The sequence below is a fragment of the Falco peregrinus genome, chromosome 19, assembly GCF_023634155.1.
Source record: "Falco peregrinus isolate bFalPer1 chromosome 19, bFalPer1.pri, whole genome shotgun sequence".
Classification (NCBI taxonomy): Eukaryota; Metazoa; Chordata; class Aves; order Falconiformes; family Falconidae; genus Falco; species Falco peregrinus.
The window spans coordinates 1,435,774-1,682,504 of record NC_073740.1 but is presented as its reverse complement, the minus strand read 5'-3'; the positions used below and the strand labels follow the sequence as shown (position 1 = coordinate 1,682,504).

The 246,731-nt window shown below is 57.9% G+C and overlaps 19 protein-coding genes and 3 long non-coding RNA genes across 33 annotated transcripts; 11 read left to right on the top strand and 11 right to left on the bottom strand.

Annotated features, from left to right (window-relative positions):
• The first annotated feature begins 4,518 nt into the window (after nucleotides 1-4,518).
• On the top strand, nucleotides 4,519-6,459 carry LOC129782856 (uncharacterized). The gene is made up of 3 exons (XM_055791952.1): nucleotides 4,519-4,985; nucleotides 5,498-5,628; nucleotides 5,997-6,459. The coding sequence occupies exons 1-3, from the start codon at nucleotides 4,597-4,599 to the stop codon at nucleotides 6,440-6,442; spliced, it is 966 nt and encodes a 321-aa protein (XP_055647927.1). The 5' UTR covers nucleotides 4,519-4,596; the 3' UTR covers nucleotides 6,443-6,459.
• Nucleotides 6,460-7,034: 575 nt separating this feature from the next.
• TSFM (Ts translation elongation factor, mitochondrial) lies at nucleotides 7,035-9,827 on the top strand. The gene is given in 7 exon segments (XM_055791953.1): nucleotides 7,035-7,209; nucleotides 7,545-7,687; nucleotides 8,299-8,373; nucleotides 8,375-8,428; nucleotides 8,518-8,634; nucleotides 9,105-9,189; nucleotides 9,308-9,827. Coding segments are annotated over 7 exon segments (891 nt in total). The 5' UTR covers nucleotides 7,035-7,049; the 3' UTR covers nucleotides 9,565-9,827.
• Nucleotides 9,828-13,157: 3,330 nt separating this feature from the next.
• Nucleotides 13,158-39,595, bottom strand: SLC11A2 (solute carrier family 11 member 2). Of its 7 annotated transcripts, XM_055791928.1 has the most exons (18): nucleotides 34,375-34,427; nucleotides 34,222-34,304; nucleotides 31,619-31,705; nucleotides 30,257-30,393; nucleotides 29,443-29,568; nucleotides 27,904-28,023; nucleotides 26,892-26,998; nucleotides 25,897-25,967; nucleotides 25,746-25,813; nucleotides 25,239-25,394; nucleotides 24,807-24,965; nucleotides 24,135-24,221; nucleotides 23,612-23,731; nucleotides 23,267-23,416; nucleotides 22,541-22,614; nucleotides 22,195-22,348; nucleotides 20,720-20,773; nucleotides 13,158-14,548 (listed from the first exon to the last, which is right to left on the bottom strand). In XM_055791928.1, the coding sequence occupies exons 3-18, from the start codon at nucleotides 31,653-31,655 to the stop codon at nucleotides 14,471-14,473; spliced, it is 1,698 nt and encodes a 565-aa protein (XP_055647903.1). In that variant the 5' UTR covers nucleotides 31,656-31,705; nucleotides 34,222-34,304; nucleotides 34,375-34,427; the 3' UTR covers nucleotides 13,158-14,470. The 7 variants fall into 7 exon arrangements, 6 of the variants coding, with proteins under 6 accessions (XP_055647903.1, XP_055647899.1, XP_055647904.1 ...); XM_055791924.1 differs by lacking the exons at nucleotides 34,222-34,304; nucleotides 34,375-34,427 and adding an exon at nucleotides 39,511-39,595; XM_055791929.1 differs by lacking the exons at nucleotides 34,222-34,304; nucleotides 34,375-34,427 and adding an exon at nucleotides 38,771-38,792.
• LOC129782858 (uncharacterized) lies at nucleotides 37,782-39,963 on the top strand. Its single transcript, XR_008744973.1, has 2 exons — nucleotides 37,782-37,898; nucleotides 38,645-39,963. It is a non-coding gene; the product is annotated as an uncharacterized LOC129782858 (long non-coding RNA).
• Nucleotides 39,964-41,807: 1,844 nt separating this feature from the next.
• On the top strand, nucleotides 41,808-48,270 carry LETMD1 (LETM1 domain containing 1). 2 transcript variants are annotated; one of them, XM_055791949.1, is made up of 9 exons: nucleotides 41,808-41,971; nucleotides 42,833-42,984; nucleotides 43,144-43,259; nucleotides 43,531-43,617; nucleotides 45,116-45,302; nucleotides 45,383-45,484; nucleotides 46,422-46,574; nucleotides 46,872-46,968; nucleotides 47,406-48,270. In XM_055791949.1, exons 1-9 carry the CDS (start codon nucleotides 41,844-41,846, stop codon nucleotides 47,410-47,412), a joined length of 1,029 nt encoding a protein of 342 aa, XP_055647924.1. In that variant the 5' UTR covers nucleotides 41,808-41,843; the 3' UTR covers nucleotides 47,413-48,270. The 2 variants fall into 2 exon arrangements, with proteins under 2 accessions (XP_055647924.1, XP_055647923.1); XM_055791948.1 differs by having other exon boundaries at nucleotides 41,809-41,971; nucleotides 43,535-43,617.
• On the bottom strand, nucleotides 48,225-62,676 carry CSRNP2 (cysteine and serine rich nuclear protein 2). The gene is given in 6 exon segments (XM_055791937.1): nucleotides 48,225-51,409; nucleotides 52,363-52,659; nucleotides 54,051-54,194; nucleotides 54,196-54,311; nucleotides 55,528-55,747; nucleotides 62,539-62,676. Coding segments are annotated over 5 exon segments (1,545 nt in total). The 5' UTR covers nucleotides 55,679-55,747; nucleotides 62,539-62,676; the 3' UTR covers nucleotides 48,225-50,572.
• Nucleotides 62,677-65,220: 2,544 nt separating this feature from the next.
• TFCP2 (transcription factor CP2) lies at nucleotides 65,221-83,398 on the bottom strand. 3 transcript variants are annotated; one of them, XM_013295688.3, is made up of 15 exons: nucleotides 82,990-83,396; nucleotides 76,630-76,781; nucleotides 75,961-76,037; nucleotides 75,438-75,543; nucleotides 75,144-75,250; nucleotides 74,311-74,463; nucleotides 71,885-71,995; nucleotides 71,030-71,118; nucleotides 70,567-70,645; nucleotides 70,009-70,102; nucleotides 69,292-69,382; nucleotides 68,236-68,342; nucleotides 66,864-67,006; nucleotides 66,134-66,185; nucleotides 65,221-66,002 (listed from the first exon to the last, which is right to left on the bottom strand). In XM_013295688.3, the coding sequence occupies exons 1-15, from the start codon at nucleotides 83,109-83,111 to the stop codon at nucleotides 65,965-65,967; spliced, it is 1,521 nt and encodes a 506-aa protein (XP_013151142.2). In that variant the 5' UTR covers nucleotides 83,112-83,396; the 3' UTR covers nucleotides 65,221-65,964. The 3 variants fall into 3 exon arrangements, with proteins under 3 accessions (XP_013151142.2, XP_005233147.2, XP_055647914.1); XM_005233090.4 differs by having other exon boundaries at nucleotides 70,597-70,645; nucleotides 82,990-83,395; XM_055791939.1 differs by lacking the exons at nucleotides 65,221-66,002; nucleotides 66,134-66,185; nucleotides 66,864-67,006 and adding an exon at nucleotides 67,025-67,764 and having other exon boundaries at nucleotides 82,990-83,398.
• Nucleotides 83,399-84,432: 1,034 nt separating this feature from the next.
• Nucleotides 84,433-112,343, bottom strand: POU6F1 (POU class 6 homeobox 1). Of its 2 annotated transcripts, XM_055791930.1 has the most exons (17): nucleotides 112,082-112,343; nucleotides 111,273-111,339; nucleotides 110,161-110,425; nucleotides 108,482-108,584; nucleotides 107,642-107,767; nucleotides 104,879-104,963; nucleotides 98,267-98,373; nucleotides 95,261-95,357; nucleotides 94,299-94,499; nucleotides 92,186-92,307; nucleotides 91,489-91,625; nucleotides 90,609-90,844; nucleotides 90,093-90,221; nucleotides 89,720-89,935; nucleotides 87,184-87,322; nucleotides 86,687-86,861; nucleotides 84,433-85,448 (listed from the first exon to the last, which is right to left on the bottom strand). In XM_055791930.1, exons 8-17 carry the CDS (start codon nucleotides 95,312-95,314, stop codon nucleotides 85,103-85,105), a joined length of 1,755 nt encoding a protein of 584 aa, XP_055647905.1. In that variant the 5' UTR covers nucleotides 95,315-95,357; nucleotides 98,267-98,373; nucleotides 104,879-104,963; nucleotides 107,642-107,767; nucleotides 108,482-108,584; nucleotides 110,161-110,425; nucleotides 111,273-111,339; nucleotides 112,082-112,343; the 3' UTR covers nucleotides 84,433-85,102. The 2 variants fall into 2 exon arrangements, with proteins under 2 accessions (XP_055647905.1, XP_055647906.1); XM_055791931.1 differs by lacking the exons at nucleotides 104,879-104,963; nucleotides 107,642-107,767; nucleotides 108,482-108,584; ... (1 more) ...; nucleotides 111,273-111,339; nucleotides 112,082-112,343 and adding an exon at nucleotides 98,838-99,987.
• Nucleotides 90,498-91,660, top strand: LOC129782859 (uncharacterized). The gene is made up of 3 exons (XR_008744974.1): nucleotides 90,498-90,637; nucleotides 90,972-91,071; nucleotides 91,531-91,660. It is a non-coding gene; the product is annotated as an uncharacterized LOC129782859 (long non-coding RNA).
• Nucleotides 112,344-113,381: 1,038 nt separating the features above from the next.
• On the top strand, nucleotides 113,382-117,443 carry DAZAP2 (DAZ associated protein 2). Its single transcript, XM_055791955.1, has 4 exons — nucleotides 113,382-113,500; nucleotides 114,567-114,688; nucleotides 115,102-115,344; nucleotides 116,122-117,443. Exons 1-4 carry the CDS (start codon nucleotides 113,488-113,490, stop codon nucleotides 116,248-116,250), a joined length of 507 nt encoding a protein of 168 aa, XP_055647930.1. The 5' UTR covers nucleotides 113,382-113,487; the 3' UTR covers nucleotides 116,251-117,443.
• Nucleotides 117,444-117,937: 494 nt separating this feature from the next.
• Nucleotides 117,938-120,617, bottom strand: SMAGP (small cell adhesion glycoprotein). 2 transcript variants are annotated; one of them, XM_027780637.2, is made up of 3 exons: nucleotides 118,663-120,617; nucleotides 118,456-118,533; nucleotides 117,938-118,373 (listed from the first exon to the last, which is right to left on the bottom strand). In XM_027780637.2, the coding sequence occupies exons 1-3, from the start codon at nucleotides 118,688-118,690 to the stop codon at nucleotides 118,201-118,203; spliced, it is 279 nt and encodes a 92-aa protein (XP_027636438.2). In that variant the 5' UTR covers nucleotides 118,691-120,617; the 3' UTR covers nucleotides 117,938-118,200. The 2 variants fall into 2 exon arrangements, with proteins under 2 accessions (XP_027636438.2, XP_055647931.1); XM_055791956.1 differs by having other exon boundaries at nucleotides 118,456-120,617.
• Nucleotides 120,414-121,903, top strand: LOC129782860 (uncharacterized). Its single transcript, XR_008744975.1, has 2 exons — nucleotides 120,414-120,499; nucleotides 120,615-121,903. It is a non-coding gene; the product is annotated as an uncharacterized LOC129782860 (long non-coding RNA).
• A 179-nt stretch (nucleotides 121,904-122,082) lies between these two features.
• Nucleotides 122,083-127,643, bottom strand: BIN2 (bridging integrator 2). The gene is made up of 11 exons (XM_055791961.1): nucleotides 127,506-127,643; nucleotides 126,342-126,425; nucleotides 126,139-126,193; nucleotides 125,443-125,537; nucleotides 125,122-125,217; nucleotides 124,944-125,051; nucleotides 124,773-124,858; nucleotides 123,961-124,036; nucleotides 123,637-123,719; nucleotides 122,647-123,388; nucleotides 122,083-122,281 (listed from the first exon to the last, which is right to left on the bottom strand). The coding sequence occupies exons 1-11, from the start codon at nucleotides 127,581-127,583 to the stop codon at nucleotides 122,096-122,098; spliced, it is 1,689 nt and encodes a 562-aa protein (XP_055647936.1). The 5' UTR covers nucleotides 127,584-127,643; the 3' UTR covers nucleotides 122,083-122,095.
• An 828-nt stretch (nucleotides 127,644-128,471) lies between these two features.
• On the bottom strand, nucleotides 128,472-129,930 carry CELA1 (chymotrypsin like elastase 1). Its single transcript, XM_027780590.2, is given in 7 exon segments — nucleotides 128,472-128,531; nucleotides 128,533-128,658; nucleotides 128,761-128,784; nucleotides 128,786-128,907; nucleotides 129,193-129,329; nucleotides 129,423-129,548; nucleotides 129,803-129,930. Coding segments are annotated over 7 exon segments (723 nt in total).
• Nucleotides 129,931-131,263: 1,333 nt separating this feature from the next.
• GALNT6 (polypeptide N-acetylgalactosaminyltransferase 6) lies at nucleotides 131,264-146,624 on the bottom strand. Its single transcript, XM_055791959.1, is given in 21 exon segments — nucleotides 131,264-132,330; nucleotides 132,492-132,524; nucleotides 132,526-132,645; nucleotides 132,774-132,875; nucleotides 133,604-133,633; nucleotides 133,635-133,664; nucleotides 133,666-133,737; nucleotides 134,207-134,350; nucleotides 134,352-134,408; nucleotides 134,548-134,601; nucleotides 134,603-134,664; nucleotides 135,998-136,234; nucleotides 136,330-136,479; nucleotides 137,444-137,462; nucleotides 137,464-137,589; nucleotides 137,591-137,618; nucleotides 138,386-138,549; nucleotides 138,551-138,610; nucleotides 138,612-138,791; nucleotides 138,793-138,996; nucleotides 145,632-146,624. Coding segments are annotated over 20 exon segments (1,866 nt in total). The 5' UTR covers nucleotides 138,877-138,996; nucleotides 145,632-146,624; the 3' UTR covers nucleotides 131,264-132,216.
• LOC114010984 (uncharacterized) lies at nucleotides 144,143-149,798 on the top strand. Its single transcript, XM_027780591.2, has 4 exons — nucleotides 144,143-144,976; nucleotides 146,647-146,769; nucleotides 147,791-148,323; nucleotides 149,402-149,798. Exons 1-4 carry the CDS (start codon nucleotides 144,928-144,930, stop codon nucleotides 149,570-149,572), a joined length of 876 nt encoding a protein of 291 aa, XP_027636392.1. The 5' UTR covers nucleotides 144,143-144,927; the 3' UTR covers nucleotides 149,573-149,798.
• Nucleotides 149,799-154,461: 4,663 nt separating this feature from the next.
• Nucleotides 154,462-171,715, top strand: SLC4A8 (solute carrier family 4 member 8). Its single transcript, XM_055791958.1, is given in 26 exon segments — nucleotides 154,462-154,619; nucleotides 159,691-159,772; nucleotides 160,422-160,556; nucleotides 160,936-161,071; nucleotides 161,286-161,446; nucleotides 162,356-162,544; nucleotides 162,742-162,830; nucleotides 162,952-163,109; nucleotides 163,437-163,524; nucleotides 164,008-164,154; nucleotides 164,305-164,395; nucleotides 164,894-165,069; nucleotides 165,243-165,376; nucleotides 166,000-166,245; nucleotides 166,347-166,452; nucleotides 166,808-166,846; nucleotides 166,848-166,970; nucleotides 167,651-167,764; nucleotides 168,107-168,268; nucleotides 168,781-169,032; nucleotides 169,558-169,626; nucleotides 169,720-169,893; nucleotides 169,993-170,130; nucleotides 170,508-170,608; nucleotides 170,994-171,097; nucleotides 171,358-171,715. Coding segments are annotated over 25 exon segments (3,243 nt in total). The 5' UTR covers nucleotides 154,462-154,574; the 3' UTR covers nucleotides 171,082-171,097; nucleotides 171,358-171,715.
• A 3,281-nt stretch (nucleotides 171,716-174,996) lies between these two features.
• On the bottom strand, nucleotides 174,997-175,956 carry LOC101916684 (exendin-3-like). Its single transcript, XM_055792389.1, has 2 exons — nucleotides 175,856-175,956; nucleotides 174,997-175,153 (listed from the first exon to the last, which is right to left on the bottom strand). Exons 1-2 carry the CDS (start codon nucleotides 175,954-175,956, stop codon nucleotides 174,997-174,999), a joined length of 258 nt encoding a protein of 85 aa, XP_055648364.1.
• A 12,804-nt stretch (nucleotides 175,957-188,760) lies between these two features.
• AQP5 (aquaporin 5) lies at nucleotides 188,761-192,451 on the bottom strand. Its single transcript, XM_005233092.3, has 4 exons — nucleotides 192,015-192,451; nucleotides 190,422-190,586; nucleotides 190,069-190,152; nucleotides 188,761-189,480 (listed from the first exon to the last, which is right to left on the bottom strand). Exons 1-4 carry the CDS (start codon nucleotides 192,375-192,377, stop codon nucleotides 189,295-189,297), a joined length of 798 nt encoding a protein of 265 aa, XP_005233149.2. The 5' UTR covers nucleotides 192,378-192,451; the 3' UTR covers nucleotides 188,761-189,294.
• An 8,460-nt stretch (nucleotides 192,452-200,911) lies between these two features.
• On the bottom strand, nucleotides 200,912-205,775 carry AQP2 (aquaporin 2). The gene is made up of 4 exons (XM_005233093.4): nucleotides 205,408-205,775; nucleotides 203,124-203,288; nucleotides 202,191-202,271; nucleotides 200,912-201,403 (listed from the first exon to the last, which is right to left on the bottom strand). The coding sequence occupies exons 1-4, from the start codon at nucleotides 205,771-205,773 to the stop codon at nucleotides 201,188-201,190; spliced, it is 828 nt and encodes a 275-aa protein (XP_005233150.1). The 5' UTR covers nucleotides 205,774-205,775; the 3' UTR covers nucleotides 200,912-201,187.
• A 12,098-nt stretch (nucleotides 205,776-217,873) lies between these two features.
• Nucleotides 217,874-234,048, top strand: FAIM2 (Fas apoptotic inhibitory molecule 2). The gene is made up of 12 exons (XM_005233094.3): nucleotides 217,874-218,251; nucleotides 219,864-220,044; nucleotides 223,479-223,582; nucleotides 223,741-223,805; nucleotides 224,587-224,640; nucleotides 226,943-226,993; nucleotides 227,525-227,564; nucleotides 227,971-228,008; nucleotides 229,027-229,114; nucleotides 229,677-229,772; nucleotides 231,624-231,677; nucleotides 233,430-234,048. Exons 1-12 carry the CDS (start codon nucleotides 218,237-218,239, stop codon nucleotides 233,577-233,579), a joined length of 936 nt encoding a protein of 311 aa, XP_005233151.1. The 5' UTR covers nucleotides 217,874-218,236; the 3' UTR covers nucleotides 233,580-234,048.
• A 4,233-nt stretch (nucleotides 234,049-238,281) lies between these two features.
• BCDIN3D (BCDIN3 domain containing RNA methyltransferase) lies at nucleotides 238,282-242,025 on the top strand. Its single transcript, XM_027780624.2, has 2 exons — nucleotides 238,282-238,487; nucleotides 240,551-242,025. Exons 1-2 carry the CDS (start codon nucleotides 238,296-238,298, stop codon nucleotides 241,163-241,165), a joined length of 807 nt encoding a protein of 268 aa, XP_027636425.2. The 5' UTR covers nucleotides 238,282-238,295; the 3' UTR covers nucleotides 241,166-242,025.
• The last annotated feature ends 4,706 nt before the right edge of the window (nucleotides 242,026-246,731 follow it).

The following is a 246,731-nucleotide window of genomic DNA, read 5'->3' as shown; positions in this document are numbered from 1 at the left end:
AACTCCACGCGGGGGGGGGGCTGCCCGGGGGGGCGGCAGGTGGGAAGAAGGCTGGGAACAGCCGGGCCCAGTCCATGTCCTGCGGCCTGGGGGGGCTGTGCACCGCGTCACGGGAGGCATGGGGGGGGGGGGGGATGGGGGGGGTGCTACGGAGGGGGTGCTGGGCCAGTGGTACTATGGGGGGCTGCTGGGGGGGCTGGAGTGGGGGGGCCGGGCCGGTATTATGGGGATGGGGGGGGCCCGGGCCAGTGTTATTGGAGGAGGGCTCTGAGGGGGGTGGATGTGAAGGGGGGTGGGGGGGGCGCTGTGATGGGGGAGGGGGGGGGCCCGGACCGGTATCACGGGGGGGCTGTGGGGCCCGGGCCGGTGTCACTGGGGGGCTGCGGGGGCCCGGGCCGAGTATCGCGGGGGGGCTGCGGGGGGCCGGGCCGGTATCGCGGGGGGCTGCGGGGGCAGGGCTCCGGTTACCGGCGGTCCCGCGTGGGGCCGTGCCGGGGGTGCCGGCCGCGGAGGGGCCGCGGGGGGGTCGGGGGTCCCGGGGGTCCCGGCGCACTCACTAGCGCAGCGTGTGGTCGGCCAGCGGGTTGGCGTGTGCCCGCTGCCGGTAGAACCGCTTCTGCGGCGCCGCCACCTCCATGTTGGCCCCGGCGCGACGGTGGGCGCCGGCCACTGACGTCACGACGCGGCGCCGGCTGCTGACGTCACGGCCACAGCTGTCGCCGGGGGCGGGACTTGTCGTGGCCCCGCCTCCCCGAGCGCCGGGCGACTGCCCACCGGTGCCCCCAAGTCTACCCAGCGCCCCTCCCAGTGCCCCCCAGTCTTCCCAGTGACCCTCCCAGTGTCCCCCGGTCTGCCCAATGCTTGTCCCAGTGCCCCCCAGTCTGCCCAGTGCCCCCTGGTCTACCAGTGCCTGTCCCAGTGTCCCCCAGTGCCACCCAGTCTGCCCAGTGCTCCTCCCAGTGCCCCCTAGTCTGCCCACTGCCCCTCCCAGTGTCCCCCAGTCTTCCCAGTGACTCTCCCAGTGTATCCCAGTCTGCCCACTGCCCTCCCCAGTGCACTCTCAGTGCCCCCCAGTCTGCCCGCTTCCCATCCCAGTGCCATCCCAGTGCCATCCCAGTGCCGCCCAGTGCCCCCCAGTGTTCCTCCGTCTGCCCAATGCTCCTCCCAGTGCCCCCCAGTGCTTGTTCCAGTGTCCCCCAGTGCCACCCAGTCTGCCCAGTGCTCCTCCCAGTGCCCCCTAGTCTGCCCAGTGCTCCTCCCAGTGCCCCCCAGTCTGCCCACTGCCCCTCCCAGTGTCCCCCAGTCTTCCCAGTGACTCTCCCAGTGTATCCCAGTCTGCCCACTGCCCTCCCCAGTGCACTCTCAATGCCCCCCAGTCTGCCCGCTTCCCATCCCAGTGCCATCCCAGTGCCGCCCAGTGCCCCGCAGTGTTCCTCCGTCTGCCCAATGCTCCTCCCAGTGCCCCCCAGTGCTTGTTCCAGTGTCCCCCAGTGCCATCCAGTCAGCCCAGTGCTCCTCCCTGTGCCCCCCAGTCTGCCCAATGCTCCTCCCAGTGCCCCCAGTACCCACCCCAGCGCCCCCCACCCTGCCCAGTGCCCCTCCCAGTGACCCCCTGTCCGCCCAGTGCCCCTCCCAGTGCCCCCCAGTCCGCCCAATGCTCCTCCCAGTGCCCCCAGTCTGCCCAGTACCCACCCCAGCGCCCCCCACCCAGTGCTGCCCAGCGCCCCCAGTCCCCCAGCCCCCCCAGTACTGGGCCCTTCCCGGCAGGGTGGGGGGTGGGGGGGGAATTCGGGCTGCGGTGAAGCCGGGGGCGGTTTCTGAGAAAGGGGCGGGGGGGCAGGGCCGGGGGGGGCAGGGCGGGGGGGCGGGGGGGGGGCAGGGCGGGGGGGGGCGGGGGGGGCAGGGCGGGGGGGGCTGGAAGGGGCGGGGGGGGCAGGGCCGGGGGGGCTGGGGGGCAGGGCGAGGGGGGCTGGAAGGGGCGGGGGGGGGCAGGGCGGGGGGGGCTGGAAGGGGCGGGGGGGGCAGGGCCGGGGGGGCTGGGGGGGCAGGGCGGGGGGGGCTGGAAGGGGCAGGGAGGGCAGGGGGGGCGGGGAGGGCGGGGCCGGGGGGGGCTGGGGGGCGGGGGGGCGGGGGGGGGCAGGGCGGCCCCGCCCTTCCAGGAACGGCGCCCGCGGGTGACTCAGGTCGGGAAATCACGGGGCCGCGCCGGGGGGGGGCGGGAGGGGGGGGGCACAGGGACCGACCCCCCCCTCCCCCCCAGCAGGGTGCCCTGACCCCCCCCGACCCCCCCCCCCCCACAAGCATTAACCCGGTGACGCGCGGCGGTGACGCAGGTGACCGGGGAGGCCGGGGGGGGGGTCGCGGAGGGGGGTCCCGGGGGGGGGAGGGGCAGGTTGTTCATTACCCCGCGGGACCCCCCGGGGGCGCCCCCCCCCCCCTCCCCCCCGGTTACTGTTTATCCCGGGTGTCCCGGCTCGGCCAGCGCGGGACCGGCCCGTGTCCCCCCCGGGGGGGCTGCGGTGACACGGGGAGGGGGGGGCAGGGGGCAGGGGGATGGGGACCGGGGGACACGGGGATGGGGACAGGGGGACACTGGGATGGGGACCGGGGGACACTGGGATGGGGACAGGACGGGGATGAGGACCGGGGGACACGGGGATGGGGACAGGGGGACACTGGGATGGGGACAGAATGGGGATGGGGACCAGGGGACACTGGGATGGGGACAGAATGGGGATGGGGACCGGGGGACACGGGGATGGGGACCGGGGGACACTGGGATGGGGACAGAATGGGGATGGGGACCGGGGGACACGGGGATGGGGACCGGGGGACACTGGGATGGGGACAAAATGGGGATGGGGACCGGGGGACACGGGGATGGGGACCGGGGGACACTGGGATGGGGACAAAATGGGGATGGGGACCGGGGGACACGAGGATGGGGACAGGACAGGGATGGGGACCGGGGGACACGGGGATGGGGACCGGGGGACACTGGATGGGGACAGGACGGGGATGGGGACAGGATGGGGATGGGGACCGGGGGACACTGGGATGGGGACAGGACGGGGATGGGGACAGGATGGGGATGGGGACCAGGGGACATGAGGATGGGCATAGGGGGACAGGGGGACACGGGGATGGGGACAGGGGGACACTGGGATGGGGACAGGGGGACACTGGGATAAGGACAGGGGGACATAGGGACAGGGGGACACAGGGATGGGGACAGGAGGATGTGGGGACATGGGGATGGGGACAGGGGGACATGAGGACAGGGGGACACAGGGATGGGGACACAGGGATGGGGATAGTGGGATGGGACAGGGGGACACAGGGACGGGACATGGCGATGGGGACACAGGGATGGGGATAGCGGGATGGGGACACGGGGTCATGAGGACACTGGGATGGGGACACAGGGATGGGGACAGGGGATACGGGGCTGGGGACAGCGGGCTGGGGACACAGGGACCAGGGACAGTGGGGTGGGGACAGTGGGGTCAGCAGGGACAGGGACACCAGGGTGAGCGGGGACACCAGGGATTGGGGACAGCGGGATGGGGACACTGGGGTGAGAGCAGCGACACCGAGACCAGGGACACTGGGGACAGGGACAGCAGGGAAGGGGCCAGGGGGGACCGGGGACACCAGGGTGAGCAGGGACAGCGGGGACACCAGGACCAAGGCCACCAGGGCTGGGGGCACTGGGTCAGGGACACCATGACTGGGGACACTGTGGCTGGGAACACCGGGACAAAGGCCATCAGGGCTGGGGACACCATGGCTGGGGACACCAGGACCAAGGCCACCAGGGTCAGGGACACGGGCTGGGGACACCAGTGCTGGGGACACTGGGGCTGGTGACATTGGGTCAGGACCACCATGACCGAGACCATCAGGACTGGTGACACCAGTGTTGGTGACACCGGGGCTGGGGACACTGGGGCTGGCCTCCAGGCCCTTCCCAGCCTGGGGCTGTGGTGGCACTGGTGTTGATGGGATGGGGACAGAGGGTGGCACCAGGGTGAAACCCCAGACTGGGACCAGTGGGCTCTGACTGGGCTGGGACTGGGCCGGGACTGGGCTGGCTGGGACCAGGTGACACGGGGACAGGGCAGGGGGGGACCGGGACCAGTAGGGGGGACCAGGACTGACCTGGGGACACTGGGATTGCATGGAGGACACTGGGACAGGGTGGGGGACGCTGTGGACCAGCCTGAGGACACTGGGACGGAGCAGGGGACACTGGAATGGGGCAAGGGACACTGGGGTGGAGTGGGGGACACTGGGGTGGGGACACTGGGATGGGGCGGGGACATTGGGATGGGGACACTGGGACGGGGGTGGGGGACACTGGGATGGATTGGGGGACACTGGGATGGGGTGGGGGACACTGAGATGGATTGGGGGACACTGGGACGAGGACACTGGGTTGGAGTGGGGGACACTGGGACGGGGACACTGGGATGGGGTGGGGGACACTGGGATGGGGCGGGGACACCGGGACCAGCCTGGGGCCACCGGGGAGGAGGAAGGCGACAAGGGGACGGGGCGGGCACACAGTGGGCGGGGCGTCATACCACGCCCCCAATGGGGCGGTCCCAAAACCGACCAATCGCGGGCGGGAGCGCGGCGCGGCCCCGCCCCCGGCCAGGATGGCGGCGCCCGGCCGCCACGTGGGTACGGGGGCCCGGCGGGTGGCGGCGGCGGGCGGGGGGAAGCAGGAAGCGAAAGAAGAAACGGAAGAGGACGCGGAAGAGGATGCGGAAGAGGATGCGGAAGAGGAAACGGAAGAGGAAACGGAAGAGGAAGCGGAAGAAAAAGAGGCCGGGGCGTTGCGGTCCGTGTTCCCTCGCGACCCCGCGCTCTTCGGCGATGCATTCCCGGTGCAGCGGCGGTACCGGCTCTGTGGGCGCGTCCTGCGCATCGCGCAGCATCACGGGCCGCGGCTGGGCCCGGCCGGCGCCGTCTGGGAGGCGGTACGGGGGGGGGGAGGGGCGCCGGGGGTGTGGGGATCCTGGGGGGCACTGGGGGGTGGGGGGGGCACTAGGGGCTGGGAGGATCCTGGGGGGCACCGGGGGTGGGGGGGAACCCGAGGGAACGTGGGACACTGAGGGCCGGGGGGGCCACCGGGGGGTGGGGGGGCACCCCAAGGGAATGGGGCAACCCGGGGGCTGGGGGGACACACCGAGGGTGAGGGGCACCCCAAGGGGAATGGGGGATCCCAGCAGGTGGGGGGGATCCTGGGGGGCAGCAGCGGGTGGGGGGATCGGGGGGCACCAGCAGCACTGGGCAGTGCCAGGGGGGACCCTGGGAAGATGGGGGCCCTGAGGGGGGGCCACTAGGGAGGCAGGGTGATCCCTAAGGACCCCCCAGGCAATGGGGGGGATCCCCCTGGCAGAGGGAGGGGGGCTCTCTGCGCCCAGCAGCCCCCTGGGTGCCCCAGGCAGGGTGGTGCGGGGGTGGGGGGCAGTCCCCACACTCCCCCCAGCCCCCCCGTGCCCGCCAGGCCCTGTCCCCTGTGCCGGTTCCTGGGGGAGCAGCGCTTCGATTTCCGGGGCCGGACGGTGATTGAGCTCGGTGCCGGCACCGGCATTGTTGGCATCCTCGCTGCCTTGCTGGGTACACATGGCGGGGGGCACCTGTGGGGCTGGGGGATGCACCTGTGGGGCTGTGGGGGACATCTGTGGGGCGGGGGGGGGGGGGGGCGGCACCTGTGGGGCTGGGGACACACTGTGGGGGGCATCTGTGGGGCGGGGGGGGGTGGGCACCTGTGGGGCTGGGGGGCGACCCGTGGGGAGCACCCGTTGGGCTGGGGGGGTATCTGTGGGGCACTCCCCAAACTCCTCTTCCCCTTCCCAGTTTGGAACTGGAAACACGGCAGGCATGAGCGGCTACTGTTTATTGGGATGGGGAGGAGGGGTTAGGGGGTGGGGGGATATACAGAGGGGTGACCCGCCTCTGTGACACACACACTCCCCCGTTTTTAGGAGGGGATGTCACCATCACGGACCAACCGGCGGCGTTGGACCAAATCCAGGAAAACGTCCGGCTGAATTTCCCGGCGGCGGCGGCGGCTCCGCAGGTGCGAGCGCTGGTGTGGGGCCGGGATGAGGGCGCCTTCCCGGCAGGGTACGGGGTGATCCTGGGCTCCGACATCGTGTACCACCCGCCCTCCTTCGCCCCCCTCCTGCGCACCCTGCGCCACCTCTGCGGCCCCCGCTCCATCGCCCTCCTCTCCGCCAAGATGCGGGGGGGGGGGCGACGGGGACCCCCGGCGCTTCTTCCACCAGATGTTGCCGCCACATTCCACATCCAGCTGTTGCAGCGGGAGCCAGAGGAGGAGATAGAGATCTATGGGGTGACCTGCCGGACGGATGGGGGGGGAGGGGGGGGCACCCCTGGTTTTGGTGTCCCCCAGCTGGGGGGGCCCTGAGGGGGATTAAAGGCTCGTCGTCGGGGGCATTGGCTCACCCACTGTGTCTGATTTGGGGGGGGGGGAGATTGGTTGGGGGCTGGGGGGGGGGGGCTCTGTAAGGGTCTGGGGGCTCTATAAGTATATGGGGGGGTGTCTATAAGGACATGGAGGGGCTCTAAGGGCCCTGGGGGGGTCTCTAAGGGACTGGGGGGGGTGGTCTATAAGGGTCTGGGGGCTCTATGAGGACCGGGGGAGGCTCTAGAAGGGCCCTGGGGGGGTCTTTAAGGGCCTGGGGGTCTCTGTAAGGGTCTGGGGGCTCTATAAGGACTGGGGGTGGGGTTTAGAAGGGGCCTGAGGGGGGCCAAGGACCTGGGGGGCGTCTGTAAGGGTCTGGGGGCTCTATGAGGACACGGGGGAGTGGGGGGGGGCTCTGTAGGCGCCTCCGAGGACCCTCTGGGGGCTTGAGCAGGTTCGGGGGGGGGTCTGCAGGGGCCGGGTGGGCTCCTGCCGTGCAGGCGGGCGGGCTCTAGGACCCAGGGAGGGACACGCCCTCTACGTCAGCCAATGGCGCGGCTCGGTCGCGTCCGCAGTGACGTCCCGAGCGCCCCGCCTACCCCAGCGGCCAATGGGCGGCCGGAGCCCGCCGTGCGCATGCGCCCTGAGCCCGTCCGGGCACGGCTTGACCCCCGGCGGTGCCCGTAGCGTCGTGACGTCACCACTGCGCGCCGCGGGCAGGGCCGGGATGCAGCGGGCGGCGCGGGGCGCGCTGCGTGCGGCGGCGTGGGTGAGCGGCGGGGCATGGGACCCCCTCCATCGCCCCGCCCCCCCCCCCCCTCCAGGGACCCCCATCGCCCCCCCCCCCCCCCCCCCGCGTCGCTTCCCCCCCGGCCTCGTGACCCCTCATCGCTCCTCCCCTCCACCCCCGGGACCGCCCCCCATCGCTCCCTGCCTCGCCCCCGGGACCCCCCCCATCGCTCCCCCCCCATCCCCGGGACCCCCATACCGCTCTGCCCCCGGCCCCCTCCCCATCGTCCCGGGGTTCCCCCCTGACCCCTCGGTGCTCTCCCGGGGGGCGTCCCGGTGCCGGCTGACGCCCCCCGTACCCCCTTACCCCGCAGGCCCCCCCCGGCCCGGCTCCTCCACGCTGCCCCCCCGGTGCTGGCAGCGGACCGGGCCGCGCTGCTGGCGCTGCGGCGGAGCACGGGGCTGCCCTTCTTGCAGTGCCGGGAGGCGCTGGAGCGCTGCGGGGGGGACCTGCCCCAGGTGGGGGTGCTGGGGGACCGGGGGGGGGGTGGGGCGGGATGGGGGTGAGGGGGGACCCCGGGGCATCCCGGGGGAGAATGAGCAGGAGGTGGGGATGGGGGACTGGGGGGGAGGTGGGGGTCAGGGCAGGAGGGGGTCGCGGGGGCATGGCAGGAGGTAGGATGGGGGACTGGGCGGGGGGGTCAGGGCAGGAGGGGGTATGGGGGGCCCTAGGGGGCAGGGATATATGAGGGTCGTGAGGGGGAGGGGATGCACCTGAGGGGGCCCCTGGAGGGGGATAAGAGGGTCCTGTGTGCGTGTGTGTGGGACACACCAGAGGGGGGCCCTGGGGGGGGGGGGGATGACACGTACCAGAGGGGGGTGTGGGGGACGATGACAGGGTCCTGGGGGGGAGACACACAGGGCTCTGGGGGGGGATAAGAGGGTCCTGGGGGCGGGTAACATGACACACCTGGGGGTGACACACACACACGACTTGGAGGGTCCCCAGAGCAGCGTCACCCCGCAGCACCACCCCCCCGCACTTGGGGTCTGCACCCCCTGCGCGGGGGACCCACTTTCCATGCCATGACCCCCCCATACCCCCCCCCACCCGCCCCTGTACCCCCCAGGCCGAGGCCTGGCTGCAGGAGGAAGCTCAGCGCCGCGGCTGGATCAGGGCCACGGAGCTGCAGAGCCGCCGGGCGCCCCCAGGGGCTGGTGGGGATCGTGCGCCAGGGGCCGCTGGCGGCCATGGTGGAGGTGGGTGACACACCTGGGGGGGGGACAACGACACACACACCAGGGACGCCACCCCCCCCCCCCTCCCGGTGACACCGTCTCTCCCGTAGGTCAACTGCGAGACGGATTTTGTGGCACGGAACGGCGAGTTCCAGCAGGTGGTGGAGCAGGCGGTGCTGAGCACCGTGGCTCTGTGCCGCACCGCGCCGCCGGGCGCCGGCAACAAGGTGGGGGCTCGGGGGGGAGGGTCCCTCAGGGGTGTCCCGGGGGAGGGAAGAGGCAGGGGACAGCGGCCATGCCGGCAGGGGGAGGGGCGCAGACCCCCATCCCTTAACCACCGACATCCCCCCATGTGCCCCCCCACAAGCCAAGGGGGGCAGGGTGGGATGGGGGGCCCCCAGCCGCTGTGTGTCCCCCCGCTTTGAGGTGTGGGGTCCTCAAGAAGACCCCCCCCCCAGCCAAGGGGGGACAGGGGAGGGATGGGGGGGGCGGGGGGGCCAACCACTGCCAGCCCCAACTTGGGATGTGGGGTCCTCAGCCAGCCCACGAAGGGCCGGGGGCTGCAGGACCACCCCCAACACCCCCCTCAGCCCCCCAGCACCCACACAGGGGCCACCACTGCCCCCCCCCCCCAAATGGGGGCAGCACCCAAGGGTGTGACAGCACCCCCTAACCCCTCCCCCTCCTCGTCTCCCAGCACCTCCTGGCCGTGGAGGAGCTGGCCCAGCTCCGGACTGAACCCGGGGGGGCTCTGCTGAGCGACCGCATCGCCGTGGCCACGGGTGAGCGCGAGGGACCCCAAAACCCACCGGGGGGGGAGTGGGGGAAATGGTAGCCCCCCCTGCGGCTACTTGGGGGTCCAGACCCCTGCAGCCGCTAATTGCGCTAATTAATTTGCAGGGAAGCTGGGGGAGAAGGTGGCGCTGCGGCGGGCGGCGTGGCTGCGCGTGCCCGAGCCGGGGGGCCACATCGCCGCCTACGCCCACGGGTGGCTACCGGCCAGCGGGCCACTAGCCATGGGCACCTACGGGGCGCTGGTGGCCTGCCAGGTGCCGGAGCCCTGGGTGGGGGGTGGGGACGGTGGAGGAGGTGGGGCGCAAGGTGGCCCAGCACGTGGTGGGGATGGCACCCAGCACCCTGGGGACCCCCCAGGATGAGCCGCAGGGGGAGGGGGAGACGCGGCTACTGGCCCAGAGCTTCTTGCTGGAGCCCGGGGTCACCGTGGGGCAGTTCCTGGGGGAGGGGGGGGGGGCTGGTGGTCACCGACTTCCTCCGCTTCCACTGTGGCGAGGAGGAGACCCCGGCCCCCCCCCGCCTGATGGGGGGGGCCCCCAGGATCGGGCCCTCGGCTGGAAGCGCCCCCCCCCCCCCCCCCCGGTGCTTTGGGGGGATGAGGCAAAATAAAGCTGTGGAGGAAGCAGCCCCTGGTTTTTTTTTGGGGGGAGGGGGGGTGATGGGGACCCCCCCCTGCCCCAGCTGTCCCTTGCATCCCCGTGTCCGTCCCCCCCCCAACAAAAACGACCACTTTTCTGCTATTTAAAAATAATAATCAGTATAAAAGGGCTGAAAATATTAAGGGGGAGGGGCTATTGGGGGGGTGTATGATGATGGGGGGGCAGGATCGGGCCCTCACTGGAATCCCCCTTCCCAATACCTTCCCCCCGCCCCCCTCCCGCCGTTTTGGGGGGGGGGGTGAGGCAGAACAAAGCTGTGGAGGAAGCAACCCCTGGGTGGTTTTTTTTTGGGGGGGGGGGCGGTGTGATGGGGACCCCCCCCCAGCTGCCCCTCACATTCCCCCCCACCCCCCAACACAAACCACCGCTTTTCTACTATTTTTTAATGATAAATCGGTATAAAAGGGGCTGCAAATATTAAAGGGGGGGGGGGGGCAATGATGGGGGGGGGGGGTGTCGTGCCCAGGACACCCCCCCAACCCCCCCCCCCAAAAAAAAAAAAACCCACGCTGGGGCTGCTTTGGGGGGCACTTCCCTGCACTCCTCCGTGGTGGGGGGCGCTGGGGGGGGGGGGGGGTGTAAGCAGGATGTGCCCCTCCCCCCGCCGGCATGGCCGCTGTCCCCTGGCTCTGCACCCCCCCGCGGCCCGCCCCCCCCCCCCCCCCCCCCCCCCCCCCCCCCCGTCGTCACCGGCCGCCTCCCGGGACAAGTAACCGGGAACAGGCCGGGCTGGAACAGCCTATCCTGGATTACTTGAACCGGGCCGCGGCCGCGGTCCCGCTGCCCCTCCCCCCCCCGGTCCCCCCCCGGGCCGCCCCCCCCCCCCCCAGGTCCCCCTGCCCCTCCCCCACCGCAGCACCGGGCCGGCCCCCTCCCGCCCAGCATGGTCACAGTGTCCCTGGGGGGGTGACACGGAGCTCGGGGAGGGGGGATGGGGTCGTGTAGGGGGACACCCCTCCCCCATTCCATAACCCCGCACCGGGGGTGTCTCTGTGCCCCTCCCCCCCCTCATGGCGGCCTCGGTTTTGCCCCTCCCCCTGCGAGTGACGGGGGGGGGGGCTTCACCGGGGTCGGGGGGGATGTGGGGGGTGACACGACAGCGAGGGGCCACACGCGCCGCCTGGGGGGGGTGGGGGGTGTGCTCAGCCCCGCCCCTCCCCCCACCCGCCCCCTCCCCCCCGCGCCGCCGCCAGGGACTCGCCCCCCCCCCCCCCCCCCCCCTCCATTTCCCCGCCCCCCTCCGGTACCTGCCGCCTCGCGCTGCCGCCGAGCCCGAGGAGGGAGGGGGGGGGGGGGGGGAAGACCCCACACCGGGTGGGGGGAGGGGAGGGGGGACACCCCACATCGGGGGGGTGGGGGGGGGGGAGGGGAGGGGGGGTGTCCGCGCCGCCCCGCACGCGCCCGCCGGAGGAAACGGGGCCGCGGCGGTTTCGAGGCCCCCCCGGGCCGGGCGGGGGGGGGGGGGGCGGGGCGGGGGGCGGTGTGGGGGAGGGGCGGCGTGGGGGAGGGGCGGCCCGCGTCCGACGCTTTGTTATTTTGTTATCGACGCCGGCGGGAGGGGGGGCGGGGGGGGGGCCTTGAAACGGCCGCGGGCGTGGATTGGCCGGGCGGCGCGAGGGGGCGGGGCCGCGGTTGGGGATTGGCCGGGCGGGCGGGGGGCGGGGCAGGGACCGTGTTTACCTCGGACGGGCCGCGGGGAGCGCGGGGGTGGGGCCCGCCGCGGGACACGCCCCTGGGGGCGGGGCTTGGGCTCGCGGGGTGTGAAACCCTTCCCACTGCAATCCACGGCTGGGGTGAGATACCCCCCCGCTCCCAGTGCTCCCCCAGTGCTCCCCAGTTCCTCCCTGTGCCCCGTCCCGTTCCCAGTGCCCCCATGCCTCCCACTGTCCCCCCTAGTGCTCTCCCCATGCCTTCCAGTTCCTCCCAGTGCCTCCCAGTAACCCCCCCAGTGCTCCCCCCATGCCTTCCAGTTCCTCCCAGTGCCCCCAGCGCTTCCTCCCTCTCTCTGCTCCACTTCGGCCCGCGGCCTAGACCCTCCCCCACCCCCCGCGACCCCAGAGTCGGGGATCGGGATCCCGGGGATCGGGGATCCGCTCCTGCCTGGGAAAATCTGGGACAAAAAAGGCGCATTTGGTGTTTTGAAGCTGGTTTTGAAATAAGAGAGGAAAAAACGCGGCGGGGGGGCCGTAACGGCGCGGGGGATCCGGGAGGGGGGGGGGGGGCGGAGTCGCTGGGATCCAGCTTGGGGGGGGGAGGGGGCAAGTGCCACGCGCATCGCGATCGCCCCCCAGGTCCCCGGGAGCGGTGGGATGAGGGGGCGCTGCTGGCGGGGGGCGGATCCATGGGGATGCTCCAGGGATGCTCCTGGGACCGAGATGCTCCGGGGACGTTCCAGGGATCGGGATGCTCCGGGGATGCTCCAGGTTACCGGGATGCTCCTGGGATACTCCGGGGACACTCCAGGGATGCTCCGGGAACCGGGATGCTCCAGGGACGTTCCAGGAATACTCCAGGAATACTCCAGGGACCAGGATGCTCCGGGGATGCTCTGGGGACCGGGATGCTCCTGGGATGCTCCAGGGAGGTTCCAGGGATACTCCAGGGACCGGGATGCTCCAGGGATGCTCCAGGAACTGGGATGCTCCCAGGATGCTCCTGGGATGCTCTGGAGATGTTCCAGGGATACTCCAGGCACTGGGATGCTCTGGGGATGCTCCAGGGATGGGGATGCTCCGGGGATGCTCCGGGAACTGGGATGCTCCCAGGATGCTCCTGGGACATTCCAGGGAAACTCTGGGGACCAGGATGCTCCGGGGATGCTCCAGGAATCAGGATGCTCTGGGGACCGGGATGCTCCAGGGATCCCCCCCAGCCCCCTGACACCCTGGAACCGGGGCAGCTCCAGGTCGTGTCGTGCACCCCCCCACCCCCCATCCTGGGGCCATCACTTCACCAAGACGCAAATAACCCCCCGGCGGGGCCCCCCTCATTAAGCGATGTTAATTGAATTCAGCTTCGTTTATGTCCAAAGATCCAAAGGAAATCTCCCGAATGCAGCCACCAAAAATAAATCCCGTGGATCAAACTTCCCTGCGAATCCCAGATGTGATCCCGGCACCTCTGAGGATCCACGGGATCCTGGATCTCCCGTGCACTCACCTTCGACCCAGCCGCGCTGGCAGCGCTGTTGGAGGGTGGAAAAATTGGGAATATCCTGAATTCCTCTGGGAAAAGGCACCGGGAACAGTCTGGTGCTCCCATCAGGATTGGCGCCACGTACATGGAAACCAAAAGGCTTAATTGGGAAAAGATTTAATGAACCCAGCAGATTTAATTAAAGGAAAGGCAACATTTGGCATCTAAGACCATTCCCCATCCAGGGCTCGGGAAAATCGACCAAAATCCAAGGAAAGAGCGGAGGGGGTGGGGGATAAAAACCTTTTTCCCATGGAACAAGCGACAGGATGAGCAGAACCGGCCCCAGGTTGTGCTGGGGAGGTTTACACCGGATTTTGGGAATTATTCCGTCACTGACAGGGTTAGGAAGTGCTGGGGGAGGTGGCGAAGCCGTCGTTCCTGGGGGTATCCCAAGGTGTCGGTGATCCTGAGGGATCTGCTCCCCGGTGGGCTCCGTGGATTTCGGTTACCGGTTGGATTCGATGGACTTAAAGGTCTTTTCCAACACCAAAATCCGGGGATTTGATGGTTCCAGAACATGCGCGTCGCTGCCGGAGCCTGTTGACTTGAGGATCCGCTCCAGGAGGATCCCGGCAGCACCTGGAATGTCTGGGAACGCCGGAAAAAGAGCTCGGTGCCGCAGGAGAGGCCAGCGCAGGGCAGAGCCCGGCTGCCAAATGTGGGATTTTCATGGAATTCTGCAACAGCAGCTCCACCGTGGAGGTGGATACCAACCCCCAACCGGTGCCGGGCTGGGAAAAATGCCCGTGGGGAGGGGGCCATCCCGAGGGGGGGTGGGATGTGGGCAGGTTTGATGGGAAAACTGGCTGTAATTACTGGGGGACACACATAATCCTGTGTTCCTCTTGTCTTCCCATCACCGCTCCTCTCGATCCCCCCACTCCCCTCTACAGAATTTCCAGGAATGAATCTGCCCCTGCTCCATTTTCCAAGCCTGGAATTTTCCCCAAATTCTGAAAAAAACCCAAAACCCCCAAACATCACGGCAGATCTACCCATCAGGCAGGTGAAATCAGAATTGAAATTGGGAAAAACATCAGCGAATCCCTTCCCAGATCCAATCAACTATATGGGAGGGGGAAAAACAAAAAGTGGGGGAAAAAAAATTTGGGAAAACTTTTGAGGTCCCTCAAAGGTCCCCCTGGATCGGTGTCGTCGTGGTTTGGAGCCGGGATCTTCCCCTGCGGCCGATGCCAGGCGCCGGCTCTGCAGGTCTCACCACACACGGGATGGTCTGATCCTGCCACCCTGGGAAATCCCAGGAAATCCCAGGAAATCCCGGGCTCTGCTCACGCTCCCGAACCGCGTGGCTGGTCCCGCGCTCAGCTGGAGCAATGGAGGGGGGGGTCCCTGCGGCACTGGGAGGATCCCACCGGAGCCGGCTCCATCCCTGCGGCCGCAGCAGCCGGAATCATCGGGCGACGGGTGCGTCGGCGTCCACGTTGTTGAGGAGGAAAAGTTCGGGATGGGCGGCAAATCCCAGGTGGCGCTGGAAGAGGCGAAGGACACGAGTTAGAGCTGGGAAAAGCTGGAGCCGGGCGGGTTTAACGAGGAGCTGAGGTTTAACGAAGCCCGAGCCGAGCAGGATTAACGAAGCCCAAGCTGAGCTCCCCGGCCCTATCCCACTCCCCGGCCCTTTTCCACCTGCGGGACCCGAAGCTTTGGCGTTTCCCGGTTTTCCATCCTTCGGCTGTGGCGCCGCGGCAGCGTTAAAGCAACTTTTCCACGCGATGGTGAAATAAATCAGTATTTCAGCTCACCTGAAAGCGGGGGAAGGGGTTAACGGCGCTTAATTAATCCACAGGGAGCATCCCCATCACCACAGCACCAGCTTGTGCCACGCCTTCGTTAATTAGGGGTTATTAAGCAGACAGAGCTCGATGCAGCACAATTATTTCTATTTATTAATGAATCAACCCCCTGGAAGGGCTCCACCCAGGGCGACGCTCCAGAATAGCCGCGCGTTCTGCGGAGCATCCCCTCCGTTCGTTTCAATTAATTCCCTTCTTAATGTGAATTAGATTTCGGGTGCAGACGAGCCCGACCTGATGACACGGGTTGGTTAATTAAGAGAACAAGGTGGTCGTCCGTCTCCTGGGGACATCCCGCTGCGATTCCAGGTGGCGGAGCAGGGACTTATGGCGTTCCTCACCGGAGAGACACTGGCACCGCCGGGCTCGTGCCTCCCGGAGCATCGCGGCTTCCGAATTCCTGCCATCACCACCAGCCATGCCAGGAGAAGGACCCCGAGCACCCGCAGCGCCCAGCTCCTTCCCACGGGAGCGGGGAACCAACGGTGATTTCTGGTCCTGAATTTCCGAAGCTGGAAGGAGGCAGGAGGCACTTTCCCGGAATATTTTGGAGCACGAGGGACAACGAGCTCATCCCTCCGACCTCCCACAGCTTTCTAAAATAAAAAGCTCCACACCGACGCGTGGTGCTGCTGCGGCTAAAGGAAAAGCTCTGGGGAAATCCGGAAAAAATGTTTTTATTTCCAGGATAGGGAATAGTTTGGCCAAGGAGGAAACAGCAGCCACGCAGCGCCGGGGTGTTAAAGCTGGTGACGAGCCAGCGGGGCAGGATGTGTGCGCCGGGTCGGAGCCGTCGGGCATCTCCTCGGCAGGTACCGGCAGCGACGCGAGCGGCGCCCCCAAAAAACAGACCCTGGGAGCCAGGTGGGAAAAGTCTCATTATCCGGCTTTTAATTGCAATGGTCGTTTGTACAGAGGGGCTCGAGGGCAGATCCGGGGCGGGGAGGGAAAAATAAATCCAGCGCCACGAGGAGCAGAGGGATGAGAACGGGACCCCAGGGGCAGAGGAAGGAGAACTGGATCCCAAGGGGCAGAGGGATGAGAACTGGATCCCAAGGGGCAGAGGGATGAGAACTGGATCCCAGGGGCAGAGGAAGGAGAACTGGATCCCAAGGGGCAGAGGGATGAGAACTGGATCCCAAGGGGCAGAGGGATGAGAACTGGATCCCAGGGGCAGAGGGATGAGAACTGGATCCCAGGGGCAGAGGAAGGAGAACTGGATCCCAAGGGGCAGAGGGATGAGAACTGGATCCCAAGGGCAGAGGGATGAGAACTGGATCCCAGGGGCAGAGGGATGAGAACTAGATCTGAAGGGCAGAGGGATGAGAACTGGATCCCAGGGGCAGAGGAAGGAGAACTAGATCTGAAGGGCGGAGGGATGAGAACTGGATCCCAGGGGTAGAGGGATGAGAACTGGATCCCAGGGGCAGAGGAATGAGAACTAGATCTGAAGGGCGGAGGGATGAGAACTGGATCCCAGGGGTAGAGGGATGAGAACTGGATCCCAAGGGGCAGAGGGATGAGAACTGGATCCCAGGGGCAGAGGGATGAGAACTGGATCCCAAGGGGCAGAGGGATGAGAACTGGATCCCAAGGGCAGAGGGATGAGAACTGGATCCCAAGGGGCAGAGGGATGAGAAGTGGATCCCAAGGGCAGAGGGATGAGAAGTGGATCCCAGGGGCAGAGGGATGAGAACTGGATCCGAAGGGCAGAGGAAGGAGAACTGGATCCCAGGGGCAGAGGGATGAGAACTGGATCCCAAGGGGCAGAGGGATGAGAACTGGATCCCAGGGGCAGAGGGATGAGAACTGGATCCCAGGGGCAGAGGAAGGAGAACTGGATCCCAGGGGCAGAGGGATGAAAACTGGATCCCAGGGGCAGAGGAAGGAGAACTGGATCCCAAGGGGCAGAGGAAGGAGAACTGGATCCCAGGGGCAGAGGGATGAGAACTGGATCCCAAGGGGTAGAGGGATGAGAACTGCATCCGAAGGGCAGAGGGATGAGAAGTGGATCCCAGGGGCAGAGGGATGAGAACTGGATCCCAGGGGCAGAGGAAGGAGAACTGGATCCCAAGGGGCAGAGGGATGAGAACTGGATCCCAAGGGGCAGAGGGATGAGAACTGGATCCCAGGGGCAGAGGGATGAGAACTGGATCCCAGGGGCAGAGGAAGGAGAACTGGATCCCAGGGGCAGAGGGATGAGAACTGGATCCGAAGGGCAGAGGAAGGAGAACTGGATCCCAAGGGGCAGAGGGATGAGAACTGGATCCCCAGGGGCAGAGGGATGAGAACTGGATCCCAGGGGCAGAGGGATGAGAACTGGATCCCAGGGGCAGAGGGATGAGAACTGGATCCCAAGGGGCAGAGGGATGAGAACTGGATCCCAAGGGGCAGAGGGATGAGAACTGGATCCCAGGGGCAGAGGGATGAGAACTGGATCCCAGGGGCAGAGGGATGAGAACTGGATCCCAGGGGCAGAGGGATGAGAACTGGATCCCAAGGGCAGAGGGATGAGAACTGGATCCCAAGGGGCAGAGGGATGAGAAGTGGATCCCAAGGGCAGAGGGATGAGAAGTGGATCCCAGGGGCAGAGGGATGAGAACTGGATCCCAGGGGCAGAGGAATGAGAACTAGATCTGAAGGGCGGAGGGATGAGAACTGGATCCCAGGGGGTAGAGGGATGAGAACTGGATCCCAGGGGCAGAGGAATGAGAACTAGATCTGAAGGGCGGAGGGATGAGAAGTGGATCCCAGGGGTAGAGGGATGAGAACTGGATCCCAGGGGCAGAGGGATGAGAACTGGATCCCAAGGGGCAGAGGGATGAGAACTGGATCCCAAGGGCAGAGGGATGAGAACTGGATCCCAAGGGCAGAGGGATGAGAACTGGATCCCAAGGGGCAGAGGGATGAGAAGTGGATCCCAAGGGCAGAGGGATGAGAAGTGGATCCCAGGGGCAGAGGGATGAGAACTGGATCCGAAGGGCAGAGGAAGGAGAACTGGATCCCAGGGGCAGAGGGATGAGAACTGGATCCCAAGGGGCAGAGGGATGAGAACTGGATCCCAGGGGCAGAGGGATGAGAACTGGATCCCAGGGGCAGAGGAAGGAGAACTGGATCCCAGGGGCAGAGGGATGAAAACTGGATCCCAGGGGCAGAGGAAGGAGAACTGGATCCCAAGGGGCAGAGGAAGGAGAACTGGATCCCAGGGGCAGAGGGATGAGAACTGGATCCCAAGGGGCAGAGGGATGAGAACTGCATCCGAAGGGCAGAGGGATGAGAACTGGATCCCAGGGGCAGAGGGATGAGAACTGGATCCCAGGGGCAGAGGAAGGAGAACTGGATCCCAAGGGGCAGAGGGATGAGAACTGGATCCCAAGGGGCAGAGGGATGAGAACTGGATCCCAGGGGCAGAGGGATGAGAACTGGATCCCAGGGGCAGAGGAAGGAGAACTGGATCCCAGGGGCAGAGGGATGAGAACTGGATCCGAAGGGCAGAGGAAGGAGAACTGGATCCCAAGGGGCAGAGGGATGAGAACTGGATCCCCAGGGGCAGAGGGATGAGAACTGGATCCCAGGGGCAGAGGGATGAGAACTGGATCCCAGGGGCAGAGGGATGAGAACTGGATCCCAAGGGGCAGAGGGATGAGAACTGGATCCCAAGGGGCAGAGGGATGAGAACTGGATCCCAGGGGCAGAGGGATGAGAACTGGATCCCAGGGGCAGAGGGATGAGAACTGGATCCCAGGGGCAGAGGGATGAGAACTGGATCCCAGGGGCAGGAGAACTGGATCCGGAGGCGCTGCCCCCTCCAGAGGTGTCACCACGGCCGAGCAGCCGGGATCCCCTCCGGCACCTCAAATCCCAAATCTCAGCACCGGGAAGATCGGTGGGATCGGTCCAGCGGGATCCCCCAGCATTTCCCACCGGCCGCGCACACACCGGCTTTTTCCACGCGGGAACAGGTGTAAAACCTGGGAGCGTCGCGCGGCCGGGCCCCCCCCGCTGGAATTGTTGCGTTTGATCGTTTGGAGCCCGGGGATGCTGGGGGTGGGCGCTGCCGCCCGCGGGGGCGAGCGAGCCGAGCTCAGCTGCTTGGGAAGGGCGGGAATCGCCTCACGGATCCTGCCCGGCATTAAACCGGAATTTTTCTGCCGAACTTTCTGAGTTTTGTCACCTGCACCTGGGTGGGCACGAGGGAATTCCCAAGAAATTCCCCCCCCCCGAGCGAAGCCCGGAGCCTGCGGGTCGTCCCTCTCCCGGGCTCCCAATGCCGCAGGGAGAGCGACTCCCTGGCCGGCACGGCCCCACCGCGGAGGACGGCGATGGATTTCCCGGGAAAACCTCGTGAACGATGAGGCTGGAGCCCACTGAGGACCCCCGGCTCTCCCACCCCAACCCCCGGCCCGGGCGCTGCGCCGGAGGGGGACTGCGATGCGCCAACGGGAGCAGAGCCCGATGCGGCGCCAGCACAGCCGGTGCTGAGCCCCCACTGCGGGCATGAACCAGCCGGACTCGGTCCGGAATCCACTGGGAATCTCCCGGCCATCCCACCCCGATCCACAAACTCAGTTTGGTGCGTCAAACCCCTTGGCGGAGCCGCGGCTGAGCACGCCCCGGACGGCTCCGGCTTCCAGCGGCTCCGGGAGGGGGAACCTGGGACCCCCCGGCCCAGCCCCCGACACCCCGGTTCTCATCACCCGAAAAGCGCCGCGGGACCCCGACACCCACCAGGGCCGGGAGAAGCGTCGGACCTTTTTTAATGGCAGCAGCAAAACGTACCGGTGGCTACATCAGTCGCCTTCCAGGTGAAGGCATCTCCCAGAGAGATAATTAAAACTCATTAAGGGCTAACGAGGAGGGCCACGAGGTTTTGTAGTGAATTTAAAAGATCGGTAAATAAAACCGATCCCCCAGGAGAAGCCTCTTGGCATTCCCGGCCATCCCGAGCCACGCGCTGCGGGGGGTGTGGGAAGCAAAGTGTTTCCGTGAATCACATAAAATGGGAATAAATCCAGAAATCCATAAATACCCACGAACATCGCGCCCCGTTTCCTTTGCTGAGCACCAAAATCACGTGCCGGGGCCGGGGGGGGGGTAAAGGACCCAAAGGACGATCCTGCCGCTGCGGTGTTGCGGCTTCACATCTCCCTGGCGGGGTGGGGGGGGGAGGGGGATCCACGCGGAATCGCGAGGATTTTCAAGTAAAAAAAATGAAAAAATGAGATGAGGCACGGCGGCAGCAGGGGAGGGAGGTCTGGATGTAGTGTCACCGCGCCGTGCCGGAGCAGCGTTGGGAATTCCCTAGCTTATTTTTCCGGATTTTCCAGTTTAAGCAACCGAGGAGCAACTACCCGGAGCAACTACCCGGAGCAACTACCTGGAGCAACTACCTGGAGCAACTACCTGGAGCAACTACCCGGAGCCTCAGTGTTTTTGCTACGTGGATGAAATCGCGGAAGGATGGAGCATCCCGGTTTTAGTGTAAAGACGGGAGGAAGCTGGAGGCGGAGGCCACCCGGGACACGGAGCTTCTCCGTGCCGCTTCCCTCCGCATCCCTGTCTGGAAAACGGGAAAGGCATCGCCCCACCCCCACCCCCCACCCCCCCCCGCGGCGTGGTTCGAGGTGCTCAGCAAAGCAAACGGCCGCATTGGACCATCGCAGCAGCGAGACCCTTCCCCAAAACGTACATCCCAGGGGCTGTTGGTTTTGGTTTTTTCCCGGTTTTCCAGGCGCGTGTCCCAGGGGAGTGCCCTGGCTCCGAGGGCTACTCGCTGAGTACGGCCGCCGCCGCTACTTAGCGGAGTGGGAAGGTGACTCCTCCGTCAGCAGGGTCCGGGTGACGCTTACCGTTTTCCCGCAGGCCAGGCAGGAGGCTCCCAGGGCGACCAGGCACAGCCAGCTCTGCAAGCAGGAACAGGCGCCCAGATCAGGGATCCCGCGGGATCGCGCAGGGAGACGGGGAGGGGTGATCCACCGAGGGGGGAGGGGGGCGCCCGGGGGGGGGAGGGATTGGCAGGGTGGTGGCACCTCAGGAGTCCTGGGTGACCATGTGGTGGTTGGTGACCAGTGGGGGTCCCTCAGGGTCTCTACTGGGACCAGTATGGCTGAACAGCTTTACTGGGGACACAGGGGATGGAGTGCGCCCGCGGGATGTTTGTGGATGACACGGAGCTGGGGGGGGTGGTACCCTGGGGGGAAGGGGACCATCCAGGGGGACCATGAGAGGCCGGGGGGCATCATGTGCCAGGTGCAAGGTCCTGCACTGGGGTGGGGGGGACCCCCAGGGCGGGCACCGGCCGAGCGACGACGGATCGCCGCCCTGCGGAGAAGGACCTAGGGGTGACCCCGGCAGCGGGCGCTGGCCACCCAGAAAGCCAACTGTCCCCTGGAGCGCATTGCCGGGGGCGAGGGAGGGGGCTCTGCCCCGCTGAGACCCCCCCTGCAGCGCTGCCTCCCCCTCTGGGCACCCCCGGCAGAAGGACGGGGACCTGCTGGAGCTGGTCCAGAGGCCACAGGGATGCTCGGAGGGCTGCAGCCCCCCTGCTGTGAGGGGAGCTGGGGGGGGTTCAGCCTGGAGAAGGCACCGGGGAGACCTTCTGGAGGCTTCCAGTGCCTGAAGGGGCTGGCAAGAAAGCTGGGGAGGGGCTTCTTACGGGGGTAGGGGGTGACAGGGCAAGGGGGGTGGCTTTAAACTGCAAGAGGGGAGATGTAGAGCAGCTGTTGGGAAGAAATTCTTTACTGTGGGGGCGGCGAGGCGCTGGCACTGGGGAGCTGTGGGTGCCCCAGCCCTGGAAGGGTCCAAGGCCAGGTTGGACGGGGCTGGGAGCACCCTGGGCTGGTGGTGGGGGGGTCCCCCTGGCAGGGGGTTGGAACTGGGTGGTCTTTAAGGTCCCTTCCAACCCAAACCCTTCCGTGACTCCACGCTCATCCCACCCCTGGCAATACGCGGGCACGGCCAGAGGAACCTGCGTTATTCCAAGGTCTCCGTCAACCTTCCACCTGCTGCCACGTTAAACCGAGGCGGTTTTGGGGAAGAGCGAGCGAGGGAGGGTCAGAACCGCGGGGGAAGGGCTGCGTGGGTGGGCAGGCACGGGACAAAACCGCTTCCCACGCAAATGCGGCCACAAAAGCCTCAACTTCCACATCTGACCCTGCTGGTGACTCCCAGGGCTCTGAAACCTGACAGTCTTGATAGAACATCAAGAACCGTCGGTCTTGATAGAACATCAAGAACCGTCGGTCTTGATAGAAGAACAAGAAAAAACCCAAAATTCCTCCAGCTCATCCCACCTGCCGGGAGCCTGGGCATGACCCGGACTTACCAGATAGGCCACGAAGGACAGGTAGACCACGCTGAGAACCGCAGCGCCCACGTACAGAGCCATGTGGTTCAAGGACATGACGTAGGCCACCACGAAGTACATGTTGATGCTGCAGATCAGGAGGATCAGGAGGCCACCGCCGACCTTCCAGAACCTACCAGTTAAACCAGAGCGGAACAGGGTGAGGCGGAGGGACTCTAGGTCCTCCTAGACCTAGATGGTCCCCCCCTAGATGGGGGGGAGATGCTCTAGGTCCAGGTGAGGAGGTGAGGAGAGGACTGAAACACGTGCCCCGAGGCGAGCCACACGCCATCTCCTGCTCAGAAGCGATTCCCTTGGCACTTACAATCCGTTGGCAAATTCGTTCATGACGCTGGGCAGGCTGGTGAACGTCAGGACCGGGATGAGGGCGAACGGCAGCTGGAAGAAGCAGGAAAAAAAAAAAAAAAAGTGGGAATTGCTGTGATGGTACGGGCAGGGAGGGACACCCGAGGCTCGCTCACACCCACCGCCTTGCCCCAAAGCTGCTCGTAAAATGAGTCCAAGTTTTCCCCCTGGAAATTTCTGAATTTCTGAAATTGCCAGAGGAATTCTGAAATTTCCAAAAGGAATTTTGGAGCCCGACTGATCCTCTCCACCCCCCACAGCCCATCAGCGTTTCCCGACAGCAACTCGCTCCACTCAGCTGCTCCTGCAAACCCCGAGAATCACGGAATCGCTGAGGTTGGAAAAGACCCTGAAGACCATCAGGTCCAACCGCTCATCCCCATGGAATCGCTGAGGTTGGGAAAGACCCTGAAGACCATCAGGTCCAACCGCTCATCCCCATGGAATCGCTGAGGTTGGGAAAGACCCTGAAGACCATCAGGTCCAACCGCTCATCCCCATGGAATCGCTGAGGTTGGGAAAGACCCTGAAGACCATCAGGTCCAACCACTCACCCCAGGCTGCCCAGCCCACGCTAAACCCTGTCCCCAAGCGTCCTTGGAGACTTGGGCACCAGAAGCCGAAATATCCAGCGCCAGGTCCTTTTCCTGGGATCTGCCCCCCCCCCCCGGGTGCTGCTGCTCACCTGGAGGCTCATGAGAACATTTAGGAAGTCGTTCATGCCCGTCAGGTGCTCGACGTCCTGGAAGATGGCGACGAAGAGGGTGGGAGTGATGGCGATCGAGCGGGTCAGCAGCACCCGGGCAAAGCGGGACCACCGCAGGTTCAGGAAGCCCTGCCGGAAAAATCCCGAGGAGCTGCTGGGTGGGCACAGCCGGGAGGCTCCCAGGGGCTCAGGGCAGGATTGGAAACCTCAGGGAGTTTTATGGAGCGAGAGCCGCGTGTCCGAGGAAGGGGAATCATCAGGAGGAGCTTTGAAGGCTGGGGAATATGGGAAGAGGGACGCGGGCAGCCGCTGAGCGCTAATTACCTCCATAACGAACTGCCCCGAGTATGTCCCCGTCATCGTGGAGCTCTGGCCGGCTGCCAGGATGCCGATGGCCCAGATGTAGAGCGCGGCGGGGCCGAAGTAACAGCCCAGAACGACGCCCTGCCGGAGAGTCACCGTGTCACCCCCGCGGGGAAAGGGGACAGCGGGCGAATCCCCTCGTCACCAGCTCCGTCACGGGCACCGAGTGGGAAGGGAGGGAATAATCCATTGGAAGGAGAGGGAAAAGCATCCCCCGCGTCGGCAGCGGTTCAGGCAGCACCTCCCGGGCTGCAGCTTCAACCGAGCAGGCTCGGGATGGAAAATCTTTGTCCTGACCAAGCTGCTAAAAAGGGGGAGCAGCCAACGGGGGGGTCTGGGGTCAGCTCCGATGCACCCCCCTTAGCAAAGGGCTAATTCTGCTCAGCTCAAGGATCCCCGGGGATCTCCAGCTGGTTTTGGCGATCCTTTCACGGGTCGCCGCCTTTCCTACTCGCCGCTGGCCCAAACGAAGCAGCTCACTCACCCCCTTGTAGATATCCACCTGCAGCGTCTGGTTGTCACTGGGGAAGAGCGAGGAGTGGGGGCTGCTGGCGTTCCTGCAGACGTCGCTCTGCAACGGCAGCGAGGGGCAGGGGGGTGGGTTTGCTCAGTGAGGATGAGCAGAAAAGGCTGCACGGGGGGCAACCAGCGGGTGCTGGGGGTCCCAGGGTGCTGGCTGCCTCTTCAGACTGGTTTAAATGGAAATCGCCAGCACCCCTAGGCTTTTTTCCCCCTCTTTAGGCAGAGAATATCCTGAGCCAGGGGCAGGGACAAGGCCCGGAGCTGCCCCTCTGCCCACCCAGCCCCTGTTCTGCCCACCCAGCCCAGTTGTGCCCACCCAGCCCCCGTTCTGCCCACCCAGCCCCCGTTCTGCCCACCCAGCCCCAGTTCTGCCCACCCAGCCCCCGTTCTGCCCACCCAGCCCCAGTTCTGCCCACCCAGCCCCCGTTCTGCCCACCCAGCCCCCGTTCTGCCCACCCAGCCCAGTTCCGCCCACCCAGCCCAGTTCCGCCCACCCAGCCCAGTACTGCCCACCCAGCCCAGTTCCGCCCACCCAGCCCCTGTTCTGCCCACCCAGCCCCCGTTCTGCCCACCCAGCCCCAGTTCTGCCCACCCAGCCCCAATTCAGCGCCGCCGGTCCCCAGCCCCAGCTCACCACGTCCGCGTTGGTCTTTTCGAAGAAAGCCTCAGCGAAAACGGTCACGACGAAGATGTTAATGATGAAGGAGACGAAGAGGGCGATGCAGGACTCGATGAAGAAGTACTTGTTAGCTTCCTGGACTTCCCGCTTGTTCGCGCGGTTCACTTGCCGAGACTGAGCAGGGACGGTGACAACAGGAGGTGTCAGAAAGGGGAATTTGGGGCTGTGTGACTTACAGCTGTTAATTATATCGTGGTAAAGTGACGCCGGGCCACGGGCTGGAAGGAGAACGTGATGGAGGGAAGAAAAAGCCAACCCCCCCGTCTGCAGAACGAGTGATGGGTTTGCTCCATCCCCAGCGAAGGAAAAGCCGAATCCCTGAATTCCCAGCGCCTCCCAGCCCCCGGCATCCCCTTCCCGCACACGCTGCCCGCTGCAGCTGCTTACCTTGACCAAGGCGGAGTGCAGGTACATGTTGTGGGGCATGATCACGGCGCCCACGATGCCCACGGCTTGCTCCAGCTGCTCCGTGCCGCAGTTCTGGCAGTAGGGGATGAACAGCCCTTGCAGCAGCTTCTCCTGGCTGGGCTTTACCGTGATGTACTGGGCAGGGGGAGAAAAAAAAAAAGGGGGGGGTTGTGGCATGAGGTGCGCTGCAGCCACCTAGGCTGCCTGCTTGAAGGTGCTCGAAAGCCAAAACGTGGCAAATTTGGTAAAAACAAAACCACGGTGTGGCAACTGCCTGTTGTTGGATCAACCGGGGACGCTGTGCCAAAGCGTGTGCGCCCACCGGCACGCCGGGGGGGCAGCAGGCGACGGCCACACACTGCCAGCTTCAAATGTCCCGAATTTTAAGTGTCCAGCCCCGTGTCTCGGTGGCGTTTGGGCACAGGGGGGTGGGGGAGAGGGCACGGGTGGCCCAGGAGTGCCAGTGGGGACGCGGCCGGCAGGTACCTCGTAGCCAAACGTCAGAGCCATGATGGTGATCAGGAACCCGAAGAACGCCTCCAGCTTCCGCAAGCCTGCCAGACGAGCAAGGACCGTCAGCAAACTGAGAAAAGCTGAACCTCTGCTTTAGTTTCCCGAATCCAGAGGGAGAAATTACCGTATTTATCCAGGAAGAGAAAGACGAAGGTGTCCGCTATGGTGATGAGCACGCCGCCCCACAGCGGGATCCTGCGAGAGACACGCACGAGCAGACGTCACAAAACCCCTCGACCTCGTCCAGCAGCCACACCACCACCTCAGAGCCCCCAATTTATTTCTTTATTTCATTTTTAAAAAATTTTAATTTATATTTTTAAATTGAATTTTAATTAAAAAACTCTTTGGGGCTGGAATTGCCCCAGGGTTTGTTTGCAGCCTGAGATGACACACCGTTAAGTCGGTTTTTCACACAAAGAGCTCAGGCAAGAGCTCCCGCCCCGAATCCCGAGAGCAAATCCCATGGTGATGCCGAGAATTATAGGCGTGAGTGTGATTTTTAATAGCTACTTGGTATCAAAATGCAATTTCCAGTCCTGTTAGCGTTTCCAGACTTCCTGGCTGGAGAGGACATCTTTCTGGTAGCTCTTTATTAGGGATATAACATAAAAGCCCAATTTTGGGGCGTCTCAGCTCAAATAAAAGCCAGCCCAGTTTTGGGGTGTCTCAGTTACAGCTCAAATAAAAGCCAGCCCAATTTTGGGGCATCTCAGCTCCAGCTCAAATAAAAGCCAGCCCAATTTTGGGGCATCTCAGCTCCAGCTCAAATAAAAGCCAGCCCAATTTTGGGGCGTCTCAGTTATAGCTCAAATAAAAGCTAGCCCAATTTTGGGGCCTCAGCTCAAAAAAAAGCTAGCCCAATTTTGGGGCGTCTCCGCTCAAATAAAAGCCAGCCCAGTTTTGGGGCGTCTCAGTTACAGCTCAAATAAAAACCAGCACCCACAGTTTTCCTTCCGACTGAGGGATCCACAAGGGCCCGTCCAGCGGAGCTGAATCACCCCCTGCAACGAACTTATTTGGGAGGATTTAGCGGAAATAAACGAGGCTTTTTTTGGCACGCACGGCGGCGCTTTCTTAATTCTGGAGGGGAGCGCTCACTTCCTGCCGCTGACTTACTTCCCCATGGACAGGAGGTTAATAGCGATCGCGGAGCCGATGACTTCTTGCATATCGGATCCGATGATAGCCAGCTCGACCATCAGCCACAGGATAATCCGAGGAACCTCGAGGCAAAGAAACAGCCCATAAGGTCAAAAGGAGGGAAAAATCCAGTGGGAAGCACCGGAGGAGCATCCCGGGTCGCTCCCACAACCCGAATTCCTCGCCTCGATACGTTTCGCTCATTTTCGAGAGCGAAACCGGCTGTTTCCGCGTACCGAGGCGCTGGCGACGGGTGTCGTGTCAAGCAGCCACGTGTTGCACGGTCACGGCAATGACAAAGGCTCAGGAGGCAGATGAGAACCAAACCCGCGGGGTTGGGGACATCCCCAGCCCTTTCCCAAGGGACAAACATCACTCGGCCGCAGCCCAACGGTGACACCGAGCGATTTCGCAGACAAACCACCAAGGTTTTTCAAGCAGGGACACGCAAGAGCCGTGGAACTGCTCTGAAGTTTTCCCACTTTTCCCCCCAGGATCCCTTCAGCAGCAGCCCAGGGAAGCTGGAATTCTGGCTTTTCTTCCCGACTCCACGATTCCCCAGCAGCCGTCGGGACACACTGCCCACCCCCCTCTTTGTGCTGCCCTTGGAGGGTGAAGCCACCGCCGGGACCCGCCGGGACCCCCCCCATCTGCTCTGACAGCTCAGGTTCTTAACGAGCCCTTCGTTAAGAGGGCTGCAATTAAAATCTCCCTCTACATCTGCCTTTCCTCCAGCCGTGAGCGTAACCAGCAGAAATCGGCTTTCACCCTGCCGCGTCCCGGACAGTCCGGCAAGACGTGACGATGCAAATATATTTCCACGACTGGAACGCTTCTTCCCGAGATGGGATTGGCACCTCAGGGGCAGCAGGGACACCCCCACGTCCCCTGAGACCTGCCAGCCCCAGGCGAGGGACCCCCACCGCCCCAGACCCACGGGACCCCCCCAGAGCCCCCCAGAGCCCCCCAGCCCCGGGAGGTCACCCACCTTCTGGTACTGCCGGTTGCAGACCTCGGCGAGGTGCAGCCCCGTCACCACCCCCAGCCGCGCCGCCAGCCGCTGCAGGAGCAGCCCGATGACTGTCGCCAGCAGCAGCACCCACAGCAGCTGCGGGAGACACGGAGATGGGAGTGGGTGCGCTGGGGCAGCAAGAAGGGACGGCTGGCACGGGGTGCCGGCTCTCCTAGGACGCCCACGCCCCACGTGCACCGTTAGGAATCACCTGCTTTTAAAAATACACATTATTGACGTTCCAAGGGTATTTTATGTGTCTGGAGCCAGCACGGGAAGGATTTAAGTGCGTATTAAGCCAGGAGTCACAGCCGGAGAGGCTGTATAAGAGCCTCACTCTCCCCTTCTCCTTCTCAGAGGTGGTTTTTTATCTCAAGATTTTCTTAAGACTGTATTTTATTATTATTTATATTATTATATTATTTTTTATTTGTTATAATTTAAGACTATCTTAAAGTTTTACTGAATCTTTCTATAGTTTGTGTCTGTGAAACAGCTGGCTATGGGAGCATCTTGATTTTAAGGAGTTCGCCTCCATGTTAGAATGATGTCAGCACTTATTAACCAACGACGTCTGGACCGCTGTGCTGCTTGTTATCCGAGACTGCCACTTCAAGTCCTGATGCTATAGACCATAATACTCTTAGTCCTTACTCTCTAGACCACAGCCAGGGCGCCCAGGTTCCATTGTGTCTGGGATGAGTTATTGGACAGCTTGGCAAGGGTGATCTCCAGCCGTCCAACCTGGCAACAAAACTTACTTGTAAGGTGTCCTGAAGTGAACTCCCTTCGTTATAATACTAAAAATCTGCCCACGGGCCAAGCAGACCCTTGGCCAGGTGAAGACCCTTCCCCTACGCAAGCGTAATAACAGAAAAGGATGACACAGCAGATATTACAATTAAATGCAAATCACTAACCAATCATTGTAACTGGGAGTGTACAGCCTTGTAATTTTGTGTATAAATATAACGGTAGAATCCGCGCAGGTGTGCTTGGTGCTTGATCTGTGGCGATGCCACCGAGCACCCTGCGCTGCAAGAAAGGAGCGCCGCGCCCGCTGCTTCATGCTGCAGTGGGGCTAAGGGGTTTGATTCCCGATTTCGGTGACATTTCCAGCTCAGCAGCACCAGCAGCACCAGCAGCGCTAGCAGCACCAGCAGCACCAGCAGCACCAGCAGCGCTAGCAGCACCAAAGGCACCAGCACGAGCAGCACCAGCAGCGCTAGCAGCACCAGCAGCACCAGAGGCACCAGCACGAGCAGCACCAGCAGCTCAGCAGCACCAGCAGCCCCAGCGCCAGCAGCCCCAGCGCCAGCAGCCCCAGCGCCAGCAGCACCCACAGCACCAGCAGCACCAGCTGCACCAGCACCAGCAGCACCGGCAGCACTGGCAGAACCAGCACCAGTGGCATCAGCACCAGCAGCGCCAGCACCAGCAGCAGTGCTCCTGCCCTGACCTGCAGCCGGCGCCGCGGTTGGCCCAGCACCGAAATCCACAGGTTTCCACACTGACCTTAAAGCCCGCGACAGCCCCGGACTGTAAATCCGACTCGATGTTGCCCGGATCCAGGTAGGCGATGCTCATCAGAAAGCCCGGCCCCGTGAACGCCCAGAGCTTGCGGAAGCTAAAGCAGGAATGCTGTCGGAGGGGAGAGGACGGAAGCGTCAGAAGCCAGCCCTGCGGCACAGCCCCCTCCTCACGCAGGGGACACCGCGTCCCCACGGGCCACCGCAGCTACACTGCGGCCAAAATGGCAAAGACGGCCAGGGTTTGGGTTTCATTCCATCCCCGCCCTAGCAGGATGGTGCTGGTGAGATCAGCCTGGTCTTTAATCCCATCCTGAACCCTCCAGTGATCCCTGGTCCTCACCTAATGGGTTAAGGACCGGATTTTGGGACAGCCAAGGCCAGGCTGGAGTAAATTTGGGTGGGAGAGGCATCCTGCAGCTGGAAACACTGCCTCTTGCTTCACCAAAAGCAAAGAGGGCACCGACACCCCCCTCAAAGGGGACAATGCTCTTCACTCCCCTGATAAGGGAACAAAGAACCCAGGTTCTCCCCCATGGGGCTATAAAAAAAGACATTTCTCTGCTCTTTAGCCCAACTCCCGGCTCCAAGGAGACAAATCCTGGGCCAGGAATCATTAACTCTACAGCAAGCATGGGAGATTGCTCCACTCATCTCCCCCGGTTCCCCAATCCAGGCAAGAAGGGGAACCAGCACCCAGGGAATGACTCAGGGGAATACTGAGTGCTGAGAGATTTTTTCCCGTTGGATTTTGTGGTCAGGAGGGAGCGGAGGAGGGAGGAGAGCCCCGCTGCACTCACCGTTTCATCCTCGGGAATCGGGATCTTGCTGTCGAAGTAGGTGGTAAAAGGCTCCTCGGCGGCGGCCGGCGGCTGCAGCGGGTTCATGCTGCTGGAGATGGTGCTGAGCACGTCCCCGTGCTCCCCGGGCGCGTCCTCTGCGGGGACAGCGGAGTGGGGAAGGAAACAGTGAGTGAGGGTCCCTGGAAACACTGGCAAGACCCCCAGGCAGAGCAAAACGAGCCTGGGCTGCCCTCACAGCTAATGCTAATTGGGCTGTGAAAAGAAAATCAAATGAAAATAAGATACAAGCGCTGTAAATCCCCCCTCGGAGACCCCGCTGCCTTCCCCAGTGCTGCCTCTCCTCCGCTGACTCCTTTATTTATCCAGATTAATTGTAACAGAGCCAGCCCGGCGGCGGCACCGTAATGATTAAGTCACCGTAATGATTAACCGGGGCTGAAACGAGCCAGATCCGAGAGGGACCCGGGAGGGAGCGTTATCCCGGGCTCTCCCGGCCGGACAGCCAGCCGGTGAGCCGTTCGGCCCTGGAAGGACCCTGCTGCATCCCGTTTCTCCCCGGGACGCACAGCGGAGCACCTGTTTGGATCGGGAGCCTGCCTGAGGGTTTTCCCTTCTCCCCCGGCGCCGGCGGCGGAGCCAGCACAGCAGGATTTTCAGGACAGTTTGTAGAGTTGTGGGAAGGGCGCGCAGCAATGAAAACTTGCATGCCCACGGATTCCGCGTTCCAACGTGGGATATCCCCCCCGTGCCTCCCCTGCCCCCCTCCCCAGGCGAGCCCCCCACTCACCGCTGCTCCCCCTCTGTGGCATTTCCAGCGCCCAGCCCTTGTGCCAGCAGGATGAAACCCCAGGGCAGCTTTTACCATCCTGTCCCGCATTGCATCATCACAGCAAACTCCAGCTGACCCCTCCTCCTTTTCCCGGCCTCCCAAACACCTCCAGGGCTCCCTGCCCTGCCCACAGACCCCCTCACGGCACAGCAGACCCCCTCACATCATGGATTTAGGGCTACCCGTCTGTGTGTGCGGGAAGGAGGGATCAGCCGGCACAAGGGAGATTGTTCATCCCGGCTGAGCGAGCCCTGGGGGCTGGGAATGTGCTGGGTGATCCCAAAGCCTGAGGCTTAAAGGTGGGGAGGGGGCACAGGGGGCTGGGAATGTGCTGGGTGGTCCCAAAGCCTGAGGTTTTGTGGGGAGGGGGCACAGGGGGCTGGGAATGTGCTGGGTGGTCCCAAAGCCTGAGGTTTTGTGGGGAGGGGGCACAGGGAGCCTTTGGGGTGGGTTTTCCAGGGCAGAGGAATGAATTAAACGCAGGACGGGTGTATGAGAGCACACCCGCCGTGCCATGAGGCGAGTCTTACCGTAGGACGCCTTGTGATCCGTGTCGGAGTTCCCCATGCTGGGACCGTTCCCCTGGCCTGGAAACCGGTTTAGACTGGCCACGTTGGCTGCGGAGGAGAGAGGGGGAAAAAGCCCGTCAAGGTGGAGAATCAAAGCCAACACACGAGGCGACCGGACCGCCAGCCCCTGGCAGGGACAGGTTCACTGCCCTGGTCTTTTCCAACTTGAAAGAACCTGTTTTTCCCAGAGACCTGCCTGGAAATTCTGGTTGCAACAACACAAAGAAACAAGGGGGGGGGGGGGGGGGGGGGGAGAGTGGAGCACCAGGGCAAACGGACGAAGTGACACCAGCGGACGAAGTGACACCAGCGTTCGCAAGCAGCCGGGCTCAGGACGGTGCCTCTTGTGAAACTCCAGCCAGTGGAACGAGGATGGAATTTCCTTTATGTGTACAAATTACCCCACCCCCACCCCCCAGGCAGGATTAACACATCTCCACCACACCCTCCATGCGCATCCGAAGGGGGTTTTAAGGGCAGGAGGTAAACCTTGCCATCAGTGCTATTTGTCAACGTAATCCACGCGGAAAGGAACCAGGATCTGCTGCAGGGCTCGGGGCAGAGCTGGTCCGAGCCAAACCCCTCCGGGACAAGTCAAAATACCAACAGTATCGACGTTTGGGATGAAAAGCACTGAATCCCCCCCAAAGCCTGTTGTGTACGAACGGGAGATTTCCTTGTAACGTGCCAAGAGCGGCTCAGTGGGGACACAAAAGGAAAATGTTCGCCGGGAATTCACTGGAAATGGTTTGAACCCACTTTAGGTTTTCAAGGATGAATTCCCCGGTTCCATAACCAGCTCCAAAGGCGGTGGGTAACCAAGCTGGGCACCCTAAAATAATTCACAGAGGGTTAAAATAAGCCAGAGAGGGTTGAAATAGTCCAGAGAGGGTTAAAATCATCCAGAGATGGTTAAAATAATTCAGAGAGGGTTAAAATAGTCCAGAAAAGGTTAAAATAATTCAGAGAGGGTTAAAATAATTCAGAGAGGGTTAAAGTAACCCAGAAAAGGTTAAAGTAACCCAGCGAGGGTTAAAGTAACCCAGCGAGGGTTAAAGTAACCCAGCGAGGGTTAAAGTAACCCAGCAAGGGTTAAAGTAGTCCAGAAAAGGTTAAAATAATTCAGAGAGGGTTAAAATAATTCAGAGAGGGTTAAAATAATTCAGAGAGGGTTAAAATAATTCAGAGAGGGTTAAAATAATTCAGAGAGGGTTAAAATAATGGAGAGAGGGTTAAAATAATAATGGAGAGAGGGTTAAAATAATAATGGAGAGAGGGTTAAAATAATCCAGAAAAGGTTAAAATAATTCAGAGAGGGTTAAAATAGTTCAGAACAGGTTAAAATAATGGAGAGAGGGTTAAAATAATCCAGAAAAGGTTAAAATAACCCAGAGAGGATTAAAATCATCCAGAGAAGGTTAAAATCATCCAGAGAAGGTTAAAATAGTTCAGAGAGGGTTAAAATAATCCAGAAAAGGTTAAAATAACCCAGAGAGGCTTAAAATAACCCAGAAAAGGTTAAAGTAACCCAGAGAGGGTTAAAATCATCCAGAGAAGGTTAAAATAATCCAGAAAATGTCAAAATATTTCAGAGAGGGTTAAAATAATCCAGAACAGGTTAAAATAATCCAGACAAGGTTCCTGGATGCAGGGCTGCAGTCGTTCCTTATCTCCCCAAATATACCAAGACCGGCACCCGGATGGATGAAGCCCCGTTCCAGGAGCCCTCGCTCAGCACCACTGGCTGCTCACGCCGCAGGGAACCTGCAAGGAGCCTGGATGAGGCCGCAGGAGCATCCACCGCGGAGGTGTGGAGCGAGGTGACGGAGCGAGGTGACGGAGCGAGGAGGTTTTGCGGGATCTCCCATCCCGCTTTTTTGCCCGCTCCCCTGGCCGGGAGGCGAGCCAGCTCCTCTCCTCCGGGAGAGCAGGATGGCGGTGGGAGACCCCAGCCCCCCCAGCCTCACCGGGGCGGCGGGATGCAGCCGTGGCTCCCTGGGCACGACGCCGGGGGACGTGGGGCATCAGGTGCCACCACGGAGAGCTGGGACCACCGTGGTCTTAAACACATCGGCGTCCCGGAGAGCCCCTGCCCCTTCCAGGCTTCAACTGCCACCGAACCGCTCCGTGGACCCCGGCGCACGGAGGGGACAAGTGCCACCCATGGAGGGGACAAGTGCCACCCCGGTGCACGGAGGGGATGAGTGTCACCCACGGAGGGGACGAGTGTCACCCCGGCGCATGGAGAGGACAAGTGTCACCCACAGAGGGGACGAGTGTCACAACGCTGCACAGAGGGGATGAGTGTCACTCACAGAAGGGACGAGTGTCACCCCGGTGCACAGAGGGGATGAGTGCCACCCATGGAGGGAGCGAGTGTCACCCCGGTGCACAGAGGGGATGAGTGTCACCCACAGAAGGGACGAGTGTCACCCTGGTGCACGGAGGGGATGAGTGCCACCCACGGAGGGGACGAGTGTCACCCACGGAGGGGACGAGTGCCACCTCTCCAGCTTCTGCCTGAGGCTTCTCCCTCCCGCAATTCCCGCTTGGATGGTGACAACCTCAAGGCTGGAGCAAAGCTTTTCCCCATCACAGTGTCCTTTCGCGGCAGCTCCTTTTTAAAGCGCTGAGCCTAAGGGCTCTCCTGGAAAAAAAATTATCGATAACCCGCCTTTTCCCCAAATTCCAATTCCTTCAGGAGCAACAGCGCTTACCCCGGCGGCAAGTCCCGCGAAACGCTCGATTCATTAAGAAAGACGAAGAGGAAGAAGATCACACGGCGAATGTTCGTTACGGCGCCAGTCTGCCCTAATTATATCTCCTCGCCACCACATCGCAGCTGGGGCGGGAGCAGAATCGGTTCCCCTATCTCGGCCGGCAGCTGCCGAGCTCCCAACACGTTCCTTCAGCCCGACAAAGGGTTTTCCCAGGCGTGCGGGGCTGGAAATGCCACCCGGGGAGCCAGACCGGAATATTCCGCAGGCTCCCAGGCTGGCCGGGAAGCAGGGAGCTGGCAAGGGAAAGCTGGTGACACCGCGCCCCAGGGATGCTTCTGGCTCACCCTCTGCTTTTTCAAAAGAAAGGTGCTGGCGACACCCCGCCGCTGCTCTCAGCGCAAAGTAGAGGATGTGGAAATTGCAGGATAAAAATAAAAAAAAAGGTTGGGAGTTATCGCTCCTTCCACCCGCCGCCTCTGCGAACATCCTCAGCGCCAGGCGTGGGCTCGCCGGGCCACGTTCTGCCGTAACCATCGCTGGGTTTGCCTTTGCACACCATATTCAGGATGGCAGCCTTCCCAGCGGGAATATTCCTTGGAATAAGGGAAAACACCCCGAGCAGAATATTACAAGGTTGCTTTAATCAAAAGCGCAGACACTGGCACCGCTGTTGCGAACAAGGGGTCATTCTCCCATCATTTTTCCTTCCCACTGGTGACACCACGAGCCCCGGAGGCAGCCCAGCCCAGCCGGGGGAAGACGAGGAGGCCACGGCTCTTTGCTCATCCCCAGCGCGGAGACGCGGGGCTTTGGGAGCCGTCTCCCGCCGGGAGCGGTTCCTGCCATTGAGGTCCCTGCGTTTGATGTCCGGCTTTGAACTCTGGCCGGTTCCTGCGGGGCACATCGTGACCGTTAACGCTCTTCCAGCGGTTTTGGGGCCGACGTCTCGTTAGCTGCGTGGTTTCCTCATACGAGCACCCGAGCTCGGTGCTTCCAGCTCAGCTTCCCCGTGCGGCACGGGGCCAGCGCTGAGCACCACGTACCTCCCCGACCCAGTGCATCACCGCTCGCCATCCCAACAGGGGCAACTCCTTGCCGGCACAACCATGTTGCTTCCCTGCTTCCCAAACGCCCACGCCGCTCTGCCGGCATCTGCTCCGCCAGATCCCAGCCCTGGAAAACCTGGAGAACCTGGGGGTTCCTCCTCCCCCTCTCGCCCATGCTCCCGCTGATGAGCAGAGGTGATTAAAGCAGCCTGTGCCATCAGGTTTGCTCCCATCCCTGGTGTCCTCCCGCTGGGTGAAAGCTCATCCAGCTCCGAAATGGGTCGGACAAGCCCGGGAGATGGCCGGGATGCAGGAGGGCACCAAGCCCACTTGCTCACGCAAGCGTGGTCCCCTGGAAGAACATCGCATGACGCATTTATTTCTACGGAAGGAGAACAGCACCTGGCAAACCCCCTGGAAGCCAGGAGCGGCTCTCCTCCCCAGCCTGCTTGATCCGAAGGCGCCTGGAGCTGCTCCCCACCGCGCTCCTCTGCTTTTGGGAAGCGTGGAAAGGGGAGGGCTGGCGCCCACCTGAGCCTTCACCTATTTTCACAACGTGTAATAAATCAAACTGATTGAAAAGCTCCATTCTAGCAGCGGCTGGGAGGTTTGGGGATTAAACCCATCCTCTGAAAAACGTAAGGCAGCGGCTGGGACGGTGGGAATTTTGGTTAAGAAGCGGGGAAAAAAAAAAAGAGACGAGTGGTGAGGCTGAGCCGTGGGACCCCCACAGCAGGGTGGCGGGGCTGGGGGTCACCATATCGCCTGGGACACCCCAAACCTTGTCCCACACCAAGCACAGAGCCGTTCTCCAGCGCCGGCCGCAGCATCCCGCTCTCCCGACATCCCACACCAAGCACAGAGCCGTTCTCCAGCGCCGGCCGCAGCATCCCGCTCTCCCGACATCCCACACCAAGCACAGAGCCGTTCTCCAGCGCCGGCCGCAGCATCCCGCTCTCCCGACATCCCACACCAAGCACAGAGCCGTTCTTCACTGCCGGCTGCAGCATCCCGCTCTCCCGACATCCCACACCAAGCACAGAGCCGTTCTCCAGCGCCGGCCGCAGCATCCCGCTCTCCCGACATCCCACACCAAGCACAGAGCCATTCTCCAGCGCCGGCCGCAGCATCCCGCTCTCCCGACATCCCACACCAAGCACAGAGCCGTTCTCCAGCGCCGGCCGCAGCATCCCGCTCTCCCAACAAACTCCAGCGCTCCGGAGCTCGTTTGACAGCTCCCTCGGCTCATTTAAGGAGCTGCGCTCATCCCGGGAAAGCCCACAACACTTCTCCAAGGAAAACTCTGGCTTAGAGCCCCCTGGGATGCACCCCCGGCACCCCGGCCCAGCAGAACCACCATCGAGCTATGGCCGGGCTCCCTCACCCTCCTCCTCCTCCCCCAGGCTGGGCTGCAGCCGGGACGCGGGGCTGTGGCTCGGTGGGGGTGATGGGGGACAAAGCGCGGGGCCGGGGGGGCTCGGCTCCCGGGGGGGGGGCTGGGGGCCCCAAGCCCCCTGAGGAAAGTCGTTATGAACAGCGTTGAGGCCATGGGGGAGGTGGGGGGCAGCTGGGGCGGTTTCATCGCAACCCCCTGGTACCCCGAGAGATGGCAGGGCTGGCCTGGGGGGGGGTGGCAGGGGGGGACCCTGGGGGCTGCTGTCCCATGGGGGCTGCCATTCCTTTGGGGGCTGCCATCTCCTTGGGGGCTGCTGTCTCCTTGGGGGGCTGCTGTCCCTTTAAGGGGCTGCCATCTCCTTGGGGGGCTGCTGTCCCCTTTGGGGGGGCTGCTGTCCCTTTAAGGGGCTGCCATCCCTTGGGGGGCTGCTGTCCCCAGGCCGGCCAAGCCCCCCCCCGGCACAGGCCGCCCCCCCCCCGGCTTCGCCAGGTGAGGGGTCCCGCTCCTCTGAGGGACCCCCAGGGCCAGGGGACACCCCAAGGTCACGGAGCCACGGGGGTCCCCGAGCCCCAGCCACGGGGGCAGTGCGGGGAGCGGGGGGGCAGCGGCCCCATGGCGGCCCCGGCACAAAGCGCCCCTGGGACCCCCGGGATCCCCTCAGGGAGGGTCCTCGCCCCCTCCAGCCGTTACCCCAGGGGGGTGGCACCACCCCCCCCAGCACATCCAGCGATCACCGGGGGGGCTCCACCGCCATTCCCGGCCCCAGAGCCCCCCCTCAGCCCCCAGAGCCCCCCCCCAGCCCCGCCGCTCACCGCCTCCGCCGCCCCCGGCCGGCCCCGCCGCCGCCGCCGCCTCATGCCCCGGCCCCGCTCGGCCCCGCTCGGCCCCGCTCGGCCCCGCTCGGCCCCGCTCGGCCCCGCTCGGCCCCGCTCGGCCCCGCTCGGCCCCGCTCGGCCCCGCTCGGCCCCGCTCGGCCCCGCTCGGCCCCGCTCGGCCCCGCTCGGCCCGCCCCGTGACGCAGCTCGGTGCGACTGGGGACGCGCGACACGGGGCCGGGACAGGTCCCGCCGCAGGCCCCGGTATGGGGGGACACGGGGCCTGATGTGGGGGGAAAACCCCATTTGGGGGGGCCTGACCCTGGAATGGGGGGCACGGGGCCTGGTGTGGGGGGACTGAGCCCCTTGGGGGGGTCCGGGTCCCGGTGTGGGAGGCATGGGGGCCAGTGTGGGGGGACTGAGCCCCCTGGGGGGGTCTGGGCCCCGGTATGGTGGGACACGGGGCCTGATGTGGGGGGGTCCGGGTCCCGGTGTGGGGGTCTTTGGGCCCAATGTGGGGGGACTGAGCCCCTTGGGGGGTCCAGGCCCTGGTATGGGGGTACATGGGGCCCAGTGGGGGGGGGACCTGAGTCCCGTGGGGGCCCTGGGCCCCAGTATGGCAGCACACAGGGCCCATTTGGGGGGCTCCATGCCCTGCGCAGTCCCCGGCCGGGGGGACACCCCACCTGCAGTGCCCCCTCCTCGACCCGCAGCCAGGCCAGGCCCTGATCCTGCGCCCGGGCTCTCCCACAGCAGCTCCTCCCGCCCCGGAACACGGCTCCCTCGGAGCCAGGCTCCTCCGGGACCTCGCCAGCACTTTTCCCTCAAATTTCCCTCAAACCCTCAAATTTCTAGATTTTGGGCTGCCAGCAAATGGGTGCAGACACAAATTACACATTAATTATTTCTGAACACGGCTGTATTGCACAAAGAATGCTGCCTGTTTTGGGGGAGAACAGTCTTGATTTGGCTTTTGTTTAGTTTTCTGTCTGTTTTTTTCCCCTCCCCAGAGAGAAGCGCTGCTTTTTCACAGAATTCCTCTTACTCTGCACATTCCCTTGAAAACTTAGGATCATTTTTTTTGATGCAACCCCTTCCCAAGAACTAAACCAACTGATCGAATTGGTGAGACTCACCAGAAATGCGCCAGTCCGGGAAGCAGCGTGTGGCAGGAGCAGCACGGCATCGCTCCCAGCGGCACACGAGCGCTCCGTGCTCTTATCTCCACCATCCCAGCCTGGTAATTTGATGGTGGATCACCAAGAGCGCCCGTTTGGAAGCACAGCCTGACCGTGAGCAGAAGGGAGAGGGTGTGGGGATCCGGGCTAAGGGAGCAGGACAGCCTGACCCGCACAGGAGAAGCTGCTCATTAAAAAATCAAAGCCCTCTGCTGAGCAGAGCTGCCAGTGGTAGGGTAAGGCAGCTCCTCGCTTTCCCCATCCATGCAGGTTTTGCAACCTGCATTCCTTATTGTTTAAACACACAAAACGTCCCAGGATGTTGCCGAAACAACTGAATTCTGGAAAAGTGAGAGGAGAAATCCAGGAGATGGAAGATTCCACGGTTGGGGATTTAACGTTACCCCTGACCTGACAGCGTGGGCATTGGAGAGGGAAATTCCAACGGAACGGCAGCATCGCTCCCACATGGGAACGCGAGTGTGGCACCCGCACGTGCCCGGCCTCGCCGAAAGCACCTACAGGCACGAGAAACCTCGCGGGAGGTGGGCTGCCAACAGCTTTTAGCCTGAAGCTGGAAAATTTACATTATTCCCCAAATCCCAGGGTATTTTGGGGTGAGGGCGATGCCTCCCATCAGCCAGACCACCCTGCAGGGATGGCGTGAGCTTGCCGGGATCAGTGTTTGGGGTACTCACCCAGTTCACAGCTGGGCGAGCTCTGCTGGAGGGTGTATTTCTTGGGCATGGTGTTCCTGCTTCTTGCTGTCGGTGGTTTCTGGGAGCAGAGAGCCGGTCAGCCTTCCCCTATATAAGATGTCCCCACCCTTCCCTGCTGGCTCCCCTCCCTCCTTCCTCCACCCGCAGCACCCACGCGGATCCAGCGGTGCCGAGTTCCCCCGGGGGAGCTCGGGAGACAATTCAAAGTCTCCCGAAAACAACCGCATCTGCTTCAGCCTTATCGTTTATTAAAGAACGATAAACCCCGCTGAGTTAAGGGGGTTAATAGGACAGCTGAAGGCTTTGATGTACAGCCTTGTCCCGTCCCCGTGGCGGTGACAGCATCGCTTGCGGGGGGGAAGGTGGGTTCCACGCTGCCTGTGGCACTTTATCAACCCAGGAGGCTCAATTAAAAGTCTGCTTGATCGAGCATCGGACGTGCTGTGGTAATTAGCACACCGAACAGCCTGGACTCTGCTCCACCGGAGCTGTTTGGCAGATTAGAGCCCAAACTGGCATTTATGGGGTATTTTCCTGCTGCTGGTACGTGCGGTGCTGATAAGACAGGATCCCTTCCCGGCTTGGATCAATACAATTATTATCAGTGATCGCCGCTGGTCTGAAACCTGCCGGGGTGGAGCGATAACCCTGCGTTTGTCGGGTATTTTCCCTTTTTTCTCTGCAAAAGGGCCCCCGCTGCTCTTTGCCGATAAGCAAGAGCTGAATGTGCAACACCAGACGCGCCAGGCAGGAGGGCAAAGCCACGGGCGTGCATGACCAGCACCACGCACTGTGGCTTTCTGGCGCTGCTGGAGGGGCGGAGGGGGGGGGTCCCAGGGTCTGGCCGGAGGAAGGAGAGGGGGCTCGGTTGGGAAGAGCATCCCCAAGGATTCATGGAAGAGCGAGGAGCTGCCAGACGTGGGGAGGGGGAACGTGGGGAGGGGGAACGTGGGGAGGGGGAACGTGGGGAGGGGGAACGTGGGGAGGGGGAACGTGGGGAGGGGGAACGTGGGGAGGGGGAACGTGGGGAGGGGGAACGTGGGGAGGGGGAACGTGGGGAGGGGGAACGTGGGGAGGGGGAACGTGGGGAGGGGGAACGTGGGGAGGGGGAACGTGGGGAGGGGGAACGTGGGGAGGGGGAACGTGGGGAGGGGGAACGTGGGGAGGGGGAACGTGGCACCCGGTTTTAGCGATGCCTGGGGGTGAAGGGGTTGGAGCTGAGGGGCAGGGGTGGGAGCAGCCGCCGTTTCCCCACAAGGCCTTTGACGCTGGTTCTTGGGGCACTTGGAAGGGAGAAAACAAACGTGACCCCGGTGAAACCATCTGCGGGTGGGTGTGGAACAGGTTTGGCCGCTCAGTGCGGGGGCTGGAGCTGTGTCTTGTGTGGCTGCAGCACCCAGAGCCGGCTGCGGGCCAGGGAGGCCAGGGCAAAGCCGCAGGAGCCACCTGGGGGCGGGGGGGGGGGGGGGGATTGCAGAGCGCTGGGGAGCCCCGTGGGGCTCTGGGGGAGCCTGTGGGGCTTGGTGGGGGGGATTGTGGGGACTGCAGGGCTCCTGGGAGGGGGGGCAGGAGCTATGTCCTGCCTGGCTGCGGCACCCAGGGTCAGCTGCGAGCCAGAGAGGCTGGGGCAGAGCCGCAGGAGTCACCCGGGAGGGGGACTGTGGGGCTGGGGGGGAAGCCTGTGGGGCTCTGGGGAGGGACTGCAGGGCTGGGGGAAAGCTTGTGGGGCTCTAGGGCGGAATCGCGGGGCTCAAGGGAAGTCTGTGGAGCTCTGGGGAGGGACTGCGGGGCTCCGGGGGGGGCCACCATGGGGGACCGTCTCGCTGTCCCTCGCTGGTGACCCGCAGCAGGGACCGGGCCGCCCCACACAACCTGGGGCCGGGCGGCAGCTACAGCCCAGCCGCAGGCCGGGGAGCCCCTCGCAGGGGCCGGGTTTAGCCCCCGCTGCGGGAGGCGGAGGGGGCCCAGCTCACCTCGGCCGCGCTGCCCAACCACCCGCGGGCCCGGGACGGGCCGCAGCCCCCCGGGGCTCCGCCAGCGCCGCTCCGCGGGCCTTAAAAGAGCGCTGGGGAGAGGGGCCGTGGGAGGGACCCGCACCCAGCCCAGGCCGCCGGTAGCCGGGGCCGGAGGGAGCTCAGTCCAACCCGACCCACCCGCCACGTCCCGGCAGCACCAGCAGCCGCTTCGGCCGCGGTCACATGACCGGGAGGGCGGCACTTCCGGGGCGCCAGCCAATGAGCGCTCAGTCCGCCGCCCTCGCGGTCTTCCCGCTGTGACCTTCGCCCTTTGGCCCCGGGCGGTGACCCGCCAAGATGGCGCTGTCCAGGGCCGGCTGCTGCCGGGTGTTGTGGCGCCTCGGGCCCGGGCCTGGCCCCGCCGCCGGCCTCAGCCGCGCCCGGCGGCCGCTGGAGCTGCCCCTCCCGCCACGGTGGGCGCCGAGGTGAGCGGGGAGTGACCCCTCAGCCCGGCGCCGGCCACCGCCCTCCGCTCTGGGCCCCCCGCCATAGCCCCGCCCCCCCCGCCCCCACATACTGGCCCTGTCCTTTCCTGTGCGCCCCCCGGGACCCACCATAGCCCCCACCCGGCCCCCAGTGTCCCCCGATCCTCCCCTATTCCCCCGCGCCCCCCCCGCCAGTTGTTTACTGTGGTGTCGTTCCCCGCCCCCGCTCCCCTGAGCTCCCCAGCACCGGCCGTGCCCCTCCCCCCGCGTCTGTGCCACTTTGACCCCCCCCAGTAACAAGCACGGGCCCCCCCCAGAACGGGGAGACCCCTCCCAGCCCCTGTGCAGCTCCTCTGTGCTGCCTGGCCAGCACCCTGTGCACCCCATATCCCCCTGTGTTAACCCCCAGCCCCCGTGTTACCCCCCAGCTCCTGTGCAGCCCCCCGAGCCCCCTGTATTGCCCCTCAGGTCCTCCTGCAGCCCCCTGTATTAGCCCCCCTGCACCCCCAGCCCCTGCGCAGCCCCCTGTGTTACTCCCCCATCCACCCATGCAGCCCTCCGAGCTCCCCATATTACCCCCCCCCAGGCCCCCTGCACCCCCAACCCCCTGTGCAGCCCCCTGTATTGCCCCCAGCCCCAGCCATGGCTCTGAACCTGCATTTACCAGCTGCCTGGGGCTGGCTGGGGGGACCCACATTGTGTCCCCTCCCTGGAGGCTCCAGGACCACCCCCAACCCATCATTCCACCACCTTAGGGGTGACCTTAGGGCCACCCCTGGCTTTTCTCAGAGCCTCTTTCACAAAGCACTGACAGAAAAAACCTGCGGGGGTGGGGGGGCGCGGGGGGATGATTCGCTGCAGGTCCCTCGTGTGCCGCCTGTCCACAAAAGCCGGCTCCCGGTCCATCCTCACCACCCTGGCATCGAAAGCAAAGCTGGTCAGCGGGAGGTACGAGAGGTTCTTGGAAAGGACCTTCCCTCGTTTCTACGTGCTGTACATGACGTTCACGAAAGGTGGGTCCTGGCAGGGGACACACACACACACACGTTTCTCCTTCTGCAGGGGAGAGTGGAGCAGTTGGAAGCGTTGCCTGTTCCCTTCCCAGCGCTAAAAACGGCATCACTGGAAGGATTTGGGGAACGGGGACCTGAAGGTGCTCTCTGTTTTGACAGGAATCCAAGCGCTTTTCCTGGAAGTAAAAGAAATCAGAAAAATCAAATCAAAAATGTCCCATCAGAGACTGAGCGTTCAGCAGCTTCCCTACCGGGAGATGGAGAGGCTGCGGCAGGTACGGCACAGCATGGTGCGGCGCTCAGGGCACCTGCCGGTGCTGCAACGCCCGGCTCTGCCTCCCTGCTGCTGCGGGGGGTCGTTTCTCCCCCCCAAAAAAAGAGTTCTGAGTTCGTGGGTAGAGTTGGAGCAGCCGATTCCCCTGGGGGGGCTGCGTTCTCTGCCAAAACCGCGGCGTTTGGAAGCTGGGAGCGGAGCTGGGGCTGTGAATTTTGAGGGGATTTCAAGATTTTGGCATTGGGTCCTGATTCTCTTTTCTAATTTCGGAGGCAGTTCCGCAGGGATGTGATCAAGGCCATTCCCATCGGAATTATTGCCATCCCGCCCTTCGCCAACTTCTTGGTCATCGTCCTGATGTGAGTACCGGTGTGGCGGTGACTGCCGGCCCTGATCTTTGGGCTCTTTGATAACTTGTATTTCATGGAACTGAGGTTTGGTGGGGTTGTTTTAGTGTTATAAATCCAGCCGGAGCGTCCCCTTCTCTTGCTCCGCCTCTTGCTGTAATGAAAAATACCCGTAGCCTGATGAGCCGGGCGATTATTTCGCAACAGCGGCTGCTGCGTGCCAGCGGCCCGCCCGGCTGCTTCTTTCTGAGGTGGAGGAATGATCCCTGGCACGCAGGGAGCAGCCCTGCGCCTGCTTGGCCGGAGCAGCCTCACCCAGATCCCTCCCAGCTGTCTCCTTAGTCCTTCCAACGCCCCCCACCCCCTCAGCTGTCTTTATGCCAGAGCTAAACCCCGGCCAAATCCCTTTTTTCCCCATTCTGCCTCCTGGGGTTTGTGTCCTGGGGGGAGGTGAGGGCCCCGCTGCATGGGACAGCGCGGGGCAGAGCTCTCCGTGTCGGATTGAGCCTCGGAGAAGCCCCAGCCGGGCGCAGCAGCGATGGGGTGGCCCAAATGCTCCTTCCTGAGCTCACCACCGCCTTCGGAGGAGCAAATCTCCTTCCACTGCCAGGTCACCCGCTTAGGGAGAGGCTGTGGCTCTTGTTTACCTCCTGGGAGCCAATTGATTCACTCCTGACACCGTTTCGGACAGCGTTCTCCCGGAGAAACCAGCTGTTGGTGGCTTGGCCGGGTTAAGAACCGGCTGAAGGGCCAGGCCCGAGGAGTGGTGGGGGATTGGGGTCATGTCCTGCTGGCAGCTGGGCTGGGTGCTGCACCCTGGGGCTGGGTGCTGCGCCCCGGGGCTGGGTGCTGTGCTCCAGGGCTCGGTGCTGCGCTCCAGGGCTCGGTGCTGCGCTCTGGGGCTGGGTGCTGCGCCCCGGGCCTCGGTGCTGTGCCCAAGAGTTTTGGGCCCCTGAGGTGTCAGGGCTGGGGCTCGAGGCTGGAGGGGGCAGCGGAGGGAGCTGGGGGGGTTCCCCTGGGGGGGGGGCTCGGGGGGGCTGATGGCTTCCCCAGCTGCCTGGCGGGGGGGTGGCCCGGGGGGGGGTCGGTCTCCTGTGTAACAAGTGATAGAGTAAGAGGAGACAGCCTCAGGTTGTGCCGGGGGGTTGGGTTGGGTATTAGGAACATTTTTTATGGAAAACTGGGAACGATTCCTGCCCCAGAAGAGCCGTCAGGCGCTGGCACCGGCTGCCCGCGGCCGTGGCGTCGTCACCGTCCCTGCGGGTGTTGCAAGGACACGTGGACGTGGGGGGGTGGTGGCCTCGGCGGCGCCGGGGTGACGCCTGGGCTCGGTGACCTTAAAGGTCTTTTCCAACCTCCGTGATTCCGTCATTCCTGAGCTCACACCTTGGGAGGCGTCAAATTCCACGGCCCCGGGGGGTGAGCGGCCCGGCAGCATGAAATCCCGTTTCCCTGCCCCGAGCCTGTGGGTTTTTCCTCCCTGAATCCCTTTTCCCCTCTTCCCTCCCAGGTATTTCTTCCCGCGCCAGCTCCTGATCCGCTACTTCTGGACCCCGCGCCAGCAGGTCGAGTTCCTGGACGCCTACGACGCCGTCCGGCGCGGCTCGTACCCGCACGTGCTGGCCAGTTTAGCCCTGGCAGCACGTTCCCTGCCGGAGCCGCAGCTACGGGAAGGCCTGCAGGAGCTCTGCGCCGAGGTACGCCGGCACCCATCCTGCCCTCGCTGCTGCCGAGTGCCCGCGGGAGGTGCTGGCAACGCGCCCCATGGTTCTTCCAGGTGCAGCGAGGCCGCCAGCCGTGCGTGGCCCAGCTTTACGCCCTGAGAAGTTTGTTTGCGGGGTCTCCGCTGGCTCTGAGCAAGCTCCGCGTGTCCCACGTGGTGAGTGCGGCTCTTCTGCTTCCTGCCGCGGCCCGAGGTGCTCAGCCGCGCCCCAGGCAGGGTGCTGAGCCCTAAATCCCTCTGGTTGTGGCTGGAAAGCTGGATGTGAGATGGCCACGTGCGCTCACGGCCCATGATGCCGCCCCCGTGCCCTGGGCTACGGCCGGAGCGCTCCGAGGGGGGGAAATCTGCCCCTCTGCTGAGCACCCCCTGCAGCGCCGCCCCCAGCGCGGCGTGGGGAGACGTGGGGCCGCTGGAGCGGGCACTGAGGCCACAAAAATGATCCCAGGGCTGGAGCCCCTCGGCTGTGAGGGGTCAGTCCCCCTGGAGGAGGCTCTGGGGGGGCCTTGGAGGGGGCTCAGGGGACAGATGGGGGCAGATGGGGACAGATGGGGACAGACTTTCCCTAGGGACTGCAGCGCTGGGACGAGGCGCTGGTTCTGAGCCAGCAGAGGGGGGATTCCGGCTGGGCACGAGGAAGGGGTGTTCTCCGAGGGTGGGAGGGTGGCTGCCCCGACCCTGGGGACGTCCAAGGTCAAGCAGGAGGTCAAGGTCAGGTGGGACGGGGACGGGGGGGGGGGTTAGCTGTGAAGGTCCCATCCCACCCGCCCCCTGCCCCGATCCCGTGAAAACAGCCCCGGGATGAGGCTGTTGGCAGCTCCCTGGTTCGGTGGGAGCATCGGCTGCGCCTGGGCTGGCCCCGCACACCCGGGACACCCGCGCCCGGCTCCGCTCCTTGGGGCCGGCGGCGTGGCTGGGTGTGACACCGGGAGCAGCCCGGGCAGGAAAATCAGCCAGATAATTAAAGGGGAAGAAAATCCAGGGCATGCCTGGAATAGGAGATGCTTTGTCTGATTTCAGTTGTGCCTGAGTAGGTCAGACACCCATTTGCGGAGGGGTTTGACGTCCCCACTGCTGACCCTGCCCTTCTTTCCAGAAAGCCCTGAGCCAGGTCCTGTTCCTGACCCCTCACTTGCCGGCCTTTTTCCTGAGGCATCGCCTGCGGAGCCACGTCCTGGAGATCCGGCACCTGGACCGTGCCATGCTGCGCCTGGGCGTGGGGCAGCTGTCCGAGGAGGAGCTGAGAGCGGTGAGATGCCTCCTGCAGCCGCGCTGCCTCGGCCGGGTGCTCCCTGGGTGCTCCCCGAGCTGCACCGGGGCACGGCACGGTCCTCCCGACCCACCGTGCGGCAGCTCAGCGCCGTTTTCCTCCGGGAAGGTGTTTCCAGAGCCCGTTTTCCCTGTGGGGACCACGCCGGGGCACGGATCGCCGTTGCTGGTCTCCTTTTCACACCGAGGAAGGATCACGGCACGATCCCCGGTGTTTTGTGTCACCTGGAGTCCCTGACAGCGTCTGCATTTTTTTTCCCCTCTCCCTGCTCTGCAGGCTTGTTACCTCCGTGGCTTGAACTCCACGCATCTCGGCGTGCCAGAGTGCAGAGCGTGGCTGGAGCAGTGGCTGGGGCTCTCCTGCAAGCTGCAAGGTGACGGTGGCCAGGGGTGGCTCCAGGGGGGGGACCCGGGAGCCTCTGGAGTTTCTCTGGGCACAGGGAGCGGCGGTTCTGGGGAAATTTGGGATAAACGGTGGGTTTATCCCCCTCTGGGCTGCCCCATCCACCTCGGGGGGCCTGGGAGGATGTGGCGGAGCAGGGTGGCTCTCTCCAGAGCCGTGTGTGTCCCTGTGGGATGCCCACGGGGGACAGCCTGTCCCTGGGTGTCCCCATCCTGCAGAGACCTTGTGGGGGCAGGTTCCAGCCCCACAGCAGCACTGAGGGAAGCAAACTGGGAGCAGGAGGGAAACGGGGGATGCAGAGCAGAGCCGCAAGGTCTGGGGCGAGGGGCCGGGGGGCGAGGGGGAGCCCCGGAGCGGCTGGGCTGCGGCAGCGCTGCTCTGATCCCACTCTCCCATTTTTTTTCCCAGCTTCTGAAGCTTCCCTGCTGGCGAACAGCATGGTCCTGCTGTCCCTCAACTACGTCAGGGCCAAGGAGTGACGGCGGAGCCGCCGGCTGCGCACCCTCACCCCTGGCATCGTGCGCCGACTTAGCGACTCCCAGCCTGGTGCTGCAAAAAAAACCCCCGAAACCCACCTTGTGGTGCCGTGAAACCACAGCCCCGAGCCGGGCGGGGGTCCCAGCGCTGCGAGTCCCCCCCTCCCGCGCGGGGGTTTGTGCCGCTGCCGGCTCTTCCCTTCCCCTCGTCCGTGGGAGCGGGGCTGAGCCCTGTCCCTGCCGTCCCTCGGCGGTGGCTTTGCTGTTACGGCTCTCAAACCACGTCACCTTCACTGGGGGGGGGGACGCAGTGAGCATCCCCCCCTCCCTGCGGATGCTTCTTGTAGTATCCCTGTAGTAGCGGGCTCCCTTCAGCTTGGGTTTTGCTGCTCCGGAGGGTTTGTCGTTCCGTTACGCCCCTGAACAGTCTGAAATAGAAACAAACCTCCCCGAGGGGGTGAGTGAAGACCCCAAATCCCCGTGTGACGGTACCCGGGACCCTCAGAGACGGTTCCCGTCCCTTTATCTGGCTGCGGCTGCCTCCTGGAGCATCCCCAGGGCTGGAAACGCCGCTGCCGACACGAAACGGGTTGGAAAGGCAGCGCTGACCCCCCGACACCTTCGGCAGAGCCCGGGGGGCTGCGTTCGTTAAGTTCCACCTAATTAGAGCTCGGCCTGGGGCTTTGTGCCGGGGGCTCAATCCGTGTCTCACCTCCCCCCGTCACTGCATGAGAGATACATGGCTGCTGAGTGGATTTAAACCAACTTTTCGGTGTTTTATTAAAGACAAAACCCCAGCGAGCGGCTCCGGCGTCTCTCTGAGGCTCCTCCCGCGCCGGGGACGACGCCGTGTCCCACCACCAGCTCCTCGCCCGCGGACGGTGTGTCTATCACCTGGAATTTTTCCCTTTTTAAGCATTACTCAGGGATAAAAAGGGGTTGGAATCACCCGCTCTGCGCTCCACTCTCAGAGAAGAACCGCCTTCCCCTACCCCCCCTCCGCTATTTTTACAGGAATCTGAGACCCCCCCCCCCCCAAGAGGAATGCCCCAGGGTGGGTTTCACCCCCTTTAAACCCCAAACTCACCGTGCAAGGTTGAGCATTTCTTTTATTTTTACACTTAAATATTCTCTTTAAATACAGCATTATCACCATGAAAAGAACAGAAAAGGCTGGGGGGGGGGCGGGGGGGCGGGAAAAAAAAATACTGGGAGGACAAGCTTTGGATTCACACTGGAAAATGAAAAAGCCACCTTCGTGTGAGCCGGGGGGTTTGGGGGTCGCGGAGTCGCTGTTTAAATAGGACGAGGAGCCGGGGGCCGCCGGGATTTCGGCGACGTGCCGGTGCCACGGCTCCCGGTAGCACCAGAGAGAGGAGATGGGCTGGTTGGTTTCTGACACGGGGATGAATCCAGCAGGAACCAGCATTAGTGTCCGTGAGTACGTTTAAACCGACCAAGAAAACCAAAAAAAAAAAAAAAAAGGGGAAAAAAAAAGAAAAAAAAGGCAGAAACGCGCTTTCATTGCACTATTAACAGCATAGTTCTCTTTGTAAAAATAGAATAAATCCTGTGAGTTCTTTGCTTCTGGGGAAAGCGCCCACCCTGACCAGCGTCCGAGGATTCATTCTGTCGGCTGACGGAGCTCGGAGCAGATCCCAGGGAGCGCCGAGTCCGTTGGGAATCCCAAAAAAAAAAAAAAAAAAAAGGGGGAGGGGGGGAGGGAAAGAAAGAAAGTGTCACCGTCCGCTCGGGTTTGGCAGCTCCGTGTCCTGCAGCAGCTGAAAAAAGCCCCCACGGCTGAGGGGGGCGGGGGGCAGCTCCTGGCTGGGGGGGGGGATGCGGGGGTCCGCGAGCGATAAGGCTTCGTTCCTCCCCGTCCAGCCCTTGTGTGCGGCCGGTGACCTGCACCAACGCCCCCCCGGTTGGGAAACCAGCCCCTTCCCCCCGGCTGCGGCCTGGAGGAGGGGATGGGGTCCCCGGGGGGGGCTCAGTCCCGGCACAGGGGGAGGGGGTGGCCGGGCTGGAGCAGCAAAGGGGGATTCGCACCCCTCCAAACACCTTCGGTCACTGCCAGAAGAGCCTTAAACCGCAACGACCCCCCCCAAATAATTTGAGCACCTCACCAGATCACAGCTCCCCCCCCCAAAAAACACCCTCCCTGCCCCCCAGCCGGGCCGTTTCCCTCGGGAGCCGCGTCCCAGGGTGGTTTTCCAAGGAGAAACTGCGTCAACCCTCCAGCAGAGGCGGCTTGTGGGGCAAGGGGGGGGTCCTCGTGCCCCCCCCCCCCCCGGCAATTCCCTCCTTAAAAAGCCCAGATGGGCTCGCCCAGAGCCTGGTAAATAGGGGAAGGAGGGGAGACGCCCCCTCCCCCAGCCCCCCATGACGCAGCACAGAGACCCTCAATGGGGCCAGTTTCTGCCGGAGGCAAAGGGGGGGCCCTGGGGGTTGGGGGGGTGCGCGGGGGGAGGGGATCGAAAGTGCTTTTACCACCTGGCCAGAGGCTTTGAGGGTTCCTCAGGGCGAGCGCGGAGCACGGGACGGGCAGACGGACACGGATCTCGTGCTGCCGCCGCCAAGGGCTCCCGCTCCCCAAATCCGGGGGGTTCAGCCCCCTCCTCTCCAATTTTCCCGGAGCGTTGGCTGCGGGCTCGTCTCTCACGTGCCGTCGGAGCCTCCTCGCTGGCTCCGGGCCCTTCCCGATCCATCCTGGGAAGGGGCAGCATCCCCGGCACTCGGTTGTGACACAGCCTGGGAAACATTCATTAAAGGAAGGCAAAAAAAAAAACCCAACCAACCAACCAAACAAACAAAAAAAGGAAAAAAAATATTTTTTTCCTTAAAAACCAAAAAAGACAGCCTGGTCCGCGGTGGGGGATGCTCCGGGGATGGAGAACGGGCAGGAGCTGCCGTGGGAAGCGGGAGGCTCCAGGTCAGGCGTGTCCCATCGGCCAAACCGGGAGAAGGCTCCAGGCTCCCGGCGCGGCGACGCCGTCTAAAATCTTCTGTACAACGCAGCCCCCGCTCCCCGCGATGCTGCCGGTCCATAAAATATCATTGTCAATAAATAAATGAGCTCCGAGGGGGGGAGGGGGCCGCTCACACGGGCAGGACGGGCCCCAGCGGGGGCTCCTCGGCGGGGGGCGGCTCATGCGCCCGCTCCGGCGCCGGGGGGGACGGGGAGGGGGCGCGGCGGGGAGCGGGCGCATCCTCTGGGGACGACGGAGGATTTTTGGCTGCTTCCCCCTGGGTGGCGGCGGCTCGGCTGCAAGTCACGGGGGGGCCGGGGGGGCCGCCCAGGTCCTTGTCGCCGGGGCAGGGGGCCGGTGCCGGCGGCTCCGCCGCGCTGCTCTCGCCCTTGGCGCCCAGCGCCGGCCGCTGCTCCACCTGGTAGTAGACCACGGGGCCATCGTTCAAGTAGGGCTGGTTGCCCACCGGCGAGGCCGCCTGCTCCGGGCCGTCGGCGAAGCAGAGGACGGACGAGCCTGGAGGCAACTGGGCTTGGATGAGGATGGGGGCGGCCAGAGCCGGGCACAACCCCTCCGGCACGGCCAGCGGCTCCTCCAGGATGCAAACGCCCAAGCTCTCCACGCCGGAGCCGTTGCTGGAATCTTCCTCAGCCTTCAGCCTCTCCAGCTCCTCCGCCGTTTGCAGGTGCATGACGGCCGTCTCGTTCTCCGCCATGAATTCCTGGAAGTCCTGCGTTTCGGCCGGCTGCGGCCCCAGCCAGTCGCCAGCGGAGCCGGGAGCAGCCGCAGCGGCCGCATCCTCCTCCGGCGCCGGTGGCCGCCCGCCCTGGCGCTTGTTCTCCAGCTCCAGCTTCATGATGGTGTGGAGGTAGTGAGTCCGCACCCGGATGGGATTGAATTCGATCCGACCGGCCATGTTACCGCAACCGTCCCGGGAGCAGCCGCAGGGGAAGGACATGCGATCCACCTGGCAGGGAGACGGAGACATGGCAGCTCCAGGATCCCAGAGGATCCCTCCCCAAGGCCTAAAACCCGCCCTGGTGCCGCCTGACATTGGGGAGATCCCAGAGGATCCCTCCCCAGAGCCTAAAACCCACCCTGGTGCCGCCTGACATTGGGGAGATCCCAGAGGATCCCTCCCCAAGGCCTAAAACCCGCCCTGGTGCCGCCTGACATTGGGGAGATCCCAGAGGATCCCTCCCCAAGGCCTAAAACCCACCCTGGTGCCGCCTGACATTGGGGAGATCCCAGAGGATCCCTCCCCAGAGCCTAAAACCCGCCCTGGTGCCGCCTGACACTGGGGAGATCCCAGAGGATCCCTCCCCAGAGCCCAACCCCGCCCTGGCGCTGCCTGACGTCGGGAATTCAGGGCTGGGGGAGGTTGTTCCCGGTGCTGCCCCCCAGGCCAGGCTGGCGCTGCTCCCCGTGCTGGGGGTGCAGCCAAATGCCTGAGCGCCCCAGCACCCAGCGCCCAGCGCCCCAGCGCCCAGCGCCCCAGCGCCCAGCACCCAGCGCCCAGCACCCAGCGCCCCAGCACCCAGCGCCCACCACCCAGCGCCCAGCGCCCAGCGCCCAGCACCCAGCGCCCAGCACCCAGCGCCCAGCACCCAGCACCCCAGCACCCAGCGCCCAGCACCCAGCGCCCAGCACCCAGCGCCCCAGCACCCGATTGCCCCAGTGTCCCAGCGCCCCAGTACCCGAGCGCCCAAGTGCCCCAGCGTCCCAGCACCCGATTGCCCCAGCACCCCAGCAAACGAGCGCTCCAGTGCCTGACTGCCCCAGCACCCAGCGCCCGAGCACCCCAGTGTCCCAGCACCCCAGCGCCCCAGTGCCCGACTGCCCCAGCACCCGAGCGCCCCAGTACCCCATGCCAGTGCCGGGCCGAGCTGCGTTGGCCGCTGGCGTCGCCCCCCGCCTCACCTGGCACTTGATGCCCGCCTGGCTGCAGGCGCAGGCCTCGGGGTCGCAGTAGAGGCGGCAGTCGCAGCCGCACTCCTCGCGGGACAGGCGGATGGCGCGCAGCTCCTGCTTCTCCTCCGCGTCGATGCGGTGGACGCCCGAGGCCCGGAGCAGCGCGCGGCGTCGCTTGGTGGGCAGCGGCTGCAGGAAGAAGTAGTCATCCACCTCCACGTTCTCCACGTCGATGTCGTCGTCCGAGACGTCCTCCAGCGTCAGCCCCGCCGCCTCCTCCGACTCCACCGTGCCGTTCTTGGTGAGCTGCGGGGCAGAGGGGCAGGGGCAGCGCCCGCCCGGGGGGATGCTGAGCCCCCCGGGGTCCGTCCCTCCATCCAGCTCCCGGTCCCGCACCCACCGCGGCGAGCTGAGCCCCCCAGAGCCGTCGCCCCACCATGTCCCCCCAGCCGGGCTGTGGTGGGCTCACGGCACTTTATAGGAGAAGGGAAAGGGAAAAAAAATTAAATAATAAAAGAATTTAGGGCAGAAAATTCCTTTTCTGCCCCCCCCCCCCCGCCCTTGCCAGAGCCCTGCGAGCAGGGAGGTAAAAGGCAACGCTGCTCAGAACACCAGGGTCCCTGGGCGGGGGGCGGGGGGCGCAGCCCAGCATCCCCCCAGGGCAAAGGAGGTTTAGAAGCGATGGAAGAGCCAGAGCTGGATCCTGCGAGATCCCTTCAGCCTCCCTGCCCCCCTCCCTCCCCCCACGCCCCCAGACCCCCCAGACCCTGGCACCCAGCACAAATGGGGGTCCCCCGACCCTACAAAAGCCGGTGCACGCGGAGGCAGCGGGCAGGGAGATCCATTAAAAAAAAAAATAATTAAAATTAAAAAATAAAGGAAATGGAGAGGCAGGACTGGAACCCCCCGGCGCGAAGGCGGCTGTGGCAGCAGCGGCAGCCCCGGCGCAGCCCCCGCGGGGCATCGTGAGGGCACAGAGCCCTGGGACCCCTGGGCAGAGCCGCCGTGATCCCCAACCCCCCCGTGATCCCCACCTGCCCCCCCATGATCCCCCCTGTCCCCCCGTGATCCCACCTGCCCCTACATGATCCCCATCCTCCCCCTTGATCCCCCCTCTCCCCCCATCATCCCCCCCCTCCCCCCGTCATGCCCCCCCATCATCCCCACCTCCCCCCCGTGATCCCCACCTGCCCCCCCGTCACCCCCATCTCCCCCCGTGATGCCCATCTCCCCCCCATTCTCCCCCCCTCCCCCACCCGTGATCCCCACCTGCCCCCATGTCATCCCCCCTCCCCCTGATCCCCATCTCCCCCCCCGTCATTCCCCCCTCCCCCCCGTGATCCCCACCTGCCCCCCCCGTCACCCCCATCTCATCCCCCCCTCCCCCCCCGATCCCCATCTCCCCCCCATCATCCCCCCCTCCCCCCGGTGATCCCCCCGCCCCCGCTCAGGTCGATGCTGCCCGGGTGGTCCCGCACGTGGGTGCAGCACGGAGATGAACCCTCCAAACAGAGGTAAAAGAAATAAAAAGGGGGGTGTGTGTCAGCAGCGATAAACCTGCCCCCAGCCGGGGCAAAACAGCAGCCGGGGGCTCCCCACTCCGCCCTGGCCCACGCTCGGGCTCCGGCAAAGCCCAGTGCCGCCTTCCCCCCAGATTTTACTACCCCCCCCCCCCCAACCCTTTTCCCCGGCGGTACCTTCATCTTCTTGGCGTGGAGTTTCTCCTCCTTGAGGTGCTCCCGCAGGATCTCCCGGTGGTTCACCTCCTGCTCCTGGGCGAACTCGCAGAGCGTGTAGCGGCGCACGGAGTTGTGGCGCTGGGCCATGCCCAGGGAGCTGCCCGCCCTGGCTGGGCACGCTGGTGAAGCCCTGGCGCCGGGCGAAGTAGTAGACGGTCACTTGGTCGAAGCGGACATTCTTCCTGCGGAGCTGCTTCTGCCGCTTCAGGATGGAGGTGGCTGGGGGGGGGGGAAGCCAGAGAGCAGCTGTCAGGAGGAGAAAACCTCCTCGGGGGTCCCAAAGACCTCCCGCCCCGCTGGAAGGTGGCTCTTCTGCTCCGGGAGCAAGCTGGGAGTAGAAAAGCTTCTTGGGGGTCCCACAAAGACCTCCCACCCCACTGGAAGGTGGCTCTTCTGCTGCTGGGAGCAAGCCGGGAGTAGAAAGGCTCCTCGGGGGTCCCAAAGACCTCCCACCCCACTGAAAGGTGGCTGTTCTGCTCCTGGGAGTAGAAAAGCTTCTTGGGGGTCCCACAAAGACCTCCCACCCCTCTGGAAGGTGGCTTTTCTGCTCCTGGGAGCAAGCTTGGAGTAGAAAGACCCCTCAGGGGTCCCAAAGACCTCCCACCCCACTGGAAGGTGGCTCTTCTGCTCCTGGGAGAAACTTGGGGGTCCCACAAAGACCTCCTGCCTCGCTGGAAGGTGGCTTTTCTGCTCCTGGGAGGAAGGTGGGAGTAGAAAAGCTCCTTGGGGGTCCCACAAGGACCTGACACCCCACTGGAAGGTGGCTCTTCTGCTCCTGGGAGCAAGTTCAGAGTAGAAAAGCTCCTCAGGGGTCCCAAAGACCTCCCACCCCCACTGGAAGGTGGCTTTTCTGCTCCTTGGAGCAAGCTGGGAGTAGAAAAGCTCCTCAGGGCTCCCAAAGACCTCCGCCCCGCTGGAAGGTGGCTCTTCTGCTCCTGGGAGTAAGCTGGGAGTAGAAAAGCTCCTTGGGGGTCCCACAAGGACCTGACACCCCCCCCTGGAAAGTGGCTCTTCTGGTCCCAGGAGCGAGCTGAGCTGGTGCTGGGGGGCCCTGCGCTGGCCTGGGGGCGATGCTGTGCCCCTCCCCCGCTACCTCCCAGCCCAACCCCACTAACCCCCCACCCCCTCCACCACCCCCACCCAATTACCCCCCCCCCAAAATCTATCGGCAGGGGCAAATGCTGGGTGGGGGATGGGAAAAGGGCCCGGGGACAGACCTTGGACAACGGGTTTGGGGTCTAACGCCGGGAATCCCGCGGGGTCTGGTGGGACCGGCGAGTAGCTCCGTGCTCATCACCCCACACCGGGTGTAAGGGGCGAGTAGCGCACAAGTAGCGCTACCCCCACACCCAGGCGCCTCGTGCTCGGTGGTGGGGGCACCGGGGGGCCGCAGCACGGTGTTGGGGGGGGGGGGGGTCGGTCCCCCAGCACTCACGGATGAAGCCGGTGGAGCTGGCGGGGTTGACGCTGTCGCAGCTGTCGGCGCTGTCGCTGTTGGAGATCTCGTCGTCCGAGTTGGAGCCCGGCGAGCCCACGTCCGCATCCTCAAACTTCCTCTTGAGCCCGGCGCTGGCGATCGCATCCATTTGGCCCCGGTTCGCATGGAGAGCCGTGGGGTGCCGGGGGGGGGTGGGGGTGGGGGGCTCACCACGGCCCTGCGGGGGGAAACGGCATTTCAGCTCAGCAGAGTCGCTCAGGACCCAGCAGGAACGGTCCCTCGCTCTTGGGAGCGGCTTCTCTCCAGCCCTGACCAACATCTGGTCTGCACAGGGAATCTGGGTATTAATTATTCTATCACGATAGGTCACATCTGGGCAGCCCGGAGGGATCGGGGTGGGGTGGGGGAGGGGCTGCAGCTCCCTTCCAACCCAACGTTTCTGTTCCAAACCGATTTGTAACCGAGTTCACCGAAGGAAACGCCGCCGGGTTGGCGTGTTCCACCCGTGGCATCGCCCCGGCTGGCGGCTTGGTGCTCCCACCAACTCCCTTGTTAATAAAAAAAACCCCAAAACACCCCGGAAAGTTCCATCTGGGATCGACCTTGGGATGCACCAGGGTTACCTGGCCGCGGCCGGATCGGCGGCTCCATCGGGCTGGCGGAGGGGAACGAGCCCCACAGGGTTTTGCTGGGTCTGGAGCATTTTCCTGCCCCCCCCGTGCTGCCCGTGCCCACCGGAGACCCCCGGCTCCGGCCCGGGTGAGGAATTTTGCGGGGGCCGATCCCCCGGCGGGATGACCGAGCATCGCCCTGCGTCTTCCCGATGCGTCGGGGTCACCGCGGCTCCTGCCCTGGATCCCAGCCCAGGCCCCCCACGGCCGCAGCCCCCCCCGGCCAGGCGCAGCGGGCAGCCCCCCCGGGATGCCCCGTGTGCCCCCCCGGGAGCCCAGCACCCCCTCGGTGGTGCCACCTCCTCCTCTCCGCTTTGTGTTCCCTCTGCTCCCACTGCTGTTCTCATGGCAACGGAAAAACCAGCTTTGGGGGGGGGGGGTGGGGTGGGGTTGGGTGGGAAAAGCCATCAGCATCCCTTCGGACCCCTGGGGGGGCACCCGGGGGTCTGCGGAGGCTGTTTGGGGGTGAAGGGGCGCAGGGATGGGCTCCCCATCACCTCGGCATCCTTCAAGCTGGGAGAGAAGCGCGGTGTCGCCCTTCTCCCCCCAAAATGACAGATGGGTGCTGAAGCCACGGCGAAGCCCCCCCCCGAGCTGGGCGCCAGCCCCCCGCCGCCACGGCTTGGGTTGAAATACGGCTTTTTAGGGTATTTTTTTTTCGGAGGTGAATCGCTTAATCTTGGAGGAGGGTGAGGGGGGAAAAGCAGCTGTTGAAGCGTCAGCCCAATTAAGGAGCTGATTAACGACGCTGATCAGAGGGGAAAAGCGGAGGCAGGGAAAAGCCACTCGAGCATCGAGGCCACCATGCCCCCGAGCCCCCCCCCCACTATTCCACCACCTCCATCGCCCCCGTCTCTGTGCCCAGGCCCACCCCAGGGCTCTGCCAACTTCGTCAGCCTCAGTTTAGGAAGGAGATAATTAAGGAGGAGAACCTCCACCATCCCCCCCCGCCCCCGCAGCACCTCACAACATCACCTGAATCCCCCCCCGGCTCCCTCGCGAGGGAAACCAGCCGCGGGACCCCCTGTGGCACCCAGCTCCTGGATGGATCCATCGGGAAACAGGTGACGGTCACCGTGTTTCTTCGGAAGGACCAAGTGGCCGCGCTGGCGGGTGGGAGGGCTGGGGCCGAGGGCAGGAGCGCGGGGTGACGCTGCCGGGGATCAGGCGGCCAAAAAATGACATTTTCATCTCATTTCTCCACGGGAGAAGCTCCCCTGCCCACAGGGGCATCCTCTTCCTCCTCCTCCTCCTCTTCATCCTCATCCTCCTAATCTTCCTCCTCCTCTTCATCCTCCTCCTCCTCTTCTTCATCTTCTTCGTCCTCTTCCTCCTCATCCTCCGGCCTGGCAGCGGCTGCACCCGTGCAATGCAAAGGCCGGTTTAATCCCCCTATTAGCTCAAATGATTTGAATTTTTGTTGAATTTTTTAATTCAAATTTTTGAAATACCCCCCCCACACACACACGCTTCTGGGAAGAGCCAGGGCGCAGCCTGGTGGCTCTGAAGCTCCCGAGCCCCGGCACGGAGCTGTGTGCCCGGAGAAGCCCCCGGAGCCCCCCCGGGGGGATGCAGACCCTCACCTTCCTCACTGGGTGCTCTGCAGCGGGGTGAAGATTTTGGGCTCCGGGGTCGGGATCTGGCTTAAGCAAAGGTTTACAGAGGGAGGGGGCGAAGAGCTGGCGGCTCCCCCCAGGGCAGGGATGCTCATCCCGCAGGAAAAGCCTCTCTCCTCCCTCCGGAGCCAAAGACACAACCAGGGAAAAAATAATAATGAATCTATTAACCGATGGTAACAACAGTTGGGGGGAAAAAAGTTAAAATAAACCGTTTTCAGGTTTTGTTGTGGTTTTTTGATGGGGATAAAACCCCAAGGAGAGGGTTCAGGATGGGAAAAGAAAAAATTTGGGCTCAAATACCATGAGGGAGGGGCCACACGCCCCCAGTTCCACTACGAAACCACAGCAAAAGGAGCTCAACCCAAAAATACGAATTTTTGGGAGCAGGGAGGGGTTCAGGGGAGAGACAGGACCCGTGTGCCGATGGGTGCAAAGGGCCTCCCGAGACAGAGCCGGTCCAGCCACAGGGCTCTGTGAACCTGTCGGGAAAATCCGCTGGCTGGAAGCTCATCCACGGTTGATTAACGAGCCCAGATCATCAGGAGGAATCCGTGCCCATCATGCTGCAAAACACCCTGCGTGCCTGGTTTGCCCGTTCCTGGTTTTTGGGAGAGGAGGAAGGGTGGGAGCATCTTGGGGCGAGGGATGCTCCATGGTCCCCAGAGCTCGTGTGCTGACGCCAGCGGGATCCAGCGGGATCCGGCACCCTCGGTCCTGGTCCCACCAACGGGTCCCAATTCGCCTCCCGTGGCTCCGGCGTCGCCTCCGATGATCCTCGATCCATGTGGGATGCGCTGCCGGGCTGCTCCTCCATCACAGCTCGTCCAGGTGGAGACAGAAATAGCAATTCTGGAGCAAGGAGCGGTTTTATTTCCAAATATTCGGGAGGAATAAGTAACTACCAGGCGGCAACCCTCCAAGCATCCTGCAGATTCCATGATCCTCTGGGCATCCTATGGATTTCGTGATGGCTCCCACAAATCGCGCAGGGATCCCAGGCTCCAGGACAGAGTAACTTAGAGGATGCTCAAGATATCCTCCTCGTATTTACTCCTAAAACTCCCCGTATTTACTCTACAAACTACTTTAATCGCATCCCATGGGCACCAGTTTTTGGGAGGGGGCCAGTTTAAATATGTTTCCCGTAAAAAGCAAGAGCTGAAAGCAGATCCTGACAAAGCCTCCAAAGGTTTTGAGGTATCGGAAGTGTCAAAGACCGGGATGCAGCATTATTTCAGCAGCTGGACGAGGAGAGAGTAGGAATGACATGCAAGCAGGAAAAAAATATTATCTAGAGATATAAATATAGGGAGAGACCCCTGGGCTAAGCAGCAGCCCACTGCGCGTCAGGGAAGCACCCCGACCCTGTCCCAGCGGATAACGGGCGTGCTTAAGACAGGATCATGGCGTGCAGGATAAAATCCAGAAAATTATAATCAAGGAATAACCAACAGACCCATTTTATCCCGTCGCAGCGTTTGGCGTCTCCCTGGAAGGCGACGCTAGAGCGCAGAGGCAGCACCGGCAGCTGGAAGGAGCCAGGCTGCGATTCCTTATTCCCTCCCCCCCTGCTCGGGGGGGCTCTCGGCAGCAATTCCCAGAGGAAAAACGTCTCCCTCCCAGGTGAAACCCACGCAGGAAGGGCCCCCCCCCCTCCGCCAGCTGCCCCCCAGCTCGCAGCTCCCCCTCATTACCGATTACGCAGCAGGATGAGCATCACCGGGGATGACACGGCAGCATCGCTGCAGAGCACCACGCCGTGACGTCGGGGGGAGCGCGCCGAGGTGCTGAGCACCCCCCGCTCGCCACCGGCCCCCCAAGCAACCGCAGCCCCGTGGCTTTGCGGTGGCACCGGACAAACCACCCCCGGTAAGCGGCAAAGCAGCCCCCACCAGCGCCCTGAAGCCCCCTCAGAGCCCTGACCCCACCTGGGGGGGGGTAAAGGGGGGTCCGTGGCTGGGGGGAGCAAACGGGAGCCCACGGAGATGCCGAACCCTCGCTCCATGTTTCCTCCGAAGAGCAAACGGAGCAGCTCACCTCCTCGAGGGCGGCTGGCGGGACGGGGAGCCCCCGCCGCACCCCCCCCCCGGCGTGACAGAAGAGCTTGGGGTCCAGCACCACTTGGGAAGGGTGCAGGATGCTGGAGCACGTGGAGCGCGTCACCCCCCTTCTGCAGTGGGGAACAATCCGGCTCAGGCTCGAGAACCGCTGCAGAATTAACCCGGGAGCCGGCAAAAACGGTCGGAGCTGGAGGCACCTGCACCCGCTCAACGCCTGGCACGACGCACGCGGCTCCCGGTCCACGGTCCGGCAAATCCAGGCGTTATCCCGGGGCAGGATCCAGGGCAGAAGCTCGTTATCGATGAGCCCCGAGACAAGATTAAATAATTTCTGCCCCGGTAGGGACAGCGGCTGGGCCACCGCGAAGAGTTCAGCAGCTCAGCTCGTTTACAAACCAGGCGTCGGAGGTTTTCCCAAAGGATCCGGCCCTCGGGCTCCGCAGCCAGAAGGTTGATGGATTTGCTGGGCTGCGACTTGGGGCCGCCGCGGCCGGGCACACCAGTGATCCCAGTTCAGCCTGGGTCGGTCCTTACGCCGCCGGCACTTCGGGATTTTATGCCAAATGGCAGATTTTTTGGTTTCCTCTTCTCCGGTGCCACTAACGAAGGCGGGTAACGAGAAAATCTAGGCTACGGCTCCCCCGGCTCCAGCGCTGCTGGCGCTTGAGCCTGCGTTTACGCAACCGGCACCACAAGCAGTAGCGAGGGGTTCAGGTTGTCCCCGAGCCCCCCGCCACCTCGGTGTGCCTGCGGAAGGTGGGCACCCATCTCCTGGGGGGGGGAGGGGGTGCTATGGGACAGGCTGATCCCAAAATATCCCCCACTCGGTCCTGCTGCCTGTCACCGGCATCGAGGCACAAGGGTGGGTCATGCATGGGGGCTCCACAGAGCCTGGATGGCGGGGGGACCCTGATGGCCAAGGCAGGGTGGCAGAAGGTGGCCACGGTTGTCTCACCGGGCCAGCTCACCCCAAGGACGAGCGCGGTGCTGCCGAGCCCCCACTCCTGGGTGCTCACCTGGGTGCGAGGGGCAAGACCCCACGTCCCGTGGCCAGGGGTCTCCTCCAGACAGTGGCCACAGCAGGTGGCGGCCACCGTGGCCACCGCGCCACAAGACCACGGGGCCACCTCGGTGCCAACGGAAACCAGCCGGAGCGGGGCTGGGTGGGGGTCCCACCATCACCCACGCCTCAGCCCCCTCCTCACCTCCCAGCGCCTGCAATGGCGGACCTGTACCACGACCCCTCCCCACCCTTGGGGACACCAAACCAGGCCCCCCGGGACACCTCCCCCACCAGGCCAACGTGCATCCCACCGCCGGCACCGGCTCCTTCCCACCGCCCGGCTCCTTGGGGACCAGGAACATGCAATATGGCTCCCGCCACCCCTGCACTGTGTCCCCCCCACCTACAGGCCCCCCCCCCACCCTCTGTAGGTCACCAGCTAGAGGGCCAAGCACCCCACGTCCTCCATAGGCCTCTTGGATATAAAAGGCCCCCCCCCCCCCCCCCCCCAACCCCTCACAGCCGCCTCCAGGTACAGGAGAGGGGAAAGCCCCAGCCTCAAGGGTCCCCTACATCCCCTATAGGTTCCCCCCCCCAATATAAGGGGGCACAATAACCCTTACAGGCCCCCAGGACACTGGAGAGGGGGGAGCCCCAGCCATAAGGGCCCCCTACATCCTCTACAAGCCCCCTACGTCCTCTATAGGCCTCTAGTGAGGGTCTCCTATGTGCCCGCAGCCGTAAGGGCCCCCTACATCCTCTATAGTCCCCCCCCCGCAAGGAAAAGGCTCCCCCAACCCCTACAGGCCCTCAGCTGTAAGGGTCTCCCATATCCCCATATTCTCCAGCTGGAAGCGGGGCCTACATCCCCTGTAAGGCCCTGCATCCTCTGCAGGCCCCGCGCCCCCAACCAGAAAAGGCCCACGCAGCCCCTATAGGTTCGCCAGCTATAGGGCCCCTCCGCACCCCCTATAGCTCCCACCAGCTGGGAAAGGCCCCCATATCCCCTAGGGGCCCCTGCATCCTTTATAGCCCCCCCCCAGCTAAAAAAGGCCCCCACATCCCCTACAGGCCCCTGACATCCACTATAGGGCCCCAGCTGCAAGGCCCCCAACCATTATAAGAGCCCCTAACTGTAAGGCCCCCCATCCCCTATAGCCCCCCATCCCCTATAGGCCCCCACATCCCCTATAGGCCCCACATCCCCTATAGGCCCCACATCCCCTCTACCCCCCACCTGTAAGGCCCCCTGATCCCCTCCACATCCCCTAAAGAACCCTATCTGTAAGGCCCCCCATTCCCTATAGCCCCCCCATCTGTAAGGCCCCCCCATCCCCTAAAGGACCCCATCTGTAAGGCCCCCACTCCCCTACAGGCCCCCCACATCCCCTATAGGCCCCCCATCTAAGGCCCCCCCATCTTCTATAGCCCCCCCATCCCCTATAGGCCCCCCAGCTGTAAGGCTCCTACATCCCCTATAGGCCCCCCACCTCCCCTATACCCCCCATCTGTAAGACCCCCACCTCCCCTATAGGCCCCCAGCTGTAAGGCCCCCCCATCCCCTATAGACCCCCCAGCTGTAAGGCTCCCACGTCCCCTATAGGCCCCCCCCACCCGAGAAGGCGGGAGCCCCCCCCCGGACCCCCCCCACTCACCGGGCGCGACGGGGCGGGGCGGGCGGGGCGGGGGCGGCTCCCGGGGGCGCGGGGCGCGCGCTGGGGCTGTGGCCGCGCGGTCCCGCCCCGCCGCCGCTCGCAGACAACAATGGGGCCGCGGCGCTGCACCGCCCCTTATATACCCCGCGCCACGTGATCGCCACGCCCCCGCGCCGCCACGCCCGCGCCGCGAGGCACGCTGGGAAAGCGAGTCCGCCGGCCGCAGCGGGCAGGCGCGGGCCGCGGGGGACGCTGGGAAATGTAGTGCGGAAGTGGAGCGGGGTAGGCCGCCGGTGGGCGGCTGGGGAGGGGGGCCCAGGCCGGGCCAGGCCCCGCAGCGCCTCCGGGAGGGGGGCGGGGGCTGGGCTTCACCCCCTGTAGGGCTAAGGAAGGGCCGGGGGGGGGGGATGGAGAAGCCACAGGATGGTGGGAGCACCCCAGACCCAGTGCTGGGGGGTCCGGGGGAGGCTCCAGGCTGCGGCCGGGGGCTCTGTGGAAACCCAGCTGGAGGAGGGGGGTGGCCGAACGCTGCCCAGCGGAGGAGTCTAGACAAGAGATTAGCGAGGCTGGAAACAGCAGGAAGAGGCCAAAAGCGCCTTATTTTAGCAATAATGCACCAGCTGCAGCTGTGAGGGTGAGTGGGCCACAGGGCAGGGCACCGGGGGGGGCTCAACCAGCCTGTGGGCCCAGGGAGCCGGCCACAGCCCCCCAGCTCAGCTTGGAGGTGCTGCGGCACCTGGCCGAGCCCCCTCGAAGGGAGTGACCCACCCAACTCCATCCTCCTCTCCCCCAGGCTCCCACCACAACGGGGCTGGAGGCCCAAGGAGACGGAGCAGCTCCACGGGGGTCTCCCCCCGCCACCAGACCCACGTTCACCTCGGCAGCCCCTGTGACACGCTCCTCCCCAGGCAAGCTCAGAGAGCGGCCACGGTGCTTCCCTGCTGGATTACGGATTAGCTGAGTTATTAACCAATAAGCAGGTCAATTTTTAGGATTAAAAAATCCTCTCTGTGCCACCCCACCCCGAGTGCGACCCCTTCAGCTCCCCCCTTGTTTCCAGCTGGCAACCGAGGCTGCAGGAAGGACTGGCCTGTTGCTACCCGTCCATCTGGGGGGTTTCGCTCTCCCCCCAGAGCCACCATGTGTGACAAATCACTTCGCCGGCATTTTCCTCATTCAACGGATTAAAATCAGCAGCACGCACCCAGAGACAGCGCAGCGAGCTGACCGAGCCTGTTGCTACCTTACCAGCCCATCGCACTTCTTGGATGCTAACAGGGGAAAAAACAGCATTAAAATACAGACCTCCCCCAGCACCAGAGACACCCAATGTGTACAAAAGGCGAGTGGCCAAGCACAAGCACCTTCACCCACCGAGCAAGCTGTCTGGCTGCTCCTCTGTGTTCGTGGGGAGAAGTAAGCAAAATTATTCTTTTTTTTTTTTTTTTTTTTTTTTTTTTTTAAAAAAAAATAAAGCCTTTTCTTGACATCTTTATCCTTGAATGATTTATGAAGCTTTGGTGGCTCAGGGCAGGACCCCAGTGGCTCCAAGTGTGCTGATCCCCTTCTCTGGTCCAGAGTTAGAGAAGCGAGCCACCTCGGAGCTAGGTGAGGCAACCAAGTGGCTACCTCCTTCCCGCTGGAATCACCAGCCTTTACCGCGACACTGTGACCCCCCAAGCTCACGTGGTGCTGGGCAGATGAGCCCAGGTGGAGAGGATCCCCCCAGCACCCTGCTCCGTTTCCAGGACTGACTGCTGGATCCTCCAGTTCCTCACCAACCCCAATGCAGCTGGGTTTTGGGGGCGAGGAGGAGCCACCGCAGTCCTGAATAACTCTTTTGGGGAGCAGCTGCGACGGAGAAGGGAGATGGGGGCACTACGGGGCCCTTTGCACCAGGACAGTCACAAGTGGCGGCTGTGGGAGCTCGGCTGGTGCAAGCAAATCCTGGGAAGGTTTAGCCAGGACTGAACCAGCTCTAAACTGTGTTTGCTATTTTGTCTTAGCTATTTGGATTGCACCTCCAAGAAGACAACAGCTGGCTGAGGAAGATGGGAACACAATCTTTTAAGGCTTACAAAGACAGAAGAGCAGCCAGTATTTTAGCAGCAGGGGCGTGGCCGTCACAATTGTAGCGTCCGTTAGTGCCTTCACTCACCCCATGGGCCCTCCCTGGCCCGAGCCGGGACCTACAGCACCTGCCTGGGCTTGGATCTCCTTGCAGCCTGATTTAAAAATAAAAGCCCTGCTTTACATTGTATTTTTTTTTCCCAATTTTGGGTCAAAACGTCCTCACATAGCGCCGACGGTTGGAGACAGGTGTTACCCCAGGCATCTCAGGCTCTGCTTGGGGATCTTATGGATGGGAAATGGGATCCCTCAGCTGCAGAGCAGGGCAGATCCTTCACCCTGGAGATCTTCCTGCTGTCCAGGAAACCTGCACGGAGGCACCCTTGTCACCATCAAGTCCCAACGGCTTTGAATAACTCCTTGAACTTGCTGTTCGCTGTCTCCTCAGTGCGCGCAGGGCTACACCCCCCCGGGGCAGCTTCGGAGGCTGGGCAGGGGCAGAAAATGAGGCAGCAGGTAGAAATCGCCCAACATTTTCAGCGGGAATAGCTACGTCTTTTTTTTTTTCCTCTCCCTAAAACACGCAGAAAAGAATCCCACAGAACAAACTAGTTAAGCTATTCCTTTATCCAGCTCCGCTTCGCTCCACGTTTTGCTCCAGCTTTATACAACTAATTCTGTATATTAAGTCCCTGAGGACCTTACGCTCGCAAGGGAAGAAGGATGGCACCACAACCACACCTGCATACACAGAGCCAACACCGTTTCCGAGGTGGGTGGAGAGAAAAACAAAGTCACCACCTTTGTCTAACAGATGCGTTGTAATATTAAATGAAAGCTTAATAAAATCTTTTCAGAATGTCCCTCCCAGCCTACCACTCCACCAGCACAGTACGCAGCGTGTTTGAGACCTGCTCAGCTCAGCACGTGCCCAAGGGCCAGTTGGCTTCGTTGGGCCAGTTTAATTCATGTTTTTTCGCCAGTCTGCGAACGTCGCGGGAGCCAACGCCTCTCAGAAAAGCAGAGCACGCTTGCCACAGAAAAAGCCCTCACGCAGGTCTTAGGTCCCAATGGCAAATTTCTACCGAGAGCTACGCAAGGGTGCGACCTGGTAACTTCAAGCCTCAGAGCTCCAGCAATTAAGCAGCACGTTACCACCCACGGCCATTTAGATGCTGTCGGAGCAAGGAGGTCCCCTGCCAGAGAGACAGCCGAGTGACCGACGGCTCGGGGTCTTTCCAGGGGGTGCCCAGGAGTTTCCAGATCTCTGCTCGTGTCCTTGTGCTGGAAGTGAAGGGTCTTCATGCGCGGCAAGAGGATCACGGGTGTTCCTCACGTTCCTCATCCCATCCCCTCCTACTTCAAGATGATGTGGTAGCTATCATTGGTTTCAGCTGCAAAAGAAGCAAAGGTCGCGAGCCAGCCACGACAGCACAGGGATCCGCTGGGTTGAGCGGATCTGACACAAGAGCTCCCCAAGAGGTACAGAAGGGCGACAGAAGATGGAGCCTGGGCATTTACGCACCTTTCATGGTGTCCAGAACAAAACAGGATTCGTCTTGGAAATTCTGTATCATCTGAAAGAAGCCACCAAAGCCAGCTTAGTCCAAGGCTGTACTTAAACACCGCAGAAGTGCCTCAGAGCCCGAAGTGGAGGCTTTGTGCTCTGCCATTCAGCGACAGGCATGGATTTAGAGTACCGAAAGGGCTAGAAGCTGCTCAGGCAGGAGCTCAGTGCTCTGGGAGGTAGGAAAGGCACCGGGTGTAAATATTTATTCCTTTCTCCAGCTCTCCAGAACTTAAGATCTGAACCAGCAAGCTGAGAGAGAGAGAACCCATCGGATTCTGGGATGCAAGTCTGAAAGCAAAGTCCTCCCACAGCAATTCCCCTCCCTGTTTTTATAGCAAAGCTGGAAAAAACCCAAGCATAAGGAGGGCGTGCAGGCAGCCTGGACCAGCTCTGGGAGAGCTGTTCACGCCTGATAAACCTCACAGGTTTAAGTGAGGTGCCCCCGGCAGCAGAGAAGCGCCCCCGAGCACCAACATCCTTGGCTCTACAGGCTTTAATGACTAACTCAGACTCTTTGGAAACCAAAGGTGAGGAGCAGGGCCCTTCCTGAGGACCTGCCCCTGGGATCTGTTCCCCAGGGTCCTGCGCAACCCCCGCAGCAGAGCTCGGAGCACCATCAGACACGAACCAGCTGAAGCAACCCAGTGCAAGAGGTTGAAAATAAGGAGTGCCCACAGGCCGTTACCTCATCGCTGATCAGCACGTGTATTCCCGTCGGACCTTGCTTGTAAATCTGGCTGATCTGTTGGGAAGAGATGCTGAAGAGCTGGGCCAGCTTTTCCGTCAGTTCCACCGCCGTCAGTTCCTCCAGATAAATAGCGTGGTACACTGCGGGGAGAGGAGCCGTGGCAGCCAGACGCCAAGCTTCCACGTCTGCACCGTGGATGCAGAGACACTTCAGCTACCGCCACGCGCGCCAGCCTAGGGAGCGGGTGCTTAGAGCAGTGCCACAGCCGGGCTGCTCTCCGCCCAGGAACACCACAGCCACGGTGGGAAGGGACTGGGAACAGCTTGTCTATCGAGCGCGGCTCTTTGGCAGGTCAAACGCCCGCTCTGCTGCGCCCAAGTCGCGCAGCTATCATCTTTCCAAGCCCAAGCTGCTAAATCGAGACGTCACTGCAGCACCTCTGGTGTCTGCTCCAGCTACACCTGATCCTGAGCTACATCAGGATCAGCTCCACAGTAACTCCCTGTCCATGTCCTGCAACGCTTGCTCTGTATTTATGCAGTCCTTGCCCCCCAAAAGCTTCTATTTCAACTAGCATCAGCCCAGCAGCACTTTGTACCATTCCTGGCAGTTTTCAATCCCAGCACGATGAAAACGCCACCCCAGAACCCCCTCACCCTTGTTCCCCCACTCCCACAAGGCAGGTCCTGGGGGGAAGCGAGAGGATTCAAATTGGAGCAGGGCAAGGAAAGGACGAGCTGTTTGCTTTTGCACTTGCCGCTCCAACAACAGAGGTGGATCAACCGGCGCCTGGCTGCTCCACAAATGTAGGTCACTCATTGTTGTCGGAGCAATGCTGGATTCTCGCAGGAGCTATCATTTGTCAGCTTGGAGCAGGCAATGTGCCGACAGTCAGATTCTGCAGCCACCCATTCGGTGGGCAAGGAGAAAAATCAGCTGGGAAGGACCAGGGCGAGCAAAAAGGGTTCACCGCGATTTTTTGGGCTCGGTTTGCGTACAGAGCCTGCACTAGGTTGTAGGTGAGCTCACCCGTGAGCTTGCTGCCTTGCTGCAGCGAGATGAGAGTGACAGCAGCCAACATGAGACGGAGGGGCCGAAAATAAAAGGCGCAGACCCTCTGAGTTGCTGTGCAGGGCTCTGGTAACACCAGCAGTCCTGGCTGCAAGAGTGGCCCTTCACCAGCCAAAAGCTGTGGTGTGGGGACAAGGGGACTGGAGGCAACTGGTGCTGAGTGCCCGCGGGCAGCAGCGGCAGGGCTGGAAAGAGCCTCCGCTGCATTTCTGTTTGCTGAAGCCCCTGGCTGTTGTTTCCCCCCCTGGCAGCAGCAACCCAAGCCCACATGCTCCCTGCCAGGCTTCGAGACTCTTACCGAAAAAAGTACTGGTTACTGTGTCCCCGTCCTCGTGTTTCTGCTGGAGGTCCCGCAGCTGCTGGGACTCCTGACACACATAGATGGTCAGTCTGGGCCGCACCATCCTAGGGACAGAGCAGTGAGTGAGCGCCCGTGGATTTGCTCAAGGACACCTCAAGCTCCCAGCGCCTTGCCAGCGCTCCTTCCCTGGCCAGGTTCTTCAGAAGGAAAAGAGGAGATCGACAATGTCGTCCCGGAGCAAAACCATCGTGGTCACCCCCACCTTGATGATGCAGCAAAGGTTTTTGTGAGAAGGGGACAAAGTCGGCAGGGGAAGACGGTGCCAGCCGGCCACCACGCAGCTCAATCGGGCGGCTCGCTCCCGAGGACACAGCAGCCACGGTTCGCACCGCGCTCGGTTGGTAACATGCGTGCTCCTTGTTCAAAGCCTCATTTTGCAGCACAAAAGCCGGCAGCGTCTCCTGTCCTTTGTGCCCTTCTCCCCACCACAGGACCACTACGGTTTCCCTGCTATCCCCCGGTTTCCCTGCCATCTCCCGCGCCATCGGAGGCAGCGCATTAACCCCCTGGAATGCTTCCCACGTTCTCAGCCCCACACCGGTACCTTCCCTCCTGGACACAGCCCACCCTGTGCCCCCCTGCCTGGCTGTAGCAGCACCTTCTGAAACGCTCCAGCTCAGACAGGGCGGTTAAACACCAGTCCCTGCTTCTTCAGTGAAAGGTGGAAAGGAATATTCCCATTCCGGGAAGGAAATTCCACGGAATTAGTGCAGAGGACAGAGGAAACAAGTATTGTATCGGCAGGACTCGCTAGCTTGCGGCTTGGTTCTCTGACACTCAAAGAATAAGATCATTTCTAACGATCACATGGATTTTCTACCCCAGATTGTCCCTGGCGTGGTTACCCTGCTGGCTAAGTTATCAAATGTGACTGGAAGAGGTTCAGGAAGGTTAATGAAACTCTGTTCTCTCTAACAGCAAGAGCCGAGCAAATGGGCTAACCAAACACAACTCGCCTACCATCCGCCACCAGCTTTTAAGCAAACAACCTACCGGCCTTTCAACGCGTTGAAGAGCCTGATGCCATCCGCAGGGCCGCAGATCTGGATAACGTCTTCTCTGGTCAGCTTCAGTAAGTCTGCACCTAGTTTTAAACATTAGAAGGTGAGAAAGTCACACGATCTTGTCCAAAGCGTGTCGGGTGCGGGGCTCTGGACACGGCAGCTGTGCCTGCTCCCCCTCTCCCCACTCGCAGAGGTCACCCCATTCCCAAACTGCTTCTCCCTTCTGCTTCCAACTGCCCCCTGCTTCCCCTAGAAGGACGCTCGCAAGATTTTTTTTTCCAGACTGGTTTTGCAAGAGCGTGTTTTGGTACAACCCTGTGTCCCGTAAATTAAATTTACGGCCGGCTACCCAGTGCCTCGGTGACCCTGGATAACAGAGGCCATATCACCAGGGAAGGAGGGGAAAATAAACACGAAGCATTTCTTTACACACTGTGCTTTCCCCCAGCTCAGCACTTCTCAGCTTGTTTTAAGATTAGAGTGTGCTGCCAGCTCTTGGAAGAGAAACCACCCCAGTCCTCACTGTTTTGCCAGTTGAGGTGGGAAATGAAGTACACAGCTTTCAGGGAGCCACGTTTTATTGTATTATAAGAAAATTTTAAATTTATATTTGCAACGGGAACATGAAGACAGCCTCAGGAGCGAGAGGAGGCAGAGCCACCTGGCACGGAGAAGGGGCGGCCGCAGCGGGGATGGTGTAACCTACCTGAGAAGTTTCTGAAAAGCCGAGAAAAAGTGGAGAAGCGGTTTCGGTGCAGCCACTGCTGGGCTTCCTGGGGCGTGCTGGTGGGCAAGAGGTTCTGCAACGCAGGGAAAGAAGGGTCAGAGGCAAGGTGGAAGCATTTCCACCCAGGAACGAGCACAGGTCAGCTCAGTGTTTATAATCACAGTCTTAAATGGGGGCCCCAGCGAGCCAGGCTCCCAGCACGTGCACAGTAAAGGCTGTGGCCTGGACAGGTTTTGATTTAAAAGTCTTCAGAGGGACGGAAAAAGAGGAAGGAAGCAAAGGAGAAAGCACAGAGAAGATCAAGGCAATAAGTAAAGGTCACAGCAAGCTACAAAGAGCTTGCTCACAGCTCCGCGTTGCTGTACCAAACGTTTTTCACCCCGTCACCTCTTTTTCTAACTAGGAGTCAAAAAGAAGTTACAGCTCCCCAAAGATGTTAAATTAGAGCAGCCTCTTCCCCAGCAAACTCCAGCCACCCACAAACCCGCCCCAGCTCCATCCCCAAATCCCATTTTCTGACCTGTGCACCATCCTTACCACAAGCATAAGCTCTGAGGTGTGACTTACATCTGCGATCGGAGGGGGTGGCTCGGGCTGATGGTTGGGAGAGCCATTGCTAGGGCGGGGAAAGAGCCAGAAACACCAGTTAGCGCTGCTCTTCCCCTCCGGCACAGGACCCTGGCGGGCACCAACCCCCCCCCCAAATTCCCATAACCAAGGCCACCAAAACAGCTAGGTGGCTGCGGCTTTGCAAACCAACGGTGTATGTTGGGAGTATTAACGGCGCGGGGACAAGCAGCGCGAAGCAGGCTGGAGGCTGACCCTCGGCTCCAAGGGATTTTGTTTTGATTTTCCCCACAGACACAGCCCCTTAGGCTGCTGCCACCCCCCTGTACACCTCGGAACCTTCCTCTCGCCAGCGGTCACCGCCAGCTCGGACACATCGATCTCTTGTGCGAGGCAGAAATTGCGAGCCAGGCGGCCTCCCCTCCCGACTTACCCTTCGCCAATGGAAAAGCTGCTGTGGGAGCTGTTGAAGCCAGGGGATGGCGTGTTATTGACGTACGTTATCTCTGGCCAGGGAGAACACTAGAAAGGAAAACCCAGAGAGTCACAGGGTTGCTGTGAACCAGCACGGACATCTGCTCTGGTCAGCACCGGGTGACAGCTATTTGCTGACCGACAACCGACTCTGGAACAGAATTAAGGCATAAAAGTGGGGGATTAAAAGAAGCCGTGCCAATTCACTGCAGATGGCCACAAAGCTCACGTTTAGCGGTTCTTAATCTCAAAAGGCCAAAAGTCACAGAACTCAAACACAGCGAGATCTGGGGTCTAAACCATCACTCTGGCACGGGGCTGACACACAGAAACCTGGGAACCTCCGAGCCAGAGTCCGGCACTGATGAGTGTTCCCGAACCCACCCAGGGCAGGACAAGGGCTCCCCTCCCCAGGGCTGCTCAGCACCCACCCCTCAGCCCATCACATTTGAACAGACTGACGCTTTCCTCTAGCACAGGGAGCAAACAACTGGGTTTTCTGCCAGCTCACAACCTCAGCGGCCGGTTGCCACATGGGCAAAACGAAGCTTGCAGGGAGAGGTAAAAACCTTTTATTAGGTGAGCTATTCCAGCGGGGAAAAACCCGCCACGTTTCCAGGCACAAGAGCCCTTTTTCAGGTCTGTAAGAAACACCTCCTCTGCCTACAAAATTTATCTTGCTTTTGTCTTGTGGCTATTAGCCATTTGGCCAAGGTTTCACAGCAGAACAGGCAGCTCCTCGTCACCTGCGGGCGAGGTAAGCCAGGTTTCATTAAAACAACGATGCCAGCCACTGCACGACAGAGCATCCCACCTCCGTGAGTATCGTGGTTTCATAGGAAGGCTGGTATTTCTCCTTCTCATGAGGCGTTCGCTTCTCCATCTTTTCCCTGTCCGTCTTCTGCTTCCGATCAGCTCCTTTGGGCTGGAAAGGAGACATCCCTGTTAGAACAGCCGCGTGGAAGGGCGGCAGCAGACGGCTGGAGAGGTGTGCGAGAAATGCAAGCAGCAGAGAAGGTGACTCGTCCTTCTACTCACCCGCTTGTTGCTTTACAGGGGGGAAAGGAAGAGGCTGCGACTATCCGCACTGAGAACTCACTGCGGTGACGGCAGCCCTTCGCGAACAGCCCCAAGAGCCTGAGCCACCCACGCGCCTGCAACGGGGCCCAAAGCATCTGAACGAGGGGGCGAAACAGCCTTGAGACACACTTCTCCTGACAGCGTATGTCGGCTCTAAGGGGACAAAGGCCACTTTCTGGTGTCACGTATCTGAGCTGCGTCTTTTGCACCTTCGTCAACCACTTGGAGAGGCAGCGTCTGAGTGGCACAAACGGCACCAGGACACCAAAGCGCTCAGTTATGTCCTTGCCTTTGCCACAACCTCGAAAACCCACGTGCTCTCTCATATCCAAGATTAACGTGATTTTACTCGCTGCCTTTATCAAACACTCAAAGCCCCAGGGAAAGCAGCAAGGAAGAGAGTGCCCTTATAACCGCCAAAGCCATCCCCGGTGCTCCCCTTGGCAGAACCCTAAAGAAATTGGCTCAAAACTTGGCTCTCCGTGGTCTCTGCCTGTACTCACAGGCGGGAGGAATTTCTCTTGGTGGCCCAGCACAGCTACCTGCCAGCAGGCAGCCGCCTCCCATGGGGACGAGTGGTACCCATGGCACCGGCGGAAAAGCTTTATACAAATACAACGGGGAAATCGTTGTTTGTTACAATCAATCAATACAATCCTGCTCCCCAAGTTCCAAATCTCTTCCCTCTGGATAGGAAAGCTGAGACCTGAGCAAGCCACCACTGTGCTCGCAGCTGGGTGAGGAGGTGCTGCTCAGCTGTGGCGTCATGAGCCTGTTCCTACCATGAAAATCTCATCTTTCCACGGGCAACGCTGCTGCGCCTGCTGGCTCGAGCAGATCTGTGCCCCAGACACCAACGTGTGGGTAAGGGCCCCCCAGCAGCTATTTAGAGCTTTGAGAGGCAGAGGGGAGGATGGAAAGAGCGGGGCAGGAGCCCGAATCACGTTAAAACCCATGAAGGACGCCCTGCGGCAAACAGGTCTCACACGGGCACGGGGAAACGCGCATGGTGTTGCGTCTGCTGCCCAAAGAGCAGCCCTGACCCCAGGAAAGCGGCTGTGTTGGGGAGCAAGAGATAAGGGTGAAGACATCACAGACCACCCCTTGCAGACAGACCGTGCCCTGAAGCCACAGCTTCACCGCTTTGGGTTTTCCCAATCCAAGGGGAAAAAAAACCTCCCCAAAACCCCACCCATCCCCTGGCACCAAGAGCTGAAGCCCAGTAGAAACGCAGCAGCAGATGCCTCGCAGTCTCATTGTCCTCCGGGTGGCCGCTCGTGACCAGCCCTAACTCCCCACCCCGCAGCCATCCGTTTCGGCTACTTGCATCGAGATACCAGCCACAGCTCCAACAAGCCCTAAATCATCCCACCCCTGCCTTCGAAATGTTATAAACCAAACAGGCAAGAGGGGAGAGGGGGAGAGAGAGAGAAAGAGAGAGAGAGAAGGGGGAAGATGCCGAGCCAGCAGCAGGGCACGCTGCCCAGTATCCCGCAGCAAGCTCAGGGCACAGCGGCAAAGCAGCGCAGGCACCCGGCCAGGCACCCACCCCCGCTGGGTGCCAAGTGCCCCTAAAGCCCGGAGAGAGGAGCCACGCACCAAGGTTTGGCGTTACAGGGAGGGATGGGGTAACGGAGGCAACCTCCGCGTCCCAGACAGCGTGGGCACGGCATTGCCAAAGCGCTGCTGCGTGAACCGCCCTTCTCAGCCCGAATTGCTGCGCGCCGGCAATTCCGCAAGCGATTCGCAACAGGGACCAGACGCCGGCACCGCTGGAGAGGCCAGGTGCGGGCAGATCATCGGCAACAGGTAATATTCAAGCGAGGAGTTTAGACAGACACCGAGGATGCTTGGAAGATCTCCCGAGGTGATAAGACTAAACGTGGGAGGTTTCAGACAGAGGCAAGGCAGCCCATGTTCTCCCCGTACATTGTTCTTGGCTTACTGGTTTTATAGCCTCAGCGACCTCCGGCCTCGACTGACAGGGAGGAACCAGGGGAGAGCAGCGATGTGAGACCAGAAGGACCACGAGGGCCCTTCCGCAAGCAAATGCGGCCACGGTCCTGCACCCATGACGTTCACTGGGGCCACAGCGTGAACTGGGATCGACTTCCCAGTTTGTTTCCTAGCCTTGGGAAGGTCCCCAAGGGGCTGCGGTACCTTGAAGACCTTGATCTGGCAGCTGGCAGAGTGCAGGTGCTCCGTGTACTCCCCGTTCTCGTTCTCCTTGAAGGTGTCTATCTGGACCCGAAAAGGCACCCCCTTCTCTCCCCCGTGCTTCCGCATGGTGAACTCTGTGCTGATGCAGTGAACCTGCGGGAAGGCAAGGCAGCCTGCCCTCAGGAATCCCCTCTTCAGGAATCCCCTCCTCAGGAATCCCACCGTATGACCCACCACAACGCGGCCGTTCCCCTCGTGGGAGCCGGGGCAGCACTCATATAAAGGGTGAGAGGGCGAAATACGGAGCGGGGATGGGACCGCAAGCCCCCCCAGCATGAAGGACGTAAGGGGATGCCATGGCAGAGGTGGAGCCACATTCTTTCAACAAGTTTTGCAACCTCTTAATGCCACAAGCAAGCCCCAGACCAGCAGGGCAGCCAGTTCTGCGGCACCAGCCTCCGCAGGCGGCAGCCCGTGTATCCTGGCTGGGAGGGCCAGACTTCCAAAAGGTATTTTAGGCAGCTGGTGAGATGTGCAAAAGCATCTAAGCAGGATGGAGACTCAAATTCTGGAAACAGTGGGACCTAAACCACCACTAAAATGTGTAAAACAACTGGTTGGTGGTCAGCTGTGCCCGTGCCTTGCTCCCTCATGGGCTGCTGCTCTCTTGCAGGAGGCAGGGCGTGTTTTAGTTGACATCCTTCTACCACTGTAGCATCTGGCTGCTATTTCAGTGCTCCCAAGTTAGAAAAAGCATCTTTTTCCCCCCTGGAAAACTTATTTTTTCCCCCTAGATGCCCGCAACGGGAGTTTTTCCGCTTTTCCTCTTTTACCTGGATAAACACAGAAGTCCTCTTGGAAGGATCCCATAGGAACTCCACCGTGTTGAGCTGGGTTGGGTTTGCTCTCGGGTCAATGATGCCCACGGACATCGGGATATCTGTAGGGGCACATACGGAGAACCAGCTGCGGTTTGTAGCAGGAAGGGATTTGCAGGGAACTTATGGAAGAACCAACCACGTGTCTCAAAACGCGGGACCGTGACAGCACTTTGTCCCTTAAAGGGACCGGGAGCCTGGCTGGAGGCACCTCAGGCACCCGCGTCTCCGCCAGCCCCGGGGACTCACCGATGTCCAGTATCCTGTCCCCAGGCCGGTTCCACCGCCAGCCCTCCAGCTGCTGGTGCTCCGTGTACTGCAGGCGCCGGTCATGAAACACCACCCGGAATATGCTCTAGAGGGGAGAAACAGTCTGGGGCTGGAGCTGCCGTGGGAAACTCGAGCTGCGAGGTGCTTCCCAGCACGAGAAAAGGGGCAGAGAGGGGAGCAGAGGAGCCCGAAGGCTTCACGGAGAAGCCGAAGCAATGCAAGGGAGCCCAGATGGACCCTTGGGGTGGAAGCACGAAGGTCCCAGCTTATCCCTCCTGCCACTGCCTCCTGCCTTGTCCCCAGGGACCGGCTGGACAGCACCAGCCGGGCTGGTCTCCACAAAGCGGGAGAAGGAAAAAGGGAAAACAAAACCCCCAGGCGAGGCAGACCCACGCCACACACGCTGTCACGGCGGCCGCTGTGGGGGCGCAGGGTGAGGCCACGTCCCCCCACGGCAGGGGACACCCCCAGCTGGGCGCGCGCACCCGTGTGCTCTGCTCACCTTGACCAGTTTCCCATTTATCTCCGGCAGCTCCCCGATCTTCCTGTTGTCCAGCATCCGGATTTCATAGGACTGCCCTGGGGGGAAGGCGACAAGGTACCTGGCCGTTAGTCAGGACGGACCCTGCTGCCACCCTGACACCTTTTCCTGCCACACTCGATGTGCCACTTGATCTCCTTGCCAGGTGTTGGGGGGGGTGTGACAGGAGCCATCAGAGCCACAGCTGTAACACACCTCCAGGAAGAGATAATCCCTCCCTTCCTGCAGCAGTACTTTCCAGGAATTACCCTTATTAACCCAAGATCAAGAACAGGGAAGAAATCGATTACACAAGCTCCATCTGCCTTTGGTCGCCAACCCTGATCTTCCAGTTCTACTTGAAAGCAGCGGGTACAGCTCGAACCTGTAAAACATCCCCCTGCAGAGCACCCAGCAGCAGTAAACCACCTTATAAATCGCACAGATTTTGATGAGGTTAAATCCTACCGGCAATTCACACCGCCGCCGTGAGCTGGGGGCAGGCAGCAAGGCGAAGGAAGCAGCACTTCCCAACAGGAACAACCTGGGGTTTACTACTGAGGCGCTTTCCATTCTCGAGGGGAAATTTCCAGAATTGTACTTTTTAGGGTGTTAAACACGAGGCTCGCTCGGCCCGTGGACTTCTCTCACCTTGGTTGAGATAGGTGAGCGTTTCGTCGTGGAGCTTGACAGCGGGGGACGTGGCGGCACACAGCACGTACTGGAAAGGCAGAATTTTGTTCTCGTTTTCGGGGGGCAAGCTCGATTCTTCCTGCTTGAAGATGGGCAGGGCAAGGACGTCGCTGCAAAGAGATTTGTCAGACACTCACTTTGTCTCTGGCTACAGAGAGGCAACGCCTTCGGCATTCAGTTCCTCCTCCTAGGCAGAGCTTTGAGCTTTTTTTAGGTAAAACCACCCCCCGCCATCTCCGCAGAAGCTCAAAGGAGCATTCAAGCAAACCGAGTGGTCTGAGGACCCGAGATCTGCCCTTGCTAAAGCTTTTTTCAGCTTAGCATCGCCACCCACCCAAACCCCACACGTTTCGGGCTAAGGGACACCAGGGCTGGCGTGTCAGCCTGCAGCCCAGCCGCCTGCACCACTGCAGAGGCGCGCAGGACGACAGCCGCGTCACCCATAAACGCTCATCCTCCTCCTCGTGGTCCCAGCCTGCTCACCGCTGCCAGCAGGCCGGCCCCTAACCCCTTCCCCGTGGCTTGCCGACCCCCCAGGAGAGGCTTGGCAGGAATTCCAAGTCTGGCTCAGGTCAAGGTCACCGAGTTCCTCGCCGCTGCCCCCTCTGTGTCCACAAAAGCCCCCCGTGCCCCAGCAAACGGGGGTGTCAGCGCAGGCGGAGGCCAGACCCTCCCTCCTGTAGCTGTAACCTGCAGGACGCACGCAAACATCTCCGTGGAGCAAATCCCGACACGGCAGGAGCCCTCCCAGCACAAAAGCGGCAGGAGGCGGCCCCCCCAGCTTTCCCCAAACTCCCTGAGGAGCCCCCAGACCCAACGCACTTTGTGCTGAGCACCGCGCAGCCCTGGCCCGGCCCAAGAGCCTGGGATGCCCTGCAGGTCCGAAGAAGCCGCACGTCACAGCGGGACGTGGGAGAAACCAGACCAGGTTGGTAAGACAGCCACAGGCACCTCCTGTGTACCTCGCAGATCTGCCTCCTGCCCCAAGCCACATTTCAGGACAGGAGGAACTGCCCTGAGGGGTCAGGGTGGCTTCACCACACTCCGTTAACCTGCCACAGCCCAGGCGCCCTCCTGGCTACCAGGCTATGCGAGACGGGCTCCGCGGGAGCTCCACGCCGTGCCACCGGGCAGCACGCAGCCGCTCCAGCTGTACCAGCTTGGGCTCCCCGTCCCCTGGATGCTGTCACGCCGCTCTCGGTGCTGCCCGGGAAAAGCCAGGGTGTTAAAAGCCCCGTGCTACCAACTTTTCCCAGGAGAAGGATGTCTCCTGGTCTTTGCGGTTACATCTCCACTCCCCTGGGATCACAGACACTCCTCCATACTTCAAAGGCCATGTGGCAACAAGAACTTGCTGAATAATCTTAATTTAAAAACCATCAGCAATACCCTTGAGCCTACGGACATGTATTTAATAGAAATTGTTTCAGAAGCTGTTTCTCAGCAGTTGTTTTGAGCCGTAACAATGGCCAAGAGCGATTATTCCGTCGTGTATAAACCAGACCATCCTCCCACCCATGCACACGAGCAGAGCCCGGAGCGAAAGCAGAACCCGGGCAAACACGTTCAAGCGGTGGGGACGTGACTGCAGAGCTGCGGATGGGCTGCCAGGGCCACCCAGAGCCACCCCATTGCCCGAGCTGAAACGTGGCGTGGGGACAGTGGGGATGGAGCTGTTCAGGTCACCCATAGCCATCCCACCGCCCGAGCTGAAACGTGGCGGGGGGGCAGTGGGGATGGAGCTGTTCAGGTCACCCAGAGCCACCCCACCGCCCCCAGGTGAAACGTGGCGGGGGGGCAGTGGGGATGGAGCTGTTCAGGTCACCCAGAGCCACCCCATCGCCCCCAGGTGAAACGTGGCGGGGGGACAGTGGGGATGGAGCTGTTCAGGTCACCCAGAGCCATCCCACCGCCTGAGCTGAAACGTGGCGGGGGGGCAGTGGGGATGGAGCTGTTCAGGTCACCCAGAGCCACCCCATCGCCCCCAGCTGAAACGTGGTGGGGGGACAGTGGGGATGGAGCTGTTCAGGTCACCCAGAGCCACCCCATCGCCCCCAGGTGAAACGTGGCAGGGGGGCAGTGGGGATGGAGCTGTTCAGGTCACCCAGAGCCACCCCACCGCCCCCAGGTGAAACGTGGCAGGGGGGCAGTGGGGATGGAGCTGTTCAGGTCACCCAGAGCCACCCCATCGCCCCCAGGTGAAACGTGGCGGGGGGGCAGTGGGGATGGAGCTGTTCAGGTCACCCAGAGCCACCCCACCGCCCCCAGGTGAAACGTGGCGGGGGGGCAGTGGGGATGGAGCTGTTCAGGTCACCCAGAGCCACCCCATCGCCCCCAGGTGAAACGTGGCGGGGGGGCAGTGGGGATGGAGCTGTTCAGGTCACCCAGAGCCACCCCATCGCCCCCAGGTGAAACGTGGCGGGGGGGCAGTGGGGATGGAGCTGTTCAGGTCACCCAGAGCCACCCCATCGCCCCCAGGTGAAACGTGGCGGGGGGGCAGTGGGGATGGAGCTGTTCAGGTCACCCAGAGCCACCCCACCGCCCCCAGGTGAAACGTGGCGGGGGGGCAGTGGGGATGGAGCTGTTCAGGTCACCCAGAGCCACCCCATCGCCCCCAGGTGAAACGTGGCATGGGGGCAGTGGGGATGGAGCTGTTCAGGTCACCCAGAGCCACCCCATCGCCCCCAGGTGAAACGTGGCGGGGGGGCAGTGGGGACGGAGCTGTGCAGGGGCAGCTGCGCAACACTGAGCCATGGTGAAGACTCAGGTCGCCTGTCCCTCCTGTTACAGACTTTGGGCTCACGGGAGCATGAGGAAGGAGTTAAATCAGCTTTTTTTTTTTCTTTAGTTGAACATTAAAAACCTTTCCCAAGATAAAACTGGACTTACCTGGCCAAATACCAGCTCCCACCCTAACAGGGCTTTAACCCTTTGGTCTCCAAGAGATTAAATACCCACCTTTCCTCCAACGCTGCGCCAGCAGCACCCACCGCCGCCGCCCCAAGCCGAGCGGCAGAGCCCTTCCCTGCCCAAATCCCGCTGTCAGACACTACAGAGCCCTGCAGATGCCCCAGTGTCATCAAGGCACGTGTACACAATTAGGCAAATTACACAACCCGGAGGCCGAACTTCCCTGCAGCTCCATCTCATTAGCAGGCGAACGAACGGTGTTTCATCCCGCCGAAGAATTCCTCGCCCCAGCAAGCTGCCGAGGCAGGATGAAGCACAGATGGCCCATCCTATGGGATGGGGAAGAGCAGCACCAATCTCTTGTGCCGACAGGAAAACGGAAAGGCTGCGCCCTGCACAAATTCCCCCTGCGGCCGGAGGAATGCGGGGCGCGCTTCTCCTGCGCACGTGAGCGCTCGTGTGCCTCGCAGGCTGCGCCACAGCCGGGCTCCAACCCCACGTCTGCAGCCTCAGGAGACCCCGGGGGGCTTCGCTCTTTCTTCTGCTTTGCCTCGCAGGAAAACAGGCTGGGTGAGAAAGACTCAAAGCTGCGACCTCCCCGCTCGGATTGCCGGCACATCGCTGTCATCCCGGCTTCCACTCGCTCGTCCCGTGCACGCGGAGCTCTCGGCCGCCGGATCCACGTTCCGCAGCACAGCGGGTGGCTGCGATATCACAAACTGCTTCTCAGGCCTCCAGCGATTCCACTCAGACACCTGCTGAGAGGGACAGGCCGGCAGAGCCATCCCTGCAAACCTCCCCAAAGCCAGCCTCTAGGTTTGTGTTAGCTGAGACCCTGCCTAACCACAGCCTCAACCCCACATTTTATTACAAGCTGCAAAAGGGGGAAAAAAACCCAACCCCAAAATGTAGGATTGTCGCATCCCTGTATTTCTGGTACAAGAGCCCAACCCAATTAGCGAGGAATAATCATCGAGCAAACGATGGTTTGCTTTTGCAAGCAGCTATCGGGGAAGCAGAGCTGCTTTCGGTGCAACAGGGAGGCTGGAGCATCGCCACGCCACGCCACCCCTGCCGCGGTCCCTCGGCATCGCCGCGGCCACAGGTTTCGTTTGTCTGGGTCGTCCTGTGCTGCAGGACCCAGGTGACAGGGTCAGCTTTACACGTGGCGTGGTGCAATAAATTAAATATCTGGAGAGACAACGTGGTTATAAAACGGCAAGAGAAAGCTCGGCAGCCCCCGGGCCCAGCAGCTCCGGGGGAAGCACGTTCTCGGTGGCACAGGAGGCACTTTGTTACTTCGCCTCCCGCCCCACCATCACCCACCGAGCTCGAGTGGTCATTTTGGGGGTTGCTTGGGGAAGAGCCAGGAAGCTGCAAGGCATTCGGGTACCACCGTCCCACCAGCAGCCCCCCATGACGCCCAGCCTGGCCAAACCCAGCAGCCATCGGCAGATTTTTCTTGAGACCAACCCAGGTGCAGTCCCGCCTGCTCAAAGGCACCTGGAGAAGCTCCTGCAACTCCGAGGGACACCCCTCCGCTTAAAACCCACTCCTTCCCTGCGCAATTTAATGTGCTTTTGGGAAGACACTTCACCTAGCAGCTCCGGCTCTGGGGTGGGACAGAATCTCCTAGAAAAGAGGGGAGAATAACTGTGGGCAGACGTGTTCAGCCAATGCCCGGTTATCACCTCCAAAACCAGCTCCGCTCTCCTCAAAAACCAAATTCCAGGGAACAACAGTAACATCACGAATTCCGGGGAACAACAGTAACATGACAAATTCAGGTTCATTAACAAACACAAAGCACGACCCTACCGTGCAACTCAAACGAGAGAAAGCTTCCAGCCGAGCCACAACCCTCATCACCCACCGGCACCTACCAGCGCTTGTTCCCAAGGAAGTAACGTGCCTCTTCCATAGGGAGAAGGAACAAAAGCGGAACACCCCCCCCGGGGCAAGCCCGCAAAAAGTCCCAAACACGCTCAAAACCCGAGGTGCCTGTTGAAACCTTTTCCCCCCTTCCCGCGACACGGAGAGAAAATGTCAGATGTCAAGACAGGAAGGTCGGCGCTCACCTACGGGGGCACACGCTCTATTTACGGGCAGCGCAGGTCAAGAAAAGTCTTGGAAAAACAGAGTCGGGTTTCAGGCGGCCGAGCGAGCCCCGTAGGTTGCGCCCAGGGCAGCGACACAGCCACCATGTCACCAACCCAGAGTCCAAAGCCCTTTTGCACCGGTAAGAGCGGTACGGAAAATTAGGACACGGGGACCTCCAGGCTCTTTGACACCTGCCTGGGGTCCACATGGGGATGGGGGGGGGGGGGGGGATCTACCTCGTCCTCCCCCCTCGCTTCCAGCCGAGGAGGGTCCCAGGGTGAAAACAAACAGGGCAGAAGTGGCAGCCAAACTAGTAACGCTCTCACACAAGTTACATCAAGGCAACTCCTTCGCAGACGGCGCTGGATCCGCACTGCCCCACGACAGAGCTAATTAATCAAGGACGACGGAGCTAATTAAGGACGGCAGTGGGGAAGCACGTGGCTGCCCGCAGCCCCCGGCCCGTCCAACACCTCGTCCACGGGCTGCACTTCCCCGTCGTGACTCGCGCAGGCGGAGACAAGGCGTTCTCACGCCTCAAACGGGGGGCACGACGCTGCGCTTCGGCCTCAGCGCGCACGGGGGGCTCGGCCAAGCGGCTGGATCCCAGAGCCGGGATCCCAGAGCCGGGATCGGGAGGACCAAGGAGCATCTCTGGAGCACGGGCCACGTACAGCGTGAGCACCCGAGGCCAGCAGGTCCCGGTCCCAAGCATCGCATTCGTGCGCTAGACCCCGCGGGGGTCCTGCTCCGAGCCTTGGCTCCTGGGTTAGCTCAGTCAGGAGCTGGTCTGACCCAAAAAACCCATGCCCCTGTTCCTCTGGGAGGGTAATTAATTAGAGCAAAGTACCGCTTCTGGGGTGATTAGCTTCTGGGGGGTGATTAGCTTCTGGGGGGGATCAGCATAGGCTGCGTAAACCCAAAGCAACCGGCTGTGGGCTCTTCTGACCAGCGATGGAGAAGCGTGGGACGAAGCGGGGTGATGGAGCTGCAGATCAAGGCCATCGGGTGGCCAAAGCCCAAAAGAGCCCCCAGGGCTGCCCAGCCCCCCCACCCCCCAGTGCCCAGCCAGCCCCTTGCAACCGCGACTCCATCCCAACTCCGAGCGCCCACCGCCACATCCCAGGGCTGGAAACGGAGCCGAGCGCCCAACTCGCTCCCGAACTACCCCCAGGGTGACACCGTGGCCACCGAACGTGCCGGTCCCCCACCCTGGGGAGCGTTTTGGGGCTCCTCAGCCCACCCTGAGCCCCCAGCCTCTCTGCCAGGCACGGGACGGACCCCCGAGCGTCGCCGGAGCCCACCTACCTCATGCTGTAGGCCCCGGCGCCCAGCTCCTGGCCGATGCCCGACAGGCTGGCGTCGAAGTCCTGCACCAGCCCCGACTCGATCACCTCGTCGGCCAGCGGCAGCTTCAGCGCCCAGGCCATCCTCACCCAGCGGCACGGGGCGCCCGCCCCGGGCCAGGGGGCCGCGTCCCCCGTGGGGGAGGGCAGTGGGGGGCTCCTGGGCGACCTGCCCCGGTGCGACACCCCCCCGGCAGGCAGGTGGGCTCGCTCCCCTGGGGGGGCTCAGCCGCGCTCCCCCTGTCTCCTGGGGGCACCCGGCCCCCCACCCCTCGGGGGACCCTGCCCTGGGGTGGCTAACTTGGGGGGACCCCCCCCTCCTCCAAGACCTGCTGCAGGGGGCTCGACCTCCCCCCCGCCTGCTGCACCCCCTCACCCCCCCCCCCAAGGGGCCACACCAGCCCCCAACCCCCCCCCGGGGCCTCACCCGCCGGGGCCCCCCAAACCCCTCAGCCCCCCCACTAAGGGCCTCCACCCCCGGGGGGCTCCGGGCCCTACTGACCCTTCCCCGCGGGGCTGCACCCCCAGGGGACCCCTGCACCCCCTCACGGGGCCGCCCCCCTCGGGGGGACACACACACACCCCGCCCCGGGCCCTGCCGCCCCCCCGCGGGGCCTCCCTGGCTCCAGGCCCCCCCTCAAAGGCCAAACCCCCGCCAGGGGCTGCCCGCGGCCCCGCTGTACCCCCAGGGCCGCCTCCCCGAGGGGCTGCACCCGCCGAGCCCCCCCCTGGAGCCCCCCCCGGCCCCGGCCCCGCCGCTCCCGCTCCCGCCCCGCCGAGGGCCCCGGGCCGCGGCCCCCGCAAGATGGAGGCGGCGGCACCGCGGGCCCCCCGCCCCCGCCGCCAGCGGGGAGCTGGCCCCGCCCCGCCGCCGCGCCCAGCCAATGGGAGCCGCGGGCCGCCGGGTGACGCGCGGCGGGCGGCAGCCAATGGAGAGCTTCGCGCCGGGTACGCGGCGCGGGGATTGGCCGGGGGGCGGGGCCTGAGCGGCACGGCGTGGGGCGCTCGGGGCCGCGCTGCGCCTCCTCCAGAATCCCGGTTCGAGTCCCGGCTCCGGCTCATGCGTGCGCTGAGTTGCGCGGGGCTCAGCCGGCAGCGGGGGGTGGGGGACGGGGGGTGCTTTTCTCCTTCCCAGCGCTGCAGGGGGGATGGAAGGAATGACGCCGGCCCAGTGCCATCCTCGCAGCCGCTCCCCTGAAAACTGGTGGCATGGGAAGCCACAGCAGCGCAGCGACATCCCCCTCCCTCCCAATTCCCTCCCCTCCGCCGGAAAAAAGTGGAAAGGAAAAGAAAAAAGAAAAATACTGTTTATTTCACACCACTACATCAAGTGCATCAGTCTGCCGTGTCCTCAGCGGGACCTGGCGCCCCCTCCCCGTCCCCCCGAACCTCCCCCCCTCCAGCTGTCACCTCTCCCCACCGCTCCCCGGGCGAGAAGGGGGCGAGAGATGGAGCCCCCCAACCCACCTGGCCCCCGGGCTCGGGGTGGGGGGAGGCAGGGAAGGGGTGCTGCCTCTGTTACGGGGGTTGCCCCCCCGAAAACCCTCAACCAAACCCTGGTGAAGTCCCCAGCCACCACCCGTGGTGATGTCCCCGTGGCTGGGGTGGGGGTCACACCGAGAAGCCCACTGTGAGGCAGGGGGACCGCCGAAATCAAACGGGGGTGGGGGTGAAATTAAACCGGGGCTCACCCCTAGCGAGCCACGACGCTACCTCAGAAACACGGGAAAACGGCCAAAAAATGAAAATCACCTTTTTCTGGGGAAGGGGATGACATTGGGGGGGCAGGAGAGGCGGCGCGTGCAGGCAGGGGGTCCGTCACCACGCACGTTACAGGCAGGAGGCATGAGGCAGGCCTGACATCCGACGCGAACACGCTTAGGTCATGTGTGATGTGGAGGAAAGGGGGACGGACACACGGACACACCTTACGGGCACGGTGGGGTGGTGACCCCAGCCCCCGCCGTGGGGCTGGGGGACCAAGTCGGTGGCAAAAGTGCTGATGGCAGGAGGTCGGGGTGGGCAATGGCGGCGGTGGGGGGTGGGGGGGGGATGACCCCGTCCCCCTCCCCAGTTTAGGGGATCTGAAAGACGTTGAGTTTACTGGTGTTTTTGAGGGTCTGCCGGCGGTTGCAGAACCAGACGCGGACGACTTCGCGGTCGTAGTTGAGCTCCTTGGCGATCTCGGTGATCTCCTGGCCGGTGGGCAAGGCGTTCTTCTCGAAGTAGGCGTTGAGCGCCTCGATGGCCTGGGGGGTGAAGGACGTGCGGCGCTTCCGCTTCTTGGAGGGTTCCCCCCCCACGAATTCCATCAGGTTTTGCTGCCCCTCTTGGTTACGGAGCTCGGCTTCGCTCAGCCACTTCTCCAGCACCGGCTTCAGCTTCTGGGCGCTCTTGGGGGTGATGTCCAGCTTCTCAAACCTGCAGCGGACACGGTGAAATCCGCAGGGATGCGGCCAGGATGGGGGCACACCGCGGGGGGACACGCTGGGACGGGGCTGGGGGCACCGATGGGACCATGGCAGGGAGCGATGATGTGTGGGGCTTTGGGGGCAGCGATGCCGCCCACCCTCCTTTTCTCCCATCTTCTTCCCTTCCTCTAGTTCTCCTGTTCTCCATTTTGCTTCCTTTTCTCCGTATTTCATTTCCCCCCAACTTTCCCTAATTTTTCTTTTGTCTAATTTTCCTCTTTTCCTCCCATTTTCCTCCTTCTCCCCAACCTCCTCCCTTTCCCCCCATTTTCCTCCCCTTCTCCAATTCTCCTTTCTCTCCTTTTCCTCCTTTCTCCCAATTTTCCTCCTTCTCCCCAACCTCCTCCCTTTCTCCCATTTTCCTTTCTCTCCTTTTCCTCTTTTCTCCCAATTTTCCTCCTCCCCAACCTCCTGTTTCCTCCAGCTTCCCTCCCTTTCTCCATTTCTCTGCTTCTCCTCCTTTCTCCCAATTTCCCTCCTTCTCCCCAACCTCCTCCCTTTCCTCCCATTTTCCTCCCCTTCTCCAATTCTCCTTTCTCTCCTTTTCCTCCTTTCACCTGATTTCCCTCCTTCTCCCCAAACTCCCTTTCCTCCCATTTTCCTCCCCTTCTCCAATTCTCCTTTCTCTCCTTTTCCTCCTTTCGCCTGATTTCCCTCCTTCTCCCCAATCTCCTCCCTTTCCTCCCAGTTTCCTCCCTTTCTCCAGTTCTCCTTTCTCCTTTTCCTCTTCTCTTCCAATTTCCCTCCTTCTCCCCAACCTCCTCCCTTTCCTCCCATTTTCCTTTCTCTCCTTTTCCTCTTTTCTCCCAATTTTCCTCCTCCCCACCCTCCAACTTCGCTCCCCTTCTCCAGTTCTTTCTCTCCTTTTCCTCCTTTCTCCCAATTTTCCACTGTCTCCCCAATGTCCTCCCTTTCCTCCCATTTTCCTCTCCTTCTCCAATTCTCCCTTCTCTCCTTTTCCCCAATTTTCCTCCTTCTCCCCAACCTCCTCCCTTTCCTCCCATTTTCCTTTCTCTCCTTTTCCTCTTTTCTCCCAATTTTCCTCCTCCCCACCCTCCAAATTCCCTCCCTTTCTCCATTTCTCCTTTCTCTCCTTTTCCTCCTTTCTCCCCACCTTCACTCCCTTCCTCCGCTTCTGCTCCTCTCGCAGGACGCGGCCGCCCCGGCCCCCCCCCCGGCCCCCCGTACCTGCAGATGGCCGACTGGCTGTAGGCAGGTCCCTCGGTGGCCGTCAGCGCCTGCCCCACCTGCGTCTGCGTCAGGCCGAGGGACAAGCGACGGATCTTGAAGTTCTTGGCGAACTCCCGGATCTCCTCCAGGTTAATCCCGTCCTCCTCCGTGCTGCTGTTGGGAGCCGGGGGCTCTGCCGGTGGAGGGATGCGGGGGCTGCCGTGAAATGGCCACGGAGCCCCCCCCCGCCCCACCCCCCCTAACAAGCATCCCCTTCGTTAGGCTCCATAACGAAGGCTGGGGGCCAGCGCTCACCCCCATGGATGCAGAGTCTGGCTGTGTGTTCCCCATTCCCAGGGGATCCCAGTCCCTGGGACCCCCCAGTATCCCCAGCAACCTCTCGCCATCCCAGGGGATCCCAGTCCCCGGGACCCCCCAGTATCCCCAGCAACCTCTCCCTATCCCAGGGGATCCCAGTCCCTGGGATCCCCCCAGTATCCCCCACTGTGACTCACTGGAGACCAGCTGGCTGACGGTGGGGGTCTCGGAGCAGGTGATGGGGACGGGCGCGGAGGAAGCCTTCGCCGCCGGGGCAGGGTTTGCCATCACCACGGCCGGCTGGGACAGCGCCGGGGCCGGCTGGATGGGCTGGACCTGGGGCAGAAGGGAGGGTCAGCACCCCCAGAGTGGGGGTCCCCTCCTCCGGCGCCACGGCCGGGCTGCTCCCTGCCCACCGGCTCCCGCAGGAGACCACCGTGCAGCTTCTGCTGACAGGGCAGGCGAGACAGGCTGGGACCAGGGGGGGGATGACGCTGGAAGCCACCCAGCTCCACGCTGGGAACGGGGCTGTGACAATTCTGTACTGGGTTTGGGGCGTCCCACCACTTCGGGTTGGGGGTGACCAGCACCTCTGCTCACGCCAAGGTGAGCCGTGGTCACGTCCCATCCCGGCTGGGACACTGGTGGGCACAAAGTGCAGGATGCCCCATGGGGCAGCACCGTGGGGCACGAGAGGCCACATCCCAAAGATGCTCACGGGCTCCCAAAGCAACGTGGTTGGTCCCCAGAGCCACTTGTCTGCGTCCCAAAGGTGCTCACGTCCTCCCAAAGTGACATGGTTGGGTCCCAGAGCAACACAGCCGGGTCCCAAAGACACCCTTGTGCTTCCAGAGCAGCGTCCAGGTCCCAGGAATGCTCATGTCCCCCCAACACAACGTTGACCAGGTCCCAAAGACGCTCACATGCTTTGAGAGCAATGTGGCCACATCCCAAAGTGACACGGTTGGGTTCCAAACCACACTGCCAGGCCCCAGAGATGCTCATGTGCTCCCAAAGCCATGCGGCTGGGTCCCAGAGATGCTCACAGCCTCCCAAACTGATGTGGCCGGGTCCCAAAGCCACTCACATGTTCCCAAAGCCACAAAAGCTGCTCATGTCCCCCCAAAGTGACGTGGCCGGGTCCCAAAGATGCTCACGTGTTCCCAAACCCATGTGGCCAGGTCCCAGAGATGCTCACAGCCTCCCAAACTGATGTGGCTGGGTCCCAAAGCCACTCACGTGTTCCCAAAGCCACAAAAGCTGCTCATGTCCCCCCAAAGTGACGTGGCCGGGTCCCAAAGATGCTCATGTCCCCCCAGAGTGACGTGGCCAGGTCCCACGTGTTCCCAAACCCATGTGGCCAGGTCCCAGAGATGCTCATGTCCTCCCAAACTGATGTGGCTGGGTGCCAAAGCCACTCACATGCTCCCAAAGTGACGTGGGCAGGTCCCAAAGATGCTCACGTCCCCCCAGAGTGACGTGGCCGGGTCCCAAAGATGCTCACATGTTCCCAAAGCCACGTGGCCAGGTCCCAAAGATGCTCATGTCCCCCCAGAGTGACGTGGCCGGGTCCCAAAGATGCTCACGTGTTCCCAAAGCCACGTGGCCAGGTCCCAAAGATGCTCACGTCCCCCCAGAGTGACGTGGCCAGGTCCCAAAGATGCTCATGTCCTCCCAGAGTGAAATGGCCAGGTCCCAAAGATGCTCACATGTTCCCAAACCCATGTGGCCAGGTCCCAAAGCCACATGGCCAGGTCCCAGAGATGCTCATGTCCCCCCAGAGTGATGTGGCCGGGTCCCAAAGATGCTCACGTCCCCCCAGAGTGACATGGCCAGGTCCCAAAGATGCTCATGTCCCCCCAGAGTGACATGGCCGGGTCCCAAAGATGGTCACGTGCTCCCAAACCCATGTGGCCAGGTCCCAAAGCCACGTGGCCAGGTCCCAGAGATGCTCATGTCCTCCCAAACTGATGTGGCTGGGTGCCAAAGCCACTCACATGCTCCCAAAGTGACGTGGGCAGGTCCCAAAGATGCTCATGTCCCCCCAGAGTGACGTAGCCAGGTCCCAAAGATGCTCATGTCCCCCCAGAGTGACATGGCCAGGTCCCAAAGATGCTCACGTCCCCCCAGAGTGACGTGGCCAGGTCCCAAAGATGCTCATGTCCCCCCCAGAGTGACGTGGCCAGGTCCCAAAGATGCTCGTGTCCCCCCAGAGTGACGTAGCCAGGTCCCAAAGATGCTCACGTCCCCCCAGAGTGACATGGCCAGGTCCCAAAGATGCTCACGTCCCCCCAGAGTGACATGGCCAGGTCCCAAAGATGCTCACGTCCCCCCAGAGTGACATGGCCAGGTCCCAAAGATGCTCACGTCCCCCCAGAGTGACGTGGCCAGGTCCCAAAGATGCTCACGTCCCCCCCAGAGTGACGTGGCCAGGTCCCAAAGATGCTCGTGTCCCCCCAGAGTGACATAGCCAGGTCCCAAAGATGCTCACGTCCCCCCAGAGTGACATGGCCAGGTCCCAGAGATGCTCACGTCCCCCCAAAGTGACGTGGCCAGGTCCCAGAGATGCTCATGTCCCCCCAGAGTGACATGGCCAGGTCCCAAAGATGCTCGCGTCCCCCCCAGAGTGACGTGGCCAGGTCCCAAAGCCGTTCAGCGCTCCCCGAGCCACTCAGCCAGGGACGACGCCAGCCCTGCAGCCATGTGGTCACCGGCCCCGTGCCCGTCGCTCACCTCGTTCTTGGGGGGGGGCTCGGGGGTGCCGGTTTTCTTGCTGGTGGCCGCCTGGATGGCGCTGCCGGCCAGCGTGGCGATGACCTGGCCCTGGGCATTGAGCAGCAGCTGCGGCGTCACCGTCTGCACCTGCAGGTTCTGGGCCGGCAGCGTGGCCGGGGCAGGGCTGGCCGCCACGCCGGGGGGGCTCACCACCCACGGCAGGGTCCCAATCACCTGGGAAGGGAGGACAGCCAGGGCTGGGGGGGGTGCACCCTGCGAACCCCCTTCCCCAGGGTGGGGGGCACACCGGCAGAGTCCCTCAGGAGAAACAGCCCCGCGGGGGCAGCCGGCGGGGGGCTGGGAAGGGCAGGTGTGTCCCCCCCTGCGGTACCTGGCCCTGGGCGTTGGTCAGGATCTGGCCCGTGATGCCCTGCATGCCGGAGATGGTGTTTGCGATCACGGGGGCGGCTGCCAAGGAGCCGAGGAGCTGCGTTTGCCCCCCCAGCGAAGCAGCGCCGATCTGCAGAGAACCGAAAGCCGGGGCTCAGAGACGCGGGTGGCACCCCGGGCCACCGCGCCCCCCCCACGCGCAGCCGGCCACCCCCTTCCCCGTGGCAGGGTGACCCCTGCCTCGCCGCCGCGGTGGGATCCGGTGCCTCGAGGTCCTTCTATCCGTTAAATCAGTCCTTTAGATTTTGCCTAAAGCAAAGCCGCCGGCTCGCTGGCTCATCGCGGATGGGGAAACTGAGGCCGGGATCTTGCACCGTCCCCCGGCAGACGACGGCTGAAGCAGGGTGCGCCATCCCCGCGGATGCACGACTCCTCGTGGCTCCCTGTGGCCACGAAAGCCACCAAAAGAGGGGGAGCAGGTGCCAAACTCCACACCGCGGGCTGCCAGGCTCCTTACTATGCCAGGGTTAAAGGCAAATCCGGCAGGTTGGACGGTGATCTGGGTCTGCGTCTCTACCGCCTTGGCCACGGGCGGCGCGGGCGCTGCGGGGGGCTGTGGCAGGATGGGGGGCTGGCCGGGCACGGCGGGGAAGACAGCGGGGGGCTGGAGGGGGGGCCGGGGCTGGACCGCAGCCTGCAGCGGCTGGGCAGGCGGCACCGGCGCTTGGATGGTGGTGTTCAGTACGGCGGCGGCTGCGGAGCGAAGAGACGGAGAGAGCGTGAGCTGGGGGGAGGACGAGGGCGCCGGGGTGACCCTGAGCTCGGTGTCCCCCCCACCTTCCCGAAGGTGCTTCACCTCCCTGCGCTTGTGTCACCACAGTGAAAGCCCCCCCCCAGCTCCGTGCGCCAGGAGAGCCGAGCCCCTCCGCTACAGCAGGACTCATCCTGCCCAGCTGGGGTGCTGCGCCCACCCGCAGAGGGTAAGGGGCGCCTCCGGGGTCCCACCATCGCCCCATCTACCAATTACTCCTGGGACGGGCCCCTCCCCTCTCAAGAGACGACCCCCTCTGTCAGGGACCCCCAGCATCGCAGGGGGCACCCAGCCCACAGGTCCCCCCCCTTCCTCGCAGAACCTCAGCCCCCGCAACGAGGTGCCGCACCCGGAGCCCCAAATCTATCCTGGACCTCACACCCCAGCCCTGCGCGCTGCCTTCCTCCCCGTCACCATCCTCCCCCTGCCCTCCCCTTCCTCCCCAGGCTCCTGGCACCTTCCGTGCTGGGGGAGCCGCCAGCAAATCCCCGGAATCCAACCCCACTGCGGTGTCCTCTGGAGCTGGGGGGGTGGGGAGTGGGGGGGATGGATTAAGGAGGCTGCAAAGCAGAAGGGGGCCGGTTACCTTGCAAATTGGCTATAGGTGGTTTGAAAATTCCCCCTGTAGGAGAAGCAGCCGTCAATCCGGGAAGGGCAGCGACCGTTGCTGTAGGAAATGTCCACACAGCCAGCCCCTGCTGACCTGCCACTTGACCTGCAATACTGATGGGGATAAGAAGAGGTTGAGTAACTGTCCCTGCTGGAACCATTACTCCTGTCACAACTGTTGCTAAGTTTTCCTGAGTCAAGACCTGCAAAAGTAAACAAGATTTAAAAAAGAACAAAAATCAACGCCACTGCAGACAGCATCAGCGGGGCATAAGTCTTTGTTAAAGGGGTGCGCAGACCCAGCGGCCGGGCGGCCCGGGGGTCCCTCCCATCTCAGCAGCTGGGTTCCCAGCTCGGCGGAGCCCCCTCTCCGTGGGGAGACGGGGCGGGGGGATCCCCCCCTTCCTCACAATCCACCCGACGCGTCTCTGGCAGCACCTCGGCGGCGCAAGGCCCCGTGGCGAGGGCGCCAAGCAGAGGGAAACCACCGCGGTTCGGGGTGCAGCTCCTGCACCCCATGCCGCGAGCGGCCGCCTCTGCCCTCAGGGGTCACCTACAGCCAGCGGACGCCTCCCCGGGGGTCCCCACCTTGTCCCCCGTGTCCCCCCCTGCCCCGCCAACCCCAGCCCTCTCCCCCCCCTCGCCCGTCCCGCTCCGCCGCTGTGGGTAGTTACCTGCGGGGTGGCTTGCACGGCCAGCGGGGCCAGGGGCTGCGGCTGCTGGCTCGTGGCGTGGCTGAAGGAGCCCCCGGAGGGGACGGTGCTGGGGGACGCTCTGGCCGCCGGTTTGGTTTTGCCTGGGGAAGGGCAGAGGAGACGCGTTGGAGAGATGCTGCCGGCTGAGCCAGAGCAGCTGGGAAAGGACAGGGCTGGGGGGGGGCACCCAGGAAACCAACACCCTCCCACAGGTGGGAGCTGCAGCCCCATGGAGCTGGCGTGAAACCCAGCGTGGGGCACCCTCACCCAGTGTGGGGCATCGTCACCCAGCCTGACGCATCGCCACCCTTCGTGGGGCACCCTCACCCAGCCTGGGGCACCCTCGCCCAGTGTGGGGCACCCACACCCAGCCTGGGGCACCCTCACCCTTCATGGGGCATCGTCACCCAGCGTGGGGCACCCTCAACCAGCGTGGGACACCCTCGCCCAGCCTGGGGCACCCTCGCCCAGCCTGGGGCACCCACACCCAGCCTGGGGCACCCTCGGGAGCAGCGCTCCACGTCCCCCAGGGCAGGGGGGCTGCCCAGGTTAGGGGATGCAGAAGAAGGGCGCTGGGGGGCTTCCCATGGGACGGTTTGGGGAGGGGGCAAAGGGGGGGGAAGTTTGGGTGATTCGGGGAGGAGCGAGCGCGGCAGATAGTGGGGTTGAGGGGGCATATCGGGGTCTGCTGGGCTGCGTGTGCCTCTCGGGGGTGGCAGATCTGGCAGGAGGCACTTTCCTTCGCCAGCTGCCGGCTCCAAAATTAGCAGCAATTAAGGCGGTGTCAGCCCCTGAACTGCTCACCCGGGGTGGGGGAGCTGGAAAGGGAAGGGTCCCCGATCCCAGCGGCCAGCGCCCAGCACGGGGGGGGCCGTGGGCTGAGCTGCTTCTGGCGTCCTTCAAGCCCCCACCCAAATTCACAGAATATATTCGTATTTCTTAGTTATCACGAACATTGGAGTAAGAGGAAACCTTCCTCCTAATCCATATTTATTACTTGCAAAAGACCTACTTGTTTTTTGAGCAACCTCCTGTATTTATTCTGCTCAACTTCTAATAATGGCAACCCTCAAGTATAAAATCCACTTAATCCTCTTCTATTTTTGTAAAAAGAAAAACACCCTTTTCCTGCCTTTTCCTTTGGCACTAAAAAACCCCTTTTACCAAATAAATACTTTTCTTAGCTAAGAGCCAGGCACTTCTTGGGTTTGGTTCCTTGCCCAGAAATAACTACAGGTCTGCAAAATTTAAAAAAGCCTTTTAAAAAAAAAAAAAAAAAAAAATTCCTACCAAACCCAAGCCCAGATAACACCCAGCACTTCCCAAATTGCAAAGACCGTGCCACAGGGCGGCGATGCTGCCAGGCCCGATGGGTTTGGCATAAAAGCCGAGCTTTTGGTCCCCTCCAGTCTGATCAGGGGGATCAGAGCATCCCCCCGCGCCGAGGGGTGCTCGCCACCTCCTCTTACCAACCGGCCTCAAACAAGCTGCAGTCCCGCCTGTTTGGTTTGGGGTTTTTTTTGGGCAAAAAGCCGGGGATCTGGTGAGATACAGCATGGAGGTGACACCCAGAACAAAGTCCCGTTAATAAATAAAGCCCAAGAGTGGCAGGAGAGGGGACACGGGCGTGGGCAGGCGGATTCAGGATGGACCCGCAGGATTGGGGTGCCGGGCAAAAAGCAGCGAGGAATAGAGTGGGATCTACCCAGAAGTTGATTTCCAGAGCTGTAGGAAGGGAGGCACTGGCTCAGCACCCCGGGGCCCCCCGGGGCAAGGGGGAGAGGAGCCCCAAGCCCCAGCTGCATGTGGGAAGCCGAGCCCCCACAGCACCACCACGTCCCCTAAGCACGTGTGTGAGGGCTGCCCTCGCTGCAGGACGCTTTTCCCACCAGCTCCCAGAGAAGGAACTGGTTTTGCTGGCTCCTAAACCCACCGCGGCACGGGGCTGCTCCGGCGCTCTGCCTGCACCCATGGGCGCAGCTTGGTCCTGCTGGCTCCGACCCAACTCCGGAGCCAAACTTTGCCCGCAAGGATGGACGGAGCAGGAGCAGCCCAGGGAACGAAGGAGCCCCGGGGAAGGAAGGGGTCTTACCGGCCACCTCCCCGCTGCAGGAGCTCTGGGTGCTGGGTGGGATGTCCTCTCTGCCCGGGGGGCCGGTCTCCCCCCGGTGAGCCCCGTGCTACCTCCCCCCGGTGGCATCTCCAAGGCTTTCCGGTCCTCCTCGGCCGGCAGCGGGGCGTCCACGCCGACCTCCAGCACTCGGATGGTTTCGTGGCTGGACATGACAATAACCTGCAAACGCGCCCCAAAACGTCCCGTCAGCTGTGGGTCCCCCCAGCCCCCAGCGGTGCCCCCCACCCGCAACCCAGGAGCTCCCCCAGCCCCACGGCTTAGGGCGACCCTTCAGACCAAGCAGAGCCCACCCCGTCCCCTCCAGGAGGGATGGATGGGGGTCTCGCAGCCCCCCCAGCGCCTCGCTGCTTTAGTTAATCAGCAGCTTGTGGGCTCTGCTACGCTACCCCCACCACGGGCATCGGGGACGGCATCTTCAGCAGGTAAAACGTGGCTGCGGCACTCCCAGCGGAGCCGGCACCCCGTTATCGGCAGCACTGGAGCCAGCACCGACGTACAGCCCCATGGGTCTGACCCGGGGCCAGGCGACCCCCCCGCGACCCCCCCCAGCGCCCCATATCAGGGTGATGGGGGGGAGCGATGGGCAGAGGCACCCGCGCCTCCTCCCGCTGCCCCGTGCCAAACCGCGAGCAAAGCGCCCTGGCAGGCAGTGGGACGGGGACCTTGCGCCCCCTTTTCATCATCAAAAACCCCCAAAATGGGGCAGCCGAGCTCCCAGAGATGGGGCTGAACATCTGCGTGGCCATGCGTGGGGGCAAACGCCGGGGGGAGGGGGGGGGTCGTGGGGCAGGAACGAGATGGTTTTTCACCCCACGCCGGGGCACGGAGCCAGGCTCCAAACGCCAGCTGCCCACCCGGTGGCCCCCCCGGGCTGTGGGGTGCGAAGGGGCGCGGGGGGCCGGGGTCGGCAGTGCCTGTACCTGCTCGTTGACGGTCAGCAAGGCCTCCTGGGGCTGCACCGCTTCCGTGTCCATGGCGTCCCGGCAAAGGTGGGAGTGGGCTCAGAGCTTCCACATGCTGCCAGGGGGGATAAGGGAGGGTCCGTCACCAACCCAAGCCAGCAGCTCCGGGGTCACACGCTGGCTCGACTCGGGGTGCAGAGGACACCTGGTCTGTCCCACCACCTCCCTACTCCTCCCTGGCTCTACCAGCCGGCTCTCCCGCTCCGTGCCGGCCCCGGGTGCGATTCGGGGCAGCGCTGGGCTTGCTAACGCCCACCCCCCCCTGCGCCCTGGGGATGCAGCTCCTCCCGGGGGGGGGCTCGGGTACCTCCCCCTCACCTCCTGGCAAAGAGCTCACGGACACGGGGCAGCGTAACGTGTTGGATCAGCATCAAATATAGAAGCACCGGAGCAAGGGAAGGGTCATTGCAAGGGCTGAGACCTTCCCCCTCCTCTCTCCTTTTGGGAGACGAGGATGCAGCTCCTACAGCCACCTTTAAAAAAACCTAAAATCCAGGCAGGGACCACGTGTAACCGCCCGTGCCTCCTCTCTGCGCCCCCGAGCAGGTCCTCAAAGGCTCCCCGCGACCCCCCCCGTGCCCCTGAGCTGCCTGTGAGAAGCATGAGAGTCAATTTGCTCCTTCCTGAGGGGACCCCACTTCTGGGGGTACTTCGTTAAGCTGGAAAACGAGCAGTTCACGGAGGGAAGGGGCTTGGCCCACCTGTTGGAAGGCGACTCTTCCTCTTCCAACGCCCTTCGTTAACTCATTTGGTCACGTATTGTCCCCTCGCTACCTTGCAGCAGCGTAATTGCCTTTATAAGAGGCTTATGAATTTTTTATTAGGAACGTCTCAGGGATGCATTTAACCAGCCAGCCTGGATGACATTCAAAATTACTCAATGCAAGTGCGAAAGGTGTCCTTGTTTGTGCCACTGCCGGGGAGCCTGGAGGCACGCCGACGCCACTAGGTGCAGCCAGACCCCAGCTCTCCCAGCCCGAGGGGTGCCAAAACCCCCGGGCAGCATCGGCTCCCCTGCAGCTCGGCTGCCCCCCACCCCCTGCCCTGGGCCTGATCCTGTCTCTGCCCCCCGAGGGACGCTGGCATCACATGGACCAGCCCGCTCAGCCCCCCGGCAAGCTCTGCTAATCCGAGCGTGTTAAACAGAGCCGGGGCAGAGCCTCCCCAGGCTTGTGCCTCATCCAAAAGGGAATTTCAGCCCCAAATTCGCGCTTAGCGTAGCTCATCCTTCGGTTTTTACATCTGCCAGGGAATCTGCAGTGCAGGCATCCCCTGCCGCTCTGCTCCACGGTGATACATCGGCCCGTCACGTCAGCCCGGGAGGCAACTTCCAGGATCCAGGAAACATCCCCTGGCACCGTCTGACGAGCCCCTTATCGTTTCTCTGCATTTCAGAAGCCACAGGCTCCTGCTGAGGCCAGCCGAGCGTATCCATGAGCCAGAGCTGGCATTTGTATGCAATTAGTAAACATAGTTATTAGGATCCTGTTGATCCAAAGGGGCCTAAATTGAATTAAGAGCCAAATTCTCATTTGAAACTCAACAGGGGCTGAGCATCTGATTCCCTGAGGCTGCCTTTTGTACACACCGCTCGTTATTTATTATCGCGGTGCAGCGACACTTTGGGGGTCCCAGCAGCGACGGGCTGTTCCCTTTGCCAGCCGCTTGTCCCAGCTCTCCCCCGTCCCGGGCTCTGCCAGGCTCAGCCCAGGGATTCACACAGGACACGAACCAGCGAGGGCTTTTAGAGCAGCCAGCGACTGGTTTCCAGTAGCCGCTGCGAATTTTTAAACCTAGCCTTAGCTTCAGAGCAGGCAAACACCTTGGGATGCCGGTGCACAGTTTAATTAACAATTTATTCTAGTGCAACAGAGACCAGAGCAAGGGACAAGCGAGTGGCTTACACTGGCAGCTGGCGTTATTAAAAGTTAATGAGCTCTCCAGCAGCCAGAGCCTGGCAAAACGGCGAGGAAGCCGGAGCAAGGGATCTCTGTGCTGCCTGCAAGGGGGCAAAAGCAGCAAACCAGGGGTGCGAAGTGTCCCGCTGCAAGAAGAGCGAGCAAGGGAAGCGAGATGCTCCAGAGGAGCCTCATGAACTTCTCCGGAGAGCAGCTGGCAATGGGGAGGGTCTCCGGGGGCACAGCGGGGGCTCTGACCCTGCGTCCCTGCTGAATTCACCCCATGGGGAACGATCCCGCTGCTCCAGGTAGTTGCTATGTGCCACTTTATCTTCCCTCGGCATCGCCAGACCACGCTGGCACGGCGGATCCTGGCACAGCAGAGCAGCCCCTGGGCGCTCTGCGAACGAGCATCCTCCCCCCCAGTGTTTCACAGCAGCTTTTTCCTGCACCTGGAAGAGGTGGGAAAGCTTCCTGCTCTCATCCCACCACCTCCCTGCCGGCCCAGGACCCCCCCCCGGCTCCCCCCCTACACCTGTCACGTAGGGATCTTCGTCGGAGCGGGCAGCCGAGCCCCAAGTGGGATCCCACCGTGGGATGCACCGGCATCCCAAGGTGTTTGCCTGCTCTGAAGCTAAGGCCAGGTTTAAAAATTCGCAGCGGCTACTGGAAACCAGTCGCTGGCTGCTCTAAAAGCCCCTCGCTGGTTCGTGTCCTGCGTGAATCCCTGGGCTGAGCCTGGCAGAGCCCGGGACGGGGGAGAGCTGGGACAAGCGGCTGGCAAAGGGAACAGCCCGTCGCTGCTGGGACCCCAAAGTGTCGCTGCACCGCAGATAATAAATAACGAGCGGTGTGTACAAAAGGCAGCCTCAGGGAATCCCAAAGCAGGATCCCAAAGTGGCAGGCGAGGGCAGAGTGCCCACAGCTGGACGGGGAGGGATGGCCGAGGGCCCGATCCTGCACAGACACATCCAACACCACCCACGCAGGCACAGGAGAGCGGAGCGGGCGCTGAAATCCCGTGGGATCGCAGAGGCTGCGGTGGGGAGAGGGGGCAGCTACTCACTCACGGTTTGCTCCGGGGTGAAAGGACGCTCCTGGCAGGAGACGGGGCTGGCTGCTGCGTCCTGCTCCTCGGGGCCGGCCGCGGGGATGCACCGCTCCGGGTTTAGGCTGCAGGGAAAGAAAACCCGGAGCTGCCTCGGTGCCGAGCTCTGCCTGCTCCCACGCTCCCCGCAAGCCACGAGGAGCCACGCCAGCCCTGGGCGAGAGGGGACAACCCCAAGGCATCACCAGCCTCGCAGCCGGGTTCTCCTCCCTCCTCATCACAGCCAAAAGGCAGAGGAGCATTGGGAAAAGGTGGGGAAAAGGTGGGAAAAGGTGGGAAAAGGTGGGAAAAGGTGGGAAAAGGTGGGGAAAAGGTGGGAAAAGGTGGGAAAAGGTGGGAAAAGGTGGGAAAAGGTGGGGAAAAGGTGGGAAAAGGTGGGAAAAGGTGGGAAAAGGTGGGAAAAGGTGGGAAAAGGTGGGAAAAGGTGGGAAAAGGTGGGAAAAGGTGGGAAAAGGTGGGAAAAGGTGGGAAAAGGTGGGAAAAGGTGACCCCAGCCCCATCAGCGAGCTGCCCCCAAAGCCCACCGTACCCAAACGTCAACGCACGGGGCAGCTCTTCTCGGAGCCCCCCGAGTTTGGTGACCGAAGGAGCCGCTGCCACCACCTGACCTCGCCGTTATCCGTCCCCATCTGTAAAGAGCCTCTTGCAGAACCGCGGATTCATCCCGGAGCGGCGAGGGGCTGAAGGGGGCACGACCCCCCCCGCTCCCCCCACTGCATTTATCTCCCTGTAGATCCATTCAGGCTTGTCCCAGGGGGAAGATAGAAAAGAAATTTTTTTTGGCAATTTTTTTTCTTCTTGGTGCCGTGCAAAGAGACCAATTAATGCGCTAGACGATTAAACAGACATTTCATAATGTCAGGCTCGATTCAGTTTGGTGGCGTGCTATGGATTTCCGAGTGGGCTGCTTCTCCCGTAGCAGACGTTCGGCAGGTCGGCAGTACCATTTCATTTCATTTCTTCACACTTTTTTTTTTTTTTTTTTTTTTTTTTTTGCAATTAATGGGACAAATAATTTGTCCAGATGGTGGTGTGAAGTGCACACAGCAAGAAGACAGCCATTTCGCAACAGATGGCAGCAAGGAAATGAAATGCACAAAATAATAATAATATTTAAAAGGAGAAAAAAAAAAAAAAAAGAAGATGATGGGGGATAAAGGGAAGGATAATTTAAGATGCTCCGAGTCTCACTGTGAATATAATTGCCGTGTTAATTACAAGTGTTGATGAGTCAGAGATGTAGCCACTTGGATCCCAAGTGGGTGGAAATCGAAGTTTGAACAAACTTGCCACAGGTGAGAAACGCTACGAGGTTAATTAAACCCACTCTGCACAGAAGACATTTTGGACAGGGCTACAGCTTGCTAATTACTCGCCGTCATTATCCTGGATTAACTCCTTTGGATGGACACCCCGATCCCAGGCTGAGGAGTTTAACGGCGCCAGAAGTGGACACCAGCTTCAGGTAGATGAGCCTTGAGAGCTGGCGCAAGGACACCGGTCCCTGCCCCGTGGTGGCTTTGCACGCTCACATGTGCACGGTCCCTGCCCCGCGGTGGCTTTGCACACTCACATGTGCACGGTCCCTGCCCCGCGGTGGCTTTGCACGCTCACATGTGCACAGTCCCTGCCCCGCAGTGGCTTTGCACACTCACATGTGCACAGTCCCTGCCCCGCGGTGGCTTTGCACGCTCACATGTGCACAGTCCCTGCCCCGCGGTGGCTTTGCACGCTCACATGTGCACAGTCCCTGCCCCGCGGTGGCTTTGCACGCTCACATGTGCACAGTCCCTGCCCCGCGGTGGCTTTGCACACTCACATGTGCACAGTCCCTGCCCCGCGGTGGCTTTGCACGCTCACATGTGCACAGTCCCTGCCCCGCGGTGGCTTTGCACGCTCACATGTGCATGGTCCCTGCCCCGCGGTGGCTTTGCACGCTCACATGTGCACAGTCCCTGCCCCGCGGTGGCTTTGCACGCTCACATGTGCAGGGTCCCTGCCCCCGCGGTGGCTTTGCACACTCACATGTGCACAGTCCCTGCCCCGCGGTGGCTTTGCACGCTCACATGTGCACAGTCCCTGCCCCGCGGTGGCTTTGCACGCTCACATGTGCATGGTCCCCTGCCCCGCAGTGGCTTTGCACGCTGGCACGGTGCACGGTCCCCTGCCCCGCGGTGGCTTTGCATGCTCACATGTGCATGGTCCCCGCCTTGCGGTGACTTTGCACACTCGCACGGTGCACGGTCCCTGCCTGTCACGGTCCCCTCAGTGGACTCACGATGGTTTGTTAACTATGATCTCAAAGCGCAAAAGTCAAGGTGACCACGCCAAGGGGTTATGCTTCAATCAAGCAGCACCATGTATTGTTCGCCCATAAAGCGGCGTGCGATAGGTAGAAAGACAGAAAGTGAAGAAAAGATAAAGTCAAAAGAAAAGAGGATTATAGCTACCACCACGGGTCCAAGGCGTCCCTACAGTCCCAGGTCCAGGCAGCGTCCCGCCGGTCCTTCCGATCGTTGTGATCCTTGGTGGGGAAGATCTCCAAAGTCGGGTTTCTAAGGAGCCATCCGTTATACCAAGGAACACGCCTTGCTCCTCCTCTGGCCCATGGACTGTTGCCAGTCTCCACCTTCTCCAGCCAGGTTACCAGCGTGTCCAAAGAAGAGTGCCCGAGGCGTGGTTTGCCTTAGAGACGGGTGGCTTCAGACCAGGAGGTGTGGGCTTGTATTATAATGAAGAAAGTTCACCTGAAGTTTATGTTTTCTGGTTCGTTGTTATGACCACGGTTGTGATCCATCTTCTGGACAACGGTTACGCGGCCTTATTGTAATCGTTCCTTCCAGCCCCAGGTTGCTGGGTACTCCTCGTACCGTGCAGCTCTCCTTCCCAGGGTCTTTGTGTCTGGGTGTCCATGAGGACCACGGTCCATCTCCAAGTCGCTGTTGGCAATGTTGAGACAATACTGTCCTCTTTGGACCGACTCTTACACGGCCCCGCGGTGGCTTTGCACGCTCGCACGGTGCACGGTCCCTGCCCCACAGTGGCTTTGCACACTCACATGTGCACGGTCCCTGCCCCACAGTGGCTTTGCACACTCACATGTGCACGGTCCCTGCCCCACAGTGGCTTTGCACACTCACATGTGCACGGTCCCTGCCCCACAGTGGCTTTGCACGCTCTCACGGTGCAGGCAGGAGCACGGACACCCCCGGCACAGCCTCCCCCATGCACAGGAGGCAGCTCCAAGTCCCAGTCCCTGGAAATGCAGCGTTACGGTAACGACGCAGCCCCAAACATCCCTTGCCGCCGTCTCGCCACCTCACATGTTTTTTTTTTTCACCACAAAGATCCTGGCTCAAAACACTGCTGCCAGCGGGAGTTCTCGTTCAAAGTGTATTTCCAGGTGTCACAGTGGTAGAGACCTGGACCCCAGCGGTCTGCACCATTTTTTTCCCTCCTCACAAATCAGTTTTCCTCTTAAAACGCCTCCTTACCCTTCTAAACGTTATCACTTTTTAAGATTTTACTGTGTTTAGCGATGGGGAAACTGAGGCAGGGGATGAGACGTGACACCTTGCTGCCAGCAGGTCTCAAAACCCTCTGTCCCCAACAGAGACCCGTGTCCCCGGGTGAGCATCCCTGCACCCACGCTCACCCGCTGCGCGCCAGGAGGAAAAAGAAAACCAGGAATTTTCTTCTGGCAGGACAGAAGCCGAACTGGCCAGCCTTGACCTCCAAATCAAAACCTTTCCGCCAAGCAGCAAAACGATGTACATCTAATTTCTACTCCATTTCTCCTCCATTCTTTTGGCCCTGCACCAAACCCCCGGCATGGTACCAGGGCAGGGCTTCGGGTCCGGGCACGGGATGCCGACAGGGATGCAGAGCCTTGCTGAGCGCCGCCTCGCAGCCAGCTGTAAAATTCCTGAAGATCGGGGCTGTAAAGGAAAGCTGGCAGCATCCACACCCGCAGGACAGTGAAATTTTTTGGTTTTTTTTTTCCAATGGGAGGCTTTTTGGAGGAGACATGGCAGCTCCCCAGCGTTCCTCATCCACTGTTGTGTCAAATTCATGCCTGGAAAACCCCGTGCCAGGGCTGGGGCAGCCAAATCCCAAAGGAGAGTCTGGGAAAACTCATCTACTGGCCCAACACACCTTCCAACACCAGCGAAGAGGCAGAGCCAGGGCCGCCCGGGGTGACCATAAAGCTCATCAAGCAAACCGAGGGGCTACATCGAGCCCAGATGCGTGGCCCTGGGGAGCCTGCCAGGGAAGGAGCCGGCTTGGGAATCTGCATCGGTGGAGAAAATGGGGCTGCTGCCATGTAGCAGGTGCTTCCCAGCCTGGATTATCCCGCTGGAGAGACATAAATGACACAGGAGCAGGAGATGGAGAGGCTGGTGGCATCCCTGTGGCCCCAGCCTGCGTAAAGCTGCCAGGGATGAGCCTGGGTGCAGGCACAGCCCCTCCAGCACCCTGATCCCAGCAGAAATAACTGGGGAACTTCTAATCGCTCCATCAGAGCATCTGCTGCCCGGGCAAGGGAGAGGAAATACCCGGCGGAGGGTCCCAAAACCTGCTTGAAAAAAGGGGGAAAACCCCAAACCAGTTGACCAGGCTTTCCTGCCAGTTCGGTGGTTTAACTCCATTATCTGCACAGTCCTCTCTGTGCCATTAAAGAGAAACATTTTTCTCCCGGCCACGGTTTTCTCATGAGTGGGAAGACGCCCGGGAGAGCGGCGTGCTGCGTCCCGCTCTGCTCCCGCTGGGCTGCGCGGCCTCCATTGAATCCCTTCATCTTCATTATGGTTTTGGGGGGCAAAAGCTTTATCCCGAATCAAACCGTGCCCAGCCAGGGGTGATGGGGTCCCCCTCTCCGCTGCCTGCCACGCAAACCCCGGCGGGGCTCATCCTGCCGCTGCTGTGCCGTGCCCTGCACCCGGAGCAGCCGGATCAGCTTACGGTGACTTCCCAGGAATCTGCTCCTTTCTGCCGGAGAGATGGGAAAGTATTTCTGTTCCCACTCCACCAGACAAGAGGAGATGATGGGATTAAGTTCACCTCCCAAGGTCATGCCAGAGGAACGTGGCAAAACCAGGAGCAGATTTTGGATCTCCCAAGCGGGTGCGCTCGGAGCTCCCACCTGTCTCCCCCAAAACAGCGCCCGGCGCATCGATCCCTGTGTCCTGCCAGCACCCCGGGACTGGATGCCACCTTGAGGGCCCAGGACATCTCGGAGGGACATCACGGTCAGTTTGGGGGGGCACTGGACCCCCCCAGTAAGCCTCCGGTGACATGAAAAGCAACTGGGGGGACACAGGGGGACCCCTTCAGCGGCTTTTAAAGCAGAGCTGGTCGGCTGAAGACGATGCCTGACCCTGAGATGGTCGCGGCTGCAGGTGCCGGGGACAGGTCTAAGCAGGGGGGGCAGCCCCTCTCCTCCCCCCCACCGTGGGGATGGAGCGAACATACCCGCAGGGTGGTCGCGATGCACTGTACCCCGCTCCGTCCCCCCCATCCCCTGTGCTGCCGGGGCTCTGCCAGCCGGGGCTCTGCAGCCCGCCGGCAGGGTCCCCCCCCACCCCAAAATGCAAACCCAGGGGCTCAGGGTGGCCGTGGGGGCTGTCCCCGGGGCAGTGCCCCCCCCCTGCAGGGCTGCACAGCCCCCCTAGCCCCTTCCAGCACCCCGGTGCCCTGCCCCACACTGTGCTGGAGCACCCCAAAATGCCCTGGTACCCCCCCCAGTCCTACTCTCCATCCACCCCTCAGCTGCAGCAGCTGCCCCCGGCCCCCCCCCCGGGCTCTGCTCACCCCCTGGGCACCCAAACCCCTGCCGGGCACCTGCCCCCCTGGCCCCCGCACCCCAAGGGCATGGCCACTGCCCCCCTCCTCCACCCCGGGGGTCCCTCTGCCCTCCCCCGGCAGGACCCCACCACTCTCCTCCTCTCCTGCCCCCCCCAGCACTGCTCATCCCCAGCCCTGTTGCTCCTCTCCTGCACCCCAACAGCCATCTCCCACAGCCCCAAATTTCTCCTGCCCCCCCCCCCCCCCCCCCCCCCAGCTCTCCCCAGGGCAGCCCCCCACCCCCTTTCCCTGCCCCGGGGCTCACCAGCCCCCTCCTCCCCCTTTTCCACTCACTTCCAGCCCCGGGGTCCCCCCAGGGACCCCACCTCGCCTAGCTCTCCCTTGGCACCCCCGAATCCTACCTACCCCCCCCCCCCCCATATTCCGGTGCCCCCCAATCACACCTTCACCGCCCCCGCTTTGCATCCCCACTCTTAGCGTGCAGGGTCCCCAGTTCCCCCTAATTCCCACCCCCCCCTCCAAACCCCACTACCCCCCCTAAATCCCGATGCCCCCCACAATCCCGATTCCCCCCAAATCTGCTTTTATCACCCCCCCCCAACGCTGCACCCCGCTCTCCGCCGTTTTCCCCCCCTCCGCGCCAGTTCCCCCCCCATCACTCTTTATCATAAATATATAAATTATGCTAATTACTGCATTGCATATTCACCGCGCGGGCCCGCCGCCCCCCGCCCGGCCCCGGCCCCGCTCCGGCCCCGCACTCACCGCGCCGCCGGGGCTGGGCGCTCGCCGGGGGTGGGGGGTGGGGGGGCGGGGGTCGCGCTGCTCCGCGCCGCTCCGCGCCTTCCCTCTGCCGGAGAATAATTAAAAATTCATCTCACAGCGGCGGCGGCGGCGGCACAAAGGGGAGGGAGGCGATGGGGGGGGGGGGGGGGGGGGGGCGGGAGGCGGGGAGCGGCGGCGGGACCCCCGGTGCCCGGGGAAAGGGGGGTGGGGGGATTTTTTTTTTGAGGGGTGGGTGGGGGGGTGGGTTTTCGCCGTGGGGCTGGGGTGGGGGGGGTTGTATTTTTGCTCCTCCGGGGGGATTTTTTAGCTGCTGCGTCATGAACATAATTTATGCGCAGGCCTTTGCCGCATCCGCGGGGCTGCCGCGCTGCACGCGGCCGCCGGGGGCGCACGGACCCCCCCGGCCCCGGAGACCCCCCCCCGGCCCCTAGAGCTGAGCCCCCAGCCCCCCGAACCAGGGGCACCCAGACCCCAAAGCCAGCACCCCCCGCCCCGCCCCCCCCCTTCAGCCCCGAGACCCCCCAGCCCCCCGAATCGGAGACACCCAGACCCCGAAGCCAGAGCCCCCACCCCGCCCCCCCCCTTCAGCCCTGAGACCCCAAAGCCTGAGAACACCCAGACCCCAAAGCCAGACACGCCCCCACCCCAAAAGCTGAGCCCTCAGCCCCCCAAACTAGGCACACTCCACCCCCCAAAGCCAGAGCCCCCACCCCGACCCCCTCCAGCCCTGAGACCCCCAAATCCTGAGACCCCCCCAGCCCCCCGAATCAGAGACACCCAGACCCCAAAGCCAAACACACACACCCAGCCCCAAAGACACCCCCCCCCCCCCGGGCCCAAAAGCTGAGCCCCCAGCCCCCCGAACTAGGCACACCCAGACCCCAAAGCCAGAGACACCCCCCCGACCCCCCCTCCAGCCCTGAACCCTAAAACCTGAGAACCCCCAGCCCCCTGAACCAGACATCCAGACCCCAAAGCCAGACCCCCTGCCCTGACACACCTCCAGCCCTGAGACCCCAAAACCTGAGAACCCCCAGCCCCCCGAATCAGACGCCCCCCCCCCCCCCCCCCCCAAGCCAAGTTCCTCCAGCCTCCGGCACACAAACCAGAGCCCCCTCCAGCCCCAAGACCCCCAAATCTGAGTTCCCCAGCTCCAGGATCCCCAAATTAGACCCCCCTGCAGCCCCTAACCCACAGCCCCCCCAGACCCTGAAACCAGAGCCACCTCCAGCCCCAAGACCCCCAAAGTCAAAGCTCCCCAGACCCCCAAAACCAGGGCGCCCTCCAGACCCCCAAAATCGGAGCTCTCAGCCCAAAGGTCCTGCAACCAGACTTCCCTCAAGCCCCCAGACCCAAAACCAAAGTGCCCTCCAGCCCTGAGACCCGCAGAGTCAGAGCTCCACTGCCTGTGACTCCCCCAAACCAGACCTGCCCCCCCCCCCCAGCTCAGAGCTTCCCCAAAGTCCCCAAAACAAGAGCACCCCAAGCCTGAAGTTCCCCAGACTCACTTCAGCCCAGACCCCCCTCAAACTGGAGGCGCACCCAGCCTGAAGCCCCCTATAACAGGAGCACCCCCCAACCTGGAGACCTCCCAGCCCAGGGCATCTCCAATCCAGAGCGCTCCCAAACCCAGAACCCCCCCCCAAACTGGAAGCCCCCACCCCAAACTGGGAGCTGAAATCCCAGAGATCCTCAAATCCCATCCTGCACACCCAGAAACTCCCAAAAGCCAAACACTGGAGCCAAACCCCTTCCAAAAGCCAGAGCCCCCGCCCCCCATCCCAAACCTCCACAGGACTCTGGTCCCCCAAAACCCCCAGACGCACCCAGTCCCAGACCCCGAAGTGCCGAGGACCCCTGAAACCCCCAGCCTTCCCCCTCCAATGTCTCCAAACCCCCAGCCCTGTTAAATACCTGACTTTCCTAAAACCTGAAGCCCCCCCCCAGCCCCATTCCCAGCAGCAGCCCCCCAGCTTTGGGGTCACCCTTTGCAGACCCCAAGCAGCTGCGCCCCCAGTTTGCCGCAGTAGGTGCTGGGGGGAGGCCCTGGCTCTGCACCCCACAAGATCACCCCTGGAGAAGCCTTCCTGACCCCAGCTCCGAGCCGGCTCATCAAAACCCTAATACAGCATTTCATCATCATAAATTAATACATTAATCATCACATTAACGTGAACCACCCCGGGGCAGCACAAAGGATTCAATTTGTTCCCCTTCACCCCCCTCCCCGTTATCCACTTTCCTCCGGGGCTGCAGCTTAAGACAGAGCCCCGGTGCCCAACCCGCTACCTGCCCGGGCTGGGGGCTTTTCCTGAAGTGCTCAAACCATCCCCAAAACCATCCCAAAACCCATCCCGAGTCTTTAACGCGGGAGCTGGAGGCAGGGGCCTGGGCGGGAGCAGCGCCCGGGGAAGCCACAGTAATAATTCAAGACGCTCCATCTTCCCGGCATAGCATTAGCTCCAGATCCAGCCTCCCAGCATAATATGCAGGAGGCTGAGCTCCGCACGCCAGCCGGCATCCCAGTCCCGCACCGGGGTCTCATCCGAGCCTGGGGGGCTGCACGGCCCTGGGGTGAGTGGAGCCACAGGCTCCTGCCCTCCTTCGGGCTCAAATCTGGGGGGCCGTTGACCCCACGCCTCGAAAATTCGGTTTATTCTGCTCCCTCACCAGCACATCCAGGACCTCGGGGACCCCCGCGGGGTGCCAAAAATGAGGCTGCACGTAGCTGCTGGCACCCACCTCGCCCCCAGCGGCGCCTTCCTGCAGGGATAACGGGGATAACCGGGATAACGGCTGCCCACAACTCCGGCTGGCTCACCCACGGTGCAAAGTTTGAGCGTCAAGCTGGCAGGCGGCAGGGCTGCTCTAGTGGAGGGGGGGGCAAGCAAGAAACAGACCATAATAGTTCACGAGATGAGGATGGGATTTGCTTCTGGGTGTCTCCGAGAGGGGAGAACCTACCAGAGCCTCTCTGAACCCTGTCGGTAATTTTAATTTCCAGGAGCGATCACGCAGACTTGTGCGAGAAATGCCGCTCATGAATCAGTCCCGGGGATCTGTCTGTCAGCTCGGAGGGACTTTTTTTTTGTGGATTAGGCGAAGGAATGAGGAAATCAGCACCATAAAGGCAACTCAGGTGCAACTTTAACCTTGTCAATACGTAATTAAAAGGAGGAAGAAAACTATTTCTGTAATTGCAAAGCTCATTAGAAGCACAGGTGCAATTCTGCAGCTTTTCAGGCCAACTTACAGACCAATTATAGCTTGTTTGGAATCATTAAAAAGAAAGGAAGCGGAGCATATTATTATCTTGCATTCTGTGTCTTTTACAATTTTAAAATTGTAACTTCCTTCTTATCTCCTGGCAGGAAAAAAAGAGAGCCGGGGGGGGGGGGGCGGCAAGGGACAAAAACTCCAACGTGACATCTCAGTTATTGGCACTTCTTAAAAACAAGCACGGCTTGATAAAGCCAAATTATTTTTACTTCTTTCCCATCCCTGTTAGCTGGAAAGAACTGCACCACCCATCTTTGTGGCAAAAGCTCATGGATTAATTGAAATCCTTGCCTCACAACACACCTCTTTCAGAGTTCATGATGAGATATTCACAACCTGCTCCCACAGCGCTCTTCCCATCAGCCGTGAGTGAATATATACATTAGCAGGGATGTAACTGGCATCCCTGTGAAAAAAAAAAAAACAAACCACAAACCCAAAACCCAACAAACCAACAATTAAGAAGTGCAAATACCACGTGAGGTTCTTCTAAATCCATCCCACGTCCTCTCCTGCCTGCACAGAAAGGTTTCTTGACTTAACGTCACTTAGACTAGCCTAGCTGCTGCGTCCCAACTTAATATGATAATATTCAGTGCCGATTAGCACCGACCGCCGCAGCCCGCGCTCTGATTCAACAGGAATTAAGCCAGTGCTTAACGCCTGGCAGGGGTTAACGCTGAGGCACGAATATTAACAAATATGCAGCCAGCGCTGACCACATTTTCATTAATAATCGAATTAGAGATGTTAAAGCATCTTTGCCCGAGTACAGCTGTTATTGGAGACTGCAGCGCAATTCTGCTGAGAGCCTGGTTTGCATATGCTGTACTGTGATTATGAATATTTAAATACTTCCATCTAGTTGAATTTCAGCCTCATTTACATACATTGGCATACTGGTTAATATAATGCATATGGGGAAAAGGGTGCACTGTGCATTTTTAATTTTCTTGAAGAGGAATTGATTTTATGAGTGCTGAAAAGCTTTTTTTTTTTTCTTCAGGAAAATAGCTTATTTGGAAGGGGAGGGGGATTTTAATTAACTGTTTGACAGGAATAGCTGGCAAAACTAAAATGCTGACTGCAAGAATGTGTCCTTTGTTCCAGAGCTTGCTCTGCCGATGAGAACTCTTGGTAGGTGACCAAATTAATATTGCAGCTTTCTTGTCCACGCTTCTTTTGCTGACTTGGCTGCTCTAATCACATGCAGCGACGGGTCAGAGGAGGGTTTGCACCTGACCCTGTGGTTCCTGGCACATCTGATTTGCTACAGAAAGGTTTCCAGCCCTGCAAGGAATATATATGCCACAAACCAGCTTATTCCAGCTGTTTCAAGAACTTAAATGGCTGAAAGTGCCCCAAAAAGCAAGCCAGGACTTTATTTTGGCTTCCATGCTGCAAAGCAACTCCGGTGGCTCACAAACTTCCCTGAACCTGAGCTTAAGTACGTGCTGTGTAAAGGCTGCACGGAGATTTAACACTGGTTTTGTTGGTGCTGCGATAGAACCAGCCTGGCTTTTCCCCTTTCAAGCTGCAAACAGGCTTTAAAATTTCTGTGGGATTTTTCAGGCCACTCTGTAGCACCGGGTGAAATCCCATTCTGGCAAAGCCAACGACGGAACTGCCTGTTTTGGTGGTGGGAGAAGGAAGGAGACTGTTTTCCCTAGGTGGAAGGTATCAATCCAGTCATTAACAACTGCTTACTCATTACTTTTATGTAATTGATTATAGCCCTACACCCACAGGGTGCTCACTGCCTCAAAGTGCCTCTCGATGGTGATTACTCACATGAGTAAAGTTTCACCAACACATCCCTGCTTGCAAGACCAGCGCTATCAGCTGAATTTTTACCGCTACTTTATTTTTGCTACGTTAAGTAGCAAAGAATGGGTATAATCCTGGCCAGCTCCGCTTCTGGTCAGGGTTAAATAACTCCGTCTTGTATGAATAAGGACTTGCAGCGTGGGCCCTTCACTCACCCGAGAACGCAGGCTCTGCCGTTGACGCTTTTATCTGGTTTGTGTGTCACCGGGCTCTTTGCAGACCGTCCCCCTTTTGCCTTTCAGAAGCGCCCAGCGTGAGAAGCAAAGTCCGCTGGCGCCCAGCCAGGCGTCCAGAAACTGCCTCCACTTTTCCAGGTTTCCATTTTGGGGGGCCGCAAGATGACACGTGAGCCGATTTTTCAGAGCTTTTGACGTTCACTGGAGGGTGGTTTTTTTTTCAATCACGGGGTCCCAAAAGGCCCTTAAAGGAGGTAATCAGCAATAAAAATACAAATAAAAACAGTCCCAAGGGATTTGAAAGCAGGTGCCTTCTGGAGAGCCTGGCTCCACTGCATGGAAACACTTTCTGCTCGCCTTTGCCGCCTCACAGAGCGTTTCCACTCTTCCTTTACAAGGAAGTTTTCTGTGTAACGATAACAGCAGAGTGGAAAAAGTGGGAAAAGGGCCGTTTGTTAGAACAAACCAGGGTCTGAAGCCAGGTGGTGTTGAACAGGCTTAACCCCGAGCAGTGCCGGCAAGCTCCAGGGCTTTGCAGGTTGGGGTTTGTGAAGAATCAGGGGTCACCGCCTCAGACACCACCTTCCCCCCCCCGGAGGTGCATCCCCAGTTTTCTTACTGTCACCACACTTTACACCCTACCTCACTCCACATCTCTGTGGGCAGACTCCCACCCATCTTCTCTCCCACTTTAAAGGGTAAATATTTTTTTTTTAATGGTTCCTGTGCAGCAAGGTGAAGAACATTTTCTAGGCATGAATTATTGATGAAGCCCTCCCAGGCACACCAGCCAACGTGCATATTCATCAGGCAGCCGGTACATTATTCATGAGAAGTTCACTTAAATAGGGAAGAGAACAATGATACTGTTGATTGAGATGCCTGAAAATGAGCTTGAAAGAGTTGTACCCTCAAACTCTGGCCAAAATGCAGCCAGAAAGTTTATCAAAATCACATGCACAAAAAAAAAGGGGGGAGGGGGGTTTTACGTTGTAAGGGGGAACCTTTATTGTGCTCTTTTCAGTGCCATACATATACATTATTTTTTTTAAACATGACTTTACGGATAGAACCACCGGACTGCATCATACCTTTAGGCACAGCTCCGGACCTTCAACTGCACCTTCTGCCGGCAGATAGAGCTGCAGCGGGTGACACCTGCAACAGATTTTTATAACAGTATTTAAGGCCCCGTAACTCACCCCAAATTCATTTAAGACTGTCAGGAGAAGCCTCACGCTCCTCCTTGAACCCCACAATGTTTTTAAGCAGCCGTAGACACCCCAGCTTTGTTGAACAGGGCTGGTGTAAGAGTGGGGAGCACCTGCTCTTGCAAACACAGATTTGCCTAATATTTGTATAAATACGAAGCAAAAAAGCACTTGAATCAAAGAGGGGGTTTTATTTCCCTCAATCTCTCCTGTGCTGCTGGATGAAGGGAAACTGGGGGTGGGGGGGGTGGGAAGGGGGAGAACAACCCCGAGAAATGCAGGCACCTGCCAGCATCTTCAGCTTCTTTGCTGTGTTTTGGCCACACTTAATGGAAAGGGGAAACCACGGTCACTTCCCAAAGGAACTGGTTCCTTACGCACCCCGTGTTGGGGGAGACCCCACTGAAGGCAACCGGTCCCACTGTGGGATGCTGCCCCCCAAAAGGAGGGTCTCCAGGGGCTCCCTGCTGCAGGGAGGCAGAAAACGGGGTCCTGTGGAAGACCCTGGGAAGGACTTGGGGCTTTACCAACCACCGCAAAGACACGGTTTAGAATAACCAACATCACCCGGAGCTCAAGCTGCAGTCACCAACTGTTGGCGCAGCCACCGTGCTAACGAGCCGCTCCGCCTGCTGATGCCTCACACAGTCCTTAAGGCTTAATTAAGCTTAACAATATTTGGAGGTTACCAACCATTTCCACTGATCTTTTATTCACGAGCTCAGAGGCAGCTTCTTTCGCTGGGTGCTGTCGGGAGGAAGCAGGGGAAGAGCCGGGGGGGCTGCCCTGCCCACCAGTTTGCCCAGTGCTGGCCCAGGCCCTGGAAAGGAAACCCAGCTGGGCTGGGTCCTGCTGGGGGCTGGGGCACCCCACGTTGCCCCTAGCCCACGCTGGGGGCCCCCCACCTCACCTGTGGGGTGGATGGGTGGCACCCCCCTCCCCCTGGACCCTGCTTATGGTCCCCCCCCAATGCTGATGCCTGCATGGGCACCCCCCGAGCCCTGCCCAGGCCCCCCCCTCAGGTCTAGCCGCTACTTTAGGGCTGGGGAGAGCAGCGGGGGTCCCAGTGGGAGCCCACTTAGAGGCCCCCTCACCCCTGGGGGTCCCCCCACTGCACTGGGCCCTACCCAGAGACACCACCACCACCCCCCCCCCCGAGGTACCGCTTAAGGCTCCCCTCACCCCTGGGGCCTCCCCACTAGTGCAGGCCCTGTCTACCCACCCCCCTACCCCCCAGACCCTGCTTAGAGCCCCCACTTTACCCTGAGACCTACCTAAAGGTCCCACCCAGGCCTTCAGACCCCCACCACCTCAGCTCTAGGGGCCACCTGCCACCCCCACCCCCCCAGCCCCACTTAGGGCCCCCCATCACCCCACAGCCCTGCCTGCTCCCCACTCCTGCCTGGCAACCCCCACTCCAAATTAGATCCCCCCAGACCCTGCTTAGGGCACCCCCCTTCACCCTGAGGCCTACCTAAAGGTCCCACCCAGGCCTTGCTTGAGGCCCCCCCACTTCAGCTCTAGGGACCACCTACCCCCCATCCCCACCTGTCATTCCCCGGCCCCAAGGCCCTGCTTTGGGCCCCCCATCACCCCACAGCCCTGCCTGCTCCCCACTCCTGCCTGGGGACCCCCCCTCCACTCTAGACCCCCCCCCAGACCCTGCTTAGGGCCCCTCCTTCACCCTGAGGCCTACCTAAAGGTCCCACCCAGGCCTTCAGACCCCCACCACCTCAGCTCTAGGGGCCACCTGCACCCCCGCGCCCCCCCGCCTGAGACCCACCTCCCACGCCCCTACTCCAGCCCTACCCCAGGATCTACCTGAGCCCCCACCCCCCCCAAGCGCCACCCCCTTCCCCTCGCACGGCCCCTTTAAGAGCGCGCAGCCCCGCCCCCAGGGCGCGATGACGTCAGGACGCAGCCTGCGCGCGGCTGCCGCTTCCTGCCCCCCTCCCCTCGGCCCCGCCCAGCGGCCCCCCCGCCCCCCCCCCTCCCCCCCCCCCCCCCCCCCGCAGCGCCGCGGTGACACCGAGCAGGAAGCGCGCGGGGCGCGGGCAGAGCGGGAGCCGCCGCCGCCGGAGCCAGCGCCGCCGCCATGAACGGCAAAGGCAAGGCCGGGGGCGCGTCCCCCCCCCCGTCCCCCCGGCTGCCACCGACAGCCAACACCGCCCCCCCTCCCCGCCCCCCCCCCCCCCCAGACCCCCTGGCCCCGGGACGCGGCGCCTTTAAGGGCGGCGCCGCAGCGCGTGACCGCGCGGGGCCGGGCGGCCAATGGGAGCGGGGCGGGGGGGCGGGAGCGCGGGTCGCCATGGAGCCGCGCGCCTCGGCCAGGCCTTTAACCCTGGGAGTGCCGGGCGGGGGGAGGGGCGGGACCCCCGCGCGTGAGGTGAGGGGTCCCCACGCCGGGCGGGGGGGGCGAGGTGGGGGACAGACACCCCCCCCCTCCCCCTCCCCGCTGACGTGGGGGATCCCGCGGGTGACGTAAGGGGGACCCCGTTAGATGGGGGGGGGCGCTGAGATGGGGAGACACCCCCGCCCCCACTGCTGACGTAGGATCCCCCAGAGGACGTAAGGGGGACCCCGTTAGTTGGGGGAGGGCGCTGCGATGGGAGAGACCCCCCTGCTGACGTAGGGGATCCCCCAGGTGACGTCAGAAGGCAAGGTGCAGGAGACCCCCTGGGTGACGTAATGGAAGGGGACACCCCCCCCCCCGGGTGATGCAATGGGGGGGCTGTGGGGAGCCCCTACCCCGCGGAGGGGTCTCTCGGGTGCCATGAGGGGGCTCGGGGGGTGGGGGGAGGTTGGAGTGAGTGAGACACCTTTGTAACGGGGGGGGGGAGGGGGGCAGCTGGGTCAGGGGGACCCCCCAGGGGACAACGTGTGTGTGGGGGGTGCAGCTGAGGGGGTTGAGACCCCCTGAAAGGTCCAGGATGGGGGGGGCACCCAGGGGGGGCTGCCGTGGCTTAATGGGCTGCATCCTGGCAGCAGAGGGGGGTTTCCCTGGAAGGGGGTACCCCAGGCGTGGGGGGTACCCCAGGATGGGGGAGGGAGCAGGGTAGGGGACACCCATGGGCGGCTGCCATGATAATTAACAAACGGGACTTTCCAAAGACTTAAGAATAATCAAAACTGACTGGTCGGCGGCTTCGGGCTGAACTTTCCTCCTTCCCGCAGGACAATACCCCACGCCGCCGTCCTTCCCGGTACAGCCGCCTGCCACCCCCCCGGTGTACCCCCAGACCGTGCCGCTCCCGCAGCCGCCACCCTACACGGACGCCCCTCCGGCTTACTCCGAGGTGGGATGCTCCTCCAAAAGCTTTCTTTCCTTCTGAGACCCCCTCCTAAATTACAAAAAGCCAAGTCATCGCTCCGTAACTTCTTTTTTCTTCTTGTTGCCCGGGGGACTCGCTCACCGCGTGTATCAGCGGTGGGCACCCAGCATCCTGGTGGGAGATGGGAACTATCCGGTGCCGAACCTTCGGAGCCACGCCTGGCGTTAAGACAATAAATTTCGCTCATCTCTAGCTACAAATAATACGGATAATTATCTCTTAGATGGCTTCGTGCAGCCAGTGGGCAAAAATGACCCTCGTGCAAGGAGGAGGGTGACAGTGGATGGGACAGTGATGCTGAGCGCAAAGAACAAGTCGCTCAGGTTCCTTGCATGGCTTTTATTTTATTTTTGTCTTTTTTTTTTTTACCCCACCAGCTTTACCGCCCCAGCTTCGTGCCACTGGGGGCTGCCACTGTGCCCACCATGTCTGCGGCGTACCCGGGCGCTTCTGTCTTCCTGCCCGTGGCCCAGTCCGTGGCCGTGGGTCCCATCGGCTCCTCGGTCCCGATGGCGTATTACCCCGTGGGACCCATGTACCCTCCTGGTTCAACGGTCCTTGTGGAAGGTGGCTTTGATGCTGGGGCGAGGTTTGGGGCTGGCGGAACACCCAGCATCCCAGTAAGTACCAACGTACCCCCCAAACCCCGCGTGCTTCGGCATTGGAGGGTTGCAGGCGGTAGCCGGGGAGAAATGTCCTTTTATTTTCTGAGAAAAAACGTGTTTCTTACCCCATCCCTCATCGGGGAGAAGGGTGGGCTCCTGCTTTCCATCTCTGGCCAACCTGTGGTTCTCCAGCGGTTCTGACGCACAGCAAAACCCTTCTGTGGCCAGTACTAGCCCCAGTTTGGCTTGGGGGTCGTGGTATAACGTGCGTCGGAGGGAGGCACCTGATTTTCCCTGCCCCCAAACACTGAGCTGGCCTCTCCCTGTGCGGGAGGTTCCTGCTTCCCTGGACTTTCCCCCCGTCGCTCCTGGCCACATGAAGTTCTTGTTCTACAGCCCACGGGCTCCTCTGCGCAGGCAAAAAGCCCCGCAGGAGCTCTCTGAGGCGAGAGGGCAGCACATGGCTGAGCGTCTCACATCGGCTCCGGGGCTCCGTCACCCTGTCAAGTGACGGGGACACACGGATGGGGGGGTTTGGGGTCCCAGCAGCGAGCAATGGGGAGGTTTTGGGGTCCCGGCAGCGAGCGATGGGGACGCGGATGGGGAGGTTTTGGGGTCCCGGCAGCGAGCGATGGGGACGCGGATGGGGAGGTTTTGGGGTCCCGGCAGCGAGCGATGGGGATGCGGATGGGGAGGTTTTGGGGTCCCAGCAGCCCGCAGCGGCGGCGTGTCAGCTCCTGCCGTGGCGCTGGGCTCAGCTGTCCTCCCGCCTCCCCCTTCTCTGTTTTGCAGCCCCCCCCACCCGGCTGCCCCCCCAACGCCGCCCAGCTGGCCGTCATGCAGGGAGCCAACGTCCTGGTGACGCAACGGAAGGGCAACTTCTTCCTGGGAGGCTCAGACGGCGGCTACACTATCTGGTGAAGAAGGCAGGGGAAGGGGGGAGAGGGGGGGGGCTCCATTTGTGTAAGGAAAGACATCACATACTGTCAGCACTTCTCACGATGTAACTGCTTTAGTCCATATTAACCCGACGTCGCGGATGAGACACGCAGCGGTGAGGGGTCTCCCCGGGCTGGTGCCCGACCCTGCAGGCACCCGAAAACGAGCCAAGGGACGCTGGTGACGGTAGCGGCGCCGCTGTTTAAATGGGGGGGGATTAATTAATTCACAGTGTGAACGTGAGCTCGGCAGTCCTGCCTCTTCGTTTCACCGGAGTAACACCGCTGTGGGGAAGGCGAGGGAGCGGGGCCGGTGCCATGCCGGTACCGCTGGCCCCAGAGCCGTGACCCCCCAGGTTTCCCCCTCCCCAAAAGCAAAGGTGCTGGCTGGAAAAGCGAGGCAAAACTTGGGAGGGCACCGCCGCGCTTCCTTCGTCCTGACCTCGGGAGAGCGCATCCCTGGGAGCACCCCGTGCTCACGGTCACCCCCGTTTCCCTCTGGGAAGTTATGCGGCTGGCGTGTATCATGGGATTTTTTTTTATACACTCCAAGTAATCTTGGATTTCTTTGCACATTAGATCTAATCAAAGCCAGGCTTTGGTGCCAGAAACACAATGCAACTCATCTTTGAACCTTTCATTCGATGCTAACTAGGCTTTTAGAATGACGCTTAATAAACAAATGTCTTTTTTTCTTTTTTTCTTTTTTTTTTTTTTTTTGAAACTCAACCTGGTGTCTTGACACCAAAACTCCTTCAGGCTGTTGTTCAGAGGGGCTGGTCACCATCTGCCCGAGGGTGTGTAACAACTGTCAATCAACACACAAATTAGCTTGGGTCGTGGGTTTTCCGGACACGTACTTCAGAAATGACTTGGGTATAATGAAGTCTTCGTAGGGTTAAGAAGAATATTTCAGGGATCCTCAATGTTTTGGGTTTTGTTTTGTTTCTGTTTTCTGACGAAAAAATATCAGATTCAAATATATTTTATCTCGAGGTTTCAGTTTAATCTAAATCTGTGTCTTGTATATGTTGTGTTTAACCATCCGACTGACTGTTATGAAAACGTTCAGCATTACGTCTCTCTCTGTATACACTGTGGTGCACTTAACTTGTGGATTTTTTTATACTAAAAAAAAAAAAAAAGGTAGAATAAAGACTATTTTGAAAATTTGAACGAAGTAGCAGGTTTGCATCAGACCTCAAATAAAACCCCTTGGCTCCCGCCCACCGCAAGCCTTCGGGTTTCTTCACTTATTTCCTCTTTGCTGCTGTTTTATGAACTTCCTCCTGTTTGGGCTGTTTCTTTTTTCCCCTCCGGGTTTGGTTTCAAGAAAGAGCTGCCCCTCGAGGGGGGGACGTCAAGCTGCTCCTCGCCTCATCTTTGTGCGGAGCAAAAGCGGAGGAAAGCCGGTGTCCCTGCCTGCCGGGTGAAGCAAACCTGCTCCGCGCCTCATCTCACAATGCCTCTCGGGGCAGGGATGAGCATCCCCACATCCGTAGGGTGCCATGGGGCTCCGAGTCGCACAATCCATCGGGCTGTGCTACGTGTGTGCTTAACCTTAGCGTGGGTAAGTTGGAGGCTAATTAACCCACCCCTAAATCATCAGCGGAATAACTTCATTGTGGTGTGAGATAAGGGAAGGGAAAACATGAGCGACTCTTGGAGCGTTTGGTCACGGGTCTGTATTAGGAAGCACCGAAGGGAGGAGGTGGGGGATGGGGGCAGCCAGAGCGTGGCTGTGCTGGCTCTGCCGCACTCCTTGCCCCGGCTCCGCAAAGCTCCGACACACACCTGTTGATTTTTCCTTTTATGGTTGGCTTAATAAATTAAGGAAAAAAAAACAAAATGGGGGGAAAAAGCAGCTTGTAGATCCCCAACTCCAAGGAATTGAGCGACTGGGACCTGAGAGGTGGGTGCTGGAGCCGGCGGCTCAGATGAAATATTCTTCTTTCTCCTTGGCTGGAGCATCCTCCATCGGCAGCGCCACGTCGGGCTCCGCCACCGGCTGCTCGTAGGTGAGGTAGCTGCCTTTGTTTCTGTACAGGTAGACGATGATCACCACCAGCACCGTCAGCAGGGTGAGGAACACCAGCGTGATGACAACTGCCGGGGAGAGGAGCCGGGTTTAGCCGGTACTGAGCCGCCGCGCGGTGCCGGGGCTGGATGTGGCCCGGGGAGCCCCTACCTGCGATGAGTGCTGTGTTGGCGTCCTCGTGGAGCGGTGGGGTGTGAGCCTTCTTCAGGGCGGGGGTTGTCAGCTCCTCTTCAGCAAACAGGGAGAGTGGAGAAGGTGAGGCTGGTGCTGAGCCGGCTCTGAGCCTGGTTTGAGCCCAGCCGGGGCACACGGTGGCCACAGGCGAGGGCTCGCCGAGGGTCACAGTGCTGCGCTCACCTGCGCTCCGAGGGTGCTGAGCCTCCATCGCATCGGCTTCCTGCAGGCGAAGCTCTGGGCTCCTTCCGAACTACCAAAAAAAAAAAAAAAAAAGAATCAAAGTGATAAATTCCCCCGCAACCCCCCGAAGGGTGCAGCCGCCAGCTAATTAAAGCAGAGCTGTGGCGCTAATTAAAGCGGAGATTTTATTGGGGCTGATGGGGAGGTTGCAGGTCACTCAAACTTCCAGAGCTTCCAACTGCCCGTGAATCTGCGTGGATGCTCCCGGCAGCATCCGAGGGTGATGCCGCCGCTGCCGTTGATGCCGCCGTTGCTGTCACGTTTCCTCGTTTTCCCTGGAAAAAAGCAGCCCGAGGGGGGTGGGCAACCCTGGGAACCCCCCAAAAAACCGCGCTCTGCAATGGCTCCGGCACGAGTGACCTCAGCGCCTCAGCGGGGACGTGGTGCCGCTAGATGTCAGGAGGAAAAAAAAAAAAAAGAAAGAAAAAAAAATTTTAAAAAATAAATGTGGGAAATGACCCGCGGGAGCATGGCAGTGGGCCAGCACCGCGGAGCTGGGAGCCGTGCCGCGCCGCCAGGATGCATCTCACCAGGCTGGGGGATGCTAACCCCGACGTGACCTCCCAGATTTTGGCACCAGGATGAATTTCGGGGGGTCTGGCCCTGCCCCGGTGGCCCCCCGGTGCCCCCAGGACTCAAAACCTCCCCGACCGCAGTGGGGTTGGCTTTGCAGCGAGACTGGAGTGCGAACGCTCGTGGAGAGGTGGGATGTTGGGAAAACAGTTTCCCCCCTTCCCAGCGGCAGGGACAGAGGGGGGACCCCTCCCCACCCACCGGCACCCCGAATCGCTGGCCCTGTCCACACAGCAACTGGCACGAGCTGCCAGCTCATTAAACCCGGCTTTGCATTAACACAGCTTTGCATTAAACATGGGTTTGCTTTAAACCCGGTTTTTGCTTTAAACCCACTTTTGCATTAAACATGATTTTGCTTTAAACCCAGCTTTGCATTAAACAGTCTTGCTTCAAACCCAGCTTTGCTTTAAACATGATTTTTGCTTTAAACATGGGTTTTGCTTCAAGCCCAGCTTTGCATTAAACAGTTTTTGCTTCAAACCCAGTTTAAACACGGGTTTTGCTTCAAACCCAGCTTTGCATTAAACACGGGTTTGCTTTAAACATGATTTTTGCTTTAAACTCAGTTTTCTTTCAAACCCAGCTTTGCTTTAAACAGTTTTTGCTTTAAACCCAGCTCTGCTTTAAACGTGAGTTTTGCTTCAAACCCAGCTTTGCATTAAACATGATTTTTGCTTTAAACATGATTTTTGCTTTAAATCCAGCCCTGCATTAAACCCAGTTTTTCGTTCAAATCCAGCTTTGCATTAAACCCTTTTTTTGCCCCAAACCCAGCTCTGCCGTGATGCCCACTGGGCAGCAATGCCGGGTGTCAGGGGGAGGGAGGGGGGGTGACACGTGTGGCAGGAGCTGAGCGGACCCATCCCCCCCCCAGGCAGCTTCAAAGCAAAAAACGGGTGAAAAGGCCCCAACCCCTCAAAACTGGGATTGAAGAGGAAAGAGTAAAAGGTGCCGCTCGGTGGGAAGGGAGTGGTGCCACCGGGAGCCTCGGGAAGCGTTGGGCATCGCTGGTGGGAAATACAAACTCGTGCTGTGCCCACAGCGCCTGCACAATCCTGGGACTCAGCAAAGGTTTAAACCAAATTTTCAATTTAAAGACTTGATTCAGCATCCAAACGCCGGTGACCGCGGAAGCAAAGCTTGGCATGTTGCATCCCGGGGAGGGATGCTCTGGCCAGGTACCCCCGGATGCTCCGGCCGCGTACCCCTGGATGCTCCACCCACGTACCCTTGGATGCTCCGCCTGGGTAACCCCGGATGCTCTGCCTGGGTACCCCTGGATGCTCCAGCTGTGTACCCCCGGATGCTCCAGCCAGGTACCCCTGGATGCTCCACCCGTGTACCCTCGGATGCTCCAGCTGGGTACCCCCGGATGCTCCAGCCAGGTACCCCTGGATGCTCCGCCCGGGTACCCCCTCGCTGCTTCTCCATCATGGGAGGCAACTCACCAAAACCAACAGGGAATTTGCCCCGTGCCCCACACTGTGGAAAACTACGGGATATTCCGCAGGGCCAGGGTTACCTTGGTGGGCCGGGATCCAGCCGAGCTCCGAGCCTCCGGGCATCCAGCGGCTGCGCTGGGGGGCTGGCAGGGGGTGAGTCACTTCCCCAGTGCGCGGGATCCATCCGGATCACCATGTGTTTTTTAAAGTGACGCAGGGGTTGTGAAAAAACCACCCACCCATCATCTTCCTCATTCCTGCTCCCAGGCCAAGTCGCTCAAGAGCTGTTCCCACACGGAGCCCTCCCCGCCCCCCGGGGCGCAGGCGGCTGCTGGGGATGCTCGGCGGTGCCTTCATGGCCCCCCAGTCCCAGTCCCAGTCCCAATCCCAGTTCCTGTGCCCATTCCCAGGGGATGGAGGATGGGTTGAGCAAACCGGCCCTGCCGCCCGCTCGTCCCCATTTCTCCTCCGTCACCCCAGGTCCCCCCGGAGCGTTTGCTCTCCCCTGCCCCCTGCTCAGCTTTCCCGATGGATTTTCCTCCTTCTGCCTCTCGCTGCAGGACGATCCGGACTTTTCCCTTCCCACCCACCTGGAACCCAGCTGGGAAACACCCGGCTGAGGACCCGCATTCCGGCTTCTCCCCGAAACCCGCCGCGCTTGGGCATCTCCCACCGCACAACTCCGTTACCTCTGGGTGCAAATCCCACGCAGCCCAACCCCCGCCCCCCCCTGCCGACCTCCCGGGAAAGGGCGGATTTTCCGGGGGTCCCCAAGAGCCCCGTGTGTGTCTGTGTGTCCCCCCAGCTCCTACCTGCGCCCGCCGTGCCGGGGCTCACGGTGCCGGCACCATGTGCGGCTCCCAGTCTCGCCCAGGCGAAGGCGTTGCCTTTTTCCTGCCTCACCTTTCCAGTCCAGCTGCAACGGCGATAAAAATCCAGGAATTCCTTCCCCGGGATCCCTCCCCCGGGATCCCACCGGCTTGTGTGAAGCCAGCCCAGCACCGGGCACCAGCACGGCGACAGGCTTTTGCTTTGATATAAGGGAATTTTGCAGCGTGGTGTGGGGGTAAAATTGGGGTTTGTTTGGGGTTTTTTTGTTGTTTTTTTTTTTTTTTTTCCGCATGGCAGTGCATTTTCTGGGAGCTGGAGAAACCGGCTTGACACCTTCGCCCTGAGTCACGGCGGCGCTGGGTGCGTGGGGAGAAGGAGAACGGGACAAGTCCCTCCCACCCCTGGCGGGAGCCACCCATGGGTGAGGACCCCACTGCGCCCCCCGCAGCCCCCCCAGCCGGGGGGCTCTTGCAGGATGGAGCTTTGCCCCCCGCCAGCACCGTCGCCCCCCTCTCGCTGCTCTCTCAGCCTTTATTTCCAACAGGATGGGGGGTGGGATGCGCGGGACGGTTACACAAAGGGGATCTGGTGGCACCGCTGGGTGCCCGCTCACAGTGGGGTGAGGGTCTCGAGGGGGTCTTGGGGGGAGGTGGTGCTGGGGGGGTGTCCTGGCTCACGTCCTGCTCCGGCGTCCCCTGGCAGCCTTGTTCCTGGGAGGCACACAGAGGTGGTGCTGAGCCGGGGGGGATGGAGACCATGTGGTTCCATTCAATGGGACCCGTGGAGGACTGAGTCTGGCTGGGGGGGGGCAGGGGGTCCCCGCGGTGCTGCTGCATCCGCCTCGGCTGGGGACCCCAGGGGGGACACCCACCCCCACCCCGTGCCGGGGGCCAGATCCAGCCCTATCTGCCAGCAGGGGAGCGGTGCACTGGGCTGGATTTATTCAAGGGGTGATGCCCCCCCAGCCCCACCAGGTGCCCCCCAACCAGCTGGGCACCCCCTTAACATCCCGGGGCAGGGATGCGGCCCCCACCATGGCATCTCCCCCTGCCCCCTGGCCCCAGAACTTTCTCACCTGTGCTTTGGCCACCTGCGGCTCGATGTCCATCACCTCCACGCTGCCCTCGGAGTCGCTGTCCCCATCGGTGGCACTGCCGCGTGGGCACGGCTCCGGGCACACCGCTGCTGGACCGGGGACATCACCGGGGCTGACCGGGGCTGGGGGTGGTGACCCCCCCGGCTGTGCCTGCCCCCCGCCGTCGGTGGCCGTGCCATCTGGCTGATGGGGGTCCCCCATGGTGGCCGGGGCTTCGCTCGCCCCCACCCCAGCTCTTCCCGGCTCCGGTGGCGCGGTGCCGGCAGCCTGGGCAATGGCCTTGGATAAAATCAGCGACGCCAGGGAGGTGGCGATGGCCTCTGCCCCCCCAGGCGCCCTGCTGGCAGCCCCCGCCGGCCCCGCACCCCGGCTCTCGGTGCCCGTGGGGGACTTGGCATGTGGCCCCGCGGATGTCACCGGTGTCCCCGGCTCGTGGGACGGTGCTTCGGGACTGGGGTCGGGCTCTGGGGGGTCCTCGCTGGAGATCGACGCCGTCTCCGATAGGGACCCACCGCTGGCGGGTGAAGCGGGGGGTGGGCCAGGGACGGTGACCCCCGGCTCCCCGTTGGAGATGGCATCGGTGGCACCATCACCCACCGCAGGGGACTCTGCCATCGCCTCCTCTGCTTCCACCGCAGGCTCCCGGGCCAGTGCCCTCCCCGGGCAGGGGAACACGGGCGGGGGGCTCACCGGCGAGGAGATGACCAGCGACCGCCGATTGCTGTACGGGGGGGGACAGCGGGGGTTAAGCCCCCCACAGGCATCACCCTTGGGGACACATGGTGGTGGCCCCAGCTCCGGTGACGCTCCCCCAGCCAGCACCATCAGCAAACAGCCCCGGTTAATTAACTCAGCACCACCAAAGCACCCTCAGCCCGGCGGCAGGCGGCGCTTGCCCATCTGTAGGTCTGGGGGTCTGGGGGGGACAATTTGGCCACTGGAAGCCCCCCACGGCCCCCCACCCATTACCTGGGGACACCTTTGACGATGAAGACCTTGCTGGAGTGCTGCTTGTCCAGTGTGCTCATCACCTCGTAGAGGTCACGGTTGAGCTGCGAGGGGGGACATGGGGGAGAAACGGGTCAGAGGGCCCCCCCAGTGCCACCAGAGGGGCCTCCCCAGTCCCACCAGCACCCACCAGCACCCCAAACATCCCTGAGCTGCTCTCAATTATTAAATCAGCAGCGACGCTTGGAGGTGGATGGGGGGCGTTGGCGGGGGGCACCCAGCGATGGCTGCGAGGTGGGGGGGGGAGGGGAGGGGTGTTGTGGGGTGCTGCCTGGCCCCCCCCACCTTGCTCATCTCCTTGTAGAAGACGTCACGGAGGTTGGAGATGTTCTGGAAGATGGTCACGTAGCAGGCAATGCGGCTGGGGGGGGAACACAGGGGGGGGGCTGGGGGGGGCTTGGGGGTGCTGAGCACCCCGCCGGTGAGCACCCACCCTTGGGGTCCCCTGGGCATGGGGACGGCGAATGACCCCTTGGCGGGGGGACAAGGTGGCCCTGGACATTTGTCCCCAGGGCCACTCCGCTGTGGTGATGGTGCTGCCGCCTCCCGGCTGTCACAGCCGCGTGGCCAGTGTCCCTGGGGACCAGCAGCCCCCCCTCCCCGCAGTGGCCTTTTGGGGGAAACCCCCACTTCTTCCCCGCCGGGGGGGGAGGGGCACCCACCCGCTGGCACCCGCGCCCAGCCCAAGGCCCAGGGCTCAGTGACCGGGTGTGGGGACCGTGATGTCCCCCAGCCCCACGATGTCCCTCAGCCCCCATAGCACCTCCCAGCCCCGTGACGTCCCCCAGCCTTCGTGGCACCCCACTCAGTGACTGGGTGTGGGGACCGTGATGTCCCCCAGCCCCACGATGCCCCCCAGACCCCATGGCACCCTCCAGCCCCTGTGGCACCAGCCTTGCAATGCCCCCCAGCCCCCGTGATGCCCCCCAGACCCTGTGACGCCCCCAGCCCCGCAATGACCCCTGGCCCCGCGATGACCCCCAGACCCTGTGACAACCCCCAGCCCCCATGACGCCCCCCAGCCCCACGATGCCCCCCAGCCCCTGTGACGCCCCCAGCCCCCGTGACACCCCCAGCCCCCGTGACGCCCCCAGTACCTGCCATACAGAACCGGCAGCTCCTCCCGCAAGTCCCTGTTCAGGTCTTCGAACACCGCCTGGGCTTTGTTAAACTCCTCCTCGGCCTGCAGGGAGGGAAGGGGGGGCCATGGCTTTGCCGCCAGGGCCGGGGGGGGCTGCCCCGGGCAGGGGTCCCGTGAGAAGCTGGACCTTGGCAATTTTCGCCTCGTCCTTCTTCTTGGCGCTTTGCAGAGCTTCCAGGTGGTGCCGGGCGCTGTCGTAGTCCACCAGCTTACGGCCCCGCTTGGCAATGCGCTCCTGGGGGGGGTGGTGAGCCAGAACCCAGCCCCCCAGCCCCATCACGTCCCTCCCATCCCCCAGTGGGTACCTTAAAGTCCCCAAACTGGGCCAGGTAGTTCTCCATCAGGCGCAAGGCTTGGTCGGCCAGCTTTGCCTCGTAGTCATCCCACAGGAGGTCATTGCTCTGCGGGGTGGAAAACGGGGGGGACAAGGATGGAACGCCTGGGTGTGTGTCCCCCCGCCGCCCCTCCGGCTGTACGTGCTGGGCTGCATCCCCAGGGACCCCCCCGCTGGGCTCACCGCCCCCCCCCCCCAGGCTCAAAGGGGACCCCCCCCCGCTGGGCTCACCGCCCCCCCCCCCCAGGCTCAAAGGGGACCCGTGGGGACAGGGGGGGCGCTGGGGGCTCACAGCTGCGATGGCTTTCAGCTCCTCGTGGCCGTCCCAGGCGGGGCTGTAAATCTCCTGCAGCGTTTCGGCCACTTTCCGGGAGCTCTCGTGCATCACTGCGGCGTGGCCAGCGCACGCAGAAAGAGAATTGTTTATTTATTACTACATTGCATTATTTATCATTAAATAATTTTAATTATTTATTATCATCTTTTATTATGTATCATTATTTACCATTGATTATTCTTTACCGTCGATCGTCTGTTCTTTACCACTATTTATTCTTTATCGTCGATTGTCTGTCCTTTACCATCAATTATTTAATCTTTACCGTCGACTATTTAATCTTTACCGTCGATCATCTGTCCTTTACCGTCGACTATTTAATCTTTACCGTCGATCATCTGTCCTTTACCGTCGACTATTTAATCTTTACCGTCGACTATTTAATCTTTACCATCGATTGTCTATTCTTTACTATCGACTATTTAATCTTTACCGTCGATTGTCTGTCCTTTACCGTCGACTATTTAATCTTTACCATTGATCGTCTGTCCTTTACCATCAATTCTTTAATCTTTACCATCAATCCTTTAATCTCTACCATCGATTATCTGGGTCTCTATTATTTATTAACTACTATTCATTAACACTGGTAGGCAGACCGGGCTGCAGCCACCTGCCCCGGCAGCCCCCCGCGCCCCCCCGGCTCCATACCTCTCACGGCACCCAGGAAACCCTTCAGCTCCTTGTAGAGTTTGTTTCCTTCGTTCTGCAAAGCACCGCGGTGAGGGCCGGGGGGCTCGAGGCCGTTCCCGGGAGCCCACCAGGGATGGAGGTACCCCGGGGGGGGCAGCGGGGCCAGGGGATGGGGTGGGGGGTGTCCCTGTGCCCCCCCTTCCCCGCGCCCCCCCTGCAACCTGCTGCAGCTGGAAGTTGTAGGCGCTTTGCTCAAACTGCTCGTCTTTTGGTTTCCACTGTTTTCCCCCAATTTTTTGCAAAACCTGGGATGGAGAGAGATGGAGCCGTGGGACCAGCCACTGGCCCTGGGCTCGGCGCTGCCCCCCGGGCGCTACCCTGGGTGGGGAGCAGGGCTGACCCCCACCGAGCCCCTCGCGGGGGGGCACCAAGGGGCCAGCAGGGGTTTGGATGGGGAATGCAAAAATTTGATGCCTCCCTGGGTGCTTTTATTTTTTTAGTGGAAAACGGTGACTTTTTGGGTGCTGACCCATCACGGCACCCTACGGAACCACAGGTGCAGCCTGTGCACCCCGAAGCACCCAGGTGGGGGGCTGTGGGGGCAGGGGGAGCCCCTGGTGCTGGTGCTGCTGCTGCTGAGGATGAGGATGGGCTGAGGCTGAAGGCAGCTCCCGTGCCCCCCAGCAGGAGCACGGCGAGGCCAGGGCTGTGTCCGATGGAGCTTTGGGGTGTCCAGGAAGAGCGTGAACCCCCGGGAAGCGGCGGGGGGCCTGGCCCGGGCTGATACGGCCACGCCGGAGCCCAAATTAGCACCGAGCCCCAGCCAGGAAACCCAAGGGCCCGTGGGTTTGGTGGGGTGGGGGGGGGCTTTGCACGGCCCCCAAAATGGGAGCCACCGCTGGCTTTACAGGGCAAAGGGATGCCCCGGGAGCCACCCCAAAACTGCCAAAATTGCCCCGTTTCTGCCCACTTCCGCAGCCCTTCCCCCTCGCTTCCTGTGTAGCAACGCTGGCGTCCCCGGGCCTGTCCCCATGCCGGGTCCCGCTGGGGACTGTCACCTCCAGCCAGCCCCGGGGACCCCGGGCCAGCAGCCCACCGGCCCCCCAGCACCTCCGGAAGGCGTTTTGGGTGGAAAAAAGCCCATTTTTAGAGAATCCAGTGGCCACCAAAACACCGTGGGGCCTTGGGGGCCACGTCAACCCCCAGCACCTTGGAGCGATGGGAGACATCGACCCCGACGTGCCCAAATTAACACCCCGCGAGCACCCAGGGTGTGCCCAGCAGTGCTTGCTGTGCCACCCCCTCAGCCCTGCAGCAGGGAAAAAGGAGGGAATAAAATAAAAATCAAGGATTGGGGGGAGGGGGGGGCTGGGCATCGCCCCTACCTTCTCCTGCGCCCGGCTGAAGTGTTTCTGGACCTGCTTGGCGAAGAGCCCGGCTCCACCGCCCCTGCCCTCTGCCATGGCTGCAGCCCGGCTCCGCTCGCGGCCGCACGCTGCGGTTTGATGTTTTCGGCGGAGGAAGTTCGAGGCGAGGCAGCTGCCGGCATCCGCTGAGCACCCGGGCACCCCCACCGCGCCCTGCCCCCCCAAAGGCTCCCCCCTGCACCCAGCGGCACGGGTGGGCCAAGGGGGTGACGAGAAACCGCGTCCTCATGGTTCTTCCATGGGGGTTTGGGTTTGGGGTGCAAAGTTTGGGTTTGGTGCCGGGATTTGGTGCCGGTGCTGGGCGGGGGAGTGGCATGGCCGGTGCTCCAGGATGCGGCCATGGGGCAAGACAGTAACAGCCGCCCCGTCCCACATCCCCCGTTGGTTTTGGAAGAGAAACGGAGTGAATGGCAGGGAAAAAAAAATCCCAACTAGATCCCCCCGTGCCATCCTGGATCCCCGCTGCATCCCCAAGGAGCTGCACTGCTGCCCGTGAAGAGGATTTTGCAGCATTTTCCCCCTTTTCCGTTATCCTAAGGAATTTCCGGCTGCCCTGAAAGCTTTTCCTTGTGGCAGTTTCCTAAGGTGTGAGGAAGAGGAGGGACGCGGCCCAAGGGATGCTCTGGAAGATGGAAGGGGAAAAGGATGCTGAGGGTTGGGAGAGAAGGGATTGCCGGGCTGCTGGGCAAAGCACCCACCAGTGCGCTGAAGAGAGGAAATGATTTTATTGGCCCCAGCTAATAAAATTATTTTTGTAAACCCCCAAAGTCCAAAAGGTGGGGGAAGAGGATGTTCATCGCTTGGGCTGGGGATCAGGTTCTTCTCCTGCCTCAGTTCTGGGCCATCACCCTGCGAGGGGAAGGACGGAAATGGCTGAGCCAGGGGGCCAGAGCCGGCCCATCGGTGCAACGATCACGTCCGGTCTCAGCCCCCCGGGCCCGCGCCCTGCCGACGCCTTACGTTGGTCATCCAGGAGATGTAGGCAGGACACGCGGGTGAAGACGGTGGGTTTGTTCTTGACGTTGCAGCCCAGGCTAGAGACGAAGCTGGCGACGCCATGGACCTGGTACTGCCCGTTCACCGCGCAGTGGAGGGGACCACCCGAGTCACCCTGCCGGACCAAGGAACCCCAGTGAGATGGGAGGGATGGGAACGCCGGTGGGATGGGAACGCTGGTGGGATGGTGGGGAGAAGCGGGATGCCGCAGCCGTACCTGGCAGCCGAGCGGGACGCCGTCACCCGCCGGCGCAGACCATGGTGGTCTTGACTGTGGAGCCCCAGTAGGATGGGCTGGAGCAGATCTGGTGGTCCACCACGGGCAGGGGCGCCTGCATCAGGACGCTGGAGAGTTGCCCGTTGGCTGCACCCAACGAGCGCCCATCAATACCCTGCGAGGGTGTGACAACCCCCCCGTGCCACAGCCGAGCCCACAGCCACCACTGAGCCCCTTGTCACGCATCAGATCCCCCCCACCCTCTGGTACCCCCACACCCCCGGCACCCCCCCCCCCCCGGATGCCATGCCCTGAGCAAAGCCCTGCATGATGCCTCCTGGGACCTCGAAGGGCTTAAAAATATTGTTCAGGTCCCCCCTTCTCCCACAGTTTTGGGGGACTGAGGGTCCACGGCGCCCTGCCAGCACTCACTGCGGGTGAGACCCCAGCCCGTGATGTAGCAGGGGTATTTGTTGGGCAGGATGGAGCCCTCCCGGGGCAGGGCCGCCAGCTGCACGTAGCTGTTCAGGGTGGCAGAGCTGGCCAGGCGGATCAAGGCGATGTCGTAGCTGGTGAGAGGAGGGAAAGGGTGTTACAGGGACCCCCCCCCCTTCCCAGTGATGCTCCCCCTCCCCTCAAATCCCCCTCCCCACACACGTTACCCCCCAGCAACGTTGTTGCTGTTCCAGTAGGGATGAATGATGATCTTGCTCACGCTGAAGACCTGCTCTTTGCCATCATTTGAGTAGAGGTTGTGCTCGCCAGCCACAACACGGAAGTTCAAGTTACTGCCGGCAAGACAAAAAACCACAGGATCAGGCCCCGAATTACGATTATTTCAAGAGGGAGTTGATATCAAAATGATTGATGCAAGAAGATGCTCCCAGGGATGGTCCATGTAACCCCTTGATGGGGGACCAGCAGGGACCTTCAAGGACTGCTGCTCCCTGTGCTGGGGCAGCCCAGATTTCTCCTTGGAAAGGTTTTTGGTGGAAAATGGCTTTTCCAGGAGAGGAAGGTGGGGGGGCCCACGCCTGCTCACCGATCCACACAGTGGGCTGCCGTCATCACCCAGTTCTTCCGGATGAGGGACCCACCGCAGGTGTGATGCCAACTGCCACTGGAGTAATACTGGAGGGAAATCTGGGGAGGGGAGGGGGTGTAAGACATGGCGGGGGGAGGGGGGTCTTACCACATGGTCCTGGCAGGGTGAGACCCCCCGGGATTTACTGGGTGACCCCAGGAAGGACCCACCTGGGAGGGCCAGGCATGGGGAGCGCGCCTCGGTCCCACCAACCACCCGCTGCACCCCATCGAGGGTCCTGCTCGGAGCAGCGTCCTGCGGGACAGAGGATTGGGGGGGGGGGGGGGTGAGTTGCAACCAGGGGGGTTGCCACCAGCTAACGAGGCTGAGGGCTTCCCGCAGAGGACGCACCGCAGAGGGCGAGGGCGGCGAGGAGCACGAGCTGCAGCATCATCGTGGACCGTGGCGGAGCTCGGTCTGTGGCGGGGGGCTGCACCGCTGGCGGCTTTAAAGGGGACGGAGGCGGGACGGGAAGAAACCCAGGTGGCACCGAGCTGCCTTGGTCCCTCTTCCAAAACATACATGGCCACGAAGGTCAGGGCTGCAGAACCCTGGGTGCAGCCCAAGGTCCCCTCGGCTTCGGGCAGGCAGCGCAAATCCCCGGGCAGAGGATGCAGCTCTCACATCCTCCTCTTCCGCGCATCTCTGGCAACGCCGCTGGGTTTCTCCCAGCCTCCAGCCCCACAGATGCCCCAGCTGCAGCTTTTGTGTTGCTCTTACCTGTGGGATGCCTCCCAAGAGGTTTTTCTGACACACCAACGGTGACTGCATTGCCACCGGGCTGGGGAATGAGAGGAAAATGCAGGGCAAGACCCCCACCCCCTCCAAAAAAACCCACCCAGCACAGCCAAGGGACCAGCCACAACCCCCACAGGACATTATTTTGAGGTTCAATGAAATACCAACATGGTTTGTAAGAAAAAAACCTGATTTCTGGCCAAAAGTTATCCCCCCCTCCCCCCCCCCCCGTTAAAAAGCAAGTGAGGCTGTTCTGGGATGGGGGGGCAAACCCGCAGCACCGAGGTTTTCACTCCACAGATAGAGCAGCTGCTGGAAAACAGCATTTGCAGCAGCGGTGATTATCAGTTCACATGGAAAAAAAAAAAAGGAAAGAAAACCTACACCTGCTGCATTTCTGCTTTTATCTCTAAGAAAAACATAAGATTTCATGGGGAAAATGGTCCCCAAATAATCACGTATTTATCAGCACAGGAGGGAACACAGCGAGGGACAGCAGTGAAGCCTCCACCCAGGCACAGGGACAATCCAACCCCAGTTTCAGCCCCCCCAAAACGTGACACCTCACTGCGTGGCTTTAAACCCCTTTTCGGGCTGCAAAAGGGACTTGCCAGGGCAAGAAGAGGGAGGGAAATTAAACCAGACGACGGTGGGAGCTCGGAGGAAGCTGGAGATGAGATGTCTGTAAAATAAATCATCTCTTTATTTGAGGTCGTGTATCCACAGACAGGTTCTCCCACCCACATGCCACTTCCAGGAGGTTTTTTTTCCCCCTCCACGAGAAATGAAACGGCCACGACAGTGGCAGCTACAGTTGTTGGGCTTGAGGAAAACCAGGGGGAGAGGAGCTCTGGCCCCCCCCGGCGCTGGCAAGAGCCGCTCCGGGAGGATGCCACGGTGCGCTCGAGCTGTGCTGTCGGGGGGGGAAAACCCTCCTCCGGGTCAGCGTGAGGGCAAGCAGAATCGCACCCAGGAATCATCATCGTATAATAATAATAAAAAATAATCTAACTCCCCCACCCCAAATCAAGCCTGATACCCAAGGCAGACAGCCCAGCTCCTCCCCTCCCTGCCAGCAGTGGTCCCGACGCCTGCAGTGCCATGGGGGGGTGAAGGTCGGATCCTGCAGCCTCCGGTGGTACTGGGGAGGGGGGGGTCCTTCGGCTGCACGGGGCCACCACAAACCACAGTCCACCCTTCTATGGGCTGAGCCACAGGGCCAGTCACCATCCTCCTCCTCACGGGCAGGAGTTTCCCACCTGGCTTCCACACGCGGGGTGGCACGGGTGCGTTTTTAAATGCCCGATATGAATTTAAGAGTCTCTGGCCAGAGCTGGGGAAAGGAAGGATGAGCAGGAGCTGGGTACCGAGGAGCATCCTCGGGCATCCCGAACGGCTGCCGAGCATCCTCGGGCATCCCGGATGGCTGCCGTGGCTCGGGCTCCGTGGTGTACCACCGGCCAAGATCAGCTCCCTGGCTCCAAAGGCACGGGGACTGAGTTCAAGGCAACCGTGAAATGCAGCATATTTAAGGCTTTTGCTTCTTAAATAAAAAAAAAGAAGGTTTTTTTTGGATTCTGGCTTCCTGAGCGTGGTTGGGGCCAGCCAGGGGCACGGGCCGCTCTGCTCCCTGCCTAGGTGAAGGACCAGAGCTGGTGGGGGTCTCCCAAGTCGCAGGGGACCATCGCCGGGTGCTTCCCTCGTGCCGTCAAGCACGTGCCGGAGGCGGGTTTTTAATCAGCCGGGTCCTGCCAAAAAAATAGACGGCATCAGCTCAGGGATGCCGGTGGGACGTAGAAAGGATGGAACAGAGGGGGAAGCAGCAGAGAAGCATCATCACAAGGAGCAGGGGGGGGATGATGCCACCACCTCCTGGGGTGATTCCCGGGGTGGGGAAGCCCCTCCTCACCTGTGCCAGGTCCCACTCCTCGCTGGCTGGCACCCCGGCCGGGCTTCCCTCTGTACTGGCAGTCGCCCAGCTCGGCCGAGCCCGAGCCCACCCGCAGGCACAGCTCCTTCCCGATGTTGTGCCGCAGCTCCCGCTGGCTCGTGTATTCAAAATACTGGGGGGGAGGGGTGTGCGTGCAAGAGCAGAGAGGGGACGTCACACTGCACCCCCAGAAAGCAACCCCCAGGAGATAAACAGGGGGACTGCAGGAAGGGGAACTGCTGGGGGCTGATGTGTGCCCACCTGGTTGCCCCCCAGCCCATGGCAGGGGTACATGATGAGCGGTTTCCCACCGTGGTTGTTCTCGCCGACGTCCAAGCAGCTTTTGGTGCCCTCATTTTTTATCTGCAGGGGAGTGGGACGGGGAGAAAAACACCAGCCCCGGGAGCAGGGGGGTGAGCCGGGCTGCGAGGTCCCGGGGTAGGGACCTGCCTTGGGTTTGGAGTTCGTGGGGCACTGGATTATCGCTGTGTAAACACAACGTCAGCACCAGGTGCCACGTCCGGGTCCCTCGTCCTTTCCAGGACGCCAGGAACGCCCACCCCAACGCCTCGGAGCCACCGAGCCAAAGGGAAGGAGCTGCCCAGGACGAGGTTTCAGGAAACAAAGTGAATTAAAACCCAGAGGGAGCTGGCACCCAGCCCTCGCCCTGGCCGCCACCGCGGCGACAGCTGCTTTCACACCGCCCCGGCTCAGGGGGGTGGGCTCAGACCCCAACACCTGGGTTGGGGGGGAAATGGGCTTTTTCTTGGCAGCTCCATCCTCGGGGATGAGCCGCTCCTCCGCATCCCACCTGTCCCCCAGCTCAGGTCAGCTCTTTCACCCAATTTAACCCAACGCCACGGTCCCTCGCCCCAAACCAGCTCTGCCGGATTCCAGCTCTTTCACCATCAGCCAGAGCCCGAACCGGCCCCGCCACCAGTGATGGACGTGGTGACAGACACGGAAACCTCCAGAGCGCTGGTTTAGATGTAAACCCCCCCCAAATCCAACTTTTTGGGGACTTGCCTGCCATTGCTATGTCTAGCCAAGGACTGAGCCCAGCAGGATGCTCCCGGGCACCCCGTACTTACTGCTCCGTAAAACGTTGGGGTCAGGTCAGGGGACGAACATCTCCGGGTAGATGGTTTGGAGGGTACCAGGTGAAGTTCTTGCAGTGGAGCCGCTCCCTCAGCTTGCGCCGGTCTGTAATGTCACCATACGTCTTCTATCGACAAAGTCACGTGAGAAAATTAAACTAACCTCCAAAGCCAGCAAGGAAAAAACAAAAGAACTGAGCCGGGGCTCAGAGCCGAGGGGTCCTCTGGCTTTGCCACCGTCCATCACGGCACCCCCAGGACCGAGACTGGCGCTGGGGTCTTGCCAGACACCCCGGCCCCTGGCAGGTACCCCCAGGCTCCCACCCACTCACTGAGAGACCTGGGACAGCACAGCACATCACGGTGCTGCAAAAATTAAGTCTTTTTTTTCTAATTGATGGTTTTCTACTAGAAAACACTGACCAAATAGAAAAAATAATAGGAAAAACATGCTTTTTGGCTGCATCTTCCCACCTGCATTCGCTTTCCCACCTCCAGGCTGAGCCCACCTCCTCGCTCTGCACAAGCCTGAGCTCCCAGCAGGATGAGCCCCCCCCGCCCCTTGCCCTGGGAGAAGCCCACCGGCGCAGCCGGTACCTCTCGGGCCATCTGCGCGGCTTGCTGGTTTCTCCTGTAGAAGATCTCCTTGTAGTCGTCCATCCAGACCTCAGCCAGGCGGACCTGGTTCCTGGAGATGACCTGCGTGCCCTTGGGGAAGGTGTGGGGGCTCTTGGAGCGAAAGGACGTGCCCCACCACGGAGCAAGGGATGATCTCGACTTGCCCCCCGCACTGCCAGACCTACAGGGAGGCAACGTCTGAGACGTAAGGGGGGGGAGGGGGGGGGAGGCAACCCCCCCGTGCCCCTCCCTCTCCCCCCCCCCCCAAGACTGAGCATCCCTGAAGACACCCCTAGAAGGTGGCACTGAGCCATCCTTACCCTGAAGGACATTTCCACGTTCTCGCCCCCCCAGATCTCCATCTGGTCATCGTAGGGAGCCGATGTGCTCGAAGTAGGACCTGGAGATGGCGAAGAGGCCACCGGCAAAAGGTGGGGGACCTACAGGGGAGGGAGAAGGGGGGCAAGGCACCGCTAAAATAAACCCAGAAGGGCAGAAGTCTGAGTCTGGGGGACACGACAGCCCTCATGGTGGGTGCAAGCAGCGTCCCCCCCACCTCCCTGCCCCAGCCAGCTGTGCCCCAGGTGCGGTGGCTTTGGTGGAGGGGCTGTACTGGGCTGATGGGGGGGACGGGGGGGGCGGTGGCAGTGTGACACCGCGGGGCCTCACCACCAGCTCCGAGCAAAAGGGGGATATTGTTACTGCAAACCTATCGCTGGGGAGAAGGGGGGGAGATTAGAGCGCAGCGGCCGGCGCCCCATTCACTCCTCCGGCTTCTCTAATCTTTTCCATCTGATCTTTAGAAGAGGCTGGAACAGAACCTTGCTTTTATTCAGGAAAAAAAAAAAAAAAAAAAAAAAAAAAAAAAGGATTCACTGAGCTGCTGCGCTCCTGCCGAGCGGAGACGAGCCGCTGCCAGGAGCCAAACCACTGGCTGATGGTCAAAAGGACCTTTCTGGGGACGGGGAACGTCTCCCGGCTGACCTCTGCACAAAGCCAGCCCTGCCGCCGGCTGGGGGACAGGGACCAGGCAGGGTGTCCGGTATCTCCGGTGGGAGCACCCAGCTCATCGCGGGGCACCGAGAGAGATGGGCAGCAGGAAAAAACGTTCAGGGTTTCTCCATATGCAAAATAAGGGGATAAAAATCGGGGGGTTTGGTGCAGTCTGAGCTGCAGGTGACATTCTTGCTGCTGTGCCAGCACAAGCGTCCACTTTGTGCCCAGGTAGCTGGGCATCCAAGAGCAAGAAGATAGAAGAGAGTGATTAAACCCTTAATGAGAGACTGTGCCTGAGTGGCAAGATGGCTGGGGGCAGTTTAAAGGCGTTTTTGTAGAAGGTCCTTTACGTTTGCCAAACCCCAGGGCAGGTTTCTCCTCTGCCAGCCCCACGGCTCCAACCGTGCCCAAGCAGCCTCTCCTGGGCACAAACCACCTGAGATCCCTCAAGCCAAGCATCCCACGGGGGGAAGCTCTGGTGGGAAGAGATGTCATCACCTACCCAGAGGCACCAAAACCAACAGGGAAAACACCAACTTGTAGGAAAAGCGAGCAAAACCAGCTGGAGGAAGGGGCAGCCTCCCGGCACAGGGCACCCAGCTCTTTGCCACCCCTGGCTGTCCCCCCGGCCAAGCACCCCGCAGCAGTCACACACCTCAGCTGGCTCCAATTCCAGCCTCTGGGTCTGGACACGGCATTCCCAGGGCTCATCCCACCTTTGCTACCATCACACCAGCTCCGAAGCGGATAGATACCCTGCTGCTGCGAGGGCTTACTTGATGGGAAAGGTCTCATCCTTCCTCCGCTGCCTCTCCCGGGGTGGGACAACCTCCCAGCCGAACGTCAGGCTCCAGTCGAAGTTGCCCCGGCTGTGCTGTTTCCCATTCTGGACCGGCTTGGAGAACTCGAAGGTGTTGAGATCGATGGTGGCGATGTCGGGGCTCACCACGGCCGTGGGCTCTTCAGCGATGCGGGATAAGAGGGGCTCCAGCCAGCCGTGGAAACACTCGCCTGGGACACAGGGAAGGGTCAGCCACGGAGCGGGGACAAGTTCAGCCCCCCCGCCCCAGCTCCCTGGGGACCCCCAGGAGGTGGTGGGGACTCACAGTGGGCATCCAGGAAGGTCAGGACCTCCCCACTGGCCACGCTGGCCCCCAGCAGCCGCGCCGTGATCAGTCCTTTGCGCTCCTCCTGCCGCACGACTCGCACGATCTGGAGCTGCTGCACGTAGCGATCCAGCTCGTCCTTCAGGTAGTCTGGGGGGGTGGGTGGGTGGGGGGACAGCAACCGCTCCGTCAGACGGGGAGATGCCAGTCCCTGCATCCCACCCTGCCACCCCCCGTGCATCCCTGCCCCTCAGAGGCGCCGTGAGCCCCGGGCACAGGCAGAGCCTCCTCTCCCCAAATCCCAGGCTGGTTTTGGGGAAAGAAGTGAATTTTGCAAAGGAGCTGGACACTGGCTCCACCTAATCCCCCGCTGGAGAGGGATTAGGGGGGGTGACGGGATGAGGAGGTCCCGTGCCCTGTGGCCAAAGTGTCACCTGGACCAAGCTGTCACCAAGCGAAGGGACAGCAGACAAGGTGTCTCCAAAGGAAACCTGGTTCCTCTCCTGGTTTGGCCAATGCCAAGCCAAAAGCTGGGAACGGCTGAGTGAGAGCTGGGGTGCTCAGAGGGACCCCAAGTCCAACCCACGCCCACCCCCCCACCCCCAACCAAGCTCAAGGGCGACCGAGCCCTGCGTCACCCTGAGGCTTTCACCTCCCTGGGAGCCTGGGTGGGTGCTGGGCAGGGAGGGGAGCGTTTATCTCCGGAGCGAGGGCAAAGTTTGCTCCTCTCCAGTGCCCTGATGATGAACCACATCGTTAATTTGCTCTGGGCGTAGCTAATGAGGATTGCAGCCTGGCAGGCCAACTGGCTGGTGGACCAGGTATTTGCAGGATGCGGGAGGAGCGCCCAGTTTTTCTCCAGGGCCGGGTTAACAGTGGCACTGGAGATGGGAAAATCCCTGAGGATGCTCCCGGGTGGGGTGCAAAAAACCATGAAGAGGAGTCAGATGCCTCCTGGGCTGCTCAGAGAGACAGCGCCAGCCACTTGTCCTCCGAGTGGCTCAGAGCCACGGCTCCCAAGGATGGAAAGATGCTTGGCATCCCTCCAGTCCCCGCATCCCTCCAGTCCCCGCATCCTTCCTGGTCCCTGCATCCCCCCTGGGGTCCCACCCACCATCCGTGCTGGCATCATCCCACCAGGATGACCTCCCTGAGCAGGAGGGCCGGCGAGGTGTGCAGGACGCTGTACACCGTCCGCAGCAGCGTTGACCAAGCTTCGTTATGGAAGACGATGACGACGCTGGTGGTGGGCAGGGGGGGGGCACCGCTTGAATTTCTGGTCGATGCACCTCGGGGAGAGAAAAGCAGCGCTCTAAGCAAGATGGGGAAGGAAGGGCACGAAAGAAATTAAACACCACTCATACCCCATGGCAGGAGAGCGGCTCCTGTGGCGCTCAGCTCGTCACCGCTTTGATTTCAACTGATTTCTCCCTCTCCCCCCGCTACCGGCGGAGGTGAATCACATTCCTGCCGCCCCGCCCAGCCCCGGTGTCCCCCCCGTGGATTGTCACCGCTACACCTGCTAAGCACGGATAATCGCCTGCCAGCACAGGGGAGGGGGAAGGGGGGGGCTGGTTTCCATGCCAGGGCTGGGTTTCTCCCTCCTATTCAAGCCTTTTTTTCCCCCACCCCAAAATCCTCCCCCAAGCAGGCAGGGGGTTGGGGAGGTCCGTGCTTTAATCCAGCAGCCCACGGCTGGGGACAGGCAAGGAAATCTCTCTCAAGTTTACGCCACTCCCTTCGCCCCCCCCCCCCCCCCCCGCAGCGGGGTCTGGGGCTGTTCCACTCGGCTAAGAAAAGAAAAAGTCCGATTACTGCAGCCAGCTGAAATAAAAGAGGGGGGGGGGGGAGATGCCAGAGCCACCCAGCCGCGAGCAGGGACCCGGGGACACAAAGGACTGCTGCTGGCTTTTGCCCGTTGCCATTAAAAACCAACCCCAAGGGGGACAAAACGGAGGGGAAAAAATAAGAAATAGATGTATTTTTTTCAGCTCTCCCTCCATTCGATCCCTGGGCTCCCCTTGCCCCGCCGAGGGGGACCCGCGGGGGGTCTTACTCCGGGGGGCGGCTGTCGGGTCCCAGCGCTCGCTGGAGGGAGATGCGGTCGCTGGCGAAGGCGTTGAAGCAATGCTTCTCGTAACCTCGCTCCTTCTCCTTTGTCTCCTCCGGTGTCCACTGATCCTTCTTGAAGGCTTTGCCGTCGGCGCCGGGGCTGGCGGGGGTCTTGGGGGGGTCTCTCCATCAGCGGCCGCAGCTCTGCCGCTGTGTAGACGCCGGGGCAGGCAGGCGCGAGCGCTGGGCAGCAGTTCCTCCTGCCGCTCCGGAGCCCCGATCTGCAGCTTCGGCATCGAGTCGCGGATGTTGTTGACCGCCCCAAGCATCAGGTCAAGGACCTGGTCCTTCCCCTGGACGATGTTCTTCAGCCAGGGCTCCTCACTCGGGTCCTTGTTCCCCACGTCCCTTCTGCAGGATGAAGAGGAAGATGACGAAGATGGCACCTGCCAAAGCCACCTTCAAGGGGCTGTAGCGTCTCCGGAAAAGCCTCATTATTTTATTTTTTTTTTTTTTTTCCCCGTGTGGCTTCCGGAGGGTCCTCCCTGCTGGATAGGCGCTTCAGAGATGTGGGGTCTCGTGGTGCTTCATGATGTTCTGCTCCATTCCGCTAACCTGGGGGAGGAGAAACACCCACAAGTTAATTCCCAGACTGGATGTGCTTCAGGTCCATCCTCTTCATATTAATAGAATATTAATTATATATTAAGTTCACTCCCTGCAAGGGGGCAAGCGAGACCTGGAAAATCCACTTCCCCCACAGCCCTTTCAGCCTGTAAATCCATGCTAAAAATAAAACGCCAGGAAAGAAAGTGAAGTTTGAAAAACGCCGCAAGACGTGCTGGACTCGGCCACCAGAACCATGGGACATCCCCAGCAGCTTCTCCTGCGACAGAGCCAGCTGCCACAGTGTCCCCAACCCCACAATGTCCCCCACATGCGCGGGAGCAGCGCAACGGAGCCGAAATAAAGCCGGTAACATTTGCCAGAGTATTTTTGGCCACATGGGAAAAGCCTTTCCCCGGGTGTTTTCCCTGCCTGCAGCATCGCCGGGAAGGAAACCAGGCGCAGGACCCTGTGGCGCTTTGCTTCTGGCTGGGTTTTGAGCAGAAGGGTCGGTGCCCGGTGGCCACCGGGAGCTCAGCGTTGGCCACCAAGGCTCCGCCGGGGATGTGGCCACAGCACCGCGACTGCCCCGGTTTTCCCACCGCCAACCTCCCGCGGGCTGCTCTTTGTGAGCCGCTGCCGCCGGAGCATGGCCAAGCTCTGCGGGAGCCATTCACCGGCATCTCCTCCTCCTCTTCGGGGTGTCCCCCCTCCTCCTTTTTTTTTTTTTTTTTTTTCTCTCCCCTTTTCTTTTTATCGCCTTGGAAATGGCACGGCCCCTGAGCGGTGGAGGGCACCTGCCAGCAACTTCAAGGGCGAGGGAGCTTGGGCTGGTGGAGGAGGGACGAGGCCACCCCTGGGGTCACCGCGCTCAGCACCGCAGGGATCAAAGCCGGTGGCCGGACCACGCTTCACTGCCAAGGGCGCCCGCGGCGGGGCAGGACCGGGCACCGAAGGCTCCATGGGGCAGGGGGGGGCGCAGGGAAGCAGAATTGAGGGGGGGGGGGGGGGAAATAATAATCCTCCACCACAATTCTCTGCTCGCCTCTCCACAAAGATGCTCCCGTCCCACTCCTGCCCCCGCGCCCCGATGCTTTCGCCGCATGGTGCAAGCCGCTGCCCCGCGAGGAGGCGGGGTGGCGAAGATAACCTGTTTTGGGGAGGAAAAATCCCTTTTCACCCCGCCGCCCCTCTCCCACAGCCGCTGCTGCTGTCACCGCGCTAACGAAGCACGCTCCGCTCGTTAGTGACACGATGCTAATAAACCCCAGGGTGGCACCTGGGCGCAGGTTTGCGCACAACAGCGGCACCGCAGCTCCCCAGAGGGCTCCAACCCCCAGCCTCCTCCTCAATACCTTCCCCCAAAAAACAAATAAAACCCCCCTCAAATCCCAAGAAAAAAGCGCTGGGGTGGGATTTGACGGCAAAACGAGCTGGTGGAGCCCATCGGGTTGGGAAAAGGGGGGAAAAAGGGGTTTGGTGGAAATTTGGCGGCAGCCAGAGCATCCTCCGCAGGGCGGGAGGGAGGAATTGTGGGGAGAGATGGAAGCTGAGAGATGCTGGGGGGGGGGAGGGGGGGGGCGGAAATAAATAAAATCAAAGCAAACCAAGACTGACACGTCGCTGCGAGCAAACAGGGCACCGTGGCCGCGCGCCCCACGTGGCAGCGAGCCGGAGGCCACGACGGCGACATGGGAAGCGGTTCGGGATGGAGAACAGGTGGCAGCGGGAAGTGGGGTGGGATCCTGCCCCCGCCTGCGACCCCCCCCCAGCCCCCGCCGGGCTCTGCCGGGAAAGGGCTGGCGCTGCGGTGGGATTCGGCCGCTCACCGAGCATCGCAGCTCAGCTCCGGGGTGCGAGGGGATGGGGGTCCTCGTCCCGGCTGGGGTGAGCCCTTGGGGTCCTGGGCCAGGACCCCCAGAGGTGGGCTGGGGGGCAGCTCTGCCCACCCCAGTGGGGGTGAGAGGGGGTTGGATCCTGCCCACCACGGTGCATGGAGCTTCACAACCTGCTGGGGGTGCTGGGCTGTCCCAGGGGGGCTCTGTCCTGGGTCCCCTTCCCTGAAGGGGGTCCATCCCGGGCCCCCAGACCCTTCCCCCGCCGGGGGGGGTCCACAGCAGGACCCCCGGACCCTGCTTCCCCCAGGGCAACTGTCCATACAGCACCCCCAGTGCACGGGCTCTGCAGCAGGACTGGGAGCTGTACCGGAGCCCCCAGCAGCCCCCCCCCCCAACAGCACCCCTAGCAGCACCCGGCACCCCCCCTGTGGCAGCACCCCAGCCCCCTCCAGCAGCCCCCCTCAGCAGCACTCAGCACCCCCCAGTAGCACCCTGGCAGCCCCCTGTAGCCCCGCCTTGCAGCCCCTCCAGTACCAACCCAGTAGCCCCCCCAGCATACCCAGCACCCCAGTGGCAGCACCCCTCCACCTCCAGCAGCACCCAGGACCCCCCAGTAGCTCCCCCCTTGCAGCTCCCCCCCCCCCAGCACCAACCTGGCAGCCCCCCCAGCACCTCTCGGCAGCACCCCAGTGGCACCACCACAGCACCCCCCCAGCAGCACTCAGCACCCTCCCCTCCCCAGCAGCACTCAGAGCACTCAGCACCCCCCCCAGCAGGACTCAGCACCCCCCCGCCAGCAGCACTCAGCACCAACCCGGCAGCCCCCAGCGGCACTCAGCGCCCCCCAGCACCACCCGGCAGCCCCCCCAGCGGCACTCAGCACCCCCCAGCACCAACCCGGCAGCCCCCCAGCGGCACTCAGCGCCCCCCAGCACCAACCCGGCAGCCCCCCCCCCCCAGCGGCACTCAGCACCCCCCAGCACCAACCCGGCAGCCCCCCCAGCGGCACTCAGCACCACCCAGCACCAACCCGGCAGCCCCCCAGCGGCACTCAGCACCCCCCAGCACCAACCCCGCAGCCCCCCCAGCGGCACTCAGCGCCCCCCAGCACCAACCCGGCAGCCCCCCCCCCAGCGGCACTCAGCGCCCCCCAGCACCAACCCGGCAGCCCCCCCAGCGGCACTCAGCACCCCCCAGCACCAACCCGGCAGCCCCCCCCCCCAGCAGGACTCAGCGCCCCCAGCACCAACCCGGCAGCCCCCCAGCGGCACTCAGCACCCCCGGACCCCCCGACCCCGCCCGCTCACCGGCCGCCGGCGCGGGCCGCAGGTGTCCCGGCGGGGCGGGGCGGGGCTGGCGCGCGGGCGAGGCGTGGGCGGGGCCGCCGCCACCTGCCGCCGCCGCGGGGTACAGGTGCAGGGGCCTGGCGCCGCCGCGGTCCTAGCGCCGCCCGCCCGGGGAGCGACGCGGCCGTCCTAGCGCCGCCCGCCGGCCCCGTCAGCGCCTCCCCGGGCCCGCGGCGGCCTGGCACCGGGGTGCCGGCGGGGCCGGGGGGCTGCCGGCGCCGTGTGGGGTGGCGGGGGGCTGCCCTGTCCTACAGGGGCTATAGGGGCCGGGGGCACGGGGGTGACGGGCCTACAGGGACCGCAAGGGTCACAGGGGCCTGGCACTGGGGGTGCTGGGAGCCACAGGGACCTATAGAGGCCATAGGGGCCATGTACTGGGGGTGCTGGGAGCCACAGGGACCTATAGAGGCCATAGGGGCTAAAGGGCCTGGCACTGGGGGTGCTGGGAGCCGCAGGGACCTATAGAGGCCATAGGGGCTAAAGGGGCCTGGCACTGGGGGTGCTGGGAGCCGCAGGGACCTATAGAGGCCATAGGGGCTAAAGGGGCCTGGCACTGGGGGTGCTGGGAGCCGCAGGGACCTATAGAGGCCATAGGGGCTAAAGGGGCCTGGCACTGGGGGTGCTGGGAGCCGCAGGGACCTATAGAGACCATAGGGGCTAAAGGGCCTGGCACTGGGGGTGCTGGGAGCCGCAGGGACCTATAGAGGCCATAGGGGCCACGTACTGGGGGAGCTGGGAGCCACAGGGACCTATAGAGGCCATAGGGGCAGGACCCCAGTTGTGCTGGGGACCAGTAAAGGCCCGGCATTGGGGCTGCTGCCAGGAGCTATAGGTCCTATGCTGCCCAAGCGCCGGGTGTGATAGAAAGCTTAGATATAACTAGATGAATAGGATATGGAAACCTTAGAATAATTAACATTCTCATTGTGTGTACAAAAAGGAGTTTCACAGTGTGACTTTGCAGATGAGGCCCGGCCCTGGGGCCCCCATCTCATTGAGGTGGATCTGGGATGCTCTGTGTGCCGGTAAACACCGGTACCCAACATCTGTGCCTTGAGATGGGAAAACTGGATCTGTCCCCGTTTAGGGTTTGGAAGAAACTCAAGACACAACCGAGTCTGCACGAAGAGAGTGAAGGTGAAAAGTTCAGAGCGAGGGAGACTCCAAAGCCTTCATCCTCAACGACCCCCGGACCACCACCAGGAGACAATGAGCAAGCCCAAATGGGAGGAAACAGGATAATGACTTCCCAGTAGACTAATTATCCTAACCCAACCTATTATCGGGCATCTATTGAATATGTAGGAATGTATACTTTAAATCACACGTGCACGAAGGAGTCGGGGCAGCAGGTGCTTTTGGAATTATCCACCCTGATGCCCATCCGGTGAATTAAACGTAACTGCTTTAGAACCTATCCTGAGTTGTAGAGTTTAATTCTGCACGTCAGGTGGCAGCGAGAGAGGTGCTGGCCCGGTGTGAACGCCCTTCCTACGTGTGCCTCTTCCTTAATTCGTGCCACGTTTGTTATTATTTATTAATTACCCTGCGGGCAGCGCGGAGCCCCTGAGCTCCCTGGCCCGGGGCAGTGCTCCCCTGCAGCCAGCAGTTTATTTACTGTTGGTTTTACCAGGCTGCAATAATTGCTGGTAATATTTGTTGTGAGCGTACCGGTGGCTATAAATAGCCACGTCAACTTGGAGCTGGCTAATTATTCCCATCCCTCTGTGTCATCCCTTATTAGTCTGTCTCTTCCCATCAACCTGCCGATGACACCAGCCTGCTGCTCTCTGCCAGCACCCCCAGCCCGCGCTGGGGGACGGGGCCGTGGTCCCCCCTGGTGTGCACGGGGGTGGCAACCCAAAGGAAAGCCCCCCGCTCCGAGCACCCCGTTTCCCTTGTCCTCAAGCCCCGTGTTTGACACTAGATGGTAGCATCTTCATGAAGCTTTGGCGTGAGGATCAACAGCTGCTCGACGCAGCATCAGAACTCCCCGGAAAATCCAGGTGAGATATTAATGGTGTGAAAGAGCCGCTCAAAGCCCCTTCAGGGGTGATGTGACAGGTACAAGCCCACTGGCGAGGGATTCCCGTGCCCATGAAGGGCATGAGCTGCCCCAAAATCTCCTGTGCACCCCAGGAAAGGCGGCAGTGCAGATGCACGAGAAGGCGGAGAAGCAGGAGGGTGATGAAAAAAACCCCAGTGGCTTCTCTGGGATCCCAGGGGGATGAGCCCTGGGCAGGTTTTAATCACCCAGCTGAGGACTTTGCTTTGGCTGCTGTGCCTTACGGAGGATTTGGGAGATTTGAGCTGAGGCAGAGTGAGTATTAATTTGGATTATTGGGATATTAGCTTGAATATTAGCTGCCTTACAGGGGATAAGTCGGGCAGGGCTCCGGGGCACCGCAGACACATAAATAACCAGCAGCCCCCCCCCCCATTAAAGCACAGAAAGGTGGGGGGAAACTAAGTCACAGAAAAGGCACCTGCCTCACCCAGCGCGGCGCAGAGAGGAGCCAACGTTCCCCCGCCATGAGGCCACCCTCGGCCTTCAGCATCGTCTGCTGCGCTTTTAAGGAGCTAAATTTAACCCCCGGGTTTGCACAGCGAGCTCCTGCAGTTCACTGCCGCTTGGTTTCCTGCCTCTCCACCGCGCAGAAGTTTCGCTCTTAACACAAAATCCGCGGGGGAAACTCCCTGCCCCGACGTTTGCTGCCGCTGAACTTTTTTATTTCAGCTGCCACTCGCTGAGCCTGATGTCGCACGGCGTGCCCCCAGCCGCGGGAAGGAGGGCCCCCCGCCACAGTAAGTGTGCTTCTGCGGAAAAATGGAGCTTTTTTAGCTTCATGGGGTCCACGCCGGGCTGTGTCACGGGCGGGATGGGGGGGGACACGGGCTTTTCGCCCCGTTAAACCAGCCCCGTTCCCTGGCGCTGAGGGAGAAGGTGGCTCAGCGCGGGTCCTGCCCTCTGAGGCGCTTGGTGAACCCCAAGTATCTGAGTTCTCCCGGATTTTTGTCTTCTCGGATTGCTTCTTTTAATTGCCGTTTGTGAAATGCTTTTCAGGTGACGCAGGAGATGAAAATCTCCTGGTGCCCCATCCTCCTCGTGTCACAAAAGTAATTTGGGGGAAATGAAGGGAGAAGCAGTTAACTACTGAAAAAAACAGCAGGGATCCGACAAAATCAATAGAGGCTTGCCTGGGAATGACAGCTCTAAATCAAAGGCTTCTTAATAATTAATTAGCATAGTTATATATAACGCTCAGACAAAATAGATCCTCTCAATCGTTAACTTGGTATGTCGGCTATGAAGTTAGCTGCTTTGGGGGGGTGCAAAGCGTTTGGCCTGGGTTTTTAAGAATCAGTGAGACCCAAAGAGCCCGACCTACAGTGCCGTTACCGTCGTGGCTCGACTGGTGTGAGGAGCACCGAAATGCCCTGCGCTGGCCGCGGACCTTACCATTTTGTCTGCAGTTTTCCTGGCGCCGGGTGCGTTTCCTTCAGGCTGGTTGGGATTTCTGCCCTTCGCCCCTACTGGGGAATCCACATCGCCCAGAGCGTCAGAGAAGGCTCCATCAAACCGATCAGCCGAGCCCCTAATTACAGAGCCGGAGCTTAAATTTGCAGTGCTGAGCAGCAGCGAACCTGGAAAGTATGACAGGAAGCAAAGCCGATTTGCATATTTATGCTAATTGAGATTGCACGAATCTTTCAAATTAAAATGTACTTTGCAGATGGCTTGCAGATTTGCACGGGGCTTTGGTTTTATTTATTATCTTTCAGACTGGTAATAATTGATGCAATATGGTAAAACTGGAAAGTCTAATCCACAATACAGCTGTTAAAGCAAGGAGAAATGTGTTGAACACAATGCAGAGAGATTTTATTTCATAGTAACAATATTTGGTTAACGCATACCGTGTGGGCATGGCTGGATTTTAATTTGCAGGGTATTTCTGAGAGCAGAAGGGGCAGCTCGGGGCTGAGCATCTCCAGAAAGGGGAATTGTGCCCCCCACGCTTGGACATCGTTCCTGTAAGGGCTTGTTGTCAGGAGTTTGTTTGCTCTCATGCCACAGCACAAAAAATTGGATCCATTGGTATAAAGGGAATGGGAAATGCAGCTTTTTCCAGGTAGATTTGTCAATAAATGGGGCTTTTTGGTTGTTTGGAGCTGAGCTGGCGGCAGCTGTGGGCTGAGAGGTGGAAAAGCCCAGCCTGGCTGTTCAGTTACCCCCTGACTTGGGAAGAATCACTTCCCTTTTCAGTTTTTTTTCCTTTGTAAATTGTAAGAGAACTGGGAGTGCTTCTTTCTTTGCAGTCCTGCATGCATGAGCATGTGGGATCTCCAGGGATCCTGCAGCACGACCGAGCCTGGTCCTCCCCATCCCACCAGCTCCGGGTAACCTCGGTGGCTCCTTGCTGCCTTTGCACAATGCACAGCCGGTTATTTTCTCTTGCTTTTCTCCTGATCAGGCATGATGGAGATGGAAGAAATATTCCTCCAGCTCTGTGAGGAGGTCACCAGGTTGCAGGATCTGTGCACCAAGCAGGGCAAGCTCCTCCAGAAGCTGGCTGCCAGGAAGGGACCCATCCTTGGTAAGCAGCGAGGCCGGGGAGGGTGCACTGAAACTGCAAATCTTGGCTGACTGGTGTCATTTGAAGCTTTGTACTGGTGCCGGCAAGAAGCTTGCTGTGAAAAGCTGGGGTAATGGGAAACTGGAGTGAGGCAGAAATGTGCTCTGCAACCTGTGCTAGCTGTTGCGGCTTTTTGGCTTTGCCTTCTCCATCAAACCCAGAGTAACGTGCGCGTGTGTCTGCTCAGGGTCATGGTAAAACCGCCGCGGGCACGTGGCTGCTTATTCACACATCTTGTCCGTGGGGAGGGGGGGAAGGAGCATGGGGCAGATGGTACCCATTGCCTACAGCAGTTTTGGGAAGCAGGGGTGGTGGCAGAGCATCTGCAGCCCAGAAACTTCCCTGGGGAAATGTTGTCGCCCTCCCCAGCAGCCGGTCTGGTTTTCCAAGAAATCTCCCTCCCTGTCCCCTGGCTGTGGTCCATGTACTCGTCTGTCACCGCCCCCCCCCCCCCCCAGCAGTCCCATCACTCCCCCAGGGTTTTGCACCCTTGTTCTTGTTCCCAGCCGTAAAGGGTGTTTGCTGTGGTCAGGAGGGATTGGCTCGGGCAAAGGGCTGCCACGTGCTGTGAAACCAGCAGCCTCCTGGGCTTCCCAGCCCTGTGCTTGCCTCCTTTCCCTGCAGCTCCGCTGTCTGTGTGTCCTTCCTGGGGCTGGGGCGCAAATAAACATCTCCAAATAGGACCTCAACCAAAGCCATTACGGGGATCAGCCCGGCTTTTGGGGATGCGGCAATGTCTCAATGTCTGCTAAGGTGGCTAATGCTCCTCTGACTCCCAGCCCTCTCCGGCTGTCCTCAGATGTTCTTTCTTTGCTGGTCCAGCCTTGTATTTAATTGAGTAATGGACAGGCGAGCTTTGCCAGCAAGGAGGTAGTGCCCGGTTGTTTTGCAAGTGCAAAAGGAAAACAAAGCAATGGGAAGGGACAACACAAATGTTGTTAAAGTCCCAGGCATGACTGCTCTGGCTTGCTTTCGTTTACAGATATCCCCGTGTCGCTGCCAATCCAGTGCACGGAGGATATGGTCACGCAGGAAGAGGAAAGGCCACCAGAGAGCCACCAGAAATGCCCAGAGGCCCTGGCATCTTCCAGGTCTGACCCGGAGGGCTCTGCTCAGCCCCTGGCGCAGCTGCACGCTGCCGGCATGCTGCCCGCCCTCGATGGCAAACACTCACCAAGCACGGCGAACACCAGTGTCTTTGGCGGTGGAACTGGAGGAGCAGCTCTTGCCATAGCTTTTGGCAGCAACAGGGCAGAGAGGAGCGAGAAGGTGGATGTAGACACGTGGCTGCAAACCTGTAGGATGCTTCCTACTGTGACAGCCCCCAGGGAAGACGTGGGAGCTGGCTGCAGCCCAGAGGAATTTGTGGCACCAAACCCAGTCGCTGGGGACTCCTTTCTGACTCTTCTGGACCTCTACGAGGCACCAGAAACCCTTCGGATGGAAGATGCTCCCAGCGAAAGTGCTCTGCCCGCGGAGGCTAAAGGCCCAGTAGAGATCCGAGGACCCGTGAAGGTAAATTGTGAGGCTGGCAGGGATTTTTGTCCATGACTTTTGCCTGGCTTTCCTGGCGTCATGGCAGCTGCCCAGCTTCAGCATCTTCTCCATCAGCCCTGCTGTGACAGTGATTCTGTGGCAAAGCAGAGGTTTAGGGTTATGTTCTGGAAAAGTCTCTAAGCACCCAGTTCTCCAGTTCCCAGGGAAATGAGGTACATAAAAGCCCCTGGGGTCTGGCTGCCAAGCAGCACCTGATGCACCTGGGGAGAAATCCCTCCCGTCATCCTTTCTGAGGAACCCTTGAAGCAGTCGAATCAGCCTTGGTGGGGGGAAAACCGGTATTGAACTCCTTTGGATCTGCAAATTAAACGAGCTCATAAATATTGCCTTTATTCTTTTGGATTTATATGCCCGCAAAGGGATGATTTCTAAAGACATCCCGAACTCTGGCCCCTCGGTCCTCCTTGTAAGCCTTCAGAATGCGTCTAACAGGTGGGACACCAACCCTGGCCCCACCAGCGAGGGTCCCCGTAATGCCAAGCTCATTTCCTTTCATTCCCTCTCCCAGATGAGGCCCTTAAAAATTGTTTCACGGCTGCCGTGGCTACATATTCATGGGGAAAGCTATTGATTTTCAGCCTGGGCTATATTTAGAAGCTAGGTTCTTTTTGAGAAGGAGGAGAAAGAAAGAAGTGGAAGCGGTGTCTGTCTGGTAAAGCCCTAATGTGCTTTATCAGCACTTAAATGATAATGACATAAAAAGGAAATTACAAATGCACTCCAATTTGCTTCTTACAAAAGCAGTTTTCTCATGTTCTGGCTTGGATAGTGGTTGTAGCTGCTGAGGGATAAGTGGGGGGATAACGGGGGATGCTCAGGTGCCATATGGAGGCAGGATCTGCCGGTGGATTTTGGCGAGGATGGGGTGAGGGGGGACTCGAGCTCCCTGCCTGCAGCACCCTCAGCCCAGCCTTCCCGCAGGCACAGAGCAGTGAGCATGGCAGACCCCGGGATGGGGGCTGGAAACAGCTGGGGGCTTGTGAAAAGGCTGCCTCTGCCGATCCCACTGACTGCTTTTCCCCGTTGCTCCTTGCAGACGTCCTGGACGCCGGGCTGGGTGCTGGAGGACGGTGATGGGGCACTGGGGCAAGGCGCTGGCCTTGCCTCTGAGGGTGCTCAGGCTTGTGACATTTGCCAGGAGATGTTCCCCTCGGACGCAGCGGGCCAAGCAGGCTATTTAAAGCACGTCTTAGCCCACATGAAGTAGGACTCGTCTTCATCGGAAATTCGCATATTTGCACCTCGATCAGCGTGATGGGCTCCGGACCTTCATGAGATCGTGGTGCCAGCTGTGGCCGGGGCCAGCTCCGGCAGAGCTGCTCTGCCCGGCGATCCACTATGCTCCCAGACTCGGCTCTCGATGCGATGCTTGATGAGGTTGAGGGCTCTGGGTGTGTTTTGGCTTGTTGAGCTTTGTGGATATCAAAGCTGCTACTGGCCTGGGGTCTGGGGGTGTGGGGGGGCTGGGGGGGGAGGAGCTGTAGCTTGATGGGAAATGAAAATTTTTCAAAAGTCGCCTTTAACTGGGAGGAAATGAATTTTCCATAAATAGTTAGGGATGTCTGAAAAGTCACACTGCCTTTTCCCAAGACCGTGGAAGGTGGCGTGGGAGAATCACAAGGTTTTCACGGTTGCTAAACCTGAATTGGTCTTTTGAGGGAGGCTCAGCGGCTCGATGCACGGGCAGGATCGCACCTTCCACCGGTGTTCCCGGAAAGGACAGAGCCTAGAGCTCTTCTCGTGAAAACCTCATCAGCTCCAGCTCAGTAATTTATGGGCGTTTAACTGAGCGCTCTACAAGTGGGAAAAGGTTTATCAGCACCCAGGTCGGCGCTCTCAGCCCGAGTCCCGCTGTGTTTAGAGAGCAGTGGAGCAGAAAGGGGCTCCTGCAGCGCAGGGATGCGACCGACGCGCGTGGTGTGGTCTCGTCTTTCTATTCACTCTCTTGGGGAAAACATCTCTTGAAGGAAAAGCCCTGGGAGGCGGTGAGTGGATGTGACTAGGGGGTGCAGAGGGTGCAGCTTCTGGTCCTGCGGCTGGTTCTTCACCAGAGCCTGGGTGCACCTCATCGGGCTGTGGTTTGCCCTCAAGCAAGGTTTTGGTCTTGCCCTGCATAATAGGAACAAGTAATTGCATGTGGGGGTGTCATCCATGTGACAAGAATTAAGATTATATTCGCTCATTAACAGCATCCGTAGTTTGAGAGCTATATAGCACTCTCCATCAGTGGCTGTCCATGTGGTTTGCAAAGGAATTCACCTGCAGAGGTGGGGAGACTGAGGCACAAAGCACTGATGAGCTCCAAATCCCCAAAAGGGCCTTTTTTTTTTTTTTTTTTTTTTTTGAGAAACCTCATCTCAGGCCTTTGTGTTTTGCAAGTTGCTTCTGAAATGGATTTGGCCTCCCACGTCTGAGGCAACTTGCGCTGAAATCGATAGCCAGATTCTTCCCTGCTTCCACGGATCAGGACTAATTGCCGTCTTCAGCTCCAGCATCTCATCTTTGGCAGCGCAGATAATAGTTGTGAGTCAAGTCTCTTCCCAGAAATGGAGCTGCATTTATGAATTTGCTGTGGCTGTGGCAGAGCTGATGACAAACATCTGTGTGTCCTGAGGGTCTTGTCCTTTCAGAGGCGACGTGCACGGGGCAGGGTGCTGGGCTGACAGTGCTGTGGTCCCTGGCTCAGCCTGGCTTCGTGGGGGGCGAGGCCGCTTCTCCGAGAACCGTTTTCCAGGACGAATCCTACAGCTTCTCTCTTTAGAGCCACAGCTTTGAGCTTCGTTTCTTAATTTGTGTGGGTATTGGAGCTGCTTTCTGCCCTGGGCTGAGTCGGGACCTTTATTTCACTGAAGGTCAAAGTGGGTTTTCTCACCATCACGGTGCAGCTTTCCCACTAACATCTCCTGCTCCACGTTTCCTCCTGCGGCTCTTCAAATTAATTAGGCGGGGGGATGATTTTATAGTGTTTCGTGCTCTTCTATAGGGCCTGGAAGAAAGTATCGTTTCCCAGCATGCTGGGTAACTGGAAGCGCCAGATCAGAAAGTGAGCCGGAGCAAGAGAAAAAACCATAAATTTATTCGGTAGAAAATTGTAACAGCCATCCAGAATTTGCCGGAAGGAAGAAAACCAGCCCGGCTCTTGCTTTGAGAGCACGTCCGGTAAATTTAATTTAAAAATCGCAAGCACAGATGGCTTTTCTCAAGAGTCAAAGGAACCGTGGCGCCGCGCTGGTTTCCATGAGCGGCCGTGCCGAGGCAGCTGTGCTCCATGAGGTGCCGTATCGCCCGAAATGATGTGAAGCATCGCACCGGCCGTGTTTGGGGTCACCTGTGATGAAATTTTGGCCTGATGCTCCATCCCTGGTGACTCGGGACGGTTGAGCAGTTCAAGTGCAACAACCTAACTTCGCTGCTTGGCCTTTCTTCAGGTCCTTCGTTATATTTTTAGATGTTGCGTTGTACAGTGCAATTAGTCACCCCTTTCCCAGCCAGATGGTCCACAATGACACAAGAGCTTCTTTTTTTAATCCAGCACTTTCCGTTAGCATGAACGTGCCTCTGCTTCCTAAATAACCTTAAGTATAGGGTGCCTGTCCTGCCTGCGGAGGGTGGGTGGCATGTTACTGGTTTTGCCCAGGTTTTGCTCACCGGTGGGTGTCATTTTGGGAAAGGCAAACGTGAATTGAGGGCAGTTTCCTGTAAGGAGAAATTGGAAAATCAAGACTGGATTAAACAACCTGCTTTAATTCTTGCTGCTGGGCGCATGCGTCGGGCAAACACAAGGGTACGTGCAACCTCCCTTGGCTCTTGTTTTCAAACCCAGGCTTGAAAAAGCTGGAGCCGGCAAATAACGCTCCGAGTGAAAACCACGCCAGCAAAAATGCAGCTGAAACCCAGATTTGGGTGGAAGATGCTCAGTTGTTCAGTTTTTTTCTAATGAAGGAGCCTGGGATATGTGGAGGGCCAAGGGGCTGCCCAGGTGCTGGGGGGGGGGCATGGGCGTCCTGCTGTGTCCACCCAGGCATACGCGGGTGCAAATGTGCCAACTCCGTGCACCAAGCCGTGTGTGAACGCCCCCAGACTCCGGTATCAGACTTTTTGGGGGCCACGTTTTCAGAGGAGCCAAAGAAAACGGCGATCCCATGGGACAGGAGGGGGAGTTTTAATCCCTCGAATGGGAGAGCAATAAAAAATTTCAGTTTTCTGCAGCAAGAACAATATTTCTTGAAGAAAAAAAAAAAAAATCGCTGGCTACTGCGGTTGCCCCCGGTTTCTAAATCATTCTGGTAACTGTCCTTGGAAATAAGGGAAAGGGGGATCATCTCCCCCCAATGCAGCAGGATCCCATCTGTGCCACCAGCGAGGACAGGAAATTGCTAATGGCTCTGTTAATTAATAACTGACCCTCTATTTTCATCTCCCATTAATGGAAGAGAAATGTTTCTTGATCCCGTTGTGTTTGGACCTGAGCTTAAAGAGGCTGAAACTGGGAGATGGAGCAAAGAACGTACATTTTCCAGCAATTCCATAATTTTCAAGTATTGCTTTTCAGAGTTTTAACTGACAGCGGTATCTTGGGCCCGTGGTTTTGGGAGGGGATTTTATGTTTCATTTAAGATTTTTTTGCCTTTCTCGGGGGAAAAACAGGCAACTGGGGCAAGTGGGAAGGGCTAAGGGGGTGATGGTTGCAGCAGGGCGATGCTGCCGGTCACCTACATGGGTGATCAGTGTGGGGGTTGAGCTCAGCTCCTCTTGAAAATATTAAATGCTTTTGGGGTTGTAGAGGACACAAAATTGGAGCGGCCAAAGCAGTCTAGAGCCCTCAACCGCTCCGGGCACACCGTGTTCCATTTTGTAAAATGCCCACTGGAGGGGGAAACACCCATTGCCCCCCCCAGCCCCCCATCTCTGACCCTTTCCTGCTGGGCAGTGGGATCTTTGGAGGAGCAAAGAGCCAGGCTGGCCCGGAGCTGGGGGCTGGGGGGTGGGGGCAGCGCTGGGCGGCTGGGGGTGGCAGGTTGGGTGGGAGGATGCTGGAGGGGGCCAGGAGGGGTGCTGGAGGGGAGCTGGGGAGATGCCAGAGGGAGCCCGGAGGGGACCAAGGGGTGATGCTGGGGGGTGAGATGCTGGAGGGGATGTTGGAGGGAATCGAGGGGTGCTGCTGGAGGGGATTGAGGGGTGATGCTTGGGGGGAATTGAGGGGTGATACTGGGGGGGGGATGCTGGAAGGGATACTGGAGGGAATTGAGGGGTGATCCTGGGGGGGGATGCTGGAAGGGATACTGGAGGGAATTGAGGGGTGATGCTGAGGGGGAGATGCTAGAGGGGGTACTGGAGAGAGTTGAGGGGTGCTGCTGGAGGGGATTGAGGGGTGCTGCTCGGGGGGAGATGCTAAAGGGGATGCTGGAGGAAATCCGGGGTGCTGCTGGAGGGGACTGAGGGGTGATGCTGGGGGGGGAGATGCTGGAGGGGATTGAGGGGTGCTGCTGGAGGGGTATCAGGGTGCTGCTGGGAGGGGAGATGCTGAAAGAGATGCTGAAGGGGATTGAGAGGTGCTGCTGGAGGGAATTGAGGGGTGATACTGGGGGGGGGGGATGCTGGAAGGGATACTGGAGGGAATTGAGGGGTGATGCTGAGGGGGAGATGCTAGAGGGGGTGCTGGAGGGAGTCGAGGGGTGCTGCTGGAGGGGACTGAGGGGTGCTGCTGGGGGGCAGACGCTGGAGGGGATGCTGGAGGAAATCCAGGGGTGCTGCTGGAGGGGACTGAGGGGTGCTGCTGGGGGGCAGACGCTGGAGGGGATGCTGGAGGAAATCCAGGGGTGCTGCTGGAGGGGACTGAGGGGTGCTGCTGGGGGGCAGACGCTGGAGGGGATGCTGGAGGGGGGTGCTGCTGGGGGGCTGCTGCTGGTGGGCCCCGCGGGCGATGATTCCGGAGGGGGGCCGCTCAGGTGCTGGAGGGGACGGGGCGGGGGGGGTGATGCTGGCGGGGGGCTGCCGAAGCGGGGCCGCAGCACCCCCACCGGGCGCTGCCCCCCGGCCCCCCCGGCCCTGCCTCCTCCCCCCGCCCGCCGCCTCCTCCCGGCCTGGGCGGGGTTTGGCCCCGGCGCCGGGAGATGGTGGAGCCGGTGTGAGCGGCACCGGGGCGGCAGCCGGCTGCGGCCCCCCTGGCCCCAGCCCCGGGGGGGTGCCCGGCCCCCCCCGGCCCAGCCATGCCCGCCGGCAGCAACGAGCCCGACGGGATCCTCAGCTACCAGGTGGGCGGCGGCGGCGGGGGGGGATGCCCGGTACCCCGGGGCGGGCCGGGGCGGCCGGAGGATGCTCCGTGGCTGCTCACTGCGGCATTTCCGATGGGGGGGGGACGGGACAGGGGGAGCAGGTGGGGGGGTGCCTGGGGGAGACAAGGTGTCTGCAAGGGGGGGTGCACGGGGGGGGCTGTAAGGGGCGTGCGAAGGTGGGTGAAGGCCATCTGCAAGGTGGGGGGGGGGGTAAGGGGGGCGGTAGTTCTCTGTAAAATGGGGTGCTGGGGGGTGCACGGGGTTGCCAGGCCTCTGAAGGGGAGTGTGAGGCATCAGCAAGGCATCTGCAAGGTGGGGGGGTGGGGGCGCAAAGGGGGGGGACGAGGGGTGCTCAAGGTGGGTGCAGGAGTGATGTGAGGAGGGGACGAAGGCACCTGCGTGTTGGGGGGCCTCCCTGACCGGCCCCCCTTGTCCCTTCGATGTGACCCCCCGGTGATGCTGCAGGCCCTCGGAGCGGGGGACAAAGGGGGCTCAGCTGTTGTCCCCACCAGAGGCTTGCATGGATGCAGCTGGTGCCGGGGTGCAGGCAGGAGGCGGCTGGGTGGTCCCCCCTCTTTCAGCATCTCCTTGTCCTGGGGAGGGCTTGTCCGACTGGCCGCTGCACCCATGGGACCCAGCTGGAGGAGCTGCTCTCAGTGGCAAATGAGAGGTGGGGTATCAATTAATCTGCCCTGAAATTACAGCTTATGGGGAAGACTGGAAGGAATTTACATGTTCCTCAGGAAGGAGTGACAGTCATGTCCTGGTGATGCTCGGCCATGAGGTGTGTTCCCCGGCCACAGCCCCACTTTGGGGCTCTGGAGACCTGTCCCCTCCCATGGCAAGCACCCGGGTCCAGTCTCTGTCACGGGTCAAATCCTGTCCCAGGAGCTGGGGGACGTTGTTGGCCACCACCATAGCAAAGGACGGAGCCACAGGGATGGTGGCTTCATCCGGGCAGGGTGGAGATGGAGAGGGGCAAGGAGGGAGTGTCCTGCTCCGCCACCAAAGCAGTCCCCCAGTTTGGTCCGTGTTACCCTCATCCCATAATAACAGTGGGATCAGTTTTATTAATTACACTACGGGTGAGATTAGTTACATTAATCCTCCCCCTCACTGCCAGGGGCCGGTTCTCCTTGCATGCAATGGGGCGAGGGGGCCGGGACGTGAGGTTGGCTGGCTCATGCGATGCTTTCGGCTTCCCCTGGCACCAGGAGGACTTAGAGCCAGACCTGAACTTCTGCTTTGTGCTTTTACTCATCCTCAATTACACCAAAGCTTCCCCAGGGAAAGATTTTTCTTTCTTAACCAGAGGAGCTGCACTGAGACAGGTAAACTGAGGCAGGACACTCAAACCCCCTCTCCTGCTGGGACAAAAATATCACAGCAAAGTAATATTTTGGAGAAGTTTTCTTGAGATGGATGTGGGGAGAGGATGCACTGAGCTCATGACACCAAGGGCTTCACTGCAGCCGTGTCGATACAGGCTTTCCTCCTTTGTGCCCGTGATTTGTGATTTCATTTTTACAAGCCATAATGACTTTCAGCCTCCCAACAAAACCAGCTTCAAAGCAGCCAGCCGGAGCTTTGCGCTTAGAAAACAGTGAAGGGGAACAACTCTGGCTGCTCCAAAACTCAAAAGGGAGCGATGCAAAGCTCGGCGTCCCCTTTCCCAGCCCAGCTTTGATGATTTGCTGTTTTCTAGGCACCTGTCAGCAGTGGAGAAGGATGGAGAGGGAAGGCAAAGCATCTGTGAGTGCTGGTAGCCATCCTGGGATGCGGTAACTTGCTTTCTGGAGGCATCTCTCCTTCCTGCTCCATCCCATCCCAAGCCCATGGGTCCGCAGCCCCGCAGGTCTATTAAATACTTAAGTCCTCCAGCAATTTCCTCCGTGAAATAACCACTCCGAGCCCACTTGAGTGGCCTAAGCAGAACTGAGAGTTTTAAGCAGAGCTGTTGCCTTCGGTGGCATCGCCGTGCAAGGCTTGCCACCATTTCGGGGATGCTGCAATGGCCAGGGAGGGGCAGTGGGATGCTCAGAGCATCTCACCCTGGATCCAGAGGGGCCCACTTGTACCGTTTCCTCCTATTTTTGCTCCTGAAGCTTTAATACTAAAGCAGTGGGGATCCGAGCTTGGATCATGATGGGATTTTAACTGATTAGACCTCGGTGTCACCTTCCTTCGCCGTGTTATTTTACACCCAGTGTCGCCTTTCAGGGCAAGCCAGGCAGTTAACCTTTGTGCTGAGCGGCGATGGGGAGGAAGTTCATTAGAGCAAATGAATTTATAGGATGGAAATGACAGATTAGCTCAGCTTGGAAAATAAAGTAGGGCTGGAGGGAGCGAAGAGTGTCAGACCTATCGCTGCTCTGGACATTTCCGTACGTGCCAGGACTTGGTTTGGCTGATGAGGATTTATTGGAACACCAAAGGGTTGGAGGCCGTGCCAAAGCCAGATCTTCCTGAAACGCCCTGATTTTTTGCTGGAAATTTTGATGAACATGAGTGCCACCCCATAATGGTTATGACATTTCATGACCATATAACATTTCATCCCTCACTTGTATTGTGATAGCGTGTGCTTTTTCATACGCACTAATGCTGCTTTCGCCCCAGCAGGATGTGGCGTTTACAACCCATTTCTCTATTCCAGGTAGTTTTTGCTCAAAAAAGAGCTGGTTTCTCCCCATCCACTAAGTTTTCCAAGTGGGAAGAATCTCGAGGTGCTTGGCTTTGTGTAACTGCCTGGATCCGCGTCACAGACGCTGGCTGCAGAACGGTCCCTTGTTGTGTCTCTGGAGTTGGGGTGCACTGACCTCCCCTCGGTGGGGGCTGCCCCTGTGTCCCAGGGGGCTCTGACCCCCTGACGGACCTGGAGGTTCAATTATCCCCCAAAACTGGTGACAGAAGTGAGGATGAACTGGAATGGGGGTTACAAAAAGACACTTCTGGAAGAGTTACAGGTAGCATGGCCAGGGCTCTGCTGAGGGGCTGAGCATCCCCCCAAAAAGTGGGAAAAGTCTCCCCAAAATCCAATCGGCGTTTCCCCTGAGCGCGGAAGGACGCGCAGGGGGAGATGCTCTGTGCTGAGGAGGGCTGTGGGGGGCAGGTTCAGCATCACTGGTTGGAGCACAGAGGCAAAACAGTTTCTAGGAGAGGAGACTTTCCCCATGTCACACACAAGGCATCTAAAAGCTGCGACTCCCAAATTGCTTCGTTTATTCCCACTCTGACAGCCACATAATGCGCTCCAGCTTGCGATTTTATTTAAACGGCTATTTTATTAAAATTGCCATTTCAAGAGGTTTTATTAAGCTCTTTCATCCTGTTCCTTGGCCAAGGTTGGAGTTTGGGGGTTTTTTGGCAAATCCAGAGGGGAGCAAGATGGGTTGCTAAGAAGGGAGGGAGGCTGGCGGAGGCTGCGATCAGAGAGAGAACTGGAAAGCCACAGGCGCGCGATAATCCAGCTGCTGAGTAATGTGGGCGAATGCCGGGAGCTGCTGGGGAGGGAGCAACAAGTCGGCTCTGAAATTAGTACGCGTGGACCAGCAAACTCATTTCCAGACAGGAGCGTTTCTTCCTCTCACTTGTCAAATTAACTGGTGACGTGGAGGCGTGTGCTTTCCCGAGCACCGCTGCTGCGTGGCTGCAGGTGATGCTCCTCAGGCGAAGCAGTAATTTGGGGGATGAAAAGCCGCCTTCACGTTAGCGTTTGCAGCTTAAATCATAATAAGTTGTTTATTCTCTATATTTTAATAAGTCTCCATAGGTAATGCTTTATTATTAGTACAATGGGCAGCGTATTATTTGTGGTTTTCCTTGAAAATCACAGCGCTGGTTGTTGTGGGCTGCTCCCCAGTGCCCGGTGCAGCTCTTGCTTCCAGCATTTCGTCCAACAGCCCTTTCGGTTCCCCCTTTTTCTGGGTATTTTGCTCTTCTTCAAACTTCGCTTTCAGAAATGGAGCCACTGGGTGCGCATCTCGGTGCTTATTTTGGTTGGGTTAGTTTCTGGTGGCTGTGATGACGGCCATGGGCTTGCAAAGATGAACCTCAGCAATTCAATAGTCCCAAACTTTCCCCTTCGTGCCTTTAATAGAGGAATAATTTGAAAATCAGTGAAAACTGAAGCGTGTCTGGGCACTGCGGAGTTTTTCTCTGCATGGGTAACAGGTTTTGGGTTTCTTGGATTAGTTACTGTCCACGCAGGCAAGGCAGAAGGAAGGAAGCATTGGCAGCATATTTTCTTTAGTATTTTAAGCAATTGATAGCAATTAGAAGTGCAGCCTGAAGAGGGGAAGAGAGGTATCGGGAGTCTCCAGGTGGCCCTTCTTCAAGCCGCAGGGTTTGTTGAATGCAGCAGTGCTGGTGATGCCCTTCCCTGCCCTGGTGGCAAGGGGAAAAGAGAAGCAAAAAGACTTATTTCTGTTTGCTGCTGTTGTTCTCCTTCGGCTTTTAAGGCACAAATGCTCTTCAGGGAGTGCGGCAGTGGAATTTCAGGCGAGGAGGGCATTGCTCTCAGCCCTTGGCTTTCTCAAGGAGAAAAATGACGATTTCTATGGAAAGCACCTTGTTTGCACCAAGGGAAGCCCAAGCCTCGTTGGGCTGAGGATGACGCTTCTCCTTCGGGGACCTTTGGAGGGTGTTGGTGGCCATGTCCTGTGGCCAAGTGCCATCTAGTGAGTCCTGCAGGTATCACGTCTGGAGACTGAAACTTGCTGAGATCAAAAGTGCAGGTTTTTGTGTTTTTGTTTTTTAGTTTGTTTGTTTGTTTGTTTGTTTTGGTTTTGGTCTTTTTTTGCCTGAAACGCTCATCCCTCTCCTCCTGTAGTAACTATTTCCAGAATCACACTGTAGACAACACAGGTGATGTTATAGGCTGGTTTGTTTGGGCACAGGAAGAAAAAAACCTGCTACAAGCCCATGTTCTTAGGGCTGTGCCTGCAGAGGAGTGATGCTCATGGACGCAGGGGTGGATGATGGCTGGGAGGATGGAAGGGAGCTCTGCACAGCCAGCCCCAACCTTCACCTTCTTCTCATTGCTAAGCAGAGACACGACGAAGAGGCGGTGATTGACCAGGGAAGAACGAGCAATGTTGTCAATATTCACTATGAGAAGGAGGAGCTGGAAGGTGAGTCCCTGCTGAGATCCTGGTGGAGGGACCAGCAGCCCAGCGCATCTCCCCATTGCGCAGCGTCCCTGACACGTCCCTTGCTCAGTGCCACATCATGTGCACCAAAACGTGCTGTGCTTCCAAATAAAGCAGCACAATTATTTTCACATTTATTAGTATCACGGCTTTTGAAACAGAGGCAGAAAGTCCCCCCAGAGGCCATGGTGTGAGTTTTAGCCACGGGGCTGGATAATTCACATCTAGTTGTCTCACAGTGACTGCTCCTGGCTTGGGGAGGTCAGGAGAATAATTTGATGGCTGCGGACGTGGGGCTGTGAAATTTTGGTGTTTTATTCTGGAGTTCATTATCATGGCACCGATTTGATCTTCTCTTGTCACCTGGTGCCGTACAGAGATTTTGAACAGAATTACCTTCTGTCGCTGCTTAATGAGCAAGCCTGAGTGCTGTCCAGCCAAAGCTGGAATTGGAGAAGCGGTTTGATACTGCCAGGGCATTTTTAGATGGCCCAGAGCCATCACTTGTTTTTGCTTTCTTGTAGCAAAGCTCAAGTGAAATAGACTTGGAAATAAGGAAAAAAAATTAACTGGCGTCTGCGTCGACCATATCCACAATACTGAGTGCAATGCAAATGCTGCTTTTTTGCAGGACATCGGACCCTGTACGTGGGTGTGCGGATGCCGCTGGTGAGGCAGAGCCACCGGCATCACCGACCCCACAGCCAGAAGCATCGGAAACGGGAACGGGAGAAGGAGTCTGCCCCAACAGAGCAGGGATACCATTGTAAGTCCCGCCGTGGCATTTGCTAAACTCCTTGGGGCCACGTGGGTGCTGGGGTCTTCTGCAAGCAGGTCCCTGTGGCCAGGGTGTGTGGCTTGCTGTTCTGCCCAGGGAAAGCGGCTTTGTAAATTTGGGGTCATCTTCCTTAGAGGGATCCTGGCTTTAGGAATGGAAATGCGGGGGACGAAAGCAGCCCATCCTTAGCAGAGGTGGATTAGATCCTTCTCTGTGGCTGTGTGCAAGCCTGGACAGACCCCCGGGAGAGGGGCCAGCCCAGTATCCCTGGCTGACCCGGTGCCGACCCGATGCCCACTTCGCATGCGAGTGTGACAGGCTGTATTCGGGCATGGTAACGGGACCGGACTTTGTCTTCTGCCCCCAGACACCCCGTCCCAGAGGGTGCAGTTCATCCTCGGGACCGAGGAGGACGAGCAGCACGTCCCTCATGACTTGTTCACCGAGCTGGATGAGATCTGCATGAAAGAGGGCAAAGATGCCGAGTGGAAGGAGACGGCCAGGTAAATCCCTGCTGCTGGCTGTGGTGGGAGAGGAGTCCCCATGCCGGCAGTGCCTGTGGGCTCTGCCTTCTGCTCTCCGGCACACAAAGCTTTTGCACCCACCGGTGCCGATGTGAGGAGCCTCTTTCTCTTGCCACCCCATAGCTCTATCAAAGGGGTTGCAGAGCTGAGGCTGTTTTCTTGCAATGGAGCTGATCGCACCCGATGTCCGCAGGTGGCTGAAGTTTGAGGAGGACGTGGAAGACGGCGGCGAGCGCTGGAGCAAGCCCTACGTGGCCACACTGTCCTTGCACAGCCTCTTTGAGCTGAGGAGCTGCCTCATCAACGGGACGGTGCTGCTGGACATCTGCGCCAACAGCATCGAAGAGATTGCCGGTATCGTGGGCGCTGCATCGCTTTGGGAACAGCCAAGCTTGGCTCGCCACAGTGCCCTTCACTCCTGAACCAAACCCTGCCCTACTGGCGGGTCCTTCTCCAGAAGTCCCACTGTGTTTTTAAGTCATGACTTGGTTTTGGGTGTACACTGGGTGTGCAGTAGTCGCACCAGCTTTTTCTTCCACTATGGGATCCTTCTGAAAGCCATCTGTGTGGTTAGAGAAGCGGTTAGAGAATATTCTCCAGCCATAAAGGACTGTCTGTCAGGGCTTAGCTCTCAGAAACACAGAGTCTGCCTAAGAGCTGAACCTCATAAAATCAGCTATTTATTACAAGCCATTTCCTCATGTTCTTTTTTTTTTTTTTTCCCCCTTAATGTCCAGGAATTAAGAGATTTAAAGACAGATTTTATCTGGCAGATGACCAAACAGAGTATTTCTGTGGGGAAGAGAATTGAAATAATTGAAAAAGCAGCTTTGGAGAAATTATCTTTGACTGGCAGGTCTCCATTCAGCCCTTTCAAGGACTGGAGAAGTAGGAGCCGTTCATAGCACATTTCTCCCTGGGCTCAGCAATTTGCAGTCAGTCGGCCAAGGAAACTCTGGGAAAGCCTGTGCTATCGAGTGCTTAGGGCTCGGTTAAATGTGTAGAGTCAGACAGAAAGGCCAGACAGGGCAAGAAAATTGCATTATTTAGAATGGGAAATAATTATCTTAGCGGAATGATGAATAAACACTTTGATGATGGCTTTTAGCAAAAGACGATTCCTGCTTTCGCTGCAAAGGCTGAACTGTATTAAAATGCCCTGGCGTTAGGATCACCTGCGTGGCACAGCCATTGCTGGGGGCTTTGGGGCCAGGTCTTGGGGGGTTTCTGCTCTGACAGCTTCATTTGCCTTTGCCATCCCAGATATGATCCTGGGCCAGCAAGAGCAGTCCACGGAATTTGATGAGCACATGCGGGCAAGAGTTCGAGATGTCCTTTTGAAGAAGCATCACCATCAGAACGAGAAGAAAAGAAACAACCTTCTCCCCATTGTCCGCTCATTTGCTGATGTGAGCAAGAAGCAGTCAGACCTGCACCTCCTCGACAGGCCAGGTCAGGGTTCCTGGAGGGTTTGGCACCAGGTGAGGGTTCCTGGAGGGTTTGGCACCAGGAGAGGGTTTCTGCCGGGCTTTGGCACCAGGTGAAGGTTTCTGCTGGGCTTTGGCCCCATTAGACTTGTCCTGGCAAAGGAGAAGCATCCCAGCTGGTCCTTGCCTGTCTTTCTGAGTGTCTTTTCTTTTTCCTACCAGCCCAAACACTCACCCCGCATCCTTCTCCCACCACGGCAGAAGCTAAAAATGGGGTGAACCACGAGACCAACATAACGGATTTAAGCAAGGTGAGACACTCATAGCTTTCTTATGCTGCTTGGGCCAGATTTGCTGTTGCAGACTTGGCTGGAGAGGGTGCTGTGGGCTTTGCCTTTGGGTAATGGCCTGAAAATTGCGTGTCGTGCCCAGGCGGAGCTGCACTTCATGAAGAAAATTCCCACCGGGGCTGAAGCGTCCAATGTGCTCGTGGGAAACCTGGATTTCCTTCACCAGCCCATCGTGGCGTTTGTCCGCCTGACCCCGGCTGTCCTCCTCTCGGGCATGACGGAAGTTCCCATCCCAACCAGGTCTGAACGAGAAGCACAAAGTTTTGATTTGAAGAAAAACTAACAACACAACTCCTATTTGCGTGCCTCTGGCGTCGTCCCACTCCCATCTCCTTTCCTTTGTTCCTCCCTTCCCTGCTGTGTCTTTCATACCCATTGGCCAATTTTACGGGAAGTTGGCCCAAAAATTAAATTTGCGATCGGTTTTGATGCATTTCAAAGTCATTGCGGAGTCGGTGAGCCTCCGTGTCCCCTCTTGTGCTCCGGCCTGGGAGCTCCCGGTGGTTTCCTCGGGTTCTCTTTGAGCAAGGACACGTTCTTCTGCCTCATTTTGTTTTTCTTGCCCAGGTTCCTGTTTGTTTTGCTGGGACCAGAAGGAAAAGCCCACCAGTACCATGAGATTGGCAGGGCCATGGCTACTATCATGACAGATGAGGTGCGATGAGATAAGAGATATGAATAATTTCTTCACCTCTCCTGTCTCTCTAGTAGCAAGAAGAGCTGTAGCTGCCCCAGCCACCTGCAGCTCTCCAAGTACCCTCCCTTTGTTCGCACCCCAAAGCGAGCGGGTGGATTTGCACCACCCCACATCCTGGAGGCTGAAATCCCCCCCGCGATGCATCCTGCACCTCATCCTTCTCCCCGGGGTCCCCAGCGCACTGTCCCCAGTGGTGGCATGGCCAGGGCCAGTACACCTTCTCCTCTTTAAGCAAAAGGCTGCGCTGTGCCATGGGGGATGGGGGCCTCGTGGAGGAGATAACTACAAGGACCACATCGCAGGTTTTTGCTTTTGGGGGAATATTTCCTGACATTCCCAGCAGGAAACGGGGAAATTCTCTTGCATTTAGCCAAGAGCTTATTGCACTGATAGGACATCGGAGATGGGTTGTCCTCTGACCACGCTGTCTCCTCTCGGCAGGTTTTCCATGACGTTGCTTATAAAGCCAAGAACCGGGCTGACCTTGTGGCTGGTGTGGACGAGTTCCTGGATCAGGTCACGGTCTTGCCGCCAGGAGAGTGGGATCCATCAATCCGAATCGAGCCCCCAAAAAACGTCCCTTCGCAGGTGGGTGCTGCGACGGAGGGTGGTGCAAGGGGGACGGGCAGGATGGCAGCCCAGATCCTCAAGGTCCCAGTTTGACACAGTACCCAGACCAGAAGGAAAAGAAGCTGGTGGTTACTGACACACACCTTCAGCTCACTTCCATTTGAACAGGAGAAACGGAAGATACCAGGAGCTCTCGATGACCGTGCACACAGCAAGCCGGAGAAGCACAGCGGCCCTGAACTGGAGCGGACGGGAAGGTGTGAGCTTTCATAGTTCGGGGATTTTTCTCTTTGCCTCTCAAATCTGAGCATGCCCTTTCTCTTCTAGCAGGGCCTGGGGTGCGTGGGTGCAGTGAAGGGGCTCCACAGCACCAGCGTGGTCCCCTGGGCTGGGCGGGTGGGAGGTGGGGGCAGCCAGGCTCAGCCGCAGCATCGTTGCACTCAGGTGTTCTGGATTTGGGTGGCGGCAGATGCATAAATACCTCCAAGATGGAGTTCTGCTGCTTCTCACAGCGAGGGGCTGCTGCAGTAAGAGGGGATGGGCTCTCAGCTTGGGTCCTTTTTCTTTCTGTTGGAGATGGTGGGGTTTTTTTGTGTGCCTGGGTGCCCAGGGGCCACACCGTGGGGTGAAGGCAAGTGCTGCTTCTCAGCAAGGACAGTTGTTCCTCTCGGCTTGTGGTTGCCCTTCTGCAGCAAAGCAAACTCCATGTGCTCTTCCAAGAGACGAGCCTACAGATGTTTTATTTTCCTTCCTCCAGGCTCTTTTGGGGGTTTGGTCCTGGATGTGAAGCGGAAAGCCCCATGGTTCTGGAGTGACTTTCGGGATGGTCTGAGCCTGCAGTGCCTGGCATCCTTCCTCTTCCTCTACTGTGCCTGCATGTCCCCTGTCATCACCTTTGGGGGGCTGCTGGGGGAGGCAACCAACGGCCACATAGTGAGCACCTCTCTCTGTTGGGTGGCGTGGGGGAGGATAAAAATAATGGAAAAGGCCTTGCTGCAGTGACTTTGCTTTGGATTTTTTTTGGGGGCGCTTTTTTTGTGTTTTTTTTTGTTTCCCCCAGTGGCTAGTGATTTCTTTCCTCACTGCTGCCTCTCTTCCCCGGGCAGAGTGCCATGGAGTCGCTGCTGGGTGCATCCATGACCGGCGTGGTGTATTCCCTCTTTGCCGGGCAACCTCTCACCATCCTTGGCAGCACCGGACCCGTCCTTGTGTTTGAGAAGATCCTCTACAAATTTTGCAAGTAAGGCTGGGTGCTGCGAGAGCCTTTCAGTAGAAGGCAGTGATGGAGAAAAGATGTTTTTCCTAGTGGTAGTTGTTAGAGTGGTCTTCTGTGTCCTGGGCATCGCATGCTGCTGCTTTAGCATGTGATACGGTGCAAGAGCCCTGGGTCTCCGAAGGATGGGTGGGATTGTTTGGGGATTTTAAGGTTCAAGTGAAGCAGTGGGAGCAGGAGGAGGAACCACAGGGATGTGGAGTCCCGAGGTGGGCTGCACAAGGACGAGGAGGTGATCCCCTCTGGTTTGGGAATGAGGGGAAAACCAGCTGGTCTTGATGGTAGGGCATCAGGGTGATCCTGATGATCCATCAGGGAGACCACCTTCCCCAAGAGGGACCTGACCTCAGTTAGCCTCCAAGGCGTTAACTCAAGAGAATTGTTCAATAATGATAATGAAATATGGGCCTCTCTGGTGGCCCCCACCCCGCACCACAGCCCTGGGGCGGTCTGTAGTAGCACGTGGAAAGTGCATTTACCACGCGCAGCCTTGACACGCTCGGAAATGGCTCCCCGTTTTCCCTGAAGGCAGGCAGGGCTCAGAGCCTCTTGCTGGTCTTTCCACCCTTTGTCCTGGTTTGGTTTCCCAGGGAGTACACGCTCTCCTATCTCTCCCTGCGGGCGTGCATTGGGCTGTGGACTGCCTTCTTCTGCATCGTGCTGGTGGCCACCGACGCCAGCTCTTTGGTGTGCTACATCACCCGCTTCACCGAAGAAGCCTTTGCCTCCCTCATCTGCATCATCTTCATCTACGAGGCGCTAGAGAAGCTGAGTCACCTGCGAGAGACCTACCCTGTGCACATGCACAGCAAGCTTGACTTCCTCACCACCTACTAGTGGGTTTTTCCCCCTAAAATGCCGCTGCCCCTTGGCAGGGGCTCAGGGCTGCACCTCCATCGCCTTTCCCTTACCCCTCTCTTGACCTCTCTCCTCCCAGCTGTAAGTGCGAGGCACCAATTCATCCCAGCAATGACACCCTGCGTTTCTGGGACAGCAACAAGATCGATGTGTCTGGCATCACCTGGGAAAATCTCACGGTGTCTGTAAGTGCCCCGAGCCACCGCTTCCTCGTGCTGCGGCCGCGGGGTGCACGAGCGTTTGCGTGGTGCAAAAGCCAGAGCCCTTCAGGTGATGATGGGCTTCCAACCGTGCCAGCGCTGCTCTGAAAAGTCATTGCTAAATGTAACGTGTGGTGGTAACCCGCTTGGTTCCGCGAAGGAGAGAGTCTGCCTTGTCCAGTCCACCTTGTCCCCAGCATCACTGGGATGTAACTGTCCTTCTGGAAGCAGCAGGCACAAGGTCATGGCCCTTGGAGCAGGATCCTCAGAAGCCCCTGGTTATCGAGGCTGTCTTGCTGCTCATGTGCTGCCATTGTGTCCTGACGCTCTGTTTCTCCAGGAATGCCGGCATCTGCGTGGTGAGTTTCAAGGACCTGCCCTGTGGACACAACGGCCCCTACGCGCCTAACGTCCTCTTCTGGTGCTGCATTCTCTTCTTCTCCACCTTCGTCCTGTCGAGCTTATTGAAGAAGTTCAAGACCAGCCGCTACTTCCCAACCAAAGTAGGTGAAGATGGTGGCCAGCAGCAGTGTCCACGCTCACTTCCCAAGGTGGCTTTCCTGGAGCACTGAGCAGTATTTGCCACCACTTGGTCAAGCTGGGGAACGTTGACGTTGAAGGCCAAGCGCTCCTTCAGCCTGGATGGTCCTCGCGCGTTCCCGAGAGCGCAGCGTGACTGTCGCAGTTCCCACCTGCCCCGCGACCTGCCCCAGAGGGCATTTTTTCCTTGGGCAATGGGAAATCAGGCCCTCCAAAGTTTGGTGGTCTGGTCGGGGTTTTTCTCCCACCTTCTCTGCGTTATGTGCTCAAGTTGCCTTCGATGAGGAGCTGCACAAACCCCGCTACTTCTTCCTCTTGAGGAACAAATGATGCTGTGGTGCCTTACCCCCATTTTAGCTGAGTGTGGCTGTGGTGGCAGACATCTGTTTTCCTTTTTAAAAATTTTTTTTTTAAGGTTGTTTTTAGAAAAACCTTTTTCAACCTAAGAAAACTTCCTTTGTGGCCTGGCAGCAGATCTCACAGGACAAATGCAGCAACAATGTGTAACCAAGGGATCTGGCTGCACGTCCTCAGGGTGGTGGGGTTGTTACCCAGCCCTAACATCCCTGATGTCCCAAGCTCTTCCGTCTCCCATCATGGCCCTGTTTGTGATGCCCCTTTCCGCTCTGCTTTCTTGCCCCAGGTACGGTCCATGGTGAGTGACTTTGCGGTTTTCCTCACCATCGTCATCATGGTGCTCATTGACTTTGCGATTGGGATCCCATCACCGAAGCTCCACGTCCCCCATATGTTCAAGGTAACGGGGTGTTTTGGCATGGTGGAGCTGTTTTCAGCCCTTGGGGGTACCACAAGGTGATGCTGGGGCAGGACAGGGCTGAGTCTGGAGGAGATGGTGCTGGTGTGACCATCTCCTCTTCCAGCTCCAAGGGCCTCGTTTCCTCCTGGAAATGAGGAGACGGCCCCAACAGTAGATACCTATGGGAGAAGTATCTGCCGGTGCTTGCAAAGAGGACGCTGGCGCTGCTGAACCCCAGGGAGAGACCGAGCTGGGAGATGCCCTGACATGGGGGTGCAGAAAATGACCCCTACCCCAGGCCAAAGCAGCAGAGATGCCGCTGATGCGTGTGCTTTGTTGCAGCCGACCAGAGATGACCGTGGGTGGTTCATCAACCCCATAGGACCGAACCCATGGTGGACGGTGTTGGCTGCGCTGATCCCAGCTCTGCTGTGCACCATCTTGATATTCATGGACCAGCAGATCACGGCTGTGATTGTGAACAGGAAGGAGCACAGGCTGAAGGTAAGGGGCTGCAAGAGATGACCCTGTCCCCAACCCGGTGCGGGCTGCACGTATGGGGAGAAGCTGCTATTCCAGCTGCTTTGTGAGGGCATTGCTCCAGGGCAGGCTGCTCCCTGGGGTTAATGGTGGCAGAGGGAGCTAAAGGCAGGGGAGCTCTGAGGAGCAATCTTTTGGAGGAGCAAATGAATCTTAGAGCAACATGGAAGACCGTTTTTTTGTTTTAAAATGTCAGCAGCAGCTGGGGGAACAAAACACTTGGAGCTGCCAGGGATAATGCAAGTGGATGAAATTTCCTTATGAGTGGAAAACCCCAGTCTCTCTGTCTGAGCTCCTGCCAGATTGTCATGCAAGGTGCTTGCACAAAGACTGGATAGATCCGGGTTTGTTTCCCGTTCTTGTTTTACATCTCCAAGAAGTTGGCTTGGCGCTCAAGTAGGGTTTGAATGTGACTTGTGATGTTATCCCTGCTCCTGTGCCGTGGGATGCTCTGCTGCTTGTTTTGCTCCCCGCAGAAAGGATGTGGTTACCACCTGGACCTTTTCATGGTGGCTGTGATGCTGGGGGTGTGCTCCGTGATGGGGCTGCCCTGGTTTGTGGCTGCGACCGTCCTGTCCATCACCCACGTGAACAGCCTCAAAGTAGAGTCTGACTGCTCGGCTCCAGGAGAACAACCCAAGTTTTTGGGGATACGAGAGCAGAGGGTCACTGGCTTGATGATCTTTGTGCTCATGGGCTGCTCGGTCTTCTTCACTTCTGTGTTGAAGGTAAGAGGAGAAGGCAAAATGCCCAACACCTGCGAGAGTTTTGGAGGTTATACAGAGCTAGTCCCCTCTAGCTCTTTGGAGCAGTGGAGCGGAGGAGGTGGTGATCCCAGCGCTTGGGGCTTGACCCATGGTGGGACCAGCTCAGTTATGCTTTCCAGCACCCGTCTGTGTTCCTCCCAGAGAGTCATCTCATCTCTGGGCTCAAAGTAGGCGCGTTGCTTTTGCATGTTGCTGCAAGAGGACGTAGAAATGTTTTTCTACCGTCACATGGGTGAAATTGCCTATTTTCCTCCTACCTGTCTGGAAAATAGGATTATTCTGATGAAGTGTAGCTCAAAACTTCAGCCTAAAGCAGAGCTTTAGCTCACTGGCACAAACCTAATCCATGATGGTTACAGTCCGGCACATCTGGAGCCCTGTGGGAACTGGAAAGCTTTAGGCAGTCTTAGGCGGTGCCTGTAGAAGGCAGTGGTGATACTGACAACGCAATTTAAACCAACAGCTTATTGCATTCTTTTTTCCCAGTTTATACCAATGCCTGTGCTTTATGGTGTCTTCCTCTACATGGGCGTATCGTCGCTCAGAGGAATTCAGGTACGGCCTTGTTGACAGCATGCAGCGTGTCCGCTCCCTGCTATTTCTTCTCCATGGCAGCAGGAAACAAGCAGCATCACTTTTATTTTGCAGTTCTTCGATCGCTTGAAGCTGTTTTGGATGCCAGCAAAACACCAGCCAGATTTCATCTACCTGCGGCACGTCCCCTTGCGAAAGGTGCATCTCTTCACCGTGATCCAGCTGATCTGCCTCGTCCTGCTCTGGGCCATCAAGGCATCCCGTGCCGCCATCATCTTTCCCATGATGGTAAGCGCTGGGGCTGCTGGGCGTCGGGATGCTTGCGGCATTGGAGTGAGGTGTAGCATCACCTCTGGCCTCACCGTATCTCCCCTTTTATTCGGGAAGGTGCTGGCTCTCGTTTTTGTCCGGAAAGTGATGGATCTCTGCTTCTCGAAGCGAGAGCTCAGCTTTCTGGATGACCTTATGCCAGAAAGCAAGAAGAAGAAGTTGGATGATGCCAAAAATGAAGCCAAAGAAGAAGAGGTAACACTTGCTGGGGCTGGACACCTCCCTTGGGCTGTGAGATTTGCTTGTTTCTGTCGCAGTTTGTCTTTAAAAAATGTTGGGGGAAGATCGGAAGGAAATAGAAATAGATCCTAATAGTCAGGATCCCACCTCGTAACCATCTTTTCTGAAATTAGCGGTGAGTTGAACGGTTGAATAGAGGTATGATTTTTCAAATGAGCCTTATGATGAAGATGGTGATTAGTATTATGATGGAAAGCTTTGCTCCTAGTAGTGTTTTTACACGGCTGCCCCATGTCAGGAGGAGAGGGCAGGATGCAATGTTTTTACGGGGTGTTTCGTTGATCTCCACTTTGATCAAAGACACAGAACTTGATTTGTCCCTTCTTGGGCAGGAGTCCCAGAAGATGATGGAAGCTGCTGCTGCTGCAAATTCAGTTCAGCTGAAACTGGGGAAGACCAGCGACTCTGCTATCCCAAAGCCAAGCAGTGACAGGTAAAGCCTCGCCAAGTGCCAGGACCCTTGGCAAGATGAGTTTGGCCAGGTTTCTCCACTTGCATCTTTACTGAGGAACCCACAGAAACCAGCAGTCAGCTTGGGTGGAAAAGTTTTTACGGGCAGGGCTGCAGGAGGTGAACGCAGGGCTCAGACCCCAAGCAGAGGGGCCTCAGGATTTGTGTTTGACCTCAGTAAGAGCCTTTGCACAGAGCTGCTGCTCTGCAGCTCTCAGGCTTATCCCCCAAATTGCCTTGTCCAGCAAAACCTCCTGTGCTTCTGTGGAGCGTCGGCACTCTGGGCCCCCCTGTTCTTGCTGATGCTAATGCACTTGGTGGCATCAGTTCCCGTAATCATGGAGTGTTATGCAAACTATTTATTGCAGGGCTGATCCTTCAGAGATTAATATCTCCGATGAGATGGCAAAAACGACCGTGTGGAAGGCTCTCACTATGAACACGGAAACACTCTGAATCCAGGAGGAAACAGGTAAAGGATGGCATGTGACCATAACAATGCTCCTCTGCAAGCAGTGGTACATGCCTGTGGTTTTCCTGTGCTTTGGCCAGCAGTGCTGGGAGCAGGCAGCAAGTACCACGGCACGCAAACCAGCTCCTCTCTGCTGGATGGTCCCTTGAACAGGGCTGGATCAGCTGCAGCTGGCACATCTTCCACTGATGACGCTCTCTTTTTTTTTTTTTTTTTTTTCTTCCCCCCCCCCCCCCCCCCCCCCCTGTTTTTCTGTTTAGGAGCCTTGACTTTGAAGGAGAGGAGTGAGAATGTGACTCAGGGATGTGCCAACGCAGACACGGGGAGAGATGGCTTATTTTCCGTTGGAGGATTCCCATTAAAGCCATGCAGATGTTTTCAATTGTCCTTGGTGTGCTTCAGGCATTCAGTATCTCTAGACCAGCAAACTGAGGTGCACATCACAGTCAGTGGGAGTTCGGTGTTGTTAAGCCTCCGTGTGTACGTGTGTGTGTTGTTGCAGTTTTGTAGTGGTAGAGGGACTGCTACCGCTTTATCATTCAGTGCTATTTTTTTAATATCTAATTCCTCCTCTCCTTTCTCATTTTTCAAAATATAAACTCTGACTGTACAAAATAATTGTATCTGATGCGTTGTCTGCTTTCTTCTTCATTACCAAGTCTTTGGTCTGGTTTGGGGTCCTTGCTTTAATATACTCTTAGGTCTCTTCGTGAGATGATGCCCCCCGTCGTGGGGCAGCGTAGGGAGGGTCTGAGCAGCTGGGCTAAAGCAAAGGAAGAGCATTTGCTCTGTGCTCCAGTTTCGCACTGGTTTGCTTTGGGTGGGTTTTTTTGGTTTTGTTTTTGTGGGGGTTGTTTTGTGTTCGTTTTTTTTTGTTGTTGTTTGGTTTTGGTTTTGGGTTTTTTTGCTTTGGCTCTGCCACCAGCCTGGAAGTGGCAAATGCCGAAATGCCACCTTCTTGTCCCCTAGCTGTGTCAGGGAGCACTTAAAATCCAACACCTTGAATAGACTGTATGGACTTGGGAGTGGCCAAGTGGGACCTGGGTCTTTGCCCCTGGGCTGCCTCCTCCATCCTTCCTCCAGTTTCCTTTCTTTTGTATCGCTGGGACTTGTGTCTTTTTGTTTACTTCTGTCCTTGCAAAGTCCCTTCTCTTGCAGGGTAGGATGAACCGGGAGGAAAGTGGGAAGGTGCCTTTTCCTGCCCCCTTTCCCTGCTGCCTTGCAGGAAGAAACTGTTGAGCAGAGATGGGTTTTGCACACTCTGCATTTTGGGTGTGTGTGTTGGGCTGTGGTGTCACCACACGCACTATGTGGTCGAGTTGGGTGGCCGTGGAGCCGGGAGGAGAGGACAAAGCAGGAAAAAAAAGTCCCTTTGCAGCCCTCTACCTTGCTGTGGGCTCAGCACATGGTCCAGGTTCTCCCCTGCCCAGCTGGGAGGGGGGTGCACGACCCCTCCTGCCATCAGCTTGTCCCATCTGCTGCAGGACCCTTTTTGGAGGGTTGGTTTGATGCGCAGCAGCGAGGGGTTGCACCTTGGGAAGGGAAAGAAAAGATGAAATTGCTCGGTCAGGATGAGAGCGGCAGGTCACCCAGCAGGGCAAACCCCACACTGCTCTCGGGGGGGGGGGGGGGGAGCGTCTGCAGAGCTGTAGTTTGACTGTCAGAGGAAGAAACTATTTTGAGGAGTTTTAGCCCTTTTAAAAGGAGGGGAGGAGGGGAAAAAAGGCTTGGGGGAAGGGAGCGGGCAGAGCCTGGGCTTTCTCGGTGATCGCCCTCCCTCCTGCGCCTGGCTCCGAGCGCGGGGCTGCGAGCTGCTGCCTCCGCCGCCGGGGAAGGATCCCGCTGGAGGAGATCCCTGATCCCTCCGCCGCTGGGAAATCCACTTGAGTTCCCATGGAGGGACAGGCACGAAGGCAGCGACCTGCCGGGGGGGTGCTGGGTGGTCGCGGTCCCAGTCCTGCCCCTCAGACGCACTGGCTGGGCTTCACTACAGACAGCTTTGCTTTTCCCTTTTATTTTGTTTTTCCCTGTGGAAGAGAGGAGGGCTGGGGGCTGCGCTCCCCCCCGGGGCGGGGGCTGGGGGCTGCGCTCCCCCCCGGGGGCTGGGGCCGTGTTCAGCACGTGCCAGGCGCCCCCCTGCAAGGAAGGGGGTTCAATGCGGCGCCGGGGTGCGGGTCTGCGCGGGTGGGCATCGCCCCTGGGCTCAGGGAAAAGCAAACGAGGGTCCTCGGGGTGCCCCAGTGCGGCTGTCCCTGCCCAGTGAGGCTCTGGGTTTGCTGGGTGCAGGGCTGGTGTGTTTCTTCACGCGTTCTGCGCTGAGGTCTTGCTTAGTGACTCTGAGCCACCTAAAAGGTCGCTGGAAGCCCCCAGCCCCCGGGCCAGCTGTGGGTGCTGCAGCTGCCTGCCACCTTTACACCCCATAAACCCATGGGTGGCTCCTGATTTTGTGCCATTTCCATATTTCCTTGTGTGGAGGAAATTTCTACGGGGAGAAGCTCTCTCAGAAGTGTTCCTGGAGTTGCTTTAGGACTAAAAAAATAATTTTTGGAGTGACCTGGAATGCTTTAGTTGGCAGCAACCCCCCTTCCCATGGCTGTGGGATGGGTGTTGGGTGTTTTCCTCCTCTTGGAAGCCTTAAAACAGCTCCCCAAATCTCCCATGGGCCCTTCAAAAAAGTTTCCTAAAATGAAGTGCTGGCAGTCCTTAAGCAGGGGGAAAAGTTTTGAAAAGGTAAGATATAAGATGCTGGTACGTCTATCTTATTTTAATTATTCTTTTCATTTTACCCTGGTGTGTTATATGTAGAAATACAGGAAATGCTTTTGTTCGGAGATGCTGAAATATATTTATTTTATTGTAAGAGATGATCTAGTTTGGAAACGCTCTGTGTTGTCGCAAACATCCTAATTGCCCTTTTCCCTAAAACGCGAGGAATTGAGAGAAAAACGGCACCTGAGCCAAGGAAGGGTTCGGAGCCTGGGACCCACGGCTCGTGGGATCCCAATGGGATGTTCGGAACAGTTGGAGATGTCAGGAACCAGCTGCTAGCTTTATTTATTTTTATGGAAAGCTGCAGGATCTGCAGTGCTGCGGGAGCAGTTACAGTGAAAATGAATCCGCAGAAATCCAGGTTTGAAGGGAAGGCTGATCCCTGGTGCAGACATTAGGAGGTGACTGGGAAACACCGAAGGGGTTAACGTGGCTTCGAGTGATGGATAAACCTTGCTGTTGGTGGAGGGGTCCCACATCCCAGGCTGATGGTGCTGGAAAGCGAATGCCTTGATTTGCCATTTAATTGTACCTAAAACCCAAAAACCAAACAGCTTCATGGAGTAGAAACTTCCTCGTGAAATCACTTCAGGAGCTTTTAAACTGTGATGGTGATTTGCTCATTAGCAAAAGAGCAGCCGCTTTACTTTGACAAGACCAAAACATGGTATTATCTCCTATAAATGTAAATGATCCCACCGTGTTAATGCTGCAATGAAATGTAAAAGCGCAGTGAGAACAAAACAGTCTCATGCAATGTTATACAATTAAATCCCCCCCAAACAGCTTAATTTTCTTGGTTTTATTTTATTGCAGGTAAACACTGGAGGATCCACGTGAGCCAGTTAAAATGAGAAACAGCATCAGGTGTGGGGAACCGCACTCTGCCTTTGCACCAAACCCACTGATGTGTGGTTATATTTTAAAATTACTCATTTATTTGGTTTTAATTGGCCACGTTTGCTATTTAGGATGACTTACGCCAGCAGTGGGAACATGGCTCTTCTTAGAGCTACTGAAAATAAGAAAACTCCCAGGAGAAAACTAAAACTGCACTGCTGGTTGGGATCAGGGGCTCGTGGCGTGGTGGGAGGTGGTTTCCCAGTGTAGTCCCATCCCACTCTCCCCTTTTACCTGTAGCGCTTGGTGTTGATGAGCCAGTGCACGAAGTCCTTGGCCTTCATCTTGTCCAGGTAGCGGGTGAAGTCGCTGGTGAAGGTGCCTTCCGAGTGCCGCTTGAGGTTGGATGCGAAGCTTTGGGCGCTTTGGGATTCGTACGAGTGCCACCTGCTCGGGAGAGAAGGACGGGGGGGAAAAAAAACGTGGTATAATGCACGTCGTGCAATCCTGCACCCCACCTGCATGAGGTCCCCAGGGCAGGGGCTGCGTCCTGCAAAGTGCTTTATTGTGTGGAGCATCCTCCAGAAAAGCTGTAAGAACACGTGAAAATAATTTGCAGTTTCAGAGAGGTCTGCCAAGCCTGGCCAGGGTGGTTCCTGACATCAGCTCTATGCAATGTCCTATCCCATATTATTTGCCCTACATCCTGCTCAGCTGCAGTGGGTTTGTGCCTCTGCCTTACTCCCTGCTTCCTGCTCCTGAGAGGGAGTTTGGTGCTTCCCTGAGGTTTAGATCAACTCCAGGATGGAGAGCTGATGCTGAGGTTCATGGCAGAAAGTACCCAAAGGGTTTTCCTCCCATGTGGCCACTGGCATGGAGTGGGGCTCAGCACCGTGCCCACAGCATTGCCCTGCCCTGTCTGGTCTGACACAGCTGAGAAATCTTGGAGGGGTGTGGGGGTGTGTGTGGTGGCAGCATCCCTGTGTGTGCTGGTAGAGAGCCTGGAGGGAGCTTGTCCAGATAAATACGAAGGAAACAGGAACGTTGCAATAGTGAGGCTGTCCCAGCGGTGGGAGAGCCAGCAGCGATGGGAGGGGAGGAGGCTGAGCTGCTCCCACAGCCCACCCCCGTGCCGGCAGCGCCCCATACCTGGACATGTCACCCAAGTCCTTGGGGCCCATCTGCCACGCTGCCGGGATCAGCATGGCAAACACCAGCCCGGAGAGGTACAGCCACCGGACCATCGGCATGGGTCTTCCTAGAGAAGGCAGAAGTTGAGATAGAAATGTCCGGGGCTGTGGTTGCCACTGATGCCCCAGTCCGTGCGGGAGCCCCGGCAGCATGGCACGGGACAGATCCAGCATGAGACAACCTCCTTCCCAGGTGTCCCGGCAGCATTTTGATGAGCGCGTGTGAAAATAGCATCCTCACAATTACCCGCTGGCACTTCTGCCGTTGCTTAGGCGCAGGCACATAGCTGCCAAAGGGGTTTGTGTAATCTAAAGAAATAATTCTTTGCAGTAAAAACTTTATTACAAAGCTCCCCTTTTCTGTCTAGGAGCGATATTTCTGTCTTGAGCTTATCACCAGAGTGCTGGAGAACTTTCCTCACCATTAGCTGCTCAGAAAAGCAGCTTCCAGAAGAGTTGCTTGATTAGAATTTTACATTTCTTATCTTTGCTGGCTGCCTTAGGAGTTCAGGGGGAGTAAAATGCCACCCCCCACCCTTTATTTGCTGAAAATCAGACTTTTTGTGGCCTATCACCAAGCACTTCATTACTCTGGTTTGATTTCTTCAGAAATTAGTAAAGAAGGGAGGAAAAGGCACTTACCTTCTGCCAAGACAACCGTTCCCCTAAAAGCAAGATCCTATTTTCCTCCTCCCAGCTGGTTGTGCCTAAACTCTTCTCCTTACCAGTGCTTTTAAGCTTGTTAGCAGGATGCTAAGAGCTGACGGGTAGGTCATCGGTACCCCTGGTTTTAGTTGGATGGGTCATTATGAATCATTACAGGATTTTTTAAGTGGAGCTGTTGCAAAAAATATCGTTGTTGCCGTATTTTTCAGCTTACGCCTTCAGCGAGGTGGTTGGTTGTTTTTTTTGTTGTTGTTGCTGTTTCTCTTATCTTTTCTATTTTTTAACACTTCTTGGACCAAAGGAGTGACCTGTTGGTTTCCTCCTTTCAGGTGAGATGGCCTCTTAGTGCCACAGTGCATCTTGCATGGAGAAATTATTTCTCTGCCCTTTCAAACGCCTTGGGTTTGAGTTAAAAAGCATTTAGAAAAAAAGCCTCAGCAAAGGTGTAAAAGAAGCACTTGGGTACCCAAGCACTTGCTGCTGCTTCCTGCATGGTAAAATTTGGGTTACAGCTCATCAGCTGGGCAGACACCACTTTTGATCCAAGCCCGGTTTTGTCCCCCGAGGCCAGATCTGAAATTGGGGCCATTCACCACCGTTTCTTTGATTTGGGGTTGACAGGAGGCACCGTGGGTGGCCGCTGATCTGGGTCAGCGCTTTCCCTGTGGGACATCCAGGCTTAGCCCAGGAGCTAGAGGAACAGCTGGGACTCATCAGGCCAAGGACAACACTTTTGCAGGGGCATCTCCTGGGAACTTGGGCTCATTTTTTAAAATCTTTGAGGCCAGCAAAGGGAAAAAGGCTTGAGAAGAGCAAAACTGAGGGTCGCCCTAAAGAACCAGATCTGGCCCTGGAGAAGAGGGTGCTGGCAGCCCTGGGTGGACATGGAGCAAAACCCTCAGGTCCCTGGAGGTTCTGGGAGGTCAGGTGAGCTTTTGAGGGCTCATCATTCAGAGGACTGATGGCAGGCTGTGTTTCTGGGGCAGTTTTGGGGTATCTGGGGAGCTCTTGGCTGAGGAACGTCTATGGTTCAGTGCTCAGGGGGCTAAATGTGCCCTTTTCACGGCAGCATGGTTGATGGGCAGAGCAAAGCAAGTCTTAGGAAGCTGATCCGTGCTTCTCCCTCACCCAGCACCAGCCACCAGAAGAGAGACAAGGCTCAAAGTCCTGATTTTCTGCCCTTTACTGTCCTCTTCTCCTGAGACCTTTCTTCTTGTGGTTGCGTAATTATTATTATTCTACCAAAGAGATTTCTGTAATTATTGTCACTGTCAAAATGTGGCTGGTGTTGAGGGGACAGTCATCTTGAAGAGCCTTTTAATTAGGTCCAACAATGGCCTTACAAGAAAGCCTGACATCAGAGGAGGAAGGTATGAGATTAATTAGCTCAACCTTCGGAGGAGAGGTTCGGATCTCCTACCCATCACTTGGATGAGATATTTATTAGTGCCACCAAATTAGCTCATGATGACAGTGTTTGTGATATCCCCCTGGCCCAGGAAAACAGATGAGCTATCTGCAGCGGTGGGGGGCTCGAGAGAAGAGAAATTCAGCTCAGCCAGTGCAGTGCTTGTTGGTCGCTTCCTGGTTTTCTTAGTGGTGGCTCCCAGCGTCGGAGTCGGTTGGAGAGATGTCCTACAGAACACTTTCTCTGCTGTCCATGGGTGATTTTCACCGGCCCATTGGGACGCGGTGGTCTCCCCTTCCCAAGTGTCCTCTGTGGCCTTCCATCTGGGTTGAGTTGCTGGTGGCTCTCCCACCCTGGAGGACTGCACATGGGGGCACGAATGTGTGTTCTAAGATGCACCGCAGGTTTTTGTAACATTTTATGACTTGGAGAGGTTTTCGTGGACAGCAGGTGGCAGCCTTCCTCTGCCCGTCCTATCTCTGCCCATCCTTCCTCTGCCCGTCCTTCCTCTGCCCGTCCTTCCTCTGCCCGTCCTTCCTCTGCCCGCCCTTCCTCTGCCCGCCCTTCCTCTGCCCGTCCTTCCTCTGCCCGTCCTTCCTCTGCCCGCCCTTCCTCTGCCCGCCCTTCCTCTGCCCGTCCTATCTCTGCCCGTCCTTCCTCTGCCCGTCCTTCCTCTGCCCGCCCTTCCTCTGCCCGTCCTTCCTCTGCCCGTCCTTCCTCTGCCCGCCCTTCCTCTGCCCGCCCTTCCTCTGCCCGCCCTACCTCTGCCCGCCCTACCTCTGCCCGTCCTTCCTCTGCCCGCCCTTCCTCTGCCCGCCCTTCCTCTGCCCGCCCTACCTCTGCCCGCCCTACCTCTGCCCGTCCTTCCTCTGCCCGTCCTTCCTCTGCCCGCCCTTCCTCTGCCCGCCCTTCCTCTGCCCGCCCGCCCTTCCTCTGCCCGCCCTTCCTCTGCCCGCCCTTCCTCTGCCCGCCCTTCCTCTGCCCGCCCTTCCTCTGCCCATCCTTCCTCTGCCCGCCCTTCCTCTGCCCATCCTATCTCTGCCCGTCCTTCCTCTGCCCGCCCTTCCTCTGCCCATCCTATCTCTGCCCGTCCTTCCTCTGCCCGCCCTTCCTCTGCCCGCCCTTCCTCTGCCCGCCCTTCCTCTGCCCGCCCTTCCTCTGCCCGCCCTTCCTCTGCCTGCCCTTCCTCTGCCTGCCCGTCCTTCCTCTGCCCGTCCTTCCTCTGCCCGTCCTTCAGCGGCCTCATTGCTGGGCAGCTCCCGAAACGCCCGGTCTGTCCCTGCAAGGATCGAAGTGATGTGATATGCTTCTCTTGAAGGATGGAAGAACCCAGGCTGGGGGATGCTGGTGGTGGCAGCACAGTGGTACCACAGCCAAGCTGGCTTTGGTTCCAGTCCTTGCTCTGTGTGCATCTTTGGAGAAGCACCTTTGAGGGCACAGGAGCATCCTGTGCTGATGGAGCATGGACCAAAGCATGGACCAAAGAAGTTGATAAGGGAAGGCTCATGAATTGTACTCCATCTCCACCAACCCTCAGATAAACTCATCCATACCCTGTCCGACTTTTGGTGCATTGTCCCATTAAGTCCCACCAGGAGCAGCTGTGTGGCCGACCTGCCCACCTCTGTGTCCTGGGCTCTGCAAGCATGGGGAGAGGCAGGAGGAGCCAGGCTGCTCCGGTGGGGATGGTGGCACAATGGCCGTGCTGGGCTGTCCGAAATCAGGCTGTAAACAAGACGAGTTTATGCTTAAGCCTGCTCTTAAATTATAACACAGACCTGCTGAGCCCCATTCTGCCAGCAGCCGGCTGGCGCACGGGGGCTCAGCTCCGCAGCCAGGTGCTGAGGTCTGGCTGCCGTCCCTCGATGCCTGATGCCTCCATGCCACAGCCTGAAGGCAACCACAGAGCCACCACAGACACATCAAACCGCTCCAGTACTACCGTCCCGTAGCTGCTGGTGCAGCGTCACATACCCAGCGATAGTTAATTTTGGAGGGATTTACTGCAAGCAAGGAGGAATAAAGGCTTTGGCTTCACCTTCTTGGATCCGCTGCAAGGAGACCTTCATTCCCCACAAAGGAGCATTTCAGTGCAAGAGAGAAGGGGATGGAAAAGCCCTCCCCTCCCTGTGTTCCCCCCCCCATGGTTCAGAGCCCGGTGCCCTATGAGCCGGTGCTCTCCATCTCATCGTCTCCACGGCCGAAGGTGGTGGTGGGGTGTCCCCCGCTCCCCACCACTGATTGGAGGCAGTTCTGTCCCTGCGTGTCAGGGCGTGCTGCTCGCCGTGGCAGGGACTGCTGCCAAGCCATAACTGGGCAAAGGACCTTCTCGGGTCGGTGGTTTGACCTGAAACACCTGCAGGGTGATGCGGGGTGCACGGTGTTGGTTTCAGCATCTTTAGGGCTTTTTTTTCCTGTGTTTTGCTTTACAGGTGTTTAAGAGCAAAGGGAGGGCTGTTAAAGAAAGAGATTCTGTGTTCCCAGCAGAAATTTGGCAGCTCTGGAGGGTCGTGGATTATTTTCCTGCCTCTTTTCCTCTTGGTGCATGCTTTTTTAGGTAAGAAACAGTATCTGCCTTTGATGCTGCAGAGTCAAGGGCCTGCAGACTCCTGGCTTGTGCTCATGGCTGACCTTAATGCCAGGGAAGAAGAGTGTGGTGGGAGGCAGAGGTGGTGCCAAGCTACGTGGCAGGCTGTGACGAGCTCATTTGGAGACATGAACCCTTAAGAACAGGGGTCGGTGCCATGTAGCCCTTCCCAACATCAAGCCCAGGCTGTGCCTGCCCCGTGGTGGATCTCCATTTTCGATGACTCGGTTACTTTTCTCCCTTTGTTGCTAAGGCAGCAGAAGGAAATGGTGTGAGATCCCTCTTGCCCCCAGCTCCCATTGCTCTCCTGTCCCCAGGCATCGTTCATGAGCACGAAGTGTCCACGATACACGCACGGCAAGGCAAGCCATTGGGTGCCAAGGGCATGCTTCCCACTGGGGAACTTGAACGTGAGCCTGGAGAAGTGGCAGCAGCAGCTTCATTAGCAGATGCTTGAACGAGAAACCAGCTTGCTCCAGTGCTGGGCTGGGGGGTGGGCGAGCTAAAGGGGAATTGCAGGTAAAACACGTGGGGGTCAAGCAGGGGGCTCTCCCATGTGGGGTCTGGACACCTGGTGGGTACCAGCCATGGTGGCACTGCTGCAGGAGTGTCCCTGCTCCTCCTCGTCGGTGGGAGCTGCTGGTCCTCGGGGATCACATGAAGGTCAGGTCCCAGGCTCAGTCCTTTCACCCGGGTTAACTAGCACGTTGTGCCTCCCTGGGCTAAAGCACCAGCAGTCAGCCTCGGCAGGTGGAGCAGGATGCAGGACACCTGGCTGCACCCTGCCTGCCTACAAAGCCTGATGCTTGGTCCCTCTGTGGTCTCCAGTTCTGCTCCCTGGCCGCCCCCCTGTGCTCTCCACATGATGCTTTGCAGCGAGAGGTGGGTGCTTCCCTTTCCCTTCGGGAGGAGAGCGGGTGCTGAGCGGTGCTGGGTGCTGTTCAGTGGTTTTGAGCAAGCTGTGGGTGCGCTGAGCTGGCTTGGCCCCTTGGGGCACCCTGGCCCAGCACCAGGCGATTGCTGGCTCATGCTGGAGCCCTGCAGGAGCTGAACTGGGGCAGCTGTGGGCAAGCTATGCTGGGAGCCCCTGGGGCGATGCCCGTGGGGCTGGATGGCTGTGGGAAGGTTTGGCTCGATGTGCCTTCAGCCTGCCAAAAACCCCGATTTAGGATCTGGGTGGGTGGTGGTTTTTCCAATTGCCCTCCTTTATCTGAGACAAAGGAGACTGTGGTTAATGGTTTATTTCTGCTAAATGTCCCCTTGGCTTTGAAATGTGGGAAACGTAGTCAGGTTTATTTTTTTACCTGCCTCTTCTTCCTGCCCATAAATAAAAATCTTACAGACCCTAATGAGACAAGTTACCATTGTGCGTGGACTAAAAAGTCCTGAGTAGAGGCTGGAGCAGATGTGGCAGAGGTTTTAATTTCACCCTCTTGATTTCTCTGGGCCCTTAGCAGGCTTGTGTGTGATTAAATAACCCTTGACTTCTCAGCTTTGCAAAACATCCCCTGTTAGAGACCTTCTTTGGCTGTTTGCAGTGGCTTTTAGTTTGGCAGCAACTTTGGTACCAGACTGATGAAACCTGATCGTGCCATAAATCAAAACTTCTTTGCATTCAAATGCAACAATTAATCCTGGGTGTGTTGGTGCAATTAGATGACAAATTATGCCTCAAGATTCACTTGCTTGTTTATGTAGAGAAGCTGTGTTTGCTCAGCCGGGGATGTTTGGCTAAGGTTGTCAATCTACCCCAGGGGATGTCGAGTGATAAACCTGGGGAGCTGCACCCTGCTGCAGCTGCAGAATTCGGACCCTTTGGCCTCAGCAACTTCACCCGGACGCTGTGGGGTTGCCTGCCCACTTGCACCAACTGCTTTTTGGCGAGCTTGAATTGTCTGAGCCCTCCGCTTCCCTGAGGTGTTCGTGCAGCATTAAACCTTGCAATGCTCAAGCCATGTACAGGAGGATTTGAGCCCTACCGGACTGGGGTGGGCATTGCCTCCAGACCTGCAGCTCGCAGGTGGAAATGCTCCTGGTAGTCGTGTCTAGTTCTGAGACCGCAGGTCTGCTGCTAAATAGCCAAATAAACAGATATATATAGAGAGCTATAAAATAGTCAAATAAATAGCACAAGCTGAAACCCTAGTCACTAATGTGCTGCTGGATGTTTGCTGGATGTCTCATTTAGAGGTTGTCTTGGAGTCTGCCTTGATGTGGGTGGATGCCCTCCGCGCTGGGGAAGAGTCTTATTAATGTGACGAGGGGGGTGTTTTGCTTGAATCACTGAAAAGTCGGGGTGGCTGCTGGAGCAAAGGTGTGTTCTTGGATGTGTGGCTGTTTCTATGGGGGAAAAAAAAAAATAAAAGAGTATTTAGGGGTTGAATGGGGGATGGAGAAGGGATGAGTAGACTGAAGCACAAGCTGTTGTTGTGGGGACACTGCCTGCAGAGAGGCAGAGCTGGGCTCTGCTGGTCTGTGATGTGATTTCAGCTGTGGGTTTAGTGCAAAACCCGAACACAGGGGCAATGTGGCAAAAATCCAGGACAAAGACCTATAGATAAAAAGCCTGTTGATGTCACTGGTGCGAGTTGGTTCTGTTTATACAGGGAACTTAAATGAAGGTTTTATCTACTGATTAACTGTCCTTACAGGATTTCTTTGTGAAACACCCATAGATGTTTTCTTATCTGCTTGGAACAAAATAAGCTGATAGCGTTTTATACCTTTTCCCCTTATGATGGTGATTGGTGCTGATAGCAGCTGTTGTAATTCCTATGGACTCTGATCTCCAAGTAGGGGGCAGCGGCTCCCAGTGAGAAAGCAATTGGCTTTTTGGAGAAGTAGCTTAAAAAATAAGGAATTATTTTAAAAGAATGGAAAAAGGGCTTATTTTCTCTAGCTGATGCAGCTTTGGCAGGAAAACAGCTGCTCTGTCACCAAATACAGCACCTGGCTATGAGGGGAAAATCCCAACCGTCAAAGGCTGAAGTAATTGTTGGGGAAGGGCAATTGCTTTTTCTTTTTTTGTGGCCTTTTTAAAAAAAAGCAAACTGTGTGGGACACTTTAAGTTTGTTTTCATCCATTATTTTTTTCCAGGCTGCACAAGAGGGCATTATATCAACCTGCAGCTGCACCTTGCTTGGGCAAAAGAGCTCTCGCTGTCTTGCCAAACAGGATTAATGTCAGGCAAGCAGAGAGGGGCCTGTATCCTGGAGGACAGATGCCAGAGGATTTATTTTGTTGGTTGGTGGTTATTTTTTAGGGGTTGTTTCTGAGCTGAACTGCTTCCTGGATCTGCTGGCCAGCCCTGCAGTTTTGCTGCATGGGAAGGGTCTGCGAGGACGGGTCCTCCCTTGCTCCTCTGCATCGTGGTGCTGTTCGGAGGCAATGAGCTTGGACACCTCTCGTTTGGGAGTAAACCAGCCCAAATCCTGAGTGGGCATCTCCCCTGGGCAAGAGCTGGGGCTGTTCGGAGGCCTCCGCTGGGCTGTGGTTTAACAAAGCTGTGCTTAATCCCCTCCTTGCTTAGTCCTTGCATTCTCCTTGCTCTCAGCAGCTGCACCCAGGAAACCCTCCCGGCTCCGGAGTTGACCTTTTCCAACAAAGCACCTTTGTCAGGCAGACCTCAGGGCTGTGGGGTTGCTTTTTTATTTTCTGTTCTTTATTTATTACTCTCTCTTCCCCCCCACCCCCCGTTTTTTTTTTTTCTTGATGTCACCGCCTAGCAGCACAAGGATCCATTATACAAGCCGCTGTTGGACTTTGCTTGTTTGCAGGAGGGTGATTAAGAACAAACGGGCAGCGGCGGGCTGGATCCTGGAAAGCGGAGGCCAAAAGTTTGAGCAAGAGGAAACTTGGCAGCAGAAACACAGCCCTGATCCAGCCGGCGCTGAGCCTGCTGTCCCCACGTGCCGGCGAGGGAGGGAACCTTGTTCTCACACGGGGTGCCGTGGCTGGTGTTCGGGGAAGGGTGAGTGGGAGCACGAGTGGGTTTTTTTCCCCTCAGGGTGACCTGTTCTGGTGAGGGATGTCCTGGTCCCCTGTCCGTTCTCCATGGAGCATCCCAGCAGAGGGCAGCAGGAGATGCCCTGGGCACCCATCGCTGTCCCATGGGTGCTGCTCCAGAGCACTCATGATTGGTGCCAGGGCAGGCTGACCCCTGTCACCTACTGGTACCCCACCTTGGGGCACCTGCTGTTAAATCCCAACTCTTCCAGGCTTTGAAAAGGCATTTTTGGGGCTGTAGGAATGTGTTGAGGTGGGAACAAGCAAACCCATGCAGATCTGCTCCTGCCCTCCCTGGTCTCACTGGACATCTTCTGTCCTTCATCTCTTTAATTGCACAGTTTATTTGGGGGTAACACTCATCTTACCCCGTAGTTCCATGTATGATGGTGCTGCATCTGCCCATGCTCATCCCATGAGCGTGGCCACTTGTCCCAGCGGTGCCTGTTGCCGGTGGGTGCCAAAGCCTGGCGCGATGCGCTGCTGCATCCCACCCCCGATCATGTGTGATGCGAGCCAGTGAGCAAAGTACAAATTACGGCGGCTGACCCTCAGGCGGGGGCTGCGTTGCCCGGCCAGGGTGATGCCTTTCGACAACAGGAAGGGTGGCTGCTGGCCCTCGGCGGCTGCGTGAGCTGTTTGCTGGCTGGCAGTGAATCGGCACTGCAGCACCCGAGTAGGAGGGGGAGGACTCGCTGTGGGTGCTGGCAGAGCCTGTGCCATGACTAACGCCGACACCCAGCCTGGCCTCTGCCCTTCTCTGCGCCAAGGTTTCTCTGTCGGTAGTGTTTCTGGAGGGCGGCAGTGCCCGGCAGCCGTGGTTGATGCACTGGGAACGTTGTCTGCCAGCCTGGCGCAGCTGCTGGCGCGGTGCAGAGCTGTGTGCGGGGGTGGGGGGTCTTGGGTTGGCTTCCTTGTGGCTCACCTTGGTCCCTGGCTGCTGCGGACTCCATAGCAAAGTGGTTGAAATAAATCCTGCTGGAGGGGGTTTTGCTTCCCTGTGCCGCCTGCGCTTTATCGCAGCACTTGGGCTGCAGTAGCCCTCTGCAATGTGTTTCCATCTTCCCTGGCATCCGCTTGCGTTTCTCTTTCATCTCTCACCTTGTTTTCAACGAGCAGGGTTGGGCAGTGCTCTGCTTTGGTCTCCAGGTGAAACCAGCCTCGTGCTCTTCACATGGAGTCAGAAACTGTGGCTTTAAGCAAAGCACTTATGGTTGCAAGATAGTCTGAGCTGGTGGAAGGGATGTGCTCCCAAATTGTGGAGCGTTATCTGTTCTTGCTCAGGGCAGAGTGATGGTGAGAGCAGGGGCTGACCCTTTGCAAGGGACTGAAGCGAAGAGGCACTTGCAGCCCAGTGAAAAATCTTTAATTGGGATGTTACCAACGGGTCCTGCCTCTCCTCAAGCACCTGGTTGCTTCTCCAGTCTCAACAGTGGCCCAGTGAACTTTAGCTGAGACACAGAACCACTAGAGACCTTCCTTAAGCAGACTGAAAGCCCTTTGTGTACAAAGATAGAACATTTCTAAATTGTCACAACATGTGAAAATACGGTTTTCCTACCTTCCAGGAAAAAAAACAACAAAACCACAAACTTTTAAAGCTGTGCAGTATTTACCTGCTAATGGAAAAGATAATCAAGAGTGAGAAATAGTCTGTGAAATCCTCTCAGTGCAAAGAAATTGCTAGTAGGCACGTTCAGGGAACAACTGCATCCATTGCCCTTTCTCGGCAAATATGTACAAGAATGGTATGGTGAGGTGCTTTGCTGTAATAGCTTCACCTGGTGATATATCCCTAAAATAGAGAAGGGGGGGGAAAAAAAGCTGGTAATACAAATCACCAAAATAGTTGACTTTATTAATAAAATGAAAAGGTGCTGGATCTATTCGGCCATGAGGAAGGGTGGGCGGCAGTGCGGGTGCGTGGGCTGGGGGTGCACCAGGATGCTGCTGCCGTGGGAGCTCCTGTTTTGGGGAGAAGCTGGGAAAAGGAGCGTGACGTAGCTGTGACTGTCTTACTGTGCACGACAGGTAAATCTGGTTTGAATGCACAGGGATTATGCCAGCCCTCGCTGTGTCTGCTGAAATAAAGGTATTTTTTTGTGGAATGGCTATTTCTGTAAGGGAGTCTGGAATGGCTGGTGGTCAGCAGTAACAATCGCATTAAAAATGGGGCCAAATAAGCTTGAATATTTTAAAAAAATAATTATTTTGCTGTTTCTGGGCAGGTGAGAGCAGGCAGGACCTCCGGGTTTCCCAGCTGTGGCCTGGGCTCTGCCCTGGTGAAGGTGAGGTCACGGTGCTTGCTGGATGCCAGGGTTTGGTCTGGATTAAATGTGACGTGGACCAGTGGGAAGTTGGGTGGGGAAGGAGCACCAGGCTTCCGTAGCGGGTAGGGATGCTGCTGGCTTCACCGGCGTGCTCACCAGGTGCCAGCCTGCTCTTACCCTGTGCTTTATGGTCCGCCTGTGCATTGGGGAAGGGGGTTAAGTGCTTGTGCCCCCCCTCCTGCTGCCCCCAGCCCTGCGTGGGGCCATCCTGCCTGTGTTTTCAAGCCAGGCCCTGGATGCTTTTCGTGCTGACGCAAACCTGCTGCTGCAGGATCCTCTGATTCATCCCCACGGAGGGCTCACACCCAGGCTGGGCTTCTTCTGGTTGTTGATCGTGCTGATGGTGCTGGTGTGGGCTGGGCCCTCCGCGGGGTGCTGTGGTGGTCTCTGATTCCCCCTGTGGGATGGGGTGTGTAGGGAATGCCAGGGCTCCTGGATCCCTTCTCTGGTGCTGGGTGGATGGGGTTTAGAGCAGCAAAGCAAGGGGGATGCCCAAGGTTCCCTGCCTTGGGGGGAGCTGGATGCACTCTTTGGGTGAATCTTCAGGGTCTAGGGGTGCAGTGGAAGGAGACTGTGAGATGCCGTTTTTGGGGATGCTGAGCTGCTCCAGCCCCACGCTGCACCGTGGGTTGCTCTGGCAGGGGTGCCTCTGGGATCTGGAGGTGCTTTAGTGTTTCCCCAGGCCCAGCGTTTAGAGCATTTCCCACGCCACATGCGACCACGCTGACCTTTCCCAATGAGAAAGGGGCTTCACGTCCTTCCCTTTTACAAAAGAGGAACCTGAGGTGCGGAAGAGTCGTAGATCTCAGCCCGTTGCTGGGGAGGGGTGAGGTGGGGGGGTTAAGACAGCACAAGGTTGCATTTTTAGCTTCGTAGATCTGCTGCTGACCCCTGTGAGCCAAACTAAGGGCTTTTCCTCCTCCTGCTTGTTACCAACTGTTGAACTGGGGGTGAGCAAAGGAAAACAAGGGATAAGTGCCTGCTGCTGCCCAGGCTCATGCAGTGCCGCAGCCTGGATTGCAAATCTGCTTAGGTGTGTGAAAATACAGCTGATGCTCCCAATTGTCCCCAGCGCCGCTGTGCGAAGGCGGTGTAACTCACCTGATTGGGATCAGGGAGCTCCCAGGCCACGGTATCCCACCTCCTCAGGGGTCTGCACTCAGTGGAGACCTCGTCTTTGCAGCGAGAAGAGGGGCTGTGATGGTGGAGCTTTGCATGGGGGTGGATGTAGGGAGCCAGAGGGAGGGACGGCTGGGACAGTGCCAGCATGCGGTGTCCCCATGCCCAGGTTGGGAGCGAGTTGCTTTGGCAGAGGGTTGTGGCAGAACTGGAAGAGCAGGGCTGCAGCAGAAGGTCAGGGCGAAGGTGTGGGTTTGACACCTGGCAAGGGGGCTGGGGAGCGTTGTGGGTCAGTTTTTGAGGGCACCCATGGAGCTGTCTGGGAGAACTGGTATGGCAGAAAGCTGTGCCTGAGTCAAACTGGCAAAGCGCGTGGAAGATTGCTGCTGGCTCCTCCCAGCCTCTGCCAGCCTCCGAGATGGGCTCCCATCTGCCCGGACCTGGCACCCTGCTGGAGGAACCTCCTGCGCTCGCCCCTCTCCAACACTAGTGCCTGTTTTCCCTTGTCAGGATTAATGACTGTTGCCTCCCAAACCACCTGCCCGTGGTACCAGCTGCTGCAGGATCCGGGATCCCAGTCCTTGCTCTTACCCTGGCTCTTTGGGATGGCTTGGCATCCAGCTTAATTAATTTCTCCCCTTAACATTTGATAGCCAAGCATATTTGTGCCTGTGACTCCTTTAAAATTTCCTTTATTCACAATAAATAATATTCTATATTACAAAGATCTCCACATAAAATCCAAAAATCACTTTCCTTCTGCAGCCACAAATAAGTAGGACTCACCAGCATCAGCTAATGCATGAAAGAGCATCTATAAGCAGCGTGGGCCCTGTGGCAGGGAGAAAGCTGGGGGGGGGGGCTGCTACACCCACCTGCCCGAAGCTGTCATTCTTCTGTGCTGGTACCTACACGGTATTTCCATCCCCTGGGCCGTCAGAGGCAGGGGTGAAATCCTGTGTGTGCCAGAACGCGTGGTCTTGAGCCTCTGGGAATTGTGGCTGTGTCCCACCTGGGTGGGCTGCCCTGGGCTGAGGCTCCTTTGGTGGGCTTAGGTGGCTGCAGCTAAGCTAGGAGAGGTTCTAGCGCTCAGGTAGAGGGATTATATACAGACACTGCAATAGTCCTTTCTTTCTTAGGCACTTAGGTCTTTGAGTTACAAGACTTTTGCTGAAGAGCCTGCCGTAGCTGGGTTTGGTGCACACATGAGCCCATGTGTGGGGCTTCCTCCCCTCCTTCTGCTTGGTTGGTTGTTGTTTGGGGTTTTTTTCCCCAGCTGTTCCTATGGTGGGGTCAACTCCATGGACTTCTTCCTCTCCTCTCTCTGCTCTTCCCACTCCTCCTCTGACTCATAGGTGCCCTTGATGATGGCAACCCTATCTGACATGTTCATGCAGTAGGGGACGAGGATGTAGAAGTAGAGCAGAGCAGCCAGGCAAGCCCCAAGGATGGGTCCAACCCAGAACACCTAGAAAGCAACAAGGGAGAGAGTGAGAGCAGGTCTCGGAGGCTGGTGTGCCAGGTCCAGCCATCACACCAGCATTCCTCACTGCTCCACATCCTAGCCCTTGGAGAGATGCAGATACCCGTTCCAGCAGACTTCTTGGGCTGAATTCACCTCAGCCTTTGCTTGCTGAAGACATCGAGCTCTTTGTGACGCAGAGATGCGGTGTGCTAGGGAGGAGGCACCAATGCTGCTCTGCAAGACTGGGTCTGAGCCTGCAGGTGGTGCTGGGCCAGTGGAAAGCCTAAACTGGGCTTCTTTGTAGACTTTATTGACCTCAGATGATGCCCTTGCTCAGCGCACACTGTTGCACTGCAGGTTTACGCTCGTCCCCTCGCCGGCTCTGTGCCGTGGGGGTAACCTCTTGTCCCCCTCGATGCATAGGGGACATCCTTCATTCTCCAACCCCCTTTCATCCTTTCAGGCCTGAGATGGGCTCTAGAACACCCAGCCCTGTAACCCCTGGGGTCATCTCTGCCCCCTCCCCTCGTTGCCGGCATATGGCCCTGGCAGCCTCCCAGCTGGCCGCCCCAGCGCGCTGCTGATGCTCACCCAGTGTGCTGGGCTGAACCTCCTCACGATGACCGCGGGCCCGAAGGACCGGGCTGGGTTCATGGAGCAGCCGGTGAAGTAGATCTGTCGGTGTGGGAAGGAAACCGGGTTAAGATGCATCGCGTCACTCAGCAGACACAAGCAGCTTTTTCAGAAGCAGGGACTGAAATGGCCCCTGATGCTCTCACTTGCAGAGGGGTGCAGGTCCCCCCATCCTCATGGAGAAGGAGCCCCAGTATATCCCATGTTGGCTCTCCCAGTGCAACTCCCTCTGGGATAAACCACGTGAGAGTGTTGTGGGGAGCCCCCTCTGAGCAGGACCCTCTGCCCTGTCCTCCTGCCTGGATACTCACCCCCACCAAGTGGCCTAAGGCAACGGAGAAGCCGATGGACAGCGCCGGGGAGCCCACGTTGCCGTTCCTGCGGTTGTCTGTGGATGCGAAGATGCATGCGGCCAGCTGGAAGGTGAGGATGATCTCCACCACGAGGGCCTGGCCCGGGGTTGTGTTGTTGTTGAGCTGTAGACCATTGAGAATGACAAAGAGTTAACCACCCCTGGGGCTTGGCATCACCAGCAGGGCTCTTGGGTGCTTTTCTGGTGGGTTTGGGTTGGCAAAGCCACCATGAGGAGCTCCCCTGGGTCCCCTGCCCATCCCTGGGGCACAAGGTGCTGTGCCGGCCGCTGCTCAGGCTCACTGCTCCTTTGCCCGAAAGGGAAAAAAATATCTCTCCTTCTGTTTAATGCTCCAAAATCTGTCTCCCCGAGCCCTTCCCTTCCTCTGGGGGTCTCCACATCTCTCTCCACTTGCTTGTCTCTGCAACACTCAGCCCTTTCCTACCAAATCCCATGCTGATTTGTCCCTTTTCCCCTTCATTCCTCTCCCCCTTGATCCTTGCAAGTGGTCGTATCCTGACTCTTCTCCCCTCTGCTTTGCAGAGCACCTCCCAGGAGGCTGGGAGCAGCCAGCACCCCCGCCGAGCGTGCAGGATGAGGGGTGAGGGTTGGGATGAATGTGGGGGTGCAGCCACGGGGGCAAGACGGGTGGTTGTTGTCCCAGTGCCTCTGCACTAACCGCTGGGGACTGTTAGATGGACTCAACCCTCCTGGGCATGGGAAGGGCAAAGTGACCTGAGTTGTCATTACAGCTTGTTTTTGAGCTAAAGCTGACTGGTTTGGGACATGGAGCGTGTGGGACTAAGGTGCTGCAGCACCTCGTCCAAGTGATGGAACCCTCTGCAACATGGCTGTGCTGCTCGGGGGGGGGTCCAGACCTAGCCATGGTTGGAGCAGTAGCTCCACCGCTCCCTTTTCAGGTGGTTTCCCAGTGCTGCCCAGGGTTTGAGACATGCTCCTTGTCCCTGCTTTATTGCAGAGGGTCCCACTGTCTCTCCTCCTTCTCCCAGAGCAGCCCCTGCCGCTTGCAGCCTCCTTGCACCCTCCCATCATTGCTCCTTCGTGAGCTCTTCTCCATCACCTCTCTCCACCAGGCTCCCCCAGCACACCGGTTCCAGTGGGCTTCTGCTCCCCCTGCCCATACTGGTTTGACTGGGCTCTGCTCCCTGCCCTCCCCCCTGCATCCTGGCACAGCTCCTATCCCAGCTCTAATCTCCAGGTGGAGAGGCTGCAGTCAAGAACATCTCAATGGTGCAGGTGACTCACTCAGGCCCTTAGGATAGAGGAAGCGCTCATTAAAGGAGGAAAAAAACACGCCGTTCATTACCCCACACAATAAAGCTGTCATGTCACTGCTCTGCTGGCTGTGCCGGTGTTTGCTCCTGTCCTATCCCCATCCCTCTGTGCATGCAGGACGACGTGCCGAGACCAACCGTCTTTATGGATTTGGTGCTCGGGGTTGATGCTGGCACCGGGTCCTTGCTCAGAAGGAGAGGGAAGGAGAGGAAAGCCCGCGTGGCCAGGTGAGCCGTCTCAGGGTAGGGAGACTTACTGCATTGATGGCCAGGTTGCCACGGGTGTTGGCTGGTGTCACGCCGTAGAGGATGCCAGCCCCAGCAATGGCCCCAACCAATTGGGCGATCACGTAGAAGAGCGTCCGGAGGAAGGAGATCTGGTTCCCGACAAAGAAGGCGATGGTCACCGCCGGGTTGATGTGGGCGCCGCTGATGTGGCCAAACGCCTGCACCAACGTGCCGATGGCCAGGCCAAACGCCAGGGAGATCTGAAGGATGCTGGGGAGGGCAGACGGCCACTTCAGGGCTGAGCCGAGGCCGATGAAGACAAAGATGAGCGTGGAGATAAACTCGACGAAGACAGAGCGAGCAAAGGCCAGGGTTAATATTTCCTTCTTCATGGTGGGAGCTGGTGGAGAGCAGCTAGGAAGGAAGAAAGTTTAGGTTTCGTCTGTCTCCAGGCTCTTCTGCCTGCACCCAGTTGTAGGGCCATACCTATCTATATATGCAAGAGCAGCAGGGAGCTGTCTTACAAGGCGGTGGGTGGAGCCATGGAATTAGCCAGTCCTCCCAAATTATCATGTGAAACTGGAAAAGTTTCCATCTGAAAATAACTTCGGAGCCTCTTGGTGAACCAGTGACTCAGATATTGGTGGCATTTCTTTCTCTTTCTCTCTGCAAACAAAGAGCCCCTATAGAGTGTCTGTGGTTGTTAGATAACGCGGTTGCATAACGATGCTGTGCTCCCTCCTCTGCTTTTCCCTTTTACTACCTCTCGACAGGTTCTGGGTGTTTCGTTAGTAGAGGTGCAGTTCATATTCCCTTCCTCTGCCTGCTTGCAGACTGGAGAGGGCTGTATTTTTGTTAGAAGCTTTGTTGCCGGTGTCGGGCTGGTGGAGTTTTCCTGGGGCAGGGCTCCCCGTGCGTTCAGTTTACACGGGATGTTGAAATGTAAAGCGAAGTTAAGCACCTGGAGCTGCTCCCAGACGGCTCAACTCCAGGGAGCGGGTGGCTTGCAATGGTCCTGGGAGCAGGGCAGCGCCTGGGGGATGCTCTGCCTGGATGCGGGCTGCGTGGGATGGGGTGGCTGGGGTAAAGAAGGCTGACCACTGCAGAGCCTGGCTGTGGACTGCTTTGCTGCTCCTTACAGCGTGTTGGTTTTTTTTTTTTTTTGGGTTTTGGCAGTCAGGGGGTGCAGGGTGCTCGCTGCCTGTAGCCAGCGAGGGTGTATCCTACTCCTGTCATCTTGGGGCCTTTTCTTTTCTTTCTTTTTGCCTTTTAAGCTATTGCACAACAAGGCCAATGATTTTGTTCTTGGGAACGCCAGCGTAAAGCTGCGGGCTTTGCATGGGCACAGGCCATGTTTACACGTCTCCTTTCATGTGCCTGTGGTGCTGCCCTTTGTCCTAAACCTGTCCAGCTGTAAACCCTTGGCAGGCAGGGAGCGGAGCGGGGAGGCTCTCAGCACCGTGCAACACAGAGCTGTTGAGGACTGATGTTTTGGGGTGGAAAAAGGCTCTGGTGACACTTAACAATGAGTTCTTGGTTCCCTTGTAGCCCTTGTAGCCTTGTGCCAGGATTAATTGATTGATTATTTTTTTTTTTTTTTTAAATGGGTTTGGGTGCCAGATCTGCTCTCCTTGCTTGGCTGATTGCATCTCGCCTTTCTCAAGCGATGCCATCCCTCCATGCTGAAAGCAGAGAGCCCAGGCTGAGGTTCTCCATGGCTGCCACGCGCCTCCGCAGAAGCAGTTGTACTCCAGCACCTGGTGAGCAGCGCTGTACATGCAGGAGATCGGTAAAACCGTTTTAATCCCTCTTTAAATTTAAAAAGTGCTTAAAAAGTTGCATTCACTGCTGCCTTCTGCTGGGTGCAGTCAGACCTGCACGTGTCCTGTGCGGCCAAAAGCTAGGAGGGATTCTTCTTCAGAGCCAAAAGAGTGGACGACTTCTTCCAGAGCTGAAAATAAATAAGCCTTTCTCCTCCAGCTGTACCCAAAGTCCTGAGCTCAGCAAACAGACCTGGTGAGTCTTGAGGGACCAAGGATCCGTTACAGCATTAATTCCTGATAATGGTTTTCTCCTGGTTCTGCTGATCCTGGGGCAGATTGCAGAGTTAAAAGACCAGATCTGTTATCCTAGAAACACCTGGTCCGTTGGCGCGTTTTGGTGAAAGTTTTGCAACCTGGTATTTCAAGACACCTCTGGCCAGGTTCCAGCTGGAGTAATTGCTTGCCGCTTCCCTTCAGCCCTGTCTGTGGCTCCAGCTGGTTAAAACGTGCCTTGTTCCCATCCTCCAAACCCTTTTGGAACGCGCCCACCACCCATCTCCCTTGGAGGTGGCTGTGTTTTGCTGGCAGCTCCTCCGCCACGTGCCTCACCTCAGCTAAAAAGCAGCGTTGAGCCGAGAGACACTCTCCAGGATCCCAGCTGTGGATAATAACCTCCCAGAAAAATCCTCTGGCTGACTAGGAGCTACAATCAAATAAAGCTGGAAATGATGGGGAGAACTTCTGGAGAGAAGCAAGATGTTTGCTAGGCTGTTTGCTAGACTTGCCCCACTGGGACATTCCTGCTTGGCTTCTCTGATGTCTAACTGTGTTGAGCAGGCATTGGGAAGGCTCCTTCTCCTCTCCCCGGCTGCCTGCCCTCCGAGGAGCTTGTGTGAACTGAAAGTACCTTTGATGTGTCAAATTTAATTGAATTGGGCAAGACCTTGAGGAGGCATTATGCAGGTCGCTGCTGACAGACGGACACCTACGTGGTGGGGTCACGCATGCCTTGTTTCACCCCAGGCTTTTGGAGGAAAGACGACGAGGAGGCTTTTTGCAAGGAGGACGGGTTTGGCTGTCTCCCTCCTCCTCCTCGCTGGCATCTGCAGGCAAACAACACGACCAAAAATCGCCCACGTTTACCACTCCGTCGCTGGGCAAGGTGGGCACTGGAGACCCAAGCCCACTGCTGGGTTGGGGTGCAGGATGCCCAGGTGGGAGGAAGGCAGCTGGTGCCTCATCCTCGCCTGGGGCCCTCTCAAGGCTCTGCCTCACCTGCGGAGGCGTGTGTGTTATTAACTGAATACGTGTGTCGGTCCCTGTTGTCCCCAGTTTGCTGATTTCATTTTCTGAGCCCTCACGGGGCTGCTATTAACTTGTCATTTCCGTGGCAGTCCAGATTTCTGATGAGTTCAACCCCGTGTTGGACCTCAGAGCCTGGCAGGTGGTGTTGCAGGCAGCTAAATCCAGAATTTAAATGCTGCTGGGTCCTAGACCAGCCTGGTTTTTGGGTTTCCTCCCTCACCTGGCTCTGTATCTTGACCAAGGACCTTAAATCTGGCGCAATAATACAAGCAGGAATAATAATAGTAATATCAGACAACTGCTGCTGCTGGAATCTGTGATTAGTTGGGATTAGATGGCCAGAGGAGAAAGTTTGGTTTTAAGAGAGAGGGTGTATCTTGCTGGCTCAGCTTTGGGAGTTTGCAGCAAGCCATTGATGGGGAAAAAAATAATATGTGCTGGGAATGAAAAGTAGAGCAAGCAGCAGCAAACTTTCCCCTCCTCATCCTCAGTCCCTGGGGCTGCTTCCTGCCGTGGTGGTGGGGAAGGTGACGGTATCAGCACAAAGCCTTGCTGCTTTCTGGTGCAACGTGATGTCTCCGTACAGGTGTTTCAGATGGGGCTTTCAAGGATTTCTCTTATCTAACCCACCGTCAGCCCACGCTCCCTTTGCAGGCCAGGGATTACTCTGCTGGCCTGAGGCTGGTGGTGTTTCCACCTTCTCCTGCCCTGGAGCAACAAGGCTTTTGCTTCCCCTAGTAAACTGACCCAGCTTTGGGGCAAAAACCCTGGTGAGACTTGAGTTTGGCTTTGGGGATGTCTCAGTGTCCCTTGATGCCAACCCACTGTTTTGGCTCAAGGAGCCGGTCCTGAATGTGTCCTCCAGCCCTCGGTGGCCGCTGTGCCGAGCTGGGTGGTCGCAGTGACCTTGTAACAGGGGAGCCTGCAAACAGGGATGATGCTTTTTAAATGCTGAATCGAGTTAATGCTTAATTACAGCATCGCTCTGCTCCTTGCTTAGAAATGGCTTGACGGTCTCTAAGGCGTGCAAGTGGATGCAAATGCTTCACGGTTGGTCTGCAGTGGAAACACCAGCACCCTTAATTAATTTGCATTGAAATCATCATTAAATGATCACATGGGGATAATAATGTGTATCAGGGAAAGCAAAGGGCTGGTTAGAAAAAAAGACCTGCATGAGATCACGCAGTAAGAAAGCCGGGCTTGAAACCCTGGTGTCCTGATTTTCAGGTCTGGTCCTTTCCAGTGAAGCCACCTGCACCAGCAGCGTTGAGAGGCTGCACTTCTGCTCACCTGGTGAAATACTTGGAATTCCTACGGGCCAGCAGCCATTTATGGATGTCCTCGGGATGGAGGCAGAGCTGTGTGTGGAGCAGTGGGTTTTTTCCACTTGAAATGCCTTTGCCATGGAAATGTCGTCTTCGCCCATGCAGGCTTCTTTCAAGATTGCAAGGACCACATGTGGGAATCAATGCTGAAATGGTGTGGGGGGAGGGCTGCCACCGGGAAAGCCATCCCCCCACTTTGCCTCTGCAATACCACACTGCTGGGACGGGGAGGCACGGAGCTGGCGGAGAGCACGGCCAGCTCTGGGGTGGAGGTGGTTGAGTTGCATCAAGGCAGAGCAGAACTGAAAGCACCACCAGGCTCCAAAGCAACTATGAATGCCATAAATAACAGAGAGGAATCTGGAAACTCTTAAAAGACGAAATTCTCGCATAATCGCCTGGCTGCAGGAGCCCAAGACTTTGCAAAGCGAAAAATTGGTGACAGTACAGGGACAGCTGGTTACCTTGGTGAACTGGAAAATCAGTTTTTCACCCCATTCTGCCTCTGAGACCCAGAGAAAATGCATCAAGAAATTTCTCAACTTAAAAATTTAGGTAGTATATACTGATTAGGATTTGAAGAGACTCATCCCTTGTTGCATCAGGTCTGGAGCAATATTCTTGCACTCAGTGGTCTCAGGAGAAATGGCTGATTTTTATTTAGGTTGTTTGTGTTCCTGGAAAATCAGGCTGAAAATCAAAACAGAGCCTCCGGTCTGGCATCCAGACCCTTTGGCAGAGCCTTGTGAAGCAGGACTTGCTGCAAGCCAATGGGTCGGGTTGGAAGGGACTTTACAGTTCCAACCTCCTGCCATGGGGACACCTCCCACCAGACCTGGTTGCTCCAAGCCTTGTCCAACCTGGCCTTGAACCCTTCCGGGGATCCACAGCTGCTCCGGGCACCCTGTGCCAGCTCCTCATCACCCTCACAGTAAAGAATTTCTTCCTAATCCCTGCTCTAGATCTACCCTCTTTCAGTTTAAAACCATCCCACCTTGTCCTACCACTATGGGCCCTTCTAAAAAGTCTGTCCCCATCTTTCTCAGAAGCTCCCTGTAAGTACTGAAAGGCTAACAGGTTAACAGTTGGACTCAATGATCTTAAAGGTCTTTTCCAACCTAAACAATTCTATGATTCTGTCATTCTAAGACGCCTGTAAAAGGCATCAGTCTGCATCTCATGAGGTCAGTGGGGAACGGCTGATGTTGAAGGCACAGGAGCGTGCAGAAGGGGAGATTTCCTTTGCTTGAAAATGTAACGTTACTTTTCAAAACAACATTTCGCATGTCTGTCACCTTTTGCATCTGTCCTCTCTCCCCCAGGTAGAGTTGGTGCATTGGGAAACGCTGTGGTGCCTTGGTTTGCTGTCGTTCTGTGGAGAAGCTCCAAGGATGCTGGTCCTGGCAGCCTCTTCAGGTCTTGGGATGTAGCCGGTGTTTGGGCTGTGTAGCTCTGGATGCCTGCAGACCCGGTGGGATGAAGAGCGTAGCAGAGGTGGCGGGGGAGTCACCTCCAAGAGCTGCATGACTGTGCCCTGGGTGACAACACAGTGGTCCAGATGATGTTTCTGTGAAATCCCTTATTTGTGCTGAAAACATACAGTAGTTCAGTATTTTGGCATTTAACTGGTATCTTAAAGCAATGGGACGGGTTGAGTAGGGCAGCCAAACAGCAAAGTTAAGGAAAGGGGTCTGGGCATGTCCAAAACGCTCTTGAATTTTCCCAAGGATCCTGTAGTGCTTTGCAGAACGACCCCAAACCTGATCATGCTGAAGCCCTCCGTAACCCAGAGGTGGGACAGTGGGAGGTGAGGCAGAGCCTTGTGGTCTTGAGTGATGGCAGGACATAAGCAGCAATGTGGTCTGAGACGTGTCGTACAGTGGGTTTTACTTGGATTTCGTGATTGTACTGTTCATTAAAGGTCCCTGATGAAGTTGTTAACGTATGGTGCAATAGATATTGCAGATCTTTATTGTGGAGAGTCAGGAGCTCACGGGTAGGCATGGCTGGGTGGTTTCAAAGCATTCCTCCTGCGGTCTAACATGCAAAGTGTTATCAGCTTAGCGAGGTTCTAGGTTGGTCTGTCACAGCTCTGATCCCTGGGCTGCCGATCCTGCCCTCTAATTCGAGTCGTACCGGTGTAAACCTGGAATGACTGGCTCGGTTTCCTGACGGTGCAGGTTTTGGCAGTGTCATTGAAATCAACAACACGGCTCCGCAGAGAAAGCAAATTTGTGAGTGACTAGAGAAGGCTTTGGCTGCTTTGGCCGCCTGAAGATGTGGTGTAGTGAGATGGCTTTGTGTCAGCCCTGGTGTGCCAGGAGCAGAATCTGGCCAGATCAGACGTCAGAGCATCCAAGGGCTGCTGAAGCAGGGATGCTCTTTGTTTGGTGAGTCCCTGTTTTGAAGACGGGAGATGTTCTTTTAACGCCACTTTTGCCCATCAGCAGGTTGTTGGCATGAGGCAGCTGCGCTTGAAGCCAGACTGGGCTGGGTGGCACTGGTGGCTGTGGGATTTAGGGTCTGGGAGGTTGCTTTATATGACTGTATATATATTATATGTCCATAAATATGTCATTGTTTGGTTTGCATGTACTAATTCAGTGGGTAGAAGTGAATTTAAAGAACTTTATTTGAAAGAGTACAGTAATTATTAGACTTTAAAACTCATTTTTGGGCTCTGTGCAGTTTATATGAGTCTTAAACATTGTCAGGGTAAATAATAAGTTAAATGCTTAGATCTGAAGGAGGAGAGGCATGTAATTAACTTGAGCATTGCCAAAAAGAAAAGAAGATTCAGCTGTATGTCATTTTAAAAAGCAAATCATTGACAGGATAACTTCTAGGTAAGTTTCTTTGGGTTTTCCTGGCATACATAGATTTGTTTGAAAGGTAACAAAAATACAAACTGCTTTTAAAACTGAGCATGTGGTAACTTAAATACAGTTTTATACTCTGATTTGAAACATGATTTTAATTCCCATTGCTGGGATCAGGCAGATTTTTTTGAAAAGCCGTTTCTGAAATAATATTCAAATGCTCCTTTGCCGTTAAGGAACAACGTGGAGGACCAGAATCAATATTTTTGCTGTGGAGAATAGGTTAAAGCAGTGCTAAACCTGCTGCACACCAATAGCAGCCTTCTGGGGATATTTGTATTAATTGACTAATCGAGTAAAATGGATCCTTGGCTCAACAAATAAAGCGTGATACCTGCGATAGAATTTCTCCCCTTGCTTTGCAGCCTGGCATCAGGGACAGCAAATAACAGCTAGAGGAGGTGATGCAGGAGCTGCTGCGATGCAGCTTCGTGCTTCACTTGGGATGGTGAAACGAAGACCACGAAAACACCTTGTCTGGGTCAGGTGAAAATCTTGTTTATTCCTTTTCTCTCCAGCAATAGCCATTAGTACACATTTGGGGAAGAGCCCAGCGAGGAATAGAGGAAACTGAATTCAGTAGAAGGAGACAGGTACCAGTAGAGCACGGTGGACAAAGAGGTAGAGGAGAGCATCATTTAGTGGTGGTTCCTGTCAAAACAGTCAGAGAGGGGAAAATGATCAATTATGTTCCTTGTGATTTGGAACTGGGTCCAATCTCACTGAATATTAACAGACTTAGCAGAAAAAGCCTGAATGTGGTGATGACATTTTGTGAGGGTGCAGTGCTGGGAAGACATCACCAACAGAAAAAAGCATTAGGGTGTCGTGCTGGAAATGTAGGACTTTTAGGCTAAGTAATAGAAACAGGATTAAATGAATGGTTGAAAGAACAAAGTTGCATCCCAGAGACTAAATCAAATGCTCTGACGATGCTGGGGACCACAGCCAGGTCCTGATACAGCCGAAGAAAGGGGTGGGATGGCTATGAGGCTTTGGCGTGGTGTAGCCATGGAAAAGGTCTGGGCTGTAGGAAGCAAATGATGAAGATCCCACCTGAAACACTTTGTGTTACCCATCTGAGAATTAGAGTGGAACAGGAACAGAGGAAAGAAAGCAAAAATCAGAGAGAAAGATCAAGCATTGAAGCTAAAGGACAACACTGGTCTGAGAACAAGCAAGCCATGAATGAATTTGGGCTGAAAATCAGGAGGTTTCTCATGGTCACAGGAGAGAGCTGTTGCAAGAGCTCCCCAGTGGGGCCAGCAGGGACTCAAGGAGACGCTTCCAGTCCCACTTCTCAGAAAGCCTCCATGTGAGCGAAGGGCATCTGTGTCCCGTGGTGGGTGGTAAACAGCGAATTGATTCCTTGCAGCAGCAAAACTTGCAGTTTGTGAGATATTTGTGGCAGGGAGCGAGCGCTCCTGCATGTGTGTGTGTGTGTGTGCACAAACAGCTGGGCAGCCAGAAGAAGTGGGAGACAGGTGAGTAGAGTTCAACAGTAATGAGGCATCGGGTGGCAACCTCCACACCCAGCAAATGGCTATAATAACAACTCTGTGGCACCTCAGAGCTCTTTGTGAAGGGCAACAAGCTCCGCCGAGCGCTACCTGCTGCAGGGAGGACGTGGAAGGAGCCGGCCCAGGGTAGGATCCCAGTGTCCTTGTTCCTGTTGCTATGCTGGTGGCTTTGATTTAATGGTATTTTCCCCCAGCATCAGAAAACCATCAGCCACGGGGAGAGCTGGGCAGCAGAAGGTGGGTTGGACCACCACGGTGCATCTCCCCAGGACATGAGTCAACTTGAGTTGGCCAGCAAAAATGAAGGGAAAGAGCGAGCGGTGAAATGCTGATCTGGACAAGCACCGTCTCTGAAACGGATGCCAGAGTTTTCCCCGGCTCCTCTCTTGGCCTGGGGGGAAGTCTGGCTACACCTTCTCGGACATCCCCCTCGGCAGGGTCTGTGGGGAATGAAGCTCCACTGACTGCCGCCGCCGGACCTCACGCTCTGCCCAGTCCTCCTCCGGCTCGAAGCCTTTGAAGATGGCCAGCCTCTCCGAGAAGGTTTTGGCTTGTGGGAAGAGGATGTAGTTGTAGATGATGGAGGCTGCTGCTGCCCCAACCAGGGGGCCCACCCAGAAGACCTGGAGGAAAGGGAAAGAGAAGAATCAGATGAGCAAAAACCCACCTGAGGTCGAAGGACAGAGAAGAATCTGGATCTCTGAAGAGCTTTGAAGGGGACTGATGTTCCTTCCTACCCTGGGTGCGTTGGGAGCCAAATGCAGAAGCCAGCTCTGCTTTGGCCAGCACTGTTGACCTGAGCTCCCATCCGCTGTGTTGTGCCTGATTATACCTAACCATCCTCTTCTGGCTTTCCTCCTCTGTTGAGGGCTGCATGATCTTAATGACAGGCCCATCAGGAGCATGCTTAATGATTTGGCTTCCTCTGGAGAAGTGTCTCCCTACCCGTAGAGAAGAGTGTAGAGAAGATGAGGCTGCCAGCTTGGGCTGGACACCTCTGAGCACGCCAGCCTGAACCGCTGCAGCTCTGGCTCCGAGCATGCTCTTTGCAGATGGAAGTGCCTGCCAGTGTTCCCAACTGATGCAGAATGTGTGCTTAGATCCAGCTGGAACTGGGAAAGGTCCCCAGCACCGGCAAGATGATCTCCACTCGCCATTGCTTTTGCTGCTTTTACTAAGTCACAGTCAACAAATCGCACGCCCTTTTCCTGTTGCAATGCTCCCTGCTTAGATAGGCACCAATTAAGCGCCCAGCAGCCCCACCTTGTTTGGCTAATCTCTACATCTCTCCTCCAGCTGGGAGCTGCCACGGAAATGCCAGGAATCTGGCTGGCTCTGTGGGTTTCGAGGAATATAGGTAATCCGGGGGGGCTTGTCCCACCAAAATGACATCCAGACCTGACTTCTTACCCAGTGGTCGCTGAAGTCTCCAACTATCACAGCAGGGGCGAAAGATCTGGCTGGATTCATGGAGCAGCCAGTGTAACGGATCTGCCGAGAAACACCACGCTTAGGGTTAGCATTATGTCCTTTTAGCACAATTAAAAAAAAGATCCTGGTGTGTTATTAGCATGATTCATTCCCCACGCTGACGTTTCACCCTCCAGCATGCCTGTTCCAGGAAAAGGGATGGAAACAGCTCCCACCACCTGAGCCAGCATGGGTGAGTTGTTTGCATTTGTGCATCTTCTGTGCAAGCACGTGTGTGCTGAGCACGGTGCCACTCAGCTGCAGGCTGGGTGATGTGCCCTGTGGTGTGACAAGGACTGCGAGGATGAGCCCCTGCTGTGCCTGGTCCTGCGCTGCTCCTTGCTGCTGAGGATGGAAGAAGAACAGTCCCTTGTTCTTCTTCCATCTTACATCCACCAAATCTTCAACGACACATGGGCTTGCAGAGCACTGAGGATGGAAGATGTGGTGCAGCGTTGCTGGTTTAGTGCGTGCACTGAGAGGCTGGGAGTGTCGGGGGCTGCTTCGGTCTGTCGTCCAGGAGGGATTTCCCTGGGCGTGCATCCCAGATACTTCCCAGCCTTACTGTGGTCTAGAGTGCCTCAGTTGCTAACACGTTCACTCCAGGACTGATGACCCCACTGATCCCTGGAGCTCCCCACAGCGCTCCAGGAGCAGCAGAGCCCAGCAGAAGTAAAGAGCCCAGTAAAAGCAGAGCTCAGGCTATGTCTCTGTTATGGCTCTGGTGAGATTTTTCTCCTCTCTCCACTAGGAAGCCCTGGCCACCAGTTGGGTTTCAAATCCCCCGTCCACCCCAGGGCATGCAGCCAAGCAGCTTTGGGCGCAAATGCAAGGACAACCTAAAGCGCAGAGTTTTAGCCCAGTTCTACCCACCCCAAGGAGATGCCCCACGGCAACAGAAAGGCCGATGGACAGGGCAGGAGAGCCCAGGTTGTCCTCTCTGCGTTCATCGGTGGAAGCAAAGATGCACAGGACCAGCTGGAAGGTGAGGAAGAGCTCGACGGTCACCGCCTGCCCCGTCGTAGTCTCGTTGTGCAGCTGGAAGGGGAGGAAAAATGGGTCTCAGGGACAGGAAAATTCGGTGACTGGATTGGAAATGTGGAGGGGGATCCCAGATCAGGGGGAACCAAACAGACTAGGGAATAGGTGAGGGTTTTGGCACGAATATGAAAAGGAGGAAAAATTTCTCAGGTAAAAAGAAAAGTGGGTCAATGGGTAATAAATTGATTGACCTGGCAGAAAATGTTTTATTGGCATTTCTTTGGGTATCTTTTCCCACTCTGCTTTCCACTCCAAGGATATATTTTTTTTTCTTTTCCTTCTAAGTAAAATGCAAGATGCCTTTTGGAAAAGTTTAGATTGCATTTTGGAAATGTAAAAAAGAAATGTCTTGGCATTAAAAAAAAAAAATCCTATTCCCCTTGCCACACTCTTGTGACTGAAAGGATTTGTCAGATTTGATCTGAAGCTTTGCCTGGTTGCTCCCCATATCCAGCTCTGCTTTCTGATACTTTATTCCTCCACCTTGGTGGTTCTTCATCCAGATCTGGGTGGATCTGGCAGCCCTGCCAGCCAGATCTGCAGCCAGCAGTCCTGCTGCCTGTGGTCTCCCTTTGCTGTCGCTTCCCCCAGCCTGTCCTGGCACATCACTGCCCTTTCTTTCCCTGTGTCACTCCTGCTGCAGACACCGTGCATCCTCCTAGATGCTGGTTCCCAAGAGCACTTGGCTCGGTGATGACATGAAAGTGGCAATTTGCCCTCCTGGCTGGGATCCAGAGTCAGATCTTGCTTGTGCTCCTCTCTGATATTCCCCTCTCTTTTTTATTTTTTTGTGTGTGTGTGTGTGTGTGTGTGTGTGTGTGTGTGTGCAGGCAGCTACAAGATGAACAGCCCATGGGGGAAAAAAAACCAACAACAACAAACCAACAAAATTCCTGTTCCCTCTGTTTGGTGGTTTAAGCAACAGAGCTGGGCATTTTGAAAGTCTCTCTTAAAACTTGTGAAACCTCGGCTATTATAGTCTTGTTCAGATTAATCCCCAATCCCTTTTTCAACCCTCCTAATCTCTTTGGCGGTGAAGCTGGGTCCTGGCAGTGCCTCCCTGCCGCACCGAGGGGGATTTCTGTGTGCTGCTTCCTAAAGCACACCGCCTGCCTCCTCCCTCGCGTCTTGGCTTGGGGTGATGCTGGTCCTGGCACGGGCATCTCCAGGAGATGCAGCTGACTACCTGTCTGAAGAGGAGTGGTAGGACATGGAGAGGGGGTGGTGAACCCCATGATCCCCCTCCCCACCCTTTGTACTATGTGCATCAGTGGGGAGGGGGATGCTGGAGGTTGGGATATCACTGGGGAGTCCCCTCATGGCTTCTTAAGGCTCCCTGGTTTTCTTTTTTTCTGAAACCAGGCTCCCTGGATGTTTTTTTTCCTGAAACCAGACTGGATCCTTGTGATGCTTCTGGCACTGTGCGACGGCACTGCCAGGGCACCCATGTGTGGTAGGCATTGGGATGAACCAGCTGGATCTGGTGCGGCCATCCCGTCACAACAGGAAGCAACTTAATGAGCAGTGCTATCTAATGAAAAGTTGGGATTTAGACCCAAACCATGCCCCCCGCTCCCTCATCCCCTGGCACAACATCCCCATTGCTGGGGGTCTGGCACAGCAGCCTGTAAATAGCGGTGGTGTTAACACAGAGGGGAGAGGAGGCTCCCTGCAGCAATGCCAAGGCTGGAAAAAGGAGTGAGCTTGGGGCCAGAGGAATGATGAGGTGATACTTCTGGTCACATCCTTCCCTAAACACCAGGTCTCCTCCAAACCCTGCTCCTCCACAATACAGCCCTTCATAAAGTTGAGATGCCGGTGGCTTTGTCTTCTAAGGGAGGTGTCGACATGGCCAGCTGAATTGTACCTCTGGTTTTAGTCCTAAAAAGTGGAGGAGACAGCCTGGAGTTCTGCCTTCATCCCTGCTCCTGGAAGGACCCTTGGTGCAGCAGGCTTATGGTGCTGGGCTGCAGCTGATGATGGCTTCCTACCCAGCATTAAATAAAGAAGGTCTTTGCTGGCCACAAAACCTTTCCTCATATCCCTCAGCCTTCCCAGAAGCTCTACCCAGTCTTTCCCGCTCCCCTTCAAGCCCATCCATGGGCTGAAGCCTTACCTTGTTGATGGCCAAGCCTTCCCGGGAGTCCGCTGGGGTGATCTCGTGTAAGATGGCAGCCCCCACAACGCCCCCCAGGAGCTGCGCCACCACGTAGAAGACCGCACGGAGGAAGGAGACTTGGGAGCCGATGAGGCAAGCCACCGTCACTGCCGGGTTGATGTGGGCTCCACTGATGTGCCCCAGGGCTTGGACCAGTGTGCCGATGGCCAAGCCGAAAGCCAGTGCGATTTGAAGGATGCTTGGGGAGGAAGCTGAGGGCCAGTTCAGAGCAGAGCCCAGACCAAAGAGGATGAAGACCAAAGTTGCCAGAAATTCTGCAAAGACAGCCCGGGTGAAGGCTACGGATCGCAGTTCCCACATCATGGGATGGTGATTGCTGGAGGCTGCAAGGACTGACCCTGCCTGCGGTGTCTTCACGCAATCGCTACCACGGCTGCTGTGTCCATTGAGGATGACAAGGGGACAACATATATATATATATCTGGGTGAGGGGGGCCAAGGGATCACCTGCTGAAGGAAATGGGAGTGTGGTCCTAGGAAACCTGATGCTTTTTTTCATTTGTGTTCCAGCTGAGGGAACATCAGACCCTGCCCCTGCTATTAAAGCTGGGGAATGCAGCGTTCGCCACCCTTGGGAGGTTGTAAATCAGCCCCGAGCGATGCCACGAAACGCTGTTCCCTTTCTCCTGTGCTTTCTTACTAGGGGACCTATCCCTGGAGGTGCTTGTTGCTCCTCTCTTCTCCAAGCTCTACCACCCACAGCATGGAGAGGAGAGCAAGGGGGGTTCTGCGGACCCAGAGGTGGAGCTGAGTGTGGGTTTTGTTGAAGAGCAGGACGTGGGCTGTGATTAAATGACCAGGCAAAACTGAACGCGCGAGAGTCTGTCCGGGGCACAAAACTCCAAGTGACTTACTGCAGCTTGATGCCTCAGAGTGTCAGAATTTTACAGCCTGGGCATGGATTTCCTACCCAGAAAAATGGGAGCCAGCCCCAAGAAATGACTGTCAGGAAGTAAATTCTAGTGTGAAAAAATGACACGCACAGCGGGAGGACCGGCTGTGCTCTAATTACGGGGATTTTGGCCCTCTCAGCTCTTGAGAAATGTCTTTTTACTCCTTGGTGTTAATCCCCAAAAGAGGAATGGTATTTTCTCCTCTGGAGCATGGTTCTTCACATCAAACCATCCACTGATTGCCCAACAAGTCTATTTTCCTTTTTCTTCCGTTGTTCGGGGCACTGAGCAATTTTTTTTGCCCGTCCTTGGGTAATGTCTGTATAGCCTTTTGCTCCCTGTGTCATTGGGGTTGGTGGGTTTGCTGGGAAGAAAGCGCTTGTTTCTCTTCTCCCCCCCCCCCCCCCCCGGCCCCCCCTGCCCCCGGCCTTGTTAGCAGCCTCTGAGGTTATTTTAAAGCACGGTGGGCTGGGAGGAGCGCTCCCCCAGGGCAGAGCTGGAGTTGAAAGGACCATTTTATTTCAGAGGGATGCAGAGCACCACAACTGAGCCCATTTTTTGGCTCTAACAAAGGCTTCTCCTGTACAACAAACCAAATATGTTTCCCCTCCAGAGGAACCATGCAAGTGCCACCAAACTGATGCGAAAGGTTGACGCAAAATATTCCGTGTTGCTCGAATTAGATCATAGGATCATAGAATACCTCGGGTTGGAAGGGACCCATGAGGATCTGTGAAGGTCTGTTCTTTCCTCCACAAAAGATGGGTAACCATGCTGCCAGCTGGACTAGAAGATCGTTGTAGGTACTGTCCAACCAAACTGCTCTGTTCCGTTCTTGTCCTCTTTTTACAAGATGCTTATGGGGATGTTGCTCTTAACAAGGGAGAGATTGTGGGGACAGCAAGCCCGATCTGGGGGTGGCTCTGAAGGGCGTGGGACTGTGCTCCTAGGAAACCTTCTCCTCTGGAAATCCTTCTTTTGGACTTCCTTGGGGACTTTGGCCCATCACAGTATTGCTCTGGCCTCCGGTTTTCCAGCAATGAAGCCAGTCTCATACAACAGGCTGTGAGGCTCAGTGTATTTGGGGTGCTGATGAGCCATGGAAACGTGGTCGCATCCAGTCCCTGGGCTCCTGCTCCTGCCTGGTGCAGACTGGTGTGCTCAGCATTACTCAACAACTAGTTATGTCAGGGACTGGTTATGAACGCAGGCTGTTATTAGCACGGGGAATGACAGAGAACAAATATGGGCAATTAACTGAAGCTGATACCCTATTTGACTAATAGTTATACATGGCGAGCAGTTTTGCTGTATCAGTGCTTAATGAAGACTAATTAAAAGGAAAGAGAAATAAGCAGGATTAGCTCCCAGCAACTTAAAAGTCTAACGCAGCCTCGTGGTCCTCACTTTTCCCTGGCGATGCAAAAGTTCATGGCAGCTCTTGTTTGTGTTGTGCTTGGAGCTGTTTGTGCTGTGGGCGGTGGGTTTCGGCTGCGTGCTGTGAGGAAGGGTCGGCATTGCGCTGGGCGCCAGCTCGCTGGAAGGGAGCTCTGCTCTCGTGGGCTTTGCGGGGCAGAGCAGACCGCTGCTATGAGATGCTGCTTTCCAGCAAGAATAATAACTCATCCCAGCTTTCACCCAGGGACCTCTAGCCCTGCGGTGATTGCCGTCCTTCTGGGTTTACAGGGAGGGGGTCCACGGGAAGGGGGTCCATGGCACGAAGCCAGGTGCTGCTGGTGCCAAAGCCAGGCGGTGAGCCAGCAGCAGAGCCAAGGTTTCCTGCCTTGTGTCCTGCCGTATGCCTGGGAAACAGAAACGGGAGAGCTTGGCGCTGCGTTGCTGGAGCTTGTGTCTAGGAGGGGTTCCTGGAGCTGCTGGTGGTGATGGTGATGTGGCTTTACACCTTACACCAAAGTTGCTGCAGCTTCGGGAGCAGCAAAGAGCATTGCAGAGCAGGCTGAGTTGGGAAAATGCATTATTTCACCTGGTAATCCGCAGCCCTGGGAGTGTGGCAGCATTATCAGCCCTCCCCTGGGATCAAATGCAAATGCTCCTTACGAGCGAGCTGGCGCCTGCGGAGGGTTGATACCCCGTGCTTCCTCCTGATGGCAGAAAATGGCCTGGTGACACGTTTTTGAGGAACATTTTGCAAGTGAGGGAACTGTGCTTGCACAACAACTTGCTTCTCGAGTGACTTAGATGGCTCAGATATCTTTGCTTCCCTGGCTTTCAGGAAAGTATAAACATCTTTAAGGTATCGCCATTCCATCTAAAATACCTCCAAGCCACAGCGAATAAAAGATTTATTGCATAAACAACAGCAAGTTTTCCTGCTCAGACCCGACATGCAGGAGGTGCATGTGCTGCCCAGACCTCACTGCAAACTCTGTTTCACTCTTTCCTGCGAGCAGAGAGTGCCGGCAGCCAGCTCCCGTGCCTCTGACAGCCCAACAGACAGCTGGCACCCACGCTCCGCAGGGCATCGCGCCCCTTTTATTAGACACTGGAGAATCCACAGCAGGAGAAAGTGTCGGGGGAAAACTTGATAGAACCCTGGCTACTATCGGGTCTGCTCTTGATTGAAGCTCATGTTTTCCTTCCAAGAAAGGAGATGTAAAATGGAAAATGCTGCCTCTAAGAGCTGTCGAGGGGAAGCCTTTAAAAGAAGCAAAGGCAAAACCTCATAATTCTGGTATCGTGGCTAATCTCGTTTCTCAGTTGAGGTTTTCTTCTTGCTGCCTGGATAAATGGATGTGCTGGTGCCTCCGGCCCCCTTGGCGCCGCCGCAGAGTGCAGGGAATGGCAGCCATGGGCTGGAGGAGGAGATGTGGGGGAGCAGAGCGGATGGGGATGATGGCACGGGTGCTCTGGCGCTGGGATCCACAGGGGCAGGACACCCAGCCAGCTCCTCACCTGGGATTCGGGGCACCTGCAGCGTTAGGGACCTGCAGGGACCTTCCCACCCCGCACGTCCTGACCCTTGTGGGCATCCCCCAGGCAGGTGGGTCTCTGGGTGTGGGTCCTGCGGGCAGGGGAAGGACCAAGCGCAGGTCCCTCACCCTCCTCCAAGTGGGGTTTGTTAACTGCCAGCCCCCGCCACCCGTTGCAGGATGCGGCAGGGCGATGCAGGGTCACGGTGGGCTGCAGAGCATCGAGGGAGTGGACTGAGATCCCTTGCAGCTGCCCGCGGGGTGGGATGCAGCAGCACAGCTTTTGATACAATGCAAACCAAAGCACGTATCTAACTGCCTTTCACAGATGTACCGCGGGAGTCTTACCTCCCTCCCTCCTGGCTGGAGAGCCGAGCAGAGGATAACGTCTGCATTCCCCAAAGCGAAGCGGCCATCGGGAGAAGTTCTATTCCCCCATTGTCATACCACATCGAAAGGACGTTGACCCAGAGGAGCAAAATGGGGAAAAAATCAGCACCCTTTCTGGCATTTCAGGCCAAATCCTAAATCCCTATTCATGCAAAACTTCTGCTGGCTCTTGCAGTGTTTATTCTTCTTGTTTTAATTGAAGCAGAAGGATTAATGCAGCCCTGATTTCCTTCACTGACTTCAATGAATTGAGCTTGAGCATGGGCCAGGCGCTGGGCCTGGTGCTGGGAGCAGGCTTGGCTTTGTTTTTTTATCCCATCTCAAGGATCTGCAAGTTCAGTCCTGCGTGTTTGCCTAGGGTTTTATCAAGGTCAACAGCAAGACTGTGGCGTTGGAGCTGGGCTAGGGACCATGTCAGGAGCAGTCCACACTTCTGGTGGCTGTATAAAACCGTGACATCCGTGAAGACCATGAAGCCTTCCACCCTGGCATGATCTGATCTCCATAAAGCACCTAGGCAGGGATTTAACTCTTTCTTCCTGTGATTTGCAGGAAAATATAATTTTTCTTTTGCTAACAATGTGCTAATAAGTCCCAGACTGTGCAGAAACAAGAGAATGAGAAACCGTGGCTTCTAATTCTGCAGAGAGACTTAGTAGGCAAGATATGGCCAGTCCCAACATACCACAAGGTCAGAGAAAGGGCTGACTTAGGTGATGACCTCTGTTAATCATGCCTTAAGGGGTGAAGAAAGGAGGGCATTCTGCCCTTGTTTGAGCACTGAAGTTCAAGGCTAGGCCATGGCATATTTTGCATAAACATTTATAGGAAAATAATCAACGTTTTTTCTCTTGAATCCATGAAACACATAAAGCCAGACACCAGGGGATTCATACAGCCAGCAGATTTTGAAGGGACGTGGACCCCGTGGCCTCACCAGGTCTTGTAAACTCTTTGCTGCAGGAATGAACATTACATTAGTTCAAATCAATCAGATGGCAACGTCATCCTCAGGTGACAGAACGGAGCAGGAGACCTCAGCTTCACCCTTCACCAGATACCCAGTGTCATGTTTGCAAAACAAATCCCATCTAAGGAGCCAAACTCCCAGCGGGTGTAAACTGGGGACGTGGCTTTGACATCGTGCAGTGACATTGCCTGAGAGCATCTAGCAGCTGGCCTTTTCACTATTTTCCTCATTTTTATGTAAATCAGAAGTAATCAAGTTGAAGTCCATGAAGGAAAAATCAGTGATTCAGGTGTCTTTCTCCAGGTAATTGTCCTGGATCTGACAAAAAAAAATAATAAATAAATCAACCAAAAAACAACTAGGTTGGATGCTGCCAGGAATTGGTCCTGCTGGTGGCTCTGGGCACCATGTCCCGTGTCTCCTCCTGTCTGGTCCTCTGTAGCATCACCGGGATTGCAGAGCTAGGGCTGTTGCAATATCAGCACTGTGGGCACCAGGTTGTGTATGGACTGCTCACAGTGCTGCAGGGCTTTTCTGGCTGCTATCTCCTGATCTTTGTTGGGAGGGAAGCGGGAGTGTGTCTGGCAGCTTCACCTTTGAGGAGAGGCTGTTATCTCAGCATCTTTCCTGGGGAGCTGCTGGTGGGTGTGGTGAGGAGGTACATGAATGGTGCATGGATGAAAGTAGGGGTGTTTTTTTTCCCAAATTCCCGTAACAACCAGCTGGGATTGATGGAGAAAGTGAAAGGTGCTTGGCTTCTGAAAACAGCGTCTTTCACCCGAGTCCAAGGTCGGTGCCGTGGTCCTCATTGTACAGCCAGGCGAGGGGAGCAGTGGAAGAAACTTTGTGGTCCACAGGGGGATAAAAAGGATCGCTTTCAGACTTCAGTGCAACACAGGGAGAAAGCCAGATGAGGTGTCAGATCATGTTAAATCCCTCCCAGCCATTAAACCCAACAGTCATTTTAAAATCAGTTGCTGAGTAAGAAGCTGCTTCTGCCTCTGCTTTGGTGGAGCAGGAAGCTGGTGGCTGCCACTGCTCAGAGGGGTCTTCAGCTCTCAGCATCACCCTAAAAATGTGAAGCTCGGCACGTGTGACCCCACCAGCAGCCCAGAGCTGGTTACGAAGCAGCGTCACCTGTTCCATAACCCTCAGAGCTACCGAACGCTCCCAGCCGCAGCAGGGTCATCTTCCACCCTGGGGTTTCCAGTGCTTGGTGCCCAAAGGCACAAAGGGGTTTGGGAGAACCAGCTGAAGGATGAACAGAAGGTTGGGATCCCACCCTAGGTGGGCTCCAGGGAAGAAGCAGCTCAGCAGGTGAACAGGGTGGTTGGCCCAGAGCCATGAGGGCGAGAACGGTTTTGTGGGAGAACGACTTTGCTCATGGGCATCCACCAGCTGCTGAAATTATCCATGCAGGGGCTTGGACCCTGGCTTGGAAACTTTGTTCTGGAACAGCATCAGGAACAAGGTTAGGACTGTGGCGTGAGCCCCCAGAAGGTCTTCTCCACCAAGCTGCTAGCTGAGGACTGCTGTGGTGATGATCGTTTTCACATAAAACACCAGCTTTATGCTTTTCGTGTTTTCCATGTTGCTTCGGGAAGTTCCTCCCACACCAGACAGAGATCTGTGTGGAATCTGGCAAGGTGGGAAAAGCAGGGAAAGGAGCAGGACAGTTTGATAGATGGGATACCACGCAAAAAGTCCTCAACAGCCTTCAGAGCTGGCCATTAACCCTTTCCACTGTGCTGGATTCCGCAGAGGTCTCCTTTGGTCTGTGTGATCGACATACGCTGGGACAGGCTAGGACAGGCTCCAAAACTGCTCCTAAAACTTACACTTTTACATAAGGCATGCAGGTAGGAGAAGATACAACCTATTGCTTTTAAATTTGAAATGGAACGTGCCATTTTTCTTCCCTCCTTCCATCCTTTTTTAACTCTCTGTCTGTCTATTACCTTTCATCCTCTTTTCCCCCAGGTGCCTCTTTCTGTCTCTGGTTTTTGGTGCTGCCCAGACACCAGCTCCCTCGCCAAGGCTGCGACAGCCAGCGAACCACACATTGGTTTCATAAAGCCTCTGGCTTCTTTCCACTTCTGAGAATAAAGGTTCAGCGTGGGATATTTTTGTTTGTGGCTCATTATTTGATTTCTGTGAGGGTTTTTGGGTGCAGCGCAGGGATTGTTGTCAGCAGTGTGAAGTGCCATCCTGCTTTGGTAAAATGTTATTTATTTTTTTTTCTTAATCTGAGATATTGTGCTGATTTTCTTCTGCATTTACGCCTGTTTTGATGGGATCTGGCCCTAGAGTGTCAGTGCAATTTGCTTTACTTCCTTGAGTTGTGTAAAGTGGAGAGGAGCATCAGCAGCTCCTCCACGACCTTGCTGGCGAAGTCCAGCATGTGGAAAGCACCGAGTTGCCCAGGGAGCTCCGAGTTTCTTTTTGCTGGCCTGATGGAGCTCGTACATCTGCTGCAGTGTCATTCCAAGAGGGGTCAGGTCTCACTGAGGCGGGTGGGAGGCCATTGTCACACACCAGAAAATCCCACTCAAACCAGCACGCGCCGAGACTGCAGTTCTTCTGCCTTCGGTTCCTGTGGAGCATCGGAGCCCCGATCCTGCTCGCGGGCAAGGACGGTGCGGTGCATGACTGTGCAGACCCAGATAGAGCATGGTGGGTCACTCGTGGTATAACGGTGGGAGAGAAATTGGCAGAGTTTGAGGAAATAAAGTTATTTTCAGCAAGGCAGGTGTCATCTCCCTACCTAGCAAAGTCATGTGTGCAGGGAAGGTGCCTGAAAGGTGTTTTAAGGAGGGAAGAGAGGAAGGATGTGGCTCACCAGGAACTCCGGAGCTGTGTGAAGGAGGAAACACAAAGGTGTTTGCTCACTCTGGTCAAAGGCAAGGCAGGCAGATATCATGGGCTTGGAGCACAGGGAACACATTACAAGCTATTCCTGGGATGTCATTAAGCCAGACAGGAAACCCCCTCACTTCTTTTTGCTTCTAGGGCAAAGACAGAGGCTCCTTCCAGGACAGCGCCAAAAAACCTGGATTTTAGGCCAGTTTCAGGGCTGGAAATTTGTGCCCAGAAATGCAGCAAAGCTCTTTCCTTCATCTCTCCTCCCTGCAGATTGCCACAGTCCTGGGTGTCAGGCTGCTGCTTCACCACAGGGCCATGGGTCACTTGTCGTATGGGCTCCCCAGAATTTTTTCAAACCCTCTGCACATCCCTGGGCTGTGTTATATAAAGTTCCTTCATAATATTTTAAAGAAGAAACTGCACAGTGGCATGAAGGTGTCACTCTAAGTGTCACCCAAACCTGTTCTGTTCCCCCACTCCCAAATGAGGCAAGTTTGCATACTTGTGCAATTCCTTTCATTTAACAGCCTCAAGTGCACATGATGGTGGTAAGAACATGTTCTTCTGGCAGCGATGAGTGAAACGCACTCCTGAGCAGCTGAACGATTTAATCCTGGGGAGTGCCTCCTCTTTATATTTGTCTGTTTGTTTGGTCGGTGTATGTGCATGTGCTGTTGTTACTCTCTGACGTGGTTTGCAGGTATCACAGATTTCGCTTCTGTTTATTTTTTAACCTCTTAGCAATTCACCAAAAATCGCAAACCGCAGCTCTGGAGGCATCTAAAGAAAACTGAGCAAAGTTTTTCAAAACAGCCAGATCCTGGCACTGCCTTAGCCCTGCAGCATGAGCAAACAACTGCCAGCGACTGAGAGGTTTGCTCAGATAATGGTCCCCAGCTGACACACAGCTACTACCCACCACTGGGATTTGAGCTGAGCCCTCTCTAATTAAAATGCCCTTCTGAGGGCTGAAATTAATTTACCCAGCAGTCAGGGTGCCTGCGATCAGGTGTGACAGCACAGCTGGGCACAGGTTGCAGGATTTTCTTCCAGGCAATGGAAACTATAAAGGGGTTATAAAGGGGGTGATGGAGGGCTGGGCTTCTTTTTAAGCTCAGGCACCAGTGCTGGCTATCAAGGTCTGAGCTAGGGGCTGATGCTCGCTGTGGAAGCCAGTGAGGAGAACATCCCACCACAAAGAGCTCTGGCTTCTCCAGCTCCTCATATCGCACATTAAGGTGAAGTTATTCCTGCTCTTCCAAAACAGCCTGGGGAGGAAGGAGGGCTGTTTCACTGGAGGACTTTGCAGAAGACCAAGAAGGTGCGAGCTGGCCAGGAAGGGAGCTGCTGGCTCTTGGAAGCAGTTTTCCACCTCCCAGGGAGGTGAGGCTCTGGGCTGGCCCACCTGGGGCTGGTGGGCACTGGGGGTCTGGTCTCCCTGCCCACCCTGGGATGCTGGCAGGGTGTGGATGAGGCTGGGTCTTTGCCCCTCAAGAATAAGGGTGGGTTTATTTCTTCCATCCTCTCAAACCCCTCTTTGTGCATGCCCTGATGTTTGCAGCTTGCATGTTAATCTCCCATCTAGGCACTAAGGCTGGTGGCAGGATTTAGCATTAATAATCTGTGGGTAAGTCAGCAGCCTGAAAGCCTAGGGTAAATTACCTGGGGGTTTAATGGTTTGTTGTTGGAGTTTTTGTAGTTTTTTGTTTTTGTTGTTGTTTTTTTTTTAGTCCATGACAGAGCATTCACTGCCACTGGGGACTTGGGAGAAGAGTGTTCCTGGGTGTGCCATCATGTATGTTGATGCAACAGATCCCTTAATTATCCCATCAGGTTTTCTTTACCTTGTTTTTCATGTGATTCAGTATTCAGCAAAGTTGCTTTAATCCCTGTGAAATCCCTTGTGGATTTGGCAGGGCGTGGCCTGGACAGGGTTTTTTTCTTTTCTTTATTTTTCTTTTTTCTTTCCCCCCTGAGTATTAAAGGTATATGTGCTTATGGCTGCTTCACATGGCCTGATGCTGAGCCGCACCAGCGGTTGGTCAGGGAGCTCGATGTGGGATGCTGAACAGTTGCTGTGATGCTGTGTGTGAGCATCACGATCTGGAATCTGGGTCTTGTGGTACCTATCCTCCTCGTGCACCTGTGAAATCGGGAAAAGGGAAACAGAGAGAAAAATACCTGCTTGGTAGCACTTTGGCACACTTAAGAGCTTCCAGCTCAAACAGGAAAGCAAGGAACCAGGCTTGGAGCAGCTTTTTCTGGGGGAAGGATGGTCCCTGCAAGGGCTGAATGTCTCTGCTTTTCGTTCCTATCAGCTGGACAGTCATCCTTGCCTTCTCCATGGCAGAGATGAGGCTCATTTCAAGCCTTGCAGCTCATGGGCTTTCCCAGCTAATTTTCCTGGCTGGGGAAAGGCAGGACAGTTCCTCAGAGCCCCCTGAAAACCCTGCCTGTTGGAGCTGCATTTGTTTTGGGGCTGGGCAGCAAGGGAAGACCGAGATGCCCTCTGGGAGTTCAGGGTGTGGGAATGGCCCTTCTAGACAATGGGGTGGTGGTGGGGTTTGGTTTCTCTTCCCCGCTGCTTTTCATTCAGAGGGAGGCTGTTGCGGTAGGCAATGCCATCTGCTTTTCTTTGCTGAGGGTTTTTCCTCTCCCAGACCCCATATTTTTCCTCTTTGTAGCATCTCCAGCCTGGGATGGAGCATGTGAGGTCCCGAGTTATCCCACCAAGGAATCTGGCTTGGCCAGGGGCTGCAGCTGGGATGAGTCCCTCTGGGGTTTGTTAAGAAAATGGGTGTCTCCTCTCTCACCATGATGCCACTCATCACCTGGAGTTTCTGTTCCCAGACCCTTGAGACAGTGGCTCATCCCATGCTTGAAGAGGGTCAGAAGCCAAGCAGGGTGCCCTCGTGCTTGCCCAGAGCAGCGAGAACCCCACCTGCTGGGTTGAGTTTCTCTCCCTCGCTTGGGACCTGCCCAGTTTTATGCCTCTGCTCAACCTCGAGGAGAATGAAAGCCCTTGAGGAGCTTGTGGTTAACTGGCACTTAATTGATTCTGAATAATCCTGACAAGTTTTTGCAGTCCTTGCGGTAATTGCCTCCCTTTCCAATTGAATAGCTCGGGCTAGGTCTGTATGGATGCCAGCTGTACATTGCTTGGCTGCATTCTTTCACTTCCAGCTCATGCTTTCCTTTTAACCCTTTCATTGCCTGCTTCTTCATGGAAGCTGTGGGTGGGGATGGTCTTTTTAATCCCCTCTCCTTGCAAATGGCTTGTTCTTCACCTTCTCTAGGACTGTGTTTAGGGAGCCTGAAAGGTGGCAGGGCCATTTTTCATGCCAGAGTAAACAGAGAAGCTAATTTATTTTTGTATCTGTATCATAAGGCTTGGCAAACTAATTTGAGGTGTGATGTATGCTGCTGGCATGACAAGCAAGGAATGATGTGGAGGGGCTGGGGAAGGACTGGAGGGAGGACGTGGAGGGCTGGGAGGTAGGGGCACAGATCCTAGTCAGAGTGTAGTCCCAGAACTGCCCAAAATTCTGCTTTCATTTTGTGGGAGCACAGTGCAAGACTGCTCTGCTGACACCTCATTCGCCACAAGCCTGTCTTGCCATGAGTTTGGGTGGAGGATTCTGTCTGTCTCTGTCCTGGACAAATTTGCTGCCCGTGTGAAGCACCTCATTACGTAAAGGGACAACCTTTTTTCCCCTTCTCCTGCTGCCTGTGGTGTAAAAGGAGATGTCTCCATCTGTCTGTGCCCTAGAGACTGTAATCCCCACCCCCCCTGCTCCCAGACCCTGACATGGGCAAAAACCTCGTACACTTTGTGCCCCTTCCCCTGGGCATGCTCTGGGCTGGGAGCCAGACTCCCCAATTAGCCCGCTCCTTCATGGGCTTGAATTAATAATCTTGCTTCGGTGATGGGGGCTGTGTAGTGCTCGGGGTCTGCTCGCTGCCTGGGACACCTCCCAACCCTCCTCGTGCCCCCCCACCCCTGCTGGGGCTGCACTGGTCCAGAGAGGACAGTGTGTGGGGTGAATGAGCCTTTATCCCCTCCATCCCTGCTCCGTGCAAAGCCCGAAAGGGTCAGGAAGGAGCCAGGGCTGCGTGCAATTCCTCCCTCCTGCTCTCCCATAACAGAGCTTGGCTCAGGCCTTGTCTCTGCCCCAGCAGAGCCCACAGCCCCCCGTGGCAGCCCTCCCTGCTGTGCCTGGCTGCAGCAGGGCCTGTGGGAGCTGACGCTCCCTGGTCCAGGCTTGGCTCCGACATGCAGCAGCAGAGAGATGCTGCAGCGAAGCATCCTTTGCCTCTCCCTTGCCTTTGCCATCCCAGCCCTGAGTTCAGCATCTCTGAGCTGGCTGCTTTGAACCCCTGGTGTGGGGCCCTGCTGCCGCCTACCCAGTGCTGTATCCAGGCATCGTCCCCATCGCTGTGGTGGCTGCTAGCCTCCGTTTTAGCTGTTTCTTTCCCAGCTTCCCCCTGTGCTGCAGGCTGGGAATGGTACGGTCCTCCCTCCAGCGCCAGTTGCTCCGTGGATGTTGCTAGAAGGTGAAGGCATCAGCGCAGGCTGGGGAGGCTGCAGCGGTTGCAGCCAGCCCTGACACATCCCAGGAGAAGGAGGCAGAAAGGACCTGGCCGGGAGGCTGGTGCTCAGCTGCAGCCTCTTCCCTCCTGCTGCTGCTCGCGGGGTCCAGCAGCATCATTAGTGAGGAGCCATGACCCAGGGGAAGGTAGGTGGGAGGCCGGTGCTGGGGTGATGAGTTGTCCTGCTTGCATAATTGTTGCATGTTTGGAGTGGGGAAGTGGGTTGAAGGGGAGGATTTAAGGAATAAAAGTCGCCGTGGAGGGGGGAGCTGGGTACCTGTGCACAGCACGTTGGCCCCTGCGATGGGGCTGGTTTTGGCAGAGGAAGGGGATGGAGGGATGCGCTGTTATGGGGTTGGGGGCTGTTTTTTCTGGTGCTGGATGTGCAGCTGTTGGACCTGTGGCCATTTCCTCCACCCATCCTGGATGTCAGGGAGCTTGATGGGGTGTTTGTGCTTTCCCATCCGTGCTCCCAGCAGTCAGCACTTGTCACCTGCCCTGAGCACCTCCTTCCTGGTCCAGGGAGCTCTGGAGTCTGGGGGTTCTGCAATGCTCTGAGGCAAGGGAGAGGGGGGTTTATGCATCCTTTGCCAGCACAGTGCACCATTGCCATGGCAACGATGATGGAGGCTGCCTGGATGCAGGCAGCACCATCCCTCTTGTATCTCCTTGGTTATCTCTGGGGGTCTTGCATGATATCAGCCACCCTGTGCCCAAGGGCTATGTAAGGAAGGACGGGGTGAGGACAGTCCCTATGGCTGGCAGGGGAGGTGACACAGTTATCTTGATGCAGCTCGTGGTGCACATCCCGTGCTGGTACCCTGGCTTTATTTCCAAGGGCCTGTTACACCTTAAATTTAAGACATACTTACAGGGACCATGCTGTCTGTTGCAGTGCTAATTAGTCTGTTACATTCATTTTGGACTTCTTGTGGCTCCAGTCCCACGTCCCTGTGATCCATGGGATGCTGTCCCTGACCACTGAGCTGGCACGTTTTGGCAGCAAGGGCAGGGTATCAGGCTCATAGCTTATCCCAGGATGACAAAGATCTAGAAGGTGAAGTGGATCAAGTTCCCAAGGAGAAGCAAGTTCTCGGGTGGCCCGAGGCTGGCTCTTTGGTGGGATTTCATAGTCCGAAGTCCTGGGATCCCAAGTCCTTTATGTGCACCTTCAGATTCTGGAAAGGAACAAGGCTGAGCCTCTAGATGGGCAGACAGGAACAAGCTGGAAGAAAATGTTGAAGGGCCAAACTAGAGCACTTCCTGGGGGCTAGGAGAAACTCCCCCAAATGTGGGTGTAAGTGGAAATGAAGGTGTTCATGATTTTCTGCCCAGTAAGTGAAAACTTTATTTTTTAAAGGGGAAATTTAGAAAGAAGTAGGCTGAAAAGCAGAGAATTGGATTCTTTCCAGTGTTGTATATGTGCCTGAGACACTGTGGAGGACCCTGGACGAGGCTGTGTCTCCCCTCAGACCTGGCTGCCTGTAACTTTTCATCCCCTTTAACGTGTCAGGTGTTCTCCCATCTCTTCCCTCAACTGCATCAGAGGATGCTCCTTCCTGGGAGTGCAGGGATGGGTCCATTGCCAGCCCGCAGGAGTTGCTGGGTGTCTGTTCAGTTCCCAATCCCTTCCTCCAACAGATGCACCCCCAGGCCCCTGTCTGTGTCCCCCTGAGTTCCCATTGCAGGGCAGTTTCTGTGCTGTTTTTACAGTCTAATTGCTCTCTTACACCCCCACCCCACCCCCTTTCTGTGCAGCTCTCTGTGAACAACAAGCCCCCCAACTCTGAGGGGCAGGGGGAGAAGAAGGACAATGCCACAGCTCCACCAGCTCCTCCGACCTATGAGGAGGCAACAGCAGGAGAAGGGATGAAGTCTGGTGTTTATCCTCCTCCCCCATCGGTCCCACTCCACCCCAGCTGGGCTTACGTTGACCCCAGTAAGTTCTTCCATGGTGGTACCCAGGGTGAGCCCCTTGCTGAGGGGGTAGAGGGGTGCAGAGATTCACCCTATGGGCTTGTAGAGGAGGGGGGAGCCAGGGAGGTGGTGCCCAGTTTGGTCTGTGATAGACCTCATCCCAGAGCTGTGGCTCTCGGCCACATAGGTGCCTCCCCTATAGGGACAGCCTGGGGGAGCTGGGGTCGTGAAGGCTGGAGAAGAGAAAGCTCCAGGGAGACCTTACAGCACCTGCCAGTGCCTGAAGGGGCTGGCAAGAAAGCTGGGGAGGGGCTTCTTACAGGGGTAGGGGGTGACAGGGCAAGGGGGGTGGCTTTAAACTGCAAGAGGGGAGATTTAGAGCAGCTGTTGGAAGAAATTCTTTACTGTGGGGGCGGCGAGGCGCTGGCACTGGGGAGCTGTGGGTGCCCCAGCCCTGGAAGGGTCCAAGGCCAGGTTGGACGGGGCTGGGAGCACCCTGGGCTGGTGGGGGGGGTCCCCCTGGCAGGGGGTTGGAACTGGGTGGTCTTTAAGGTCCCTTCCAACCCACACCCTTCCATGACTCTGTGAGTCTATATCTGTGAGGGAAAGCCATTCCACCCAAACACTAGATCCCACTGCCTTCCAGAGGGGGAACTAAACTGCAATGCTCTGTCCCTGCTCCCCTTCCCAGTACCAGGATGGGAAAAATCCCCTCTCCCAGCTTGCTGCGCTGGGCACTGCCACCTCGCAGGGCTGGGGAGAGCCCTGGTGCGGCGCTCACGGCTCTGCAGGCAGCACCCCCCTTCCAGCTCCTGCTCAGCCCCGGCTTTCAAAGAAGCCGCTGAACTGGCAAAATCATGTCGCAGCATCAGTGATCTCCGGCTGCTGCAAGCTGGTGTTCCGAGCCGCTGGAGGCTGGAACACGGCTGGGCTCGAGGGCTGAATGTTCCAGCGTTGCTCTGTGTGCTGGCTCCTCGGCCAACAAACAGCATTTCTTCCCCGGGTGCCGCATACAGCATCCGCTTGGTCGTGGCGAGCAGACAAAGGCTCGACTGTGCCCGGTGCAGGGGAATAGCTGCGATGGATGCAGCGGCCAGCAAGCAAGTCTGCTGGGGTGGCCAACTGCTCAGTCAGCACGGCTCGAACAGGAGGGAGTGCTGGAGGGACTGGATTTAATGACTCCTGAGTCCTCGCTCCTGCTCAGTCCCTCTGCTGCGCTTTGCCTGTATCATCCAGCGGGGATGGTCGCAGCTGCAGGATGAAGATGTTTAGGGAAGGGGAAAGAGCCAGCTAAACCCCTCTGAGCCATGTGTGCCTGTGCACTCCCATGGTCCCACAGACTTTTTCCATTCTTGTTTGCCTTCAGGGGCCAGAAACAGAGGGGATAAATAACCTCCCAGCTTGCTACAACGACCATCTGGGCCTTTCTACTGTCATGATGAATTAGGATGGGTAAAGCCCACATGGGTTAGGAAGCTGGTGTTTTGGGTATCCTGGAGGACTTGTTTAGGTGATGTGTCATCTCTTGTCCCCTCCCTGACAAGCCTGGCAGGGCTTCCTCTCTGCAGCTGTGCCTGCGCCCTGATCCTCTCTGCTGTTTTCCTCTGGTTTTGTGTCCTTCTCCCCTTCCCCCGCCCTCAGCCATGCTGCAAGCTGTGGCTCCTGTGCCAGGGTCTGGGGGGGAGGGGGCACATGCCATGGGGCTGTGTCTAGCAGCTTCTATGAGCCTGGAAGTAGCTGGAGAAAAGCAGCACGTGCTTTAGGTTGCTTTCTTTAATAACGAACTTGGGACACACTGTCTTGCCTCAGACGTGGCCATGGGTGGGAGATGCTGGGTGCTGGCGACACTGGTCAGGAGGAGGAAACCTCCTTCCTCTGAGGCATTTAAGTGCAAAGTTAGATGCCCTGATTGCTTTGACACAGGAGGCATTGAAGTGTCCTGGGGATATGGGCCTCGGGGGCTCCCCGCCAGGTGGGGGTGATGACAGATCTCACAGAAATGCAGAGACAACCTGCTGTAGGAATTTCATCTCCACTGGAGCATAGAGGAAGGCACAAGAGATTTGTTGGGCACAAGAAGAGCACAAGGGATTTATTTCCTGCTAAGGGTCATCTTTAGGATGAGGCTTCTGCAGTCACAGCAAACAACCTTTGACCGGTAAACCTGGCAAAATCCAGGACCTTGAACTTGGCTTTCCTGGTGCCTGCAGTTGGTCCTCTGAGTTTGAGAGGGTCTTTCCTCCATCAGCCTGAAGGATCTGAGTATCACTGAGCTAAAAAGCTTGGAGAAGGAGGGGAGGCACCTCTCAAACAGGCAGGGACGTGAATGTATAGCTGGTGTAATTGCACAAGCCTTCATTCTATAGGAAACTCCGGCAGGGAAACTGTTAGTAACAGGGAAGGGGTATCTGCAAGAGAAGCAAATAGCGTAGGGGAATGATGGGCTGAGACAGCTGAGGTTTCAGTATTTGTTGTATTTTTTCTTGAGCATGAGGTTCCAGGAGATGGAGCAGGCTGAATCTTGTGTCTAATTTGTGCAGCTGATTTTAGGGAGAACCTGCTGCTTTGAATTTCTCCTTGCAGCCTGCTGCCCTGCGTATCCTCATGGCTACCTTCATCCCTGGCTGAACAGCACAGCCCCCTCCCCAGCAGGCAGAGGTTTTCCTGACATTTCCCCCCCCCCCCCCCGCAAGGCTGCAGAGCAAACCGATGCTTTATGGTCCAGCTCGCCCCTCTGCAGGGAAATTCCAGCAGCAGCCGCCTGTACTACAGAGCCTCCAGCAAAGCAGAGCTGGGTTGTGTGTTGCGATTATTTGGGGGGTGGGGGGTGGGGTGGGTACCCTCAGCAGCAGCATTGGGGTTCTTTGGGGTTGTCTTCCCCCTCGTTTAGATTTGCTGCAAACTGTTGACTCCCCGCATGGAAATCAGATTCGGGGTGTTACAGAAAAGCTGGCTGCAAGGAGCTTCTCGAGGAGGACAGGGCACACGGTTGACATCAGATGTGATGCAGACACAGCCTCAGCTCAGGCAATCACAGAGCAGCCAGGGAATCCTCCCGCACCCGAGCTCCTGATGGGAATGACTGAGGCGCTGAGTCACTGCTCCTCGGGAGGGGCGGGATGCTTTAATATTCAGTGAAAGGTGAGCAAGGATATGATACGAGCCCTCTAATTGCCATTAAAGGTACAGTGGCACCGTGGACAGGAATAAACCCTGGTGTCCTTGCTGTGCTGGAGTTTGCAGAAGTGGTTTCCCCCTCTGTTCCTGGAGATGGTCCTAATAAGATGCAGCAGTGGGAAGGCAGCAAAGTGCATGCCAGCAAGCTTCTGTTTTGCAGTGCAACAATAAAACCTTGAAACCTGGGCGTCCTGAGCTGCAGTCAGTGCTGGGGTCAGGTTATTGCAGCTGGGGAGGGAACTGGGTGACAGGAGCTGATCTGTCTGGCTTCTGCTTCAGGCACGAGCCCAAGCTATGGCGGTGGCGGGTACCCAGGGGACACAGAGATGCTCACGACCTTCAGCTGGGATGACAGGAATGTGCGCAGAGTGTTCATCAGGAAGGTAAGGGGCAAGAGTCTCCAGGCTCAGCTTTCCCCTGTGAAGGCAGGGGACAGCCCTGAGCTCTTGGAGGGACCTGGCTGGGATGGCTTTGCTCCCTCCCCAGGCTGGGGGGGAAGCAGAGAGCCTGCGGGTTGCCCATGGGCTGCCTCTCCTTGCAGGTTTATGCCATCCTGATGGTCCAGCTCTTGGTCACTGTTGTTATTGTGGCCTTCTTCACCTTCTGGTAGGTCTCTTGCGTAGCAGTAATGCTTGCTTTGTCCTATATATGACCTGCTCCCGAATTACCTGTTACTTGGGGGTGTTGTCTGCTATGTAGGTACTTGATTTTTTTTTTTTTTCCCCACCCATGTGCTCCAATAGAAAAACAAACCTGAAGGAGCCCTGAGAGGTCCTCCAGTACCTGATCTGCCTTTCCTGTGTCTCTTCTGGACAGTGCATCGTCCCTTCTGGTGCCATCCCCAGCCAGGAGGCCTGGGCTGCTTGCCCCTGAGCATTAACTGCTCCATTTTTCCTTCGGGAGTTATCACGGCCATCAGATCCCAGCCTACCTCGGCTTCAGGGGCTGGGTTACCTTGCAGAAGCAGATACCCCACACTCGAGCGGTGGCTCTGTGGTTTAGATGACTGAGCATTTGGGGCACGTGGGGCTCATTTGTTGCCTCCAAAATAAATAATGAATCACTGTCAGCCTGAGGATTTTTGGTTCCTTAATCACTTCTCAGAGAAAGCAGTGACCGTTCCCCAAGCAAGCCTGGCTGTGTAATGGATAACAGCAGGGCTGTCTTTCTGACTTGACAGGTTGAATTTCTTTCCAGCTGGTCAGTTTGCCAGGTAGTTTCAGCTGTGGTTTTTCTGTTGGGTTTTTGGTTTTGTTTTGTTGTTTGTTCTTTCACATACCCTGTGCCACATCACCCTGTGTGTGTTCCCAGGTTTAATTTAGCAGCAGCCTGTGAAGTGATTAGCTTTTTTATGCTTTCTGCTCAGCATTTGTTTCCTGTCTTGCAGTGAGCCGGTCAAGGGGTACATTCAGACGCACTCTGCCTGGTATTGGGCTTCCTAGTGAGTATCTCTTTCTTCTCCTATGGCCATGTATGCTCCAAACGGCTCTGGATGCGGCTGCAGTGACGTGGAGACACCTTCCAAACACTTCTGCATCTTGCATGTGAAGAATTGCTCCAATATGTGTGCAGGGGAAGCCGGGAAAATTCATGGATAACTCTGATAGAAAGATAAAAAAACTAAATGAGTATAAGACATGGGAGATGCTGGGTATCTCCAAATACTCCCCAAAAAAGGGCCCTACAAACCGGGGTCAAAGTAAGTACATGAGTATTGCTTGCAGAGCAAACCAGGTGAAACTGGGGGGCTTCCAGTGCAGGAACACAGAGGTGAGACCTGAAAGGGTGCCTAGGGTACCTTAGAGCCTTAATTTTGGGCTTGTCCCCTTCAAAGCAAGGGGGTTGCTTGGGTTTGCATCTCATGCCTTGATATGCAATGGATGGAAGAAGGGTGCAGGGAGTGGGGGTACGACGGGGGGTATTAGGATGCTTCTGGCTGTGTCTGAGTGGGGCTGTCATGCCTGGGTCTGCATCGCAGAGCTGCTCTTGGTGCCCAGAATCTGGATGCCGTTCATTAGCCAAGCCTGGTCCAAAAGGTCAGCTGGGAGGTAGCGTGGGCTGCGCTTCAGTGCGTTGGTATATTTGCAGTTGTGCTGGTTTCCTGGATGCCTGTTGTGTTAGTGCTGCTAATTAAGCAGGCAGAGTGTGCGATGTAATTGTCTGTGAACAAGGCTCTGTGAACTCGGCTTTAATTAGTTCACACCCAAACCATGAAATATGTCCAGGTCCGGAGATGAGACACCAGCTTATATAACTTAGAAAAAAAAAAAGACCCAAAATAGCAGCAATGGAAGGGAACTGGCATTGGTGTGCCCCTTTGACCTCAAGGGAAGATAACGTGCTCCTCCTTGGCCGGTTGGTGGACTGGAGAAGCAGCGCTGCTTTGTAGGGAGATGAGACCAAGCTCTGCTCAGGTCTATGCTCTGACTTTTGGGTTTGTCTCTTGCAGCTCGCTGGTCGGTTAGTATTGATTTCTTACTACCTCCCAGTAGGAGCAAACAAGTCTTGGCCCGGCTGGGGGCAGGGTCTGTACTTGAGGGACTTAAGTTTCGCCTCCCAGCCAGCCAACCCTTCCCTCCATCCCAGTGTCCCCAGTTGCTTGCCCTGGTCTGGGTCTGGATCTCCTTCATACGCAGAGACCCCAACTTTAGATACACCCCTGTAAAATAAAAGGGGGTGCCGTAGGGTGTTTTCCTGCTGCTGGGGTGATGGCTCAGAGGGAATAAAACAAGAGCAGGTGTGCAACAAGGGATGCAAAGGAGATGGAACAACTGCAGCGGCGCTCTCCGCTCCCTGCGTGCTTTTTTTCCATCTATTCAGCCGTGTCCACTCCAGCGTTCCTGGTTTCCCTGTGGGAGAGCAATGCTCAGCTTTATCTCTGGTGCATTTATCATGGCCCGTGGGTTTTGCCGTCACGTTCATTTATTAGACCCAAGGTGACTGGCTATCGTGCAGCCATCGGCATGCTTGGAAGCTGCTTTCCCCCCTGCCCCCCCCCCAGGCTCTGGGTGAAGCGGGTAAGCAGGTTCCCACTGTGCCACAACCCATCCAGCATGTGGAAAAACACCTGGGCTGCGTGACGGCTGGAGAGAGGGAGACCATCCCTCAGCTGTTGGATTCTTTGTTTTGCTTTGCTGAAGGGTCAAGTCATGTCAGATAAATAACTCTTGTGACCTGGGGATGGCTTGTGCAACAGCATATTAGGCTTGGGTCTGCAAGCTTCACCCAGCTTAGGGGATCCTTCTGCTCCTGAGCTCTTCCTCAAGCGCTTGTGCGGTAACATGGGACCAGTTCCCTTCTCCGACACAGACCTTCCACCTGGCCTTAGGCAAGTCCCACTACCAGCCCTGTGAACCTTGCTTTAAGTGTTGCTGAAATCCCAGCAGGATGCCCTGATCCCACCAAGCCAGGGGCAAAGTCTGGCCACCTCTGCATGAGCAATTCCTGCACGATGAGGTGCCAACAGCAAAGACATTTGGGTGCTCTGTCTGTCCTGGACCCTTGCTGTGCTCTAACCCCATCCTTCAGGTTTCTTGGGGACTGGCATATGCAAAGTGGGCAGAAAACTACTTCGGTGAGAGGTAGGCACTGCGTTGCTTCCCAGCCAGCCTCAACTTCTGGCACGGTGCTGGCATTTTAAACAGCGCAGCAGAGCACTGAAACTTGTCAGCTGGAGACTCTCCTGCATCAACACACCGTGCTTGTGTTTTCTTCCCTAAACTGCTCTTTTTCTCTTCTTGCAGTGCTGTTTTCTTTGTGACCTACTTGATTCTTGCCTGTTGCTCTGGACCCAGGTAAAATATTTTCTTTTTGGATTTGTAACAGCCCTGCAAACTGTTTTCCTCTTTTTCACACATGACCAGCAACGTTCTGGAGATGGGACAGGGTCGTGCTGACACAGTGATGTAGGGACTGCGGTGGCAGCTGTATTTTCAGGCCTGATGCAGTTGCGGGTTGCTGCAATGCAGCATTAAAAGCTGGAGTCAAAGTGCAACTGGAGAGAAGCTATGTGGTAGCAAAAATTGCACGGCCCCAAGTTTTCATTATTAAATACTGCAGAGGCTGCTCGGGTTCGCTGTCAGCGGAGCAGGGCACTGCTGGCTGCTCTGCTGGAATGCCGTGGGGATATTCACCCTCCTGGTCTAGGAGCACTCTAGATGTGCTCTCATTCCCAACAGAATGACTGTCCCCTTGCACCACCCCTGCCATTTGCTGCATAGGCCATTAATTAATGGCACATCTTATGCAACCTGTTGTGCAGTGCTGCTGCCTGCCTCTGCCCTTTGCAGCAAGGGGCTGACCAGCCCTTGTTTCTTTACTTGCAGGAGGTATTTCCCATGGAATCTGATCCTGCTGAGCATCTTTGTAAGTAGCACATCTGGACAGTGTCTGCCTTACCCCTGCAGCCAGCATGGGGTTTGCAACGGCTCCAAGCAGGAGACGTGTCTGGTCTGGGTTCACACAGAAAGCAAGAATTTCATCCTCTAATTGCTCTGCACTTGGACTGAGGAGCTGTAATTGAACTAGAATGTGATAAGCAGGAAAGAAGGGAGCCTCTGTTTAAAAACAATTAGGAAAAAAAAAAAAAAGCCTGCAGAGGCTGGTCAGTGGTGGGAGCTGGGGGATTAGAAACTATGCAAAAATTGTTTCTCTTGAGCATCTGTTTGAGAGGTTTCACTGCCCTTATCACTGTAATTGAAATGTTTTATTGGCTGCGTATCTCTCCCTGGGACATGAATGCAGAAATAATGTGGGTTTCTTTCCCTCCCAGACACTCTCCATGGCTTATCTCACTGGGATGCTCTCCAGGTAGGCTGAGCATATGGTCTCTGGGTGTCTTCTGCTCCCATGTCCTTTTTCTTCCTGCAAAAATCTTCCCTGCTTCTCCTATAGGAAAGCACTAGGGAGCCAGGGACAAGGCAGTCGCCATACGCTGGTCTCGCCTTTTCCACTAAGCAGCACTTCAGCAGATGGGGCTGGAGTGACACAAGGATTTTTTTTCCAGTAGTTTCAGCTTTTTTGTAGTCCATAGATTGCTCCCTTTTGCTTGGTGTTTTTTTTTTTTACTGTTACAATCTGCTCACAAGATCAGCCCTGGTTCACGTGGGTCCCTGGTGATGAGGCAGATGAGCCAGTGGGTGTTGATGGATGCGTGCTGGAGACAAAGAAAGTAGCGGTTTCAGCAACTCGGGGAAAATACCAGTGATATCACTTTCAAATCAAACTGAAGAGTGGGGACTGGCTTTTCTTAGGGCTGAGCCTGGTGATGCAATCAAAACCAGCAGTCAGACACACAAAAAAATTATAATCTAAGCCTGCAGTCTCTCTGCCTGTTCACATCCCTCCTTCCCTGCCATTTTCCAAGACCCAGACCCCTGCTACAAGCACATCAGTAGCATAACAGTGGCTGCAGCTTTCTGATTTCTCATTGTGCTGCAATGACATTTATAAGCCTATTTTTATTACTTCCCAGTTTGAATCCTCCTCCTCCTCCATCTGTCCATGGGCAGATAGATTTTTATAGTAAGTCCCCATCTTTGCCTCTTGGGAGGAACTCATGAGCAGCTTAGAAATGCCCTCCTGCCTACCCTCTTCTATTTAAAGCAGGAGGAAAACCCATCTAGTTTGTAGCTTTTTTCCTTTTAGTGTTTTCCACCTTTCCCTTTTTACATTAAGGGAGGGGGGACGGGACACGACATGACACACACTGATAATTGGACTCTTGCTTTCCTTGTACACCTCTGCTAAGCTTCTGCCCATCTTAATCCCTCCTTCTACTTTTCCCTGTGGAAAACACTGAAAAGTGCTTTTGCTGTTAATTTTGCAGTTACTACAATACCAAGTCAGTCCTCCTGTGCCTGGGGATCACAGCCCTGGTGTGTCTGTCTGTCACCATCTTCAGCTTCCAGAGCAAGGTGAGCCTGTGCTGATCAGTCCCTCCGGGAGAAGCACCTCCTGGGAACAGGGTCAGGCTGTGCTGGGGATGGGGTGTGAAGAAGGGGCAGGTCTGTAGGGCTCTGCCCACAGGAGCAATTTGAGGAGTGTTGGGATGTGAAGCCAAGGTTATGGGAAGATTAGGACAGATGCTGGGGTGAGGGATCCGTCAGGGGTATAGATGGGGTTGGAAGTTGCTAATGTGGGGGGGTAACCTGGTTTGTTTTTTTTTTTGGAGGATTAAGCTGTGGGGTACAGAAGGGCACTGCACAAACGTGTATGATGGGCTTTTGGATTTCAGGCATGCAATGGGTGCTGAGGTTTTGCCCATGGCAACAAAGGGGATGTGGCAAGCGTTTGGCTCTGTGCTGTATAGATGTGTCTATAGGACCTGGGATGCAGACGAAGTGACTGCCATGTGACAGCAAGATGGGGGTACAGCTGGGGAGTCCCTTCCCGTGGACACCAGGAGGCTTGGCTCTCCTCGCTGCCTCTTGTTTCGGCACCTGTGCACATGTAACATGATGGTTTTTACCTCCGCAGTTTGACTTCACCTCCTACCAGGGCGTCCTCTTCGTGATGCTCATGGTGCTCTTCTTTGGTGGCATCATCCTGGCTGTGATACTGCCCTACCAATACGTGAGTACCGACCTGCTGGACCTCCTTCCTCACCCAGTGCCACCAGTCCTGGTGCAAGGCTGGGAGCTGATCAGCCTGATGTGAGCAAACTCCAGGGCTGGGCTCGAGAGGTCCCAGCCTGCTCTCTGAAAATGAGTAGAAACACCAACAGAAAGAAAAGGTGAGACCAGGTGGCTGTTGCCTGGTGGCTGAACAACCAGATATCAGGTTGTAGGACAGTGCTGGCCTGGGGCTTGAGGAAGTTTGCTTCTGTTCCCAGACCTGCGTAATGACTCCATGCCAGGTCACGTCATCCGTTTGTGCCTCAGCTTCCACTCCAGTAAAACCAGGGTGGTGAGCACGTTCAAGCGGGCTTCTGCCCCAAATTCAGGGCTTCTGCCCCAAATTCAGGGCAGGACTTTTGAACTCTGGACATGTGCAGTGGGATGCCTGTGTGGCCAGACCTGGCCGTATCGACACTAACACCAGGCACCGTCCTGGAGTGTTTACATCTTAAGGCTCAAATTTCTCATAAATAAGCACCTCTGGAGGGTGATTCAGACCACAGGGACAAGTCCTGATGACAAGTGGCCACCTTATCGCTCCTCCAGCTGCTGCCAGCCCCTCTTGCATGGTTCCGTACCCTTCCTCTGGTCTCAGCTGCTGCTGGCTCTGCCCAGCCGAACTCTTGGAGCAGCCTGTGACCACACCTGATAGAGGGTTTGGTGTGGCAGTACGGAGTGTCTGGTCTCCATCCAAGAGTGTTTCATTAGGCGACTCATCATTCAGGCAAGAGCCTGACAGACCCTGGAAGATGCTGATGAAAGAGGGAAGGTGTGTGGGGCTGTGCAGCCACCATTAATCACCCTGAACTCTTGCTTGTGCTGAAGACCGAGACACCCAGCTTTGGTCACAGCAGCCTTTAAGTGGCCTCCAGGCTCTTCCCATCTCAGCTGGCTTCTCTGGGGACCTCAGCCCTACAGACCTGCAGGAGACACTCCCGCTAGCCCTGGGGTTGGTCTGATGATGGACAAATACACAGGCTGGTGTTTCCAAAACGGGAGCTTGGATTTTGGTTGCCTTGACTTGAGATCCACCTCTCCCCTATGCAGACGTGAGGGTAAAGCAGCTTGCAGTGCCAAGCCACTGACACTAAACTGTTGAGACAACTACTCTTTATCTTGCAGCTTGTCAAGATAAGCATAGCTCGAGGCACCCTTCTAATGAGCTTGTCTATCTGGGGAGGCAGGCTGTGATTTCTGGGTTCAGTCAGCTGTCCACGTGGGCACCTTCTCCTGGAATACAGGCAACTTCTCCATTGCCGCAGTGTGCTGCTGTGCCACGGCAAGCAGGGCTTGAGGTTTGGTCCTAATTCCAGTGAATTTCCTGCTGCGACTCCAGCAGATGAACACATTAAGTGATGCTTGTTAATTAAAGCTGGCTCTGGCTCTTGGAAGCATTTGGTGTTTCTTCCAGTGGGATCAGCCTTGTCTGGGTAAATAAACACCTGCTAGGGCTGCTGCAAAATGTGTTTCCATCTGGATAGTGCCAAGACTTTTCCACAGAGACAGCAGCTGTGGTGGAGTAGGCTATTTGGAAGCCCAAGTACCTGTTCTGGATGCTTGTGAACCAACTGGACATAAACACCACAGTAAGAAGGGAAACTGAGGCACAGGGACCTGTTCCTTGCTGTGAAAAGGTCCGCAATAGAAACTGTTGGAGGTGGAAGTGGTGCAAGTCCATCCTGGGCTGTTAGAGCACTTTCCCTAACTTGTGTCCTATCTTCCACATGAGAGCTAAGCCCTCTTCTGTGTCAAATCCCAATTAACCAGTTTTCTCCCAGGCACTGACTGGTGGATTTGTTTCCTTTAGGTCCCTTGGCTCCACGCGATCTATGCTCTGCTTGGTGCCATTATCTTTACTATGGTAAGTGGGTGCTGGTCATGGGGCCTGGGAGTGTGCTGGCAGGAAAAATAAGCAAGGAGCAAATGCTTTTAGTCTTGAAGGTGCCTGGGGAAGGGAGGAGTGTGAGGTGCAGGATTGCAGAGAGCTCTACATCCTCCAGTGGCTCATGAATAGCAATTATTGCAGTGACCTCAGCCTTGTCCCAAGAAGGTGTTGGTGTACGTGACGGTGCTGGTGCAGAGCATGGTGTGATTAGCAAACCTGTGCTGTATGTGCAATACTAGGTGTGAACAGCAGAAAGCATTGTAGGCAAAGGGCAAAAAGGCATCTCTGGAGTGGGAAAAGCTTCAACACAGCAGCAGGAGCTGGGCTGCAGGGCTCAGCAGGAGCCTGGGGATGCACTGCGGCTGCAGAAGTGAGCAAAGTTGGGTTGGGGTCAGCTGAGTCGAAGTGAGCCAAGGGCTGGGTGTGAGTCTGACTAACAGCAACAGAGGTACAGGAAGACCCAGGTCGTGGTTTGGGATTAAGGGGCATTAGGAAGGTTCATTGCAGGTAGGCGAAGCCTTGAGACTGTGCAGCTCCTTCGAGGGGAGCTGAAAAGTCTTGATTCCTTCCTGCGACGGCTCCCCGGCAGTCTCTCCTGCAAGCCTCTTCCCGGAGCACGTCCCGGCAGCGATGTGCTTGCCGTTCAGCTGTGGGAGTTGTCTGGGAAGATGTTTGGCATTACCTTGAGGTGGGGGTCAGGAGGAGGGCTGCCTTGGGGTTCAAGGCGGTGCCCATTGGGCATGTTGTGAATAAGAACAGTTGAGCAATTTCATTTATTAGCTATAAAAGTCATTTCAAGTGAGCTCGGGTATTTCTTCTGTGATTCATGATTAAAGACTGTTCTGTGAAATACAAGTAGGCTAAACATCTTATAATTACCCCATAAACTTCAGTCAGAACCTCAGCTCAGGCTGGTAGCGTCTGGGGAGTTCAGCAGTTATTTATGACTGGGGAGGGCAGAGCTGCCAGCTGACCCCAGGCGATGGCGAAGATGCCCTGGCAGCCCTGAAGAGCTCCGTGCCAAGGTGTCTGTCGCAGGCTGGGTTAACAGGGAGAGTAAAGGTGAGGTGGGAGAAGATACTGGGCTTGAAGTCATGCAACAAGGTGCAGGTTTTCTTGCAGCTGGGCCGCCAGCCTGCCTTGCAGCCTGTGTTTGTTACCACTGTAAGGGTTCACTGGTAAAATCTGCCCTGCACACAGTTGTGTCTGCTTCAGAAAGGCGTAAGCTCCCCTCTGGGTCTGGCTACCTCCACTGGCAGCTCTGCAGACCTTGGTGCTGCCCAGGATCTGGGGTTTATTGCTCTTTATTGTTCTGGTAGTGCTGCTGCTGCAATGTCATGTTGGGTCCAGGTCACCTTGTTACCTGGCAGGCGTTTCTGAGCAGGGGGAAGTCTTGGAATAATAAGTCGTAGGGACTGGCTGAGGAGGAACAGGGAGAACTGCTCCAGAGCTGATCCTGGGGCACATTTGGGATAGGTGGAGCATGAAGGAAGCAGGATTTGAGTAACAGGCTCAGGGTTTGACTATCAAGAATGAAATGAAGGAAGGGGAAACAACATGCATTGTTCTGAACGATTAAATTGCAGTTACAGCCCATAAAAAGTGGCTGCATTTTTGTTCTGGGCACAGTGAAGCAGTTGGGAGAACTCCTGCCATTAAAGCACTTCTTGCCTTGCTGTGCCAAATCTCCATGTGACTGTCATTGGGTTTCCTCATCTTTCCTCACAGTTCCTGGCACTTGATACCCAGATGCTGATGGGGAATCGTCGGTACTCGTTGAACCCAGAGGAATACATCTTTGGAGCCCTCAATATTTATCTGGACATCATCTACATCTTCTCCTTCTTCCTCCAGTTCTTTGGCTCCAGCCAGGAATGAGTGGAGCAAGAGTATCTTCTCTTTGCTGGCAAGATGCAAATATGTTTTTAAAAAAAAAAGTTATAAGAAGAGGAAAAGAGGGTTACAAAAAACAAACACAAACCAACCCACCCTTTCTGGCCCACTAGCAGGCTCCATTCAATCAGCTGAGCAAAGCCCCTGGGTTCCTTATGCAGCTTGTATATATGCTGTTAGGCCTTTGTGACCCAGAAAGCAAAGCAGGGCTTAAGTGTTATGTCTCTTCTGCTCCCTCTGCTCCTACTAAGATCAAACCAGACCAGAGACTGGGAGGCATGAGACCAAGATCTTCTTTTCCCCAGAGGCTGTCAGAGTTGCCTGTCTGAGTCCTGCACATCATGGGATGTTGAAGTGCTGAGAACAGCTCTGCAAAGGGAAAATAACATTAAGGAGAGAGAGTAGGGAATTTTGCTAGGATCCTGGCAGGAAAACTAGCTAAACAAAGGAAAAAGGCTAGGGAAATCCTTGCATGCCCCCATTTCTCTCCTGCATTCATTTGGAGCCTTGTGGCCTCTGCAGAGATATATTCCTGATAGTGCCTGCTTTTAGAAATGCAGAGTGTGGGATCACATAGTCTGGATGTCCCAGCAATCAGCAATCCTCCAGGCACAAGGGAACTTGTTGTTCAGGATGTGCAGCCTCTTTGAGGACATCCCGAACGCCCCTGCAGGAAGAATTTTTCTGTATCCTTTGCATCTGGCTGTGGGGCTGAGGATGTACTTCCTTTCCTTCCCAGAGTGGGATGGCAGGACCACTGGCTGTGGGCTCCCCTACCCACCCAAGGGGGATGTGTATGACAGTTCTCTCTGACATGTGGCTCTTCACCTGGGAGAGCTGTGATGCCATGTAAGGATTGTTGGCAGAGGCGATGAAAGAGGCTGTTTCAGAGCCCATGCAAAGCCAGACGCATCCTGATGTGGGAAATGGCTGGCTGAGATCCTGTGACCCATCATGAGATCTGATGTCTTCACAAAATTGTCTTGGTTGCTTGAGATTAAGGGTCCTAAGTGGTTACTACCCAGAGACTGAGGCCAGGGTGAATGCCTCTTGCTCAGAACGGGCACTGCTTTGTAGCAAACACCAATGTTGCCTCTTGTTCCGGCCATTTTCCAGTTTTGCTCTCCCAAACAGGGATGTCAGTGAGGGCACTGGATGCCTCTGAGTGCTCAGGTAACTTTCCATCTTCCCCTTGCTCACGTTCCCCTGTTTGAGGATTAGCTGGCTAATTTCTAACTGTAAAGCTCCAGGTGGAGATAAGAGGCCTTTTGCTCTTATTTAAAAAGTGATCCTTCCTGCTGATAGAAACCTGTATCTTCAATCTCTCTGGGAATGCCAGGGCAAGTGCGTCACTGAGCTGCCTCTAGCAATCCCTTCGTGTTAGAGAGAGGCTATGCCAAAATGCTCCATACTGCACATTCCTCCTCTGCTGCTGCCCTGGCTTTTACCCTTCACATGTTGTATCCTCCTGCCACACGTGTGCAATGCCCTGAGCTGGGCAGAGGAAAGTTACTGTGCAGAGAGTCAAAAAATGCTTCAGCCCCTCTGTGGCTGCACTGACCTTGTCCGTGATCATACAGCAGCACAAGTGATGCCTTCCACCTTGCTCACCTCCCCAACACCCCCCAAAATAATAAACCCCAAAGCCAAAATCTTTTTAGGGGTAAAGGTTACTACTAAGTGATGACAGCATTACGTTCGTGACCCACTGATTTCTGCAGTGTGTTGCAGAGAAGAAACAAGAGCCTTAAATTGCTGAGCAGGCTGAATCAGGAGAGGGGACAGCAGGATAAGCACCCTAAAAGTTTATAAAACAGCAGTTTAAGGAGGGAATTTTCTGGCTCAGACCCATGCAGGCATTTCTGAAATATCTTAGCAGACTGGCTGTGTAGCTTTTTTTGCTCACAGCAAAAGGCCTTGCAGATATTTCTGCTTTTGAGGAGGGTGTATGGAGTTACATGATGAGTTCTGACTCTGAGATAGTCTTAAAACCCCTCCTCTGGAGGACAATCTAGACCAGAGCTCTGCAGCCCTCCTATCTGCACTGGGACTCCTCCAAACTGGCCCTGCATACCCTGGGACCTGGGGAGGAGAACACGGATCTGCAGCCCACTCTGGATCTCTTGCTCTTTTTTTTTTTTTTTTTTCTCTCTTCTGGTGTGGAGTAACTTTGCTGCTGCCTGAGCTTCTGCTACGTCCTGGCTTTCTGCTCCTGTGTGGAAAAAGCTTGCATGGCACCTGCTCCATCTCCAGGCCACTTGAGTGGGAATGGCTTGCTGCTCTCCCATGCCCCTCTGCCGGGCTCCCTTCTTGCATGTGTCCTGGTACCTCTTCTGTGCTGACCCCACAGCTTGCAGTCCATCCAAGCCAGACCTGCCGAAAGCACTTGCATTGAAGCAGTGAGTAATATCTACGTGCTTAGAGAGGTGTAAGTCCTCATGAGGCTGAGTAACACAGGATTAGGGATGGCATATAGCTATGGGCATGTTCCTCCCAGGTTCCCCGACCATCCATGCAGGGAAGGTGCAGGGCTGCTTCTCTTCCTCCATGTGGATGTCCTTTGTCTGAGGTCTGCATCATCCGGGCCCTGCTCTGTATCCCCATGCTCCCTTTGTCCAGCCATTCTTCTTGTTTCATTGTAAATAGGATTTTGTATTTTCTCTGAACATTGCTAATAAATTGTTGCAAAACTGTTATTGCTGTTGTGAGGTCTCCTTACTGCAGTACAGCTGAAGGAAGGTCTGGTTGCACAGCTGGTGCTTCATCCCTTTAAATGAGAAAACATAAACAAGACTGTGGCATGGCTCAAAGTTTTGATGGGGACCAGGCTGTCCCTCCTCTGGTTATGACTAAGGAACACATCCTACACAAAGGAATAAAATGCATGTGGCTCTGGCGTAGGCATCAAGTATTTGAGAACTGAGGACCAAAGGGCTCCTTGAGCGAGGATGCTGTTCTCCCTCAGACTTGGTTTAAGTGGCTACAGGATTAAAAAAGAAGCAAGCGGGGGTAAACAAGTGTTGTCAACAAGGCACCTGCTCAGAGGGCATTTTCTGTAGCTCTGGAGAGCAAACTGACGTACTAAGCTTTCTCTAGAGTAGTGAGAGAAAGAAATGCCTCCAGAGAGCAATTCACCTGACCTAAATGAGTGCCTGCACCAGGGGGTGAAAACTCCTCTCTCTCTCCATCAGCTCCAAAGGGCTGATTAGCCCAGGCTGTTGAAGCTCTCTGAGGACAGAAATCCCAGTGGCAGCATCTTCTTGCGACAGATTTGTGCTCTTTGGGAGTTGCTGTGCCCACAGCTGGGGGTGAGATTTGTTTCCTAAGGAGCCTGGCTAAACAGCAGGGTACGGCTGGTCTGCACTTTACTGCCCACCGATGCATTTTCTGCAGCAAGGAAAGTATTTTGCCCTGTGGTTTGCTGCTGTTTGTGGGACAGCAGTCGTGGAAAAATAACTGAAGCGGAGCATTTCTCTGCAAACAATAAGGTGGCCATGAGTATTTCTATGAGGCATCATTAGCTGGTCCTGTAATTACCACAAACAGGATAAAAGGCTGATGATTCAAATCTCAACAGTTGGCTCTTGAGGAATGGGGCAAAAATTGATTCGGCTTCAAGTGGGCCCATTCAGAGGTGGGATACAGGGATGTGGGACAAGGAGGGTGATGGGGAGATTCATCAGGGTGTGAAGGATGCTGGAAAGAGGTAGGGATATAACCATGGGACAGGAATTTGGGGGCTCTAAATGCAGCCGGGGAGAGGCAGAGGAGACCTCAAAACACCTGAATTCCACCATCTGGAAAGGGGGCAATTTTTATTTACTTTTGCACTTCTTTCTGACTTCCTTCCCTTGCAGGCTTGGGGTATTTCAAGGAAAGATGGAGCCTGTATCCCGGCCAATCCCTGCTGCTGCCTCCACAGCAGGAGCAACATGCAAGAAGGGCCCAGGAGCTCTTCACCTGCATTTCTGAGCTCCTGGCGCCCTCTGCTCTTCATAATGTGATTAAAAAAAAAAAAAAAAAAAGGCAGCGTGAAATAAAATGCAGGTTCCCTCTGTCAACTTGACCCTAAAACCTCCCCCGTGCCAACCCTTGTCCTCCTTTAACTTCTGCTGTAAAACCTCCTGCCAGCTGCCTGCCTATGGGGGCCTGGGCTATCCCATGTTTAAATGTAATTTAAGTAATGTTTATACAGTATTTATATATATATATATTTAAATAGCACTTGTATAAAAGTTTGTAAAGCTTTTATAAACAGGGAGAGCACTGGCTGAGTTGGGTTGCCCAGATTCTGGTGGGTTTTGACACTGCCATGGAGCAAAAGCAGAGATAAAATTTCTGGCTCTATTTGGGTAGTTTCTGGGGGCAGTGGCACCCCCAGGGCCCTTCCGCAGAGGTGCCCTGACAGGGGGGGACCCCAAGATCGACCCCCAAGGCTTGTGCCCCCATGCTAGGCTGCAGCGTCGCCATGGCAATGCTGGGTCAAAGGTGGCAGGGCCTGGGTTGTTGGAGCTCTCCTGCTTCAGCCTGCCCTCGTGTGATGGGGCCCAGACAGGCTGTTTTTACACAAAATCTCTAAGCATTCATCTTTTCACTCGAATGGGCCCGGTAAGGCAATGCTCGCCCCCCGGAACCTTTCTTCCCCGGAACGTCTCTGCTCACGTCCGGTGTTCGCCCGGGGCGCGCGGGGATGAGGATAAAATGGCGGCGCCCATGAGCGAAGGATCTCCCGCCTCGGAGCCTGGCGCTGCTCCCTACGGCAACTTCCCGAATTACTCCCGCTTCCACCCGCCCGAGGGGCGAGTCCGCCTCCTGCCTGGCGGGCTCCTGCGGAGCCTGTTCCCCGCGGCGGCCCGCCCGGTGCTGGGGCTCGATGTGGGGTGCAACTCGGGGGTAAAAGGGCGCCTCGGCGGGAGCGGGAGGGGTAGGCCGCGGGGCGGCAGGCCTGGGGGTCCCTGCGGGAGGGGGAGCGCTGGGCTGGAGGTCTGGGCTGTGGGGAAGGCTGGAAAGGCTCGGGGGGAGACTGCTCTGGAGACTGGGGGCCTGCACGAAAGATTGAGTGGACATGCTGGTCTGGAGGTTTGGGGCCTGTGGGAAGGCCTGAGGGGGAGGTGCTGATCGGGAGTTTGGGGGGGCTTTGGGAGAGACGGGAGGGAGGCACTGGTCTGTGGAATTGGGGGGTGGTGGGGCAAACTGGGGAGGCACTTGTCTTGGGTTTTGGGGGACAGTCCAGCATATGGAAAAGATTAGGGATGAGGCACTGGTGGTGGGGGCAGACTGAGAAAATGGGGAGGGTGGGGTTGAGGGCCTGGGAGAGGGGCAGTGGGGCAAACTGGGAAGACTGGAAAAGGCACTGACCCAAGGTGATGAGACAGGTGGAGGAGACTGGGACAGGCAGGAGCTTAGGGTGTTGGGAGACAGATTGGAAAGATGGGGAGGCACTGGGGTGGGTTGTTGGGGGCACTGGGGCAGAGTGGGGAGGTTGGGGCATTGGAGGGAAGTCTGGGAGGGCTGAGGGAGGCACTCCCTTGGGATTTGGGAAAGAATGGGGCAGGACTGAGAAGACTGGGTGGGGGCAGTGGGGAAGGCTCTGGGGAGCAATGACCTGTGGGGTTGGGGAGGAATGGAACAGCCTAGAACAGCGGGGCAGGGGTAGCAGCCTGGGATGGGGTTGAGCCTGTGTAAAAGGCACAGTGGGAAAGCAGGACTTGTGTGCAGCATGAGACTGGTGGGGCTCAGGAGATTGTCAGTGGGTGCTATGTGTCCTGAGCACCAGAGAGTTGGTATAGGGCCCCTAAGAGCAAGGGAACTGGACAAACCTGAGGCAAGAAACTGTAATCGGTTGTGTATTGTGTAGTATCACATCATTTATCCATGAGACAGAACCTGAAACTAAAATCCTGGTCACGTGCTCCTGAGGATCTTGTGACAGAGCTGGTGAATCGTGTAGAATTGCTCATTTTGAAAGTTCATTCTCTTTACGTAGTTCAGCTTTTTTCTCATGACTTTTTCTTAGCGTGTAGCTTTGCTGTCTTGTAACTCAGAAGTATTTGTGCATCTTTGATGCAGTGTTTAATAATGTTTTAAGATATTTTTTTTTCAGATGGAGACTTTTATCAGTGTATTAGGAACAATTACTCATTCAGAATGAGATTGCATTCTGGCAGGGGAAGAAAATAGTACTGCTGTTTCCATGGCTTCTCTTCCCCCAGCCCCCTGCCAGAAGGTTTGAAAGTCTGCCTAAGGCATTATCTAAAGGACGATTCTAGATCCTATTTCAGGTGAACTTGTGGAACAGGTCAGGTGAAAATGGTCTCGGTACGGTTCTTCTGCGCTGCAGAGGCTTTCGCCACTAGAGGACACCCTCTGCCCGCCTGTGTGGGCGGCGAGCTCGGCCGGTGTCATTCAGGAGCTCATTCCGTAAAATATTAATAAGTTTTCCGCTTAGTGGCACACTCTGTGGAAGGAAATTCAAAGGAAAGCTCTCGTGTTAACTATTAAGCAGCAGTCTGGTGGTCAGGGAATGTCTTTTACTTTAGCAGTGGCAGAAGAAATTTTTACTCCCAATTCAGGCAAGATATATAGCTCTTGGTGCCACGGGGGAACTCTGAGGCTTGCTTAGGGAAGTCAGTGAAGCCTTCGCCCCCACGTTGGATGGGGATATCCAGCAAGATTCCTGTACCAAAACTCATCTTTCTTGTAGTTTTTGGAGCAAAACCCCAAGTGTGGGCTGATACGGTTTTAGTTCCAGTATCTGGTTGACTTCAGTAGTCAGGAATACCGTGATGCTTTTTGCTACAGAAAGGAAGATCGTTGGTGCGCTTATTGTTCTGAACTTCGAGAGAAAGCTCTTGAGGTGGCACTTGTGCCTTGCTGCTGAGAGTTGGTTCCTGTGTGCTTGGTATGTGTTACTGAAGCAGCGTAGGCCCCATGAACCCCTGTTTTGCTTTCTGCAGGAGCTAAGTGTGGCTCTGTACAGGCATTTCCTCGGCCTTCAGGAGAGCAAAGGCAGCCTGGAGCAGCCTGCAGCTGGAACGGATCTGAACCTTCTGTGCTGTGACATTGATCCGGTGTTGATTGAGAGGGCTCGGCAGTGCAGCCCCTTTCCTGCCTCCATATCCTTTGCCAACCTGGACATCATGGACTCCAGTGCCAGGGAGCCATTCCTGAGCTCCTACCTGAGCCGTTTTGGCCGCTCCACCTTTGACATCGTATTTTGCATGTCTGTGACCATGTGGATCCACCTGAATCATGGGGATAGCGGCCTGATGGAGTTCCTGTCGTTCCTCTCCTCTCTGTGCACGTACCTGCTGATTGAACCTCAGCCCTGGAAGTGCTACAGGGCAGCTGCACGCCGCCTGCGGAAGCTGGGCAGAAATGACTTTGATCACTTCCGATCTCTTGCTATCAACGGGGATATGGCGGAGAGGATAACCCAGATCTTAACGAAGGACTGCGCCATGGAGCTGGTGTGTTGCTTTGGGAGCACCAGCTGGGACAGAAGCCTCTTGCTTTTTAAATCAAATGGCTCAAATTGTGAGGGCAGGGGGCCTTCAGAACAGGAGCAGTAACTGATAAATGGTCTTTCACATTCATGAATTCGTAGGCAATGCGGTGCTTGCTGCTTACAGAGTCAGATCAAGGAATTCCTAAATCCCTGTTGGGGCCAGACATTGACCTCCAGGGGAGCTGGAGGCAAATATCTGTGTGATTTTTTTTAATGACTTTTTTTCTTTGCATCCGCAAAATGCGGTGGCATTTTTAACCTACCTTGTGAGTTCTGAGATTGCTGTTCCTAGAAAGTGCTTTTGAAATCAAAGTTGCTACATGTGTGCATTGTATACGTACCAAGAACATTCCCTGGAAGAAGAAAGAACATGCCTTTTTTGTCCATGGAGCTTTTCAAGGAAAGGAGCTTTTCAAATTTCTGTGGACCCTTGCAGTGCACTGTTTGTTCTGCTGCTTGTCACGTCTTCTGTATAAAATACTCTTGGAAAACATATAACCTGGTTTACCAGCAATGAACAAGTGCGTTGGATCGTTGGCAGAGGGTGTCTGGTCGACAGCTTGCCCAGAGCGGTGGTGGATGCCCCATCCCTGGAAACGTCCGAGTTCAGGTGGGACGGGGCTCTGAGCAACCTCATCCTAGGTGAGGCTGTCCTTGCGCAGGGCAGGGGGTTGGACTGGATGAGCTGTAAAGGTCCCTTTCCACCCAAACCAGTCTGTGGTCCGATGATACTGGTCGGGCTGTGATCAGTGCACCTTTGCCGATGAGGCTTGCCTGGAGTGTGCCTGGGAGGCTGAGAATGGTGTGATTTCTGTGGAGTGAGGGGTTTATATGGTAGGGCATGTACTTGTTTAAGTGTGTAACGGAGCGAGTGATTTTTGTAATAATATCCTTGAAATAAAAGTAACTTAATTTTATTGTAAATAGTGTTTGGTTTTTTTAATTTTTCTTTTTGTTTACATTGTTTTTAACACCTAAGCCATCCCAGCTAACTGAGTTTATAGTTTTGTCAGGCTTACAGACTCAAATGAGACTTTGGTAAGCTTGAAGTTGTGTTTGGCTAAGGTTAAAGTATTACAGCTTTCACAGGGTTGTGGTTTTGGTTAGGTTTTGCTTGTTTGGTTTTGGTGGGGTTTTTTTGTCAGTAAAATCTAAGAGGAAAGAAGATGAGCAAAATGCCATATTTTAACTTCATTTTTCTTGGTTTAATATCCCTGCTAGCTTTAGTTCATACATAGTGGTTTTGTTAGCTCTGATAGGAAGTAGGAGTTGCACTTCTACAGTGTTGTCTAAACAGATTAAAAACCTCACTTGAGCAGACTATGACACATAGAAGTAGGTAACTGATGACTCTTACAAATTTCTAGGTTCCTTACTGCGAGGTGAGAGGGAAGCCCAGGTATGCACCCTAAGTGTTGTGTCATGAGAGCTTGCTACCAGAGAGAGTGGAGAGGAGGAATTCTCCTCCAGGAGGTACCCTTGCCTAGCAGCTCTCATGTCGAGGTGAGCCTCTGTGCAGGGGTGGAGAGGCGCTTTGGTTGTGTTTTAGTTTGTCCTTACTGGGACTTTCTTGTTATTTACTCATGCAGTGATAGTGGAGGGGAAAGGAAAGCTTTGATTTCCTCCACAGTGAGCTCTGAGAGTGAAGCGTGTGCCATGTTCTGGCTGGCTGGCCACAGCCTTGTGGATGAAAAGCTGCTGGGATCCATGGATAGGCTTGAGGAAAAAGTCTATGTGTGTTTAAAAGAGACGAGGTCACAGAAGGGCTTTGAGGGTCTTCACATAAATGCGCCTTCAGCAGTGTTGTGCTATGCAGAAAATGTTTAGGACTCCTAGCAGGAGTCCCGAGAGCTCCTCTGCGTTCTCAGCTGCTGACAAATGGGCCTTTCCTGGTGGTGGTGGCAGCTGTTAATTTTCTTGAAGACAATTTTAAGTTGGGGCTGATTTCACTATCCCTCTGGGAGTGAAGGGAGAGCCAATTTGTCATGTATTTTCCTGAGGGTTTGCCCAAGTGCCTGATCTTTCTTGCAGCTTATAAAATGTATCACTTTGGTAATTAAGCACCTCATCTGACATTCATTACAATCTATGGGTAAGCGCCACTGAGGGGCGGGGTGTTGGCTCACCCAGTGCTGCTGGGCAGCTCAGCCTCCCCTTCCTTGTGCTGTCCTTCCTTGTGCAGCTGGTGGCACTGGAGTATCATGCAACCTACAGCCTTGCCCCTTGGGATGTTTCTGTTGGGTTGTGTCAATATTAGTTGCTGTTTTCTTTGAACTTTGAGATATTTATAAAATAGACCTGGACTTATCTGTTCAGTGCTCAACTTTAAAGGGGTGAGTAGGGTTTCTCGCTTTCATTTTCCCCTGGGGATTTACACACCTGCCTATGAAAAAATTTATGAAGCGTTGCTAGGAAGGGAGACAACCCTAAGTTACAGACAGGAGACTTGTCCTGTACCCATCTAGAATGACCTTCCCCTACAAACAGACCCTATTTTATGTTCCTTATACACTGGGTGATAGATCAGTATCTGCTGCCTGGGGGATTCTTCTGGGCTGCTGCTTGTTGATAGGTTGTGGGTTGGGTTGGTTTGTTTTGCTTTTTTTCCCAGCCTTTATATGCTGGCCATGTACAGACCTGCAAGCCAGCCCAGTGTGTATGTAACAGTATGATGACGTTTTATCTGTCTCTCAAGTCTGTACTACTAAATCGCTCATATCAATGTCCCACTGTCTCAGAAATGGCTCCAAAACTAGCTTTGTTTGGATTTGGTGCAGCAGCGCGCTTTGTTTCTTGTCCTTTGGATATTGCCACAAATGCAGCTTAAAATAACAGCAATATAAATCTCTCTGCAGTTCTTGGTATACTGTAGGGCTCAAAATGGAGTCAGTCCTTTAGCAGACAGGAGGAAAAAACCCCAAACACCTCTTTCCTTTTCTTTTCAGCTTGCTCCTTCTGCTCTCCAGGAAGCTGTCGGGTGATGAGACAGGTGGGAACCCAGCTTCGTGACAGTGATAGAAGAGAGCCTATGGATCTCAACTGCAGTGCTTATGTAAGGCTCAGGAGAATTTCTTTTTTTATATACTCTCTGCATTTTGCAATGTGGTTAAAACATGTTCCTAGGTCTCCTGAAGGCAGGACAGAATGAAATAAAAGATGACGGTGGAAACCAATGCTTTGTCTCTGTGTTGCTGAGAGCACTTGGCAAAGTTGGTTGGTTGGTTGTCATTCAGCTGGTGAAACAGATGCCCCTTGTGTGAGTTCTGGGGGTGGTGACCCTTGCAGAGTTTGGGGTACCCGCGTTAGGGGATGGCGCAGAGGCCTCTGCTGGAGGTACTGCTTGCTCATCTCCGTGATCCAAGGATGGGGCCAACCTGATGGTGGTTGCTGCTGCTAAATCAAGGGAGATGCAGCTTCCCCGAGTACGGAGAGGGAGGGCTGTGCTCGCACCGCTCAGCTGGGAGCGTATGGCATCAGGCTGTGCTGATGTGTAGGTCCTGTAGCTGTCCTGGCTCGCTCACCATGTGCCATGTTACTTGTGTGTGTATGTGCATCTGCGTTGTGGGGTTAGTTAAGAGATCCTGCTTGCTCTTTCCTATTCTTACAGGAGCCTGCTAAATTCAACACCTGCAGAGAGCACAACAGCTGAGCATTTCCAAAGAGACCCAGAACACTGCGGGGCACTACGATGGCACTGTCGGGCTGCTGCCCTGTTCCATCCCGGCAGCAAGCAAGGCGTTCCCGTGAGTACCTTGTGAAGTTCCCATGCTCTGTGGTTTGTGATTGTTGCTGGGCCCCATCAGACCTTGCCTCAGTTTTTCCATCCACAAAATGAGCTTGATAACCACACACCGCTGTGGAGATTTCTGATGTAGAATATTGATTGTCTGTTTGCACAGCAGTTTTGAGAATGAAAAGTACTGATGAGCTGAGCTGTATCATAAGCTGTGAGCTATGCCATTGTCCATAATAATCACTGCAGCCACTTCAGATACTAATTAGGTACCATACCTTCAAAGTGTTCTGACTAATTAAGTCTCACACCACTGCTGTGTAGCAAGTCACAGGTAACTATCCCCCTTCCTTGGATGGAAAAATCTAGGCAAAAGAGGTGAAGCATCTAGTCACACATAAGCTAATGTCAAAGTTGAGGCTGAGAACTTGGAGGTTCCGGTTTCTGGATGATTCTGCAGTTGCCTTCAGCCTTTGCAGGAAGTAAGATTTAGACGGAGTCAATGAGAGTTTCTTTTTTTATTATTTTTTATTTTTTTTAACTTGTGCTTATGCCAAGAAGACAGTTTGTTGTTTCCTGGATTCTTGTGCTGGATGAATACAAGGTTTGCACTCGGTGGGGATTAGTTTAGTCTGTAAATATGGTGCAACAGCAGCAATTTTATCAGTTTAACATTGACAGCTGCCAGAACAAATGACTGTTCTAGGCACCTATCTCACTGCTGTCTGCTTCCCTTACGCATATATGTATTGACAGACATGCAGGTGCTGTTCATCAGCATTTCTAAATGGTGTCATGGTTTAAAAACTGTTTAATTCAACTTTCCCCAGAATGTGTGACCAGCCCAAGAGTGGAGGAATCAAGTTTAGGAACTCAAAGTTGGCAGCAACTTGTCTGCTCCTATAAGCAGCTTCCTCTAGCTGGAAACCCAGCAACTTGTCACCACAGGCTTGGACGGCAGAAGCTGCAGATTTTCGGATTTCCTTTGCTCAGCTGAGGGCAAGTTCGTTCATGTTCTTCCTGGCACTTTGCTGCCCGTGAGTTAAAGGACAAAAGTGAGAGGTGTCAGCCCATGGAAATAGAGGCATCTGTTTCTGGCAGTGTGGAAGCCTGAGAAAAGAACAGCCACAAACCAAACACATATCTTTTCTCTTCCAGGTGTAAGCCTGTTCTCTTGCAAAGTTTTGATTTGTTAGGTGAGGTGGAGGTATGAGGAAATGGAGCCCTTTTGGCAGAGTTGGGGGGCTTGGTGGGAAAAGCAACCACAAATCCAAGGTGTGAGTCTGAGGTTCACTCTGGATGTGCTGAAGGCTGGTCCTGTTTGGCCTTGTTGCAAATGAGGAGCGCTGGGGAGGTCAGAGGGGGTCAAAAAGATTAATTGTTGGCTTCTTTGTGCCCTCTTGGTTATGGAAATGGATGCAGCTCGGCTGTGTACACTTCAGTTTGGTGCCTGGATGAGAATGCTCTGAGTCTCCAAAGCTTCGATGCAGTCTCTCTGGGCCTAGTGGAGAGGTGATCGATAAGTGGTGTGTGGGAAGTTTTTCCTGCCATTGGGATCCTTCTTTAGTCTTCAGGGTTTCGTTGCAGGCACCACGGTTCTCTAGTTAGATTTGCTTGTGTTAACATGGGCAGGAGGTTTGCTTTCCCACAGGCCTTTGCACAAAAGTCCCTTGGACGGGCAGGAGCCTTGCCACCAATTCTCTTATCAGCTCAAGCTTCAGTTTCTTGGACTTTATTATGTGGGAGTGTCCTTGTTGCCTTAGAGCTGGTTACCCACTAGGTTTAGACTCCAGAGGGGTCTTGAGTTTGAAGAAGAAAGCTTGGGGTCATCATCTGGGGTCAGGATATGCTTATAATGCTCTGGCAAGAACTGGAGGGGCTCAGTTCTAAAGGACCT

Coding starts and splice junctions, on each gene's coding strand:
- LOC129782856 (XM_055791952.1), top strand. CDS start 4,597: ATGGGGCGGTCCCAAAACCGACCAATCGCGGGCGGGAGCGCGGCGCGG. Junction 4,986..5,497: donor CCGGCGCCGTCTGGGAGGCG/GTACGGGGGGGG, acceptor CACTCCCCCCAG/CCCCCCCGTGCCCGCCAGGC. Junction 5,629..5,996: donor CATCCTCGCTGCCTTGCTGG/GTACACATGGCG, acceptor CCCCGTTTTTAG/GAGGGGATGTCACCATCACG.
- SLC11A2 (XM_055791924.1), bottom strand. CDS start 39,559: ATGCCCAAGAAATACACCCTCCAGCAGAGCTCGCCCAGCTGTGAACTG. Junction 29,569..30,256: donor CGATTCCCGAGGATGAAACG/GTGAGTGCAGCG, acceptor CCCCTCCGACAG/CATTCCTGCTTTAGCTTCCG. Junction 22,615..23,266: donor ATGTTCTCATGAGCCTCCAG/GTGAGCAGCAGC, acceptor TGCTTCTTCCAG/CTGCCGTTCGCCCTCATCCC.
- LETMD1 (XM_055791948.1), top strand. CDS start 41,844: ATGGCGCTGTCCAGGGCCGGCTGCTGCCGGGTGTTGTGGCGCCTCGGG. Junction 42,985..43,143: donor GTACATGACGTTCACGAAAG/GTGGGTCCTGGC, acceptor CTGTTTTGACAG/GAATCCAAGCGCTTTTCCTG. Junction 43,618..45,115: donor TTCTTGGTCATCGTCCTGAT/GTGAGTACCGGT, acceptor CTTCCCTCCCAG/GTATTTCTTCCCGCGCCAGC.
- TFCP2 (XM_013295688.3), bottom strand. CDS start 83,111: ATGGCCTGGGCGCTGAAGCTGCCGCTGGCCGACGAGGTGATCGAGTCG. Junction 76,782..82,989: donor GCCGGGGCCTACAGCATGAG/GTAGGTGGGCTC, acceptor ATCTCTTTGCAG/CGACGTCCTTGCCCTGCCCA. Junction 70,646..71,029: donor AGCTTTTCCATTGGCGAAGG/GTAAGTCGGGAG, acceptor TCCCCGCCCTAG/CAATGGCTCTCCCAACCATC.
- POU6F1 (XM_055791930.1), bottom strand. CDS start 95,314: ATGGACACGGAAGCGGTGCAGCCCCAGGAGGCCTTGCTGACCGTCAAC. Junction 90,845..91,488: donor ACCTATAGCCAATTTGCAAG/GTAACCGGCCCC, acceptor TTCGCTCCGCAG/CCGCCGCCGTACTGAACACC. Junction 89,936..90,092: donor TGACCAACGCCCAGGGCCAG/GTACCGCAGGGG, acceptor CTCCCTTCCCAG/GTGATTGGGACCCTGCCGTG.
- DAZAP2 (XM_055791955.1), top strand. Junction 114,689..115,101: donor CCCCTCCGGCTTACTCCGAG/GTGGGATGCTCC, acceptor TTACCCCACCAG/CTTTACCGCCCCAGCTTCGT. Junction 115,345..116,121: donor GCGGAACACCCAGCATCCCA/GTAAGTACCAAC, acceptor TCTGTTTTGCAG/CCCCCCCCACCCGGCTGCCC.
- SMAGP (XM_055791956.1), bottom strand. CDS start 118,690: ATGGAGGCTCAGCACCCTCGGAGCGCAGGTGAGCGCAGCACTGTGACC. Junction 118,374..118,455: donor CAACACAGCACTCATCGCAG/GTAGGGGCTCCC, acceptor TCTCCCCGGCAG/TTGTCATCACGCTGGTGTTC.
- BIN2 (XM_055791961.1), bottom strand. CDS start 127,583: ATGGCAGAGGGCAGGGGCGGTGGAGCCGGGCTCTTCGCCAAGCAGGTC. Junction 126,194..126,341: donor ACAACTTCCAGCTGCAGCAG/GTTGCAGGGGGG, acceptor GGTGCTTTGCAG/AACGAAGGAAACAAACTCTA. Junction 123,720..123,960: donor TCTACAAGGAGATGAGCAAG/GTGGGGGGGGCC, acceptor CCCCCCTCGCAG/CTCAACCGTGACCTCTACGA.
- LOC114010984 (XM_027780591.2), top strand. CDS start 144,928: ATGTCGCACGGCGTGCCCCCAGCCGCGGGAAGGAGGGCCCCCCGCCAC. Junction 144,977..146,646: donor AAGGAGGGCCCCCCGCCACA/GTAAGTGTGCTT, acceptor TCTCCTGATCAG/GCATGATGGAGATGGAAGAA. Junction 148,324..149,401: donor AGATCCGAGGACCCGTGAAG/GTAAATTGTGAG, acceptor TGCTCCTTGCAG/ACGTCCTGGACGCCGGGCTG.
- LOC101916684 (XM_055792389.1), bottom strand. CDS start 175,956: ATGCCGATGGTCCGGTGGCTGTACCTCTCCGGGCTGGTGTTTGCCATG. Junction 175,154..175,855: donor GACTTGGGTGACATGTCCAG/GTATGGGGCGCT, acceptor TCTCCCGAGCAG/GTGGCACTCGTACGAATCCC.
- AQP5 (XM_005233092.3), bottom strand. CDS start 192,377: ATGAAGAAGGAAATATTAACCCTGGCCTTTGCTCGCTCTGTCTTCGTC. Junction 190,587..192,014: donor GCAACCTGGCCATCAATGCA/GTAAGTCTCCCT, acceptor AATGGTCTACAG/CTCAACAACAACACAACCCC. Junction 189,481..190,068: donor GGTTCAGCCCAGCACACTGG/GTGAGCATCAGC, acceptor GTTGCTTTCTAG/GTGTTCTGGGTTGGACCCAT.
- AQP2 (XM_005233093.4), bottom strand. CDS start 205,773: ATGATGTGGGAACTGCGATCCGTAGCCTTCACCCGGGCTGTCTTTGCA. Junction 203,289..205,407: donor AAGGCTTGGCCATCAACAAG/GTAAGGCTTCAG, acceptor CTCCCCTTCCAG/CTGCACAACGAGACTACGAC. Junction 201,404..202,190: donor GAGACTTCAGCGACCACTGG/GTAAGAAGTCAG, acceptor CCTTTCCTCCAG/GTCTTCTGGGTGGGCCCCCT.
- FAIM2 (XM_005233094.3), top strand. Junction 226,994..227,524: donor GCCTGTTGCTCTGGACCCAG/GTAAAATATTTT, acceptor CTTTACTTGCAG/GAGGTATTTCCCATGGAATC. Junction 229,115..229,676: donor TCTTCAGCTTCCAGAGCAAG/GTGAGCCTGTGC, acceptor TTACCTCCGCAG/TTTGACTTCACCTCCTACCA.
- BCDIN3D (XM_027780624.2), top strand. CDS start 238,296: ATGGCGGCGCCCATGAGCGAAGGATCTCCCGCCTCGGAGCCTGGCGCT. Junction 238,488..240,550: donor ATGTGGGGTGCAACTCGGGG/GTAAAAGGGCGC, acceptor TGCTTTCTGCAG/GAGCTAAGTGTGGCTCTGTA.